Genomic DNA, 288358 nt, shown 5'->3' on the forward strand with positions numbered 1-288358 from the left:
TGTAAAGCGCAACGGAATCTGCTGCGCTATATAAGAAACTGTAAATAAATAATAAATAAATGTCCCAGACCTCTCAGGTGAACTGGTCAAATAACATAAAACACACAGGCAGACATAAATTGCCAGCCTAGAACAAATGTCCTGCTGGGAATAATGTTTTGGGCTTTCTTGAATATAGAATTCTGAGCATTGATAGTTGTATGAACCGGGCAGGTGGGGGAGCCGGTCTGATGGCGTCCGGGGTGGTCGCCTGGTGTGTGCTGCTCCGCTGTTTGATGAGCGGGTGGGAGGCTCCCACTTGGAGCTAGTCGGTCCACTGCTGGGAGGGTGTTCTGGCCGGTCACAGGACGGAGGTAGCCCGTGCGGCCTGCGCAGTGTGGACTCTGATGTCATCACGTTGCGCAGAGCCGCACTACACGGGACGGGAGAAGCCAGGCAGCTGCAGAGCACCTACTCAGATGCTGCCCGGCATTAGACTGCGCATGCGCAGTTTAATCCCAAAATCCCGGGATTGGAAATTAAAATCCCGGGATTGAAATCCCGGCGTTTTGGGGGCCAAATACCGGGATCCCGCCAATCCCGATCCCGGGATTGGCCACCCTAGTTATATGTGACTTGATATAATCTTTATTCATACCTCAAAACATGACCCTTTCCAGGACGGAAAGAATGTTTTATTTCTAGACTTCCCTGTTATATCCTTTCTCACTGCTAGGCAAATTCCCGGGTCAAGCATGTGGAACTGGTAATTTGCCTTTTAACAATGTTTTTTTCTCAGTGTGAATGGTTCAACCTGTGTTGAAATTTTTAGGGCTACAACCCTGCTTTTTACCCCGGTTGGCCGACAAGGGTTGACCCGTTCACACTGCGAGGAAACCCATGTTAGAAGACAAATTACAGGGTAGAACTGCTTCACCCGGTAATTTGCCTAGCAGTGAGAATGGGAGTCCAGCGTTGCAGTCCCTGGCATTTAAATGCCGGGTAAAAGCCGGGCTATTCTCACTGGCAGTAAGCACCTTTCTTATCCATTAACCTGTTTAAAACAGGTGATGGCAGCAGTGAGATTCGTAGCCCATAGGCTACAATGGGCTACCACCACCTCAGAATGGGGGTAGCCCATGGATGCGAAGCGTCTCTGCCCGATGTTGATACATCAGGCAGCTTCGCATCACCCATGGAAACCTATGGGGGATGTGGCCGGAAGCGGTACAGGAGGGATAGCAGCAGGGATCGGAGATTATCGGGTGATACAGTATTAAATATATTTGTGGCTAACCCCCGAAAACATGTGTTTTCAGGTTTTAGCCACAAATTTTGAATGATAAAGGGGCCCCTGAAAAACCGTTTTCTACATTCAGGGCTGGCAACAGAAATCTTGGGGCCCCATACACTGATAGCCCTGGGGGCCCTCCACCCCCTTAAGCACTGGAACATAAATTGAAAGTGTCCTGTGCCCATTACTAGAGTGGTGCAGAGCAGGGAGGGAGGGCTGAAGTAGTGGTGTGGAGCAGGGAGGTTTTGAGTAATAGTGCAGAGCAGGAAGGGATTAGTGATGCAGAGCAGGGAGGAAGTAGTGGTTCAGAGCAGGGAGGATTGGAGTACTGGTGCGGAGTAAGGAGGAATAGTGCAGTGCAGGGAAGGATAAGTGGTGTGGAGAAGGGAGGGGGGGGTTGGAGTAGTGGTGCAGATCAGGAAGGGAGGGTTGGAGTAGTGGCGCAGAGGGGGGAGGGATCTGGAGTAATGGTGCGGAGCAGAAAAGGAGGGTTGAAGAATTGGTGCCCCCACCATAACATCGGGGGGGGGGGGGGGGCTGTAGGGTCGGGCGACTGGCTTTAGGGCCCTCAGATCATTGGCTGGCCCCTATTGACTCCCCCTGTTGCTGGGCCTGTTTATATTTCAGTCTATTAATAATCAGGTCTACAAAATGATTGGTTTTATTGCAGCGTAAATTGTCAGAACAGTGCAAACTCTATTTTATTTGTTTCCCTTCTATATGTTGAATTTATGATGATGGTCCTGTATCAGGATCCCAACAGTGGAATTCTAATGCTCAGAATGCTAATGAAAAATAGTTTTTTAACCTTAAATCACTCCCACAGCCTAACCCTAACCCCTCCCCACCGCAGCAGAAACCCTAACCTTCCCTTAGTGCCTAAACCTAATCCTAACCCCAGTACTTTCCATCAGGATTTTTGGTACTTATATGTTAGTTGGGCGACCACTAAGCTATTTGCTTAGTTTTCCGCATCCCCTCGGGTTCGGTGGCTCGCTGCGCTTGCCACACTATATAAAATCAACTCCATGCAGACATGGATAGTGGGGGTATGAGCGTACTTACTATAGTGGGCGCCCAACTAACATATAAGTACTGATCTAATTTTACTAAATAAATGGTGGGTCATATTAACTATTATTTCTGTGTTGACTGTGGCCCTTATTCTGGTTGGTGCGGCCGGAGCCGCATATGCGGCTCCGACCGTGCAGGCGAATCCCCGCCTTCCATACGGATCGCCACGGCCGTCCGTACGCGGACATGTGGCGGTCCGCATGAAAATGGCGGGGGATACGCCTCCACCATCTTGGAGCAGCCCCCTGCATTCGATGGTCACCGACCATCGAAGGCAGGGCCGCACGCTCCACCAGCTCCCGCACCCATAGACCTCACGGACACTTGTCCGTGTGAAATCATGTATGGGGGCGGGCAGCTGACATCCGGCGATGTCAGATGCCCGCCCCCAACACATGCGTCACAGCCTCATTACCATGCGTACGCCCCGCGTTTGCATGGGAACGCCCATGAAACGCGGGGCGTATGCATAGGGAAATGAGGCTAAGTAGCCCCTCACGCCCCTATCCACCCCCTTTGCGGCGTTAAAAAAAATTGTGCGGCGATTTCGCCTGCACATGCGCAGAGTGCCCTCTGCACATGCGCAGAGCGAAAACATCGGCGGAACGGCCGCATGCGGCCGTTACCGCTTAGATCAGAATAAGGGCCTGTGTGAGGAGTTTTAACATATTAAAGTAAAAAATGTGCATGCATATTTCTGTACATATATGGCTACCCTAGATTTACTATATGAAAATTCTCCAGTGTACAAAAGTAATGGGGATTCCCAGCATTATTTCTATCCTGTTATTAACAAACTGTGACATTTGGCCAAATCTAAATCATTCCGTTACAGGCCCTTTATGTCCCGTCCAACACTGCCTAGAAGATCCCATAAAGCAGTGGTTCCCAACCTTTTTTCTCCCCCGTACCCCTTCATTAGGCTTTTTTTTATTTATGAGTACCCCCTCCTCTCAATTTAAAATATCCACAGTACTGAGTGGAGTGGAAGTAAGCGGTATGCGTGTCCTTATATTTTAGGAGAAGCGGAGGAGTATTGTGCGGTCATGAATTGGGTCCCTCTGGGCCTGACCACTGGCTGTGTACTGTCTCCGGGGTTGCCGCTAACACCTGTAGGATTATGCCGCTGCTTACTCCACCCGTGCCAGCGCGGGGTAGATGATCGCTAATGTCTGAGGACAGCGCGGTTAGCTCCAGGTGGATTGCTTGTCAGGCAAAAGCACGAGGAGACACTGATGACGCTGCAGATGGAACCAGAAGTGATGTGACGTGGTTCATGTCCACGGCAATGGGAGTCTTGAATATTCCAGGTTGGGAACAGCTGCCATAAGACATTCTATACATAAAATCCATTACTGCATCCCAAAATGTTCCTGCAATTATCGCTGTCGAGACATCAGATGGTCCCCAATTCTAGAGTGGGGCTGTGCCCAATTATAGAGGTATGTCAGTGCATATGTCCTCTTAAGCATAAAATGCATGCCAAAAATAAGGGAGGGGATTACCTCCCATTCACACTTTCATCATGGAGCTATGGAGATATCGACTTTGGATCTGCTATAATGAAGTAAGAATCAGCTGACATCCTCAGGAGCAATGTTCCCTCTAATTTTACGAAGGCTGTGTGCGGCAAATGATATTGGCTGTGCAACTTTGGAAGGAAATAAAAAAATGTGTGCGTCACTTATATATAACTGGAAAACGACATTCAGCATTTGGGTCAAATTTACATTAAAATGATATTAAACATTTAAACATTCAAAACACAGCACACAATGTAGTTAATGGGTGAAACACACATCAATTGAGTCCACAACTGCAAAAAGGGACCACAGCTGCTTTGTGCGCTCTGTTGTAATGTCTGTGCGCACGCTCGGCGGGTTGTGTGCGTGCGCACATACGCACAGCTTAGAGGGAACACTGCTCAGGAGAGGCACAATTGTCAACCCTCCCTGTATAGGGAAATTGGAATGTAAGCTCATCTTGGCAATGATAAATTAACAAAAAAAAAAAAAATACATTTCCTTAATTGTATAGTACGTCAATACTGCTCACAAGACACACACACATGAAGGTTCTGTTTAGGTTCTCCTTTGTCATAAACACTTTTAAATTGAGTTATCTTGGTTAAATAGAATAAGGCATGTTGGTTGCTATTATATTCTCATTACTAATCTAATACTGATGTGCATTCTGCAGGAGACTCCCTGAAATAGCAGCAATCTCCCTCTCTCCCTCATTAGTCTAGCAATCTCCCTCATTTCACCTAGCCCAGATTACACTGTTACATTTTTTTGGGGAAAAAAGGTATGAGAGATAGATACATTTATATAGAATCATCAGCACCATTTCCCAGCACTTTACCAAGTATAGTATCTCTTTCTAACTGCTTTGGGGCTCATCTACATTTGGGTATAAGTAATTTTAAAAGATTCCTCTCAGATGTAACAGTGCACACCCACGCTTCTAGGTGCCACGTTCACAATCTCTTTTCACAATCTCTTCATATATGGAACTAGACACACCATTTGGGATTAGCATGACGCCCCCTCAATGGGGTGCTTTGCTAAATTTTATTACCAACTATAATCTCCCTGAAACTAGTTTTAAAAAGTAGGCAAGTATGTGATGTAGTAATAGGTAAGTCCAGGAAGACCTGACATTCGTCTCAGTAATATTCTTAAGATGCCCATACAGGGTGCAATGTGTTTTTATGTGCAAATTGAACTATTGTATACAGTAAATTGAGTGCTGTACAATTTAAACTTAGATTTTAACATCAATGCTATGCATCAATGTTAAAAAGTCTCCTTTTCATCTCTGGGCGCTGATGAAAAGGAGACACTGAGCAATATATTGCTCAGCAATATATCGCCCCCGTGTGTACACAGCTTAAGTAGCAGGAAAAATTTGGGGGCGTGGCCTATTGGTAAGGGAGCGTGGTCTATGGATCACGCTGTTCCTGTGAGTCCATGCCCCCATTTATACATTGGCCAGCACTCTGGGAGCTGCTGGCCATACCCCTAGCCCCTGCTAGGCAGAGCAGCAGCAGGCAGGGGGGTCTCCCAGCTGCCGCCCTCACCGCGGGACACTGCCAGCCCTGGGCAATATGTGGGACCAGCCCAGAAAATTGGGATAGTTGGGATGAAGGTATACAAAATCCATTCCATGTAATGCCTTACTAAACCAAATAATTATGCTAAAGTAATATTAGATCTTTTTTTAATCCATAAAGAATGTAACCCTTTGAGTGCCAAAGGGTGTAAGGGTCCATAGATAGTGTAACCCTTTGAGTTGCTGTGAGAGATCCTCAAAATATCCGCTAAACATCACAGCGTCACCCACAACTGCTCTTTTAGTATAAATAAATACAAATACGGCCAAGTCAATAAATGTAAGTTTAGTTAAATATTGCACCCAAAAAAAGAATAGTTGCTGTGAGCGGCGCTGGCGTTTTTAGCGGATATTTTGAGGATCTCTCACAGCAACGTTGGCACTCAATGGGTTCAACTATGCCTCAAAAGGTCAATTGAAAATGTAAGCCGTGCGTATTCATAACAATTTCCTCTGATTGTGTAATCTGTAACATGTATCATTGATCCTTAATAGCACATTTCCTCAGTTAAAGACTTTCAACGGAAGTCAGTACAAAATAGGTTTTTCTCACAACAGACTATAGAAAGCAGATGCTGCTAATTTCCTGTAACTGGCACGTACCTAAGTTAACAAACAATGTAAAAGAAAATAAGTGTAACATAAACATACTAAAAGAAATATTAAACAGTACAGTAATTAGTGCTGCTGAGTAGCATACCAAGAAAAACACAATTAGATGTGCTTATTTAATAAAATTGGCAATACAAATAAGTTAGTGATCATGCTGTTAGTGCATATGCATGACAATGTAAGCACATAAATAATAACAGTATTAGTCATATAATTAATAGATAAATAAAACAGATAAAAGCTATATCTAAGAAATATTGTTCATTGCATATGGTTTAGTTGCATGTTGTTCAATTTATTGTTTAGATGGGATTTGTATCCAAAAATTCAAAATTTATTTCAAAGTTGTTCCTTCCTTTACCAGGTAGTCCAGTAAATGTTTACATGAAAATAATACCCCTTTTATACCGAGGCAAAAACCTGTTTTTTTTTTGCCTCATAGACCAGGATTCTAGAAAAATTGTACTGTTATACCCACAGCGCACAAAATCAGCCCAGTGTGATACAAATAAGAAGCCTTCACCAAGACTCAAATAGCAAAATAGGTACAAAGTAATTATTGCACACCAACTGGCGATTTTTTAGAAACGGCTTACACAAAATATGTAAAAGATCCAAGAGGTACTGTCTCTTTAAATCTGGGGAAACTTTAAAACAGAAAGACCATAGTGCAATATTGCCTGAATGGTGATATTATTTTTATTGCTAAAAATTCACTCACACTTTGAATGAGAATATGCACAAATCAAAGGGTCTCTTTCGCAGTCAGGCAGTTTTTTTTTCCATTATAGTTTCCTATAGAACTTGAAGAAAGTGCATATAGTGCAATTTTGTTTTAAAATAAACAATTTACATTTATTAGATGCACTTACATGAAACAAGAGTAAAAACAAGCATATAGCCCCTCGGGGTAATGGAATCCAAATTTCTGTACTGGGCAAGGATCACACTTATCTGCTACTTGCCGGCCAGCGGTGGGTGCAGGAACAGTCGATCGTTCAGCCTCAGGACAGGGATCCGTTCAATGATGATCACTGTTGCTTAAGCGCACTTTCGGGCTAATCCAGCCCTTCCTCAGAAGTATTATTTATTTATTTATTTATTTACAGTTTCTTATATAGCGCAGCAGATTCCGTTGCGCTTTACAATAGTAGACAGTGATAAAACAAACTGGGTAACAGACAGACTTGGTGGTTAGAGGGCCCTGCTGCAAGCTTACAATCTATTAGGTATATAGGAGGGAAACACAAGGACAGGCATCAGTAATAGCATAGCAGTCCCAACAAGTTACAAGTCCAGAAGGGAAGCTATATAATACATAAGTGCCTCAGAGGGTTATGCGTGTAGAACTTAAATATGATAGGCTTGCCTGAAGAGGTGAGTTTTCAGGGAACGCTTGAAAGTTTGGAGGCTAGCGGAGAGTCTAAATGTGCATGGAAGGGCATTCCATAGGATGGGAGCAGCCCGATGAAAGTCCTGTAATAGTGAATGGGAGCTAGTGATCCGCTCAGATGAGAGACGCAAATCTTGTGCAGAGCGGAGTGGTCGAGATGGGAGATATTGTGTGATAAGTGCAGAGATATATGCTGGTGCAGTATGGTTAATAGCTTTATATGCAAGTAGAAGTGTTTTATATTGAATACGGTAATATACAGGCAACCAATGGAGGGACTGGCAGAGCGGATCAGCAGACAATGAGCGTCTTGCAAGGAAGATCAGCCTAGCAGCAGCATTTAAAATGGATTGCAGTGGTGGGAGTCTGTTCTTGGGAAGTCCAGTTAGGAGACTATTGCCATAATCAATGCGGGATATAATGAGTGCATGGATAAGAGATTTAGTAGTGTCTTGTGTGAGATACGGTCGTATTTTGGATATGTTTTTTAGATGCATGTAACATGATTTGGAGACAGATTGAATGTGGGGAACAAAGGACAGGTCAGAGTTGAGGGTGACCCCTAAGCAACGAGCTTGTGGGGTAGGGTAGATTGTCGAGTTGTCAACAGTGATGAAGATATCAGGATTGTAACTGTTCTTAGTTGGCGGGAATATAAGTAATTCAGTTTTGGAAATATTGAGTTTGAGTTGGCGAGAAGACATCCAAAGTGAGATGGCAGAGAGACATTCAGAGACTCGGCCCAAAACCACTGGTGACAACTCTGGGGTTGATAGATAGATTTGAGTATCATCCGCATATAAGTGATACTGAAATCCGAAGGAGCTGATTAGTTTGCCAAGCGAGGAGGTATAGATTGAGAAAAGCAGAGGACCTAAGACTGAGCCTTGCGGAACTCCGACTGACAGAGGTAGTGAAGAGGAAGTAGAGTCAGAGAAGCGAACAGTGAAAGAGCGATCAGATAGGTAAGATGTGAACCAGGAAAGGGCTGTATCATTAAGACCTAGGGAGTGTAGTGTACGTAAGAGAAGAGTGTGATCGACAGTGTCAAACACAGCAGAAAGATCTAGAAGAATAAGCAGTGAGTAATGGCCTTTAGACTTAGCTGTTACCAGATCATTCACCACTTTAGTCAGTGCTGTCTCAGTGGAGTGTTGAGAGCGAAAGCCTGACTGAAGCGGGTCTAATAGGGTGTTGGAGTTAAGAAAGTTTGTTAGGCGAGAGTAGACAAGTCTCTCGAGTAGCTTGGAGAGGCATGGGAGCTGAGAGATAGGACGATAGTTAGAGAGAGAGTTAGGGTCTGAATTGTGTTTTTTCAGAATGGGAGTAATCGCTGCATGTTTGAGCAGAGACGGAAAAGTACCAGTAGCAAGAGAGAGATTGCAGATTTTAGTTAAGGTTGGAATAAGCACAGGAGATATATTTTTAATGACTTGTGCAGGTATAGGATCAAGAGGAGAGGTAGTAGAGTAGGAGGATAAGAAGAGTGCGGATACTTCCTTTTCATTTGTGGGCTCAAACGAAGAGAAAGTGCCAGAGGGTTCAGGTGTAGCAGAAAGAGGGTTAGAGATTGTGGAGCATACCATTTCATCTCGGATGTTATCAATCTTGTCCTTAAAGTAGGAGGCAAGTTCTTGTGCACTGATGGTAGCCGGTGGGGGAGGAGGGGGAGGGTAAAGAAGAGACTTAAATGTGTTAAAAAGTCGCCTAGGGTTGGTGGCATGAGAAGAGATGAGAGATTGGTAGTATGTTTGTTTGGCCGTGTCCAAAGCATTGCAGTAGGAGTGGTAGCTAGTCTTATATGTGAGGAAATCAGTAATATTACGAGATTTACGCCATTGGCGTTCAACTTTACGTGACTGATTTCGTAGTTGTCTTGTTGTGTTGGAGTGCCACGGTTGGCATCTAAGCCTACGTGGGGTATAATGGGTAGCTGGAGCCACTTCATCAAGGGCTGTTTCAAGAGTCTGGTAGAGGTGGGAAACAGCAGAGTCAGCAGAGGTAAATGTAGAAATTAGTGAGAGCTGTTGTTGCAGGGAGGTGGAAAGTTGTGGAAAATTAATAGCATTAGTATTTCTGCGGGTTAGAGTAGGCTTGCATGATTTCTGTGTCAGTGAGCTTGAGGTAATGGAGGAGAGTGAGAGAGTAATGAGATTGTGATCAGAGAGAGGGAAGGGAGTGTTAGTAAAATCAGAGACTGAGCACAGCCTGGTGAAAACGAGGTCAAGGCAGTGGCCTTCCTCATGAGTAGCGGCGTCGGACCACTGGGAGAGGCCAAGAGAGGAGGTTAGAGAGAGGAGTTTGGAGGCATGCAGAGATGGTGGACTGTCAATAGCAATGTTGAAGTCACCCAGGATGATAGTGGAGATGTCAGAGGATAAGAAATGGGGGAGCCAGGCAGAGAAATCTTCCAGAAATTTAGATTTGGGAAGCCCAGGTGGGCGATAGATAGCAGCAACACGCAGAGAGAAAGGGGAAAAAACCCTAATGGAGTGTACTTCAAATGATGTAAATGTGAGTGAAGGAACTGGTGGGAGAACTGAGTATGTGAAGTCTTGTGACAGTAATATACCAACTCCACCTCCTTTACAGTTACCAGGCCTAGAGGTGTGAGTGAAGTGGAAACCACCATGTGACAGTGCTGCAGGCGAGACCGTGTCTGATTGTGTGAGCCAGGCTTCTGTAATTGCCATCAGATTGAAGTTGTGGGAGATGAAGAGGTCATGGATGGATGTTAATTTATTGCAAACAGAGCGTGCATTCAATAGGGCACATGTAAGTTGTTTGGTGTGTAGTGGGAGGCATGTGATATTTATGAGGTTAGCTGAATTTCTAGGCTTAGAAGCCATTAAATCTGGGTGGGTCAGGTGGTTGGGGCCTGGGTTTGGTGATATGTCACCAGCTAATAAGATTAGAAAGGAGAGATAGAGATAGGTGGATGTTTGCAGTTTTTTGTATTGGTGATGGGAAGTGGATGTGAAAGTACAAGTAGAGAAGTAAGTAAAGAGCTCATGAGTGTTTAGAAGAGGGGAGTGAATAATGGAAGAGGCAATGTGTACAGAGTGGTGAGTGTCAGGGAGATTATAGGATGGTTGAAGTTTGGTAAGTATGCCATGTAATGAAATGAGAAGTAGCATTGTGGTGAGCATGATGTGATAGTTTGTCTGTTGGTGACCAGGTAAAGAGGAGATTGTTTGTGAAAGTGTGGAATAAGTATTGTATTTACCTTGTTTGATGTTGTTCAATGTTTTTCAACTGTTTTATAACTGTTCTTTATAAGTAAATCCACTTTGTATATTTCACACTTAGTAGATTTCTCAGTTAAAGAACTGCCTTCTATATGACCAGATATAGCAGGTCTAGTATAGTGCTCATCAGTGAACGGGGCCTTAATAGACCATAGACCAGGGCCAGCGTTGGTCTAAAAGGGGTAGCTGAAAAAAAAACAAAAACACAGGTCTATTTCCCCGCGAATCGTACCATGGTCCTGACCAGGGTGGAGCACAGGGAGGACCCAGGTGAGGGGCAGTGTAAATGGGTATGCCGGGTCATCAGACCGGGCTCCCGTTACAGCAATGGGGGAGCCCAACCTCCTGACCACAGCGTCCTGCGGTCAGTATGGAGTTTGGGTGGAGTGCGCAGACAGCCTTTGCTGCTGTCTGCTGTACTGTGCAGACAGCAACAGAGGCACGGAGGAGGTGAATGGATGCCTGTGTGCGGCCTACATTCACCTCGCAGACAAGGAGCTAGCGGTGCATGGACGCTGGGGGCAGCCCAGCAGCTTACCTTGGTGCTGGAATAGCCCCCAGCAGGACGATCAGTGGTCCCGGTGGGGCAATCGTCGGTTCCGGCGCTTGGAGATTGTCATGTCCAAGCCCTGCCCTCGTTTACACTGTGGGTCGGTGAAGGGTTAATCAGCCATCTTGTCTTAATGTACTTCTAAGTTTCGTTTCTCCTTTACATTCTTAATGTACTTCTGAGTTTCGTTTCTCCTGCACATTCTGTAAGTTTCTTTTCCTGCATGTCACGTGTTGCTACTTCCCCATTCTGTTTCAGTTTACTCTGTGTGATGCACTTCGAGATAACTGTATACCATGCGATTTGTCCGAAACTGCTGTATGTTACACCATGTCCCTATATGGTAGCTTGTACTCCCCCCCTAGACACTGTACTTTCCCCACCTACCTAAATGCCAGCCTATTAGCTTGTCGAGCCTACATTCTATGTATTGTTATAAATATGTGGTACATCCCCCAATAAAGCCAGAGTTGTACCCTGCATTACTTGGTCTCCGATTATTGATCATCTCTATACAGGGTCCCTCTCTCACGGAATTCTAAGGAGTCATCACATTGAGGTCTAACAGGTAAAGGAGGGATAACAATTTACAGTCCAACAGCTGGGGGCTGCGAGTCCGGGATTCAGAGTCTGTCCCCAGACTGACAGACGAGTAATCTCTCTGTCTTTGTGGGATTGCAGACAGTCTGAATCTGAACCCGTGTATCTCTGTTCCGGGAACAGAAGAACACTTTTACGAAGTCTGGGGCTTCTGAAGTCAGGGACTTCACTTCAATGTGCGCACACAGATCTGGGATCTGAACATTGACATTTGTGTCTGGGACACATAGACAGGACCTGGGGTCCGATTTAGTGACCTCAATTTGATCACTCGTCTCCTTATGGCCATTCTTTTCTGTCTTCATTTATTGTATGTTTAAAACTGTCTGTTCTATTGAATATCCTTTGTGTGGTTGGTAAGTGAACACACAATTGATATCTGTATAACCATTGTAAGTGCGGTTGGTAAGTTCACGCACAATAAACATCAGGAAAATATTGTTTACTGTATGCCAACAGACTAGCGGTCTTGATGCTTCCTTACCTCTAAGGATAACGCTACGTGAGGCTTCATATACAGTATTCACATAACAACAAGACTCTGTCCACCGTCACGTAGACGGTCTGTTGTTTCACTAACATTTTGTACTTTTATATTAATGGGATGTACTTAGAGGAAATATAGTTCATATAATATTCAGATAAAGACCAACCCTCACAGTCTGCTGCCACAGGTCCCGACCTGCCTGACTGAGACGGCGCCCCTGGTCTGAGTATTAAGAACTTTCCACGCTCCCATTCACAGTCAGAAATATTGATACACAATCATACCCCGACATGGGTGGAAATAATAGTAAGAATAAAACAGTCTATCCACCCCCATTACCTAGTGAAACATGTAAGGAATATGTAGTCCGTAATTCACCCACAGATTATTTTTTAATCAATCCTTGGGTAGATAATTTATCAGGTTGGACAGAAGCCGTAAGTCCAAACCCCTTCCCACGTGATGGCTCGAATTACCCTTTTTACATGGACATGGTAAAAGGTCTTTGTCTAGAGGATAAAGAAGCCTGGCCATATTATACAGGAGATCCCAAATGGGATATGAAATATATGCGTGCAGGAGGAGAACAATGGCTTACTATTGCTCCCTTCTGGCATGACACAAACCTGTCTAAGAAACAAAGGAAAATTAAAGCCGTCACCACTAAACTCCACAATATTGAAGAAGTTAGATATAACAAATCACTAAAAATCCTGTCACCTCCACCTTACAGTCCAGTATATCCTTCCCTCACAGATACAGAACTGATGGCCGTGGGTCACCATGTTCTACATCCTACCGCACCTCCACCCAAACCAGATCTTAGTTTAAAGGATAAAAAGGAAACTAATACGGAGGATATGCCTCTATTAGAAGGAGAAGAGAAAGAACCTTTAACAAAAGGCACCAGAGTACATGCAGACAAATCACTAGTTACTACACAACTTGGCCCGAAGACAACAAAATCTGGTGCCACCTATGATGGCACAACAACTCAATACTGTCCCTTCATGACAATTGGTGACCAATTACTTGTTAAACCAATTGACATAGAAGACCTAAATAGGATCATTAAACACTGCCCAAAACCCTCTGTAACCGCGGCAGGAACCATTGCCTATCTGAAGAAAGCATGTGTAGGCAGAAATTACACCCATGATGACATAAAACTGATTGTTGATAATGTAATCGACCATCACCATGCATGGGATTGGAATAAGATCAAAAGTTTCAAAAACATTACAACCACGGTAGGAACAGCAAACTACCCCTTAAATAATTCAGAAGGAATAGCCACAATGTGGAAAGAAATAGAAGCAGGAATGACCAAGGTCTTCAAAATGAGGTCCTCATTGCCTGTCGCAGTGGCGTGCAAACAAAAACCCACTGAATCAGTCACTGAATTTTGGAAGAGATTTAAAAGATGCTGGACTGAGGAAGCGGGACTACTTCTTGAAATATTCCCTTTACTCATTTCCACCTTTATCAATAACCTACACCCCTCCATTTCCACGCCAGTTAAACAAAGTGTCTCTTCCTGGACTTCAGACACCCTCCAGGAATTTGAGACCCATTTGTATGAAAAGGAGGCAGCTGGATGTTTTGACATGAAAAAGACAATTGTCACAACACACAGTTATCAACAAGACAACAGGGGCCCACCAAATAGACAGAGTAGGGCACCCCAATATGGTCAAAGGAAACCCTTCAGACCATCACAAGGCCCACCACACCAACATCATCGGGCCCCTCCTTACAACAGAGATAATAACACTGGCACAATAGCAAAACAAACAACATGTTACAATTGTGGCCAAGATACACACTGGGCTAGGGAATGCCCATTCCCACCCCAAAGACCACAACAACCATACCGACCTCCACAAGGCCCACAAAGGCCCCAACAACCACCTTTCACACAAGGGCCACCCAGACCATCCCGTGGCCCCACACCGGTCCAAGACCATGTACGTTTTAGGGTTGACTGGTCCGACCCCACCCTGTGACGGGGCCCGGAGGAGGGTATCCTATCTTTTGTCCAATTTACCACCCACTGGGAAGATGCACCCCTTGTCACATTATATGTGAATGGGAAGAAACTACCTTTTCTGGTAGATAGCGGTGCCACAACCAGTGTCCTGTGTTCCTTACACTATGATGGTGAATTACAAAAGACTACTCCTTCAATGGGAATCAACGGGATACCCACTGACACTTACCTGACTGACGAACTGACCATACAATCTGTAAACGGACGTTATTTAGGTGAACATCAATTCAGGGTCATCGCAGAATGCCCTGTCAACTTATTGGGAAGGGACCTTTTCAATAAATTCCGCATCTCCATCACACCTTCACCCAAGGGAAGTGGACTTCACGTCACTTCACCACACTTCTTAATGTCCCAAGACTCACTTAACGCTTCAATTGACAAAATCAACGCAGGAATCTGGGCCAACGGTCCCTATGACACAGGCTTCATACCCTGTACGCCATACAAAGCCAAACTCAAACCAGATTCAAGTCAAGTGTACATCAAACAGTACCCACTCTCACCAGAGAAAATTGAAGGTCTTAGACCAATGATACAGGAGTTCTTAGAACAAGGCATACTGAGATATGTGATCTCACCATACTGCACACCCATCAACCCAGTCGCTAAGGCTGATGGAAGCATTAGATTTGTACAGGACTTGAGGAAGGTAAATGACCTCATAGTCCCAATTGCACCAATAGTGCCAGACATAAACACACTCATTTCAGCCATCCCTGCAGATGCAGCCTTTTTCTCCGTTGTGGATTTGAAAAACGCATTTTTTAGCATTCCGATCGATGCAGAGACCCAATTACTTTTTGCTTTTTCTTTTGAAGGTAGACAACTCACCTGGTGCCGTCTACCCCAAGGCTATATTGACTCCCCAGTAGTCTATAGCATAGTCCTCCAAGCCACATTGGCTCCATGGCACCCCCCCCATAGTTCTGTCCTGCTACAGTATGCAGATGATCTGCTACTCTGTAGTCCAACGGAGGAGGCCAGCCGGGAGGATGGTATATCACTGTTAAACTGGTTATGTGAATGTGGACACAAGGTGTCCAAAACAAAAATGCAATGGTGTCAAAAGCATGTCAATTACTTGGGTTTTGTGCTCTCTGAGGGAGAAAGGAAAATCAGCCCACAACGCATACAGTCTGTACTGGGCCTGGTCACCCCATCTACCCAGAAGGATATGCTGTCTTTCTTGGGTATGGTAAATTACTGCAGACAGTGGATTTCTGATTGTTCCTATTACGATAATATCTTGAGACAATGCACACTCAAAGACAAACCCAAAGTCATACAATGGTCAAATGAAATGTTTTCTGCATATGAAAAGCTCAAAGCAATGTTAGTTAAAAGCCCCGCGCTTGGTCTCCCCAACTATGTTTTGCCATTTCACCTGTTTGCAAGGGACACCTGTAAAACTATGGCGGGTGTGCTCACCCAAGTTCATGGAGGCAAAATGCGACCCGTCGCATTCTTTTCAAAGGTAATGCCGGTCACTGTACAAGGAATGCCTGCTTGTCTTCGAGCACTGGCTGCCTGTGCAATGGTTGTTGAAATGGCTGCCGCACTCACTTTAGGACACAGTACCGTTCTTCATACTACACATAACGTACTGTCCATCCTCAAAGGCTTACATACACAACACATGTCAGCCCAAAGACTCAGTGGTTACGAGGTACTCCTACTAGGTAACTCATCACTCATTATCAAGTACGCAACAAATTCAGAGGGACCGGTGCCCATACTCAATGCCCTTTTAGGCTTAAAAGGACCTGACGACGAGGCACCTCCTCCACATGACTGTTCTCTGACAATTGACTCAGAAACTTCACCCAGAAGTGACATGTCGACTGTGCCCATACCTGACGCCGACATAATTTTTGTTGACGGATCTTGCAGTCGACCAAATGACAACACGTACCAGGCAGGCTATGCAGTAGTTAAACTTCCTCAAACTGTTCTTGAAGCAAAAGCAGTTCCTCTACAATCAGCACAAGCTGCTGAACTAATTGCTCTCACAAGAGCATGCCACCTATACACTGCAAAGCCTGTCACTATTTACACAGACTCCAAATATGCCTATGGCGTTGTCCACGACCATGGTATGATTTGGCAGCGTCGAGGCTTCACAGGCACTGATGGAAAAGGCATATCACATGCCCAATTAATCACTGATCTCCTACATGCAATCACACTGCCTTCACACATTGCCATCCTCCACTGCAAAGCACACACCGGAGGAAAGGACGATATCTCGCGGGGCAATGCCCTTGCTGACACTGCTGCAAAACAGGCTGCTACCACATCCACATACAATCTCACACTGGCCGTAATCTCGCCACCATCCTTAGATGACACATACTTACTTACGGAATTACAGGCGGCTGCCTCTAACTCTGATTTATCAGATTGGACATATCCAATTCTGCAGAAGAATCCACGGACTGGATTAATCTGCAAAGAGGGGAAACCGTGTATCCCCCAAACAAGTGCTTCACTGTTCATAGCACACTACCACGGAGTAGGTCACCACAGTAAAGTCACGACAACACTGCTCCTCACCAATGATTTTTACATCACAAATGCAAAAGAACTTGTAAACCAATATGTTAGCAGATGTATTGTGTGTCTTAGAAACAACCCAAACAACCCCAACAAAGCAAGACACCAGCATCTTGAATACCCAACCACCCCGTTTACTCACCTGCAAATAGATTTTACCCATATACCAGGTACAGGAAAACAAGAATACGCTTTGGTCATAGTTGATATGTTCTCGCGATGGCCAGAAGCATTTCCAACAAAGTCCGAGGACGCAAAAACAGTTGCCCGCATTCTCACGCAGGAGATCATTCCGCGATGGGGATGCCCACTACAAATCAATAGCGATAAAGGATCAGCCTTTACTGCAAAAGTCACTGAAGCTCTAGTTAAAGCCTTGCAAATCCAATGGAAATTCCACATTCCCTATCATCCCCAGAGCTCAGGTATCGTGGAACGAATGAATAGGACTTTAAAGGATAAATTGAGAAAAGCAACAGGCGGCACCTTCAGCAAATGGAAGACAGTCCTTCCCATCATACTGGCTGAAATTAGAATGACGCCACAAAAGACTCTAGGTTATTCCCCCTTCGAAGTGCTAATGGGCAGACCCTTCCCCACGCCCTGGGCGAAGAAACCATTAGTCATAGCGGAAGGGGACTTAGAAGTAATAAGAGAAGAATACATAAGATCCCTAATACAGAAACTAGATGAGATTGAACAAAATGTTATCTTTAAAAATCCTTCTCATCCACAGATACCCACTCACCCATTCAGGGTTGGAGACAAGGTCGTTGTGAAGATCCTGCCAAGGAACAAGAACCCCGGAGACTTCGCATACGGACCAGAGACAGAAGTGGTCGCTGTCACAAGAACGGCTGTTCTTACAGACGAGGGACCAACGTGGATCCACGCATCCAGAGTAAAGAAAATCCCAACTTCAGCTGCTATCGACACAGAGGTCGACACCGATTCAGAGATTGACACAGGCCGGACCAGCGAGGTACTAACGAGGGTAGACAACCCTGACCTCCACCCTGGAGAAGAACTGCCGGTTGGAGACACCGAGGACGAGGATTTACAAACTCCTGAAGCCGAGGGGGACTTTGAGAGAAATTATTCCCCCCACTTTAGCCCTAGTGACTTTGCTAGGTCTTGCAGTATATATACCCCTTAAAGCTGAAGTAAATATAACTCGAGATGACGAACTGTTAACCCTATGGTATAATTCATCTAATACCCATGTTGCCACATTTGTGCTTGACTATTTCCAATTCCCAAAAATAGCTAAAAAGAGAGAAAAAATCGATCTAGCCATGCGATTCGATCAAGTACCAAAGTCCAACTTAAGGCCCGAAGTTATTTATATCTGTGTAACAAGTGATTACTGGGGACACAACTGCGATTATTGGGGGGCGGCAGCTTGGAATTCAGGGAACAAGTGGAATTACCGCCCCACCGAGGCCCTGAACAGGAAAGACAAACATAACAGGGCCCTCATAGACAGAATGACTATCTCTAGGCCCACCACCAGCTGCACCTCCTCTAACGCAGACCGACCCCGCGGGTACTGGAAACCTAAGACCCTCAAGCCCTGCCAGTTTACGATAAATATAGAAAACCCCAGCCCCCAAGACAGCGGCCTGTACGTATTTGGACTTCACTTCCCCCGAGGCCTAGTCCCTAGCCCCCGGCAAACCTTCTACCTAAAGGATATGTATAATGATAAAAACTATGTCCCCAGTGCACAGAGGGGAAGGGATGACACAGGTAAGCCTCTTATGCCACACATAGTTAAGTTCAAAGACATGTTAGCTATCAACAACCCCACTTATGAAGATACTATAGCTATGGAAACTGGATTCTCAGATGTTAATTTTTGGTTAGAATGGATGAAATATAATGCCCATAAAAGTAATAATACTGATTGTTATGTATGTGCTAAATCCAGACCTCATCTAGGTACTGTCCCCCTGAATATACCAGAATCAGAGGATAAATGCTTTTTTACCTTGTACACTGATAATAAGACATTAGATAATGAATGTGAGTCATGGAAAAGGAATTATCCCATTTTGTCTAAACACACCAACCCAGGTAACGCTATCACCATCTACCCAGGTAATTACACTTGTTATTACTCAAATATCACCAATGGAGCTGATTTGAAAGTATTTCCTGAAGGATTCTGTGCCACTCGCAGATTCTTTGCCCTACCCATTATGAAAAAGTCCCTTGGTGATATTTATTTTATCTGTGGTGATATGAAAATTAGAACCAGACTCGAAAACACATGGAAAGGAGAATGTGCCCTGGCTAAAGTAATTATGCCTATCCACATTCTATCCTCCAGCATTGAAATACCCACACCTGCACCCACAACAAAACCACTAGACATTATTAGAAGTAAAAGAGAAACACCTAAGGAAAGTTTTGATCCTCATGTATACATAGATACTATTGGTGTCCCAAGAGGGGTCCCAGATGAGTTCAAAGCACGAAACGAAGTTGCTGCCGGCTTTGAATCACTGATACCCATTGTGACAATCAATAAAAATGTAGCATGGATAAATTATATGTATTATAATCAGCAGAGATTTGTTAATGATACCCGAGATGCTTTGAAAGGTATAGCTGAACAATTAGAGGCCACCTCCCAGATGACATTCCAAAATCGAATGGCCTTAGATATGATTCTTGCTGAAAAAGGAGGAACTTGTGTGTATATTAATAAAGTAACAGGATGCTGTACGTACATACCTGACAACACAGGTCCCAACGGTAAAATCACTTTAGCTATTAAAAAGTTAGAAGATCTATCCATCGAACTCAAGAAGAACTCAGGTGTCACCGACCCCTGGAGTGCTTGGTTTGGATGGATGAACAATTGGAAACATGCCTTAGCTCAGCTAGGCATTTTCCTACTTGTAGTACTGATATTATTTATGATTATTGCTTATTGTGTTTTCCCCCTGTGCAAGAAGATTGGGGCAAAATACCTAGACAATGCTACACCTGTTATGTATACTGATTTGTCTGCCAAGACCCCTTCCCCAGAAGATTACGCTGCTTATGTCACACAGCAACGCCAGAAGAGGGAAGCCGTTTATAAGAATCAGATAGTCTGAGAGACTATGATTCTAAGAGGGGATTGAAGGGTTAATCAGCCATCTTGTCTTAATGTACTTCTAAGTTTCGTTTCTCCTTTACATTCTTAATGTACTTCTGAGTTTCGTTTCTCCTGCACATTCTGTAAGTTTCTTTTCCTGCATGTCACGTGTTGCTACTTCCCCATTCTGTTTCAGTTTACTCTGTGTGATGCACTTCGAGATAACTGTATACCATGCGATTTGTCCGAAACTGCTGTATGTTACACCATGTCCCTATATGGTAGCTTGTACTCCCCCCCTAGACACTGTACTTTCCCCACCTACCTAAATGCCAGCCTATTAGCTTGTCGAGCCTACATTCTATGTATTGTTATAAATATGTGGTACATCCCCCAATAAAGCCAGAGTTGTACCCTGCATTACTTGGTCTCCGATTATTGATCATCTCTATACAGGGTCCCTCTCTCACGGAATTCTAAGGAGTCATCACATTGAGGTCTAACAGGTAAAGGAGGGATAACAATTTACAGTCCAACAGCCGGCACCGCAGTGTAAACAGAAAAAATTCCGGATCCGACCTGGATTGGAACCGTATTCCAAATACCGGGTCGGATCCAGGATTTTGGTGTAAAAGGGGTATTACAGACCTTGATGGCTCTGCACAGAATAAGGGCCAGATGTACCAAGCTTCAAAAAAGTGATAAAATGGAGAGTGATAAACAGGCAGCCAATCAGCTATGAATTGACGTGTTCCAAGCGGAGTTTGAAAAAATGAGAGATAGGAGCTGATTGGCTGGTTGTTTATCACTCTTCACTTTATGACTTTTAAAGCTTGATACATCTGGCCCTAAATGTGTATATTAAAAAAGCAGCAGGACGTGTATCTGCTGAGCTCCTGCTGCTGACCCTCCTCAATTGCCCTAACATCGGCTTCTGGAGGTACCGCCCACTCAAAACTACCCTGCTTAGAACACCTGGGCTGTGTGCTGCGGAGCCGGGAGGTCGTTCGGTGACCTCTTCGGGTTGTGGCCTAATCCACAGCTTGAAGCCGCAGCCTAAATTTGCTATCCGGCCCGCCGGAGCACGCCGCCGGGAGAGCGAGCCGAGGGAGTGGAGGCCACGGGCGGCACCCACCGGGCATTGACCACCCTCGCCCCCCTACACCAACCTCGGCCGGGCGCCATCTTGGGAGCTGCGTCCTCATCTATTCAGATTGCCCCGCACTGTGATCCACTGCCGCCGAGGAGGTAAGCAGGAGTTATAGGCTGCACCCACCGGAGGCTGTCCACCCTTGCCCCCTATACCAACTTCACAGACCCAAGGCTGAAGTACAGCATAGCGCTGGACGGGCGCCATCTTACTGGCTGCACATCCAACTGCTCAGACAGATCCTGCAGAGGGGGGAGACTGACACCTCTAATGAACTGCTGTGCCCCTCCTTGGCTGCCGCTGATATAGCAAATATCTGAGACCTGCTGCCATATTCTATAGATCAGCTACCCCCATACCTCCCATAACCCCCCAGAAACCTGGCCTGGCTGGCAGAGACTGAGAGGCCATATCCACTAACATTGGCCTATGCCAGGCACCCCATGCAATAAAAATCCTGCAAGCTTCACACTAGGCCCAGCTTATGTTGCCATACAAATACTCAGTGCCTGTGTGTACTTGCTGACTTGCATCCGCCCCCCACTCTTCTCCTCAGCACAGTATACAGTATACCCCCCTATGCTCAGGGAGAGGGACTTGTGCACCTGGTGTATACCACTTCACTGCTGACTGCAACACACTGCCTGCTGCAGAACTGTCCTAGCAAGCAGGTTGTTTTACACCTGTAATTAATGGACTGATTCTCACAGTTGTGGCCCACCCATAATCCATGTCACGCTGCTTCTCATAGCACATACTTGATTCTAAACCTATTCCTTCATCCATATGAGAAGATTTCTAATCTCTCCTTCCATGACCCCCACTGGCTCGGCTCCACAAGGAAGTACTCAGGGAGACAACCAGGGCCGGTGCAAGGTTTCTTGGCACCCTAGGCAAAACTTCTGCTTACACCCCCCCCCCCCCCCCCCCAAAAAAAATATATATAAAAAAATAACCCAACTACCCACTTTCCCGGTCCGTCGGGTGAAGGGACAGTGTTAAACTGCTTACTAGGCTGAGAATATGTGCAGCCTAGCGAGCAGGTCTGAATTACCCCCATAGTGTAATAATATATTTTCAGTATTCCGTATACAGCGAGAATGAATTTAATTCCAGGAAGCTACAGCAAAGATCAAAGATTACATTTTCACATGAAAGTTCAAGCAGTACTAAAATGTATACTGTATGTTCCTATGTAATGTATTTGTCTAATATTATTATAGAGCAAGTATGACATCATTACTATTCAACATAAAGCATACATTTGTATGGGTGGATGATGATACCAGCAGCTGGATCTGACACCCTGTATTAAACGGCGGGCAGGATGGAGGAGGCGGCAAGGTGAGCTGCTGCTGATGTAGCCCGCACACTGCCCGGACACACAGCCGATACACTGCGCGGGCTGGAGCAGGGATGATTACCGCACAGTGGGCGGCTGGGGCAGCTAGCAGCGGCGTCTCCCCAGCAGATGATGCTTCTTCAACTAGGACATCTCTGATGTCCCACGCCCCGACATTAGTACATCCTCGGCGCAGGGCCAGGCCATGCCAGGAATAATAAAGTGTTCCATTGCGCCTTGCTGCACATGGGAGGGAGTCGCATTGGGGGCTGATTGTGCTGCCAGGGAGGGGCGGCAGAGGTCTCCATTAGTGCCGTCGGCTCCATAGTGCCGCGGCGCTAACTGCCGCCCGCCCCTTACCAGCAGCGTTGACCCAGCTGCTGGCCGATTGATAGAGTAGCAATATAATTAAATGTAGATCAAAAGGGCGCCCTCTAGTGGCCGGCGCCCTAGGCAGGTGCCTAAAGCTGCCTAGTGGTAGCGCCGGCCCTGGAGACAACTCTTCAGATTCAGGAGAATCCTCGACTCGCTCTGGGTCTAGACGTAGATGCCAATCTACGACTACTACCCGTCCATCGAAAATGAAACCCACAGACATCGCCGCAGTACTGGGCCCCCTGCTGCATGAAAAGAAAGCTGGTATTAAAGAGGCCATAGATTCCACACTAACACAGCTAGCCCAGCACTCCGGCGGTATAGACGAGCTAGAACAGAGAGTCTCTAATCTAGAAGATGACCTACATACAGCTCAACAAACAATCGAGACTCAACACGCGGACATCATTAACCTCACCGACAAACTTGACGATCTTGAAAACCATAGTCGAAGAAACAATCTGCGTGCGATCGGCATCCCAGAGTCGATAAAAAGTCATGAACTACTTGACCTCCTTTCCATCTGGATCCCGGAACAATTAGCTATGAACCTGAAAGGTATACCTTTGGCCATTGAACGGGCGCATCGTATTGGTCCAGATCGGAAGAACACCTCTGGACGTCCACGCCCCATCATCATGAAAATCCTAAACCATGCTGATAAATCAGAGCTTCTGGACCACTATCGCAAGGCGGCCAGCCTATCTTACAATGGAGAACGTTTACTTATATTCCAAGATTTCTCCAATCAGGTTGCAGCCAAACGTAAAGAATTCACCCCTATCTGCAAGCAGCTATTTGAAAGCAAGACCAAGTTCTCTTTGTTATACCCTGCCCGCCTGCGAGTCTTCGAGAATGGAAAACCGATCTTCTTCGAGGATCCAGTCACAGCAAAAGCTTATTTTTCCCGCCCTGACACCTGAACTGGATTGATATGCTGTTGTTTATCATCATCTTGCCCTACACTGTGGGCCACGCTGTGAGTATGCTTTGGCGTACTATATATGTTCACACAATGTACCCTGAGTACATTTTTTGGTACTTATGTATTAACTGGGCTCCCATGTTAAATACACCCCATTTTTTCATACCCCTACTATCCAACTACGCATGGAGTTGATTTTACATAGTGTGGCGAGCGCAGCGAGCCACCGAGCCCGAAGCGTGGCGAGGGGACGCGGAATACATGTAAAGTAATCTGCGTCCGCTCGCCGCGCTTCGGGCTCGGTGGCTCGCCACACTATCTAAAATCAACTTCACGCCGACGTGGATAGTGGGGGTATGAAAAGTTCGGAGGACGCATACCGCTGCGCTCGCCACGCTTCGGGTTGGCATTGATAGTGGGGGTGGCGTTAACAATGGGGGTGCATTTAACATTGCAAATCACATCGCATCGCATGCCACTTGCTGGCATGCGTTGCTATGCGATATTTAATTGTACAATCAGGGGCATTTTCCCAAAAATCACATTGCATACCATCGCATAGTACCTGGGGGTGTGCAAGGATGGAATAACATGCAAATCATCAGGAATCGGCCGAAAATCGGACGCAAAATCGCATCGCAGATCAAATCGGCCAAAAATCGGCAGAAAATCGGCCGCAAATCGGATGCGATATCGGATGCGATTTGGATGAAATCGGGTGCCATTATAATACACAAGTACCACACTTTCTGAATGGGTGTAGATGGTTATAAAATAACTACCTTGGCACATATAAGCAGGTCTTAAGGTGCCCACAGACGCTACAATTGTACTGTGCTATGCGTTTTTGACTGTACAATGGTTCTATACAATTTTTCTTCCAGCTTGCTATGAGATGTGCACTTGGATGCATGTGATGAACCCATGTTTGTAATGTTAAATTTCAGATGTAGTCTAAAAAGTACGTGCAGCACGTACTTTTTTAGACATACAATATCGGGCTCCCGGGAACGCGCATCGCATCGCACAAGCCCATAAACACCATCCAATAATTGTACATAAGATGCAATTTGTGCTTAAAAAGTACAAAACGCATTCGATAATTGATGCGTCTGTGGGCACCTTTAGAATGAATCTTACCTAAAATTAAACCAACCTTTACATGTAGAGAAGTGTAGAAAGATATGCTTCCAATGTGTTTGAGGGCTGTGTGTGGCTTGCAGGTAGTGAAATAATGGTTTTCACTTAATAGCCTGCAGCATTGCTTATTACATTAAGGTGTGTGTATGTGTGACTAGTAATCAGCGTTAATTAGCAGACCCAGGCGTCCGCTCTCATACGGTATCTCTAGGGGTGGTCTGGAGCTATCTTTGGCGTCCGCCTGTTTTTGGTCCAAAATGCACAGTGCATTTGCCGATCGAGGCGGTTGTGGCACCGTACATTTTGTGTGCACACCCCCAGGTTTACACCCAGTTTTCCTCATTATTCCGGCCGCTCCCATAAAAACACCCACATGCCGCCCACAATGACCGTACTCTTGCGGACAGTATTTTTCGCACAGAGAGACCCGTCTGCGAGCGGTGTGCGGTCGCCGCTCATGCGCATTGCGAAAGCTACGCATGCGCAGATGAAAAAAAAAACAGATCCGCCGTATACGGTCCCACCGTACCAAGCAGAATAACCCCCTAAGTGTCGAGCGAAGCACGCCTACGAGGATACACTGTGTGTCCTGTTGGCTACTTTCATGTCATTCACTTCCCTCCCGGGTCATATGGTAGGTCCCAGTAGCCGGAGAATTTACTTGAGTATGTATATTCTACCAATAGCAGGGCCCTATTATATATAAAAGCACTTACCCCCCACGACGTGAGGAATTGGAGCCGGCACACGGAGTTGAAGAATAGGTGATTTAATGTATCAGCAACATGTAGACAGTAAGAGCTGTATTACCCGACAGCCGTTTCAACTGCTCACAGGCAGTTTTCACCCCCTGTTGACCCAAAGACGCGCTGTTTCGTCTTTTTTTGTGGGGTAGTGGAGAGTGCCGGGATCGCATTGCTACAAGCTTGCTCCCGTGACATGCAGAGTGGAGGAGGGCGGCAACAGGAGCCCAAGTATCTCCTGTCCTTGCAGTACCTGCTTTGCCTCTCCGTCCTCTGGCTCACACAAGGGGCTGGGAAACATACAGAGAAGGGAGGGGGCAGGCAGGGAGTCATACAGTGAATGTGTGCAGATTGGGGGACATACAGTGAAGGAGGGTCAGGCTTTGGGAAATATAGTGAATGGAGGCAGTGATGGACATTCAGAGAAGGGGGGACACGCTGGGGGACAGAGTGAATGGGTGCAGAGTGGGGAACATACAGTGAATGGTGGACATACAGTGAAGGAGGAGCAGGCTGGGGGACATACAGAGAAAGATGGTCAGGCAGGGGAATATACAGTGAAGGGAGCAGAGTGGGGGACATACAGTGAATGGGGGCAGGCTGGAGGAAATACAGAGAAGGGGGGGGCAGTCTAGGGAATATACAGTGAAAGGGCAGGCTGTGGGACATAAAGTGAATGGGGGCAGAGTGGGGGACCATTCTGATGCGATTAATGATTCAAATAATGTCAGGCTGAATGGTCGGCCCCCCCACATTTTCACCTCACCAAAACTGGCTCTCGTCTCAAAAAGTTTAGACACCCCTGGCCTAGGGCATGGCTGAGTGCTTTGGGAATGGGTCACAGGAAGGGCATTTAATAGGGTGCCGGACATTTTTTCGACAGTCGGAATCCCGACAGTCAAAACCCCGACACTCGGGGTCCGACGGCCACTGGCTATTCTCCCTCATGGGGGTCCACGCCCCCATAGAGGGAGGATAGGTGGCAAATGTAGGGAGTGTAGTGGCATGCCCGCAGCGTGGCGAGCGCAGCGAGGGGCTTTCTTGCGATTGCCCTGCAGTCTGAGTCCGGCCAGTCGGGATACCAACGTTGGGCTAATGACTGTCAGGATCCCGACTGTCGGGACCATATACCACACCCTTTAATACATACACTGAACAACACAATTTCAAGTCCGCTAAACACTTTTGAACGCTTAAAGTGAAATTTCTGTGAGTGAGTTTCTGGGTCCGTCAGAGATCTCTGTTGCCTGCATGCGGGAGTGCGTGCTGCACTGCGCAGTCAACGCATAACATGGATGCGTGGTGCACAGTGACACATTTATGGACTCTAGTACCCTTCCAGATGAATTTAGAGATAAGAAGTTTAGGAGGGTTCCTAGGGATAGCTTGGAAAATGAGTTTGGGTAACAGGAACATCTGTAACCTATGTCCTTGTAGGAGAGGTACAGTGCAGACCTGCCCAAGTGTCCTGGCAGTGAAGGAGTGGAACCCCGAGTGGCTGAGTGTTCTCCGTGTCCCTCCACACATGCAGCAGGCAGGCAGAGATCAGTGGTGAGAACCCACGTGTGTATACCTTCCTCCTGGCCCCGGAGGAGTGGCTGCGTGAGGGGAGCCCACTCTCCCTGCTAGCAAAAAGCCACCCAATAACATCCTGGGGTGCTGGTAAAATGGTGGGGATGCAGCGCGCGCCGGGTGGCCCCACTTACTGCCGCCGCTGCCCACACACACACCCCGTTTCCCAGGTGGTCCAGCGGGGCTGATGGTGTACCAGTCCGTACGCTTACTAGTGCAGCCTAGCGCGCCCCCCCCAGCTGCTAAGGCCACTTAAGCGCGTGCGGGGAGCGTGTTATCTTACCTGTCTGTGTCCAGCTGCGGTTCCACAAATGCCCGGGGCCAGCCACGGTCACGCACCAGTGAGTGGTGTGCAGCTGCCGGGCCCGGGTGATGGTGCAGCAGCGCAGGTGCTTAAAAGCAGCCCTCTGTGGTGCATGTTGGCTCCAAAAAAACTGAGTTGCCTGGCCTGGAGGCAGGGAGGAGGCTAGCGAACTGTGAAAAGTTTAACCTTTCTGGTGCCGAAATGCTCACTACCCAGCATTAGCCCTATGTCCCGAAGAATAAATATTGAGAATTTCAGAGATAAACAGGAGTGCACAGGAAGACACCCATCTACTGTCTAAAATCCCTAAACAGAGTACGATCAACATCCAATATGGACCGAAGGACTTTACCACCTCCAACACATATGAATGCACAGCCTGGGCACTAGGGCGGAGTGAAAAAACTGAAATTGAGAAATTCAAAATCGGTTAGTGTGGAAAAGTTGTGACTTGACCTGAATAAGAAACGTGCAAAAGCATTTTGATCTGAGTCAACATCTTCTGTTCTGGCAAGAGGCCTGAAGTTTCACTTTTTTGGTAAAAATGATGAAAACTATGAAGATGCTCCGATCTAGTTAAAATTATGTCAGGATGTCTTAGAGTGGTTCATTAATATACTTTAGCATAGTAAAAGAGAGTACGAGCTTGTCCTAGTGCAAAGTGAATGACTTTGGTGGGAGAAAAAATCCCTAATAATTGACCCATTTTCATGGTCACAATTGTGAATATTGTGTGTTTTCTCCTGAACGTGTTTATAATAGAAGAAGCACAAATACTCTAAATGGAATTTCGGTGACACTGTGTGAAATATAACACTGCATAATAGCCCTTAATCAGACCTGATCCCGGTACAAATTTGTTCTCAAAATGGGCAAAACAAATGCTGCATTGCAGGTGGGGCAGATGTAACATGCTGAGAGAGTTAAATTTGGGTGGGGTGTGTTGAAACTGAAATCTAAATTACAGTGTAAAAATAATGCAGCCGGTATTTACCTTGCACAGAAACAAAATAACTCACACAAATCTAAAGGTGGCCATACATCTACAGATCGATTGTCAGATTGGGCCGGTTGGAACAAACAGCAGGTAATATCTGAATGACAGTTTTTCAGCATTTCAAAGCAAATGGTCAATTGTCATTTGCTCTCATCTTTTACCAGGATTTTGTTCCAACGGACAAAAAATCTGTAGATGTATGGCCACCTTAAATCTCTCTGCACATGTTACATCTGCCCCACCTGCAGTCCAGCATTTTTTTGCCCATTTTGAGAACAAAATTGTGCTGCGATCAGGTCTGATTAAGGGCCATTATGCAGTGTTATATTTCACACAGTGTCACTGAAATACATGAAATAGGATTTATGCTGCTCTCTTTGCAGTGCATATACAAAGATAGACAATCCTGTGTATATAAATAAGAAATAACTGTTGCAGTCTGTTATTGAAAAACAGTAACTGTTACAATAAGTATTACAAGTAACAGTGTAAACTGTCTAATGTATCATTTTACATATCACTTCTGTTTATTGACAGAAAAACAGTGTTGCATCCCCTATACTGGGAACATGATTGGGCTGCATTACAGCATATAATTATGCCAAAGATAAGCCAATATATTAACTGTTAAATACGTTGAAGTGTATTATGATGTAATAAATTGTAAGCTTGCAGCAGGGCCCCCAAGTCTGTCTGTCATTACCCAGTTTGTTTTATCACTGCGTAAAGGAATCTGCTGAGCTATATAAGAAACTGTAAATAAATAAATAAATAAACAAATACATCTAATGTTTAGGGGAAAAAAAACAAGAACATTGATTCAAAAAATAACAGGTTAATCATTCTATGAGTGGTGTCCAGCAGTACATATATGCCAATCACTGTGTTCATTCCTAGGCAGCAGGGCCGTCTTAACAGCAGTGTGGGCACCTGGGCAAAGCAATGCACTGGGGCCCTTACCCATTCTCCCCTCCTAGGGGTGGGGGGGTGGTATCAGCAGCAGCTTTGATGTCCCACGGGTGGCAGGGGGTGCTCTATCTTCCATTCAACATGTAGGACCTGGAGCAGTAACTTCTGCTAATTACTCCTTTACTGCACAGGTGGTGGGAGGGTGAACACTAACGTGTGGAAGGGGGCACTGAGCTGTATGAAGGGTCCCTTGTAAATGACTTCCAGGGAGGTAGGGGGTGTTTTATACACAGGGGACGGTTGGATAATGGAGTAGGCTTAATATTCGTCATTTTCCAGTGGAAGGGCAGCTTGTTTGACTGCAGATATCGCCATTATTTGGAAATAGATTTCTTAGCCTAGTATAAAAACCTAGAGTCCCAACTTTCAGGAGGTGCTGGGAACTTGGGTATCAGAGATCAGGAGCCAGAGCAATCCATTGACAAACATATAAAACCACACCAGACGTTTGGAGCTGGAGCAGGGACCGGCTGCTTGAAGGCTGATATCTCTGGTTCTGGGCATGATAGAGACAAGCCGCTAGTGTCAGAGAGAACCTGAGAAATATGACTGGAAATTGTAATTAACAGGTCGGATGTGGACTGCTGCTTTGAAGTTGGATATCTGCAGTTCCCCAGGGCCGATTTTCAAAATTCTGGTATCCCTGGAAAAAGGGGATCCTCAGCTATCAAAATAGAGCCCTTATACGCCTGGGGCCCCTGGGCAAGTGCCCATTAAGCCCATACAAAAAGACGGCCCTGCTAGGCAGGATTGATCAGCAATACTTATTACAGCATAATGCACTTTAATGTATTTAACTGTTAATATATTGGCTTATCTTTGGCATAATTATATGCTGTAATGCAGATGCAGGTGGGGCAGATGTAACATGTGCAGAGGGAGTTAATGTGGCCATACATCTACAGATTTATTGTCCGATCTGTCTGTTTGGAACAAAATACTGGTAATGGATGAGAGCACTTTGCTTTGAAATGCTGGAAAACTGCCAAAAACTGTCATTCAGATATTACCAGGTATTTGTTCCAACCAGCCAGATCTGACAATCGATCTGTAGATGTATGGCCACCTTTAGATTTGTGTGAGTTATTTTGTTTCTGTGCAGGGTAAATACCTGCTGCATTATTTTTACACTGCAAATTAGATTTCAGTTTCAACACACCCCACCATTACTTCTGCCCCACCTGCAATGCAGCATTTGTTTAGCATATTTTGAGAACAAATTTGTACTGCGATCAGGTCTGATTAAGGGCTATTATGCAGTGTTATATTTCACACAGTGTCAATGAAATTCCATTTAGAGTATTTGTGCTTCTTCTATTATAAACACGTTCAGGAGAAAACACACAATATTCACAACTGTGACCATGAAAATGGGTCAATTATTAGGGATTTTTTCTCCGGCCAGTCAGTCACTTTGCACTAGGACAAGCTCGTACTGTTTTTTACTATGCTAAAGTATATTAATGAACCACTCTAAGACATCCTGACATAATTATAACTAGATTGGAGCATCTTCATAGGTTTCGTCATTTTCACCTAAAAAGTGAAACTTTAGGCCTCTTGCCAGAACAGAAGATATTGACTCAGATCAAAATGCTTTTGCACGTTTCTTATTCAGGTCAAGTCACAACTTTCCCACACTAGCCGATTTTGAATTTCTCAATTTCAGTTTTTTCACTCCGCCCTACTGGGCACCCCTCACTGAGCTCCCTGCCTGCAGTTCTCTAAAGCCCCCAACACATTAGTACAATTTGGGACAAGAAAATCGGCCTAAATTGTACGGTCAAGTGCGCATCGGGTCAGACATGGGAGATTGTACCTGCTGCACATATAATCTATCGGCTCCGATATCATCAGCAGCACTTTTTAGCACCACGATGTGTTGGGTCCGATTCCATAGGTGCAGGTACCAAAAAGCACGGAGTTGCAGGTGCCAGGAGGCCAGCAGCTGCCAAATAATAATAAAAAAAAGACATTACTCTCTCAGCCAATCAGCGGCCAGCTTGTCTTTTGAAAAAAAAAAATTTTTTAAGTCTGCTGCTGCTGCTGGCTTCCAGGCACCAGGTTTTTTTTTTTAAATCTCCTATCCCTAGCAGCTTCCCAGGAGTCTATACATGGAATTTATTGCATGTTAAAAAAATAAATAAAAAAAATGGAACATTGAGTGCCGACTAGCGCATGGGGGCCTTAAGACCTAATACTTATAGCCATTGCTTTCTGTTCAACCCAATATTGCTAGTCACATTTTTTTTCCTGTAACAATGTCAGTCCCTCTACACCGGCTTCTAACACTACTTATAGTGTGCACACATGGTTAGATTTGGCTTCCGATGTTCCCGATATATAACATCGGAAGCCAAATTGCATGCTTTTTTAGAGCTTCCGAGCCTGATGCGCTGCTGAAGCCCGCTCCCGTGTGAGCGCATAATGGCAGCCAGATAGAGGGCAGGCAACACTATATAGTGCAGATCTGCACTATATAGTGTAAATTGTGCCCCTCTGTCATGCGAGTCCTGATGCGATCTGATCGCGTCGGGACTCGCATCTCATGGCAGTATCTGTCGTGTGTACACACCATTAACCTACCTCTATTTATTTTTCCCTCTATTTTGAAACTATCTTTCTGAACTATACTATTGTAGAGGAGCCATGATTCCTCAATCCTGAGCTATACCTGTTCACTCTGCAGGCTCTCTGTCCCATAGTGGATGTGTCATGCCATGGTGCACAGTTGTAAAGAGTAGAGGGGACAGGAGAGGGTGAAGGAGAGAACTTCTTTATCTATCTGTGCTCTCTACCTCCTGCATTTGTTTTTCAACCACACCCAGAAAACGTCATACTTCCGACACCCAAATCCATGTTCCCCTCAGTCAAACTGCAGCTAGATTGCAATAAATTCACATTTGCAATCGCGATTTGGGTACGTGCATTGCATAGTCATTCAATTAGAAAATTCTACAATTCATGAGTTATTCCCTGTAGCAGAGCATTAGCAGTAAAGAGGAAAGGCTATAGGTCTTGATGCTTGTTACACATTGGGAGGGATTTATTTTATATTATATTTAAGTACATAAAGTTGCTGAAGTATACTTGTATATCTTAACAGCAGTTAAAACAACGGGCAAAAAAAAAAAAATGTATAAAACAAGGTTTACACCGTGTTCTGTGGCTATAATTGTGTGCATGTTTAGGCCACATAATTGCAGCCCATGCTAAATTACGTCGCTAACATTTAAAACCATTCAAATTTGCAATAGCTGTGCATATCATCACTGCTTGTACAAGACATTTATTTGCAACATTTTAATGTTCAACAGAGTAAGAAAACATGAACAAAGGCACAGGGAGAAAATCCACTCCTTTGCCCTCACAATGCATATCACCTCAAAGGTCAAAACACACTGGGTGATTTTGCCCAGCGTGTATGTATTAACGGCTATGGAGAAAATAGTTGGGGAGAAAGTTGCTCAGTGTTTGAGCAATATTCCTGCGGTGTGCCGGACGGGGTTCAGACAGTCAGGATCCCGACAGGCATTTACCCGACGTCGGGATCCCGACTGTCAAAACACTGACAGCCGAGTTCCCGATGGGCGTCGGCTATTTTCTCTCGTGGGGGTCCACGACCAACATACAGGGAGAATAGAATAGGTGGCTCGTGTAGCGAGCCACCGTGCCCGCAAGGGGCTTAGTTGCGCTCACCATGCTGTCTGGGTACGGCCAGGCGGGATCCCGACATCGGGCTAATGACTGTCGGAACCCCTGTACCACAAACCATTCCTGGGGGTGGATGACTTTCAATATCAGGACGTTATGGAAAGCTGTCTACCCCGTTGCTCATTTGCTGGTAATACCAGCAGATGAGCTGCCAGGCCAGCGATGATGCGGGAGTGCGCATTATCACTCACAGCTGCCCCATACACACTAGCCGGCTTTGGAGCTGAAAGCAGCTCAAACAAGTAAACTGTGTATATGGGCCTATAGTCTGCTCATTCTTAATAATAAAAGCAAGTAAAACACTGTGCTGTAAATAACTACTAACATATATGGGAATAAAATTATTGCAGAGTAAAATATTCACAGTTAAAGCAAGTAACTTATGGCCCTCTGGCTTTTGCTGGGAGTGTTAGATAGGACTTCTAGTTCCACAGCAGTAGGAGTGGCAATGGTTGCTATAAGTGTAGTTCATTTCATCACAAAAAAGTTACATGTATTGTAGATCTACTTAATGTCACTGCAATGTCTAGCATAAGGGAGGAATTATTAGAATAGGAAATAATTACTTCTGACATCATTGTTAGTTAAACTAATCCAACTTCAAGCACAATGCACATGTATAAAGTTGGAGTTAACACTTCCATGCATTTTAATACTTCCATATTTTATCCTGTATGAAATAAAACCCAGTGCCTATATTCTTTTGAATACGGAACATGTATTTATAATGGAGCAGGTACGATTTCAACTGGGATACAGGCAGGAATTATTTGCCTGGTAAGAGTATTAGAAAGACTTCTAAAGGTGATGGGCTGATGTACAATTTATTGGAAGAAGGTGAAGGAGCTGAAGTGGCTAAGGCACAAGGAGGATTTCCACTCTCACAGCTCTTCTTTGATCCGTTTGTTGGTAGTCTTGATATTTAAGTCCTGATTATCCACTTTTACTGTCAGGCGGCCAAGCACGTCATCCTGAACGTCAATCTCTGACTGCAATCCAAGGGCCAGATTTTTGAGCCGATCTAAGCCCACAGACATGTCATCTGTAAGAAGGTAGGAACATGGTTAAAATCATTATAGAAGGAAAAAATAAATCCCTTGTATCCGGAAAACAAGGGGGGCTCAGTCCAGGGTGCTCCGCTGCCACAATCCTCTACCCAGGAACCACCCTGTCCGCGTACACGCTTCTGACGAAGGAAGCTCATTCCGAAACGCGTTAAGCATGTACCTGGACAGCATGGTTCCTGGGTAGAGGATTGTGGCAGTGGAGCACCCTGGACTGAGCCCCCCTTGTTTTCCGGATACAAGGGACCCAGACTGACGGACTTCACCTTAACATCTGTATGCCTGCTGTTTGCCGGGAACCCTCTGTTTTATGCTTTTATGACAAGTCACCACTTTGTAAGTGTGTTGTCTTAATTAAAACCTTTTTTATCTGATTGATCTGCACTATGTTGCCTTTCATTATATCTCCCCTGCATACAGAATAAGAGGAGATTCTGATGAAATTGGACCATCCATCCATCCTATTACTTACCTGTTGACCTCTGATGAGTAATGTATATGGGGTTTTGCATGGTGTTTTATAATATATACCATTGTATGGTTTAATCACATTATTATTTGGCTACCTCTGAGCGCTATCTCACAGATTCACTTCTTTCTACAACGGTTTCATGTTTTGAGTAGTCCAAGGTGTTTTCTACTCTGTGAATGTGTGTTTAGCAGCACTTTGGTTTCATTGCGCACCCTACAGCCATATATTTTGCATCACATATACTACATGACCAAAAGTATATAAATTTAACTCTGTAATCCACAGTCTTTGATATATTAATGAGAAATACTTGATTTAAAGGCTTTAAAAATGAAGGTGTGATGCAAAAAAACACATGCTTACCCAAGTTATTGTCAATTTTCTGGTGGTAGTTCCTGAGTACAGGCGCCTTGTGTTGGTATCCAGAACTTGTTGCACCAGCAGCATTATTACTGATATCTAGAAATACAAGAGAACTAAATGCCATTTTCTGAACAACAATAGATTATACATTGTTTTCTTCTAACTGTAAAAAATTAGACATACACTTAATATGTGTGTCTATACTCATAAAAGCAGATAAACTTGGTACAATAGTACATCACTCCACGCACCGCTGGCCAGATGACAGAAGAATAATTTAGTAGTGCATACTCAACCATCACTATAAAAGTATCTTTTCAAATAGGAGTCGTGTACGTGAGACAGATCACATACTGTAGTTTAATATCCTTTTGTGTTGAAAGCGCAAGTGGTCCTTGTTAAAGCGGCAATTATTTATACTGCAAAACCAGTTTGCTTTTGCAGTGTAAATAATTGCCGCTTTAAAAAAAAAAACCTGGAGATTTCTTATTAAATCTCTCACTTTCTGATTCTCTCATTAAATTTCACCCTGTATCTGAAGACATTTGAGGGTAAAAGTTATGAAGATAGGATATTGCCCGTTTTTACCCCTGTATTGATCGCTGGTCGCAGGAACATGCTCCTGTGACCAACTGATTTCTACTGCCGGGCTCCCCCGGCAGTTTCTTTTTCATCAGCGACCATCTCTGGTCGCTGATGAATAGGAGACACAGAGCAATACGGGGCTTAAGTTTACTACGATGGGAGTTCTATTTCAGATGGGATTTTGCTATGGGCAACCAATCAGATACTTTCTATTATTTTCTAGAAGGTGCTAAATAAATAAGTAGATTCTTATTGGTTGCCCATAGCAACTTCCTATCTGAAATAGAACTTGCACTTTAGCAATCTTACCCCTATGGGGGTATTCAATGTTTGTCGTGCTCCCACAGCCATCTCCCCCGTCGGGAGGCCCTATTCAATGCGGTCTTCCCCAACAGCATTGAACAGGGGTTCTCGGCAGAACGAGCCCGACATCACAAGCTGTCGGGCTCGTTCTGCCGAGAAAAGCCGGAAATAGACGAGCTCCCGGCCGGAGCTCGTCTATTTCCGCCCTCAACTTGCGGCCACGCCCCTTTCTCACCGTTTGGGACATTGAATCCAGACCGCCAAGCACAAGGTCGATCAAAGCGAGAACGCGACAGGGGGCATGGCTGTCGAGCTTGCCCGACAGCCGTACCCTTGACATTGAATACCCCCTATGTATTGTCTTCTAGAAGATTCAACATAAATAAGTAGATTCTGATTGGTTTCTATGGGCAACATCCCATCCAATTTTCAATAGAGCTCCCTACTTAGTAAATTTACCCTCTCCTTTGTATGATGTTATATAGGGATCAAACTTTAGTTAGAACATATTTTACTTTCTCAACCAGCAGTTATAAATGGTTTAGCGAATAACTTCTTAATGAAGTCAATCATTAAAAGACCAAATAAAAATCATACATTTTACAAAGGCGGGCAAAGTTAAAGCTCCCAAGCTTTCAGTTCAGAATACAAGCTACCAGTAAGATGAAGTCAGATTCAGAGGTTTTGGCCATGGTAAACAGACAACTCAGCCAATGTAATGGGAGCCAAGTTTGAAAGTTGGACACAAAACAGCTCTATAGGTCAGACCTAATTAGAGTTCTATTCGGCAATGTATAAATTAAACTTACAAATAAATAAATACAGCAAGTTTGTAACAAATAAACATTGTAATTATTTTTAATATAAAAAATGCAAAATAAACATCAGCTATTTTGACAGATAAAGAATGTCATTCTTTTCCCTTTTAAATACATCTTATGCGCTTTGCCATGTTAATCAGACACACAAGCAGCTTCTGCTGATTAAAGCAATATACAGCATTTCAGTATGCTGGTTTTTCTATCGCTGTACCATGAAAAGAGAACTCAAAAGGCAAAAACATGCCAGAAAATCACGTACAACTTTTCAGGTCACCCAGAAAGTCGTATATTTATCATTTAGACCACATGTTCTCAAACGTGGTACTCAGGACCACACACACAGTGCATGGTTTACAGGTCTTCTTGCAGAATAATTAGTTCCACCTGTGGATATTTAAAAAATGTGTCAGTGAGTAATGAATACACATGTGCACCTGCCGGGTGACCTGGAAAACATGAACTATGTAGGGTTCCTGAGGACAGAGTTTGAGAACCACTGATTTAGACAAGTAAATAATAGAATATTCAACTTTTTTTATGCTTTACCATCCATGTGGAGGCATTAGAGTGGACATGGTACACTACATTGGGGTTCATGGAGACACCAATAAAACCTTATAAAAAAAAAAAAAAAAAAAACACAACAGAGAAGGTTTTTGTGGACGACCTAGACACTTATGGTGTGTACACACGGTACTTTTTGCCTTCCGATGTTGACGATAGTCAACATCAGATCGGATGCAGATCGCAAGGGTTTTAACCCCTTCCTGACAGAGCCAGTTTTTGCGTTCCTGACAGAGCCCTTTTTTTCAAATCTGACATGTATCACTTAAGTGGGGATAACTTTTTTTTGCTTTTACTTATCCCAGTGATTTTGAGATTGTTTTTTCATGACACATTGTACTTCAAATTAGTGGTAAATTTGGGTCGATACAGTCTGTGTTTTTTGTGTGAAAAAAACCAAAATGTCGTAAAAAAAATGGAAAATTTAGCAATTTGCAAAATGTTACATTTTCTGCTTGTGAGACAAATAATCATACCACTCAAAATAGTTAATAACTAACATAGACCATATGTCTACTTTATGTTTCCATCATTATTTCAACTTCCTTTTAATTTTTTTGGACACTAGGAGGCTTACAATATGAATAGCAAATTCTCAAATTTTCAAGAAAATTTCAAACACTGATTTTTTTAGGGACCAGTTCAGTTCTGATGTGACTTTGAGGGACTTGTATGTGAGACACCCCCATAAATGATACCATTTCAAAAACTGCACCCCTCACAGTATTCAAAACAGCATTTTGGAAGTTTGTTAACCCTTTAGGTGTTTCACAGGAATTAAAACAAAGTGTAGGTGAAATTTCAAAATTTCATTTTTTTTGCAGATTTGCAATTTTAATACATTTTTCTAAGGAACACAGTACATTTTACTAGAGAAATGTGACTAAAAATTGATTCCCCCAATTCTTTTGTTTTCATAAATATCCTATATGTGGCCCTAGTGTGCACGTTGACCAAACCACAGGCTTCATAATAGAAGGAGCACCTACTTGATTTTGGAGCCTCCTTTTTATGAGATTATTTTTTAGGCACCATGTAGGTTTCTAGGCACCATAAGATGCTAAAATTTAGGAACCCCCCCACAAGTGACCCCATTTTGCAAACTACACCACTCAGGGAATTCATCTAGGGGTATAGTGTACATTTCAAACCCCCAGGGGTTTCACCAATTGTGGTACAACTGGGCAGTGAAAATGAAAAATTACATTTTTTTACACAAAAATGCAGTTCTGGCTCAAAATTTTTCATTTTCAGAAGGTATGAAGGAGAAAAAGCACCCCAAAATCTGTGCCCCAATTTCTCCCGAGTACGGCAATGCCTCACATGTGACCAAAAAATACCATTTGGGTGCATGGCAGGACTCAGAAAGGAAGGAGTGATTTTTGGATTTTGCAGCTCAGATTCTGGTGGAATGTTGGTGGGTGCTATGTTGCATTAGCAAGACCCCCCAAGCACCAATACAGTGGAACCCCCCCACAAGTGACCCCATTTTGCAAACTACACCCCTCAGGGAATTCATCTAGGGGTATAGTGTACATTTCAAACCCCCAGGGGTTTCACCAATTTTGATACAACTGGGCAGTGAAAATGAAAAACTACATTTTTTTACACAAAAATGCTGTTCTGGCTCAAAATTTTTCATTTTCAGAAGGTATAAAGGAGAAAAAGCACCCCAAAATCTGTGCCCCAATTTCTCCCGAGTATGGCAATGCCTCATATGTGACCAAAAAATACCAGTTGGGTGCATGGCAGGACTCAGAAGAGAAGGAGTGATTTTTGGATATTGCGGCTCTGATTCTGGTGAAATGAATGGTGGGTGCTATGTGGCATTAGCAAGACCCCCGAAGCACGGTGAAATTATGAACCTAATAATCCATAGATGTGTGGTATAATTTAAAACACTCCTTTATACATAGGCCGGGTTTGTCGGGGCAAGTGTCACACTGGAAAATAGTTTGCTTTCTTATTCCCTTTTTATAGCAAACTTTGCACCTTTTTTGTGTCCTGCCCTTTTTTCCAGTGGAGGGGATTTCATCAGGAAAATGCTGCCCTGGTACAATACGGGGGCCAGTACTAGAAGTACTGGGGCCCTCTGCCTGCTGGTTCCCAAGTATTAGGCCCTTTATGACTTCCTCTTGAAAGTGCATAAATGTCCCCCTCTGGCCGGTAGAACGGAATAGCACGTAAGCGTTATACAGTGCCATCTGGATGATATACACGGCCAGCTTCTTGTACCAGATTTTTGTTTTCCGCAGGGCACTGTAAGGCTTCAGTACCTGATCTGAAAGATCCACTCCGCCCATGTACCTATTGTAATCCAGGATACAATTAGGTTTTGAGGTGTGGGTACTGGTACCTCGTACAGGGACGGAGGTGGTACTGTCTCCGTGAATTGTTGTCAGTATAAGGACATCCCTCTTGTCCTTATATTTGACCAACAACATATTTTCGGTGCATATTCCCCTGCTTTCACCCCTTCTCATTACTTGGGCAATGTGCGTTTTTGGGAGGCCTCTTTGGTTCTTGCGCACAGTACCGCAAGCTGCTGTACCTCTTGAACCAAGGGCCTTAAACAGGGGGATGCTAGTGTAAAAGTTATCCACATAGAGGTGATAACCTTTATCCAGGAAGGGGTGCACTAAATCCCAGACAATTTTTCCACTAACACCTACGAGGGAGGGGGGGCATTCTGGCGGTTCAATTCTTGAATCCTTCCCTTCATATACCCTAAACCTGTGAGTGTACCCTGAGGTGCTTTCACACAGCTTATACATTTTTATGCCATACCTTGCCCTCTTACTGGGAAGGTACTGGCGGAATTTAACCCTTCCTTTAAAATGTATAAGGGACTCGTCTATGCAAATTAATTTATCTGGGATGTACATCTCTTCAAATTTGGCACTGAAATGATCAATGACCGGCCTGACTTTGAATAGCCGGTCAAAGGTGGGATCATCTCTGGGTGGGCACTGTGCATTATCGTTGTAATGCAAAAATGTAAGGATCGTCTCAAATCGAGCCCGGGGCATGGCCATACGGTAAAATGGGGTGCTGTACAGAACATCTGTACTCCAATATTGCCTAATTTCTGGCTTTTTTACTATGCCCATATGTAACACCAGACCCCAAAACGTCATCATCTCTACTGCATCTACAGGGGTCCACCTAGCAAATGATGACGTGGGGTTTTGAGCAATAAACTGCTGGGCATATAAATTAGTTTGGTCCACCATTAAATTTATAAAATCATCAGAGAAAAATAATTTGAAAAAGTCAATTTCTCTGACCTGTGGAATCAAATTGGATTCCTGGCATGGCCAAAAACTCAGGAACCTGGGGCTCAAAATTGTCTGGTGGTGGGGTCCATACGAGATCAATTATTGGGGGGGGGGGGTCTCAGCTGCTCTACGGGGGCGTCTTTGAGGGGGTCCCTCATCACCAGAGGAGGAAGAGGAGCTTAAGACGAATCCTTCAAATTCTCTGCTTGCATCACTGGCTGTGTCAGAGTCAGAGGCAAGCATGGCATATGCCTCCTCCGCTGAATACATTCTTCTGGATGACATTTGGGATGACATTTGGGATGTCATTTTTATTTTTGTGTTACTGGTAGTGAAATGTTTCAACACGTGTATAGTGTAGGGGGGGGGGTACAAACTTTATTTCAACCCGGGGGGTATGTAGTGTGTAGTGTGTATGTAGTGCAGAAAACAAAAATACTTTATACAAAAAAAAAAAATTGAAGGGGTTAAAAAAAAAAAAAAAAAAAAAAAAAGGTCCTGCGCCAAAAATTGAGCACAGATGTTGGTCAGTAACGTCCGTCACTGAACAGCGCTCAAAGGCAACAGGAATTTGATCAAAAAAAAAAAAAAAAAAAAAAAAAAAAAAAAAAAAAAAAGAAGATCAACCCTGTGCCGAAAAAGATGATCAGTGATGTACGTCACTGATCAGCGCACAGTGGCCACAGGACACCCACAAAATCACAGTGTGTGTAAAAAAAAAATTAAAAAAAGACCCCACAGCACCCACAAAAAAAAAAAAAAAAAGGTGATCAGTGATGCGACACTGATTACCAGTGAGGGGCAGCAGGTGCACAACCTTTGGTGCAACTGACAGTGCAACTGGCAGCAACTGACAGGTATATATAAAAAAAATAACCCTCTGCACCCCCAAAAAGTTGCTGATCACATCAGATATAGTGATCAGCACAAAAGGCGGGGGCAGCAGACACAAAATTTAGCACTCTCTATCACTCTCTGTCACTATCTCTCTCTATCTCTCTCTCTCTCTCTCTCACTATCACTATCTATCACTCTATGACACTGCAGCAGCAGCACTGACAGTTATATATATGAAAAATAACCCCTGCACCCCCAAAAAGTTGCTGGGGGTGCACAAAAGGGGGGCAGCAGACACAAAATATAGCAGTCTCTATCACTCTCTGTCACTCTCTCTCACTCTCTCTCACTCTCTCTCACTCTCTCTCACTCTCTCTCACTCTCTCTCACTATCTCTCACTATCTCTCACTATCTCTCACTCTATGACACTGCAGCAGCAGCACTGACAGAATATATATATATATATATATATATATATATATATATATATATATATATATATATATATATATATATATATATATATATATATATATATATATATATATATATAAAAAACCTGCGCCCCCAAAAAGTTGCTGATCAGTTAATTTATACTGATCAGCACAAAAGGGGGGCAGCAGTCAGTTATATAAAAAATATATAGCACAATCTGTCACTATCTCTCTATCTATAACTATATCACACTGCAGCAGCACAAAATATAGCACTCTCTGACACTATCTCTCTCTATCTCTCTCTATCTAACGCTATTACACTGCAGCAGCACAAGTTCACAACACAGGAAGTCACAAGTAGTAACAGGATCCAGGAAGCATCCAGCACACTACAAGCAGTGATGAAGCAGTGATCAGGTAAGTATTTTGCTCGGTTCAGGTCAGTAAATGGCGGCAGCTGGGCACGGTGACCGCACTGCACGCAATTCCAGACCGGAATGGCGTCTGCAGTGCAGTCACCGTTAGTTTAAATCCCCCTCCTTGGCTGTGATTGGTCCGTCGGTCCGACGAACCAATCACGGCCTTTGGGGGCGGGCGGGGTGAGGTGGGGTGACACCAGTGTCACCCTTACACCCCGCGGTGATTGGTGCTGTACTTTACAGCACCAATCACCTCCGATCGCGTGTCACCGGCGAACGTTATTCGCCGGTGACACAGAAACCGCTGTGAATGGCTGTTCACACTGAACAGCCAATCACAGCGATCGCCGACGGGGGGGGCGGCATCGCAGCCCCCCCTGGGCATGCAGGGACATGTCTGCTGTCAGGGACAGCAGACATGTTGAAACTGTCACCGCGTCTATAGACGCGGTGACAGTTACAAGCCATGACGTACATTTACGCCATGTGTCGGGAAGTACTTCCCGACCATGACGTAAATGTACGTCAAATGTCGGGAAGGGGTTAACCCTTGCGATCCAGATCAGATTCACGTTCACGTATCGCAAGGCAGAAAGACTTGTTTGCCTTGACTATATAGTGCAGATCTGCACTATAGTCAGACTTTTATGCAAATCGGATGTGCCTTCAGATACTATCCACGATCGGACCGGATCGTGGATAGTATCTGAAGGCACATCTGACCGTGTGTACACACCATTAGACTCCATTACATGACTTTCTTCTACCATTTTTTATTTCTTCAGTCAAATAGAAAATACAGACCTCAATACAATGGATTTAAAACAAAAAAGGACAAAACACAGGGGTCTGACGCTCATCACTATTCTGCAGACTGCCAGATGGAGAGTGACTATATGAAGGGAGAAGCCTCGAAGAACAATGGTTTAACTCTGTAAATGAAAAGGAGGATCATCCATAATGCTTTTAGCTGCTACATACCTACAGTGTCCCTTTTCATGAGATTGGGATGTGTAGCTTCATACTTTTCTTCATAATCACTGCTTTTTGATAAGGCTTCCTGCAATCTGAATGCACAACAGGATTTAACAGTCCTTACCATTTAAAATGCAATATACTTAAAGTCTTACAAAAAAAAAAAAAAAAGAAAAAAAAAAAAAGAAGGAAGAGTAGAAGGAAGAGTATAGTGCATTAGGGATACGGTCAATTGGTTGAGCTAAAGATGGTAGACAGTCATTAGGTCGACACCACTGGGTCGACAGGTCAAAATGGGGGTTTTCAATGTTTGTTTGCGCTGATATGTGCCGACAGGTGGTATTTCATGCCCTACCATCCACTAGGGTGTGGTGGGAGAATAATATATAGTGTGGCGAGCGCACCGAGCCCAAAGCATGTCGAGCGGATGCGGTGCACTTAATCATGTGTCCAAAAAAAAACAAAAAAACTGTGAAAAAACCCATGTCGACCTAGACACCTGTCAATCATCTTTATGCCGACCCAATGATCCATAACCATGCATTATTGGCTACATCCACTAACATTTGTAATATTAAGCCTTTCACACAGTAAATGTATTCTCCACTCCCTTTAGCACCCAAACAAACCAATATTCTTTTCTCTAAAGCAGGATTAGATTTGGGAAAGGCAGCGCACGTACAGTATAAGAAAAATAATCTGTAAAATGGATTTACCGGTTGCTAGCTTTATAATCATACGCAGAGTCTTGTGGGGGGGCCTCCACAGGTTTGGCTTTGAAGTAGTTTGTGAAACCACTAAACACGCTCTTTATGCTATTAATATGCTTCTGACTGGTTTTCATATCTTGCTCCATTTTATCCACCATTTTTTCTGTGCGCTTTAAAGCCTCTCCTTGCCGCATTAGCTCCTAAAGTGAGAGAAGAGAAACAGAAAATAGCATAAAACAAACACTTAGTAATTATATTCCTATATTTATTTACACCCATGTCACTAGAATCTGGACTTTAATAAGCTATATTTTAATGATTAATGGGGTATCCAATTAGGGGGGGGGGGGGGGGGGGGGGAATAATCAGGTGTGAAATACAGAAGTTTCATGTTTTTTTTTCCCTCACAGTTCTGTGCAACCGGTGTACTTTCGTGGCTGCAGCCCTGTACTCACATGAATACAGCCGGAGGCATGTGAAACAAAATCCTCAAAGGGGACTAGGTGGTAACGTGCGCAAGGAGTTTTACTGTAACCTCTGTTGTGGGCGGTGCAGCTGGATCTCAGGGCTGTTCACCCTGTTAAGCTTAACAAATAATCCTGGGGGAGGGATTCAGACCAACACATTTGTATTTTACATTCAAATTTGGAAACAAGGGACCACATTTAGATTGCCCCAACAGAGTTGCCACAAGGGTGTTGAGCGCTGAATACCTCCCCCACAATTATTTGTGAAACAGAATCCTTGATAAGCGGCAAAAGATTCTATTCTTACCAGCATCACTTCTGTACTTTTTTTTTATTAAAGAGATTAAAATTCACAATTCTAATTTTGAAGAAACAAATTCTTAATTACCATAGGATTTGGAGATCTGAGCAAATGCCCAATAGAGGTGACTAGTCATAGCACATCCAGGCCAAGGCTGTCTTTTTTGTATGGGCTTAATGGGCACTTGCCCAGGGGCCCCATGTGTAAAAGGGCCCTATACTGATAGCTGAGGATCTCCTTTTTCCAGGGATACCAGAATTTTGAAAATCGGCCCTGGGGAAATGGAGATATCCAACTTCAAAGCAGCAGTCCACATCTGACCTGTTAATTGCACTTCCCAGTCAGATTTCTCAGATTCTGTCTGACTTAAAGTTTTTATGAGAGTATACCAAAAGCTGGGACTCTTCCCTTTCTGTGGACACTAGCGTCTTGTCTCTATCTTGCCCAGAACCAGAGATATCAACCTTCCAGCAGTCGGTCCCTGCTCCAGCTCTAAACGTCTGGTATACAGTTCTATATTTTTGTCAATGGATTGCTCTTGCTCAGTCCTGATCTCTGATCCCCAAGTTCCCAGCACCTCCTGAAAGGTTTTTATACTATTGAAGGCTAAGACATCTATTTCCAGATAATAGAGATATCTGCAGTCAAACAAGCTGCACTTCCACCAGAAAATGACGAATATTAAGCTCACTCCATTATCCAACCCTCCACTGCGTATAAAACCCCCCTACCTCCCTGGAAGTCATTTACAAGGGACCCTTCATTCAGCTCAGTGCCCCTTCCACACGTTAGGGTTCACCCTCCCACCACCTGTGCAGTAAAGGAGTAATTAGCAGAAGTTACTGCTCCAGGTCCTACATGTGAGTGGAACATAGAGAACCCCCTGCCACCCGTGGGACATCACAGCTGCTGCTGATACCCATTCTCCCCTCCTAGGGGTGGGGGATGCTAAGGGCCCCAGTGCATTGCTTTGCCTACGGGCCTACACTGCTGTTAAGACGGCCCTGATCCAGGCTGCCAATGACAAAGCTGTGGCATCTCACTTACTATACAACATTTTCAAAAAGGCATTAAACTACCACAATAATCAGACACAGACACATTCTACAATAGAGAAACTATACATCTAACCTCTGCTTGATGTAATACCTGTATTGGTAGCAAACAAGTTGTATATGATGCAGTAAAAACAGAAACTTATTCTTTTGACAATATAATGTAGTTACATAATCTTTATAGATTTTAATGTGTTAATCTGTATTAATGTATGCTTTGTGAATTTCATGTGCATGTCAGTTTATTAACCTTTTGCTGAATTATGAACAGTTGTTGGACATTAAAGATAAATGCCTCGATGTTTCTCTTTGTGCTATCCAATTAGATTGTCTGGAAAACATACTATATGTGAAACCTATGTGTTTTTGTCTGTTGCAGAAAAACAGGGCTGCTTTTAGGGCTTTTGTTTTGCCTGCCCCAATAAGCCACAAATACAGCCCTTAATATGCATCAAACCCTGAATTTTATTATCTAAATAAGAAATCTGAAGTTAATTCTGTGTTTATAATTAAAAGTTTAGTATCTGAACAAAGGCCTTTTTTACCCCTCAAAAATGTACACAACCAAGTGTGGGTGTAGTAGTGTTCATTCTAGCACCCACCATCTTTAAAAATCCATGCAGTTCCTCTTCCCTGCCTGGGGTGTTGCTGTCTGCTGTAGTGCTTCTAGCACAGTGTGGTCTGTATATCAGCACTGAGGTTTCTAACACAGGTCTGGTTTGCATATCAGTGCTGATATACAGACCACACTGTGCTAGAAGCACTACAGCAGTCAGTGACACCCCAGGCAGGAAACAGGTACTGCATGGGTTTTCAAAGATGGCGGGTGCTAAAATGAGCACTATGTAAGAGTATACATCCCGAGCGCTTCCACACTTACAACCGAAAAGTAGAACGTGTTCGCATTGTGGTTTTCCCATGTAAGGTAAAGCCCACAAACAAGCATTTGTACCTACAGCCATGGGCAAAATTTGAGAGTTTTGCTGCCCTTCATGAGGACAGGCCATCCACCATAAGTCGGAGGCTCACCATGTCACACAAGGGGCTGGTAAACATACAGAGAAGGGAGGGGGCAGAGTGGGGGACATAGTGAATGGGAGTCAGGCTTGGGGACATACAATAAGTGAATGGGAGTCAGGCTTGGGGACATACAATAAATGGAGGCACTGATGGACATTAAGAGAAGTGGGTAGGCTGGGGGACAGAGTGAATGGGTGCAGAGTGGGGAACATACAGTGAAGGAGGGGCAGGCTGGGGGGCAGAGTGAATTCTTTTCATAACCAGAGAGTTTCAGTGTGAATATATATTTTATACACATTCTTTGGTGTCGTGCCTTGGGTTGCTCTACACCCTAGACCAGTGGTTCCCAACCGTGCACGTTTTCCAGGTCACCCAGCAGGTGCATTCATTATTCAGACAAATTTTAAAAGATCCACAGGTGGAGCTAATTATGTCGCTTTTGATTCTGTGTGGAGACCTGGAAAACGTGCACTGTTGGGGGTACTTGAGAACCAGGGTTGGGAACCACTGCCCTAGACTAAGGAATTTACCCTACGGTGAGGTTAACTGGATGTGGTGGGTGAACCCATAATTATGCATAAAAGCTCTATTTAAATGAAAAAAAAAAAAAACACACCTAGTGCTATTAGAATAAACAACATTTGAATAGTGCAACCAAATTCTCTCTTTGTAAGTGGCAGAAACTGGGATATACAAGTCCTGCATAGCTATTTGTGTTTACTCTATGTACCATTTGCAGCCATGGTACCACTCAAGTAAACAGATAGGCTGTCTTTTTTAAAACAAATTCTTAAAGTAACAATAATGCTATAGATTAATACCACAAGACATAAAAAGCAAGTTGCACAGTGAAACATTGAATAGAATGAAACACGCCAGTTTTTTTTGTTAAGCAGTTCTACCATAAGAACATTACAATACACGGAAACGGAAAGACAAAACAAGAATCTGTAAGTCACTTGATCTTTCCAAATTACTATGGATATATAACAGAACAGATAATATGGCTTAACATTTGGTAAATAGGTCCAGATTTACTTCTAGGAACCGAATTCTTCTATATGGGGGTGGGTTGGGGAATAGATTCAATTTAATATAACATGCCCCATGCTCGGCCATGATGCCTGGCTGCATACATATCATCCATACAATGTAGAGCAGTGGTTCCCAACCCTGGTCCTCAAGTACACCAACAGTGCACCAGCAGGTGCACAGATTATTCAGGCACATTTTAAAAGATCCTCAGGTGGAGCTAATTATGTCACTTGTGATTCTGTGTGGAGACCTGGAAAACGTGCACTGTTGGGGGTACTTGAGGACCAGGGTTGTAGGGCATAACAATTTTTCCCCTTGTACTTCTATGGTGTTGAATTCCTCCCTTTAAATCTAATTTCAGACATAATTACTTGGCTTCAACCAAACTTTGACCTGGGGCTCAGAGCTCAGCCTGAAGCTGGGGATACCCTTTCACACACCCTTCATAACAGAACCTGGTTTTCTGCTGTCCAGTGGGCAATTGAAGATGATCTCATCTTCAAGTTCCACTGTCCCTGGCCCAAGACCCAGGTCACACCTTTCAGACCAAAGACAGGTCATCCACTTAGATTGCAAGTCTCTGGAGAAATCCTGTTGGCTAGCGGGGTCGCTGACCTGGGACTGTAAACCCAGGTAGACCCTTTCATATGTAAGCTGGACCGGACTGGGTTAATGCGTGCCACTACCTGTATTAGGAATGTGCTCTCACCGGCCCCTATTCTTCACAGCTTCAAAAGCACAGTATAACCTTATCCAGAAGTTCCCAATGGTCGTGAAAGCAACCAATATCCATGCTTGGTCAAAAAGGTGACTTATTAGTACTTTAGTCAACTTTTATTTCGCATCTGTGCAGAGCAATTGATATAGCTACAGCCTGGACTGCTGGGTTCCTTCAGGACCACATTTGGGAACCTCTGACCTAATTTTTCATCAATCAGCTTGAGCACCCATATCATGCACCATCCACCGGGTACCATGGATAGGTTGTTGAGCCCATACTGCTAAGCACAGGATTGCTTCATTCTAGTATTCTACATTTTCTTCCCCCACTATGCAACTCCTTACAGTTTGTAACTCAAGTAGGTTGTAGTTATTTTAATCTACTGTGTAACATGTTGCAGTTTGTTCCTTGAGTAACTCAAATAAGTTCTGCTCTAACCTCTGTTGTATGGGGTGGTGGACCTTTGGGGCACCTTATAAATCTATTATAGAATCACTTAGTTTCAGTCTTGCACAGGCACAGCAGAAAGCTGCATCACCTCTCTTCCTCCCCGTACAGATATCACTGGCTGCCTGACTCCCATACAGTAGATATAGAATTAAGGCTATATCTTCCTGGAATGTTTCCAGAGCCCTGGTTGTCAGCACCTGGTGTGGGGAGGCGGGTATTTATAAGACAATCACTTGTACACATTGTAAGGTTTGTTTTAGTCATGAGTTTTGGGGAGGCAAAAGTCAACTTGAATAAAGAAAAACAAACTCACAGAACAGCTACAGTTACCTATAAAGATACAATTGTTCCAAATTATTTATCTGCATTTTGTGTGTCCACAACTAAATTTTTTTACCATGTTTAAATACATTTTTCAACAAATCAATGGAGATCTCTTAAACACACACACAAAAAAAGAAAAAAAAAAAAAAACAGCCAAACCCACTTATAACAAGTATAAATATGGTTATTCATTTTAGGAAAAAAAAAAAAAATAGTAAAATGATTTCATGTTACTACAGTATTTAGGCTTGCTGACAAAGCATCCCACCCACTAGAGTGAAAAAACACAAAAACCTATGAAAAGAACATCAGAACCCCACACAAAATGTTCTACCCATGATCAATTTCACAGGGCACTATCCTGCTCCAGGGTCTCACGAACACAGTGTTGCACTGCACTCACGTTACTGTGACAGGCACAGTACACAGATGCGCTGTTTTTTTACTTTGGTCTTCTAATCAGGGGTGTGGAGCGCTTTATTTTCATGCCTTTACTGTTCCCACTCTTTTTTAAACGCCCTACCTCAGTGTGGAAGAAAAGGAAGTTGTGTGGCTGGGAGTGGCAGCTGGGAGGCATACGCTGGTCCCTTGAGCTGGTTATATTATCAACCCTTAAATGCAGGGGGGGCACTCATTTTGTCCCCCAGATTTTGGGAGCCAGCACCGGCTCCAAAAGCCCAGTGCTGGTTCTGAAAATCAGACGGACCCCTACTCATTTTGTTCCTGCGAGTGGACACAAGAAGCTGCAGGATACGGTTATTAGATCAACCCTATTAAGGTTGAAAGGTCAACACCTGAAATTTACACACATATTAGAATAACCCTTACAAAACAACTATTTGATGGTAAATACAGACTGCCCGGCACTAATGGAGGGCGGTTTTGCATAGCGCAGTTCTATGCAAAGCCGCCCATCTGCTGGTATAACCAGCAGATGAATGGCTTTCGCTGTGATAATGCGGGAGCGCGCAGCAGAGCTCATTGCTGGGGCATACACACTGGCCGACTTTCAGCTGAAAGCCGCTCAAACATGCTGTTTTCAGCTACTTTCAGCTCAAAGTTGCCCAGTGTGTATGGGCCTTTATTTCAGATTAGAGGACATCATCGCTCATTAGTCTAGATTTTAAGATGGTCTTTAAGGGCCCTACACACGGAGAGATTTGTGTCAGAGATTCATAACGGGATATTCAGAATGAGGGATTTCCCAGAGATTCATAGACTTTCAAGACTTTCTCTTTTGATTCCCCCTCGGTGTATATATTACATGCATAATTACATTATAGATAGCTGTAAATAGCGACACTCACCTCTGCCGTTTCAACCCCAACTTTCTCGGAATCATAAATGAGGGACAAAGACCTGTTGCTGCTGTCCACGGTGGACTGTGCCCTCCGCATGACTTCTGCCTGCAGGGACCGCTGTCTGTCCATCTCCTCCCTCCTCCTTCTCTCGGCGGGGTCTTCACATGGCTCCTGGTCGTTGTTCCACTTCACAGGCTTACAGTCCTCGTCCTCATCCTCATCAAAGGGGTTGTAGCTCCGGGACATGGTGGTAATAAGGTGCAGCCGGCAATCTAGGCTACGCTGTAGGAGAGGAAAGTGAGACAGTCATGTGACGGGACGCCAGTATGGCTGGGGACAATAGCTCACAGAGGCGCCAGGCATATGTACAAACATCGCCCCGAGCATAGGACAATCGCTTATAAAATTCCTACCTATATATAAATGTTCTATAGTGCCGCGTCCTGACCACACAGCCGAGTTACTCCCGAGTCCTGCTTCAAGTTCTGCCTAGCAAGCAGCTGGCTCACACACTGGGTCAGCAGTGCACGGACCGCTACTTCCGCCCCACCTCTATGCTCTAGTACAAAGCTTCCGCCCTCACTGCTCTGGGCCGTACCATTCTGTCCCGGGGAAACTGCTGACATGTCATACGCCTCGTTCATTGGACAAATGAGTACCGGCTAAGCGCACTTCCTGCGCCCTTTATTGCACCCTCCCCCACCACAGCCGGAGTGTGGCCGACCGTCGGATACCATGGCAACAGGGCATGTCGCCCAACCAGCTCTGCCGTCGTCACTTCTGCTTTCAGGGTCATGTGATGTGATGTGATGAAGCCGAGCGGTGACGTCATCTGACGGCTCAGTCTCTGGAGAACATGGCGGCCAAGGGGGGCAGCGGTAGCTCCCGGGGCTTTTATTTCAACACGGTGCTGTCCCTTGCCCGCTCCCTGGCAGTGCAGAGGCCCGCGGCGCTGGAGAAGGTGAGATAGTGCGTGGTGATTGGCAATGTCGGCAGAGCTCATGCGGAGCACGCAGAGGATGAGTCTCCCGGCCGATGCAGACAGGGCACAGCATTTATTATTTGCGCTCTGTGTGGGAGGGATCACTGGTCATAGGCGCAGATCCACCTGTCACTGGAGGCATCACCAGTCACTGGCTGCATACCAGTGAGTGACCACCAGTAATCCTCTCTGCACTGGGATCTGCTGCTGTTAAAAAAAGATGACTGATTGGCACTGGTAGCCTGTGGCACTGCTAGCTCGTTACTGGGACCATGTCAACTACCTACTTTGCATGAGAGACTATACTATCAGGGTTCGGTCATCTATCTTAGCAATATGCTAAATCGTTTGCTGTCATAGTCTCAGTGATTTCCATGTTGCTGGTGTTTGTAATAATACTGTAAATAACAATATAGATTTTTCGTGTTTCCTACATAATTCTAAATCCCTGTCATTGCAAATATGGAGTTATAACATTTCTGTTGCACTTCATACACCAGCCCACCATTTATAATTGTATACTTGTTTGTGACATGGCCACATAGCATTTGGAATCCTGGTGTAGCCCTTTCTAATACCGATCCCCGCACCCCACGTTTTTATTTTTTTTAAATTTTACTCTGATAGTTAATTTATTAATTATACTATAGATGCCAGATTGTGAGGAGTGGGTACAGAAGCACTTCAGCGTGTTTAATATGTGGCAAACAAATATGTTTTCTATGGTATTTGATCTCTTTAGAAGCTAATACAGTTGCCTAAATAGTTTCCTACATTAATCCTAAACAGGAATGGAATGCTCAAATTCCTCAGTGGATTTTAGGGTACTTGTTTTCTAGCACGGCGCCCGTCGGGTCCCATCGCATACCTTCACTTAAGGTATGCGATGGGACCCGGCTGACCCGATTTCGGGCTTTTTAACTGCTTTCCCGACAATGTAAAAATCGGGTCCATCGCATGACATTATAATGGCATGCGATGCGACCGACCTGATTTTACATTGTATGTAATGTTAATTGGCCGTTTAAAATCAGATCCATCGCATGCCATTATAATGGCATGCGATGTGACCAATGCAATGGACCCGATTTTGCATAGGAACCAATGTTAAATGGCCCCCAATACCCGATTTTTCATTGTATAGCCACCCAGATGGGTAATTTGTATGTCAAATGCCCCCCCATTGTTAACGCCACCCCACGATGAACGCCAACCCGAAGCGTGGCGAGCGGCGGCGGTACGCGTCCTCCGACCTTTTCATACCCCCACTATCCATGTTGACGTAGAGTTGATTTTATATAGTGTGGTGAGCGCAGCGAGCCAGAAGCGTGGCGAGCGGATGCGTAATACGTCTGAAGTAATGCGTGTCCCCCCGCGGGGCTCGCCATGCTTCGGGCTCGGTGGCTCGCTGCGCTTGCAACACTATATAAAATCAACACTCCACGCCGACGTGGATAGTGGGGGTATGAAAAGGTCGGAGGCACCCTAGGCAAATGCCTAGTCCTGCCTAGTGGTGGCGCCGGCCCTGGTCGGAGGACGCGTGCCGCCGCTTGCGGCCTCGCTTCGGGTTCACGTTGATCGTGGCGTTAACAATGGGGGGATACAATGAAAAATGGGGTCCGGGGGGCATTTAACATTGGGGCCATTAACATTGGGGCCAATGTAAAATCGGGTCTCGGGGACCATTTAACATTGGTTCCAATGTAAAAAATTTGCAACCCGATTGCATACAATTAAAATCGGTGGCGCCGTGCTAGGAAACAAGTACCGATTTTAGTGTGATTGCTGAAATCCTACATATTGTAAATGCACAGTAGGGTAAACTGAATTATATGGGGCCTCAGTTTTCTTACTATCCTTAAGGTGCCCACAAACTGTTTCGATTTGGCCACTTTTCACCCTAGTTCAACCGATTGGCCGAGAAATCGGGTGAAAAGTTGACCAAAAACCCCGCATGTGTTGGACATCCAATCCGATTTGTTGCATGGTTCTGTGCGTATCGGGTCAGAGTTGGGGATCGTACATAACATAGTGTTCATTCTAGCACCCCCTGCCTGGGGTGTCGCTGTCTGCTGTAGAGGTTCTAGCACAGTGTGGTCTGTATATCAGCACTAATATGCAAACAACACCTGTGCTAGAAACACCACAGCAGATAGCGACACTCCAGGCAGGGAAGAGGAACTGCATGGGTTTTCAAATATAGCGGGTGCTAGAATGAACACTATAACATACATAAGATAAATTGGATATGCAGCCAACAGTGCACATCGCGGGTGCGTTTTAGCACCTGCAATGTGTTGCATCAGATTTCCCTTGAACTCCCCAGTAGTCTTTTTACATGTGATAAATTGCATTTAAAAAGTCACATCAAGTGCCAAATCAGATGGAAGCACTCCCGGGGAAGTTTACGGAAAATCAGTTTGACTTATGCCTCAGACAAGTTGGACCAGTGCATGGGCACCTTTTAGGCACTTTGTTAAAATCTGTTTAATTAAATTGATTTATGCCTGGGGGAAATCCCTGCTTGTTGATTCAGTACAGCCATTATTGTTACTTTTATTCCAAATATTTAACTTAAATTTTATTGTTAAAAAAAAATAAATCTGTGTCCGTTTGACAACATCAAAAGTGGTGTATCAACTATTGGAGTCACAACCAAGAGAGCACGTGTATCAAAAATAATAAGTAGGAAGTGCAGTAGGTTGGACTCAAGTGCCACTTCTGTGACGTGTGTGTGTGTGTGTGTGTACTATATATTGTGAAATGCATGTAATAAATTTTTCTGAGTTCTTTTAAGGGCTTTTTTTTATTTCATGAATAAAAAGATGAGCACCTATTTGTTTCTCTACAGGTACAGAAGTTACTGTGTATGTGCCCCGTTGATTTCCATGGAGTGTTCCAGCTGGACGAGAGGCGCAGAGATGCACTTATTGCTTTGGGTATATTCCTGGTCGAGTCTGATCTTCAGGTATCTATCGGTTTATCCACTAATGTGTTTGACTTGCTTGTCTTTTTGCAGCATCCAAAATTTAGCATTTACCAAATCATCTTAGGTTTTAATGACACCTTGCTGAAAAATAGGTACTTTGTATTCTCACTGTTTGTGAAGAGACTTTGTCCATTTTATCATTGGAACATGTTTTGTGTAGCCCGGATGTACTCTATGGCCACATTTCCACGCAGCCCCGTCCTCAGAATATTACCCTTAGCAAGAAATGTGCATCAGAAGTACCCAATACACACAGAAATATATATATACATTTACCTACCAGCAGGGGTGTAACTAGAACTTCACAGGCCCCATAGCAAAATATTAAAAGGGGCCCCCTGCTACAACGCCCTTTAAGGGAGCAAAAGAGAGAACGAGGGGAGTGAGAGAGAGGAATAGAGTGGGTGTCATAGAAACAGAGATGGGGTGTCAGGTAGAAAAATGAGAGACGGTGTCTGTAAAAGAGAGGTAGAGACAGTGGCCCTTATTCTGATTGATGCGTACTTTTCCGCATACTTTCGGATAGCGTCTTTACGGCGTCTGCGCATGCGTGGAGAACGCAACGCGCATGTGCCACGCATTGACTCCGTACCTGTTCGGCCAAATCCCGTACAAAACTGTGCACCGCAATCAGTCTGGAAATATGGGCGTATTATGGGCGTCATGCGGAATAACACATGGGCGTAGTTTAAAAGTGGGCAAAACTGGGAGGAAACATGGGCGGACACGGGGGAGTACACTTATGTTGGGGGGCGTGCATTCGGATAGCACTCCGAATGCACGCGAACAAAACCGATAGAAATGTGCGGTGTCCATAAGTCAAGTATTGCTTTGCGGAAACCACTCGGTCTTGCGGTAGGCGAACGGAACGCCTAATGACTACAAGCATTAACACCTGAACCCAATACAATCGACTCCTTTACTCATTACTCACTAATAGGACGCTTGTCAGTGCTTTAATTGAAACCATTGCACTTCAATTGCTGTAAGGGTTAATGTGTGCAATGCATGTGTTAGGCATGGTTGTAAGGATATATTGGCATATAATTGATTCCAATTCCAAATAAACATTTTTTTATGAGGATAGGTCATTGAATAAGTGGGTCATGTGATGTATTGCAGAATAGACATAATAGTGGGTAGTTTTGCGTAAATACACCGCTTCCGTGCGGACGGACCGCTTGCCATCCGTTCGGATGCGGTATTCCCGTGCATACTCTGTAATACCGTGCAGAATCTGAGTGTTTCCCCCGCACACGCATGGTTTGTATGTCGTCCGTAAACACGCCCTGTTCTTAAAGAGTGAGTCCGTCCGAATGCGGAGGACACGTGGGCGTTTCTACGGACGATGGCCGCACGCGGCAGCACAGCGTGGCGTGCGGACCGCACCGTAAGAATTCGGGAATATCCGCATCAATCAGAATAAGGGCCAGTGTCAGGGAGGGGAAGAGAGAGAAAGTGTCAGGTAAAGAGAGAATGTGTCAGAGAGAAGGAGAAAAGCATCAGGAACAGAAAGAGGGAGAGAGGAAGAGAAAGTGTCAAAGAGAGAGGAGGGCAGACAGTGTCACACAGCACTAAGCAAAAAATATGTAAACATATAATGTTTGATTAAAGGTGAAATAGTAAGAAAGAGGTAGATTTATTAAGCATGGTGAAGTGATAGTGTCTGGTCTTTATCACCGGCCAATCAGCTCCTACCTGTTATTTTTCAAACCAAGCCTGTAACTTCACAGTTAGGAGCTGATTGGCCGGGGGGAGATCCATGCAGTGCCTACACATGTAATAATAGAACGTTTATGCAGCAGAGCAACTGAAGCGGACACCATGAGCCTGGCACCACCCACAGGGTTATTTAATAGAGCCTATCATAGGGTATATTAAATAATCCTGACCGCTTTACCGGGCTCATGGTGTCCACTACATTTGCTTTGCTGCAAATACACTTCTGCATAAGTGCTATCAGCACTACTGAGGGTGCAGGGGGACCGGCGCCACTGCTTACCAGTCAGTTCCCCACATGCTGGGCTCCAGTGCGCCGATTGCTGTAAATCGTGCATTCCTGGGCAATCAAGGGTCTGGACTTGGGCATTGGGCTTGGGCATTGGGCCCCTAGGGTTATGGGGCCCTTGGGCAACTGCCCATCAAGCCCATGCGCTAAGACGGCCCTATATTATGTATACCTGCTTGTTAATGTTAATATTTAATAAGCCAGTAAGGTCGCATCAACTTAGCATGTGAAAGTATGGTCAATAGCATCAGCTATTGTTCAAACTATACACCAGAATAGGAAAGAAATGTGTTCTAAATGTGATTTAAATGTCTTTTGCTGCTGAATGATTATTGGTGCCAGAGTACTTGGTTTAAGTTTGTCAGACACTGTTTCTGTACTGGGATTTGCATATATTTGTGAATACAGGTTATGTTTTGGTAATAGTAGTATAAGCTCTAGTATAGTTGAAAACTAAGGGAGGAATTCAATTAGGTGCCACACTCTATGGCAAAGAGTTTCTTTCTAAAACGTGCCCGCTGTCCCATTGGTGAAAATGGCTGATTTGCCACCTTCGCAGCTGATTGAATTCCCCCCTGAAACTCTGCTATACAGAACTGTTTCATTGCATTGAACAGTATCAATTTTATGTATCAATTAAATGCAGACAACGTATTACCTGCAGTGTCGGTTATGAATACCTCAACAATATACAGAAATGCTCTAGGGAGGTTGTTTAGTCCTCTGTGGTATAGCGCTATTTATAGTATGTATACAATCCATATTTATGTACTGCAGGGAAGGACAGCCATCTTTGTGGTAGAGACAGCAATTTTTAGCTACATATGGAACAGCATACTTACACTAGCTATAAACAATCAATATTCAAAACCGCATAGTCTGCAGTATATAAATTCTAATAATTTATTTTCTTTCTAAAGGGTTATGAATTTTACATTGCATTTGTAATAAAGTGAATTTGGTTCCCTTAATGCACCACATTTGGGACTCTTTTTCTTGTGTGTGTATATAACTCAGGTAGTTGTAGCACCTCATGTTAGGATATGTGTAAAATAAGAATATATAAGCACACTTTGATGATTTGGAACTATAATAGGTTCCTAAAAATAACTGAAGTAGGCTTACATTGTGTTTGTATAGATGGCACTCTGGATTTTAGAGGAAATAAATGAAACCGTTCTGTGGATGAAATGCATTGTTACAGAGAGAGGTCAGGGGAAATCCATTGTGATTCAAGCTGACAGGAAGGTGACCGTAGAATAGTCATTCGTTACAAGAGTGGTATGCAGAAGGAGGGTATGGGTCATAGAGTTAACTGTTGGAAAGTCAACATGTATTGGATTGACCACTGAAGGTCGACATGCATCAAGGTTGACACACCTGAAGGTCGACATGGGGTTGGTTGACAGGGGCATTAGGTTGACATGGGCTAGGTTGACCGTCAAAATGGGGTTTTTCACTTTTTGTTTTATCCCGAACGTCGACATGGACACTAAAGAAGTGCACCGTGTCCCCTTGCATGGCTCGGTGCACTCACCATGCTTCGGGCACACTATTTTATTCTGATGGTAGGGCATTAACTATCAGCTCAAAATATAAAAAACAAAACAAAACCCATGTCGGCCTTTTGACTGTCGACTTAGCCCACGTTGACCTAATGCATGTGTCGACCTAACCCTATGTTGACCTTGATGCATGTCGACCTTCCTCTTGTCTAACTAGTGACCGTATACATGCAGAACAGACCCTATGGGCCAAATGTGATGGGGTGTGAGATTTTGGGAGAGTTTTTCCATTTTTTTTAAAGCAGCAATCTTTTACACTGAAAAACAAGGTTAATTTTTCCATGTAATTGATTGCTGCTTTAACCCCTTCCTGACAGAGCCAGTTTTTGCGTTCCTGACAGAGCCCTTTTTTTCAAATCTGACATGTCTCACTTAAGTGGGGATAACTTTTTTTTGCTTTTACTTATCCCAGTGATTTTGAGATTGTTTTTTCGTGACACATTGTACTTCAAATTAGTGGTAAATTTGGGTCGATACAGTCTGTGTTTTTTTGTGAAAAATACCAAAATATCGTGAAAAAATGGAAAATTTAGCGATTTGCAAAATGTTAAATTTTCTGCTTGTGAGACAAATAATCTTACCACTCAAAATAGTGAATAACTAACATAGACCATATGTCTACTTTATGTTGACATCATTATTTCAACTTCCTTTTAATTTTTTGGGACACTAGGAGGCTTACAATATGAATAGCAAATTCTCAAATTTTCAAGAAAATTTCAAACACTGATTTTTTTAGGGACCAGTTCAGTTCTGATGTGACTTTGAGGGACTTGTATGTGAGACACCCCCATAAATGATGCCATTTCAAAAACTGCACCCCTCACAGTATTCAAAACAGCATTTTGGAAGTTTGTTAACCCTTTAGGTGTTTCACAGGAATTAAAACAAAGTGTAGGTGAAATTTCAAAATTTCTTTTTTTTTGCAGATTTGCAATTTTAATACATTTTTCTAAGGAACACAGTACATTTTACTAGAGAAATGTGACTAAAAATTGATTCCCCCAATTCTTTTGTTTTCATAAATATCCTATATGTGGCCCTAGTGTGCACGGTGACCAAACCACAGGCTTCATAATAGAAGGAGCACCTACTTGATTTTGGAGCCTCCTTTTTATGAGATTATTTTTTAGGCACCATGTAGGTTTCTAGGCACCATAAGATGCTAAAAGTTAGGAACCCCCCCACAAGTGACCCCATTTTGCAAACTACACCCCTCAGGGAATTCATCTAGGGGTATAGTGTACATTTCAAACCCCCAGGGGTTTCACCAATTGTGGTACAACTGGGCAGTGAAAATGAAAAATTATTTTTTTTACACAAAAATACAGTTCTGGCTCCAAATTTGTCATTTTCAGAAGGTATGAAGGAGACAAAGCACCCCAAAATCTGTGCCCCAATTTCTCCCGAGTACGGCAATGCCTCACATGTGACCAAAAAATACCAGTTGGGTGCATGGCAGGACTCAGAAGGGAAGGAGTGATTTTTGGATTTTGCAGCTCAGATTCTGGTGGAATTTTGGTGGGTGCTATGTCGCATTAGCAAGACCCCCAAAGCACCAATACAGTGGAACCCCCCCACAAGTGACCCCATTTTGCAAACTACACCCCTCAGGGAATTCATCTAGGGGTATAGTGTACATTTCAAACCCCCAGGGGTTTCACCAATTTTGATACAAGTGGGCAGTGAAAATGAAAAATTACATTTTTTTACACAAAAATGCAGTTCTGGCTCAAAATTTTTCATTTTCAGAAGGTATGAAGGAGAAAAAGCACCCCAAAATCTGTGCCCCAATTTCTCCCGAGTACGGCAATGCCTCACATGTGACCAAAAAATACCAGTTGGGTGCATGGCAGGACTCAGAACGGAAGGAGTGATTTTTGGATTTTGCAGCTCAGATTCTGGTGGAATTTTGGTGGGTGCTATGTCGCATTAGCAAGACCCCCCAAGCACCAATACAGTGGAACCCCCCCACAAGTCACCCCATTTTGAAAACTACACCCCTCAGGGAATTCATCTAGGGGTATAGTGTACATTTCAAACCCCCAGGGGTTTCACCAATTTTGATACAAGTGGGCAGTGAAAATGAAAAATTACATTTTTTTACACAAAAATGCAGTTCTGGCTCAAAATTTTTCATTTTCAGAAGGTATGAAGGAGAAAAAGCACCCCAAAATCTGTGCCCCAATTTCTCCCGAGTACGGCAATGCCTCACATGTGACCAAAAAATACCATTTGGGTGCATGGCAGGACTCAGAAGGGAAGGAGTGATTTTTGGATTTTGCAGCTCAGATTCTGGTGGAATTTTGGTGGGTGCTATGTCGCATTAGCAAGACCCCCCAAGCACCAATACAGTGGAACCCCCCCACAAGTGACCCCATTTTGCAAACTACACCCCTCAGGGAATTCATCTAGGGGTATAGTGTACATTTCAAACCCCCAGGGGTTTCACCAATTTTGATACAAGTGGGCAGTGAACATGAAAAATTACATTTTTTACACAAAAATGCAGTTCTGGCTCAAAAATTTTCATTTTCAGAAGGTATGAAGGAGAAAAAGCACCCCAAAATCTGTGCCCCAATTTCTCCCGAGTACGGCAATGCCTCACATGTGACCAAAAAATACCAGTTGGGTGCATGGCAGGACTCAAAAGGGAAGGAGTGATTTTTGGATTTTGCAGCTCAGATTCTGGTGGAATTTTGGTGGGTGCTATGTCGCATTAGCAAGACCCCCCAAGCACCAATACAGTGGAACCCCCCACAAGTGACCCCATTTTGCAAACTACACCCCTCAGGGAATTCATCTAGGGGTATAGTGTACATTTCAAACCCCCAGGGGTTTCACCAATTTTGATACAAGTGGGCAGTGAAAATGAAAAATTACATTTTTTACACAAAAATGCAGTTCTGGCTCAAAATTTTTTCATTTTCAGAAGGTATGAAGGAGAAAAAGCACCCCAAAATCTGTGCCCCAATTTCTCCCGAGTACGGCAATGCCTCACATGTGACCAAAAAATACCAGTTGGGTGCATGGCAGGACTCAGAAGGGAAGGAGTGATTTTTGGATTTTGCAGCACAGATTCTGGTGGAATGAATGGTGGGTGCTATGTTGCACCAATACAGTGGAACCCCCCCACAAGTCACCCCATTTTGCAAACTACACCCCTCAGGGAATTCATCTAGGGGTATAGTGTACATTTCAAACCCCCAGGGGTTTCACCAATTTTGATAAAACTGGGCAGTGAACATGAAAAATTACATTTTTTTACACAAAAATGCAGTTCTGGCTCAAAATTTTTCATTTTCAGAAGGAATGAAGGAGACAAAGCACCCCAAAATCTGTGCCCCAATTTCTCCCGAGTACGGCAATGCCTCATGTGTGACCAAAAAGTGGCAGGACTCAGAAGGGAAGGAGTGATATTTGGATTTTGCAGCACAAATTCTGGTGGAATGATGGTGGGTGCTATGTCGCATTAGCAAGACCCCCAAAGCACCAATACAGTGGAACCCCCCCACAAGTGACCCCATTTTGCAAACTACACCCCTCAGGGAATTCATCTAGGGGTATAGTGTACATTTCAAACCCCCAGGGGTTTCACCAATTTTGATAAAACTGGGCAGTGAACATGAAAAATTACATTTTTTTACACAAAAATGCAGTTCTGGCTCAAAATTTTTCATTTTCACAAGGAATGAAGGAGACAAAGCACCCCAAAATCTGTGCCCCAATTTCTCCCGAGTACGGCAATGCCTCACATGTGACCAAAAAATACCAGTTGGGTGCATGGCAGGACTCAGAAGGGAAGGAGTGATTTTTGGATTTTGCGGCTCAGATTCTGGTGGAATGAATGGTGGGTGCTATGTGGCATTAGCAAGACCCCCGAAGCACGGTGAAATTATGAACCTAATATTCCATAGATGTGTGGTATATTTTAAAACACTCCTTTATACATAGGCCGGGTTTGTCGGGGCAAGTGTCACACTGGAAAATAGTTTGCTTTCTTATTCCCTTTTTATAGCAAACTTTGCACCTTTTTTGTGTCCTGCCCTTTTTTCCAGTGGAGGGGATTTCATCAGGAAAATGCTGCCCTGGTACAATACGGGGGCCAGTACTAGAAGTACTGGGGCCCTCTGCCTGCTGGTTCCCAAATATTAGGCCCTTTATGACTTCCTCTTGAAAGTGCATAAATGTCCCCCTCTGGCCGGTAGAACGGAATAGCACGTAAGCGTTATACAGTGCCATCTGGATGATATACACGGCCACCTTCTTGTACCAGATTTTTGTTTTCCGCAGGGCACTGTACGGCTTCAGTACCTGATCTGAAAGATCCACTCCGCCCATGTACCTATTGTAATCCAGGATACAATTAGGTTTTGAGGTGTGGGTACTGGTACCTCGTACAGGGACGGAGGTGGTACTGTCTCCGTGAATTGTTGTCAGTATAAGGACATCCCTCTTGTCCTTATATTTGACCAACAACATATTTTCGTTGCATATTCCCCTGCTTTCACCCCTTCTCATTACTTGGGCAATGTGCGTTTTTGGGAGGCCTCTTTGGTTCTTGCGCACAGTACCGCAAGCTGCTGTACCTCTTGAACCAAGGGCCTTAAACAGGGGGATGCTAGTGTAAAAGTTATCCACATAGAGGTGATAACCTTTATCCAGGAAGGGGTGCACTAAATCCCAGACAATTTTCCCACTAACACCTACGAGGGAGGGGGGGCATTCTGGCGGTTCAATTCTTGAATCCTTCCCTTCATAAACCCTAAACCTGTGGGTGTACCCTGAGGTGCTTTCACACAGTTTATACATTTTTATGCCATACCTTGCCCTCTTACTGGGAAGGTACTGGCGGAATTTAACCCTTCCTTTAAAATGTATAAGGGACTCGTCGATACAAATAAATTTTTCAGGGATGTACACCTCTTCAAATTTGGCACTGAAATGATCAATGACCGGCCTGACTTTGAATAGCCGGTCAAAGGTGGGATCATCTCTGGGTGGGCACTGTGCATTATCGGTGTAATGTATAAATTTAAGAATTGTCTCAAATCGAGTCCGGGTCATGGCCATACGGTAAAATGGAGTACTGTACAGAACATCTGTACTCCAATATTGCCTAATTTCTGGCTTTTTTACTATGCCCATATGAAACACCAGACCCCAAAACGTCATCATCTCTACTGCATCTACAGGGGTCCACCTAGCAAATGATGACGTGGGGTTTTGAGCAATAAACTGCTGGGCATATAAATTAGTTTGGTCCACCATTAAATTTACAAAATCATCAGAGAAAAATAATTTGAAAAAGTCAATTTCTCTGAGACCTGTGGAATCAAATTGGATTCCTGGCATGGCCAAAAACTCAGGAACCTGGGGCTCAAAATTGTCTGGTGGTGGGGTCCATACGAGATCAATTGTTGGGGGGGGGGGTCTCAGCTGCTCTACGGGGGCGTCTTTGAGGGGGTCCCTCATCATCAGAGGAGGAAGAGGAGCTTAAGGCGAATCCTTCAAATTCCCCGCTTGCATCACTGGCTGTGTCAGAGTCAGAAGCAAGCAGGGCATATGCCTCCTCCGCTGAATACATTCTTCTGGATGACTGTGATGACATTTGGGAGGACATTTGGGAGGACATTTGGGATGCCATTTTTATTTTTGTGTTACTGGTAGTGAAATGTTTCAACACGTGTATAGTGTAGGGGGGGGGGGTACAAACTTTATTTCAACCCGGGGGATATGTAGTGTGTATGTAGTGCAGAAAAAAAAAAAATACTTTATACCAATAAAAAAAAAAAAAATGAAGGGGTTAAAAATAAAAAATTGAAGGGGTTAAAAAAAAAAAAAAAAAAAGGTCCTGCGCCAAAAATTGAGCACAGATGTTGGTCAGTAACGTCTGTCACTGAACAGCGCTCAAAGGCAACAGGAATTTGATCAAAAAAAAAAATAAAATAGATCAACCCTGTGCCGAAAAAGCTGATCAGTGATGTACGTCACTGATCAGCGCACAGTGGCCACAGGACACCCACAAAATCACAGTGTGTGTAAAAAAAAAAAATTAAAAAAAGACCCCACAGCACTCACAAAAAAAAAAAAAAAGGTGATCAGTGATGCGACACTGATTACCAGTGAGGTGCAGCAGGTGCACAACCTTTGGTGCAACTGACAGGTATATATATAAAAAAAAAAAAAACTCTGCACCCCCAAAAAAGTTGCTGATCACCTCAGATATAGTGATCAGCACAAAAGGCGGGGGCAGCAGACACAAAATTTAGCACTCTCTGTCACTCTCTATCACTCTCTGTCACTATCTCTCACTATCTATCACTCTAGGACACTAAAAAACCTGCACCCCCAAAAAGGGGGGGTAGCAGACACAAAATATACACTCTCTATCACTCTCTGTCACTATCTCTCTCTATCTCTCTCTATCTCTCACTATCTATCACTATCTATCACTATCTATCACTCTATGACACTACAGCAGCAGCACTGACAGGTATATCTATATATAAAAAAAAACCTGCGCCCCCAAAAAGTTGCTGATCAGTTAATTTATACTGATCAGCACAAAAGGAGGGGGCAGCAGTCAGTTATATAAAAAATATATAGCACAATCTGTCACTATCTCTCTCTATCTCTCTCTCTATCTCTCTATAACTATCACACTGCAGCAGCACAAAATATAGCACTCTGTCACTAGGCCTCTCTATCTATCTCTCTCTCTCTATCTCTCTCTATCTCTCTATCTCTCTCTCTCTATCTATAACTATATCACACTGCAGCAGCACAAAATATAGCACTCTCTGACACTATCTCTCTCTCTATCTCTCTCTATCTCTCTCTATCTCTCTATCTCTCTCTATCTATCTCTCTATCTAGCTATTACACTGCAGCAGCACAATTTCACAGCACAGGAAGGCACAAGTAGCAACAGGATCCAGGAAGCATCCAGCACACTACTAGGCACAGATCAAGCAGTGATCAAGCAGCGATGAAGCAGTGATCAGGTAAGTATGGAGCAAGGTTCTGGTCAGTATATGGCGGCAGGTGGCACGGTGACCGCACTGCACGCTATTCCAGACCGGAATGGCGTCTGCAGTGCAGTCACCGTTAGTTTAAACCCCCCTCCATGGCTGTGATTGGTCCGTCGGTCCGACGAACCAATCACGGCCTTTGGGGGCGGGCGGGGTGAGGTGGGGTGACACCAGTGTCACCCTTACACCCCGCGGTGATTGGTGCTGTACTTTACAGCACCAATCACCTCCGATCCCGTGTCACCGGCGAACGTTATTCGCCGGTGACACAGGAAAACGCTGTAATTGGCTGTTCACACTGAACAGCCAATCACAGCGATCGCCGACGGGGGGGCGGCATCGCAGCCCCCCCTGGGCATGCACGGACATGTCTGCTGTCAGGGACAGCAGACATGTTGAAACTGTCACCGCGTCTATAGACGCGGTGACAGTTTAAATCCATGACGTACATTTACGCCATGTGTCGGGAAGTGCTTCCCGACCATGACGTAAATGTACGTCAAATGTTCGGGAAGGGGTTAAAAAAATAATAATGGGAAAACTCTCCCAAAATCTCTCACTTTCAGATTCTCTCACCCAATCACATTTAATATAGTTAGTTTAATGGCATAAGTGACCTATCAGGGTCCATTTTGATATCAAATATTATTGTCCGGTTTCCTCCCACACACCAAAAAAATATGCTGGTTGGTCAATTGTCTCCCAACAAATTAACCTTAGTGTGAATGTGTGTAAGTGTACACGTGGTAGGGAATAAAGATTGTAAAATCCATCGGGGCAGCCTTTATGTGATGGCCAGATATTCTCTGTAAAGCGCTGTGCAATATGAGGGTCCTAGATCAATTACTGATAATAAATAATATTGTGGTACTGGAGATGTTGGTAGGTTATAGCACTGACCAGCACTGTGAGTAGTGTACATGTGATATTATTCTGATTCCCATGACCGCAACAATTGTTTGTTGGGAGCTTTAGTTGTATATGTAATATCCTGCGAGATTCCAACATGTCTGGCTGTATTTTTAAAGTTTGAAAAGGCAAAACCAACCTGGCTTTGCCTTTTTTCAGTGTTATAATAATAATAATAATAATAATAATAAGGCCAGCTTCACCACAGTCTTGCCCTGATCACATATTGCAGACTATTATATAAGCCCCATAATGTTCTACTAATAAGACTGTAATCTAAGGTTGCTTGCAGTTATTCTGATGCCATAGTCGTATGTCTTCCATTGCCAACTGAATGAAATTATAGGATGAACTCAAAATCTGTAGCATTCTAGAAGCTACCGTGTTTCCCCAATAATAAGACACTGTCTTCTTTATTTTTATTTTTGCGGTCCTAAAAACACCATAGGGTTTATTTTCGGGGTAGGGCTTATTTTAATTAACATTGATGACCGTTATGCTCCCCCAGTCCTGCTTTTATCCCCATCTTGCCCCTCAGTCCTGCTTTTATCCCCATCTTGCCCCTCAGTCCTGCTTTTATCCCCATCATGCCCCTCAGTCCTGCTTTTATCCCCATCATGCCCCTCAGTCCTGCTTTTATCCCCATCATGCCCCTCAGTTCTGCTTTTATCCCCATCATGCCCCTCAGTCCTGCTTTTATCCCCATCTTGCCACTCAATCACCTTACATGTTAAGCACAACTGACGCTTTCCTTTCCTTACGCGTTTTTCAGCCACTCAGCCTTGCCGCCGCTCAGTCACTCTTCTCCCGCTTGTGTACAGATGCCGCTCAGTCCTTGAGGTGCGCGGTGACAACACATACGCAATGCATCCATGGGACCGCTGATGCCAGCAGAGGCTTCAGCGTTACCAGGGCTGCTAGGGGCCAGGGCTAAATCTTTAACAGCCGCATCCATTTCAAATGGGGGGGGGGATTGGGGAGGGGGGCAGTGCTGGAATCATTGAAGATTAGTGCAGGGACTGGGCAAAATGGGGATTTAGATTAGGCTTATTTTTGGGGGTGGGGTTCAATTAAGGGTAGGGCTTATTATCGTGGAAACACAGTAGCAAAGGCAAAAGTTGTTTCCAATTTTTGTTTGCAACATCTATATAATTCAGCCCCGGAGTCACGAAATATAGACATATATAGGTACAATTAGAAGGTATCATTTTATTATTTTTTATTTCAGCACAAAGAAAACATTGTACCTTACCTTCTGAGGCTTCTGAGAGGTCTGCCAAAGGTGCAGTGGATAGAGGAGAGCACAGCCCGGAAAGGCAAAGGTTGGTTTATCCCCCAATGTACATTCTTTCTCATTGGTGCAATTACAGTATGTCTGTTATCAGAGGCATCCTGTTATATAAATTGTTTAGTTATTCAGATAGAAAACATTCTACAGTGCAATCATCTGTAAATATGTGTCCATACATTCCTTATGGTGACTAAGAAAACAATATCATCTCTTGTGGTTATAACTAATATCTTCTATCACATTCTGGGCTGGTAAAGGGAAAGGTCTTATGTCTATTTATACACCGCAATATTCTGCCGTTATCGTGATGGGTCAATACTATGTATCGATAAATGCTGTACAAATTACTATATGATTTCATGAGATATTATTAATTTGGTCACATATTTTTACATCATCCCATCTGATGTGCAACACGTCATATGGGATTATGTGATCAAACAATGGGTTCTATTCTATTCAATGCAATATTAATAGCGTTGTGAAGGAGGTCCCGGGGCTATTAAATGGACTGCTCTGTTAAGCTGAGGGATACAAATTCCGGTGGCATTTTGTCAATCTTGGGATTCGGGATTGAAAAATGCTCACTACCAGGATTCCTGGGATTGGCCTCCCTAATAAAAAATAAAATAAAAAAAGAAATGAGCCCACCCCCTAACACTTATGTGGATGGTTTGGCCAGCAGCGGGGCAGACTGTGGAGGTGGCCGGTACCACTAGGAGCAAATTAGTGCGGCCTGCACAGCATGACCTCTGACCATGTCGCTCTGTGCAGAGCCCCATGCCGGGGTCAGGAACAGCCAGGCATGCCGCCCGGTATTAGGCTGCACATGCAAAGGATTTGGTCTCCGCAACCAAGGTTGCGAATGGGTGTTTATGCAAAACATCCATTCGCAGCCGTGTGGGGAACACGGCAAGAGGGGGAGGGGGGACGAGCAGCGTTAAACCCACACTCAACGCTGTGGTTCATAGTGTTGTATATAACAGAGGCTCTTTAATTGAGGAGGGGGCCTGTGTACAGACTGTTTGTGCCCCCTTCTCTCCAGCAGTACAGTAGACTGGTATTGTGCCACCATTTTCCCTGGCTGCTATTTTCCCTGTGGTTTTTGCTGCTGGACTAACGGAGAGGTGAGTATGGTTAAATGGGTGCAGAGTGTGTGGGCCACCCCTGGTCCAAGAGACCCTGGTGCACCGCACACCTTGCACACCTTGTAGATACAGTAGTGGTGTGTACCCAATTTAAGATATGGATAATATATTTTTCTGTAGTATGCAAGCTCCTGTCTAATTCCCTAATGGTCTTTCTCCTTCCTCTGGGAATAGAGGAACATAGGTGTTTCACATAACATATTTTCTGATTGCTGTGAGGTGACATTTTCGTAGTTTGACCTAGATCTCCCTGTATGTGTTGAAGTGCAATCACTTTGTATACAGACTACTCTAACATTGAATTCCCACTGTCTGTCTCAGTCATCACTGCGTGGGGTGCAGTGATGGATGATGGACGGTCACTGGAGCATACTTAAATATAGGCTATGGATGTAGTTACATAATGTAAAGCACAATAATGTGCTGTGCGATATCTACATGGTTAGTGTTCAGATTCCTTTACACAGATTTCTACGGATTTGTCAAGGTCACCTTTAGGTTTTATCGTGTATAGGTCTCTCCAGCTAACATTAAGTAATACAATTTATTTATTAGGTATTCAATAGCAAATCTGGAAATAAATTAAAACCTGTGTCAAGGTAAAAGATTTCTGATTGAAACTTATTTTGAACTGACCCCTATGTAGGGTAATGTAATCGGACACTTTTATTATGATGATTTGTGGGGTACCGTGCCGTGTCAGCGTGACTTCTATCTCTTACCCATGTCTATGTTCCATGTGATAGGGCTGCTTCCAGTGGCTGAGACCTTTAGCTTCTGCCTGGTCACTCTACTGTCAGATGTCGCTCATAGGGATTTGGCATACAGAGTACAGGTAAGTTTGTTGTGTTTTGTCTATACATTATATATAATTTCATCAAACTGCGTTTCAGTCAGTGATCAAACTGCGTTTCAGTCAGTGAACAAACTGCATGTCAGTCAGGGGTGAATTTATGAAGCTTGGAGAAGTGTTATCTATCCCCATAAAGAACGTTATGAGCAAGGTGATAATGGTTCAGCCAATCGGCTCTTACCTGTCAATTTACATATTGTAGCTGATTGGCTGAACCATTATCACCTTGCTCATAACGTTCTTTATGGGGATAGATAACCCTTCTCCAAGCTTCATAAATTCACCCCTCAGTCTTTTACTGCAGTTTTAGAATACACAATGGAATGATCAATTCCAAGAGTTAAGATTACAGAACAGTTATTTTTTAGGTAACCGTGCTTAAGAATACTATGCATAGTATGATTTTGAACCAGGTTCCTCATTGTCTTGAGTCTTCCTCAAGACAATTGCCAGACTACAACATTCCTGGCCTCCCGCATGAATAGGGGAAGATGTCCGGGACCAATTTGTTCTTTTTTCTTTTGCTATATGTTGCCTAGTGCAGGGGTGGGCAATAAGTGGCCCTCCAGCTGTTGATGAACTACACATCCCAGCATGCCTTGCGTTAGTTTTGCTATTTGGCCATGCTGAATCTGGTGCAAGGCATGCTATGATGTGTAGTTCATCAACAGCTGGAGGGCCTCTTATTGCCCAGTCCTGGCCTAGTGGGACACTCTCCAACTGCTGCGGAAATGGTATAATATAGTCTAAACTCTTGGCAGCCTAATTTACTGTAGGGTGATGATAGTCCTGACCAAAAGAAAGACAGTTTGGGACTAGAACCAGAATCAGAATAAATGCAAACAGTATACATTAAAAGAATTTATCAATTACTTGTATGGGATAGGATGAATATTGTATGCTGTAAGATGGAGGTGTGATGTGTTTTACCCCTAATATTTATTTGGGTACTTGTGTATTTTGGCGGCGCCCCCGATGTCCGTCGTACGACGAACAGATCGCATCGCATGCCATGCACCCGATGGCATGCGATGCGATGCGACGCGATTTTGACCCCCTATACGACCAAAAATCGTATAAGCACCCTAAAGGGTGCTTTTGAGCACCCAAATGGGTGCTTACAATGTTAAATGCACCCCCACGCCACCCCCCACTATAAACGTGAACCCGAAGCGTGGCGAGCGCAGCGAGCCCGCGAGGGGCGGCGGTACGCGTCCTACGACCTTTTCATACCCCCACTATCCACGTCGGCGTGGAGTTGAGAATAGAATAGTGTGGCGAGCGCAGCGAGCCACCGAGCCCGAAGCGTGGCGAGCGCAGCGAGCCCCGCGAGGGGACGCGGATACCTTCACAGTTATACGCGTCCCCTCACGGGCTTCACAGGTGTCCGTGGCGACGCGGACACCTGTGAAGCCCGCGAGGGGACGCGTTTACCTGTGAAGGTATCCGCGTCCCCTCGCGGGGCTCGCTGCGCTCGCCACGCTTCGGGCTCGGTGGCTCGCTGCGCTCGCCACACTATTCTATTCTCAACTCCACGCCGACGTGGATAGTGGGGGTATGAAAAGGTCGGAGGACGCGCACCGCCGCCCCTCGCGGGCTCGCTGCGCTCGCCACGCTTCGGGTTCACGTTTATAGTGGGGGGTGGCGTGGGGGTGCATTTAACATTGTAAGCACCCATTTGGGTGCTTAACATTGTATAAGCACCCATTAGGGTGCTTATACAATGTTTCATCGCATCGCATCGTATGGCATCGTATGCCATGTACAATGGCATACAATTTCAAAATTGTATGCCATCGTGCACTATCGTACGATATCGCGTCGCATCGCATACCATCGTATGTGTTATGGTATGCGATGCGATGGGCGCCGCCAAAATACACAAGTACCTTTATTTGCCTCTAATTATGTTTTTGAGTATACATGGTCATTTATTAGCCAGATGAAACCTACACCAACCGTGATTGCACACAGATAGGATCCTGGTTTTAGTCAAACCTATGGCGTTTGCTGTTAATACAATATACAAATAATGTTTCCAAGCCAGTTAATGGCGATATTGAGGTGTTTAATAAATGAGTGTACAGTTTGATAGTAAATATACTGGTGTGGAGGAGCGATGTAGGATTCCAGTAGTAGAGGTGAGGGGAGTCTAATGTTTTGTACATAACAATGATAAAAGTGTCTCTGAACAAGGATAAACTGAAGAAAAAAGAAAAAAGAGGGGATAAGTAAGTGTCAGGAATTTTGATAGATGTTTACTAGGTGGCGTGACCACTTTATATAAGACCCAAACCAGGCCCTATGTGAGGGAACAGATGTTAATAGGCTGGAATTTTGGTGTTGGTGGATATAGGCTGCAGCAAGAACCACAAGGTATTTCCTGTTAGAAGTAATTTTTTTTTAAATTCCTTAGTTTACTTTTTCTTTCATACTCACGGTGGTCACTGGGAAAATTGGTTGTGGAGCTTCAGCTGACAGGTACTAAGGAGTTCATTTTCTTGTGTGCAGCTCAGGCCCATACTTACCCATACCCAACCTCTAGGGATTTAGTTTGGCTTCCTTGCCAAGGAAGGGCTGTGTGCAGCCCTGGTTATTTCCTTAGTAATTTTATTAGATTTTTCCAATTTAGCAGCCTGCGTTTAGCCTCTGCAGGCTGCTCTGACAGACTGTGGCCTTTATAGCTAGTCCCTCCAGCCGACTACTGCTGTACACTGGGGAGCCATGTCTGGTCTGTCAGCAGACAGACAGGTTTTACCATGGGACTACCAGCCCAGATAGAAAAAGCATTGGCTCTCACAAAATCAGTCCAGGCTCTCCTCTCTGCAGGAGGGATTGTACCAATCCCACCTTCCCAGACATGTGCAGGTTTTTATTCTAACCTGTTTCTAGGGGGTTATTCTGGTTCACTTGCAAAGGCAAATTCACTCTCAGATGGACAAAACCATGTGCACTGCAGGAGGGCTGATGTAACATGCATAGAGTGTTACATTTGGGTGAGTTATTTTGTTTATGTGGAGGGTAAATACTGGCTGCTTTATTTTTACACTGCAATATAGATTTCAGTTTGCAGTACACACCCCACCCAAATGTAAATCTCTCTGCACATGTTACATTAGGCCCACCTGCAGTGCATATGGTTTTGTCCATCTGAGAGTGAATTTGCCTTTGCAAGTGAACCAGTATAACCCCCTAGTCTAGAAGTCAGACGGCTCCTTTTGACTCATCCTCAACCTGAAACATTTGAATACCTATCACAGGGTTCCCAAGTTCAGAAAAGAATCGCTTCACTCCATAATGCAAACATTGGAGCTTGGGGACTTCATGGTGTCCCTCAACATAGCGGACGCTTACTTACATGTAGCCATCAGGGAAGCCCATGAGATGTTCCTTCAATTTGCAATCAAGGCTCAACTCTTACAATTTTGCGGTCTACCATTCAGACTCATGATGGCCCCGAGAGTTTTTACCAAAGTAATGGCAGCCTCTCTGCATCTCCAGGGAATTCGCATATCTGGACGACCTTTTGCTACTGGCTCAGTCCCGGGACTCTCTGCTTCGACACTTGCAGATAACACTGGACTTGCTTCAATCCCATGGTTGGTTGATCAATTGGTGCAAGTCCAGCCTGATTCCTTTGCAGTTCGTGATTCATCTAGGGACCCTCTTAGATTCCCAGACTCAAAGATAAAATAACTTCTCTTCATTCGCTGATTCGGGACTTTCTCAGTTGACGCTGGGTGTCAATCCACCTCTGCATGAGGGTATTAGGAAAACTCGTCTCGTATTGGTAATCCTTTGGCGATGGAACCGCTCTCCTCAAAGTGTCAAGTCCCAGACGATTATCCTCTCCAGGGAAGTTCAGGTATCATTCCTCTTGTGTGCTCCAATCCCCGACCCTGATCGGTGGACATCCGTTCCTGATCCAGGACTGGGTTCTCATTGCAACAGATGCCATATAGACACAGTCAGCCACTCCTTCCAGGGTTGCTGGTCCAGTCAGGAGTCAAACCTTCACATAAACATACTGGAGCTGAGAGCTATATACAGAGCGCTTTGTCAAGCCAAGTCTCTCTTACGCCACAAGGCAATAAAGGTTCAAACAGAGAATGCAACAGTAGTGGCATATATAAATCTTTAAGGAGGGACGAGGAGCTGGGCAGAATGTTGCCTGATGGCCTTGTCGGCAGTTTACATTCCAGGAGTACAGAACTAGGAAGACGACTTACTCAGCAAAAAGGATATTCAGCAAGGCAAGTGGGCTCAGCACCCTGCAACGTTCCAAGACCTAGTAAGATGCTAGGACTGTCCTCAAATAGATCTAAACCACAAGGTACCCTGTTATGGTTTCAGAACCATAGACCCAGGAGCATTTCTGTTTGATGCTCTGTCTGACCCTCTCGCGGTTCAAGCTAGTGTACAACTTCCCTCCAGTGGCCTTTCTTTCATGAATTCTCCGTCATTTGAAGCAGGAGCCGTTGGTAGCCAATCTAGTCACTCCCAACTGGCCAAGAAGGGCCTTTCTAGGCAGATTTCCTTTGACTCTCCATAGTGCCTCTGTGGCAGCTTCCACTTAGTTCGGAGCTACGCTCCCAACGGCTGTGCCTTCATCCAAACCAGGCTGGTTTTAATTGGTTGGCTGTCGAAACCGCACTCCTGAAGGCCAGAGTTTTCTCAGATACATTCGTCAGGACTATGACTTCTGCAAAAAACCTTCATCAGCCCGGATTTATTATCAGGTCTGGCGCACATTTTTTTTCAGTGGTGATCCACCAGAAGCCTTAATCCTCAGCAATACCATATTTCTAGGTTTCTATCATTCCTACAATCCAGTAGATCTTGGCCTTCGCCACGCTTCACTTAAGGTACAAGTGCCTGCCATATCCGTCCCTTTCCAAAGACGCATAGCTGAGTGCTTGGCAAATCACAAAATTCTACACTGGATGTTACACATTCAACCCCCATTTATTCCTCTGGTGCACCTGTGGGACCTTTTACTGGTGCTCAAAAGTCTCCAGGAGTCTTCGTCTGAACCGCTTGAGTCAAAAATCTTGGCTCAGTTTTGTTACTTGCAATTGCCTCAGCACGCATCATTTCTGATTTTTCTGCTTTGTCACATCACCCTACCTGATTTTTTATCCTGACTGTTCCATTCTCCGTACATGCATGGATTACCTTCCGAAAGTAATTTCACTTTTCTATATGAATAAGGAAATAGTGGTCCCAGCTTTCAAGGATTCTCCATCGGAGGATTTGACTGCCCTCTGCTCACTGGATGTAGTCAGAGCTCTGAGTATATGTTCAATGGACCTGTGAACTTTGCAAGATACCTTGTTCCTGTTGTATGATGTAAACAGGTGTGGTTGGCAAGCATCAAAACAAACGTTGACTCATTGGATTCGCCTTACCATCAAGCAAGCTTATCTGTTGGCTCTGTGACCTAACCTGTTGTCGTTGCGAGCCCATTCGATTTCCTCTGTTGGAGCCTCTTGGGTGGCTCGTCAGAGGGGTTCTGTGGAGCAACTGTGTAGAGTGTCCACCTGGTCTTCTGCACATGCATTCATTCGTTTTTATAGTTTTGACAGGTTCACATCGGCTGTTTCAACTTTTGGACGACGTGTCATTGGTGCAGCTCAGAAGCATTCCCTCCTGTGAGGGGACAGCTTTGGTATGTCCCAATGTTTTCTCAGTGGGCTCATGCCCCTGGCTTGCTGAGATCCTTTCTTCCTTGATTGCATGGGATGTCTTGTCTTCTATCCTTCCTCTTTTCTGTACTGCCTTAGGATTGCTTAGTAAAACTGAATTCCTAGAGGGAAGGAGGGGCCTGAGCTGCACACAAGAAATTTAACTCCTTGCTGCCTGTCAGCTGAAGCTCCACACCCAAAACTTTACTTTTAATACTAAATAAATACTAATTTAAAAAACAACAACATTTTTTTGCCAATTCGAATTTTTGCCATGTGAGAAAATCTAAATAATAATAATGGTAAATTCAAAGGTTTAAAAAAAAAAAAAAAAAAAATTCCCATGGTATAATTTATGTTGGTACTACATAAGCATTTTTTTGGTGTAGTATGTGTTTTTATTTATTTATTTTAAAATATCTTTGATCTGACCGTTGGCTTTAAACCCAGTAACTAGTGAGATGGCTGCCATTGACTAGTGAAATTTATCTTCCTTAGGACAAACCGGTGTGGGTGTTCCGTTTTTTATTTTTTTTTTTATATTCTTGTATCCCATCAATATGTCAAAATAACCGCTTGTGTCATACGCCCTTAGATATTGGAGACAATCCTGGATGTGATGCAATGTCTGCTCGGAATGTGCCAGTCCCCCCAGATCCAGGACAAAGGTAACCCTTATTTAATTGTCACATGATCCATTGGCTACTGTGTTTAAGGCTGGGGCCACACATAGCGTTTTAGCGGGTCCTGTTCAGTGGGACCTACTTAACCAGAAGGAGACTGTACAGTGTCTCCTAAGCAGCAGCCCACACATTTGCATAGTGGCCTCCACCGTTTGACAGGATGGAGGGACGACCAGATTTCAAGTGCGGCTGCACCGCACGGTGTTCTACTTGAAATCTGTGAAAATATGAGCTAAAGATGCGGCCACATAAATATAGCCTCCATACACCATGCAGTTTGAGATGTTTAGTGTGCGTGAACTGAATGGGGAGGTCTTATTTTTGCCATAAAAATACAGGAATACAAGTGTCATTTATCAAATTAATCAAACCTCCTTGTGCGTACTAGTCGCAAAGTGTTGTGGCTAAGATGCATAAAAAAAAAAAAGGCTAGATTAGTCTCATGTGACCTGGCATTCCACTTCGATCTTTAACCAGAGCGGTCCTCTTGGTATTTATTTTTTATTTTTATTTTTAACATCATTCATTTTTATTGAATTGGTATTCCTTTTGATCTCCCCTATTTTCAGTGCTAATAGAATGAATGCAGAATGGGTGTAACAGTAACTAGTACGGAAATGTTCAGATGTATTTTTCATGGAAGGCCTTATGCAGATCCCCTATGCATGTTTCAAATTGTTTGTAGTCTGCCTGAAAACCCTGCAGACATCACATTGTATTTCATAGCACTTCTGCATTTTACACCTGGTGTTCACTTTATAACCTGAGCGTAATGCAGATGAACCATGAATAATTCCTCACCCCACTACAACACTCTGACTCTGAGGGTCGGAGCTTCCAGGAGTTGCATCGGCAAATAATTGTAATTTTTCTTTTCCTATCTGGGGGACACTGGATACCATGGAGAGTAAGAGTAGAGGTCTCTGCTCAAGGAGGAGTGATGGCGCAGCCCACAAATAAGTAATTTTATTGTGCCTTGACCAGCGCCCCCTACAACCATGATATCCAGTGTTCTCAAGTTGCATTACGAGAACTGACAGTGTGTACCAAAAATCCTATTTTCCTTATGCTGCCTTCATACATAACCAAGCAGTGTGGTTCATGTATATAAAGCAGCCGGATAGACCAAGCATTGACATATTATCTTACTGTAGTAAGTGGCAGAGATTTATAAACACGTGAAACATAAATCTATCATATTTGCTGCCTGCAGAATATCTTTGCAAGTACGCAGTGCCATGTTTGATTGGTATCTCCCGGGCATTCGGACGATACAGCAACACAGAAGAATCTCTCCTGTCCAAGCTGTTTCCCAAGGTCTCCCCTCAGTCTTTAAAAGCTCCAGAAGAGTTGGAAGGGATTCGCAGAAGGTCCTTTAATGATTTTAGATCTATTCTCCCGAACTCGCTATTGTCTGTGTGTCAAGGGGATTCCCTGAAGAGAAAAACTAGCAGTGTATCTAGCGGATCACAGGTACGTGTGCTGACTCATTGTTATAACAAACTGCGGGGTATGATGGTAACACAAACAGTTTCCCCCACCTTAATATAGGCAGATGAACATCATTTGAAGTACTTTGCTTGGCATGACAGCATTTCAGTTCTGTGTTTTAACTCCAATAACTTTATATTGTTGTTTAGGCATAAGTGTTGTTTACATTGTTACAAGCAATTACTTAACAATTTGTTATTGCCATATAATTCTGATTGTTTTATTAATTAAAAAACAGTACCACTGCATGACCAAATCGGGCTGGTAAATTGCACTGCATCCCATAAATGTTTTATGAATGGTAAGCGTAAATGCCATAATTTATTTGATACAGTGTGGGTCTTTGCGAATCGTCACGCTTTGCCGAGAACCTTGGACTTGTGTTCCCTGTTTCCCTGGGTGTCCCGTAGTTGTTCATAGTTTTCTAATTATTGACATAATTGTATTTGAGTTGTTATTCTCCTTCTGTTCTATGGTTAACTGATTTGTTATTATTTTGTTACATTTTTTATTTTTTTTATTGCTCGTGTTTCATTTAATTGTTTTATGTCTTTAAAGTTAATACAAATATTCCATTGACATACGCAAACAAAGCTGTTTAGTTAAGTAATCCATGTGTTTTCATTAGAAAATGAATGATACTGCAAATGTATATATTTTTTTTTAATTTGCCATCCAAGTTGGAATTCAATTAGTCATGCGTATTGATCCCCCTGGGCCATCCAGTTAGCATCAAATGCAGCCCGAAGGCATTTGGGGCTAACTGGACTTCAGCAGGCTTCCAAAGAAATCCCTGTTAACTAGCCTTTTTTCGCAATGTTGCCAGTGTTAACACATAAATCTGCGAATGAAGGAAAACAAAATATTTAACGGGTGCAAAAAAACGTGCTGTAATTGAATAGCACAAATCTAAAAAAAAAAATTACAAAAAGCTTGAGTCTTCCTCCATTTTTCACACCCGTTAAATTATTGAGGGGAATTGAATTCCCCCTCAATGTACTCTCATGTATTATTGGATAAATTGACGTAACGAAAATTCAGTTCAACTGTGTCCTTGTGCATTGCAGGTTAGCCCCGATCGCATTGTCCCTCCCCCTGGATCTCCTGCAGGGTCCAATGTTCAATACTTTGAAGGTAAGGTAGCAAATTGTGCCCTTAAAGGAGGGAATTATTTCAGCCCCAAAACATATGCTTCTTTCAAGATGTCAGTCTGCATGCATGTTTGCTTCAATAAAACAGCTTTAACGAGCATATTTTGACTTAAGAATCCATGTGGTAGATGTCCTTGCTCTTTTCTGAATTTACACATTGAATTTACACATTGCATTTGGGTTTAGGGTAGAACCGCAACGCCTCAAGGGATGATTTGACTGGGAGACTTTTGACTTTTTATTATTATGTTATTATTCTTAGAACAATAAATGTAGCTTTGTACAACATGTGGATTCTTACATGAACCTAATGAAATAAAAGATGACACTCCCCTTCAGTCCCATCAAAACTTGACGATAGGGGCTGTGGCAGATATAATTAGTAATATTGGCTGATGGTCCCAGTACTGTGCATACACACTGAACGATATCAGGATATGATATTGTTTAGTGACATCACCGGTACCTGCTGAGCATGCAGGTCGTTTGGCTAAATAACCAAATTGTCCGGCATGTTCAGCAGACACCGATCATCGTTAATGACGTGCAGGAGCGGGCATCGTTCCCAATATTGAGTGTACACACTAGACCAGTAATGGCTAACCTTGACACTCGAGCTGTTGTTGAACTACACATCCCAGCATGTCCTGCATAAGTTTTAGCATGGCCAAATAGTAAAACTGCACTAGATGATATTCTGAAAGGAATCGCTCATAATCCCCTTTTTGAGCAATATCTTTCACAATATCCTCTAGTACTGGGGTAGCCAACCCTAGTCCTCGAGAGCTACCAACAGTGCATGTTTTGCAGGTCTCCTCACAGAATCACAAGTGAGCTAATTAGCTCCATCTGTGTATCTTTTAAAATGTGTCAGTGATTAATGAGTGCAGCTGTGCAGCAGCTAGGTTGTCTGGAAAATGTGAACTGTTGGTAGCTCTCGAGGGCTAGGGTTGGCTACCACTGCCCTAGTATGTATGGGCTTTACAATATTCTGGAATGTCTACCTATCTAGCTCATGCATGAGCCCAAATAGGGACACAAATAATGGCAATATCTAATCGCAATCTCCTCGCAATTTGATGGACAGGAAGTCGGTGTTTGGCGGTGGTAACTGCCTGTTTTCTGGGAGTGACAGAAAATGCAGGTGTGCCCAGGCATTTTAAAGGAGGGTCTGTGGCGTCCACAACAGCCACGATCAGCCAGTCTTTGTCGCAGAGTGGTGGTAGGGTCAGACTTAAGGTGCCCATACACGTGCCGATGCTGCCGTTGCGATGTGTGCTTTGAGATGCGCACTCCCGCGGCATCTCATCGCACAGTACAAAAAGTATGTGCTGCACATACTTTTTGTACTGTCTTTATCGCATCACATAGCATGCACAACGCATGCAATGCGATGCTATTTTAGCACAAAACGCATGCTGGAATCGGCACGTGTATGGGCACCTTAACTCACATTTGCACTGACTGGCACAATCATTGATGGTGAGTCAATTGCATCCAAGTCTGAATAATGTCGACTGTGACATCTCTGGTTCTGTCCTATTAATAAATCCACTAATGTACACAGCACTTATTCGCAAAGCAAATACATCAAACTGTCACTCATACTTGCTGAGTAAACAAAGTGTCTCCCCTGCAAAGAATTAAAAGATACTATGATGGATTTATTTAGTGAAGTACTAACAATTCAGGTATTTCAGGTAGCACGGTAATATAACGCCCTTATTTTCACACACTATAGAAGAAATAGCATACAAAATGCATTTGGTGAATGAGTACACTCTATTTTCTGATGCCAACGTTCAGATGCCACTGGTGAATATTGGAGAACTGATTTAATTTGTGCATCGTACGCCCCAGATATTGTCTTCTTATTGTGTACATTCATTTATTTTAACTGATCTATTTATGGTTTCCTGACTCCAAAGTATCTGTACTTTATCCGTTATATGGTTTTATTAGTTTTGCCTTTAAATATGATACAGCAATACATTAAAAAAGCAATAAAAAATATCTTAATTGCGGTCCAATTTTAAATGCATTATGTACCATTCTTACAGGCTCCTATCTTCCTGATGGCAGCGCCGTAGACCCTGATTATTACCTCACCACCATAAGCTCAAGTTTCTCAGTCTCCCCTCTCTTCACTGGTGTCAGCAACAAGGAATTTGAACTCCCGCAGGAAACACAACGTCAGCTTCTGTGCATGGTAATATCACTTTAGTATTAGAGAGAAACCATTTAACTTTTTTTTTTTTATAGTCATGGTTGCACTATATGTCTTTTCCTTTATTCACTCTTTAAACTCTTCACTCACACCTTTTTGGTCAGTATTCTGTAAACCCAGTACATATATTTATTTGAGCTTCTTTAGCACAGTCTCTATGCAGTGTATTCAATGCGGTTTTGGCGAGCTATGATGGCGAGAAGTGCTCACAGTCATAGCCTGCCCTCAGTATTCAAACCCCCCCTTGCACTCGCCGTTTCCACCTCGCTGTTTCTAAAAAGCAAGGTAAAACTGTCGAATGCGGCCATCAAAATGGCGATGTGCAGTGGGCTCACCGCATTGGCAGCGAACAGCCTTTCGGGGGAATCCTCACCGTCCTCTTACGGCGAGGATTTCTCTGGAACATAGAATAGGGCAAGCGGACGGTGAGCGGATTAAATGGCGAGGGTGGATTGTTTTCGGCGACCCTTTCTGAAAACAAGCTATCCTCGCCATAAAATCCCCCTCGCCGACCGCATTGAATGTACCTGATTGACTCATCACTGTTGACATGAGATCAGTATTAAAATCAGCCTCTGAGGTATTTCACTATTTGGGAAAAACAACCTAATATCTGACTGATAATGAATAGAATATTGTTGTATCGTATTGTATCATGCATATTTATCAATTTGGTTTCTTGTTAATGTAATCTACCTGACAACACACAAAGGCCCCTTTCACACCGCACCTCAGACCTGGGAGATTGCTGGGTTGCTGAAGCAACGACCTGGGTCTAGGTGCAGTATAAAAGCACCCAAACCATGTTGAGCAACCCAGCAATTCGACCCAGGTTATAAGAAGGGTTAAACCTGTGGTCACCATCTGTATAATGGGCGACACGGGTTCAATGTGAATGCACCAGAACTTAGTCTGACCCATGTTTGCAATGTAAAAACAGCAAAAGGGATTTATTCAGTCTTTAATGGGCAAAACCATGTTGAACTACAGGTGGGCAAAAAAATCACAAAACAGAAATCACCCCATATATATGATCCTTAACTGAGAATAAATCCATAGATCATACTGCAAAGAAAGTTGGCATGATTGATTTTACATTAAAATGGTTCATTTTTAGCCAGATATAAACAACTTTTTTGTAATGCATTCTGAATGGCTACCAAATTAATTTTCATAGCTAAATGTTTGTTGTATTTTATATGTTCTTATGAGTAACCATTGTGAGGTGCATGCAGCAGCAGTGTTTTGCCTTTGTTGATCGTATGTGATATATAATTAAATACCAGTCACATTTGCTGTTTATGTAGTGTTGACCATGACTAGAGTTCTGGTTTGTTTCCGTGCAGGTAAAGCAGATTGTAGCAGAGCCGGTCTTGGGATCAGTAGATGGTCTGATCACTGAAGTAATTGAGGTATTGCTTAAAGCTATTTATGTTCTTTTTTTTTTTTCCTTCACAATCAACATGGAGATGCTGACACTGAGAATTACAATGATTAATATGTGTTCTCAACATAACACCTTACATTAACATATAATACCAGCCAGACTTTCCTTATAAATATGGGTTCTAGCGATGAATACTATAGGTAAAGTCACCGTACAGATTGCAATCAGCTGTAAGTATTCATGCTTTCCAGCTTTCCTGGCCCATTTGCTGATAAGTATTTGTTATAGTTTGCTGTCACAGTATTGCTGCCAAGGGGTATATTTAATGCAGGGGTGGGCGAGTGGCTGAATGCGAGTATTCAACACTCAGCCCCCCCCCCCCCCCCCACTCGCCGTTTCCACCTTGCCTGCTCCTTGAGGCGAGGTGGAAACGACGAGTGCAGCCATCAAAATGGCGAGGCTCACCGCTATATGCAGCAGGCTCCCTGCATGCGTGGCGAACCTCTCTGTTCGCCACAAATGCAGATGGCCTGCTGTGCCTGTGAACATGAAATATTGTCTTGACAAAGGCCCCTAGAGGGTTGAAACGACGACTATGTCTTTTGGAAATTTGCATTATTAAAAAGCTGACTGAAGCTAGCATGGTGAGGGCCCCTGCTTTTTATTAAGCACCTTGGATGTATACATGGTTTTCCGGTTTGGACTGCCTTAGTGGTGCACCCCAATCTCTTCAGTACTCCAGGATGTGAGTGAGGGACTTTCTGTCTATATATCTCTAGTGTCCGTTTGACTCCGGAACACTGCCATCTGTTGGCAGCAAGTGGAACTAAATCTACTAGCTTTTGAAGTATTTGCTTAGAGCGTGGTTATTTAAATATTGTCATATGCTGTTTATGTGTTTTGAATATATATGTTATTGGTATCTAAATTATTTCTCTGATATGCAGTTTGAATTAAGCCTTTTTTTTAATGTGTCTGATTTTATTTTATTGGTTTAGGCAAATCCCAGTGCTGATCTTTATTATAAAACGTTTAGTGATCCTCTCTACGTAGCAATGTTTAAGATGCTCAGAGATACATTGTATAATATGAAAGGTAAGTACCTATGCATTTTACATTGCGCTACTGTTTGTCCTTATTTTCATAATCTGTGCTCAAATGTCCTAGTGTGTCAGCAATGAGGTTAATAAAACTATTCCCCCTATACATGCCAGGTGAGTGTGAACGGAAAACCTCTCACAAATTGAGGGGATTAGTTTTCAATGCTTGGAGAAAATTAAAGTGAAGAGAGCTAAAGTACCAACCAATCAGCTCCTAAAAATAATTTTTCAAACACAGCAGGTAAAATTACAATTAGGAGCTGGTTGGTTATTTTATCTCTGTTCAAACTTTGATTTAATTGTTTTATCAGTGAAGCATAACTAGCTTTTTCTTGTCTATATACATATTTGTCTACCCATATATAACATTCATCACAATGATTTTTCAGCTTACCCTACTGGTTAGCTTTTCCCTGCTTTTTTATTTTTCTTTATTTCCCAGAAACAGTGGAAGGTTGTGCTGTTTTAATCATTAGAGGTAGGAGGAGTTAATAATTAAAACTGAGGTACTTGTGTATTTTGGCGGCGCCCCCGATGTCCGTCGTACGATGGAACAGATCGCATCGCATGCCATGCACCCTATGGCATACGATGCGATGCGACGCGATTTTGACCCCCTATACGACCAAAAATCGTAAAAGCACCCTAAAGGGTGCTTTTGAGCACCCAAATGGGTGCTTACAATGTTAAATGCACCTCCACGCCACCCCCCACTATAAACGTGAACCCGGAGCGTGGCGAGCGCTGCGAGCCCGCGAGGGGCGGCGGTACGCGTCCTACGACCTTTTCATACCCCCACTATCCAAGTCGGCGTGGAGTTGAGAATAGAATAGTGTGGCAAGTGCGGCGAGCGCAGAGCCATTCCTTCACAGGTAAACACGTCCCTTCGCGGGCTTCACAGGTATCCGCGTCCCCTCGCGGGGCTCGCTGCGCTCGCCACACTATTCTATTCTCAACTCCACGCCGACGTGGATAGTGGGGGTATGAAAAGGTCGTACCACGCGTACCGCCGCCCCTCGCGGGCTCGCTGCGCTCGCCACGCTTCGGGTTCACGTTTATAGTGGGGGGGTGGCATGGGGGTGCATTTAACATTGTAAGCACCCATTTGGGTGCTTAACATTGTATAAGCACCCATTAGGGTGCTTATACAATGTTCAATCGCATCGCATCGCATCGTATGGCATTGTATGCCATGTACAATGGCATACAATTTTAAAATTGTATGCCATCGTGCACTATCGTACGATATCGCGTCGCATCGTATGCATTATGGTATGCGATGCGATGGGCGCCGCCAAAATACACAAGTACCAGAACTGACCATACAGGTTGAGATATAATTGATTGGCCAGCCAGACAAAAAAACACACACAGCCAGAATTGTTTGCATCTGTGCAATGGAGTAGTTATTTGCATAGTTCCCCTTTCTCCTTATCACTGGGGGACAATGGCACTTTAACAGACATGACTAGGTTTAGATTTTGACCAGGGGGAGCTAGTGTATATTAGAGAGGCAACTTTGGATGGTGGGAGACCTGCTCCAAAATTTCCACCACAGATGTGGCGGCTCATCAAGGCTTTATGGCTGCAAGCCTGGCTGGCCGACTCCGAGTCCAAACGCATGTTGGATGCTCTTAGTTTTCTGGAGAGGGTTTGTTTGGCCCTGAGTTGGACAATATTATTGCCTTTGTAACTAGAGGCAAGAGAACCTTCTTCTTCTTCCACGGCTCTTAGACTGCCCTACTTGAGGCTGTCTCTTTTGATCCTTTCGTGCTTCTCAAAGAGTTTGATCAAAAGCCAGAGGAGCCTCATTTTACTGCCAAAGGTGGTAGGTTGCAGTGCCACCAATCCTGCCACCCAGACCCTAAGCACGCTGACATACCATCCACCTGATGCTTTCCATGTGGAGGCTTGTTGAAAAGTATAAAGAATAGACACAATGTTTTTCTTTCAAATGTACTAAAAAAAAAAAAAAGTAAAAGCTGCCTATGGATGGGACAACTTTTGAGGCAATCCCTAACACCTCCAATATATAGAAACTAAAGCAGAAGTGCCCCGTCCACTGGCGCTTCCCAATACGGTCTAATGAAATATAGTATTATGCAGTACATCCCTTATTGCATAAAAGCGATTCCTCTTCTCCAACTTCCCAGAAATACATGAATCCCTTCAATCCCAGCAATGTCAAACACTGTTTCTCTTTTCTTTCAGTGCACAGTGTGAGATATGGTCACTTAGCTAACGTGCACAGGGCAATTATATAGGAAGGAGTAAAACCTATAAAGCAGACTATGTATATGATTCACCAAAGTATATAACATGTGCTGGGTTCCAAAATGTAATAAAAAAGCACATGCAGAGGAAGATAATCCGTTAATGGTGTAATTAAAGAAATTACCGACTAGATTGGATGGGTTCACTATAATTTGCCAAGAGTCTGGATCCTGGCTGTCATAATCCCAGCAGCGGGGGAGCACAATGAGGCCTCTGGCAGGCTTGCCACATTGCAGGCACAGTGGCTCAGTTCGCTCGCCACAAGGCTCTATTTTCCCCTACTATAGTTAGAAGTCTGTCAATATGACGGCTTAAACTGAAAACAAACCAACAGATTTATCTGTCCAATCTATCTGGTGGGAACAAAAGCATTGAAGCATATGAGAATGGAACATTTGCTCCCAAACACGTGAAAAGAGACAATGGCCATTAAGACAAATTGGTTAAAGCCATTTAATTAATAAAATGTATCCAAACAATAGTTTTTATCCGTTTTCCAGCGATTGGGAGCAAACAGTTGATTTTCATTTGCTCCAGTACATTGCCAGATTTTTGTTCTCACCAGGTCGATTGGACAGATACATCTTTGTGTATGTACCCAGCTTTAGTCCCTATCTGCTCATACCTCCAATCTCTGTCTTCAAAGCTCCCTCTCTCCATATCCAGCAAGTTTGAAACAGATCCTTTTGCTTTCACTTTTTGTTAAGGAGTAATTTGGTCCATCAAGCTGCCTGTAGTGGTCACTAGCGGTAAGGAGTATTTAGCCTTTTATATATAGATAGATAGATAGATAGATAGATAGATAGATAGATATGTGGTTGTTAGTAACCTTCTGGAAACTGAACATTTACTCACCTTTACCTGTCTAGACCTCCAGACCTCTTTTGTGAAAGAAATCCACGACTTTGTACTTGAACAGTTTAACAGCAGCCAGTCTGAGCTGCAGAAGATACTGCATGATGTGGACAGATTACACAATGAACTTAGCCCCTTGAAGTTGAGATGTCAGGCAAATGCTGCCTGTGTGGATCTTATGGTGTGGGCAGTGAAGGACGAACAAGGTAAAATATTAGCACTTGCATTACAGTCCTGTTCAGAATTATTTCTTGGTTTTGGCTTAAATACATTTTTTGTTTTATTTTTATTAACTTATTCTGAAATGCATCAAACAACAGTAGAAACTATGTACAATGTCAGATAAAAATTGATAGACAAGGATAACCCAGTACACTATATTGTACTGATGGAACAGCACAGAAATGACAAGTAGAGGTACAAGAAAACTAAGCAAACATGCAATAGTTATCAAAAAGGATGTCCCGAACAGAAATATAGAAGGATTGCTATAATAAGTCGCAGTGTATACATTTACGTAAAATTGTAGTTAATACCCATTTCAAGTTGCTTAAGTAACCTAGTCTGTCGCTGCCTGACCGACAAGGGTCACTGTCTGACTGACCTGGAAAGGCTGCAATGTGTTATTCAACTCGACTGATGCTAAAAGGAATGGAGGGACTGATTGGTTGCACTTGGAGATGCTATCTTCAAGTAAAAGCTAACAGCCTCTAGACACTCGCTGTCCCTCTGTCAATACCTGTAGTACAGATGTTTCCTTGTACATCTTACCTCAATATGCTATGTAGTCGGGGATAACTGGTGTGTGTAACCTGATAGGTCCTGTGCAACTCAGTTGGCATCAGGTGACTTTTTTTTCTTTTTTTTTTTTAACAAAAAAATCATCTTATTCGCATCACAATGGGAATAACAAGCACAAACCGTCTCTGCTGACTAAAATTTATATATGACACACCTCTATCTGCATACGGAATGCCACCTGTTTTCTAGGAAAACGCTGTAACATAGCATTTTGTATGCAGATGCAGCAGCGGGTGCACACAGAATATAGACGTGTGTATCCTTGTAATCATCAAAAACTGCTTGTCTGCTTGTGCATCCTATATGCATTGTTTTGGAGGATTTGAGACTAGGGGTGATATTTATAAAAACATTTTAAGAAAAAATCGGTACTTGTGTATTTTGGCGGCGCCCATCGCATCGCATACCATAAGGCATACGATGGTATGCCATGCGACGCGATATTGCGCTATATTGTACAATGCCATACAATTTTAAAATTGTATGACATTTTATATGGCATACAATGCCATACAATGCGATGCAATGCGATTAAACATTGTATAAGCACCCTAATGGGTGCTTACAATGTTAAATGCACCCCCACGCCACCCCCCCCACTATAAACGTGAACCCGAAGCGTGGCGAGCTGCGGTGGTACGCGTCCTCCGACCTTTTCATACCCCACTATCCACGTCGGCGTGGAGTTGAGAATATAAAGTGTGGCGAGCGCAGCGAGCCACCGAGCCCGAAGCGTGGCGAGCGTAGCGAGGGGACGCGGATACCTGTGAAGGCCGCGAGGGGACTCCGATACCTGTGAAGGTATCCGCGTCCCCTCGCGGGGCTCGCTGCGCTCGCCACGCTTCGGGCTCGGTGGCTCGCTGCGCTCGCCACACTTTCTATTCTCAACTGCACGCCGATGTGGATAGTGGGGGTATGAAAAGGTCGGAGGACGCGTACCGCCGCCCCTCGCGGGCTCGCTGCGCTCGCCACGCTTCGGGTTCACGTTTATAGTGGGGGGGGGGGGGGGGTGGCGTGGGGGTGCATTTAACATTGTAAGCACCCATTAAGGTGCTTAAAAGCATATCAATCAATCTTTCATCGTATAGGGGGCAAAAATCGTGTCGCGCGATGGGAATCGGGGGCGCCGCTATAATACACAAGTACCAAAAAATCTACTACAGTTCTATCAATACGGAATTGTATAAATCTCTAATATAGAGACTAATTTTTGTCCCCTAGGTGCAGAAAACCTGTGCATTAAGTTATCTGAAAAGCTGCAATCCAAGACATCCAGCAAGGTCATCATAGCCCACATGCCCCTCCTGATCTGCTGCTTACAGGTCAGCATACTAAGCCACTTTCTGCCCACCTGTAAAGGCTTTGTATCTAGGTGTTAAGGCCTTGCAATAACATTACATTCTGATAATCATCTATGTCTTTTAGGGTCTAGGACGGCTGTGTGAGCGCTTCCCAGTGGTGGTTCACTCTGTAACTCCATCCCTTCGAGACTTCTTGGTGATTCCTTCTCCAGTGTTGGTAAAGCTGTATAAATATCACAGCCAATATCAAACAGGTAAAAACTTCTAATAGTCTTGTGAGCAACAGCATTATAATTGCTAATGTATGATCTTGTTAATACCGTTTCTTAATCACTAACTACTTTAAATGGGTTGGGTACAAAATTACGGGAATTGATCCTGTACTTGGGCTAACTGATTTAGTATTTTATTTATTTAATTATTTGTTTTGTACTGGTATCTGTACAGGGGTATAGGTACCCATATAGGCTTCCCCTTGAGGTTCCCTCCAGTAATTATAGTATCCAGAGGGGTTCTGTATATATTCCTATGGGTCTCCTCTAGTAATTATAGTATACAAATAGTATCCCCATAGTATAATATAGTATATAGTACCCCTGTAGTGTCTGTGGTAGGTATACTTTCCCTTTTAATATCTAAATAAATTGTGTTTAGAGGTTCCACCATATCATGACCATGAGCGGGGTCAGCAACCTCACTCAGGGGTAGATGTATCCAGTGATATGGGGGAGAAAGGGTATCAACGCACGTTATGTGCACTGATACTGCTTCTATCCCAGGTAAGAAGCAGCCCCTGTTCGGTAAATGACAGGGGCGCTAAATGATAGCAGGCCGATATGCAGGACAGATGTATGACCGGTCAGCAGTGCTGATCGTTCTGTCCCCTGCCGCTATCGACTTTGATAGCTGCAGGTGGCAATGCCCTATCCCCACAGCAGGGACAACGCTGTCCCTGCTGCTGGCTCCGGGCTGCGCAGGAGATCTCGTGTGAGTAGTGAGCGTGAACTAATGTGACGTCGCCGGAGGGGGGGAGTTTGTGCTCACCCACTTTGGAGGGCAAGATGTTAATACATCTTTTCAGTGTCCCTTCCTGCTTTGCCCTGTTAATGAAGCGAAGCAGAAAGTGTTATCGCGGTCATGATCAGTGCTGCTATAATACATCGACCCCACAGAGCGTACAGTATCTTGCCAGATGTATGTGCACTTGGATCAGAAGATCCAGAATGAATACATTTGTGTAAAATGCGTATGGACTGTTTCCTTGGAAGCCCAGATCTCTGATCTAAGGCAGACCGCTCAAAATCTGCCAAATTGGAAGAAAGCTTTCGCCTCACGGTGGAAACTTTAGAGGATCAGGGGTATTAACGATTGATCTAGTGGGTGAGCCAGCTAGCCTGGTCACAGTCAGATGGGGTAATTGGGGGAGGAAAAGGCAGGTCAGTGCTGAATAAACTAATACGAGTAGATTTCCCAGACTTGATGAGTGTACTGCGGATGCTACTTCAGTACTGGGACACCCCACCTGCCCGACTGCTTGTGAAGTTGGGCTTGTTCTGTTGAGATACCCTGTTCAATGCTGTCGGGAAAGACAGCATTGAATAGGGCCCCGCAGCCATCTCCCATGTCGGGAGATGGCTGCGGGTTCCTTGAGAACTGGTCAGACTTCTCAGTCAGGGTCCATCATTACAGCAACAACGGATTGCACCTGATAAGGGGGCAGCCATGCTGTGGCGCAGGATGGCCAGAAGGTTGTAGGAGTCTTTAAACTAGACATAAGGGGGGATACAGAAAGAGACTATGGGCTAGAAAGACAAAATAGTAGGGAGCAGGTAAGCAAGAGAATGGAGGGTGGAGATGGGGGTTTGGGACATCAGGTGGAGGCAAGTGGCCACTCACAGGTCAGAAGTCTTCAGCCAGGGCCTGCAGGCCGGGAGTCTCCTCTGCTGCGGGGATTTCCTCCATTGATTCCAGAGTCTGCCTAGGGTTGTAGTAGCTGGGTGTAGCGTCCGGGGATCCTGCTGGCCAGGATTTACCCGGGATCCTCAGGCTGATGGATGGTGTCTGGGTGGTTGTGCTGGGGGCCACGGCTGTGGCGTCGGGGACTGTGCTGCCATCCTCCGCACTTGGCACTTTCAGACTCTTCCTCCACTGTCCACATGCTGATGCTCCCCTTCTCCGGGGGCCGGGGATTGGAGCTCTGAGGATGGAGGATCAGAGCTCACGAGGATGCAACCATCCTCAGCCCCCAATGGATGCTATAATCATGACTCTCTACAAGGCACTGGTTAGATCACATTTGGAATTTGGAGTGCAATTCTGTGCTTAACATTACAAACATGGTAGAACTGGAAGAGTTCAGAGAAGGGCAAAAAAAAAAAAAAAAGGGATAGAGCATTTAAGTTACAAGGATATATAGCCAAATTAGGAATATTTAAGCTGGAAAAGAGACGATTAAGAGGAGACACTGAACTCAGAGTACACTGAACTATCAGGCAACCTTTTTGCTTTGAGGTTGGAGACTAGGACACGTGGGCATGCATTCAGACTAGAGGAGAGAATATTCTGTACCCTTTAAAAGGAAAGGTTTTTTTTTTTATGGTCCGGGCAGTAAAGGTATGGTACTCTCTTCCAGAAGAGGTGGTGAAGGCAGAAGGTTCCGGTATATAGGATCCACGGATGGCTGATTGACAATACCATGATCGACCACTAGAGGTCGACCTTGGCTAGTTAGACACGTAAACTTGATCGTCAGGCTTCAGACAAGTTTATGTGTCTAACTAAAATAAATGTGTTGCGTTTTCATTAACCGCTAGTTATAACAGGTGATGGGCCCAGCAGAATATGAACAAAGGGCCTGTTTTCTTCAAACAACCACTGTAATGTAATGTCTGGATAACCTTTTGGACATTTTAGGTTGACTGAATGTGTACATGCTTCGAAAATGTTGTGCTAATTTGACCGGTGATAAGAAACACATTATTATATTGACATTTCCATAGCAGTTATCTTTCCCTTTTATTCTCAGGTGTTAATGACATCAAGATCAGTGTAACCAATGAGCACTCTGAATCCACAATGAATGTTATACATGGCAAGAAGAACCAGCCTTCCATGTATGAGCAGCTGCGAGACATTGCCATTGAGAACATCTGCAGGTACATAGTGCATAGTATGTGACTGTCTCGCTAAAGCAACAATGTAGGAAAGTTCCCAAGCTACATTCTCAAGACATACAGTATAAGCCAATCTAAAATGAGAACATGTTTTATATAGCACCCATGGGAGCACAGTGAATACAATTTTTAAAGAGCTCGGACACTTTAGTTAAACACTCAAGCTTCTCCCCAATGGCTGCAGGAGAACTTCAGTTTTGGCAAACAATCCTCAAAGGGACAGGTTCAGGGACACAGAGCAAAAAAGCAGAGGTGGATACTGTAAATAAGTGCAACACTCCTAACTAGGTAAACTATGAAAGAATCAGGATTAGAAGGTTTACTGTACTAAATACTATTTTGTCTAATATTAACCCCTTCCTGACAGAGCCAGTTTTTGCGTTCCTGACAGAGCCCTTTTTTTCAAATCTGACATGTATCACTTAAGTGGGGATAACTTTTTTTTGCTTTTACTTATCCCAGTGATTTTGAGATTGTTTTTTCGTGACACATTGTACTTCAAATTAGTGGTAAATTTGGGTCGATACAGTCTGTGTTTTTTTGTGAAAAATACCAAAATGTCGTAAAAAAATGGAAAATTTAGCAATTTGCAAAATGTTAAATTTTCTGCTTGTGAGACAAATAATCATACCACTCAAAATAGTTAATAACTAACATAGACCATATGTCTACTTTATGTTTCCATCATTATTTCAACTTCCTTTTAATTTTTTTGGACACTAGGAGGCTTACAATATGAATAGCAAATTCTCAAATTTTCAAGAAAATTTCAAACACTGATTTTTTTAGGGACCAGTTCAGTTCTGATGTGACTTTGAGGGACTTGTATGTGAGACACCCCCATAAATGATACCATTTCAAAAACTGCACCCCTCACAGTATTCAAAACAGCATTTTGGAAGTTTGTTAACCCTTTAGGTGTTTCACAGGAATTAAAACAAAGTGTAGGTGAAATTTCAAAATTTCATTTTATTTGCAGATTTGCAATTTGAATAAATTTTTCTAAGGAACACAGTACATTTTACTAGAGAAATGTGACTAAAAATTGATTCCCCCAATTCTTTTGTTTTCATAAATATCCTATATGTGGCCCTAGTGTGCACGTTGACCAAACCACAGGCTTCATAATAGAAGGAGCACCTACTTGATTTTGGAGCCTCCTTTTTATGAGATTATTTTTTAGGCACCATGTAGGTTTCTAGGCACCATAAGATGCTAAAATTTAGGAACCCCCCCCACAAGTGACCCCATTTTGCAAACTACACCCCTCAGGGAATTCATCTAGGGGTATAGTGTACATTTCAAACCCCCAGGGGTTTCACCAATTGTGGTACAACTGGGCAGTGAAAATGAAAAATTAATTTTTTTACACAAAAATGCAGTTCTGGCTCAAAATTTTTCATTTTCAGAAGGTATGAAGGAGAAAAAGCACCCCAAAATCTGTGCCTCAATTTCTCCCGAGTACGGCAATGCCTCACATGTGACCAAAAAATACCATTTGGGTGCATGGCAGGACTCAGAAAGGAAGGAGTGATTTTGGGATTTTGCAGCTCAGATTCTGGTGGAATGTTGGTGGGTGCTATGTTGCATTAGCAAGACCCCCCAAGCACCAATACAGTGGAACCTCCCCACAAGTGACCCCATTTTGCAAACTACACCCCTCAGGGAATTCATCTAGGGGTATAGTGTACATTTCAAACCCCCAGGGGTTTCACCAATTTTGATACAACTGGGCAGTGAAAATGAAAAATTACATTTTTTTACACAAAAATGCAGTTCTGGCTCAAAATTTTTCATTTTCAGAAGGTATGAATTAGAAAAAGCACCCCAAAATCTGTGCCCCAATTTCTCCCGAGTACGGCAATGCCTCACATGTGACCAAAAAATACCATTTGGGTGCATGGCAGGACTCAGAAGGGAAGGAGTGATTTTTGGATTTTGCAGCTCAGATTCTGGTGGAATTTTGGTGGGTGCTATGTCGCATTAGCAAGACCCCCCAAGCACCAATACAGTGGAACCCCCCCACAAGTGACCCCATTTTGCAAACTACACCCCTCAGGGAATTCATCTAGGGGTATAGTGTACATTTCAAACCCCCAGGGGTTTCACCAATTTTGATACAACTGGGCTGTGCAAATGCAAAATTACATTTTTTACACAAAAATGCAGTTCTGGCTCAAAATTTTTCATTTTCACAAGGAATGAAGGAGACAAAGCACCCCAAAATCTGTGCCCCAATTTCTCCCGAGTACGGCAATGCCTCACATGTGACCAAAAAATACCATTTGGGTGCATGGCAGGACTCAGAAGGGAAGGAGTGATTTTTGGATTTTGCAGCTCAGATTCTGGTGGAATTTTGGTGGGTGCTATGTCGCATTAGCAAGACCCCCCAAGCACCAATACAGTGGAACCCCCCCACAAGTGACCCCATTTTGCAAACTACACCCCTCAGGGAATTCATCTAGGGGTATAGTGTACATTTCAAACCCCCAGGGGTTTCACCAATTTTGATACAACTGGGCAGTGAAAATGAAAAATTTAATTTTTTTTACACAAAAATGCAGTTCTGGCTCAAAATTTTTCATTTTCAGATGGTATGAAGGAGAAAAAGCACCCCAAAATCTGTGCCCCAATTTCTCCCGAGTACGGCAATGCCTCACATGTGACCAAAAAATACCATTTGGGTGCATGGCAGGACTCAGAAGGGAAGGAGTGATTTTTGGATTTTGCAGCTCAGATTCTGGTGGAATTTTGGTGGGTGCTATGTCGCATTACCAAGACCCCCCAAGCACCAATACAGTGGAACCCCCCCACAAGTGACCCCATTTTGCAAACTACACCCCTCAGGGAATTCATCTAGGGGTATAGTGTACATTTCAAACCCCCAGGGGTTTCACCAATTTTGATACAACTGGGCAGTGAAAATGAAAAATTACATTTTTGTACACAAAAATGCAGTTCTGGCTCAAAATTTTTCATTTTCAGAAGGTATGAAGGAGAAAAAGCACCCCAAAATCTGTGCCCCAATTTCTCCCGAGTACGGCAATGCCTCACATGTGACCAAAAAATACCATTTGGGTGCATGGCAGGACTCAGAAGGGAAGGAGTGATTTTTGGATTTTGCAGCTCAGATTCTGGTGGAATGTTGGTGGGTGCTATGTGGCATTAGCAAGACCCCCGAAGCACGGTGAAATGATGAACCTAATAATCCATAGATGTGTGGTATATTTTAAAACACTCCTTTATACATAGGCCGGGTCTGTCGGGGCAAGTTTCACAGTGGAAAATAGTTTCCTTTCTTATTCCCTTTTTATAGCAAACTTTGCACCTTTTTTGTGTCCTGCCCTTTCTTGCAGTGGAGGGGATTTCGTTCGGAAAATGCTGCCCTGGTACAATACGGGGGCCAGTACTAGAAGTACTGGGGCCCTCTGCCTGCTGGTTCCCAAATACTAGGCCCTTTATGACTTCCTCTTGAAAGTGCATAAATGTCCCCCTCTGGCCGGTAGAACGGAATAGCACGTAAGCGTTATACAGTGCCATCTGGATGATATACACGGCCAGCTTCTTGTACCAGATTTTTGTTTTCCGCAGGGCACTGTACGGCTTCAGTACCTGATCTGAAAGATCCACTCCGCCCATGTACCTATTGTAATCCAGGATACAATTAGGTTTTGAGGTGTGGGTACTGGTACCTCGTACAGGGACGGAGGTGGTACTGTCTCCGTGAATTGTTGTCAGTATAAGGACATCCCTCTTGTCCTTATATTTGACCAACAACATATTTTCGGTGCATATTCCCCTGCTTTCACCCCTTCTCATTACTTGGGCAATGTGCGTTTTTGGGAGGCCTCTTTGGTTCTTGCGCACAGTACCGCAAGCTGCTGTACCTCTTGAACCAAGGGCCTTAAACAGGGGGATGCTAGTGTAAAAGTTATCCACATAGAGGTGATAACCTTTATCCAGGAAGGGGTGCACTAAATCCCAGACAATTTTTCCACTAACACCTACGAGGGAGGGGGGGCATTCTGGCGGTTCAATTCTTGAATCCTTCCCTTCATATACCCTAAACCTGTGAGTGTACCCTAAAGGTGCTTTCACACAGCTTATACATTTTTATGCCATACCTTGCCCTCTTACTGGGAAGGTACTGGCGGAATTTAACCCTTCCTTTAAAATGTATAAGGGACTCGTCTATGCAAATGAATTTATCTGGGATGTACATGTCTTCAAATTTGGCACTGAAATGATCAATGACCGGCCTGACTTTGAATAGCCGGTCAAAGGTGGGATCATCTCTGGGTGGGCACTGTGCATTATCGTTGTAATGCAAAAATTTAAGGATCGTCTCAAATCGAGCCCGGGGCATGGCCATACGGTAAAATGGGGTGCTGTACAGAACATCTGTACTCCAATATTGCCTAATTTCTGGCTTTTTTACTATGCCCATATGAAACACCAGACCCCAAAACGTCATCATCTCTACTGCATCTACAGGGGTCCACCTAGCAAATGATGACGTGGGGTTTTGAGCAATAAACTGCTGGGCATATAAATTAGTTTGGTCCACCATTAAATTTATAAAATCATCAGAGAAAAATAATTTGAAAAAGTCAATTTCTCTGAGACCTGTGGAATCAAATTGGATTCCTGGCATGGCCAAAAACTCAGGAACCTGGGGCTCAAAATTGTCTGGTGGTGGGGTCCATACGAGATCAATTATTGGGGGGTGGGTCTCAGCTGCTCTACGGGGGCGTCTTTGAGGGGGTCCCTCATCACCAGAGGAGGAAGAGGAGCTTAAGACGAATCCTTCAAATTCCCCGCTTGCATCACTGGCTGTGTCAGAGTCAGAGGCAAGCATGGCATATGCCTCCTCCGCTGAATACATTCTTCTGGATGACTGGGATGACATTTGGGATGACATTTGGGATGCCATTTTTATTTTTGTGTTACTGGTAGTGAAATGTTTCAACACGTGTATAGTGTAGGGGGGGGGTACAAACTTTATTTCAACCCGGGGGGTATGTAGTGTGTAGTGTGTATGTAGTGCAGAAAAAAAAAATACTTTATACAAAAAAAAAAAATTGAAGGGGTTAAAAAAAAAAGGTCCTGCGCCAAAAATTGAGCACAGATGTTGGTCAGTAACGTCCGTCACTGAACAGCGCTCAAAGGCAACAGGAATTTGTTAAAAAAAAAAAAAAAATAGATCAACCCTGTGCCGAAAAAGCTGATCAGTGATGTACGTCACTGATCAGCGCACAGTGGCCACAGGACACCCACAAAATCACAGTGTGTGTAAAAAAAAAATTAAAAAAAGACCCCACAGCACCCACAAAAAAAAAAAAGGTGATCAGTGATGCGACACTGATTACCAGTGAGGGGCAGCAGGTGCACAACCTTTGGTGCAACTGACAGTGCAACTGGCAGCAACTGACAGGTATATATAAAAAAAAAAAACCTCTGCACCCCCAAAAAGTTGCTGATCACCTCAGATATAGTGATCAGCACAAAAGGCGGGGGCAGCAGACACAAAATTTAGCACTCTCTATCACTCTCTGTCACTATCTCTCTCTATCTCTCTATCTCTCACTATCTATCACTCTATGACACTGCAGCAGCAGCACTGACAGTTATATATATGAAAAATAAAATAAAAAGTTGCTGGGGGTGCACAAAAGGGGGGCAGCAGACACAAAATATAGCAGTCTCTATCACTCTCTGTCACTATCTCTCTCTATCTCTCTATCTCTCACTATCTATCACTCTATGACACTGCAGCAGCAGCACTGACAGGTATATATATATATATATATATATATATAAAAAAAACCCTGCGCCCCCAAAAAGTTGCTGATCAGTTAATTCATACTGATCAGCACAAAAGGGGGGGCAGCAGTCAGTTATATAAAAAATATATAGCACAATCTGTCACTATCTCTCTATCTCTCTCTATCTCTCTCTCTCTCTCTATCTCTCTCTATCTCTCTATCTATAACTCTATTACACTGCAGCAGCACAAAATATAGCACTCTCTGTCACTAGGCCTCTCTATCTCTCTCTCTCTATCTCTCTATCTAATAACTCGCAGCAGCACAACACAGCACAACACAGCACAGGATGTCACAAGAAGAAGCAAGATCCAGGCAGTGATCAGGTAAGTATTTAGCAAGGTTCTGGTCAGTATATGGCGGCAGCTGGGCACGGTGACCGCACTGCACGCAATTCCAGACCGGAATGGCGTCTGCAGTGCAGTCACCGTTAGTTTAAACCCCCCTCCATGGCTGTGATTGGTCCGTCGGTCCGACGAACCAATCACGGCCTTTGGGGGCGGGCGGGGTGAGGTGGGGTGACACCAGTGTCACCCTTACACCCCGCGGTGATTGGTGCTGTACTTTACAGCACCAATCACCTCCGATCCCGTGTCACCGGCGAACGTTATTCGCCGGTGACACAGAAAACGCTGTGAATGGCTGTTCACACTGAACAGCCAATCACAGCGATCGCCGACGGGGGGGCATCGTCCCTCTGTCACTGCGTCTCTAGACGCAGTGACAGTTTGAAGTCATGACGTATATATACGTCATGTGTCGGGAAGTACTTCCCGGCCATGACGTATATATACGTCAAATGTCGGGAAGGGGTTAAGGATGCTGTGGAAAGCCATCCACCCAGCCTCCCGTATCATTACCAGCTCATCTGCTGGTAATGATACGGGAGTGCCCATCATTGCTCATTGCCGGGCCATACACTGGGCGGCTTTTGAATTAAAAGCAGCTCAAACTATAAAAGTGACCAGCTTTCAGCTCAAATCGCCCAGTGTGTATGGGCCTACTGTCTGCCTTATCAGAAATTTCAAAGTAGCATGAAAAACATTATATCTAGACCAGGCATGTCCAAACAATGGCCCTCCAGCTGTTGTGAAACTACAAGTCCCATCATGCCTTGCCACAGTTTTGCTTTTAGGGAATGCTAAAACTATGGCAAGGCATGCTGGGATGTGTAGTTTCACTACTGGAGGGCCACAGTTTGGACATGCCTGCTCTAGACGATTCTGTTGTGGATGAGTCAGAAACATTGGTAATTGCAATTGATTGGATTTATTTTTTATTTCAGGTGTTTAAAGGCTGGTTTAACCATTGATCCAGTGATTGTAGAAGCTTTCCTTGCCAGTTTATCCAATCGCCTTTATATATCGCAGGAGAATGAAAAGTATGTGTACTGTGGATCTAATCTGTTATCTGACAAAAGAAGAGATAGTGACATACTGTAGACACTGTAATAATCTCTGTTTTTAAGCATTGCTGCGTTTAGTGCAAACTACAGATTAATAAAAGTACTTTTAGATAACTTATATTTATATTATTTTTAGCCCTTCTTTTACAAACAGAGAGAAATCCCTTCCCTTGTAGTCGCCGTGGCCATTGTGATGTATAAACAGTTCTCCTTTATTGTGTTAAACTAGTCGCAATGATTTCTGTGTAATCTGCAATTTGGCGCTGTAGATCCCTTGTGGCGCTATATAAAGAATAATCATATGCAGATCTAGGCTAGAATGTTTGTCATTACATTAAAGTGAGTTCTGTCTCGTGGTTACGGGGTTGCTGATAAAGGAATTGTTCCTTTTGTCCCAACCATTTTTCTTAGCATTTAGCTGATATACTGTAGCTTTGAAAGTCATTTTTTAGACCTGCTTCTAATTTAGTTTCACATTGTAGGCTATAAGATGTAATGATGGATCTGTTACTTATATTGCAGGGATGCACATTTGATCCCTGATCACACAATCCGTGCTTTAGGGCACATCGCAGTGGCCCTAAGGGATACTCCAAAAGTGATGGAGCCAATCCTGCAGATTCTACAACAGAAGTTCTGCCAGCCGCCGTCACAATTAGATGTGCTGATTGTGGACCAGCTGGGGTGTATGGTGATCACTGGAAATGTAAGTGATATGTTTAGCAACTAAAATAAATTGCACAGATCTCTATCTAATTTAGCTTAAGGGAGAAAATATACAGTAGGGGTCTTCCAGGTTCGGTTCTTCTTCCTACTCTTATTGCAAGATTTGGTGTATGCTGTTACAATTATATGGGCATAAGCTAGTTTATGCAAAAGAGCGCCCACTGCAGTTGCATCATTTGCATAGGCAGCGCATAATTGCAGAAACATTGCAAACCATGTTGTACATCTTATCACCACACAGAGCCTCTGTAGATGTGTAGTCTAATACCCCATTCACACCAGCCTAAATGGCTGGGTTGGGCCTGGGAACAACCGGCGACTAGCGCTGGTGTGAAAGGTTACTGGGACCAGCCCGGGATACAGGCCGGTGTGAAAGGTTCTTTCCCAGTCCTGGACGTGAACCTGCCGCTGCCCGTCGCTCTGGGAACATGGAGCTGCCCCGTCCACCACTGCTCTCCATCGCTCTTGGTACACGGAGGTGCCACTCTTTTTATTTATTTATTTATTTATTTATTTATTTTTTAAATCATTTATTTTAATGTTACTACACAATAAAACAAACAATGGACATCAAAAATTCAACAGGATCACACAAATGGGTCCAAACAAAATTTGATTTGGTCTTTGCCATGTATTTATAAATTTAGCTACCTTTTTATAAAGTCCTGTAAATGCCTCCCAGATATTTCTGTGCACCTTCTACTTTGGAGCTCTGCACCCAAGGCAGAACATGTTCCCTGCCCAAATATGAGGACCTCCCAGTTGTTTTTTTATTTATATGATTAGTTTGCACTGTTAATATAACATTATTTATTTTCCACAGCAATACATTTACCAGGAGGTGTGGAACTTATTCCAGCAGATCAGTGTGAAGGCCAGCTCCGTTGTGTACTCTACCAAGGATTACAAAGATCATGGGTATAGGTAAGTACTACTTATTTTGTTGCTATTTAGCACATGTACTGAAAGTAAGTAGACATACGTACAAATTTGACTAAATTTCCTCCAAAAGTGATGCATTGTGGGAGGAAGCAGGGAGAGAAATCCCCCTTCTGTGCTTTCCTCCAGCGTTACTGACACCATTCATGGGTGGCAAGAGAAGTGAAGGACTCTGGGCTGGTCTGCTTTTAGGCCTCTATGGTCCCACCTTTAGAGCCTAGATTGTGTCTGTTTGGGTTGTGCTAGCCAATAAAGTCTTATGCTGTGTACGCACGGATACAATCAGCATGAGATTTTGACTATATAGTCATCGGGATCGCAAGCAGAAAGTCTTGGCTGCATAGACTATACAGTGCAGATCTGCACTATATAGTGAAAGTTGTATGCAGATAGCATGCATGCTGTGCGATGCGATCTGATTGCGTCGTGATTGCATCACACGGTACTCGCACAGTGTGTACACACCATTATATATTAATATGTCCTCTGCATTTCTACCCTAGCAAAGGTCATCCTTTCCAGAAAGAGTAAATGACAGTATATGGTTAGCCATGATGTACAGTACCTTCATACCAGTAGAGGTGCCATCCGCATTTATCCTACACTCTGAAAGGCTGGTGTTATTATTGTCTCAGCTTGCATCTGAGTGTGGAGGTCCCTATTAGTGAGTTAGTTCACTGAATTTTTTACAACCTCCGCTGGTCTTGCCTAACTATATTTTGCATGCCATGGCACTGGTGAAAAGAGGTCTTTTTCATTCCATGTCAGAGTGTCTAGACCCAAAAGACCTTTATTTTGAGTTTGTGATCTCTATGGAAAGGTAAGAAGTCTGCCCTACAGGGATCAATGTACCAATGTACCTGCATCAAAATAGACAGGCTTGGGCATGAAGGCAGCCAGCTTCTAACCTTTCTGTCAAACATACTGCAGCACAGGCCGTCACCCAACCCGGTTACTCCTGGTACTATTTTACTGCAGTTCTTTTCACCAGCAAAACATAACATTTGCGGCGAACCTCATCCTTCCGAGAAATCCTCAACGCCCTCCGACGGCGAGGATTTCCTCAGAACATAGACTACGAACAGCGTCCACCAAGGGGGCTGGTCAGCGACGGAATTGAATACCGCCCATTGTATGTTAGTCTTCACATCCTACTTCCACACCCTTATCATGTCATCTCTATTACATCAATCTATTTACCTACATCCATTTTTCCTTTATTTCCATTTAATCAAGATGGTCTTCTGAACAAAAACTTAACTTTGATCTTAAAGTAAATATTTGTCATTTAATATTTCAGTATTCGTATGCTAATATTGTAGCTGTGTGTTTTTAATACTTTTTCGATTTGCAGCAGTTAGATATAAATGTTTCTGGATATTTCTAAGTTCCAGTTACTCTTTCTTCTTAGACACTGTTCATTGGCTGTCATAAACGCACTGGCAAACATTGCAGCCAACATCCAGGGAGAGCAGCTGGTAGATGAGCTTCTGATGAACCTACTGGAGCTGTTTGTGCAGTTGGGTCTCGAGGGAAAGCGTGCCAGTGAAAGAGCCAGTGAGAAAGGACCAGCACTGAAGGTGAGACCGTAGCTTTGAATGCTGCTTTCAACAATATGATGTTGATATTCTGAATATACCTTTTCAATGATTAAGTGCTCAAGCACAAATACATAGTCTATTTTTGTTGTCATAATGATTTTTTTTTTTTGTAGTACCAATTCACATTACACCACACAGTAGGTAGGGTTCATTATTCACATTACACCACATTATAGTGCCACTTGTACACATTGTGCCAGGTTGAGCCCCTTAGACTCTCTGCACCCTTTAGAGCCCCTCATACACACTGAGCCAGGTGTAAATATGTATATAATACAGGAAAGGTCAGAGGCCACTGCACCCCAACCTGGGATGGGCAAGTGCAGTTTGCCCCCCATTTCTGGCAATGGCGAGTGCGGTGGTTTCCACTATATATTTATTTGGGTTCATTTGAATTGACCATTCTGTGATCGCAGCTTTCTCACGCAACCCAGGTAAGCTCAATTATCCTAAACCTGTGACGGCTGCTCCATTAGTAGGTAGAAGAAAAATGTATGGAATCTATGTGCACAATTTTTACTGAAGTGTAAATAGCAGCCTTCTAGTGACCCAATTAAGAGTACACACCCACTCTTCTGGTACAATGCAAAAGGAAGAAGTGGTCACCACAAATGGCGCTTCTGACAGTGCAGTGGATACGTGAATTTTACACATGAAAAATAATTTTTCATAAAGTGCAAATGCAATCGGGTTGTTGCATTAAAAAATATAATATAAAAGCATACAACCATGTAGAAGATGGGGGCAATCAAAGTCTCTATCTCACCATTAGAGGGTGGTGCGGTGGGCTGTGGTGCTATGAGATGGTAAGTCCCGGGGTTAGCATAGACGTGCGCACGTACATGTAGATCCACATCTGAAGAAGGACCACTGTTCCGAAACATGTTATGAGGATGCCAACACACTGACGGGAGGACATTGAATAACATCTGGGTCTCCATCTAAGCCTGTGCGGTGGTGCGCACGTCTATGCTAACCCCGGGACTTACCATCTCACAGCACCACAGCCCACCACACCACCCTCTAATGGTGAGATAGAGACTTTGATTGCCCCATCTTCTACATGGTTGTATGCTTTTATATTATATTTTTTAATGTAACAACCTGATTGCATTTGCACTTTATGAGAAATTCTTTTTTCTTGTGTAAAATGTCATTTGTTTATGTTTTATATGTCAAATAAAACTGTGTTTCTGGTAAAAAAAACTTCCCTTATTTGGGTCCAGAATATAAATTCACGTATCCACTGCACTGTCAGAAGCATCATTTGTGGTGACCACTTCTTCATTTTGCAGCTGCTCCATTAGTGTTAATTCAGAAGTTGTGTTGGTGATTGTCTCAACTTTTAAATAAAGTTTTTTGGCAGATGAGCTGTACACCAGGAAACAAGCACATACTTCAGTTATAATGGGGGAAATTTACCAATATGAAAAACCTAGTTTTTCGTATTGGTTGTTTCCCTACGACTGCATACGACTGTTTAAGTCGTATGCAAAGTCGTGTTCCGGAGGGGGATTTACAAAGCAGTCAGATACGACTGCTTTGTAACCCTCCGATGGTGTAATGATTCGTATTAGCGGCCGTATATACGGCCGCTAATACGAATTATTTCTAGCAGTCTGCACGGATCAAGTCAGATCCGTGCAGGCTGCAAGGTGTAAAAAAAAATAGAAAAATAAATAAATAAAAAAAAAAACGGCGTGGGGTCCCCCCCACAGCCGAAACCAGCACCAGGCTGAAGGAGCCGGGGCCGGTAATTAAAAATCAGGGAGCCCGACAAATAGGGGTTCCCCGATTTTTAACAACCAGCCCCAGGCTCCAGGTCCGGGGCTGGTTCCCAAAATACGGGGGACAAAATGAGTAGGGGTCCCCCGTATTTTAAGAACCAGCCCCAGGCACAACCAGCCGGCAGGGTAATGTCACAGCCGGGGGACACTTATAATATAAGGTCCCGCGGCCAAAACATTCTCCCTACCGACCAGTCAGCCTGGCCAGGGGCCCTGGGGGAGTGGGGACCCCCCCAATAAAGGGGTCCCCCCCCTCCAGGACTTACCTGACCAGGCTGAAGCCTGGTGCTGTCCCCGGTGACCCTGGAGCGGTGGTCACCGGGCTGATGGTATTGTGTAAAAAATAGATAAACCATTGTTTTTTACTGTGGCACTACAAGTGCCAGCAAGCCTCCCCAGCAAGCTGGGACTTGGAGAACCACAAGTCCCAGCCTGCTGGGCATTAAAGGGCCCGCTGGCACTTGTAGTTCTACAGTTAAAAAAATAGTGCACAAAACACACTGACACACTTTTAAAATAAAACTTTATTACACACAAAGCCCACACATACTGATACTTACCTATCTTCTTCCCATAGGTCGCCCTGATGTCCTGTGTCGTCTTCGGGATCCATGTCGACGTCCTTCTTCATGTCGACGTCGCTGTCGGCGATGGTGTCCCCGTCCGGATCCGAAGAAATCCATTTGGGAAGCTGTGGAAGGAAACCATACTTACCTGTCCCAGCGCGACGTAGTCCAGGTAAGGGTCTTTGCAAAAAAACAAACCGACAGCCCCGAAACCAAACCGGACACGACGGAGACACACGGTGTGTTTACATCGTGCGGCTCCGCCTCCCGAATGCCGCTATTGGCCGCCTTGCGGCCTAGCGGCCAATCAGGAGCCGCTAGGCCGCAAGGCGGCCAATAGCGGCATTCGGGAGGCGGAGCCGCACGATGTAAATAAACACACGTGCGTCTCCGTCAGAGTCCGGTTTGGTTTCGGGGCTGTCGGTTTGTTTTTTTGCAAAGACCCTTACCTGGACTACGTCGCGCTGGGACAGGTGAGTATGGTTTCCTTCCACAGCTTCCCAAATGGATTTCTTCGGATCCGGACGGGGACACCATCGCCGACAGCGACGTCGACATGAAGAAGGACGTCGACATGGATCCCGAAGACGACACAGGACATCAGGGCGACCTATGGGAAGAAGATAGGTAAGTATCAGTATGTGTGGGCTTTGTGTGTAATAAAGTTTTATTTTAAAAGTGTGTCAGTGTGTTTTGTGCACTATTTTTTTAACTGTAGAACTACAAGTGCCAGCGGGCCCTTTAATGCCCAGCAGGCTGGGACTTGTGGTTCTCCAAGTCCCAGCTTGCTGGGGAGGCTTGCTGGCACTTGTAGTGCCACAGTAAAAAACAATGGTTTATCTATTTTTTACACAATACCATCAGCCCGGTGACCACCGCTCCAGGGTCACCGGGGACAGCACCAGGCTTCAGCCTGGTCAGGTAAGTCCTGGAGGGGGGGGACCCCTTTATTGGGGGGGTCCCCACTCCCCCAGGGCCCCTGGCCAGGCTGACTGGTCGGTAGGGAGAATGTTTTGGCCGCGGGACCTTATATTATAAGTGTCCCCCGGCTGTGACATTACCCTGCCGGCTGGTTGTGCCTGGGGCTGGTTCTTAAAATACGGGGGACCCCTACTCAGTTTGTCCCCCGTATTTTGGGAACCAGCCCCGGACCTGGAGCCTGGGGCTGGTTGTTAAAAATCGGGGAACCCCTATTTGTCGGGCTCCCTGATTTTTAATTACCGGCCCCGGCTCCTTCAGCCTGGTGCTGGTTTCGGCTGTGGGGGGGACCCCACGCCGTTTTTTTTTTTAATTTATTTATTTTTTCTATTTTTTTACACTGCAGCCTGCACGGATCTGACTGATCCGTGCAGGCTAAAACGCAAATAGAACAGGAAAATGGTGTTCTATTTTCCTGTCGTATTTGCGTGGGTGTTTCACACCACTAAGCAGCCGTATTGTCAGTACGGCTGCTTAGTAAATCAGAAACCACCATTCTTTTGAATGGTGATTTCTGTCGTATCCTATCGATGGTGTAGACATTCGTATTTGTAACTACAAATACGAATGTTCCATCTTTAGGACTACGAATTGTTGTATTTTTGGGATTGTAAATCCCGAAAATACAAATTCGTAAAAAAAAGGTGTATTTCTCCCTACGAATACACCTTTTTTCTACGAATCCATTTTGGTAAATGTCCCCCAATGTGTCAGCAGTTGCCAGGTTCACTAAGAGACTGGTAGTTAGAGTAGGATTTGCAGTGACATGTGGTACAACCTTAAATGCATTGATAAAATCTTGAACTGACACTCCATTAATTGATTATTTGTGTATTAAGGTGAGTTTGTGTATTCTGGTGAGTTTTGAGCCCGTTTCTTTATTTATTTGACATGTGGTCACAGGGCACTGCACCCCAACCTGGGAATGGTGAGTGCGGTTTGCACCCCATTTCTGGGATGTAGAGTGCTGTGGTTTCCTCTTTGTATGTACATAAGTATACTGGAACAATGTGTGTGTTCCACGATAACTCTGAAACGCTTTAACTAATCGCCTTCAAACGTTGCACATTACCGTATCATCTTAAGGGACAATCTAAGTTCAGAGATGGGTTTAATTGGATGACCTCTTAAGGATGCTGTCATAAGGGTCCATGCTATTTCTGTTGTTCTTTATGCATTACAGCTAAAAGGAGCAATCACCAGGGTAATTTATGCATGAAACAGAAACCGCTGTTTATTTAATTATTTAAGCATAAAGTCCAGCTAACCATACCAACCCTCAACGTTTCAGTCCACTAATGTCTGTAGGTGTTTTGCAGCAGCATAGTACAGGTTCCACCAAGGTCCTACTAGTTGTACCTTGGTGAAACCTGCACTATGCTGCTGTAAGATATATATATAATATCCCACTTTTTCCTAATTCCCTAGGACAGAATATGCTGTTTACTTGTATGGAGGGGGATATTTTTTGCAGCTCCCTTTACGTTTTTGTCTTTGCTGGTGGACGGAGCATGGAGCATTATCTGTGTATACTGCCCACTTGGAGCTGACTGAGCTCCGATCACCGGAACAACTGGATCTACTGCACTATAAGATGATTTATACATAATGGGGGTATGGTGCAATCAGGGAGATTGCTTGGCTCTTCAGGCAGTCAGAAAAATAGCATTTTCAGGGAGTCATGGCAAGTATGTCGTAGTAATTGCTGTAGTAGTCATATTAGTTGCTGTAGTTGTAGTAGAATATATTGTATAGGACCCTTTCCTAAATAAATGTGGAAATTACAGTGATTGTAGATGACACCTACATACAGTAGCATGCTTTTCCCCTCACAGCCTTCGTGCCAAATTAAAATGTGACGTTATTCATTTATAATGCATATAAATGTAACCACGATATCTTCAAATATGGCTTTAATTACTTTATAATATAGATTATCATGATCATTTTGTTTATTTATGAAATGGTTCTAGAAATAAATGTCTGATCACAACTGTTGACAATGCACTTGCAACATTACAGTTGACTTTATGGACTAATGAATGATGGTTATGTTTGTCATTTTTCATGTGGCAAGTATTTCAAGGTCACCACCCACAGTAGAGTGGTACAGGGCAAAGTCCTGTAGTAACAGTATAGGTAAGCTGTTTGCAGGTTCAGGATGTGCAGTGATCAGTGTTCTGTTTATCTTTGTGTTGCAGTGAAAAAAGTACTGATCAGTCACTATGTTAATAAAAATACATGTATCTATCTATGTTTAATATGGGTATGGATAATTAGGTCCCCAGCAGTTAGGTGGACATGCATTGGGTCGACACCAATAGGTCGACATGGGTCTAGGTCGGCCTTGCCCATATCGACAATGCTTGTGTCGACCTTTCTGCATGTCGTCCTAATGGTGTCGACCTAATGCTTGTCGACCTAATGACTAAGTGGATATAAAAATAGAACCGCTAATAGTTTTTTTTAACAAGATGCAAAGTATCTGAAGAAAAAAAATCCTATATTAAATCAATGTTTGGTGTGACCACCCTTTGCCTTCAAAACAGCATAAATTCTTCTAGGTACACTTGCACATAGTTTTTGAAGGAACTTTGCAAGGAGATTGTTCCAAGCAACTTCGGAGAACTAACAACAGATCTTAAGCCCCGTACACACGGGGGGAGATATATTGCCCAGTGTCTCCTTTGCATCAGCGACCAGATATGGTCGCTGATGAAAAGGAACCTCTGCTGGTGGTGCCAGAGAGGTAATTAGCTGGTAATAAGCTCCTGCGACCAGCGATTAGAAAGGGCTGTAAACGGGAACGCGCACCCGGCGATTTATCGCCGGGGCACACTCCCAATCACTGGCAATATGGTCGCCATATTCCCAGCAATTATAGCCCCTATCGCCCCCGTGTGTACACAGCATTACATGGATATAGGCTTGCTTAAATCCTTCTGTCTCTTCATGTAATCCTTGGCAGACTTGATGATGAGATCAGGGCTCTGTGGGGGCCATATCATAACTTTTTCTTGTTCTTTATGCTGAAGATAGGACTTCATGACATTGACTGTATGTTTGGGTTTGTTGTCCTGCTTAATTTGGAGCAAATGCCTCACTGATGGTACTACATGATGGATAAGTACGTGCCTGTATTTCTCAGCATTAAGGATACCATTAATCCTGACCAAATCCCCAACTATACTGTATTTGCTGAAATGCAGCCTCAAACTTGACCTCCACATGCTTTACTGTTGCCTGTAGTCACTCATTATTCTACCACTCTCTGGGACATATCTTTATTTTTTGTGCATACTTGAGTCGCTTGGCCTCAAGCTATGATAAGACTTCTGCAATCAATAGGTGGGTGTAAGGGAAGTAAGCATAATGTGACATTCAACTGATGCACTAAGCTTTCTTGGCTGACCACTGAATCTATGGTCTTGAAACCCAAGTCTGCTTTGAAATCTTTGCCTGGGAGAGACCTTGCTGATGCAGTATAACTATCTGGTGTCTTGTTGCTGTGCTCCATGTTGCCATGGTGTATGACCTGTGCATGAAACACTCCCACAACCACAGATGCACAATGCATGCACAACGATGCTATTTTAGCACAAAAAGTACTGGGTAATTGGTACGTGTATGGGCACCTTAAGAAAATTACTGTTCTCACATCAAAACTGATAAGTGTTCTCCTAAAAAAATGTTATGGTCGTTAACGTGGTTCAGATCTTTATTAAAGCCAGTTGGGTTACAGAAGATAAAACAGTATCTGAGTTAGCAGATCCTTCCTTGGAGAAAGGTGGCTTGACAGACCGCCAACCTCAACATCTTCCAAAATATACCAGTTTCGTCTTCATCAGGTAATTGTAATCACCAGCACCCGAATGCTGGTGATTACAATTGACTGGGCCATTGAGTCCTATGCAAGAAATGCTATAGGATGGGAATCTCTTCTCAACTAGTTTAATCCAAGACACTGATATCCAACTGACCCCATCTGGATATAATATGTTAAGTACATTTCCTGATTGAGCCGCCCACTAGAAGACTTGAATAGATTTAAAATTAGCAGTCCGTGTAACCAGTGTATTATGTGTATAAAGAAGCACACTTAGGGCAACTTTTAAAATCATGGCCCTTTTAAGTATTGGGCATAAACACACTCAAACGTTTCAGGTTTTACAACCAATCTCTTCGTAAATAACCCAATTTCAGGTGTTGAAGGGGACACTGAAAGGTCAGCCTCTAAATAGGAAGGTATGCGTCATTAGTTCGACAATGTCTCGGTTGACAGTCAAAAGGTCGACCTGCTTAAAAGGTCGACATAAGAAAAAGGTAACCATGAGTTTTTCATGATTTTTTTTCTTAAACAGATTTGTTCATACCATCGCAATGGGCCTAGAGGTAGACTATAATGCCCGAAGCATGGCAAGTGCAGCGGTACACTTCTACATTGCCCATGTCGACATAGACACAAAAACCGTGAACAACTCCTATCGACCTTTTGCTTGTGTCGACTGTCAACCTAGACACCATCAACTTACTGACCCATACCCAAATAGGAACTGGGTTGTATTTCTGATCACTAATAGTTTCGGTGTGGATTTTCATTGTCTCTTTCTTTCCCTGCCCTAGGCACAGCTGTAAATCCACATGTAAAATATAATTTTATGGATAGTTTTTGTTCATTTTGAACTAACTTTTTCAATATTCTCTTCAACAGGCCTCTAGCAGTGCAGGTAATCTGGGAGTCCTAATCCCTGTCATTGCTGTGGTGAGTATTCCTGCTTTTCATATTTGTCAGAATAACATTTGCATTGGCTTAAACTAACATACATTGTCCTTACAAGATCAGCAGGTAGTGGATTCATTTGGGACAGAGGTGCTTAACCCTCCATGCGCTGGTTTTGTGTTATCAGTGGTTTTTCCTCTTTTGGATTGCAGCTGGTCTCTATGGAAGTGCTATAGATTTGTAAAAACAGACTTGTGGTCATCCAAAACAAACTCTGTAAGAACCGGGTTTTGCATGCTGACGTATAAATTGAGAACTTTCTGATTAGTTTGTGTCTGAATAGGCTAACGACTTTATACAGAGCCCTTGGTTTACACTTCCAGCTAATGGCTTAGAGGACATTATACGTAGGAGTTAATGGTTACATTGGTAGCAGAAAAGCAAATATTTAGTAAGCTTGCATAAGCCACGAGTAAAACGATGGCCAAATCTTGCTTTCATATGGAGTACAGAACCACGTCTCTTCCTTCAGATCTGGGTGTAGCAGAATTTCTCTGTGTTTTTGTAAAACAATGAAGACCTACACAGAGTTTTTCTGGAACAATTATGTTTGCAAGACTTTATTAGAGACTCTCTCAAAAATATGAACAGATTTGTGAGTAATAAGTATAGCACTTAACATAGGTCTAATACCTATCACAACTTGTGATTTTGTGGTGGTGTAAAATAGCATTTTGCTGTTTCTTATTGCGGTGTCTTAAGTTAAGGGCACCGGTAGTTAAAAAAAAAAAAGTATATGAAACACAGGCATGTCCAAACTATGGCCCTCTAGCTGTTGTGAAACAACAAGTCCCATCATGCCTTGCCACAGTTTTGCTATTAGGGAATGCTAAAACTATGCCAAGGCATACTGGGATGTGCAGTTTCACAACAGCTGGAGGGCCACAGTTTGGACAAGCCTGTCCTAACAGGTCTGTTTAACTCTGCTTATCAAAAATGTATATTTGCAAACTTAAGTTAACTAGTGTATAGGGCAAATTAAGAAATCTTACTCTATTATTAGGTTTTGTATCTCATAAGGACTTCATTATACAAATGTTTGTATTTTAACTATGGTGAAAAGGCATTTTCCATATACTTAAAATAAACTAATATTTGCAACCAAGTAGTAAGCCCCACGTTTAGGTGGGAATTCATGAAATGTTGGGGTTTGCGACTTTTCCGCAAAAAATTAGGCAATCCGTGCGAAGTTCATAGATGAAAAAGAGGAAAGGGCGGTCCACCGTAAAACGTGTCTGAGTGGATAGCGGCATGAATTTGGCTCCGGTCACAGTCGCCGCCTGAGTTCCTTCTTCATTCACAGTGATGCTGCCTTGTTGCTGAAACTGCAAAATTCTGTGTAAGAAGACATTCTCTATTCTCTAAAGCAAATAATCACAGTGTGGTTTGGATGGTCCTGAGAGAACCATTACCATATATTTATTGAAGGTTTGCAGGGACAGGATGCCCTGTTTGTGTATAAGCTATAAGGTGTTAATGCAAAGGTATGTCTATCATGTAATGTACGAAACCATCAGTGTTTCCACAGCTCACTCAGTCTGCCTCTGGGACTGTGTAATGACAATCTCTGTTACTGGGTTTCTTTCTGTTTTTTTTTTATTAGGGCTTAAGTATACAAAATAAATGTTTGCTGTTATAGCCCCTGTCTTATGATACCCTGACCTAAACTCTCTAGCGTAGTTCCTCTATATTTATAGCTGCAGATTCTTCATTTCCATTGGGCTTGGTGTATACTTACATCTGTCTAAACTCAACGGGTGTGGTACAGGGGTCTGACAGTCGGGATCCCGACAGTCATTATCCTGATGTCGGGATCCCGACTGGCCGGACCCAGACAGCAAGGTGAGCGCAACTAAGCCCCTTGCGGGCTTGCTGCGCTCGTCACGCTGCGGGCACGTTGGCTCGCTACGCTCACCACTTATTCTATTCTCCCTCTATGGGGGTCGTGGACCCCCACGAGGGAAAATAGCAGGTGGCCGTCGAGAACCCGGCTGTCGGTGGTTTGACAGTCGGGATCCCGATGTCGGGTAAACGCCTGTCGGGATCCCAACTGTCGGGACCCCGTCCGGCACCCAACTCAACATCCTAGTGTTTGTACTGACTGGTGAGAAGAGCTGTATGTGCGGTTTAGTTTGAACTGTTTATTTAGATGATTGCACAGTGTGGCAGTCCATAGGGGCAACTCAATTCCAAGTTATTTCTGTGCTGTGAAATCGCAACTTAAAAATCACACACGTTTGTGAAATCCGCTCCCGATAACTGTGCAATTTTACTTTTAAAGTGTAGCTCACTGGCAGAAAGGAGGGCAGTGTAGAGGGCTGTTAGAGGCAGCTTAAAAGGGTCAAATAGGTGACTTTACTTTTTATTTTTTACATAATGGTAGATTTAACATAATGGTAGAAATTTACAATAATTTAGGTTGCATCAACTAATGTTTATAATAAAATTTCCAAGAGCTTATCAAATTAACAGTCAATTTAAAATACAATGGAAATGGACTTTTTTAAATATTTTATGTAATTAAGGCAAATCCTATCATTTTTAAAATAGTTTTTTTTTAGTGTGGGACACAAACAAACAAAACACCTATGTGGGTATAGTACATACCCAGTGTACTTAGCTTCTCATCTAAATAAGTCTCTAATTCCCCCCATTGGCTTTAACCCTCATCACTCTTATAATAATAAATCCTCCATTTGTTTTTTTCTCCACCATTTTCATGGACCCCCGTAAAAAATTCACTGTGTCTCTTGATATTCCATGTAGTTATTGATGCAACCACCCCGCAGGCCCCTCCCCAAAGCAAGGAGGTCAAGGGAGGACTGCTCCTAAGTCCCCAAATGATCTCTGCACTCAGAGAGCAGAGATCAGCTATAGCATGAGTGTTCAAAAGGGAACGTTCATCTATTCAAGGAGGCATGTAGTGTATCAGCTGTGTGCTGCCCCAATATGGCACAGAGTCCCCAAATATATTATTAAAGTGAAACAATTACTCAAAAGCAAAAGTTTGTAAATCATGAGACATGGCATCAAGGCCTTCATCAAGGGGGGCAGACTGGACTTTAGCCCTGCGCCCAGGCTGAGAGGTGGCAACAGTATTATTCCTGAACCCTGGCAGACAACAATAGATGGAGTGACAGAGCCTGCAGTAGAATTTTGAATGTAGTGATGGGTGAGAGCCAATCCGCAGCTCGCAGACCAGCAGCCAATCAGGAGCTGCTGAGCCGTGACCTCGGATTAGGTCTTGAAATAGGATCACCATCTCTGTCCCTCAATGGTTGTCTGACAGTGGTCCCAATTAACATAGCTGCCACCCGGGGCTGCAGAAGGTGAAGCCAAAACTACAAGAGGGTGGTGTTTGACTGGCTATGGAGCTGTAAGTCTGTGGCTAGATGCATGGCTATGGGGTGGTGGCGGGCCGTGCCCATTTTGGCAGTCCCAGGGAAAACAATATCTGACTGCAGCCCTGCCATGCATTATTTCCAATACTAGTTTCATATTGACCCTCTGACCCTGCATATTGCATGTGTAACCTAGCTCCAGACTATCTGGGTTCGGTGCCCTGCGAATTGGACCAGGGTTGAACCAGGTAGACTGCTGTGGGAAAGCGAGACTCTGGTTATCTGACCCTCCTCACACTAAAAGTTGCAGAGAGCCTGGTCACTGACATTTCAAGATTATGTCATCTCTAAGTGCCGGCAAGTGACAACATGGCCATTACCCGGTTTCAGCAGTTGTGACATTGCTTGAAACCATATTTAATAACCCAGGTTGGACCTAGGTTTTTTTTTTTTTTTTAATTCTTTTTATTCAATTTCAAGATATAAAAGACATAACAACACATCACATTAACAAGACATATATATAAGCTAAATGCGCTCAGCGGCCTATAACCGTTGTATACATAGACATACATTTTCCGACGATGCCCTCAGCGTTTCAGCTTATCACTTAACCACAATACATTTTAAAAAAAGATTTTCCGGTCCTAACCCTAGCTATTAGCAGTATTATTCCTATTTCCTGTCCTATATCCTTCCCCAGATAAGTCGCGCGATGTCTCCTTTAACCCAGAAGTATGGACCTAAATTTCTATCCTTCTTTTCTTCCCCTTATCTGTTCTTACTCTTTATTCTAGCATTACCAGTACCTGTGTATATTATTATAATTGTTGAGGTGCTATTTCCTTGTGTCCTCTACTGGTGTTAAAGGTGGGTTGTGTTATTTAATTAATATTTAACCTATACATTATATATTTTGTGTTTCCTCATCCTCCTATATACTACTGATTACTTACAGTGCATATTTTTATTATACAGAAAAATTGAATATGTTTGTGCTTTCACATTCCAACTATCCCCCCCTTATGGACCTAGGTTTTTAGTGTGAAAGAGGTATAACTATCTTTACTAAAAGATGATGACTGCTTTAAACAAGGGATCCCTCTATATGCTTTAATAGCAATATCACCCTACTTTACAAAGGTAATGCATTCTATTAACGCCTATGAGCTGTGTACACCCATCAGCCATACATACCTGGCCAATGTTGATACCCTCATCGGTGATGCCTGAGAAATCTGCTTTAGTGGTGAATATGTCCTTTGCTCCCATGGTGCTGATTACTTCCTTTAAGTTATATTTCTTTTCCAGCTTGAAGCGGGGAATGAGAATTTCTCTTGCCCTAAGAACAAAGATATTATAAATAAAGAGAAGAATGCCTCATTTACAGATAGTGCCCTATCAAAGTGACGTTATTTCCTACAATCTGCTGCTTATGAGACAGGGTATATTGGATGGCACGGGAATATGCAGGGAATCCTAACCATACCCTATATCATAGAAGTCCTGAGTAATGCTTTCAACTGACTTTATGTAGTCATTTAGTAAAACACACTACAGATTTATTACTTTATAAATAAATGCAAGGCATATGTATCTTTAAGTCCTGCTCATGTTGGTGAAATCTGACTTTAAAACCATCCCATGCCCCTTCCTTACATTCTGTGCATGCCCAGTGTCATAATATACTATTATTGGACCATTCAGGTTTTTTTCTCTAATTGACAATATATTGATTTATATACAACGTCACTTTGATTTCAAGAGATATTTACTGTAAAGATGTATTATTTATTTTAGATATATTCTGTTTAACCTATAGAGGATGAGCCGTGTGAAATATTGAATAGCTAGTATACCAAAAATGACCAAAGCAGATTGGCTGATACTTAATGTTTCTCTTATATTTACTCCTATTTTGCCAATATTTGGGTAGATGAGCTGCTATAATCAACTGGTTCAAGAAAAAAAGGCATGCTACCTAGGTGTGAAATTGCACAAATATCAGATCCAGGGGAAAAACATCTTCAGTACATGTAAAGGCATGACTGTACCTGTTATTCATGGTCTTCTGCCATCTTTCCACTAGTTGTGGACTGATCTGCTTCTCTAGGAGCTTCATACCGGACAGTTTATGTGGCACCGCTATCAGCATACTCATGTTTCCTACATAAGACAACTGTAGGAGATCACACTCCAGGTCAGAGTCCACCCCAACCATGAAGTTTCCCTTGGTCCTCATCATGTGTACTTTCACCACTTCTTTCTCACTTACACGAAAATTTGCAGTGTGGGTATTCTCAATCGGAAACTTACTTTCCCAATTCCCTATGTGGAAAGAGAAAAGTCCATGTTACACTATTAAACTATAGTATTTATTTCAAGTTTGCACACTGAAAGAGCGAAAGTATTCTTACATTTTATTTAGTAGGTTGGACACATTCAAAAATGTTAAACTTTGCAGAACTCAAAAATGCTATTCAGTATGCAATGATTTTTTGGGGGAACAAACTTCAGAGTCATAGAGTAGATAAGGCAATGGGAATAGTTTGGAAGGAGGAATGCATGGATAGCGATGAGCATACTTCAATGTGGTTATGCTTGTAGGACATTTTTTAACGTCTATGAAGGTGGAATCGGGGCCAATGTGACGTAAGGTCCTGAGCATGCAGAGTATGTGAACTCCTTTCTCTGAGACGTCAGAGGGCCTATGCTGTGGCAAAGAGCCCTGGCCCATTATGTAGGTAGTAGGAAATCTTTCCCATGCATGTGATGTGCCACACAGAGCTCTTAACCACTGGGATGGAAGGTGATCCTATCTATTTCCAAGTGGGATGCAGCCATTGGGCAAATTCGTTTTTTTTTTTACATTTAAAAATAATTTTAGTATTTTTTTTAAACGCTCTTTTAATACAGTTTTAGAGTATCAATCTATACTTTTCCCAACGTGCGCATTTTCAACTAAAGCCAAGCAAAAGAGTTTGGGGATATTTACCTTTGAAATAGATGCAGTTGACAATAAACATTAGTAGCCCGGGGCTCAGATTTGAAATGGCTTCTTTTATCAGGCCCTTGGTGAGCTTCTGGGTTCTTTGGTTTATCTTGTTGACAAAAGCTTTTTCTTCAAAATCGCCAACCTGAGCTTCTGCAAAGTAGTAGTTTTTCAGGCTACTCTTAAAGTCCTCTCGAACGGAGAAATTCTTTTGTATGTATAGGTCATTGACTGATGTCAAGGTATAGCCGAAATCTCTGCGGTTGAGTCTATGAATTAATTTCCGGAAGACTGTGTGGATGGTGGAAGTGTCATACTTCGAGCTGGCATTGATGAAATCTTTGAAACCTAACATAGAGAAAATTTGACTTTGAGTTTGTCCTTTTGTTCCCATTGATATTGTAGCCATCGCTGTGGACACCCCAACTGGCGCCAGCAGGATATTTTCAGTCGCGTTAATGTTTTCTCTTATGGTTCGGAAAAGATCGAAGCCAAATTTGGCATTGATTATGTTGAGCCTTTGAATCCTGGTTTTCCCGGGAAAAAGTTCATATATATGCCCTTGGGCTTTTTCTACATTCTTTACTGTAAGAGCATCGATAGTCTCTGTATAGTCTTCTCCAATTATTTGATCAAAGTCTATATAGTCTTCCTCATCTTCTCCATCAGGAATAAGGTCATTGGTCACCGTGTCATCCTGGAGATTCTTTGTGTTTTGTGGAGAAATTCCGCGAGCTCCTACTTCAGCCCTACTATCAAAATGCTCATGCAGGTCTTTCACCCCACATAATGCTGATGAAATGAGCAGTAGACTTGTAGCAAGGTGTAGAAGATTCATGTTGGCAGCAACAGGCTTCAGGATGCTTTTCTAAAAGAACATCAGATGAAATCAGTGTTTAAACACATTTTCACAGTTTAGGATATTGGCAGATTATCTGTGCATACAATGTGTTCTCATGGCTGTTTTGTGAATGACATGGTGTTCGACTGTTATAATGATCGGAATATTTGCATAGCTCATTGTAAAACCAAAGTTGTATACTTTTATAAACAATTTACAAATTCATGCACATAAATGTATTATTGAACGATATCATAGTTATAAAGAATATATCCTTGACGCATCCTTACCTGGGAGCTCTTGATCACTACTCTTTTAGTCCCAAAATGTAATCCTGTAGCTCAGAAGAGCGAATACAAATAACCTTTACCACCTGGTAGAGTAAACAGCCAGTTCAGCCAAAGTCCTTTCCTTGTGATGGGGCCCCTCTGTTCCCTCCCCACCATCCCACCACCTCCTCACTTCCTGTTCTACATTGTCCAGTGTTAAAATAACAAACTGCATCAAGGTTTAGCAATCCCTCTGTGCATGGATGATAATGTGCTGATGAAGTGCCCTAAAGTGCTGCTTTGTAGAACAACAAATCTGTTTGGAATAATAATACAGAAAAAAGATTCCAGATGTGCACAGAAGAGAGGAACTTAATCGCAGATCTTCTTCTTATTTGCTTTCCTGTATCCGACAACACTCCTGGATAGGGTCGACCCTATTTACATGTAGGTCAACATGCATTAAGTCGACCACTGAAATAGGTCAGCATGGCTGGGAAGTTGACACAATCATTAGGTCGAAAATGGAAAGTCTCAAGAGCGACATGAGTTTTTCACGTTTTCTTTTTCAGCCAACATGTGCCCGGCAGGTGGTATTTCCTGCCCTACCATCCACTATGGTGTGGTGGAAGAATAATATAGCATGGCGAGCACAGTGGTACCCGTTTACAGTGCCCATGTCCACTTTTTTAACATTCGGGACAAAGAACATCAAAAACACATGTCGACCTTTTGCCTGTCGACTGTACCAGGTGTCGATCTAATACCCATTTAATTCACATCACTTGCAGTTTGAAATATAGAAATAAATAAATATTTATGTATGACCCCTTAACACTCCTATATTATCACCACCCCATTGCCATGAATGGCCCTGAATCAACAGGTTCAGCTGGTACTTTTATCATGGATTTTAGGACAAGGTTTTGTTCAGTAAGGTATATAATTATTAAAGTGTGGGTTTATAGTGCAGAAGTGGATATGTAGCATCCTACAGATTCTTCGTATCATTAATAACCCTTATACACCGCCGCAAAAATCTGGGTTTCTGCTTACTGGACCTGGGTCAGCGGCAGTGTAAAAGGGCTCAACCCATGTCCATTTACACGGGTCTCCTACCCAGGTCCTGACCAGGGTGGAACACGGGTAGGACCTGGGTAGAGGCCGGTGTAAATGGTCCCAGCATGGGTTGGGACATCCGTGTAGCAGGAAGTGCTGCTGATCACGGCAGCGACCAGAGAGCGGGAAGCAGAGAGGGTATACACTGCTGTAGCCAGCGCACAGCCTCTCAGCACTGCCTGGCGCTGTACAGGTGGTCCATGGGCCACAGTTGAGGTGAGTGTTGTGTTTTTTTTTTTTTGAGGTGGGAGCACAGAGGACATCCAATAATGACATCCACAAAGAAAAGCAGGGCTGACCCAGGTTCATTGTAAACGGTGCATATCCAGGTCGAAGTGCTGTATAAATGGGGTTTGAAGCTGGGTCCAACCCTGGAAACTCCCATGTTCAAAGACCAGAGATTTTGGTGTAAAAGGTGTAAAAAAAAAATTACCATGCGCTTTCTAGAAGGTAATAGATGGAATCTGATTGGTTGCTGTGGGCAACATCTGTTTTGTTTGGACTGCTTCTGTTTATGTACTATGCATGGCACTTCAGATAATGATGATAAATGTGTATGTGCTGTGTATTGGATGTACCACTACAGAAAAAGGTAACCTTTTATTACTGCTTTTTATTTTCAGCTGACTCGAAGATTACCACCCATCAAAGAGGCTAAGCCTCGGCTTCAGAAATTGTTCCGAGATTTCTGGTTATACTCTGTTCTTATGGGCTTTGCAGTGGAAGGGTCAGGTAAATCATAGCGAACTCATTACACTATGCATGTGTTCCTATAGTATGACTTTGCTTCCATAAAACTCAGGAGATGGTTGCTTTTACCCTCCCTCTTCCATGTTCCAACATAGTTGCCCCACTGCCTCTCTGTTATGTCGCAGCATTTACAATAATTGTGCTACAATGACGGTGGCTGAGACGGTTGTGTGCGCCCAGTTGTGTTAAAGTTTGTGCATGATGGGCAGTTAAATACGGAGGTTCATGAGCATGTACAAAAGCGAGATACCAGTTGTATCGCTGGATAAAGGTCTCAGAAGTAATACCTTTCTCTACTTTTACTGTCTTTGCTTGTTTATGTTTTTTTCTGGCATATTGTTATTGGAACAACATGTACCGTGTATTTGTTTACAAAACTCTCATATGGTACCGACTTGCACTGGTCTGCGGCTTTCCTAGAAACATAAGGTCTGGTTCAGAACTGTTTTCTAGGCTGCGTATATACAAAGCCAAACGACTGCATCCCATAGCTAGCATGCAAGGGTATGTGTACGAGAACACAGCCCCTCGCAGGCGGCCGAAGTGGAGAGAAAACATTTCTAAACTAAACGACCATCAAATGATTTTTCGGTACTCTTTACCTAGCACGGCGCCCATCGCGGGCATTGAATGCACTAAAAAATTGGGTGCGACGCGACCGACGCGATGCCCGCGATTTCCCATAGGGAACATTGTTAAATGTCTCAATTGACCCGATTTTTCTGTTCAATGCCTCAATTGACCCGATTTTTCCATAGGAAACAATGTCAAATGGCCCACAGAGGCCAAATAGGCACCCTAAAGTGTGAAATGGCCCCCCAAATTGTTAACGCCACCCCACGATCAACGTGAACCCGAAGCGTGGCGAACGCAGCGAGCCCGCGAGGGGCGGCGGTACGCGTCCTACGACCTTTTCATACCCCCACTATCCACGTCGGCGTGGAGTTGAGAATAGAATAGTGTGGCGAGCGGACGCGGATACCTGTGAAGCCCGTGAAGGGACGCGTTTACCTGTGAAGGTATCCGCGTCCCCTCGCGGGGCTCGCCACGCTTCGGGCTCGGTGGCTCGCTGCGCTCCCACACTATTCTATTCTCAACTCCACGCCGACGTGGATAGTGGGGGTATGAAAAGGTCGTAGGACGCGTACCGCCGCCCCTCGCGGGCTCGCTGCGCTCGCCACGCTTCGGGTTCACGTTGATCGTGGGGTGGCGTTAACAATTGTGGGGGCCATTTCACACTTTAGGGTGCCTATTTGGCCTCTGTGGGCCATTTAACATTGAATCCTATGGAAAAATCGGGTCAATTGAGGCATTGAACAGTAAAATCGGGTCAATTGAGAAATTTAACATTGATCCCTATGGGAAATCGCGGGGGTCGCGTCGCACTCGATTTTTAGTGCATTCAATGCCCGCGATTTTTTAACTGCGATGCCCACGATCAAAATCGTGGGCGCCGTGCTAGGTAAAGAGTACCGATTTTTCTCCTCTTCGGAAATAAGTCAGTCTGAAATTACTTTTATTTTTGCAGCTGATTGCAAAATACGGGGGTAGGCACGTCATGTGATGTCAGCCACCCACCCCGAGCAGGCACAGTTTTCATGGGGGCGCCCATAATAAGATGGGTGTTCCCCTAATGCCACCTCCTGCCCACACGAACGTCTCGGCGAGTGTGATACTTGCCGAAGGGCGTTCTCACAGGGCGTCTGCACATACGCACAAGCCTATGCCGAGACCCCCGCTATTGAAAAACAGGGCTGAATTTGGACCCGTACCAACGGCCCCATAGACTCTTGTATTAGGCAATGCTCACCGTATGACCTCTGACCTCTGCAATACCTTTTCTATATTATTATACATTCACTGTGCTTTTCGGCATGTGCTTGCTATTATTATTATAGTTTATTTATATGGAGCCACAAGGGTTCCGCAGCACCCATAGAGCTCTTTGTGCCTGCGTGCTGTTTGTATCTCTGTAAATGCTCTACAGCTAATCTGGTCCCTGTTCGTACTTTATCACTGTATAGTACCTTTTGATAGCATCTCTGCTATATTTGTATTGAGCTCAGCAGGAATATTTTGAAATGATATATGCTTGCTTCATATACTGTACGTTCTTGTTCTTCCTGTGACCTGCAGGTCTTTGGCCTGAGGAATGGTATGAAGGAGTGTGTGAAATAGCTACAAAGTCACCGTTGCTGACTTTCCCTAGTAAGGAGCCTTTGCGCTCTGTCCTGCAGTACAACTCTGCAATGAAGAATGACACTGTGACTTCGGTGAGAGACAAACCAAGTTTATGTTGTTTCTTTCCTTGTGGCTATTGTATGGGACAAATTAAATGTTGATATTTCCTGTGCAGGCAGAACTAAATGAGCTAAGGAGTACCATTATCAATCTACTGGATCCTGCTCCTGAGGTATCTGCACTCATCAATAAACTTGACTTTGCGATGTCCACTTATCTACTCTCTGTATATCGTCTTGAGCACATGAGGTGGGTATTGTTTAATCAGCTACATTTAAATAGTTGTGGGCACCATTTCCTCTGTTTACTGTTTTTAGCTATCAATTGTTTCTTCATTAGGGTCTTGAACTCAACGGATAAGGATCGGTTCCAGGTCATGTTCTTTTACTTTGAGGACAAAGCAATTCAAAAAGATAAATCAGGTGATGTTTAGTATGTTTTACTTGTGTTAACATAAGTTGCAATGACCAAGCAATTCTCAAAGGGAGGAATTGACAAGTATGTATCTTCTGCAGGCCCTACCCTCAACTAGCCACTTTTAGAATTCAGCCTGTAGCACCCTCCTTTGAAACCTTTGGATTCGGTAGAGTTAGTCTTGCTTGTCTGATACATGCTTCTAGTAGGTAAGAGGTTAGTAGAGTTTCAAAGTTGAGGGCTCTGTATTGTAGATCTCCATTCCATTATTTGTCTTACCCCAACTCAGAATTGTTCTTGGGGACAAATGTTCCTTTGTGGGCCAAAGTGACCGCTGTATTCACTCTATTTGAACATGGAGGTCTGGTCCTAGAGTGGTTGTAGTCTCCAGAGGACGAGGGTCCATTTTTCATTTTCTGCGCAAAACCGATCAATGTCCATCTGGCTCAGGATGACCTTTTGGTCTTTATAATGGCTCTTATTCAGATCTGATCTCAGTACAAATTTGTTCCCATAGTGAGCAAAACCATGTGCACTGCAGATGGGGCAGATGTAACCTGTGCAGAGAGAGATACATTTGGATGGGGTGTGTTGAGACTGAAATCTAAATTGCAGTGTAAAAATAAAGCAGGCCGTATTTACCCTGCATAAAAACAAAATAACTCACAAAAAATCTAACTTTCTCTATACTTGTTACATCTGCCCCACCTGCAGTGCACATGGTTTTGCCCATTTTGAGAACAAAATTTGTACTGCGGTCAGTTCTGAATAAGAGCCAATGTCCATATATGTGGTTGGTCTGTGTGCTCCAGGCCCAGTACTCCAGTAAAGACAGTATCAGTGGTCGTCTTTGGAGCAGGGTGGCACTGGCCTCTGCTGAGCAGCTATCTCAGACTGTCGCCTGGCTTTCTGTGCACACTACAACACTTTACAGATTTCATGCTTTTGCATCCAATAATGCCTAATTATGAAGATAAGGGCTGTGCACTACATATTCTGAGCATACCATCTCTTAGGGTATAGCTTAGGAATGTCCCCTTGGTAATGCAGTGTGATGTCTTCACATTACTGTACACTTTTCAGGGGTTAGCGTATAGAAAAGTCTGATATCAGTGTGTGCATTATTAATTACCCCAGTGTGTTTTTTGTTTCCTGCAGGGATGATGCAGTGTGTTGTTGCAGTAGCGGACAAAGTATTTGATGCATTCCTAGCAGTGATGGCTGATAAGGTAAGATCTAGTTGGCATGATAATGTAATACTGATTTTGTTCTGGACCTGGGAGACTACAGTCGGACATAGTATGGGCTTACACAGCTTAACTTCTCATCAAGGTGCAACCAAGCATATACATTATATGTAGAACCTTGATGTCTCATGTACAAAGCCACAACGAGGTTACCTGAGGAGGTCTCAAACTATTTTGTTCCTTTAAATTATACATACATTGGTTGGCATGCGCTTCTCTAAATCCATTATTTGAAATCAAATTAAAACCACAATTACTGTACACCAAATACACTAGATTCTCAAGCGCAAATGCTCCATTTTCAGGTAAAGCAGGACATAGGAAGACATCAATAACGATATAGTGTGTACACACTAGATCATATGCACAAAAATATTGCGACTGTTAACATTATAGGTATCTTGCATATTGTTAAATATTAAGCACCTTTAGACAAACGGTGACATTTAATAGGATGCAATTTTTCGGCTTTTGAGATATTTAGTCAAATTGTTTTCCAAAAATTGCGCATATAATGGGATGCGAATTGCAGTAAAAATTGCACTTTTTGCCGGAAAAATCGCACATTCTGACCTGTCGATTTCTTTTCCTCACACCTCAATTTTCATCCAGATGTTTTCCCATTATAAAGTATACAACTTGCAAATAGACCAAGTTCAACATGTCGAGTTTGACCGAACCTTGCACAGACCAGTGCGATCTGTGCATGGTTCTGTCCCAAAAAATGTGTAAAAGTAAAAAATGGCGTGGGTTACCTTCTCCTGAGCATAACCTGTCCCAGGCTCAAAGAACCGGTCCCGGTTTTTGAAATTCAGGGATCACAAATCATAAGGGATCCCCAGGATTTCTACAACCAGCACCAGGCTCAAGGACCGGTCCTGGTTCCCAAAATCCGGAGGACAAAATGAGTAGGGGTCCCCCGTATTTTGGCAAACAGCCAACAGGGATAATGCCCTAGCCGGAGGAAACTTTTTATGCAAACTGGCCAAAGCATTCATCCCAGTGGCTGGTCAGCCTGGGAAGGGACCCTGGAGGTGTGGGAACCCCCACAATAAAGGGATCCTGGTTTTAGAAATGATTCCTGTGATTGCATATTCTAGCGATGTTTTCTTTTATATTGTGCACCTCTTAAGTTTCTGAAGGTTTAGATCAAGTTAGCAATAGCCATGTAACTATTTAGTAAGTTCATTTATGAACCCTTCATTTGTGTTGTAGCCTAAAACCAAGGTGAACGAGGAAGAGTTGGAGCGCCATGCTCAGTTCCTGCTTGTGAACTTCAATCACATTCATAAACGCATCAGGAGGGTCGCAGACAAGTATTTATCTGGACTTGTAGACAAGTGAGTACTAAATGCCCCCCAGCTTACTTAACCCTTTGAGTGCCAAGTGAATTTAGCAAAATAGGTGTGAATATTGTCAAGCAAACCTTTTTATTCATCATAATGACCTGTCCTATTTACCTTTATATAGGAAATACAGGTTGAGTATCCCGTATCCAAAATGCTCGGGACCAGGAGAATTTTGGATAACGGATTATTTCGTATTTCGGAATATTTTAATATTTCAGTGATGTATTTTGAAGTCTCTTGCATTTATGCTGTATAAACACGTCAAACACATGAAATGCACACACATATTTTATTTGTTCAAAAAACAAGGTTTCAAAACCTGAAACAAAATGTGTGTACTATCTCAGATATTGAATTTGAATGCTAAGCAATCATTGTCTTGTACATATATAGTGCCAGTTACATATCATGTCCCCAGTGATGCTGTTACAGATGTCCCCAGTGAGTTTTTATCAATTTTTTTTTTATTTTTTCACTTTCTGGAATGTATGGTTTTCGGAATAATTTGGATATCGGATATTCGAATACGGGATACTCAACCTGTATAATCATTTTTTACACATTTTTTATTTCAGTTTATATAATGTGAGAGATGCTGGAATTATTAGCATATATTTTGAACATCTCTCACAGATGGTAAATAACATCAGTACATGTTGTGATGTCACATATGTGATGGAAACCTTTTAGATGTCAAGTGTAATGCTATGGTAACCTGGATATTCGATGTAAATACAATTTTTTGTAGTTATTAGTGTTCATTCTAGCTCCCGCTATCTTTGAAAACCCATGCAGTTCCTGTTCCCTGCCTGCTGTAGTGTATCTAGCACAGGTCTGGGTTGCATATCAATGCTGATTTACAGACCACAGTGTGCTAGAAGCACTAGAGCAGACAGCGACACCCCAGGCAGGGAACAGGAACTGCATGGGTTTTCAAAGATAGCAGGTGCTAGAATGAACACTAATAACTACAAAAAATCGTATTTACATCTAATATCCAGGTTACCATAGCATTACACTTCACATCTAATAATGCACAAGCTGCCTTTTCTGTGAAATAAGGGAGAAGACCTAGTTGAGGTTCCATATTAGCACTGTGTAGTGTTGGCATAGGAGTGTGATCAGGGGTTTGTACAGTCAATGATGACTGTTCTGTCTGATAACCTCCTGGTATTGCCAGATGGGTTTTAATTAATTCTAATGGTGCTCTGATGTCTTTGTTACAAAAGAACCATGGCTGAGGACTGATCAGGGTCTTGTCCCCCTGGAGCCCCTTTCTACTTAGTGGTGGAAATTAGACTTCAGAAACCTAAATCAGAAAATAGTTTAGGTGGATATTTTATGAAAAAGTCTCCAATCCATCACTTAGGGCCTTATTTTGGTTCATTCTTTCTGACAAAATCCTTCTTAGATGGACAAAACCATGTGCACTACAGGGGGGCAGATGTAACATGTGCAGAGAGAATTAGATTTGGGTGAGTAATTTTGTTTCTGTGCAGGGTAAATACTGACTGCTTTACTTTTACACTGCAATATAGATCTCACTTTGAAGTAAAACCCCACCCAAATCTTATTCTCTCTGCACATGTTACATCTGCCCCACCTGCAGTGCACATGGTTTTGCCCATCTAAGAAGGATTTTGTCAGAAAGAATGAACCAAAATAAGGCCCTTAGTGAAGAGTAAATTTGTATGTGTTTAACAGTGGCTCTTTTGGTTCAGGTCTAAACACCATCTAAAATTTACACATATTTACAAAACCTTCAAATAAATGTCTACATTACGCTCTCATGAACAAGGCCCTCTTCCTTCGTGTGCTTTTCCCTTCCCGCATTTAGGCCAGGTCACATTATAGTGACCTGGATTGTGACTGATGGGACAACTGATGCAAAGTTACATTGGTCATCCATAGACCCAGAACAATATATCGTGCGATAAATAGTTGAGTGGACACATCCATCAGCATGCCATCATCCGCTGGATCGTCACATCTGCAGTACGTCAGATGTGACAAATGCCACAGCCCACAGCTCTAAATTGAGGGTACACACTAGACGATGTGGAAGATCTATCTCGCTGATCTGTGGTATATGATGACTTATGATTTATTTTGTATACCCACCTTTATAGCTCATTTCTTGCTGATGCATTTCAGAGCTCAGTGGCACAATTATCATAGGTAGAAAGAACCATTTACACTTTTTTGACCTATTCAGCCAAGCCCGGTGTATATCCATTCACCCTGCACTGAGGCAGCTTTGTTCTTTTGATTTTGCTAGTTAGATTATTTCTTTTGTTTTCAGATTCCCCCACTTACTGTGGAGTGGCACTGTTCTGAAGACCATGCTGGACATTTTGCAGACCCTGTCCCTCTCACTAAGTGCGGTATGTATAAATAAAAATTTCAAAGAAACAAATGTCTGTTTTATAGCAAGTTACACCAGGCACCGGAAATCATTCTACATAGTGGAATTGGGGAAGTGTGTATTCTATGGGTATAGATTGAGATTAGTTCTGTATGTTCAGAATATATGTATTTCTCCCTTTCACCATGATGCCCTTGGCAATGAGCGTATGCAGACTAATGACTGTTTGTTTTATTTCAGGACATTCATAAGGACCAACCATATTATGACATTCCGGATGCCCCATACAGAATAACTGTCCCAGACACATATGAGGCCAGAGAGGTAATGCCATGTACCTACCTCTCTCTCTCTCTCTCTCTCTCTCTCTCTCGTACTGACTTTATGCATACTTGTGTAAGGGTTTTGTTGTCAAATTGAAATGTTTTGTTCAACAATTATATAGATTATGTCTATTTGTGATTAATTGCAGAGTATCGTGAAGGACTTTGCCGCTCGCTGTGGGATGATCTTGCAAGAAGCCATGAAGTGGGCACCTTCAGTGACCAAATCCCACCTGCAGGTATTCTTTGTTTAGGTTGTCTATATGATTGGTCCTCCTACTCTGTTGCAGCACAGGCTGTATTCAATTATGTCCTGGCTGACTTGTAAAATGTAGTTAGAACCTATTGAAAGTAAGAAAAAAAATCATAAAAGATTTGTAACCTTGATAGTCCAGTGGAAAAGAGAGTTTCAGAGACAATTGTGCTGCATGGTCTGCATGTAAGTGGGATAAGGCATTATGGAGAGCCCCCACAGTACCCTGTACAGGAGCAGGTGTAAAAGAAGAGGCCCTGCGATATGCCTGATTCCATGTGGGGGTTGGAAAACTTAAGGCAGAGACTCAGTAGAACTATAGTAAGCTGCACTCCTCTACTTGACCTGACAGACCAAAGTTAAAACACACACAACTTCCATTAGGTACAGTGGCAGAAGTGAAACTTGGTCCGGGATATTTTCCCTTGTCAAATAAGTAAAACATCTAGAACATCATGTGGCACTTATGGTTGACATCTCAACGATGTATTCCTGGTAAGGAACATTGCTCAAGGAATGAATAAGACCTTTTTCTAGTTAGCTGTTCTGTACTGTACTGTTCTGTGATTACAGACTTGCAGTCTTCAGAGGAACATATCTGAGAAGATGATACATCTGATTCACAATATGCGGACCAGAGATGGCTTCTAGCTATCCTTGGTAGTGTATAATCTATTAAATGGTACAATTTAATTGGTTATTATATGCATCTTCTCCACTTGTCCTCTTTAGAATGTTTGATACCTAAATCTCCCAAACCACAGTCTCATAGTAGTGGAAGCTCACAGGTTATAAATATATGAACATTGCTGACTATTTTACTAAAATGTGTTTTCATTTCTATCACTATTCAATTCCAAAGTGCACTTGTTGTATTTTGCATGATTCTCTTGAGGTGGGCCATGTAAGAGAGCGGACATGTGGGTGTGGAGAATTCCAGCACTCTGATGATTGGTTAGATAACAGTAGGCCTGATTCATGTTTGTACGCAAAGCCGATGATTTATGTGCCAGTCTGATGTGTGGGGTTTCACAGAGTAGCTCACAGTCCACCCTTAGTTGCATCATAATTAACCTGCGTTAGCGTTTGGGGGCAAGGATCTGGTTAATTTTTCAAACGATGGTATGTCGAGTCCGGGGTTTTCCTCATCAGACACTGACCACCTGGACCCAGCTGACCAGTTCCGAGGGGCAGTCTAAATAAGCTTCAACCTGGTCAGCTGAGCTGAGTGATGTGACTGCTGTTGTGATGGTGCATCTTCAAACACAGCACTCATATCGCACATGATGGCAGGAGACTTCTATTTTCTACAGGCTCCTCCTGCTGCATTTGCAGTTTATGTTGGGTATAGCACAATGACTTCCCTCCGCTTCCCTGCAGCGGTGCCATACTGTACAAATCAGAATCCATCCCAGTGACAGGAGAAATCCACTTCTCTCCAGCAATGAAGCGCCAACTCAGAATGCCAATGCCACACTTTACCCATAAGGCACTGTATTGGGGCTACAGCACTATTTGCCTGTTCTTGTTTTGCATGTTCTATGTTCTATTATGTGAAGGAAACATGTAGCGGTTTGGCTTGGTGACAGGACCACTCTAGATTCCATTTCTGGTCTTTCAGGTGCCTAATATCATAGGGAAATTACCGTATGTAGACAATATGATTGAACACTGGGATCAAATAGATCAGTACTGTAGGTCCACAATGTGCAGTTATTATTGCAGTCACCCTTCTTGGCAATGTTAAGATTGGTCTATGGTCTAGGGTCAGGGCTCCTCAAACTACTTTGTTCAGACTATAAAAATAATAACAGGGCCCCAGCAAGTTACTGCAGAAGGTCATCACATCACATGTGTAGTTAGCAGACAGCACATACATGGCAGCTTTGTGGAGGCACAAAATGATGGGAGGAGTCTAAATCAATGGTGGCAACTAGACTTCTACAACTGAGGACACCATGGTTTTGCGCAGTTGACAGGGTGGTAATCAATTGTTTTTCACCAGCATTTCAGCTCGCTATGCCCGGGGTTGGTGAGCTCTAAAATACACAATTGCATGGCTAAACCAGACCATAATGAGTGCAATATGCACAAAAAAATAGGTAAATTGAATTTCGCCCCTCGATCTCCCATCACTTTAGATGGGAGATCGGTCACGATATAACAATTGAATACCACCCTTAGTAAAGTGTGTAGTGGTCAAGAATCACCAACGGGAGTGGTCGTTAATGGAATGCAACAAACACTGAGCCACTCCAAGAAAAGTTTGTAACCTGCCCTCCCCAACACAGTGTCCAAGTGCCCATCATGGCACAAATATTTATTTTGTACAAAGTCATTGAAAAGTGAAATGAATCACCCTTTATGACTTGGGCCACAAGAACTTGGGATTTTAACTGCATGTCAGTGCCATTAATCATGGTGTTTATTCTTTTGAGATCTATGCTAAGTAATTTAATATATTTTACCGAGTAAAGCCATGGATTGGTCTTTGATATGAGAACTGGGTACTTGTGAGTTATCCGGGCGCCCGATGTGGTCATCGCATGCCATTATAAAAAGCATACGATACGACGCGATGCGACGCGATTTTCCATCGCGTCGTATCTCGTCGCATCGTATGCTTATTGTATGGTATACAATGGTATGCGATGCGACGCGACGCGATGTTTACACTTCCCGCCCATTTTTAAACCCGCCCTCTGGCACATCTGGCAGAAAATCAGTGTGAGGTAGTTTCCAGAGGAGAGAGCAAGTGTTTGAGTGAGAGAAATTGATTTTCAGCATTGTCGCATATTACTGAGGTGAATTATTGGACATTTACCCCAATATTGCCCCATTTGGCCCTTTACACCTGCCCCATTTCACCCCTTACACTATTATTGCCAAAATGGCTGTGGTTGATGGCATCTTCAGCCTCCCAAAAACAGAGGAAGAGACAGTCACATTCCTGCAGGAGAAAGGGCTGCTCCCATTGACTGCCACATGCCCAAATGGCCACCCTATGCGCCTGTCCCTGAAAGAGCGCAAATGGCGCTGCTATATTAAAAGCTGCAGCAAAAAGCAGAGTCTGCGGGCCTCCCTATTCTATCCTGGGTGCAGGCTCCCCTTCATGACGATCCTGCGCTTTATCTGGTGCTGGTGTGATGAACTGACATCAATCGAATTCTGTGCCAAAAATTTGAAACTGTGCAATAAAAGCACCATCTTCTACAATGCCCTGATGCGGGAGGCATGCCAATGTGATTTAATGGCACAGCCACAGCAGCAGATTGGAGGCCCAGGGAAAATGGTGGAGGTTGATGAAACCCTCTTTGTGAAACGCAAGGCCAATGTTGGCAGAGTACTCCCACAGCAGTGGGTGTTCGGAGGAGTGTGCCGGGAGACAGGGGACTGTTTTATGGTTGCAGTTCCGAAAAGAGATGCACCCACTCTCATTGGTGCAATTGTGCAGCACGTGGCACCTGGCAGCACCATCGTAAGTGATTGCTGGCGCGCCTACCAAACCAGTGAACTGGAGCGGGCTGGTTACAGCCACTTGCGGGTAAATCACCGCTTCAACTTCGTTGACCCAGAGACTGGTGCACACACACAGAACATTGAGCGACTTTGGGGGTGTGCAAAATGGCGCAACAAACGCCAGCGGGGAACAGCACGCCATCATCTAGATTCCTATATGCAGGAGTTCGTGTGGCGAAAATGCCTGGCGAGAGACAATGCATTTGAGCGTATTCTGCATGCGCTCACGTTAGTTGATAAATCATGATGTTGATTGAGATTATTGTGTGCTTTATGATTATTTGTTATTCTAATTTATTTCATTCTTATGTTAATTACACAGTTATTACCTTTAATTCAGTTGTCCTTAATGTGTCAGATATGCATGATATGGATGAATGATATTGGATGCTCACAGCCACTCCACTATCAACGTGAACCCGAAGCGTGGCGAGCGCAGCGAGCCCGCGAGGGGCAGCGGTACGCGTCCTACGACCTTTTCATGCCCTACTATCCACTAGGGCGTGGAGTGAGAATATAATAGTGTGGCGAGCGCAGCGAGCCACCGAGCCCGAAGCGTGGCGAGCGCAGCGAGCCCCGCGAGGGGACACGGATACCTTCACAGGTAAGCGCGTCCCTTCGCGGGCTTCACAGGTGTCCACGTCGCCATGGACACCTGTGAAGCCCGCGAAGGGACGCGCTTACCTGTGAAGGTATCCGTGTCCCCTCGCGGGGCTCGCTGCGCTCGCCACGCTTCGGGCTCGGTGGCTCGCTGCGCTCGCCACACTATTATATTCTCACTCCACGCCCTAGTGGATAGTAGGGCATGAAAAGGTCGTAGGACGCGTACCGCTGCCCCTCGCGGGCTCGCTGCGCTCGCCACGCTTCGGGTTCACGTTGATAGTGGAGTGGTGTTAACAATGGGGATGGGACTGACATTGTGTCACTTTTTGGGACACTTTCTTGGGTGTTTTACACTGCAAAAATCGGGTGGTATCGCATCGCATCGCATGCCATGTGGTTAACATGCGATGCGACGTGATCACTTTACATAGTACCCGATGTAAAATCGGGTTCGGCTGGTCATCTCGTCGCGTCGCATCGTATGCCATTTGGATAACATACGATGCCATGCGATGTAAAATCGGGTTCGGGTGGTCATCTCGTCGCGTCGCATCGCATGCCATTTGGTTAACATACGATGCCATGCGATGCGACGCGATGCGCATACGACCAAAAATCGGGCGCCCGGATAACTCACAAGTACCGAGAACTGTTCTCTAATTCACCTGTATTGGTATATAGGAGTACCTGAACAAGCACCAGAACTGGGTGTCCGGTCTTTCTCAGCACACAGGCCTTGCAATGGCTACCGAGAGCATATTGCATTTTGCTGGTTATAACAGGCAGAGCACAACTCTGGGGGTGAGTAACAATCTTTTCATGGTTTACAGCAATCACTTTATGTCGTGGCTACTGTAGAATGACAATGTTAGTCTAACTAAAGTGTTTTTCTTTGCTGTTTATGGTTTCCTATAGTGCGCTTTCTTGCATACATGTTAGAGGCTGGCCACTGGCCATTTTTACATTATAGGTGAACTAGCAGTTTCAGGTTATACAGTAATGTTTAAAGTACAGGTAAATGCTCTGGTGTAACTTCGTACTGCATGTGATTGTCACTTTTTTAGCAGTTCGCTATGAATACATTTTCTAAATACTTTTTAATGCAAATCATTATTGTAGGGTCATTTTTTTTATTTATTATGTACTACACCATAACAAATGAAAGGCTATTAATGTAACAAACCTATATTTATAATCATTATCAACCGCCTTGCATTGATTTAAAATTTTGGTGATGTGCATGTAAAATTTATTTTAGTTGTACATCTGTCTTCCTGTACAAAATAAATTCCTCTGGAATCCATCTGGGGGATGCTGCATACTGACATTTGAGGTTAGAGTGTGTGAGTATTGGAGAGTGGCACTGAAATAGTTAAAAAGCTAAATTATTTCACCTTCAACAGCACCTCTGTTTTGTTTTGTGACTTGGAGCAAGAGCACAGTTTTACTTATCAGTCGCTCCTGTGGTAGCTCCACAGTCCTTATCTAACCAGATGTTTGCCATTTTCAATTTGGAACTGGATTATTTTCACCACGGATTCCAGTCTAACAGGTTGGGGTGCAGTCATTTAGTACCGATACCTACATGGTCTTTGATCTGCACCTGAACTATCTTTTTCCAATAATATTCTAGAATTCATGGTGATTTAGATATGCTTTAACGCAGGCTTATCCCAGCCTAAAGGGCATTCAGTGGCTTACATCAATAGCAGGGTGGCACTCAAAGCTGGGGCATAATGAGGAAAGTCTTCCTACCATTTTCAAGGTCCACATTCTGGGAGTGGACAACTGGTTGGTGGATTTTCTCAGCCACCTCCAGGAGAATGGGAACTACACTAGGAGGTGTCCAGGCAGGTAATACTCTTCATCAATCTCATGATTTCTCACTTGAAAAGGAAGTGCGGTATGGCACTCAATCACTGGATCCTCAAGCAATGCTTGTGGACACCATGACAGCTCCTTGGAATTTCTATCGAGGATATCTGTACCCATTTATATTGATGCTTCCACGGGTCCGTCAACAGATTAGATAACATGCTCTCCAGGTCATTCTTAAAGCCCTAGTCTGGCCTTGTCGTCAATAGTACTCCTTATATTATGACATGGTGGCCAAGGATCCATACCGTCCCCCAGATGGACTTCAAGGAAGGGATTTACAGTAAAAAAAAACTTATGTTTTGTGTTTGCTTTAAATTCTTACAGGTCTGTAGTTTAACCTATTTGCTAGCACTGTTATTAATCACATTTTATTTTTTCCACTCAATATATCATTGCCAAGTAGTTCTTGTTGTTGCCACCAATCCTTGCATGTTTTTGTGGCTGCTTGTTTGTGTTCTGCTTATACCTTTTATATGAGTTCAATATACAATATAATGTAATTTACAGTATGTTACCTCTACTTTAGATTTTGAGCTTAAACATTATGTAGTGTTTTTTGTATAAATGTTATCCCAGAGCAACTTCACAAATGGACAAAATTTATCTTGGGTTCCTAATGTTAGGTTCCTGGTGCAGGTTATGCTGCTTTCCCACTGCCTAAACGGGTAATGACCTGGTATTTGTAAACGGGTCTTTAAACGGGTAAGAGCCATAAAGACCCTTTCCCACTGCAGCTCTTAAATGGTAAATTGCCGTTTAAATACCATTTTTGTCACATTCACATTGTACCCGTTTAAACCACAAAGAAACCCATTTAAAGCCATTGTAAACATGGGCTGTCATATAAATGGGCTTTTCTTGCCCCACTGTACAGTCATCACATGCAGGAAGCCAATCATGTCCTTAACCTTTATTATTGTTACTAAATACTGTTTAAGAGCCTTTCCCACTGGCAAAAAAAAGTCTCTTAAACGGGTAAAACACAGCTTTTTGTTAAATACCTGTATTTGTTAAATGGGTAAAGCAACCTGGAGCTTTCCCACTGCAGCTCTGCCCGTTTAAAAAGGCTAAAAAAAAACAGCAATTTACCGTTTAAGAGCTGCAGTGGGAAAGGGGTATAAGTGTGCTGATAAATAAGTGCACATTTGGAATTTCTGATTTATTTAAGTAACATTTTTCTTAATGTATATAAAATTAATGTTTTTAAGCATTTTTTTAAATATGAAGAGAAGTCACTCCCTTCCAGTTATCCTACTCGCAGAGTCATAGATGGGTACACTGATGCATGTATTGTGAAGTGCTTTGTTACATGTTGGCATGGTGACTTGTTTATTCATCTGTTTGTATTTGTTGTTTATTTATTTTCACCATGTGTCATTTCACAAATATAACACCATTATAACACCATATTGTTTTCTCCCATTTCCTGCACTGATGATGTGATCTCATTATCCATGTGTTCCTGTTGTCCTTGCCATGCATTGTCTGTTGTTGTTCCCCTCCAGTCTCCAACTTCCCCTGTCCAGGTTTGTTCTAACACTCACCATTAGCCACTCAACCTGTCCTTGTTTTCTCTGCCAAGGCGTTTTTTTCTTTTCTTGGTGTTTTCTACTAGCTTTCATCTGCTGGAGCCTTAATTCACTATCCTGGAGTGTTTAACAGCATTCTGCTTTACTGCAGTTTGGGAGGTGCATGGGTCACACTTTGGGGGTTGCTCGGCTGGGGGAGTGCTATTAACCTTTCTGTCTTCTTGCAGACACAGTCAGAGAGCAGGTCATTGGGGGCCACAGTTTTATTGTTTTCTAAAATACCACGCTATGCATGTATGGGAACCGCTACTGTGCTTGGTTATTCATTTTTCTTTTTAACCGGCATTTACAAGACACGAGTGCAACCCAAAAAAGTGCCTGTGCCAGCCAATCAGAATCTTTCCTAATTGGTTTTTAAGGACATCACCTCACCACATTTTCACAGTCGTTTTCGTGGTCTTGTAACACTTAGTTATTTTCTATAAGTGATTCAGTTAAACAGTGCTTTACATTACTAAATTGTCTTTATATTCCCTGAACTGTACAGATTTTATTTAGCTCTGTACAGATTTAGTTATATTCCATACTTCGCTGCTACGGTCTGCTTAGCTTATGTTCTGAGCTTTGACTTCATAAAATGACAATCTGATCTTGATACAGGCTATCTGAATAAATATTTGGTATGGGGATCTACATAGTGTGAAGCCCCCTCCGACATGTCTCTCTTTCCTCACGGCCACTATCGCTGTCTGCATTTTGTCGTAACATAGAGCAGGCAAACGGGTAATATCCATTTCTATCCTGAAATGTTACTGTGTGATCCCTACAGGCAACGCAGCTGACAGAACGCCCAGCTTGTGTCAAAAAGGATTATTCCAATTTTATGGCATCTCTGAATCTGCGAAACCGCTATGCTGGCGAGGTAAGCCGCTCCTGGGTTATGGTCACCTACGCCAAACCAAGTCTTACAACTGATTCAGATCCATTTATAACCTGCCAAAGTGGCTTTTTTAGGAAGTGGTGTATTAGAATATGATCATTGGGCAAAATGTGCCATATTTACATTTAAAGTGTAGAAGATTGTAGTTTTTGCCAATCTATTGTAAGAGTAAGTATTTCTTGGTACAGTATATCTGTAGATTTAAAACCTACTTAAATAACAGTAATACTTATTTACTTTGCTGACGTGGGGCCATACTTAACAGGGTGTGAGAATCAGAAAGTGAGAGATTTTGGGAGAGGTTTCCCAAATTTTTAAAAGCGGCAATCAATTACATGGCAAAATCAACATGGTTTTTCAGTGTAAATGATTGCTGCTTTAAAAAAAATGGTGAAACTCTCTCAAAATCTCTAAATAGTCATATTGCATTGCAACTAAAGGCCCATACACACTGGGCGACTTTGAGCTGAAAGCCGCTCAAAACAGCATGTTTGAGCGGCTTTCAGCTCAAAGCCGCCCAGTGTGTATGCCCCAGCGGTGAGCACTGCTGCGCGCTCCCGCATCATCGCCGGGAAAGTCGTTCATCTGCTGGTTATACCAGCAGATGAACGGCTTTCAGGACAGCTTTGCATAGCGCTGCGCTATGCAATGCCGTCCTCCCCCCTCCGCCGGCGCCGGGCAGGGGGAAAGCCGCTCAGTGTGTATGCATGGAGCGGCTTTCCCCGCAGTTATGATTGACATCATCGCTGTCCATACACGCTGGGCATACTCGCCCAGTGTGTATGGACCTTTAGGCATTTTCAGGAAAAAAGACACCCAATGCAAAGTTGCATGGAACCTGGTGACTCACACCAGGCAACTCCCACTGAGTGGAGTATTGTGGATAGGTGTAGGAGGACACATGGATTGCAAGTAATCTGTATAGAATCAGTTAAGTGCAATCTTTAAAGTCCAGTGCTGGCATATTTTTCTCTTTTACAGTGACTGCATTATGGTGCTTCATACTGCTAGATTAATTACATTGTAACTTGCCAGTTTAACTGCAATGCAGTCATTGTCTTGGGAAAATATGTGTGTAGTTGCAATCCCCCTATCCGCAGTAGTCTCACAAAATGTTTGAATTTGTGTTAAGGTGGCCATACATCAGAAAGATATTGTACCCAATCATACAATCTCAGTTGATTGTAAGATGGATTGTATGCAGATTGTGTGCACATCTTGTGTACACAATCATACAATCAATCAGCAGATGGATTGTATGATGGATTGTATGCAGATTGTGTGCACATCTCGTGTACACAATCATGCAGCAGATGGATTGTATGATGGATTGTGAGTAGATTGTGTGTCCAAAAACCACCAAGGACTGCCAAGGATTTCAAGGGAAATTGTACACAATCATGAGCGCAATCGATCTTAAGATCGATCTTTCTGATGTATGGCCAGCTTTAGAGAACAATATCCAAGTACAACATTGTTTAAACTGTTAACTTTCCCATTAAACGATAATAACATGAACTTTTCATGTGTGTTCTGGCAGTAAACAAATTTGTATACAAATCTATGCACATATGCCCTTATTCAGATCTGATCGCAGTACAAATTTGTTCTCAAAATGGGCAAAACCATGTGCACTGCAGGTGGGGCAGATGTAACATGTGCAGAGAGAGTTAAATATGGGTGGGGTGTGTTGAAACTGGAATCTAAATTGCAGTGTAAAAATAATGCAACCAGTATTTAGCCTGCATAGAAACAAAATAGCTCACACAAATCTAACTCTCTCTGCACGTGTTACATCTGCCCCACCTGCAGTGCACATGGTTTTGCCCATTTTGAGAACAAATTTGTACTGCGATCAGATCTGAATAAGGGCCATAATTAAAAAAAACACTAGAAATTATTAATACTGTGTTCTTCTGCCAGGTTGCCGGCATGATAGAGTTCTCTTATGCCACTGGTCGCTCATCTGATCTGAACAAAATAATGATGAAAAATCTGAATAATGCTTTGGATTCAAGGCAACCAGAGGCTTACACCCAAGTCATGTTCAAGCTCACAGCCATGCTTATTAGCAGCAAGGGTAAGAGATTGGAATAGGATGGGGTTATCCTGCCACCCCAATCACTGAGATGGTACAAGCGCAGTATTAGGCACAATCTGCAGCTACTGACCACTACCACTGCTTGGCCACTATACATTCACTGACTGAAAATACTAACTGTAAAACACCTTAGGGCACCCATTTATAAGAGAATAGTCCATGCTACAAGCAAGCTTTTCTCTTCACTCAGTGCCAGATTAAGCCTTCGGGGGGCCCGGGGTACTTTAGATAGGGGGGCCCCCTTGCACTTGTCATTACTGGCCGCAAACTGCATGGGAGAGTATTACACTGTCAAAACACAGAGTAAAGGCAGAATAAACTTGGTCAATGGGTAACTGCAGGGGATATATATACAAGTGGATGGATTCTGAAAATTGTTTGCAGCAGTAGAATTTGTATAAAGTAATAGATTAGAGTTGGAAATTTTTAGAAAAATCCCAAAGTGTGACTTTTGCAGAGTCCAAAGTGTGCCAAATTGTGCCATACAATAAAACCAAGATGTATGTGGACACATCTGTGTGTGTGTGTGTGTGTGTGTGTGTATATATATATATATATATATATATATATATATATATATATATATATATATATATATATATATATATATATAACACACACACATACACATACATACTTACCACATGAAAAGCCTGTGTTTGTCCCTCTGCACCTTACTCTGTAGGAGACCTCACAGTCCTAGTGCTGCCTCTGATTAAAAACCCTCCCATGACTAAGCTGCTGCTGCTGCTGCTGTTCTCCATGGGCCTGAGAAGCATGTAATGAGCTCCACCAATCACAGTTCAGCACAAACCTCTCAGCCTCTGCCCTCTGGTGCAAAGTGTCATGGGACTTAGTCAACTCCCAGTAATGCACAGCACACTTGTGCAATCAGTGTGCCTTGGCTCCTGATGCTCAGCACCATTAATCATTGTCACATTGGCAGATAGGTGAAGCTGCAGCACTACCCCACTCCCATGCACAAAACCTTAAGCTAAAAAAAAAAATACATGCCAACACAGGGGGCCCCTAGCTAGAGGGGGGCCCAGGGGCACTGACCCCTTGTGCCTCCATTATAATCCGGCCCTGTCTTCACTGCCACCTAAAACTGTTCTTGGTGGTTGAACTGCCGTAGAACCGCCTTGATAGTTAATTGAGGATTTACGATTGCGAGTTGCACTTGCCGTACTGTATTCTCTCCTTCTCTGATCTCACCTCATGTACTGTGATGTGAAGTCTGGTGATACATTCCACCTCAGTGGCTACTCTAGTTATGTTGTGCTGCATATGGTGCCCAGCCAGTATATGCATCTCACAGAAACAATGCAGGATATTTTAGTAGTGGCAATGTTTCTATAGTGCTGTTTCTGTTATGTATTCTAGAAAACAGTTGTTACCTATAACACCTACAAGAGCATGGTTGGTGTCCCAAATCTTTATATCTGGTGGTTTGCCCTTTTATATACTGTTTTATACTGTACTAAAATGCCCCTAGGTAGTAATTTAGCATTGATGATTTTTAAATCATCACAAGGATGGTTTTTGATGTAAGGCCAGTGTATTTTCACACATGTACATACACTGCCAGAGTTGGGTGCACTGTATACCTTGGCAAGAGCGCATGTGCTAGAACTGGTGGCTGTTGCATGCTTGCATGTTTTTGGACTGTGCGTGCTCCAGAACGGGGTGAACAGTATTACAGGCGATGCACAGTTATTTACATTTTTATCACGTCTACTTTTCCGATGCGATCCAGAACTGAGATTTCATGGGGCAGGTTCACATAAGCAAACATTTATTAGCATGTCAGTAGAACTGTGGTTATGAAGAGTAGGCCGTAAGCTGCAATACACTGCTTTTGTTAGAGTTCTCTTTTGCACCTAAAATAGATTAGGTGCCAGTGCATGTTGATGATTAGGACTAGTAGCAAACCAAGCATACCCATATGAGTGGTCACATGCTAAGATGTTTACAACTCTACATATGGATACACTTATTCCATACATGCTTTTATGGAGCAAGATATGCCTCCAACTCTGCACCAGCCCCATAGGGGGAAATTTACTAAAGGAAATTTGTAAAAAAATAGGTGTATTTGTATCCAGAAATACACTTATTTTTGACATTTACTATCCCGAAAATACGTCAATTCGTATTCGTATTGATAGCACATCAATACGAATACGAATTGCCGTATTTTCAGGATAGTAAATGTCAAAATTAAGTGTATTTCTGGATACAAATACACCTGTTTTTTTTACAAATTTCCTTTAGTAAATTTCCCCCATAGTGTTCAAATCTCTGGGTAAAGCCAGCTCTCTCATCTATCAAGGCTGTGGGGACACTGGACTATGGAGGCCGCCATTGGCGACCAAGGAGTTGACACTGAAATTATAAAAAAACAAAACTGGAACTGTAGCTTGAAACATAATCTCCTCCCCTCTGCAGGTGCCCATAGGATTAGCCCATTTGTAGCTTGTTTTTATTTGGTCATTTAAAAAAAAAAAAAAAAATATATATATATATATATATATATATATGTATCCTGCATATATATGCATATATATATATATATATATATATATATATATATATCTAAAAAAAGGAAGGCAGAAGAGGGCGCTTCATGGTGCATTAAAAATGATTTAATAAGGATCCAACAAACATTTGATCCACAGTAAAAGCAAGGCAAATGCTCGTACCAAACAAATTCACTCTGTGGGCTGGTTACCACATGGCGTTATAATATACCAAGGCAAAATCAGCTCACGGTTCCCAGGCGGGCCAGTAAATCACTCCAGGACGCTGCAGCTAACACACGCTGGATTGCGCTGAAAGCTGTAGGAGGACGCGGGGGATCACAGCCGGCTCGGAGCAGTGAGTGAAACGAGGACGGGCACACAGTCACAAGCCACGCCCTGACGCGTTTCGTCACTGGGACTTCGTCAGAGGGCGTCCCAGTGACGAAACGCGTCAGCGCGTGGCTTGTGACTGTGTGCCCGTCCTCGTTTCACTCACTGCTCCGAGCCGGCTGTGATCCCCCGCGTCCTCCTACAGCTTTCAGCGCAATCCAGCGTGTGTTAGCTGCAGCGTCCTGGAGTGATTTACTGGCCCGCCTGGGAACCGTGAGCTGATTTTGCCTTGGTATATTATAACGCCATGTGGTAACCAGCCCACAGAGTGAATTTGTTTAGTACGAGCATTTGCCTTGCTTTTACTGTGGATCAAATGTTTGTTGGATCCTTATTAAATCATTTTTAATGCACCATGAAGCGCCCTCTTCTGCCTTCCTTGTTTTAGATCAATTTATGCCCATTGGACCCAGGGTATCCGTGTATACACGAGAGGAGGAGCTGCAGTCCCTATTCATTGGACTTTGGTGACACTATCCTGTGTGTTAACACTAAGGACTTGTCCAGCTGGTATTAATTACTAATCAGCGCTTGGTCTAACACTTGTCTTTTGGATATATATATATATATATAGTGGTGTACGGAGTCAGCCCGGCACTCTCATCAAATACAAACAACTGCCGCTGGTGCCTTCCTGAAGGGATCTGTAGCTAACGACTCGAACAGAGGTGGCACTCGGCGGGCTTTGCAAAGAAATACTTTTTATTCACAGCAAACTGTGTATCTCCAACGTTTCGGAGCAAACGTGCTCCTTTTTCAAGGTGTACAAAAAATAAACAGTAAACTCATACCTTAAATACCTCACCCGAGTGTGTCTGGAAGTCTCGTCCCCGGGGCCGGAGTCAGCGTCTGACGTCATTTCCGGCAAGCGCGGCGTACATTCGCGCTTCCGTGTGTCTTGTTGCTAAGAGATCCAAGCGGTTAGGCTGGTGTATATCGTTGCCTAGGTTACCGCTGTCAGAGATGGCGCCGGTCCCGTGAACGGGAAAAACTGTGTAAACAAAGTGGGAAAGCACGTAAAGATACATGAAGTGACTGATAAAAGTATACATAAAGACGACTGCCCGACTGGGCAGATAATTAAAGTGCATGTGCCAGTGAAATAATAAGCATATAAAATGTTAAAAGAACTGCCGAATATCAATCCCGCTTTAGGAAACTCTGCTGCTTGTAAGCTGGCTGAAGTCCAAGTCTCATAGAGACTGATCGTCCCATGTGCCCACCCTCCATGGGGCCCCTGCCACGGGTCCCATGATTGGCCAATGCGGGGGTTGCTGTGAGGAGAGGTTCACTTCTATAATTATATTTGTCCCCCTTCACGCGGAGCTGTCTCTAGGTCGATACTGTCCATAGTAGATACATGTAGCCAAAACGAAGTGGGGTCGGGATGGAGTGACAGTTCTGAGGGGGTTGCAAGAGGGATTGAGTACAAGGGGTTCTAGAAGGTGTGGAATCCCAAATTGAGCCTGCAGCTGCTGACCCCGTTAAGGTGGTATGAAAGATCTTTAATAATGATCTAGAATTGTAGCTATTAGAGGAATACATTCAGGGATTGTCTCTCATTCAGGCCTCCGGGTTTGCCCGAATTCAGCATAAAGATCCATCTGGCTTCGCACCGTAATAGTGCCCCTTCCCTGTCCCCACCTCTGTTTGAGGCTGGGACATGATCTATTATGATGCACTTGAAGTCCTTCAGCTTGTGGTTGGCTTCCAAGAAATGCCGTGCTACTGGCTGCTCCGATACTTTGGATGACAGGGCATTTTTAATGGCGGAACGGTGTAACGCCATTCTCTCTCGTACCGTCCTCACCGTTTTGCCCACGTACTGGAGCTGGCATGGGCATGTGATCAAATAGACCACGAAGGACGAGCGGCAATGCAAGATATGTCTGATGGTAAATGTCCTGCTGCCGTCTGCATTTGAGAAGGTGTTCCCTGTAGTCATATGGTCACAAGTCGTGCATTTTACACAACGGTAGCAGCCAGGCTTCCGGGACAGAAAGTTCTTTGGGACCTCTGTTTTATTAAAATTGGAAATATCTGAATGGACCAAATGGTCCTTGAGGTTTTTCCCTCTGCTATAGCAGACCATGGGGCGGGATTTCTTGAAGCAAGGGAGATCTTTGTCCGTGGATATTATGGGCCACAGTGCCCTTGTGGCCCGTGGGATCACTGGACTGCTGGTGTTGTACCTAGAGACCCAGGGGATTATGTGGGTCTTTTCTTTGGTTTTAGATGAAAATAATTCGTTCCTCGGGATGCATAAGACCTCTTGCTTTTGAGCCTCTAAGTCCCTGGGGTTGTACCCCCTGGCAACAAACTTCGCCACCATCCGATCCAGTTCTACCGGGAGCTTGGCTGGTTCGCTGGTAATTCTAGCTACCCTAATCATCTGGGATCGCGGCAAGCCCTTCATCAAGGACCGTGGGTGGTGGCTGTTTGCCCTCAGCAGAGTGTTTTTATCAGTCGGTTTACTAAAGATGTTAGTAACCAGACGATCCTCACTTATGGTGACCTCTACATCCAGGTAGTTGACCTTGTGCACAGAGTGTTGATGAGTTATCCTAATAGGGGAGTCTCTGGTGTTAATCTTTTCAAACAGTGTCACCAAGGCCTCCTCTCCACCCGTCCAGAGCAGGAAGAGGTCATCGATGTAACGGGTGTACAGGAGAACCTTGGCTGCTGTGTCAGCATCATCAAAAAACATGGCCCTCTCTTCGTGGAACATGAAGATGTTCGCGAAGGAGGGTGACACGTTGCTCCCCATGGAACAGCCGTTCAATTGCTGGTAGAAGCCGTTGTCAAATAGGAAGTAATTCCTCTTCAGAGTGAGGGACAGCAATAGTATGAACAAATCGATGTTTAACCCGTCATAATTTTCTTTGACAAGAAAGTCCCGTGTCACCTCCAGTCCCCTATCCTGGGGGATACTGGTGTAGAGACTACAGATGTCAATGACACACAGGATCGTGCCTTTGGGTACTGTCTCTATCTCACTGAGTTTCAACAGAAAACTGGTGGTATCTTTGATAAAGCCCTCCTGCTTGAGGATCAGGGGCTGCAGGATAGAGTCCAGAAACTGGGAGACTGGTTGATAAATGCCATCTTGGGCCGAAATTATCGGTCTACCCGGTGGTGTTGTCAAATTTTTATGTATTTTGGGTACCGTGAAGAACAACGGTACCCTCGGGTGTTGCTGTGTAAGTGCCTTCCTGAGTTGTTCAGAGATGTTCCCTTCATTGACCGCTGCTTCTAGGATCCTATCCAGCTCAAGTTTATACGCTGCTGTCGGATTGTTATCAAGTTTCACATATGTGCTGGTGTCCCCCAACTGTTGTAGGATCTCAGATCTGTAGTAATCGAGGTCCAGGACCACGATGCCCCCGCCCTTGTCGGCGGGGCGTATGACTATGTCCTGGTACCCGCTTAGTTTCTTGAGGGCTGACCACTCCGTTTTGGTGAGGTTATAATGTTTTGAAGTTGCTGCTTTAGTATATTTATCGACTGATTCATTCACCAGTCGAGTAAAAGACTTGATGGATGCGTTTTGAGATGGGGGGTCAAATTGTGATACTGATCGTTTATTGATAAAGCTCTGGTGTTCAACGGGGGGTCGGAGATCGGGTTTGTTTTGAAAAAATTCCCCTAGGCGTAGTTTCCTGGAGAAGCGGTGGAGTTCAATTTTCCAGTTGAGTTCGTTAAAATCTGTTGTAGGGATGAAAGAAAGTCCTTTTTCAAGCACACCGGTTTCAGAGTCGGTGAGGTAGCGCTGGGATAGGTTGTACACTAGGGATCCTGAGGGGGGTTCCTTTTTGTGAACCCTCTGGTTCTGGCCTCCCCGACGGGTGGCCGACCTGCGTTTTTTGCTTTTCTGGAGCGGGAGTTGGACCCTAAAGGGGTGTCATTAACTATGGCTGCTCCCTCGGAATCCATATGTGCTGGATCCGTGTCACTGTTGGAAGATGCCTGGGGCCCGGTGCGGGCTTCTCTGCGCCTCCGCCATCCCTGTCCTGATCTGGCTTGCGGTGGACGGGATCTTTCACCTCCCCCATTCAACCAACGGTACACCTGATTGCGCTCGTAATCTTCCTTCACTGTCTGCAACTTATTGCGCTTAAACTTGATAAGATCGTTGCGATAACTATCGCATTGTTGTTTGAGCCTCGCCATCCAGTCTTGTGAATTGTCTGCAGAGAGGGTACCTAGATGTTCCGCCTCATACTGCATGATGTTCTCTCTGGTTTTAGTGAGCTCTTTGCCTGACTCCTCTATGACAAGTACTAGCAGGTCTAAGCTGCATTTATTCAGGATACTTGTCCACTTTCTGCAGAAGTCCTGACTGTGACGTCCTATGGTAGGTACGTTCCTTACCCTGAAGCCCCTGGGTATTAGGCGCTCCCGATAATATTCAGATAAGGAGACTCCATGCAGGAGGAAGTCAGTCTCTCTGCGCTTAAGTCTGTAGAGGTGCTTGTAAATATCCTCTGAACTCAAGTGTCCATCCATCAGTGAGAAATTCTCATTGAACAGGACTTTCTCCACTTCTTCATCAGTATATCCGAACACACTGCCCCTCGTCAATTGCATGGAGCTGCATCCTGGTTGATCCTCAGACCCCGCTTGGCTTGGTGGGATTCTAGAGGTATCCATAGTTGGATATGGTGCAAGCAAACAGATTGTTTCGGAGTCCGGTGCTGTGCAGTGGATGGTGGTGCGTTCCCGTGAGAAAGTGTAAGCACTGCCTTGAAGGTATAGAAGGTAGCTCAACGCTGGTGAAGGTGCCCTGGCTCAGGTGGGTCCGGTTAGAGTCCCAGATATGCAGTGTACGGAGTCAGCCCGGCACTCTCATCAAATACAAACAACTGCCGCTGGTGCCTTCCTGAAGGGATCTGTAGCTAACGACTCGAACAGAGGTGGCACTCGGCGGGCTTTGCAAAGAAATACTTTTTATTCACAGCAAACTGTGTATCTCCAACGTTTCGGAGCAAACGTGCTCCTTTTTCAAGGTGTACAAAAAATAAACAGTAAACTCATACCTTAAATACCTCACCCGAGTGTGTCTGGAAGTCTCGTCCCCGGGGCCGGAGTCAGCGTCTGACGTCATTTCCGGCAAGCGCGGCGTACATTCGCGCTTCCGTGTGTCTTGTTGCTAAGAGATCCAAGCGGTTAGGCTGGTGTATATCGTTGCCTAGGTTACCGCTGTCAGAGATGGCGCCGGTCCCGTGAACGGGAAAAACTGTGTAAACAAAGTGGGAAAGCACGTAAAGATACATGAAGTGACTGATAAAAGTATACATAAAGACGACTGCCCGACTGGGCAGATAATTAAAGTGCATGTGCCAGTGAAATAATAAGCATATAAAATGTTAAAAGAACTGCCGAATATCAATCCCGCTTTAGGAAACTCTGCTGCTTGTAAGCTGGCTGAAGTCCAAGTCTCATAGAGACTGATCGTCCCATGTGCCCACCCTCCATGGGGCCCCTGCCACGGGCACATGGGACGATCAGTCTCTATGAGACTTGGACTTCAGCCAGCTTACAAGCAGCAGAGTTTCCTAAAGCGGGATTGATATTCGGCAGTTCTTTTAACATTTTATATGCTTATTATTTCACTGGCACATGCACTTTAATTATCTGCCCAGTCGGGCAGTCGTCTTTATGTATACTTTTATCAGTCACTTCATGTATCTTTACGTGCTTTCCCACTTTGTTTACACAGTTTTTCCCGTTCACGGGACCGGCGCCATCTCTGACAGCGGTAACCTAGGCAACGATATACACCAGCCTAACCGCTTGGATCTCTTAGCAACAAGACACACGGAAGCGCGAATGTACGCCGCGCTTGCCGGAAATGACGTCAGACGCTGACTCCGGCCCCGGGGACGAGACTTCCAGACACACTCGGGTGAGGTATTTAAGGTATGAGTTTACTGTTTATTTTTTGTACACCTTGAAAAAGGAGCACGTTTGCTCCGAAACGTTGGAGATACACAGTTTGCTGTGAATAAAAAGTATTTCTTTGCAAAGCCCGCCGAGTGCCACCTCTGTTCGAGTCGTTAGCTATATATATATATATATATTATTTTTTTTTCTAGTAGACGTGCTGACTGCTTCTTCCATCAGTGTACAATATGACTGGAGTGGCGGTAGGCAGCCTGTAAGGTTTGTCCCGCTACTGCTGCAGTGTGTGTCTGTTTGTGTCTGTGTGTGTGTGTGTGTGTATGTGTGGGGGGAGGTAAATTAATTATCTTGTATGCACTTAGGATTTCTCTTAGATTACCTGGACTCCGAAACATGTGCTCTCTCACCCTAGTAGAGGGTTGCAAAGTAGAGGGGGGGGGGGGGAGTACTAAAATGGAGAGAGGACCAGGGACAGTTTTGTGTGTGTGTGTGTGTGTGTGTGTGTGTGTGTGTGTGTGCGCGTGCGTGCCTGAACCTCTCTTCCCTGCTGTGGTGCAAACTAGGTGTGACTGCCAGGATGGACCAATGCTATTTCTCAACTTCAGCACCTCACCCCTGCAGTTCCTGTTTTTACTCTATCTGGAAGAGTTTGTATAGTGGTGTTATTTCTAGACCACGTACCAGCTAGACTTGATTACTGTTTTCCATCTTTCTCACATGTGCTGCTTGCAGAAAGGTTTTGTGGGGAGAAGGCAGACCAAGCAAAAGCCACAACACTCAGATTGGCACTAAGGCATTGTTTTTTTACTTGTACACAGTGTAATGTGAAGCTACCGTGTGGACAGTGGGCTTAGACACATACACTATGCTTCTGGTACAAGGATTGGCATCTTTTAAATATCTGTTTGCCAAAAAGCTTGAATGTGGCCTCAAGTCTATCTTTGTAGGCTCTGAGGCAGTTATTCTAATTTTTCTGGCCTCCGCATGGGTAGCCTGTGCCATGGAGCTTGGGTTGACCATATTCATAACAAATCCATTGTTTAGCAGAATATGTTTGTGCAGGTTGGACTTCCATTCAGAGTCTCTGCTGCAGCTTGTATGTCTTGGAGGGCCTGAGATACAGAATCCAAATGTTTTTTGGAATCTTTTTAGATTAGTGAGGGAGCTCTTTTCGGGCCTTAGTTGGATACTACTATTGCCCTGCCTACTGATGAAAAAAGAACTCTTCTTTCATTGTCTGCCCCTAAGCAGTTAGGGCCAAAGCTTTTAAATCTTTCTCAGCAAGAAGACAATCCACCAGAATCAGGTTCTTCCCCTCCAGTGGTTCATTGCCAAAGGGACGGTTTTCCAGAGCCATTAAATGCTCGGGAACCAGGACCCTTGAGATGCTAATGCCTGGTGGGTTCATTCCCCATTTAGTTTGGCAGCTGCTTACTTCAGTTGAGAGAACGGTGAGTAGAGTCATCTTGAGATGCTTGGGTGTTGGGCATCATTTCCAGGAGTTACATAATCCATCTCAGAGGTCCTCTTTATCTGTGGTTTTAGCCATCACAAGATGATAGCTATAAATTCTCTGTTTTTCAGAAGGAGTTACTGGCCTGGTTCCAGCAATAGAATGGAACCTGTTCCTTGTTTGAAAACAGAACAGCTCCTTCTGGACGGTTTTGAATCTTCGTACTTTAAACACTAGTGTGGTGTATTTTTGTTTTGTTTTACATTAAATCTCTCCGGTCAGTGATTTAAGGCACGGAGGCCAACAATTTGTTTACCTCACTGCATGTTAGGGACAAGGATAGATCATCGCTCTTCTTCAGTTCACAGTCAGCTCATATGTTCCAGGCTCTGCTTTCATCTATAGCCATGGAACCACACATATTACCATGATCATGATGAGTCTACCTTAACAGGACGATATTACATACCTTTTGTATTTAGACGATCTACTTGTAAAGTCCGATTCAACTTTGTAGCTGCAGACACATCTTGTTCAAACAGTACATGTACTTCAGGATCAAAGATGATTATTGAATTTCAAGAATTGTCTACTTCTTGTCAGCGCCTTCTGTTCCTGGGGTTGTCTTCAACACTTTGCTACAATGGTTTTTTTCTTCCAGACTCCAAAGTCAAGATGTTCCAGAACTTATTCAAAATGGTACTATCAAGTGGTTGGATTCCACTTGTCTGTTCCAAGGACGATCCTTGGGTCATTGTGACCACAGACCTGAGTTTCCTTGGTTGGGGCACGGTGACTTTACGTCTTCGCCTATGAGGACTTTGTTTTGAAGCCCAGGGTTACCAAGCCGGATGGCCAGTCTGAATTCAGTCTGGCATCGTTTCTCAGGATGAGTGCAGGAGACATGGCAGAGGCTGCCACCATTCTCTCCGGGGTGGAGTTATTTGTCTCTTCAGTGTTCATACTGGGAGTGAAAAATTGGGAGGTAGATTACCTGAGCAGGACCACTTTTCTTCCAGTGGAGTGGTCATTCCATCCAAACATCTTTCAGATGTTGGTTCATAAGTGGGGTTTTCCAAAAGCGGTTCTCTTGTGTGAGGTCCATTGATATTCACAGTAGATTCCATGACATATCCATAGAACTTCAATCTCAATGTAGCCTTGTGTAATCAAGCGGGTTAAGACTCAACAGGAAATCCTTGCCACGCAGGTTCTAGTATGTCAACGTGCTTGCTAAAACTGACAGTAAGTCCTGGTTGGCATCTTCCAGTGTTCCCCAATCTGCTCATAACAAGGTTTAACTTCCTGGATATTAAGACCGTTCTATTAAGGGCCACGGGTTTGTACTATGTTGTGGGCCAGAAACTAGTTTTGTTTTGTAATTACCACAGAGTCTGGAAGGTATATATCTTGTGGTGTGAAAGAAATGGGTTTCATACTTCAAGGTTTTTCCCCATTCATTTCTTGACTTTTCACCGGTTTCTTTTAAAGTTGTACTGGCCTCATGGGAGTTGCAGAGAATATGAGCTTATGTTAAAGCTACAAGCTGAACTACGTTACAGGAAGCAGTCCATGCAGCCGCTGCTGATGCTCTCAGGGTTCCTATGTGGCAGTTTGCCTCTTGGCACACCTAAGACCGCTGTTTTCCCTGAAGTCATCATTAGAAGCTACCAGCTGGGCTGAAGTTTCTCACTAAATGGCTCTGACCCACCAGGGATGTAGAACAGTCTGGAATCCATCACTACAGTTCCTAGGAACAGTGGAGACATAACTGCTAGATTCACTCTAATCCTCACTGGGATTTCCAATATACTCTTTATTGTTTAAACACTCTAGATGCGATTACTATTTAGACTAACATAATTGTGGCCTACGACAAAGATCTATTACAATTCTTAATTATATAAAAACGGTAAAACAAATTCTGGGTATATTTTATTGTTCAGAACATTTCTTTGTCTTTACAGAGTGTGATGCTCAGCTGCTGCACCATTTGTGTTGGGCACCACTGCGCATGTTCACTGGCCATGGTATGGAGACAGCCATCGCTTGCTGGGAATGGCTTTTGGCCGCTAAGAATGGGATTGAAGTGCCGGTATGATATAGAAAAGTTCAACCAAATCTAATAAAGAAAATGTGTGCTTTTATACTACTTAGCAACAATATTTCAAGTTTTGGGTGTTTTTTTTTTAACCCATTTGAGTGCCAACATCTCTGTGAGAGATATACAAAATATCAGCTAAAAATGCCCGCGTCGCTCACATTTGTTATATAAATTCAAATAAAAAGTGTTGTGTAAAAAAAATATCTACATATATTTTTCATATATAAGGTTAAGATAACTGGTCATCATTATGAATAAAAATGTTTGCTTGCCAATTTTCACACCAATTTTAACAAATTCACTTGGCACTCAAAGGGTTAAATAAAGTATATAGTTTATTAGTATTAATAATTGACTGCACCACAGTTACTGGGGAAATCATTGCCTTACTATACTCTTCTTGCATATACTTTATTGTGATAGTTCATGCGGGAGATGACTGGAGCTTGGCAAATGACGGTAGAGCAGAAGATTGGGCTCTTTGCACCTGAGCTGAAGGAAGCTGACCCCCTAGCTGCCTCGGAGCAGAGCCAGCCTCGTCCATGTCCTCCAGAAGTGAGACCCCACTCCATATGGATTGATGTAAGTAACATGTATAATCTACCTAATGGTATAATTATGGGTAACTGTAGACAGAGTAGTGTAATGTATAGTAGTTTATCAGTCGTTTGCATTTAATTTCCCAAACCAGAAAAATGTATTAGAATCAGATTGTATAGGTGCACCCAACAGCCTGTTACCTGTAGAACAGTTCTCATAAATGACACCTAATGAGCAGTCTATGGCCAGTATTCAATGAGAAAAATTTGCCTTGTTTTATGGCGAGTTTGTGCTGTTTTCGCGTTGGAAGGAGCATTTTGCTCTCCAAAAGTGAACCACCCTATTCAATGTGATATTTTCGCCGTCTTTTTAAGTGATTTTCGCCGTGTCTCTCCCTGTAGCAATTCTCCATCGTTTCATGGAGAACTGGAATGTGAACTTTTAAACTAAAAGGTTTTTTTTTTTAAATTTTGGTGTCAAACAATCAGGATTTTTTTTCTGTGAAGGGGCATGTTATTTTTATTCATGTGCTTATAATAAGCACATGAATATATATTTAATTTAAAAAATATATATTTTTTTAATTTTTTTAAAAAAATTTTTTACACAGAGCAGCCAGCAGGGGGGCCGGAGCTCTCGAGCCGCTCATTAGATATTCATATATTCACTGCATCCGATCATTACATATGCACAATCGGGTGCAGTGAATACTGGGTCCCCCGCTGGCTATAGGGGGGGGCAGCTTGTGCTGCCTGGGTCCCGGGGAGCCCACCTCCCCTCCACATATATTCTGTGGCAGCCAGGGAGACTTTAATCTCCCTGGCTGCCACCGTCCCCCGGCTCCCTGCCGCTGCAGGGGTTAAGACTCGCCACGAGTGGCAGCGAGTCTTAATCACATTGAATAGTGGGAGCAGGAGTGGCAGCGAGCCCTCCGGAACAGGGCGGAGTGCATGGCGAGAGAAAAAATCTCTCGCCATGCACGGAGAATTTTTCACGTTGAATACTGCCCTATGTTAGGAGGTGGTTAAGTAGAAAAATGTTTTTGGAGGAACGCTGTATATTCAAGTAAATACACCTGCCCTTGTCTATACAGTGGGGACTCCATGTCACTAATTCTAGTCTTCTTTTTTTGTTCTCTCCTTTGCTCAGTGTATATGTGGGTTTGGGTCTCACACGTTTTGTGTTCTTCTTCCAGTTCCTGATGCAGAGGTTTGAAATAGCCAAATACTGCAGCTCGGATCAGGTGGAGATATTCTCTAGCCTCCTGCAGCGTTCCCTTTCTCTAAATATTGGAGGGTCAAAAGGAAGCCTCAACAGGCATGTGGCGGCAATCGGCTCTCGATTTAAGTAAGTCTCTTAGGTCATGTTAGTAAGAAACCTATATTTTCTCCTTCAGCAGTAGGACACAGATGGTTGTTCATCCTTATTGGTTACAGGTCACTAGTAAAAAACAGACTTCTCTCTTCAATAACCTTCCTACCCCTCTACAACTCCTTTTCCCCTAGTATCATAAGAAGGTAGCACAGAGCAATGGAAGTGAATACAGTTACATTTCCTGGTAGCACCTGTCGAGTTACTGTCGGATGAAACAAAAACAGCCCGGGATTCCAACTGACGGGACATTCCAGACAGTCGGAAACCCATATTGAATACCTTGCTACAGTGCTGCTTGTTTTTCTTTTGGAATCCATGAGTAAATAGATGCTATTACCTGGCTCAAACTGGTTCTAATGGAGTCTTTAGGTCGAGATTGACAATGTTCATAATGATTACATGGTAATTATGTTGACATTGTAAAAATGTTGACATTCTCTACAATTCTTAAATTAAGGTTAGGCTGTGTGTGTGTGTGTGTGTGTGTGTGTGTCGGGAGGGGGGGGGGGGGGTTAAGATTAGACACTAAAAGGAGTGTTATTGGCATGCATTAGGGTTAGGGAGAAGAACACTTACCAGAATTCCGGAGGTCTGATCTGGATGTGACTGTCACATGGCCGCCGGGACACGGAAGCTTTTATGAAGCCAATGAAACGGTCAGGATCTTGTAAATAACCACTGAGCCACTAGGAACAATGGGGCAGATGTATTAAGTCTTAACAAGAGATAAATGCAAGCGTGATAAGGAGAGATAAACGTCCAGCCAATCAGCTCCTTACCGACTTTTTTTAAACACCGCATGTAACATGGCAGTTAGCAGGTGATTGGCTGGACGTTTATCTCTCTTTATCATCCTTTCATTTATCTCTTGTTAAGGCTTAATACATCTGCCCCAATATGCCCACATGCTAGTATGTCAGCATTTCATCACTGTATACATTATTAATGTTAATATATCCCACTACACCCCACTGGACTACCTTGCTTTCTGTGTTGCTTGGTATTCTAGATCTTCTTTTGCTACGCTGATCAGATCTTTCCAACAAGGCACATTAATGAAGGCGTTTATGAGACAGTAGTTATCTTGGCACCTTAAGGCAAAGACCTACCTGGGCCTGATTTTGAGGTGGAAGAAAGCTAAAATAACTATGGGTTTTGTAAAACCATGTTGCAGTACCGAGGGGGGTGCAGAATATATATATATATATATATATATATATATATATATATATATATATATATATATATATATATATATATATAGAAAGAGCAGCAGACCGGAACACTCACTGGCTCAGACGCTAGGATTCTGCTTTGCTGGGTGCCCCCACTGGAATCATGGAATAAACAACAGCTTGGAGGTGCGGCACTCCCTGCAAATTAACAGGACATGAAGCGGTTTAAAGGCAACGTTTCAATGTCTTTATTGCGACATTTTCATCAGGCTAACATCATACATAACAGGAACATACCTTTATTCACCTCTGTGCAGTTAGGACAGCATGACTCCCCGCCTCCCACTCAGTGGGCGCTTAGGGATGACATCATCCTGCTGGTGTATCGTGCTACCATCACCATGGGAACACTAGACAACAAAACAAATACAAACAGAACAATGATATGCAGGCTCATGCTGGGTACTTGCACTAATCGCTATTATAAACCATGTCACATGTGCATCGTTTCACATAATAAGCAAATAAGACAGACAATTACTCTGACCTTATGTAAGTAATAAAGTGCATGAGCGATAGCAAAATTGGACCAGCAGCAGTATTGGATAATGTAGCGCGAAGTATATTAACATTGCGCGCATGGGACAAATATACCTTAAAGTACAAAGAAAACTTTTTTTCATAATGCTAAAAGGATAATTATTATAGCTTCCTGGCAAGGCAGCTGATACCCAGGTGCTCATTTAACCCCTTAGGGGCAAGGGTGTCAAGGCGGTGGATCCACCTGGTTTCACATTTCAATAATAGCAAACCACGGTTTCCACCTCTCAAGTTCAGGGGAACATGATCTATCATTCGGTACCTTAGGGAAGGCAACGAATGTTTGAACGCCACAAAATGTTTAGGGACCGGTTGGTCGCATTTACCTCCTGCGAGAGCTTGTCTAATAGTGGATCTATGGGTTGTTATACGCTCTTTAAAAGTTCTTTCCGTTTTGCCTATGTATGAGAGGCCGCAGGGGCAAATTAATTGATATACCACGAACCGTGACTCACAGCTCAGGGTATGGCGAATCGTAAATTTAGTGCCCTGTTGTGGGTGATAAAACACGTTGCCGGGTATCATGCATGTACAAACTGTACATGTACAGCGGATACATCCCCTAGGAGCTGGTTTAGGGGGTTGGTTAAATTTTGTGATGTCGGTTTTTACCAACATGTCACGGAGATTAGGGGCACGTTGGTAACATGCCAACAATCGGGTATTAGGAATGTTGATGTCTTTATCACTCTGTACAATGGGCCAAAGTTTTTTTGAAGTTTTATTCACAATGTGGCTGGCAGAGGAATATGTGGTCACCCACGGAATGATCTGAGGTGCTTCTTTAAGGGGTTTAGGGGCAAGTAATTGTTCCCTAGTAATTTTAGAAGCCCTTTGGCGCGCTGCCAAAAGGTCTTGCCATTTATATCCCCTCACAAAAAATCGTTGTAACAAGGCATCAATCTGTGACTCAGCTTCGACCGGGTCAGATACTATCCGCTTGATACGGATGATCTGGGAGTATGGCAATCCTCTGATGAGACTAGAGGGATGTGCACTGTTGCCATGTAACAAATTGTTACGGTCAGTCTCTTTTTGAAAAAGCCCTGTTTCAATATGACCGTTATTTAATTTCAAAACAACATCAAGAAAATTAATGCTATGTTGGTCACATGTGATGGTTAATTTGACAGGACTGTCACTAGAATTATGCAAATTGACATGCTGTGTGAAGTCATCAATAGGGCCGGACCATACAATCAGCAAATCATCAATGAAGCGCCGATATAGCAAAATTCTGGCATTCAATTGCGGAACATCAAAAAATAACTCCTGTTCGATTAAAAACATATAAATGTTAGCATATGCTGGAGCAGCATTGGAACCCATCGAACAGCCGTTCGTTTGAAGCCAGAATTTGCCATCGTGCACAAAGTAATTTTTAGTCAGAATAAACTGCAACAAAGAAATCAGAAAGTCAATCGGGGGGCCAATATAATCACTCTGGGCAGCCAAAAACTTCTCAACAGCCAGTAAACCTGCTTGATGTGGTATGACAGTATACAAGCTTTTTACATCAAGCGTTATTAACCATATTTCACCCTCCAGGACAGGTAAGTCACGTACTGTTTGTAACAATGTGGAAGTGTCCAGAAGATAACGGGGGTGACGGATGATATACGGTTGTAGAATTGCATCAATAAATACTGATGCAAGTTGGGATAAGGAGTGGCGGGCTGCAATGATTGGACGGCCAGGAGGGTCAACCAGGGATTTGTGGATTTTTGGAATGCTGTAAATAACAGGAACCATGGGGAACTTGGGGATCAGGGCATCACAAAGGGATTGATCAATTTGTTTGGCCAGTACCGCAGATAATAACAAGCTTTGTAATTGCTTCTGGTACACAGAAGTGGGATCTCTCGGCAACAGTTGGTACGTTAGCTGGTCTGACAGTTGTAAATCCAGTTCGGCCTTGTATTTGACAAAGTCCATCACGACAAGGGCACCCCCTTTGTCTGCTGGTCGGAAAATTAAATCTTGGTTATCAGCCAACTTTCTCAGGGTTAGGCGTTCAGCTCCTGAAAGGTTGGAGTGCTGAATAGGCTTAGTTGAGAGTTCTTTATCAACTTGAGAGCCAAGAAGACGCATAAAAGTCTTTATAGAAGGGTTTGATGATAGGGGATCGAAGTTAGAAATTGAAACTCAAGGAATACTTCTCAAAGATTCCTACCAGTGCCGACACGGCTGTCGACACGATTCCTCCTCAACTACGTCAACTCTTGCCCCGCTCTAACTTCGATCCCCTATCATCAAACCCTTCTATAAAGACTTTTATGCGTCTTCTTGGCTCTCAAGTTGATAAAGAACTCTCAACTAAGCCTATTCAGCACTCCAACCTTTCAGGAGCTGAACGCCTAACCCTGAGAAAGTTGGCTGATAACCAAGATTTAATTTTCCGACCAGCAGACAAAGGGGGTGCCCTTGTCGTGATGGACTTTGTCAAATACAAGGCCGAACTGGATTTACAACTGTCAGACCAGCTAACGTACCAACTGTTGCCGAGAGATCCCACTTCTGTGTACCAGAAGCAATTACAAAGCTTGTTATTATCTGCGGTACTGGCCAAACAAATTGATCAATCCCTTTGTGATGCCCTGATCCCCAAGTTCCCCATGGTTCCTGTTATTTACAGCATTCCAAAAATCCACAAATCCCTGGTTGACCCTCCTGGCCGTCCAATCATTGCAGCCCGCCACTCCTTATCCCAACTTGCATCAGTATTTATTGATGCAATTCTACAACCGTATATCATCCGTCACCCCCGTTATCTTCTGGACACTTCCACATTGTTACAAACAGTACGTGACTTACCTGTCCTGGAGGGTGAAATATGGTTAATAACGCTTGATGTAAAAAGCTTGTATACTGTCATACCACATCAAGCAGGTTTACTGGCTGTTGAGAAGTTTTTGGCTGCCCAGAGTGATTATATTGGCCCCCCGATTGACTTTCTGATTTCTTTGTTGCAGTTTATTCTGACTAAAAATTACTTTGTGCACGATGGCAAATTCTGGCTTCAAACGAACGGCTGTTCGATGGGTTCCAATGCTGCTCCAGCATATGCTAACATTTATATGTTTTTAATCGAACAGGAGTTATTTTTTGATGTTCCGCAATTGAATGCCAGAATTTTGCTATATCGGCGCTTCATTGATGATTTGCTGATTGTATGGTCCGGCCCTATTGATGACTTCACACAGCATGTCAATTTGCATAATTCTAGTGACAGTCCTGTCAAATTAACCATCACATGTGACCAACATAGCATTAATTTTCTTGATGTTGTTTTGAAATTAAATAACGGTCATATTGAAACAGGGCTTTTTCAAAAAGAGACTGACCGTAACAATTTGTTACATGGCAACAGTGCACATCCCTCTAGTCTCATCAGAGGATTGCCATACTCCCAGATCATCCGTATCAAGCGGATAGTATCTGACCCGGTCGAAGCTGAGTCACAGATTGATGCCTTGTTACAACGATTTTTTGTGAGGGGATATAAATGGCAAGACCTTTTGGCAGCGCGCCAAAGGGCTTCTAAAATTACTAGGGAACAATTACTTGCCCCTAAACCCCTTAAAGAAGCACCTCAGATCATTCCGTGGGTGACCACATATTCCTCTGCCAGCCACATTGTGAATAAAACTTCAAAAAAACTTTGGCCCATTGTACAGAGTGATAAAGACATCAACATTCCTAATACCCGATTGTTGGCATGTTACCAACGTGCCCCTAATCTCCGTGACATGTTGGTAAAAACCGACATCACAAAATTTAACCAACCCCCTAAACCAGCTCCTAGGGGATGTATCCGCTGTACATGTACAGTTTGTACATGCATGATACCCGGCAACGTGTTTTATCACCCACAACAGGGCACTAAATTTACGATTCGCCATACCCTGAGCTGTGAGTCACGGTTCGTGGTATATCAATTAATTTGCCCCTGCGGCCTCTCATACATAGGCAAAACGGAAAGAACTTTTAAAGAGCGTATAACAACCCATAGATCCACTATTAGACAAGCTCTCGCAGGAGGTAAATGCGACCAACCGGTCCCTAAACATTTTGTGGCGTTCAAACATTCGTTGCCTTCCCTAAGGTACCGAATGATAGATCATGTTCCCCTGAACTTGAGAGGTGGAAACCGTGGTTTGCTATTATTGAAATGTGAAACCAGGTGGATCCACCGCCTTGACACCCTTGCCCCTAAGGGGTTAAATGAGCACCTGGGTATCAGCTGCCTTGCCAGGAAGCTATAATAATTATCCTTTTAGCATTATGAAAAAAAGTTTTCTTTGTACTTTAAGGTATATTTGTCCCATGCGCGCAATGTTAATATACTTCGCGCTACATTATCCAATACTGCTGCTGGTCCAATTTTGCTATCGCTCATGCACTTTATTACTTACATAAGGTCAGAGTAATTGTCTGTCTTATTTGCTTATTATGTGAAACGATGCACATGTGACATGGTTTATAATAGCGATTAGTGCAAGTACCCAGCATGAGCCTGCATATCATTGTTCTGTTTGTATTTGTTTTGTTGTCTAGTGTTCCCATGGTGATGGTAGCACGATACACCAGCAGGATGATGTCATCCCTAAGCGCCCACTGAGTGGGAGGCGGGGAGTCATGCTGTCCTAACTGCACAGAGGTGAATAAAGGTATGTTCCTGTTATGTATGATGTTAGCCTGATGAAAATGTCGCAATAAAGACATTGAAACGTTGCCTTTAAACCGCTTCATGTCCTGTTAATTTGCAGGGAGTGCCGCACCTCCAAGCTGTTGTTTATATATATATATATATATATTGTAGTAGAAAAGTAGCACTCTCAAAATTCAGTGGTTATTTGCTGGGGTGCCCAGAAACTCAGGTTCCAAACGATTTCCATAAGGACCAATGATATCCAATAAACAATATGGAGCGCACTCACCAGACTTTTTTCAGAGTCCTTTGTTAAAAAGCAAGACTTTAATGATACATCTTAAAAGGTAAGTCGACATTTTGGGTCCACATCAGACCCTTTGTCAAGACACAGCAACCACAGGTATCCCAGAGACAGTTTAAAACCAGACTCCCTACTCACCAGTTAAGTACCATAACGCCCCTCCTCTCATGGAGTAACAGCCAATCAGCAAAATATAATTAGAGCAAAACAGGTGATAACACAGGTGGTGACTGTAAAGGTATATGTACACTCACCCTATGCCATATAATGGTGCAGGGTCCGATCTGGAACCACCTGTATTGCGGCGTGCGGGTCATAGATCCGGAAGCAGCTTACTCTGCTGGCTTCCTGTGGGTGCGTGCGTGTCAGCCGACGCGATACTACGCTATCCCACGTGACCTACATCCAGATTAGGCATGCGTTCCAGCTCAATATGCTGGACGCTGCCCTTTACCATTTCCGCGTTCCACAGACCCGGAACTTGCGGCAGCGTACTTTCTTAGCACAATAGCAAACGGAGAATGCTGTTGAAATCATTTATATTTTATTTAGAAATACTAAAATGTTTTAATCTACCAAGTGAGGAGTTATAAAGATCAGATGGATGTTATTTAACTCAATGCTATGCGCTAACAGAAACACAACGTTTCAAGTGCGGGATTAAGCACTACAGGGGGGGCCTCAACTGCACAAAAATAGAGATAAAAAATTCAAATATATAAGTGGTGGTCATAAATTGCCTATATTTAGTATGGGGGTATTACATGGTGTACCTCATAATGGTATATATATACACACACACACACACACACACACACACACACACACACACACACACACCATCGGCGCAGCACTCAGAGATTCAGAAATGACGGAAGCAGACCACCCAGTTACATCAAAGTTTCATTTCCAACAGAAATATCATCAAGATACAAACGTACAATGATACAGGAGCTCACCTTATACCTTCCCCGTGAGTACGAGGTCTGCCTCCTGGGGATCGCCCATCCGGTCATGCTGCTTGGAGAGTCCACGCCAGCTGTCCCATTGTAGTGATGTCACCGACCGGGGTCTCTCCTGCAGTACGTAATCCTCTGTGCATCCTTTGTCCTGACGAAGGGAATAATAATAAATTTCCCTAAACCTTGACTGAAGACCATGGTGAGGTCTCTTTTATCGGTTGGTTTGGAGTGCCAGTTGCAGGGGTCTTGACCCCAAGGAGGAATATATATATATATATATATATATATATATATATATATATATATATATATATATATATATATATATATATATATATATATATATATATATATATATATATATATATATATATATATATATATATATATAGCAAATTGATAGCTCGCACAACACCTATGAAATAAATAAATGTCCGTGCCCGGTCATGTAGAATATATAATTGCCATCCTCATCACAAGGAAGAACCAGCACTGGACCACCAGATGAAATGAAAAAAATCTCTTTAGTGAAGCAACTTTGTACAGGATTGTAGCATCATAATCCAAGCTTCCAGAAATGTAAATCCAGCTACTAACACAGTTATAACACAGCTCCAAGTGTGACAATGGCATGGGACCAATAGGTTTTCCCACCCTCAGGCATACACATTGAATACGTTACTGTGACCGGATCTTAGTAGCAGTCTGTCAGTAGGTCCCGACGGACCGTTTCGGTGCCCTGCACACCTTCCTCAAAGGGACAAAGGACTGACATCGGATGCAATATAGACACTGCTTAAATAGGGCAAAAGACCGGCAAATCACCTGTACTCACCTGCGCCCCGTCTCCTACTCCATTCCTCCACGTGCGCGCGTCTTCCGGTTTCCAGGAGTGACGTCAGACGCCAGCCGGCGCATCCGCGCCCGGGAGTGACGCGACTCACTGGTCCCCGTCACGCAGCCTACAACGCGGGGAAGAGAAAGAGGTTCCTAGGCGCAAGCATCATAAACGTTACCATGGTTACCCTCGTATGTGTTTACTAGCACAATCCTTCGTACCCTCATCGAAAGGGGAACGGGGCATACCATATTAAATACATCATGAGCTCATTTAATATGTTTAATTTACGTTAAGTGTATATATTGTTTATTAGATTATTTTTTTTTTTTAAATTAGTCTTATTGTGGTCACATTCTCTCATGCACCCTGTTTTTAACTAAGATTCCATAGCTTGTGTTAGCCATTTCCCTAGATGATTAGTGACAGGTGTGTTGGTAGCTGCTCACCTATAAAAGCAAAGTCTGCTGTGAGCTTCAGACCTGATAGCATGCCTGGTATCAAACATTGATGTGATAGCTATGTGTATTGCAGCCATTTTCAGCGATAGTGGTAGGACCCGCAGAACAGTGGGGTCCCTTGACGGGGGCTGCAGGCTTAAATGCATTGATCAATTCATGAACCAAATCTCCACTATTTATTATCAGTTAATTTAGTGTGTGCAGAGCCCATCCAATGTCTGTTTAAACAATGTGGTCACAAGCCATAGGGCACCCCAAAACTAGGAAAGGTGAGTGCCGATGTTAAGTGTGTATATATATATATATATATATATATATATATATCAGCTCTCCCAGTGTCCTAATTTGCTGCCCGCAAAAGGGAAGGTGGAAGCCTCCGTGGATACACGTAGAAATAAAGCAGTCCCTCCCCTCTCACGTCTCTCTTACTCTGCACATTTTTCATCTCTCCCTGTGCAGGGCAAAATGGTTTTGCCATGGTACAGACTTTTCTTTCCTTTCTTATACTTTCCTCCCATCTTCCACCTCTAACATGCAGTCCTTAAAAGGATGCCTATGATGATTGCAGACCGTATGTCTTTGCTGGTCCTCTCTCTTCCTCTTGTCTAGTATCAGTACCCCTGTCCTGCCACACAAATATGCAAGTGGCAACATAGAGCGGGATTCGAACACTTTCTCAACACGTAGAAATTAAGTGAAGTAAAAAATTGTCTCCCTTTTAATTTTGTACGTGCAAAGAAAAAAGATCATGGACCACACAAGACCAAAACAAAACAAATACTCTCATGTAGCCTGATTGATAGGGATGATGTCTACTTTTTGTTCATCCTCTTTACGTTCTGCCCTTATGGTCATGTCATGTCATGCCATGTCCAGCAGAGATCTGAGTGATTTTGGTGGTGACCAGATTACTACTATATTTTTAGCATTCCATCTTCATTCATGGAAAAAAGCATCTGATGAGAAGCATACCCATGCAGTGAGTCGTGCTTAGCTGGACATAGAGCGCTTTACTAAGTAATAGCCACATCTTTCGCTTACCACCACTTGGTACTACTAACTGAAGAAGTGGAGTGGGGAAAGGAGAAGCTACATAAGGAGACCCAAAAAACAATATGGGCCTATGAAGAGTGAGACACAAGCGCATAGTGCAAGTTATGATGATAACGTAACATATGTTCTTCGCAAAGAGGGTTGCAAATTGCAAGGTTTTTTTTTCGGATGCAGGTGTAAGTGTAAATTGCGTTCAACTCCACATGACCTCCTCAATGTTTTATAAAGTAAAAAATAAATATAAGATAATATAGATCAGGTGCTCTGAAATTTGTGCCCTGTAAATATAATCTAATTCAGGCATTCCCAACAAGGTACAGGTTGTAGTGGTCTCTAGACTACAGCACAGATGGTCAAATCAGAATAACTGAGGTACTAATTAAGTCATCTCTGCTCAAGCATGGATAGCACTAAAAACCTGGACTTGAAGAGCACGATTGGGAATGCCTGACCTAATTGTTATGTGTTGCATGTTTCAACATGTGTGCTTATGGAATTTCGCTTCTCCACAGGCTGCTGACACTTGGGTTGTCATTGCTACATGCAGACGTGGTTCCAAATGCCACCATCCGGAATGTTCTTAGAGAAAAAATATACTCAACAGCGTTTGACTACTTCAGGTAGAGAATAAATTACTAGCGTGTTCTTTTTTAGAATTTTTTTGTTTTAACAATGTGTTAAGCCATGCCGTCTGTGATGGAATCTTGAGAACTTTGTGCAACATAACATATGTCGTTTTTGGTTTATGTAAAGAAATATAAGAGCAGTGTGTTCTGTCTCTGGATAGTTCCCCTCCTAAATTCCCAACGCAAACAGAAAAGCAGCTTCGGGAGGATATCAGCATTATGATTAAGTTTTGGACTGCTATGTTCTCTGACAAGAAGTATCTTACAGCTAACCAGCTTGTTCCCCCAGGTAAGATTCTCCATTACACACTTTAATATGTACAGAATGATTTAGTCCTCTATTCTTCCTAAGATCTGCATTTCATTTTTATGTAGCTTCACTTGTATCTTCTCAAAACTTAGCTCTGTCTACCACAAGTGCAAAAATCGAACAGCAGTGTTCAGGCTCCGATATAAAGTCGTGTAGAGGTCAAGGTGTCCATACACTGTGTGACAGGGCAGTGCGATGAGATGAGCGCTCCCGTGCATATCCCATCGCACAGCACATAAAGTCCACGACACCCCTGGAGGGAGAATAAATTAGTGTGCCGAGCGTAGCGAGGCACCGGGCCCGCTGCGTGGCGAGCGCAGCGAGCCCGCAAGGGGGGGGGGGGGCGATCCACGTCCCCCCCTTGTCGGGATTTCGGCTGTCGGGATTCCGGCGTCGGGATTCTGAACGCCAGGATCCCGACCGCCGGGATTCAGTACTGAATCCGATATTTTAAAGTTTCCTGGAAAAAGAACTAACGATTACTAGAGCCAAGGTGGATGCAGTTTTGAAGCTTTTGATTACTTGATTAATATTCAATACAGATGTCTTCACATGCATATTTCTCTTTCAATGGTCCTGGTGACACAGCTCACATTGGGATGTAGGAGGGTCCGGAGCAGCCAGGCACCTATGCTAAAAGCTTTGAGAGGTAGGCTCCTCCCTCTGCATCCCAGAATCCTCAGTGCGTTTTAGGTGCCCACCGGAGTGGGTGCTATGCTGAAAGGGCTGCAGGGCAGCCAGAAGATTTAGAGATAGTTAGGTGTTTTTTATTTTATTAATTTTACACTTTGGCACCATTTAACCACGGACCCCGCTGTAGCAGGGACAGATGGTCTCTTCCCACACTCTGCTTGGTGCCGTTTTGGGAGACGCTAGCTGCGGAGCTGAAACGCTGTATCCTGCAGAGTGCTTGATTCTCCTGGGCATCGCCATCCCCACTATCTGGAGGAAGTGTCCGGAGGCTTCAGACAGATAAGTACTGGCTATACATTGAAGTACTATTCGCCTGTCATTTTGCACTGTGTGATTATTAATCATGACAGAAAGGCAGTCTGCAACCTTGGGGGAGGGAGCCCTTAACACATTGAGCATGTGCAGAGTTTGTGCACTAGTATTAACCCCTGAACAGATGACCCAAGGGGATATGTGCCCTGTTTGTGCAGCTGTGAGACCCATGGGTGCTACAACTCAGAGAGTGGAGCAGACAGAACCAGCATGGGCTACAGCTCTGGGCAGGTCAGTTCCTGCTTTAGTGCAGTTGTTGGATAAGCAGAGGGATGAAATGGTGAAATCTCTTTGACCTATGTCATCCTCTCAACGTTCTTCTGGCTCCTTTCCATTAACACAAGGAGAACCAGTTTTGCTGCAAGTGATGCAGGATACAGCTAAGGGTATCAACAGATTTAATGCACTTCTGGATAAGTTTGACAAGGATTCCGAAGTTGCTTCTAAACATTCTCACTCATCTCTCCCTGTATTGAAGGATTCAGGGGAGGAGGGGGAATGCTGTTATGATGTACCCTGGGAGCAGGGGGATGATGATGTGTCTGTCCCCGGAGTGGAGGATTTATTCTTAGCTGTCAAACAAGCTTTAAGCTTATCTGATGATAACAAAACTCCAGCAAAAGGGGTGTTTAAAAGACAGCGCAGAGAGGCTGTTACTTTTCCATCAGATGAAGGTTTGCAATACCTGTTGGAGGGGGCTTGGAAAACGCCCGATAGGAGACTCCAGATGCCTAAAAGGTTTTTGAACCTTTACCCTATGCCAGAGGAGCATGTAAATCTTTGGGAAAAGGTCTCTTTGGTTGACGCACCAGTATCTAGATTATCAAAAGCTACCGTGCTTCTCGTTCAAGGGGGTGCTGCATTTAAAGACCCTGTTGAGAAAAAGCTTGATGGGAATCTTAAAGCAATTTTTGAAGGTGTGGGGTTTACCCTTAGACCTATTATTGCTTCTGCATGGGTTTCTAAGGCTATGATTGTATGGGCAAATGCTATGTGTGCAATGGTACATTCAGACCCAGGGATCTTAATTCTGGCTGTAAAATTAAAGGCTGCAGCAGAGTATAATTTAGAGGCTGGAGAAGAGGCGCTCAAAATGTCTTCCAGAGTTTCTGTGGTCTCTGTGAATGCTAGGAGAGTTCTGTGGCTCAAGGCCTGAGAGGCGGACAATGAGTCCAAAAAGTCCTTAGAAGCATTGGCTTTTAAAGGGAACCTTCTGTTTGGTTCCGAATTGGATGACATTATTAAACAGGCTACGGGGGGAAAAGTACCTTTCTGTCGGCCCCTACCGTTAAACAGAACTCAAGATTCTCTGCCTTTCGGTCATCCTTTCGTCCCTCCCCTAGAGGAGGTGCGTCCTTTAAAGGGCAATCCTACAGAGGAAAATTCCAGTTCGGGAAAGAGGAAGGCCCCAAAATCCCGCTTTGATGCTTTTAATAAGAAACAGAGTGCCACAGGTGAGCAAAAATCCTCAGCATGACAACCAGGAGACTCCCCTATCTGTCCTCAGAGTGGGGGTCGCCTCCTGCAATATCGGGACACTTGGGCCTTATTGGAACAGGATCCTTGTGTCCTGAATGTAGTTTCTCTCGGATACAAGATAAACTTGAGAGATTTAACACAAAAAAGGTTCTTACCTACACCATTACCAAAAGAGGTACGTCTCAGAAAAGCCCTTTTGGGGGCTACTCAGTCTCTTCAAGAAAAAGGTGTGGTGATCCCTGTACCGCGGGAGGAGAGAAATAAGGGGTTTTACTCATTCTTTGGTACTTGTGGAGTATCACGGCTCCCACGACCTGCATCGTATGCAGATCGTATGCTAAAAATCGCATCGCATATGGCATACGATGCGATTCGATGTTTTACCGATTTTTGACCATTTTTGCTCAAAAATCGTATGCCATCGCATGGCATCGTATGCCATATGTAATGGCATACGATGCGATACGATGTTTTACCGATTTTTGAGCATTTTAGCTCAAAAATCATATGCGATCGCATCGGATGCCATGCGATGCGATCGCACCCGATTTTGCATTGAAATGCATCAGAATGCATTGAAATGTGTATTAAACTTGTGAAATGCCCCCAAATGCCATTTTTCATAGTGCACCACCCCCACTATCAACGTCAACCCGAAGCGTGGCGAGCGCAGCGAGCCCGCGAGGGGCGGCGGTACGTATCCTACGACCTTTTCATACCCCCACTATCCACGTCGGCGTGGAGTTGAGAATAGAATAGTGTGGCGAGCGCAGCTAACCACCGAGCCCGAAACGTGGCGAGCGCACGCAGATACCTTCACAGCTATACGCGTCCCCTCGCGGGCTTCACAGGTATCCGCGTCCCCTCGCGGGGCTCGCCACGCTTCGGGCTCGGTGGCTCGCTGCGCTGCCACACTATTCTATTCTCAACTCCACGCCGACGTGGATAGTGGGGGTATGAAAAAGGTAGTAGGACGCGTACCGCCGCCCCTCGCGGGCTCGCCACGCTTCGGGTTGACGTTAATAGTGGGGGTGGTGCACTATGAAAAATGGCATTTGGGGGCATTTCACAAGTTTAATACACATTTCAATGCATTCTGATGCATTTCAATGCAAAATCGGGTGCGATCGCATCGTATGGCATCCGATGCGATCGCATATGATTTTTTAGCTAAAATGCTCAAAAATCGGTAAAACATTGTATCGCATCGTATGCCACTACATATGGCATACGATGCCATGCGATGGCATACGATTTTTGAGCAAAAATGGTCAAAAATCGGTAAAACATCGTATCGCATCGTATGCCATCGTATGCCACTACATATTCGGGCGAGCAGTGATGAGTACTGCAAACCTGAGCGTACCCTCCCTAAGGTCCGGCTCTTGAATGTCCCAGTGTGAGCTGTGTCACCAGGACCATTGAAAGAGAAAAAGGGATTTTTGTAAGAACTTACCGTTCAAATCCCTTTCTCTGATATGGTCCTGGTGACACAGCGATCCCTCCCCTGTATTTTGACAAACTATTGGTGTAATTCCCATTTGGTGGTTAAAAGCGCTCTCTATACCTCTATTCCTCTTATAACGGTTATGTTAATGTATTGGGCAGTGGCGTAGCTACGTTTTGGGGGGGGGGTTTTAACTATAGCACCGCAGCCCCCCCGCGCTCCCACATGCACAGCGGCCCCCCCCCCGTGGTGGCGGGGGCTGCGGTGCTATAGTTACGCCGCTGGTATTGGGCATATAATATGTTCAGGCATTGTACTGAGTTAATGAATTCCAGTGGGCTTTGGAAGTTGAACTGAAGATTCTGGGATGCAGAGGGAGGAGCCTACCCCTCTGAAAAGCTTTAGGATAGGTGCCTGGCTCCTACGGACCCTCCTACATCCCAATGTGAGCTGTGTCACCAGGACCATATCAGAGATAGGGATTCGAACGGTAAGTTCTTACAAAAATCCCTTTATCCTCCATGTGATACAAGTTGTGTTAAACATGAGCTCTGTGTGATCTTATGGAGCCGGGCATCTTTGTTTGCTACTTTTTAGCTAAATAGCGCCTTATTTGCAAAACTGGGTTAATTGGAAGCACAAGCTGATTCTGCTGATTAAAATTATATCTTAATGTTAGTGTTTTCCTGGAAATCAGTGTAACATAGCATTTAATGCTTGTGTGTTCTATTCGCTCTGTTTTGCAAATAAAAAATGAGTCACAAAGAAGACTCCCACCACTACAGAGTGGGTGCGTCTAGAATGTTTGTGGACACATTTGCATAAAAAAAAAAAAACAGGGAATGGGTTAGTGCAATTAGACATTATGTAAAATATTACCATACTTTGAGCAAGTTGACACTCCTCAACTCCTGACTCCTAAATCTCTTATAACCTAATAATATTAATATATTTCCTTTTTTTTTATTTTTTTATTCCATATTTATATATTTTGTAAAATGAGCTTCCTATGGTAGTAGATAACTTTCATTGTGATTTGTGGTTTCTTGGATTTAATTTTGCCTATAGATAATCAGGATCCATCCATGAACAGCCTGTCTGTCATGGTGGATGTCACCCGCAGTAATTTGGATGTAACGATGGGATCCCGACAACAGACTCCTCAGGGCTGGATAAATACATACCCCTTATCCAGTGGCATGTCCACTATATCTAAGAAATCTGGTATGTGCTGCTTCTCTCTTTCCTTTTTATGCTATGTGAAGGTTTTACATACAGTAAGGCCCTTATTCTGGTTCACTCGCAAGGCTGCGTCCCCCATACGCCACCCGCACGGCCAACCGCCCCCGCCCACCGTGATCCACGCACTGCTGCGAATGGATAATTCCATAATCTATTCACAGCCTTGGGTGCGGGGGATAAATCGTTCGATGGTCGGCGACCATAAAATGATTTCTCCAACGCATGCAGATCAGAGACACTTCTATGGCTCCCCATACCTGCGTAATTGCCTGGGAGTGCCCATAAAACGCTGGGCGTTCCCATAGGCTTTGCACCCCGCTGCTGCCCCATGCCCACCGCCCGCATTACTAGGTGCGAGTGGGATGGCGCACATGTAGTTCGCCGGGCTCGCTTGCACCCTGCGTCTGCACATGTGCAGAAATGCTTCTGTGCATGTGCAGACGTAAGACATAGGTCCCCCGTGAGAACACACGGGGACCGAACAAATCAGAATAACCCCTAAATGCAATTTTAAAGTCTCTGGCGTTAATCGTTTTGCTGGTCTGTAATGCAGCCATTTACTTAATGTTCTGTCCTCAGGTTTGGCAAAGAAAACAAATCGGGGAACACAATTGCACAAATACTACATGAAAAGGAGGACACTGCTGTTATCTCTTTTGGTAATGTCTGAATGTGCTATTATCATACTGTGCCTAAGAAATAAATTTGTGCTCTCCAAAAACTACAACATGTGCTTATATTCATCCTGCAAAAATATCTCTTCTGTTTCTTCAGTTAAAGCGATAAGTTTTGTCGGTATAAAGCTGTTTGTGGTACAATTGTCAGTATTTCCAAACGTTGCACTACTCCTAGGCCACGGAGGTTGACCGGCTGACCACATGGTACAACCCTCTGTCTGCTCCTGAGTTGGAACTGGATCAGACAGGAGAGATTAGTGTTGCAAACTGGAGATCAAAGTACATCAGCCTGTCCGAGAAGCAGTGGAAAGACAATGTGAACCTGGCATGGAGCATTTCTCCACACCTGGCCATTCAGTTGCCAATAAGGTAAATTAACCAAAGAAGCTCCTTTATAATAAAGGTCCATCTTCACTTTGTGGTTTGTTTTACCAGATATGGAGGGGTAGGGTGGTATCCGTGCGCACTATTTTACTCCAGAAATATCTGCAGCCCTCTGTTGCCAAAAATAGAGAGTAACACCGACTCTTAAATAGATGCAGAAAAAAGGGGGGTTCAGGTCAACAGGCTAGGCGCAAATATTCTAAAGTGGATATGTGAATAATCTGGACCCACAGTGGGGAAATTTTACCAGAACAAAGATTTATTACACAGGAAATTCACAATAAAAGTGCAAATGCAAAAACAAATGCAAAAACAGAATGTGCAAAGTGCAAGTGCAGCAGCAATACAATATATACAATTCCAAAGTGACAATGCATAAATATTTCAAAGTGCATGTACAATGGACACGACGGGGAAATCTGATGCTTTTATCTCACCATTCCAGGGAGGTGCGGTGGGCTAGGTGCTATAGATGGTAGGTCCCGGGTAGCAGGAATAGAAGCACCACCGCACAGGCTTTGGATGGGGATACACAGGTATAGCAGCAGAGTCCTCCCGTCAGAGTGTTGGCATCCTCATAACATGTTTCGGAATCAGGTTCCTTCTTCAGATGTGGATGCCAGCACACTGAAGGTAAGGGTTTTTATACCCTAGGTGATTAGCTAAACCAAATCACCTGCATTGCACACCTCCGTTTGACCGGAAGTGACGTTTTTTGGTGTTTTTTTTTTTTTTTTTCAAAATTTTTTTTTTTTTTTTTTTTGTGTGCACTTCAGACTTTTCTCCTGTTTGTGCACATGAGATAAAAGTCCCCCGCAGTGTAGTTCCGCTCAGATGCGGACACTGCAGGCATGGGCAATAGGAACTAGGTTGAATGCGCAGAATCTCGCGTCGTCCAGACCGGAAGTTGCACCACCGGATGTGATGCTTGCATTTCAGAACACTTCCTGTTTGCGTTCCAATGCGACTTGTTCATCTCCGGATCCAATTTACAAGATTTGCAGGGTTACATCTAGCGATTCATATTTATATTGACGACGGTGACCTTTCATCATTCAATGTAGTTCATTCTTATGGGGAATCTTTTGCGATCCTTTGATATTTCTAATGTTCCCAAATCTCCATTTTGGAAGCTGGCAGGTCAGCAGATTGGGCAAAAAATCCTATATGGCCACATCTGTAATCTAAGCCCTACTTCATTCAGGCTGAGTCCATCCCTGATGTGGCCATATTTTGTGTATGGATCCGCCAGGTGCCATATAGAATAAATAAATAGATAAAAAAGAGGATTAAGATACAGGTAATATTACACATTAAAACAAGTTAATCTAAAAACCACTTCAACTCGAAATCAATATTGAGTCCATGTGGTGTGAGGGTATTTAAATTAAAAATCCAGCGCATTTCACTCTGGGCAAGAAGTTTCGCCACATTTTTATCTTTCCAGGTGTTTTTTGCTACTTGGATTCCTAAAAACCTTTTTATATGCTTCTCATTGCTCCCGTGTTTCATTTTAAAGTGCTCAGAAACTGAGTGGCTCATAAGACCTTTTCGAATATTATATATGTGTTCGGCAAGCCTCACTTTTAAATTTCTGGAGGTCTTGCCGACATATATAAGGCCACAGGTGCACTCTAAAAAATAAATCACGTTTCGTGTATGACAGGTGATGAAATCTTTTATTTTGTAGGTTTTATCATTGATCTTAAATTCAGTATATTTCCTTTCAATGTTAGGCCTGGTGGTAGTTTTGCACATTGTGCACTCGCCGCATCTATGAAAACCTACATTTCTGGTACTCGGAGGTTTCTCTATGAGAGCGCTCCGTACTAACTGATTTTTTAGGGATTTGGCTCTCCTATAGATAAAGGATGGTCTCTTGGGTATTTTTTCGCCACTCACAGGGTCATCTTGTAAGATTCTCCAATTCCTCTGTATGATGTTTTCTAATTTTTTGTGATGGCTCCCATACTGGCTGATGAAAGACCATTCTGTTTTATTATCTTGAGCCACTTTATTCTTTTCTATTAACAGAGTGCTTCGGTCAACTTTTTCTAATTCAACCAGGGCTCTATCTAGGGTTTGCTCTTGGTAACCTTTCTGTTTAAAACGATCTTTCATATCTCCAATTTCTTTTTGGAGAATGACTGGGTCCGCACAATTTCTCTTTAACCTCTTAAATTGACCCAAAGGAATGTTTTCTAACCACCTTTTATGGTGTTCACTTTGTATGTCAATATAAGAGTTGGAATCAGTGGGCTTTTTAAAAGTTTTGGTGCAGATGTGGTTATCTTTTATGTAAATCGTGAGATCTAAAAAACAGATTTCTTCCTGACTGGTTGTAAAAGTCAGGTTTATGTTAAAATCATTAGAATTAAGGCTTTCACAGAATTCTTTAAGATCACATTGGTTACCACTCCAGATAAAAAAGATATCATCTATGAACCGCCACCAGCACACCAGGCTCGCCCCTTCTGTTCTATGTGCATCAATGGTACTTAATTCCCAATGAGCCATGAACAAGTTGGCATAGCTAGGGGCGAACCTGGTGCCCATGGCGGTCCCCCTGATTTGAAGATAAAAGGTTCCATTAAAATAAAAATAATTATTGGTTAAAATGAATTTTATACCCTCCAATAAAAAATCTTTTAAGTTCTGGGAATATTCACTTCTATCAAGAAACCATGATACTGCTGTTAATCCTTTTTCGTTTTCAATCACAGTATACAATGTACTGACATCAGCAGTTGCTAAAAAACAGTCTGGACTCCATTTGCATGTATTCAATTTCCTCAAGACGTCTCCTGTATCCTTCAAATGAGACATAGTTTTTACAACCAAAGGTTGAAGGTAAGAATCGATCATTTCTGACAAATTAGAGGTCAAACTATTGGTACCCGTAATTATGGGTCGTCCTGGGGGAGCGGTAAGGTGCTTGTGCATTTTGGGTAATATATAAATAGTAGGGGTGGAAGGTGCTTCTATATTTACATATTCCATTTCAGTTTTTGTTATGCAGCCCTTTTCCATGGCCTTTTTTGTAAGGTCATGGAGTCCCTTGGTCATATTTTGTAACGGATCGCTCCGCAATTTTTTATATGTCGTTAGATCCTCTAGTTGACGATCAGTCTCTGCAATATATTTCTCTTTACTGAGTAATACCACCCCCCCCGCCTTTATCGGCGGGTTTGATAATGAGATCTGGATCTTTTTGGAGATTTTCTATGGCTAATTGTTCCTTTTTTGTAATATTTTTCTTTTTGCTACTGGTGAGTTTTTTGATCTCCTTGGTAACAATGGAATTAAAACTGTCTATGTTATTTCCCTTTATATGTTTAGGATAGAACTTGGATCTCCTTTTGAATTTGGAGGTGGGAATTTCTTCCACATTGGTGGTCTCTATTTCCTCCGTTTTTTTCAATTCGAAGAATTTTCTTATAGTGACCTTTCTTACGAATTTTTGGAGGTCCACATAAATATCAAAGGGGTTAACATTAGATGTGGGGGCAAATTTTAAGCCCTTTTGTAATACCTTTAATTCCGTTTCCGTAAGGGTGTGATTACTTAAATTAAACACCTTTCCGGGTTCATTAGGGGTGGTTTCAGGGGGAGGGGTAGTCTTTTTGTTCTTTTTCTTTATTTTTTTGGTACCTCCTCTCCTCCCTCTGTGGGTTTTAGAAGAATTTACTACGGTCTTCGTGGGGTGTAAGGTCTCTGTTCTAAAAAAGACCTTTTAACTTGATTGGTTTCTTGTAGGGGTTCATAACGATTACTTATGTTTAATGGTTCATTTCTTTCCCATCTGTTATGTTTATAAAAGTTTCTTTCCCTTTCATGCCAATCTTTTTGCCGAGTAAATCTATAGTCATTGTTCTCTCTATTTCTGTAGGAATGAGGTGGTATGTATGGGCCATACCTTTTGTTCTGACTGTGGGAGGTATTTTGATGGTAATTTTTGGGTTTGTTTATATTTTTCTGAGCTCTATTTTTTACCCATTGGGGTTTTTTATTATTATATTTTCTCATTGGTGTTAGGGCCGGTATCTCTACCATATCAATAGGGGTATCTTTTATGGTTAGATCAATGGCGGTATTAGGAGAGTCCCTTTTGAACTTTTTTTGCTTTTTTAATCTAAGTACCCTGGATTCTTTTTCTAATTTAGATAGGATGATTTTTTTCTTTTTCTTTTACATCCTCTAATTCCATGGCTGGTTCAATGAGTTTTTTAAGGTTTTCTATTTCAATATTGAGCTCAGAGGTCTCAATTCCTCTTTTTCTAATAATAAGGTCTATCAGGTTGGAGGAACATTTTTTTAAAATATTCTCCCATTCGATTTTAAAACTCTCATTAGTTGTTCCAAAGGATGGTGTTTTATTGATCACAAGTCCCTTGGGGATGAGCTTATGTACCTGATATTGCTCAAGGGTGGCAATTTCCCACCACAGTCTATTTTCTTTAATTAATTTTTGTTCCAATCTGTTTAGGATGGTCTCCAAGTTTTCATCCTGAATAGATGGATCAATTTGTGTATTGAAAGTATCTTTAATAAGATCTTTCCGGATTTCTCTATACTTAAACATATCCTGGCAGCACGGAAGCCTCCCTTTGGTGTCTAACAAATATACAAGATATGGAGGGGTAGGGTGGTATCCGTGCGCACTATTTTGCTCCAGAAATATCTGCAGCCCTCTGTTGCCAAAAATAGAGAGTAACACCGACTCTTAAATAGATGCAGAAAAAAGGGGGGTTCAGGTCAACAGGCTAGGCGCAAATATTCTAAAGTGGATATGTGAATAATCTGGACCCACAGTGGGGAAATTTTACCAGAACAAAGATTTATTACACAGGAAATTCACAATAAAAGTGCAAATGCAAAAACAAATGCAAAAACAGAATGTGCAAAGTGCAAGTGCAGCAGCAATACAATATATACAATTCCAAAGTGACAATGCATAAATATTTCAAAGTGCATGTACAATGGACACGACGGGGAAATCTGATGCTTTTATCTCACCATTCCAGGGAGGTGCGGTGGGCTAGGTGCTATAGATGGTAGGTCCCGGGTAGCAGGAATAGAAGCACCACCGCACAGGCTTTGGATGGGGATACACAGGTATAGCAGCAGAGTCCTCCCGTCAGAGTGTTGGCATCCTCATAACATGTTTCGGAATCAGGTTCCTTCTTCAGATGTGGATGCCAGCACACTGAAGGTAAGGGTTTTTATACCCTAGGTGATTAGCTAAACCAAATCACCTGCATTGCACACCTCCGTTTGACCGGAAGTGACGTTTTTTTTTTTTTTTTTTTTTTTTTTTTGTGCACTTCAGACTTTTCTCCTGTTTGTGCACATGAGATAAAAGTCCCCCGCAGTGTAGTTCCGCTCAGATGCGGACACTGCAGGCATGGGCAATAGGAACTAGGTTGAATGCGCAGAATCTCGCGTCGTCCAGACCGGAAGTTGCACCACCGGATGTGATGCTTGCATTTCAGAACACTTCCTGTTTGCGTTCCAATGCGACTTGTTCATCTCCGGATCCAATTTACAAGATTTGCAGGGTTACATCTAGCGATTCATATTTATATTGACGACGGTGACCTTTCATCATTCAATGTAGTTCATTCTTATGGGGAATCTTTGGTTTGTTTTACCATTGGTGGTGATGATAATCAGATGTTTTCTGCAATTCCAGATTTAAGAACTCTGAAGCCATTGGTGGAGAAGTGACGCGCCTAGTAAGGTTGGATCCAGGTGCTGTCAGTGACGTACCAGAGGCAATAAAGGTAAGTATTCAGGTGGTCGCGCTTCGCGTCTTATGCTTTGTACTTCAATATAAATTGCTTTCTTGCTGTATATAAATGATTATATTCTGCCTTTTTGTTTTGGTGTACAAATGGTATTTTTCTCCTATAGTATCTGGTGACATGGCATACAATTGATGCAGATGCTCCTGAGCTCAGCCATATTCTGTGCTGGGCACCAACGGACCCACCCACTGGACTCTCTTACTTCTCCAGCATGTACCCTCCACATCCACTAACAGCCCAGTATGGAGTCAAAGTACTGAGATCATTCCCTCCGGTAAGGACCCATTCTTTGCACTGACTTAGTACTTGTCTGTATAACCATTGTAGAGCAGGTGCATCTACTACAGTATTTCTTCTCCTACACACTGTGATGTCTAGTACATACATTTTTCATACTCATGGCCTTTTTCATTTTCCCAATTGTTTTATTTGATCTTTCAGGATGCGATATTGTTTTACATTCCACAAATTGTGCAAGCTTTGAGATACGACAAGGTGAGTCCATTATGTGGCATATACAACCTGACTTATGGCTAATTATTGGAAAGGAGGCTAACCAGGAAAATGCTGACTTGTTGTATGTGCTGCAATTCATAGGACACTGCTTCAAATTGGCAATAATCAATGCGTAAATTAAGCATCTCTCAAATGTATGACCTGCTTAATCCTGGGCTGTCTATTGGTGATCATGTAGCAGTCACATGGCTTGTTATGCTGTAGCCAACCTTTTCTGGTCAGTGTTTGTTTTATGCTACGCTTTGCATCGAACACGCTCTATTTAATAGAAAATGCAGGCACTCACAGAACATTCTAAAGCAGTAAGCTAAATTCTTACATAGAGGTTGACCCCTTCCATTAATGTTAAATTAGTATTATATGTGCCTTCAACGGAGGTGACGTTTATGTGGATTGTTTCTTCCTTGCATCATGTTCGCTCTTTTGTGAATATGATTGAGAATTCTTGTGTGCACTCAGATGGGGTATGTCCGGGAATACATCCTGTGGGCAGCTGCCAAGTCTCAGCTTCTGGCTCACCAGTTTATCTGGAACATGAAGACCAACATATTTCTAGATGAAGAAGGGCATCAGAAGGACCGTAAGTTGTGTTCATTCTGCTCTCTGTTCATGTGTGCATTATTTTGCTGAAGCATTGGCTCAAATTGGTGCTCTTTCCTGATTTATTTGTGTATTGTCATCTTCCAGCTGATATTGGTGAGTTGTTGGAGCAGCTGATGGAGGAGATCACAGGATCCCTGTCTGGGCCTGCAAAAGACTTTTACCAACGCGAGTTTGACTTCTTCAATAAAATAACCAATGTATCTGCCATCATTAAGTAAGTATATTGAATCGTAATAGGCAGGTTATCTTTGTGTAAGAAAATATCCAGGAATTCCATAAAGTGAGAATGAGCAGAGTAAATAAAAGACATTCTATATCTTATACTGGGCTAGTTATATCCCAGGAAAGTGCTTATTCCTTAGACATATGTCTTCTGTTGTGAATATTCCATTAAAATCCCAAGGCCTGACATCCAAAAGTGGATCAGCTCTGTGTACAGAACAAATAAAAACAGTGCTTTCTTTTAGCTCTAGTCTATGACATCAGCTCTCTTGCCCTTCCAATCATATTACTGCAAACTGCCAGTAATACAGGTTGAGTATCCCTTATCCCAGGGGAAGCCAACTCCAGTCCTTAAGAGCTACCAACAGTTCCCATTTTCCAGCTCACTTGGAAGGTGCACTCATTACTGACTGACACATTTTAAAAGATCCACAGGTGGAGCTAAATACTTCACTTGTGATACAGGGGCAGATTTATTAAGCTCGGTGAAGTGATAAACTGTCTGGTTTTTATCACCGGACAATCAGCTCCTACCTGTGAAGTTACAGGCTTGGTTTGAAACATGACAGGTAGGGGCTGATTGGACAGTGATAAAAACCAGACAGTTTATCACTTCAAAAGGGGGGTGGTCATAAGAAAGACCAAAAAGGGAACATGCAAACGGGTTTTTGGGGCACACTTGATGATAACGATAGTATAGTTAATGTGAAGAGATGATATATGGGTGAGATAAGACTTAACTTTTATTAAGAATAAACTCTAAAAAACAGTGATATTTAGATCAGATGCAAACAATGTGCTAAACAAGACAATACGTATTCAATAAATTGTATGTGGAAATATCACAAAATATATGGTTTTTAACCTATCAAAAAAGAGAGAGGGTCCTTGATACAATTATCAAAGTAGGCGCAATGTTAAGATGAAAATACACAAATACCTATAGCAAAAAAGGTCCCTGTTGTTAAACAGAAATTGTTCAATTAGTAACAATATAAAAGGAAATTATACAGGGTACAGGTATATAATTGTGGATGCTTGACACACCGAATCAAAAGGTTTAAGAGATATATATCAGTCTGTCTCCGTCATAAAATTATAAAGGGGGATTACTACCCGGGAGTGGGAGATAGTAATGAAAGGTCTCTACCTGATGGTGAAAAGAAATAGTGAAGATTTAAGAGTGTGAAACTTACAGAAGCATATAGAAAGATTAGTAAGATTGAGCTATGTCCAGAAGGTGATCTCCTGCTGCAATTTAATTACAACACCCGGTATTCCCAAAGAGTCTTCCCAAAGGTACTAGCCGGGCCCAACACTGCTTAGCTTCTGAAATCGGAATGGGTTCAGGCGATCCAGTGTGGTATGGTAGTAATATTTTAAACATGCGAGAGGGATACCCGCGTTTGAGGCTCAAATGAAATAAGGTGCTTCTGCTGTCAGAGGCGCCGTCAAAAGTCCACCCTGGTGCTCACCTGCATTGCAGGGGGGATGGATACGACGCGACTGATGAGAGAGCACTGAAATGAGAAGAGAACAGCGAAAAAGATGGGCTGGTGTCAATAATGCAGTCCCTAACCTCTGCTGTCCATCATCCACCTTAGGTGTCCAATAATAAATGAGAGAGTCAAGGATTGCTGATCCTGTCCCAGAAAGAGAAGAAATTAAATAATAAGGGCAGCACAACCAATGATGTTGTTACTGGTAGTGTTGTTGCTGGAAAAATGGGATGAGGTTTGTCAAGAGTAACGGGAATTAGTTGATCCAAAGTTTTTGGGGTTTGTATCCTCATGAGTGGTACATCTTAGTCCCCACAGGTGTCAATAAGTGGTAATTTCTGACAGGAGCTATTATGCTACCTTGAGGAGATTTATTGCTGGATTGCCCAGTCTGTGTGCTGCAAAGACAGAAGGAGCGATTGTTTACTGCCGTGTATTTAAGGAAGCAGATAATGATACAGACTGTGTAATGAATTCTGTGCTGATATCCACAGAATATAGGGAAGGGAAAAGAAGGGGGAGATAGTTACAGTAAATTAGGTGCCAATCACAATAAAATATGCATACAATCAGGATCAGAAATTATTACTGTTAACAGCGCTGGTCTCATGTTAATAAACAATTGCTACAAATGAAGAGAGTTCAATATAATTTCTTTTTTGAAAGAGACAGTACCCACTGCTGTGAGTGGGTTTCAAATGTAGCGGTGTTGTACACCAAATAGAGTAATGTGGCAGTATTTTATACACAGTATCTCATAGTTATATTGTACACAAAATTATACACAGAGAATCAACTAATGTTAAGCGCACGGAGTTTCATAACAGTGGTTGTAAAAATCATAACAGCGGATTTTCATTGATGCATTTGTACAAATAATGATAAGACTAAATTTCTGAATACCAGGGATAATTGCTGCAATAGGGTGCTGCTGCCTATAATAACTAGCGGAGGTGACCAGATGTAATTAATTAGCGCAACCGCTCAGTGTATTTTAGATATTGGCTAAAGTAATGGACACCCCGTGTTGGAGCAACGGATCAGTACATTTCAAATGCTGGCTCAAGTTATAGACACCCCGTCAGACGGTTACCGGCACTGAATTGCGGGGGCCGTCTGTGGAGTACAAATGTTGCTAAACCGTCTGGGGGTAGAAAAGGTGCAGAAGGCTAAGACAGTAAGCTCCCCAAGGAGAGTGAGGGGAGAGACGGTACTTAGCTTAGAGGACGCGGCACCCGACGCCAGATGACGGGAGCCGCTGCTCCTGATGTCAGGTAGTGACCAGCGTGGAAGACGGAGGTTGGGGGTGTGTCAGAGGCGTATCCTCACACGTGTTTCGCCTGTGGCTTTCTCAAAGGACGCTGACAGGGAAGCAGAACAGCCGGTATAAGTGTGTGGCTCTGTCCAATTGGAGCCAGGGGGAAGGTAAAAGGATGACTAATGGGATGAAATGGAAATGGCCGTGAGATGAGTTGGAAGGAAAGAGAGAAAGGGGGAGGGGGCGATAATGCAGGTGACGCAGTGTTGCGCTCTGTTTATAATAGCGGAGAATCTGAGCGGGGAACTGTGATGGCTTAAAGGGATGCTGCTGCGGTAGTTTGTACGTGAACAGCATGATCAGAATTCAACTGTTGCAAAAAGACTATACTATAGTAAACTGTAATGGCTTGAAGGGATGCTGCTATGGTAATTGGTACAGGAAATCATAATTGGACTCAACAATGGCAGAAAAAATATATGTCTGAAAAAATATATATATAAAATAAAATAAAATATAATAATGCAGAAAAAATATATATGTGAAAATGAAGATATAATAATGCAGAGAAGTCCACCACATATGCATTGAAAAATTGGTTGTTAACCGTTAACAGAGGTTGATGATGAAAGAATGGGTGAACTGTATGGATAAAGTGTAAAAAGTTACAATAAATATGTGATGATCCTGTCTGAACTTAATAGATCATCTACCTATGATATTATCCTGTATGAACTTGATGTAAATTATATAATAAACAAAATAAATATACAAACTTGTTGTGTATTAAATAATAGACAAAGTGGCATATGTATTAATAATAATAAGTAAAATGTATAGTAATTTCCCTTATATCGTTTCCTTTATCAAGTAGTGGATGGGAAGGAGGTATAGGTGTGGATGCTGGGAAATAATACTACAAGCAGAAAAATGGTACTCTATGGATGTATATAAATGCTGGTAAAAGGCACCTAATTTACTGTAACTATCTCCCCCTTCTTTTCCCTTCCCTATATTCTGTGGATATCAGCACAGAATTCATTACACAGTCTGTATCATTATCTGCTTCCTTAAATACACGGCAGTAAACAATCGCTCCATCTGTCTTTGCAGCACACAGACTGGGCAATCCAGCAATAAATCTCCTCAAGGTAGCATAATAGCTCCTGTCAGAAATTACCACTTACTGACACCTGTGGGGACTAAGATGTACCACTCATGAGGATACAAACCCCAAAAACTTTGGATCAACTAATTCCCGTTACTCTTGACAAACCTCATCCCATTTTTCCAGCAACAACACTACCAGTAACAACATCATTGGTTGTGCTGCCCTTATTATTTAATTTCTTCTCTTTCTGGGACAGGATCAGCAATCCTTGACTCTCTCATTCATTATTGGACACCTAAGGTGGATGATGGACAGCAGAGGTTAGGGACTGCATTATTGACACCAGCCCATCTTTTTCGCTGTTCTCTTCTCATTTCAGTGCTCTCTCATCAGTCGCGTCGTATCCATCCCCCCTGCAATGCAGGTGAGCACCAGGGTGGACTTTTGACGGCGCCTCTGACAGCAGAAGCACCTTATTTCATTTGAGCCTCAAACGCGGGTATCCCTCTCGCATGTTTAAAATATTACTACCATACCACACTGGATCGCCTGAACCCATTCCGATTTCAGCAGCTAAGCAGTGTTGGGCCCGGCTAGTACCTTTGGGAAGACTCTTTGGGAATACCGGGTGTTGTAATTAAATTGCAGCAGGAGATCACCTTCTGGACATAGCTCAATCTTACTAATCTTTCTATATGCTTCTGTAAGTTTCACACTCTTAAATCTTCACTACTTCTTTTCACCATCAGGTAGAGACCTTTCATTACTATCTCCCACTCCCGGGTAGTAATCCCCCTTTATAATTTTATGACGGAGACAGACTGATATATATCTCTTAAACCTTTTGATTCGGTGTGTCAAGCATCCACAATTATATACCTGTACCCTGTATAATTTCCTTTTATATTGTTACTAATTGAACAATTTCTGTTTAACAACAGGGACCTTTTTTGCTATAGGTATTTGTGTATTTTCATCTTAACATTGCGCCTACTTTGATAATTGTATCTAGGACCCTCTCTCTTTTTTGATAGGTTAAAAACCATATATTTTGTGATATTTCCACATACAATTTATTGAATACGTATTGTCTTGTTTAGCACATTGTTTGCATCTGATCTAAATATCACTGTTTTTTAGAGTTTATTCTTAATAAAAGTTAAGTCTTATCTCACCCATATATCATCTCTTCACATTAACTATACTATCGTTATCATCAAGTGTGCCCCAAAAACCCGTTTGCATGTTCCCTTTTTGGTCTTTCTTATGACCACCCCCCTTTTGTTGTCTCACAGTTTAAATACTGAACATCCTTTGGGAGCACCACCAGCCAAACACTGCTATGATATATTCTTGTCAAGCAGTAACCACGCTGGTTTTGTCTATCTAATACCCTTGTACAATTATTACTTAATGTATATTTCAAACCAGTGCCAATCCCTCTCTCTAAATCCACCAAGTTTATCACTTCACCAAGCTTAATAAATCTACCCCTCTGTAAGGTGAGCTGGAAAATATTAACTGTTGGTAGCTCTCGAGGACTGGAGTTGGCTACCCCTGCCTTATCTGAAATGCTCGGGACCACAAGCATTTTGGATAAGGGATTTTTTAGGGGGTTTTTTTTATCCCCCTTCCCCCATACTGACCTGGTCCCATGGTGGTTCACCGATGGTCCCCCGTCGTCCACGGTGTTCCCCCGCATCCAAGGCGGCCTTCAGGATCCTCTTCAGCAGCATCTCCAGTCCCAGGGGTGCATTGCGGTCACGCCGGTAACGTCATCGGCGCTACCGTGCACCCCTGGGACCGCAAGATGCTGCTGAAGGGGATCTCGGATCCAGGAGGCCTCCCTGAATATCGGGGGACGTGGTAAGTATGAGAAAAAAAAGGGAGGGGTGGAAATCTTCCCCCCAACCCTCTGAAATATTCTGGTTTTCAGAATAATTTGGTATTTGGAATACACAGATAAGGGAGACCTGACCTATATAATTTTTTCCTTCATCCAGTTTGATTGCAGAAATATGTAGCAACCTATTGTAGGGAGGACCAGGTGCTGCTGCTGTGGTTTTCGGAGTGCAGCACAGCACAGCACAACCGGTAGTCACTATAATAACTGACCTCTCCAAAAATATGACAATTTTTTTTTTATAGTATAAAATAAAAATGTACATTCTGATAAATAGAATAATAATGTGCCTTATAATAGTCATAAGCACATGGTATAATAACTGACCTTTTGATTGCAGCGGAGAGGAAATGGAAGACACACATTTTGAGATTTGCACTTACACGTGTTTGTATTCCAGATTCCTTTTTTCTTTTTCTGTTCTGCACTCTGATAACCGCAGTAGCCAAAATAGCCGTAGCACCTGGTCCTCCTTACAATAGGTTGAGACCGGGGCATGCAGTCCTGCATTTGGAGTGGTACAGGACCTGTGTTAGTGGAGGTGAAACTGCAGTAGGATTAGTCATGGCAGGCGAAGATACCCTTTGGGCAGCTCCCTGCCTAGACATAGGACATTAATGGTGGAACACCTACTCCTTGAACGGCCATTCCATGACAGCCATGGGTTAGATTGGCATGTTATTGTCTTTTTTATTTATTATTTTATTTTTACAAATTTGTATCATAAGTTGAAGCACTAACGTGTGCTTTAATAATAATAATATTAGCACCAAATAAACAGAGTTTATCTACTAACATTTATCACATTGGGCTGCACAATTTTATATGCCAAGACACTTTATATAGAGTGGAAACCTTCCAACTAGTAGTTTGAAGACCTACCAGAGCAGACGTGTGCAGTGTGTCACAAATCCCAGCACGCATGTTCCCTTATGTCTTCAGAATCTGGCATTGATGGCTTATTATTGTTATTGTTTGATCAGCAGTGAGCAGAAGAAGCTGCCAGTGGGATGATGGGAAACCTATTTTCCCATAAGACTCATTAGCCAAATGAAGTGAATCGAAGGAACAAAATGGGTTAAGTCTAGGAAACTTTTACACTAGTTGTTCCTGCAATATTGGATTCTGTGGAATAACTTAAGGTGTTTTTGTTAATCCAAGGGTAGACAACCTGTTCCTTCACCTGTTCTGTAACTACATTCCCCAGCAGCACATATGGAGATATGCATTTCCCTATCAGGCTGCAGAGCATGACATGTAGTCCCAAAACAATTGGGTTCCCAAACTTTTTTTGTGAAATTTGAACACGTTATTGGCCAAGTGACTGAACTGGTGAAATTCCATGCTTCCCTTTCCTGCCAGGCCATACCCTAAAGGTGAAGAACGGAAGAAAGCCTGTCTCAGTGCCCTCTCTGAAGTGAAAGTCCAGCCAGGTAAGACTATACGAGGTATATTTAGTAACCGTTTAAGGAGATATTGCACATAGCAACCAATCAGACCAATCTTGTAGAAGGTGCTAGATGAAGAAGTAGAGTCTCATTGGTTTGCTGTGGGCAACGTCTCCACTTTTATAAACCCACACTTTAGTAAGTATACCCCTAATGGACTATTTTCATTTATACATCAATATACAAAGCAGAGCATGCCTCAGGGCTGATGAAGTTGCTGCCTGTATTACATGGGCAGTAGCCTCATCAGGGTCCTCTACTCCTCTTCATAGGAACTTGATGGACTTATGTTGTTTTTTCACCCTCTGTAGCTATGTTTCTATGTAACCAATTCTCCAGCTCACGGTCTATCACATTGATGTGTTGCTCAGATAAGCCAGATCTGGGTACATATTACACCATATGTTGTCTGCGTCTGGCGATTGAAGTGACATATTGTACACATTGGGCCTTATTCTGGTTCACTCTTAGAGGCAAATTCCTTCTTAGATGGACAAAACCATGTGCACTGCAGGGGGCAGATGTAACATGTGCAGAGATAATTAGATTTGGGGGATTTATTTTGTTCTGTGCAGGGAAAATACTGACTGATTTAATTTTACACTGCAATATAGATCTCACTTTGAAGAAAAACCCCACCCAAATCGAATTATATCTGCACATGTTACATCTGCCCCACCTGCAGTGCACATGGTTTTGTCCATTTGGTTCACTCTTAGAGGCAAATTCCTTCTCAGAGTAAGGCCCATTGTCTGATGTGTACACATGATTGCGCGATCCCACCCACCCGCCCACCCACTGACATCAGAGTTGTCCCATCTGCTGTTCTGCACGTCAGATGGGACGACCCAGTGGAGTACTGAATGCAGCTAATGATTGATCTATATGTGGTCAGTGCTCTGTATCATTATCTGTTATATGCTGGCAAGACCATATACTGTCTGTGCTGAACATGATCCATGGCATTTGGTAAACGAGTGTGGACATTTTATTTATTTATTAACAGATTCTTATATAGCGCACACATATTCTGCAGCGCTGTACAGAGATTACAGCATTTATCTGCATGTTCCATTTTTCCCACTTTCAGGATGCTACTTACCCAGTAATCCAGAGGCCATAGTGTTGGACATTGACTACAAATCTGGAACACCCATGCAGAGGTGATATAACAATGAGATGACGTACAGTACATGCTAGTTATTGCTACTATAATACTTTGTTTCAGCTGTTGAATATTAGAATTACATAGTTTTGATGGATTTAATGAAAACAAAAGTGTGCATATTATGTGGGATTGATACATATATAGTAAGGCCGACACAAGCATTAGGTCGACAATGGGATGGTTGACAGTCAAAAAAGGTTTTCATGATTTTATGTGCCCATTGTCGACATGGACACCGTATAAGTGTACCGCATATGCTCGCCATGCTTCGGGAAGGGTGCCTCACTGCGCTCGCCACACTATTCTATTCTGTGGTTGGTAGAGGATGAAATAGCACCTGTTTTGAAAAAAAAAGTAAAAAAAAACTCGTGTCGACCTTCCCATTGTCAACTTAATGCTTGTGTTGACCTATTTCTATCGGGCTGTGCCTAAGCACAGTACATTTGCTGTGACTATACCATCACCGTTGTAGGTTTATATGCAGTTTTATGGATATAGTGGATGGATTTGTGTCTGCTACTGCTCATGTTCTCCTATTGGCCCACATCTAATGTATGTTAATGGCTGTAACTGCAGTGCTGCAAAAGCTCCATATTTGGCCAAGTTCAAGGTGAAGAGATGTGGAGTTAGTGAACTGGAGAAAGAAGGTGAGTGGTTGCTCAAGGGAGCCATTGTGTTTTGTAAAGAGGACTGTAAACACTTCTTGACTTATCTGCAACACTCTCTGTGTGAATGGTTTTGTTTCAATTAGGTCTCCGCTGCCGCTCAGACTCCATTGATGAAAGCGAGGAGGAAGGTGGAGATAAAAAAGTTTGCTGGCAGGCAGCCATTTTTAAAGTTGGAGATGACTGCAGACAAGTGAGTAAGAGTTGCATTGGCATCACAGCTGGGTCACCCACCATGCAAACTAGGCTGCTGGTTAGGGCCTGGTAGAATTACCATAGCCTGAATATTTACTGAAGGACCTGCTATATCTTTTGCCTTAGGTACAGCATCTGCCAAGGATGGCAATTGTTGGTGTTATTAGTCTGCCACCACCTTCTCTGTAGCACTTTGCCTGTTAGCCACAGGAGGCCTGGCCACACATTACCAATGATGATGTCCCTATGAGAGACCACCACATTATTAGGCAGACCTGACGCTAACTGTGCAGTGACTGGTAGTTCATTACTGCTCTTGAACATCCATTGCAGCAGAGTCCATTTATAACATGTGAGAGCATTTTCCAAATCGCATCTGCCCTTATTCATCAGACAGGAGGGGGATATCGGCTGTGATTTCTGTATACAATTCAAGCAGTCAATGGGGGAGTTATATTTTCTACTCTGTAAACATATAACAGTCCATGTGTTACTGTTTTTGAATTCATTATCCAGGATTTATTTATAAAGGAACCGGACACTGTGCTACAATAGTGATCTCAAGGGAACCAGCAATTTTTATAATTGCTTCTTCTCAGACTATGTTTATGGCGTGATTGGCGCACAGCAATATACAAAACCATGGTCTTTATTATCAAGCACATGCCAATTCATGAAAAAGGGAACTGTATACAAGTTGCATTCATGTAGTCTGAATTACAAATAAGGGATCGGGTAACTTGAGAAAGCAGTGATCACTGTGGTTGTAGCTAGTGACTGACTGTGTGTCCATGTAACGTGTCTTTCCTCCACTGATAGGATATGCTGGCTCTGCAGATTATTGACTTATTCAAGAACATTTTCCAACTAGTAGGACTTGACCTCTTCGTCTTTCCATATAGAGTAGTGGCCACAGCTCCTGGGGTGAGTAGATAGGAAAGCTTAAGTTTATAATCTGTGAAGTACATTCTGCTTTTCTGATCTGTTATTATGGTCATAATTACATCTGATCTATTCCCCATTTGATGAAGTTTGGCAAATTATTGGTATCAACTTCTGGTATAAAAAAAGTACAGATGAGATGTAATATCCTATCATCTTCTGCACTAGAGACTGCAAAAAATGTAGAGGTCCAATCCACAAAATCCTTATTTTACCCTTTGAGTGCCAACATGAGCGATGTTCAAAATATCCACAAGAAATGCCACATTTGTTATATAAATTCAAATAAAAATGTGTAAAAAAATAAATAAAAATTATATTTCCTATATATTTCCTATATTACAGGTCATTCTGATGAATAAAAATGTTTGCTTGGCAATTTTTACACTTATTTGGCAAATTCACTTGGCACTCAAAGGGTTGATGTAAGGCTACTGTAGGGTTGTGAACTGTTTTGATTCCAATATGCATGGTTTTACATAGCAGCAGGGAAGCTGTGTCCCATAACATATAACTAAAATATAATTACAGCAGGAGACAACATCTTTAAGATATAGACACCTCTTGACAGCATCTGATTGCTACATCTAAAAAAGCAGCGTCAGGTTGCCATTGCAATAGATACAACCTTCGGCTGGTCTGCACTCAGGCTGGTCATAGGATCTGGCTAGTCCAACAATGCAGACCTTGGGCTTTCCACCCCTCCAAAGATCTCTGTCGCTCCTCCGCCAATAAATGTTGCAGCAAACTGCGGCTAAGGGAACAAGAACACAGGACCCCTTATGCACACACACTGTTCCCCATCCATCAGATTTCTAGGTAAACCTTTGTGTTTGTGTACAAATCCAAATCAGGCCCAGTATGAGAAACCGCTAATCCATAATGCCAAAGGGTTAGTCATGATACACATTTCAATATAATATAATATTATATATTAATATCAATATAATAATATATTAGTATTATAATAATAATAAATGTAAATGTAGTGCAGCGGTCTGTCATGAGCATTGTCATTTTAAGGGCATCAGTTTTAAACTCTTTCAGTTTTCAGTGGTGATATATGAAGAAACATCCAATAACCCTTAGTTTGTTGTATGGCAGTGTGGAGTTATCGAGTGTATTCCAGACTGCACCTCGCGGGATCAGCTCGGCCGCCAGACTGACTTTGGAATGTATGATTACTTCACCCGGCAATATGGTGATGAGTCCACCCTTGCTTTTCAGAAGGTACAGTGTGCCTACTCATAATAACGTTTTATGGTACCCTCGAACATGATTGTTTTCTTGTTATGGCAATAACCAGAAGTAAACACAATATTCCTATAAATAATTATTCAGTGCTTCCTAATCTTTGCGGCCACCGCTTACGCCAGTTACAGTAGCCGCTACGTGAATTGCAATTGTCCCCTCGTGGGCTTGCCATGTTTTGGGCTCGTGGCTCTCTTCTCTGGCCACAACATTACTGAAGGTAGTAGATGGTGGCATGGACATAGTAGGGTGGCATGGACCCTGAAATTAAACCTCCTGGGTTGCCGTACGCTATGTACGTTCAGTAGCGTAAGCAGTTGCCACAAAGATGATGAAGTACCAATTATTCTTTCCTTTTTCTGCTGAATGGAATTTGTAAACATCCCACCACTCCCGCCAAACTCTGATGCTATTACATTTTTGCCCCTAGTGTCCTTCCTATATAGTAAAGCTTGTTTTTCTGTTTCCACAGGCTCGATATAACTTTATACGTAGTATGGCAGCCTACAGCCTTTTGCTCTTCCTGCTGCAGATTAAAGACAGACACAATGGCAACATCATGCTGGATAAGCTGGGTCACATCATCCACATAGGTGAGTCCCACTGCTGCACCACTCACTGGGGCAGATGTATTAAACCTGCCGAAGAGATAAACTAGAGAAAAAGTGGAAGGAGTTAACGCACCAGCCAATCAACTTCCAACTGTCATATTTCAAACACTGCTGATTGGCTGGTGGGTTATCTCCTTCCACTTTTTCTCCACTTTATCTCTTTGCCAGGCTTAATACATCTGCCCCAATGTTCCTTCTGAATGCTGTTCTCCAGTCCTACTCCTATACATGTAGAGATTGCAATGTGCTCCGCAGGCCTTGTGCCTCTGTCTATTGCTGTCAGTTCTCATTGTTGTCCTTTTTCTGTGTGTCTGCTGCTTCTGTGCCCATTCATGTGCCCCTTTTTATTTTTTACCTGTAGATTTTGGATTTATGTTTGAGAGCTCCCCAGGAGGTAACCTAGGCTGGGAGCCAGATATAAAACTGACTGATGAGATGGTGATGATCATGGGAGGTAAAATGGAAGCAACACCCTTCAAGTGGTTCATGGAGATGTGTGTGCGCGGATACCTGGCTGTCAGGTGAGCAGTGCATTAATGCATGACCTTTTTTCCCTTTCTGGGTGAAAGCAAATTTAAAAAAAAAAGTCACATTTCTGTTATATCATGCAGAGTCCAACCTGGAAAGAGGACGTAAACAATGGGGTGCTTTCTATACTGTAATATGAAATAGGACTAGAAAAAAATCTATACTGAGCACAGTATGATGCGGAATGCACAGTTGAGGTCTTTTAATGAGGCACCATGATGTGTTTGTCACTGGAAGGAGTTGTGTAGCTTGTTAGTGAGATGTGACAACTCAGCTAGTAGGAGAGGCCACCAGGAGCTGGAGTTTTGTCCATTTTCTCACAGAGTATTTTCCTTACATCCAACAGAGGTGCAGAGTCAAGTATTGCAGTGCCATATGCCAGTGGTTCTCAAACTTGGTCTTCAGTACCGCACACAGTTCAAGGTTCTGTCCTTCCTTACAGAAGATGTCTGATTTTTATTAGGTCAGGTTGTACAGATTACTGTCTGTGAAATGGAATAGCTATACGTTGACATTGCTCATGATGAAAATATGACACAAAATTTGCCCGCAACATACTAATAGGTCACTGCAGTGTTTCTAAGTGTCAGTGCTCCGTACATTTCCAAAGAGTTTACACTTTGGTTCTAGCCTACATCAGATGCTGTTTAATATACTATCGGCCTGATTCAGACCTGATTGCTGATCTGCAAAGTTGATAGCCAGTGCCCAGACAGAAAGAAAACCCGCCGTTTGCATATCTGTGAATGAATTTGCGACAATATATCAGATCGTTATGTAAATCCATACGCAATTCATAAACAATCAAATGATTTTTCCAGTCTGTGAAAATGTGAGTAAATCTGACCTTACCGGTCACCTGCGACGGAGACACGCTGATCGCGGCCAGGGCTGAAGTCACAGACCCTCCCTTAAAATGCTTGGGCATGCCTGCAATTTTTTCGGACACTGCCTGAAAATGGTCGGTATCCACCCCTAACGCCGGCTCCCTGTCAGTCAACCTCTGGTCAAATTTGGTTTACACTCCATACTCAATTTTTGTCACTATTTACCCTTGTGCATGGACGCTACCATCTGTACGCATTCGCATTCATTCTATAATCACTCGATCTGCAAATTCGCACATCAGCGATCAACTCTGAATCAGCCCTATATACCATCGGTTCAATCTGTCTACAAAGTTTAGTAGATAGTCTAGACGGAATTTGAAGATATGCTTTTAGAAGGCAGCAGAAAGCTAGTGATGCAGATTAGCATTAATGTTACAAATCATAACGTATATAAATGACTTTTGTTCATGTTAAAAAGGCATAAAAATGTATATAATAAGTCTCTTCTGGTTTTTGTGGTTGTGTTTTCAACCAGTAGCATCTGATATTCCGAGGGTTAGTTAGTAATGCGCTGCTAGATATGTTGCGGCTGCATCTCCTTTCACCACTATTCTGTCTCACAGACCGTACATGGATGCGGTGGTGTCACTGGTAACCCTCATGCTGGACACAGGATTACCGTGCTTTCGTGGACAGACCATTAAATTGCTGAAGTGAGTACATTGTGAGAATATAAAAGGCCAGGTGTCTGTGGGTCTCCCTTTCTTATATATCACTGTACTTTTCCCAAATCCAGGCATCGGTTCAGTCCCAACATGACTGAGAAAGAAGCCGCTAATTTCATCCTGAAGATTATACAAAATTGCTTCCTCAGCAACAGGTCTGACACATATGCTTCACTCTCATGGCTGTAATGGTTATTTTCCTAAAATGCAATGATATTAGATCAGTGGTAGCCAACTCCAGTCCTCGAGAGCTACCAACAGTTTACATTTTCCATGTCTCCTCCCAGAATCACAAGTGAAGTAATTAGCTCCACCTGTGGATCTTTTAAAATGTGTTCATAATGAGTGCACCTGCGAGGTGAGCTGGAAAACGTGAACTGTTGGTGGCTCTCGAGGACTGGAGTTGGCTACCACTGTATTAGATGATAGATTACCAGGTTACCATATTATGTGTTATATATTTGAGTTAAGCTCGTAGAACAGAGCTTTAAAAAAAAATGGCAGGTATTCAATCCCATTTAATGCTGCCGTTTCCGACTGCATTAAAGGCAGAATTCATCAAAACAGATCCGACTTTTAAACCAGTTGAATCTGTTTTGTCGGACACGGATTGTCGAATTGACGGCCGTTTGTCAACACGCCCCGTTTTTCGACAGTCGATAGGCGAAACATTGAATTTGGCCTGTCGAATACCTGTCGAGCTGGGCAAAAACGGCCCAGGATTCAGACTGTCGGGATGTTCCGACAGTCGGAATCCCGGATTGAATACCACCCTTAGACTAAACATTACTTTCATGCATTTCCCTGAACTATTAATTCAAAATCTTTTTGTTTCTGACCCCCAGGAGCAGAACATACGACATGATTCAGTACTATCAAAATGACATCCCATACTGAGCCCCTGTCTGATCCAGGGTAGCCTTTGTTCGTAGTGATCTACTGTATAGTCTGCTGTGTCTGTGCTCACCCCAATCCACAGTTTCTGAATGTCTGCAGCAGGTGTGAAAGGTGAAGCGTGGCAGGTGACAGCACTAGGCCGTTAGACTTGTGGCTCCAACATGCCTATTTCCATTTGCTTGTTGAAATTCTCCTGTGCAAACCACAATCAGAAATCTGAATCACACAAAGGTTCTGCATATCAGACTAATGTATTTTGTTGAAGTGACTTGGCAGAAAAAAACAAACCATTTTATTTATTACCTGAAACACTGCATCTATTATTCTTCCCAATGAAAGCAGCATTGCCGGTTTGCCTACACTATGATCAGGAATAAGAAATGTTACACTCAGGACTAGAGCACATTTCCCCTGCTTCTATTGGCCACAAGTAGCATGGATTAGATGGGGGAGGGGACATGACTCCTCTGTGACTGGTCATTGCACTGCACCTCTAAATTTGAGGATCCTACGTCACGCTGAAAAGATGAAGATCGCTAATTTCCTCTTCTGTGTAAAAAATAAATAAATATATATATGGAATTGTATTTAATCTGTAAACTGTAATTAAACAAATACAAACTATTTTTGCTTCCTTTATCTGTAAATGTATATCAGTCTTGGTAAATTTATGAGATGTTTTATATGTTGGTCAGTGGTTCTAGTAGACATTAAAATTGATCAATGATGATGTGTGATTCTGGATTTGTTCTTGCAATAAAATGTGTTATTTGTAGTGTAAAACCTAATTTTGCTTGCAATGCCATCATGAAGAAACTGGAATCTAAGCTCCATTGCTTAATACTTGGTAAATGTTTTACACCATATACATCGTTGCTCATAGCGCTCTATTCGCGAGTTGTAAATAACGTTATGACGTGCATGAAGTCCCACACCATGTAATACAGTTTAACCACTGGGTGGTGAATGCTCCACGTTAAGACTACAGTGCTGAATTTTATTCTTGTGTTCTTATGTATTATCTGGGCTCCCATGTTAAATGCACCCCATTTTTTCATACCCCTACTATCCAACTACGCATGGAGTTGATTTTTATATAGTGTGGCGAGCGCAGCGAGCCACCGTGCCCGAAGCGTGGCGAGCGGACGCGGTCTCATAAGAAAAACGGGAGCCCAGATATTACATAAGTACCAAAAAATCTCTTCTACAAAATGCAATGCCGGGCTACCGCCCTGTATGAAGTACTGGATTTTAATCACAGATACAGCATTGTTATCTCAGAAAGCATTCTAGGTTTTGTTTTTATAAAATGGAAAGCAACATGTGATCCACTGTACAATTCAGTTATTATCTCATTAATATGACTTAATAATATGCCCTCATAATCACTCATTAGTATTTATTCCCAATGAGCTCATTTTATGGCTGTATCAGTGCACCTCCCCCAGCCACGCTGCCTCCAGTTTACGCTATCGAGTCCTGTTATCTAGTGATTTTGTCTTTACTCTGTGTACGAAGTTCTAGATTTTATTCTCAGAATCAGCTTTATTATCTCTAAAATTATTCCCGGTTTCATTGTTTATTTAAAGAAACCTGTAATCCACTGTACCACTCTCTCCCTACTGTACAGTATTTCATAACTATGACTTCAACATGGTCTCCATTGCTGTGCTGCAATATGCTGTATACTGTAGGATACAGGCCCTGGTGTCTTCTCCTTTCGCAGATGGCTATTGCCTAGTGTGTATGGTAAGTGACTTGCATTGCATGCTTCTTTGGTTCAATCCCAAGCAAGGCAAAACATTTTTTTTTATTTATTTTTGTTTTTAAATAAATTGATTTGATGTGTCACTTCTTCCCTTTATAGGAAGGGGGAAAAAAATCACTTCTACAGTATGCACAGAACGGGCGGCAGTGTGGCTGGGGGAGGTACTCATTACTCATTACTCATTACTCATACTCATTACTAACTTTTACAGTTTAAAAGATGCACAGTTGGAACTAATTATTTCTGTGTGGAGTCCTGGAAAACATGCACTGTTGGGGGTACTTGAGGACCGAGGTTGGGAACCATGGCTCTAGGGCACCGTGGTTCAAGAATGTGAAGGGAGAATAAAATAGTGCGGTGCAATATTTTGGTATCCATGTCGACTGTGTTGACATTTGGAACAAAATAAGGTACTTGTTTCCTAGCACGGCGCCCACGATATTCAGTCGTATGGCATGCGATTTTAAATTGTATAAGCGCCCTAATGGGTTTTTTCAATGTTAAATGGCCTCCCTATACGATTTTTATTTGTATAAGCACCCTAATGAGTGCTTATAATGTTAAATGCACCCCCACTATCAACGCCAACCCGTAGCGTGGCGAGCGCAGCGGTACGCATCCTCCGACCTTTTCATACCCCCACTATCCACATCGGCATGGAGTTGATTTTATATAGTGTGGTGAGCGCAGCGAGCCACCGAGCCCGAAGCGTGGCGAGCGGACGCGTATTACTTTACATATATTCTGCGTCCCCTCGCTGCGCTCGCCACACTATCTAAAATCAACTCCACGCCGACGTAGATGGTGGGGGTATGAAAAGGTCTGAGGACGCGTACCGCCGCCACGCTTTGGGTTGGCGTTGATAGTGGGGGTGCTTTTAACATTGTAAGCACCCATTACGGTGCTTATGCAATTAATAATCTTATAGGGGGGCCATTTAACATTGAAAACACCCATTAGGGTGCTTATACAATTTTAAATCGTATACCATTGTATATGGCAATGCAATGGTATATAATTTAAAATTGCGCAACATCGCATACCATTGTATGGCTTATGGTATACGATGCGATGGGCGCCGTGCTAGGAAACAAGTACCCCCAAAAAACTGAAAAACCTCATGTCGACATTTTGACTGTCAACCTTGCCCATGTCGACCTAATGCATGTGTCAACCTAATAACCCTATCGACCTGACATGTTGACAATCAGAAATGTTGACCTTGGTGCTTTTTGACCTTCAGTGGTCGATCCAATGCATGTTGACCTTTGTGCTGTCAACCCTTTGACCCATACCCCTTATGGCTATGGCACTACAGAATACAATGTACAGGTACTGTAGTAAGGATTGACAAGCTGCCCAGTGCATTGTAAATACATGCCCCCTTTATATAGAATAATACTGCAGGACAAACTACATGATGAAATGATACAAGCCCTGAGCATCATTTTCCGTGTGCCTTCCAAATGGAAGCACTTGCATCTCTTTTTTGTTCTAGAGCAGTGGTAGCCAACCCTAGCCCTCGAGAGCTACCAACAGTTCACATTTTCCAGACAACCTAGCTGCTGCACAGCTGCACTCATTAATCACTGACACATTTTAAAAGATACACAGATGGAGGTAATTAGCTCACTTGTGATTCTGTGAGGAGACCTGCAAAACATGCACTGTTGGTAGCTCTCGAGGACTAGGGTTGGCTACCCCATGTCTAGAACAGTGGTTCTAAGGATCCCACACAGTTTACATTTCCAGGTCACCCAACAGGTGCATTCATTACTCATTGACACATTTTGAAAAGATCCACAGGTGGAGCTAATTATTTCACTTGATTCTGTTAGACCTGCAGAACATGCACTGTGTGGGGTCCTGAGGACTGACTTTGAGAACCTGTGTACAAGGCGACCCATCTCTGTAACTTGAATTCAGGCTGGAGGTGACATGCTTGATCCCTTACCAGATTCCATGAAGTAGTTTTGGAGGGAATATTTTTCCTCATCCCAGATGTGTCAGCACCAGAGGACAATGTTAAAAATGCACATGCACTTAATTTGATTGAGTAACTTGCCCCCTGTGGCATTGTGTGTTGGATGAGGATAAATGGAGGCTTGCATACCTCAGAATACATACTGTATACCTTCTGTGACCTCATGAAGTGAACTGCTGAAACATCTGTATTCTGTATCCCCCCTGCAAAAGGTAAGGATGTTTTTTAAGACCTCAAACAATAACCATCTTGCTTCCAAGATGACTGCTTTTCATATTGAACCAATTCCAACAGGAATACAACACACAAAGTCCAGTTCTCCACCTGTTCTGGGTTGAGCCAGTGTCTCCCGAGTTCCGCTCTCTACCAGCTACCCTGCAGGGCTTGGTCTGTGTCAGTGTCCAGTGGGGTTCAACTGATGCCATGCTAGAGGCTTGGTAGTAGCGTGACTATGCATACACAGCCAATGGGTGGGATGTTCTAACATCCGCTGCCCTGTATCGCCACGCACCGCATTATTAATAACCACATATGCTCTAACACAGTGGTAGCCAACCCTAGCCCTCGAGAGCTACCAAGAGTTCACATTTTCCAGACAACCTAGCTGCTGCACTCATTAATCACTGACACATTTTAAAAGATACACAGATGGAGCTAATTAGCTCACTTGTGATTCTGTGAGGAGACCTGCAAAATATGCACTGTTGGTAGCTCTCGAGGACTGGAGTTGGCTACCCCAGCTCTAACATATGCGGTTATTAACGCAAGGGACAGCTCTTGCAATAAGAGCTGTCCCTTGTGATCTGGTGCTGGAGTTCCGGGTCTGTGACCCGGGAGTCCATCAGAGCATGGGGCAGGGCATGCTGGGAGGGATCCGTGACGGATCCCTCACACAGCATTGCGGCTTCTGCAGGGAATCGTCAGCTTTTGCTGGCGATTCCCTCCACAGCGGTGACACTGCGGAGGGGAGACAGAACATACAGAAATGCGCTAAAAACCCGTTTTTAACGCATTTTTGTGTTAGAGAATCGCTCCCATATGCAGTTCCAGACGCTGAAGGTATGACCTGGTGGTGGCAGCAAAATACCAGGCCACTTACACAGTGGGTGGAGTCAATAACATGCGGTTACTGATTGTAAGAGGGATTCCCCTATTGGCCCAAATCCCATGAGCCCAACTGAAATCTGTGATTTCTTGGTCCAGTCAGCGAGGCGCATCCACTCACAGATAAGCATTGCTTTTACTATAGGAAATGTGTATAATGCAGTAGCATAGAGGCATTGGGATTTCCCTGTGTGGGTGCTAGAAAAGTCTGTTCCGGCAGGTTTCTCTTAGCGAAGGCAGGATAACTCATTAGATTTCTTCTCCCTTCAACCGTATGCAAGGGCTTGTGTCAGCGTACACATCCCCTTGCATGTTAGAGAGGTAATTCAAGTGGTGTGTGGCATATACCTGTTCGCTAGGTTGCAAACATATGCAGCCTAGTGAACAGGGCTGAATCAGGCCCTACATTTATAAACGGACAAGTGGTTATCCCATACACAAGATGCAATGGGCCTGGTTCAGACCTGATTGCTGGATTGTAAATCTTTGGTGATCATATAAAAGCCGCCCCACCAGAGTGGCTCCCCGCCCCCCTATACATGGCTGTGAATGCGTATAGGGGGAAATCCATTCACAATCACTCACCATAGAATGGATTTCCCCCTGTGCTCAGCTGCTCAGTAGGTCTAGACTTGCTCTGCGCTGCGATAGAGGCTGCTGCTGACGTCAGCGGCCCACCCTACCAACGGCCAGGCACAGTCTGCATTTTCCGGGGCACTCACAGAAAACACCAGGTTGCCGCCCACCAATTTCCTGATCTTGCAAACGATCGCCGGCTTTGTTCGAGACACTATCCCACAATATCCCTTGATGAAAATACCAGCAGGGCTTATTTGTACTGAAGTTGGATCGATCGCTGCATATAATAGCCCACAGTTCCCTCATACAAAAGCCCTGTTGGAGCCATGGTACATCCACGCAAGTACAACTCTCTGGTATTTGCTGTAATTTCTGTATACTGGCCCCATTGAAAACTGTTTGTAAACAAAATTGCAATGCAATGAATGCTTACAAAAATAAAAAAGCATCCCATTTTCCAAATCTATAACATAGTTGCCTACCCTCCTGCATTCTGCAGGAGACTCCCTGAAATAGCAGCAATCTCCATCTCTCCCTCATTAGTCTAGCAATCTCCCCCAATTCACCTAGCCCACATTACACTGTTACATTTTTGGGGAAAAAAGGAATGAGCGACAGATACATTTACATTGAATCACCAGCACCATTTCCCAGCACTTTACCAAGTATAGTAGCTCTTACTAACTGCTTTGCGGCTCATCTACATTTGGATATAAGTCATTTTAAAGGATTCCTCTCAGATGTAGCAGTACACACCCACGCTCAGGGCCGGCGCCACCACTAGGCAAATCTAGGCATTTGCCTAGGGCGCCGGCCACTGGAGGGCGGCATTTTGCCCGTGCCCCGGGGGTACCTGTCCTGCGACTGTGTATATAAAGCTTGCGGCGGCAGCGGGGGGTCCCTGCAGTCAAGAAATAACGAGCGCTATCCGCCTGGCTACGCGGAAGCGCTTCTGTTGTGGAAACACTGGCCGCACGCTGATTGGCTGAGATTCAGCCAATCAGCGTGCGCCGTGCGGCCAGTGTTTTCACAACAGAAGTGCTTCCGCGTAGCCAGGCGGATAGCGCTCGTTATTTCTTGACTGCAGGGACCCCCCGCTGCCGCCGCAAGCTTTATATACACAGCCGCAGGACAGGTAACCCCCCCGGCACCGAGGCGCCCCCACCCCGACTCGCCTGGGGCGCTCCGGTGCCTTGCACTGGCCCTGTCCACGCTTCTAGTTGCCACGTTCACAATCTCTTTTCACAATCTCTCCATATATGGAACAAGACACGCCCTTTCGGTGGAGCATGACACGCCCCCTCAATGGGGCGCTGTGCACAATTATACTACCAAATATAATCTCCCTGAAACTAGTTTTCAAAAGTAGGCAAGTATGATCTATAATGCTCCAAATAAATGACAGGAACAAACATTGAAACAAAACAACAACAGAAGCCCATTATAGACCATCATCTAAATAGAGTAGCAAATAAAAGGAAAACAAAAGCCATGTGGATAATGGGAGGTAGTGAGAAGGGTGTAAGCTTGGGGAAGAAATGGGAGATCCTGTCTGACATTTTTCAAACAGTCTGTGACATGACAGGTAGGAGCTGATTGGCTGACTGTTTATCACTCTCCATTTTTCACTTTTGAAGCTTAGTGCATCTGGCCCACAATAAGCATCCAGTATGTCACAGAGGGATGCAGTTACAATCCCGGCGTTCAAAATCCCGACGCTGGAATCCCGACCGCCGAAATGCCGACACATTCTCCCTCCGTGGGTGTCCACGACACCCCTGGAGGGAGAATAAATTAGTGTGCCAAGCGTAGCGAGGCACCGGGCCCACTGCGTGGCGAGCGCAGCGAGCCCACAAGGGGGGGCGATCCACGTCCCCCCCTTGTCGGCATTTCGGCTGTTGGGATTCCGGCGTCGGGATTCTGAACGCCGGGATCCCGACTGCCGGGATTCAATACTGAATCCATCACAGATTGTTGTGGATCCACTGTAGATAGTTGCTCCAATATGGACAGACTCGGTGGAGAGAGTATAGTCAGTCTAATGTACTGTCTTCGCATATGAGAGCCCTCTGGGAGTTTGACTGAACTCCCAGCCAGAGGCGCAGAGTCTAACTGGGTGGCGGTTTTCACCAGGGATTCCCGCAAGGGAATTTGGACTCAGCTGCATCCACCCAGCAGGTCGCGTCCCTCTGACGGAAGCCTTCCTGGAGAACCGAAACAATGGTAAAGACTGGCAGGACTGGAGGGTAACGTAATTCAGGATGGCCTGCTTGGCAGGTAATGGACAACAGAGGAGATAACGGAACTCAGGATAGCCCACTTGGCAGGTAACGGCTAACAAAGGAGATAACGGAACTCAGGGTAGCCCAATCTGCAGATAACGGGTACGGAGGAGGTAACGGAACTCAGGATTGCCCACTCGGCAGGTAACGAGTACAGACGAGGTACTGAAACAGGTAGCACAGATACTTGGCTCTACTAAGCACGCAGAATCTAGAGGAGACATACACCAGCAAGCTGGGAGCTGTACACTTACCAGAGGTCAGAAGAAGCATCAGCCCTGAGGGACAGGCATACCTACCCTTTATCCCCCAGGGAAAGTCATGATTGGTCCAACCTCTTAGAAGAGGTTATAATTAGCACTGCCTCTAGCTGGAAGTGCCTCCTGCAAGATGGCGGCGCCCATCCCAGGAGCCGGCCACGGGAATCGCTGGACCCCCGGTAGGACAGCCGCCACATCAAGCCACAGAGACAGGAGAAAGGACATGCTGGGGGACCCAGTGTTGGAGAAGTGATGTCAGCGCCCATCTCGGTGAGTACGAGACGTGGCGCAATGCACGGCGGGAACTGACACAGCACAGTAGGTCACCATAAATATCCAGGGATCTCTGGTACTGGTGCCTCTCGAAAGGAATTCAGTGTGTCATGAACGAAGTCCCAGACAATGAACAATAATCATACAGGTGCACCATATATGGATCATTGAACCCCAACAGCCAAACCCTTGCCAACAGTCCGATAAAGATGACGGGAACATTTTATGAAGTTCCTCGGGAGTATAATACCAGCGATAAATATTTTGTATGCAGTCTAATTTTGTTTGTAATAGAGTTCCTCGCTATGCCAAGTCTCATGTCATCCTAGGTTTCATCATCCAGGGATGGTATCAGGTCTTGTTCCCAAATAATTTCATTGCGCTGAATAGGGGAGGGTGGCATTTAAAAAATAAAGCTGGGAGATCAAGCCCTTGTACAAGTAGCAATGTTTAACAATGGCACATTTGAATGAATTTAAAGGGATTAAGCAAATGGGATGGGGTTTTCTGTTGTAGTGCAGACAACCTTGTTGTAGAAAAAGGGGTACTTATGTAGTATCTGGGCGCCCGATTTTTTGATTGTATGCCTTAAGTTAAGGCATACAATCAGATGCGATGCGATGCGATATCGCATCGCATGCGACCATCGGATGCGATGCGATGACCCGATTTTTCCATAGGAATCAATGTTAAAATGGACTGAGTCCATTTTAACATGGAATTCAATGGGAAAAAGGGGTCCTTTTTTATACCCCTAGTATCCAAGTGGGCATGGAGTTGGATATAAACCTGTGGCGAGCGTAGCGAGGCGAGCCCCGCGAGGGGACGGTATTCTGTGTCCCCACGCGGGGCTCGCTACGCTCGCCACGCTTAGGGCTCGGTGGCTCGCTACGCTCGCCACAGGTTTATATCCAACTCCATGCCCACTTGGATAGTAGGGGTATGAAAAGGACCCCTTTTTCCCATTGAATTCCATGTTAAAATGGACTCAGTCCATTTTAACATTGATTCCTATGGAAAAATCGGGTCATCGCATCGCATCCGATGGTCGCATCCGATGGTCGCATGCGATGCGATGCGCCCGATTCGACCCGATTTCTAAATCGGGCGCCCAGTTACTACATAAGTACCGAAAAAGGGGATTGACCCCAATAGGGGTCAAAAGACAATGCTGGGGGGGGGGGGGAGAGACAGCGAGCATAGAAAGCTATAATGTGGGAGTCCAGATAGTAGAGTTTGTTGTCTGGAAGACCTCTACCACCTCCTGGGACTGATAACCCCCAAATTGCAGTCAAAAACTTGGGGAGATCTGGTTCCAAATAAAGTGAATAAGGTCTTTATAAATTCCTCAATTATTTATCCAATAGTCTACATAAATTCTGCAGGAGTAAAGGGGTTTACACACGGGGTGCTTTTGGCTAATAGACAATTTTGATTAAACAATTTTGACTAAGCAATTTTGAGAGAGATTTTGGCTAGATGCACTGGAGATTTTGACTAAGCGATTTTGTCTAAGTAATGATAGTCTATGATATAGTCGAAATTGCCATGCTTGCACAGTCAAGATATACTAAGCAATCTATGCTAGACAATTTTGACTAAGCAGGAGAAAAATAGGGAGATTTTGGCTAACCTTCTAGGAGATGTTGACTAGTCAAAATCTCCTGCCAAAATCTCACCGTGTGTACACCCCTTAAGAATCCATTGACTTCTAAGAATAAAGCACAGGTAGGTTTCCTGCATACGATATGTATCAAGAATTATATATTGTAATCAGGTGCTGCTATGGTTGTTGTAACTGTAATACTGAATATTAGAAAGCGATTTTGTATCTAAAAAACACAATTTAACCTTGCAGTCCAAATTGGTACTTGTGGTACGCGTCCTCCGGCCTTTTCATACCCCCACTATCCACGTTGGGGTGAAGTTGATTTTAGATAGTGTTAGTGAGCCCCACGAGGGGACGCGGAATAAATGTTAAGTAATCCACGTCCCCTCGCGGGGCTCGGTGCGCTCGCCACACTCATCTAAAATCAACTCCACGCCGATGTGGATAGTAGGGGTATGAAAAGGTCGGAGGACGCGTACCGTCGCCCCTCGCGGGCTCGCGGCTCTCGCCACGCTTCGGGTTGGAGTTGATAGTGGGGGTGGCGTTAACAATGCGGGTGCATTTAACATTGTAAGCACCCATCAGGGCGATAGTACAATTAAAAATCGCATCACATGCAACGCATCGCATGCCGCTATATTGCATGCGATGCACTGTGATGGAAATTGGGGGCGCCGTGCTAGGAAACAAGTACCTCCAAATTTTTGGGGGGAATTCAAACAGTTTGGTTTAAATGTTTAAATGAATTGTAATGTCTACGGCCTACATGCCGTGCACAGCTAAGACCAAAGCCCTGACTGATATTGATAGTGTCTTTCCAGTCTATGGGCCTTATTTTGGTTCATTCTTTCTGACAAAATCCTTCTTAGATGGACAAAACCATGTGCACTGCAGGGGGGGCAGATGTAACATGTGCAGAGAGAATTAGATTTGGGTGAGTAATTTTGTTTCTGTGCAGGGAAAATACTGACTGCTTTATTTTTACACTGCAATATAGATCTCACTTTGAAGTAAAACCCCACCCAAATCTAATTCTCTCTGCACAAGTAACACCTGCCCCACCTGCAGTGCACATGGTTTTGCCCATCTAAGAAGGATTTTGTCAGAAAGAATGAACCAAAATAAGGCCCTATGAGAGAACAATACTGCTTTGAGACTTGTTTACAACAGGTTATTCCTTTCTGCTCTTCTGAGACCACTGAACCACCAAGAATTCCTTCACCCTCTTCTTAGTTCGCATATGTATTGTTAGCAAGTAACGGAACCTTGCCACTTCATCGCAAATGGGATTGCCCCAAAGATCTAATTCCTGGGAAGATGCCATCTCAAGTCCGAACATATCCTCTTTCTGTCCCTGAGCCAATGTCACATTATGTTTGGAAACATTTCTAGAAAGGGTTCATTCAACCTTAAACTTCACCTGCAGGAGCGGGTTTCTTTTTTTGTGAAGAAGAAGAACGGCAGTTTGTGCCCATGTGTCAATTACAGAGGCCTTAATGAAATCACTATTAAAAATTGGTATGCTTTACCTTTGATTACAAAACTGTTTGATGAAGTTTGTGGCTCTGCTGTGTTCACTAATCTAGACCTCATGGGTGCCTACAATCTTATCCGGACCCAGGCTGGTGTAGCGTGGAATACATCTTTTAATATGAGCAATGGCCATTATGAATATCTAGTGATGGCATTCGGCTTAAGTAATGCTGTGACTCAGGAATCACTATTGCAATGTCGCTCATATTCTGTACTGTACGCCTGAGTCTGTTCTCCCTGTGCTTCAGCATTGGAGTGATCTCTGCTCAGTTCAGTCTTCAGTCCAGTGCTGCCCAGTCTGGTTCCATCCAGTCTGGGCAAGTCCACTCTCCGGTGCAGTCTGGTTATGTCCAGCCTTATTAAGTCCAGTCCAGTCTAGCCCAGTCCAGTACCGTCTGGTTAAAGTCCGGTATGGTCTGATCCGGTCTGGTCATCCATCCCACCTGCTAGCACATTTGGGGGCAGATTTATTAAGCTTGGAGAAGAGATAAACTGGAGATAAAGCGGAGAAAAGGTAAAAGGAGATAAAGCACCAGCCAATCAGCTGTGTTTGAAAAAGACAGTTGGGAGTTGATTGGCTGGTGCTTTATCTCCTTTTACCTTTTCTCCGCTTTATCTCCAGTTTATCTCTTCTCCAAGCTTAATAAATCTGCCCCTATGTCTTGTTCAATGCCAACTCCACAACAGTTCAACAGTGTGACAGATAGTAAACCATGGCGGAAAAAACAATATCCATTTCTAACTCCTTACGATGTATGGCTGACCGAGTGCTCAGCTAGTGGCTGGTTATTATTTATTTGTATTTATTAACAGTGTCTTATATAGCGCACACATATTCCGCATAACTTTACATAGAATATTTGAACATTCACATCAGTCCCTGCTCCAGTGGAGCTTACAATCTATGGGGCAGATGTATTAAGCCTTAACAAGAGATAAATGCAAGGGTGATAAGGAGAGATAAACTTCCAGCCAATCAGCTTCTTACTGACTTTTTTCAAACACAGCCTGTAAAATGGCAGCTAGGATGTGATTGGCTGGACGTTTATCTCTCCTTATCACCCTTGCATTTATCTCTTGTTAAAGCTTAATACATCTGTCCCTATATTCCCCCTATATTCCCTACACGTACACACATTCATTCTAGGGTTAATATGTTGGGAGCCAATTGACCTACCAGTATATTTTTGGATTGTGGGAGGAAACCAGAGTACCCATAGTAAACCCGCACAAGTATGGGGAGAATATACAAACTCTGCACAGTTAAGGTCATGGTGGGAATGAAACCCATGACCTCAGTGCTGTGAGGCAGTAACCATTACACCGTCCGTACTGCCACAGTTATTATCATGCTATCATTATAATGGGCCTATTGTTTATGTGCAGGCCTGGAGCTATAGCTCCATACCACCCTACTGTTAAGATGTCCCTGGCCTATATATATACAGTATATATGTATTGGTGTAACAAAGCCAAAATTAGTTTGGATGGCAACTAAAGTACTGTATAAGGATAATCAATAAAGCCTTCTAAAAAGTGGATGAGCAGAGAAAAACCCTTTTGCACACAATTTATGTGAATATGGTAGCTTGATTTTTAGAATCTAGTTGTTACTGTATGTGCAACTTCTCCACTCTTCAGAAAATATTAAATTAGGTATAAATATATATTTACCACGCTGAAGTGCCTTGCTGTCTCCATATATTCTATATTCTGATTGGTGTTTTTTCTCAGCAATCACCAATCATGGTGAAGACCTCTCATAGCTCTGGTGAATGGCCCGCACAATCCATCTACATCTAGTATAAATAATTCAATATAGTGCAATGTAGCTATTACATTTAGCAGTTTACATCTACAAACACTAGGTGTCAGTGTAGAATAAAAAATATCTACAAATCCTTTTCTGGCTATAGTATTTTTCTCATTAAGGCCCTTATTCTGATCTGGGCGGTACGGCCCGCGTGCGGCCGTACCGCCGATGTTTTCGCTCTGCACATGCGCAGAGGTCACTCTGCGCATGTGCAGGGGAAATCGCCGCACACAAATTTAATACGCCGCAAAGGGGGCGTATAGGGGCGTGAGGGGCTTAATAGCCTCATTTACCTATGAATACGCCCAGCGTTTCATGGGCGTTCCCATGCAAACGCGGGGCGTATGCATGGTAATGAGGCTATGACTCCAGTGATGGGGGCGGAAAGCTGACATCGCCGGATGTCAGCTCTCCGCCCCCATACAAGCTTTCACACGGACGATTGTCCGTGTGGTCTAAGCTGGCGGGAGCTGCTGGAGCGTGCGGCCCTGCCTTCGATGGTCGCCGACCATCGAATGCAGGGGGCAGCTCCCACCATGGTGGAGGCGTACGCCCCACCATTTTCATGCGGATCGCCAGCCGTCCGCGTACGGACGGCCGTGGCGATCCGTATTGTAGGCGGGGATTGGTTTGTGCGGCCGGAGCAACGTATGCGGCTCCGGCCGCACAGACCAGAATAAGGGCCTAAGTACGGTTCAGTATAGTTTTCAAAATCACTTAGATGTGTCATCGGTTTTTAGTGAATTAATAGGTTTAAGTTAATTAACAGGGCTTTATTTGAATACATAATGTGCAAATTGTTTACTGCTTTCTAGTAATTGGCTACAAACTCATGAATAGTATTTCTAGTGAAGTGATGGGGGTACTTGTTTCCTAGCACGGCCACACCGATTTGCATCGGGGTGGTCGTGTCAGAAAAATTGCGTCGGTCGCATCACATGCGACCAAATCGCATGCGATGCGACCGACGCGATCGACCCGATTTCTTAATTGAATCAAATGTGAATAGGGTCCCTGGGACCCTATTTTACATTGGATTCAATGTAAAATATTCCCCAGACTCCCAATTTTACACCCTCAACACCACCCCACGTTTGACGCCAACCCGAAGCGTGGCGAGCGGCGGCGGTGCGCGTCCTCCGACCTTTTCATACCCCTACTATCCACGTCGGCGTGGAGTTGAGAATATAAAGTGTGGCGAGCGCAGCGAGCCACCGAGCTAGAAGCGTGGCGAGCCCCGCGAGGGGACGTGTATAACTTCACAGGTATACGCATCCCCTCGTGGGGCTCGCTGCGCTCGACACGCTTTGGGCTCGGTGGCTCGCCACACTTTATATTCTCAACTCCACGCCGACGTGAATAGTAGGGGTATGAAAAGGTCGGAGGACGCGCACCGCCGCCCCTCGCGGGCTTGCTGCGCTCGCCACGCTTCGGGTTGGCGTCAATCGTGGGGTGACGACGGGGCCATATACAATGTGAAATGGGTCATATTGGCCCATTTCAAATTGTTTCCTATGTGCGATGGACTTAATCAAGTCCATCTCATCTTGTGCCATTATAATGGCACAAAACCGACGCAATGCTCTCGATTTCAATGTTAAAAATATTTTAACATTGAAGCCTATGGCAAAATCGCGGGCATCGCGTCGGGGGCCATGTTAATGGCCGCGACCGACGCGATGCCCCCGATTTTGCCTTTGCTGGCAAAATGGACCTGACTTCAAAGGAAATCGGGTCCATCGCGGGCATCGTGTACCTTAACTTTAAGGTACACGATGCCCGCGATTGTGGCCGTGCTAGGAAACAAGTACCGTGATGGGTTCCAGTTAAATCATTAGATTGTATTAAGTCTTGTCTAAGTGGTCACCAAACTTTTTTGAGTCACTACCCCTAGACAGAGTATCAGAATTATTTTTTATGCATGTGTGTTTATATGTCATCCTTAGCATCAGTTATGTGGTAAGAGACTACATTGCCTACTACATTAACCGTAAATAATTTTAATTGGTCGTGGGCCACCAACCCAAACCACTGGCCTAAGTACATACTTGCCCACTTTTGAAAACTAGTTTCAGGGAGATTATAGTTGGTAGTATAATTGTGCACAGCTCCCCATTGAGGGGGCATGTCATGCTCCACCCAAAGGGCGTGTCTTGTTCCATATATGGAGAGATTGTGAAAAGAGATTGTGCACCTTGCACCTAGAAGCGTGGGTGTGTACTGCTACATCTGAGAGGAATCCTTTAAAATGGCTTATATCCAAATGTAGATGAGCCCCAAAGCAGTAAGTAAGAGCTACTATACTTGGTAAAGTGCTTGGAAATGGGGCTGATGATTCAATGTAAATGTATCTATCTCTCATTCCCTTTCCCCAAAAATGTAACAGTGTAATGTGGGCTAGGTAAAATGAGGGATATTGCTAGACTAATGAGGGAGAGAGGGAGATTGCTGCTATTTCAGGGAGTCTCCTGCGGAATGCAGGAGGGTAGGTAACTATGCCTAAGTAATATAACACTCCTGAGCTTTGGTTAGTGGGAATCATCAATATGGAAATAGAATAGCAGTCAGATACTAAATTACTTGGAGGGAAGCATGAGTTTGGACAAGTTACAGCAGCACTAAGGTGTAGCAGTTAATATTGTGTGGATGTTAAAGTAGATGCAGAGTTCCAGGGATATGACTTGGAAGGTGCACCACGAGGTACAGTACATGTCAGCATATTTATTACCAGTTTTTTTATATAGCAATACATATTACAAAGCAATTTACAGAGAATATTTTGCTATTTGGCCATCCACATGTACGCATACATACATACATACATACATACATACATACATACATACATACATGGTAGAGTTAAGTTTTGTTGGGAGCCAATTGACCTACCTGTATATTTTTGGATTGTAGGAGAAACCAAAGTAAACACTGGGAGAATAGACAAACTCCACAGACATTTGTGTAGATATGATGAATGTTGACACGGTCACTGTCAACATGCTATATTTTGACATTATGAAGATGTCGATATAGTTTACCTGATTACAATGCACCAAACTTAACACCCCCCAACTCCAACATGTCCTGGTCCCATCAATTTAATATTTTTCACATTTGCAGATACTAACATATTGTTATGACATTGAATATCTGCTTGAATTTGTAATGTATGAAGTACTAGAAGTCAGTGGAGGAAATTTGCTAAGATGGGAATTAGACTTTACGGGCAAAATTTAATAGGGGGCGATTTTTAGGCACGTTTTAAAATCGCTCAAAACCGCATTTTTTTAAATCGCATTATTGGGCCGATTTTCACATATTTAATGAGATGCGGCAAAATAGTGCTATAAAATGCGATATAGAGCGATTTTTCAGTCATGAAAATGTGCGATTTTCACTCATGAAAATCGGCACATTTTCAGAAATGTGCGATTTTGTTTTAACCAAAAAGTGAAAAAAAAATGCTTCCAGAGCATAATCAGCCCCGGGCTCAAAGAGCCGGTCCCAGTTTCATAAAATCACGGGGAAGAACAAATACAGTTCCCCTGGATTTTACAAAACCAGCACCAGGCTCAAGGGCCGGTCCTGGTTCCCAAAATACGGGGACAAAATGAGTAGGGGTCCCCCGTATTTCAAGAACCAGCACTGGGCCCAACCAGCCAGCAGGGTAATGCCACAGCTGGGGGGAGACTTTTTATACAAGTCCCCCCAGCCAAAGCATTCAGCCCTCTGACCGGTCAGCATGGGCTGTGGTCCTTGGGGAGTGGGGACCCCCTAAAGAAGGGGTCCCCCCCTCCAGAACTTACCTGCCCATGCTGAAGCCCGGGGCTGACCTCGATGCCCCTGGGCAGTGGGCATCGAGCTGATACTGGTGTAAAAAAATAGATGAAAAACTATTATTTTATACCGTGGAACTATGAGTCCCAGCAAGCCTCCCCCGCATGCTGGGACTTGGAGAACCACAAGTCCCAGCATGCGGAGCATTAAAGGGCCCGCTGGCACTTGTAGTTCCACATTAAAAGAAATAGTTACTAACTTAAAACAATGTTTAAAGAAAAATAGCACAAACAAAAGTAGTTCTCTTTTTAATACATGATGCTAGTATTTTTACTATGTTAAAACGCTCACCTTTGCATCTTTGTTGTACTTTAACACAGATATGCACCTCTTTTTATTTAATTAGGGATGTGCACCGGCCACTTTTAATACATACGGCAGTGTTTTCGATATGGATCTGTTCCAAAACACCACCAGTGTTTCTTGTTTTGTGTGTTGGATCTATATATATTTTTTATAGATACATTTTTTAAACCATGAAAATCGCAGAATTAATTTTTTTTTAGCTCCTGCGCTATTATTAACCATAATAACATTAATTTCCACTCATTTGCAGTCTATCCTGAATACCTCACATCTCACAATGTTGTTTTTAGGCCAAAAGGTTTCATCAAGGTAGCTGGATGACTATGCTAAGCAACACAAGTGGGTGGCACATATATGTGGCCCATCTAGGAGTGGCACTGCAGTGGCAGACAGGATGGAAGTTTGAAAAACTAGGCCTCAAAGAGCACATAATGCCAAAAAAAGAGGTGCAAGATGGAATTGTCCTTGGGTCCGCCCTCCCACCCTTATGTTGCATAAATAGGACATGTACACTGTCTTAAACAAACCAATCATTTCAGCGACAGTTTTTGCCACAATTCATCTCTCTTCCTGTACAAACCGGCTCTACGGAGGCAAGATGACGTCCTCATCCTCCGATTCCTCACCCCATTCAGTGTGTACGTCTTCATCCTCACAGATTATCAAAGCCAAATAGAATTACACTGAGCGCAACAACCTTAAATATAGTCCAAGCTGCTATCTCCAAGGGATACTCAACCCTTGGTGAGTGGAAGAACAAAAAGAGAAAGGATAGACAGCGCTGTGGGACTATATTGTAAACATATAAAATATTTATTAATTAATAACAATCACACTTTATAAAAAACTTTTGTTATATGTCACAGATTATCAATTTGTCCCCGCTGGACTCCACAATCACAGGTCCCTCTGTAGTCTCTGGAGGCAATTGCTGGTATTCTTTGAAGAATTGATCATTCATTTTGATGAACATCATCTTCTCCACATATTGGCGGAAGAAACCTTTGCTCGCTGACCAGGTTCCCAGCTACACTAAATACTCTTTCGTAGTACACACTGGAGGAGGGCAAATCAGTTTTTACAGGGGCCTCCAAACTGCCTTTTTTCCTGCCAGTACAGGTACGGACTGTCTGACATGTCTACTTGGGTGCTGTCACCAATGTAATTCTCCACCATTTTTTTCAATGGTGACAGCATCGTATGTAGTGACAGTAGACATATCAGAAATTGTTGACAGGTCCTTTAGTCCGGACCAGATGACCAAATTCGCTCCTGCCTACCCTGCATCACCACCAGCGGGTCGGGTAGGATATTTGAGCTAGTTCCTTGCAGCAACAGGTGTGGGAGAAAATGAAGGAGGAGCTGTTGCCGTGTCATGGTCTGCTTCAGATGACAATCTCCTGACCAGCAGGTCTTTGCACCATTGTAAACTTGTGTCCACTGGAAACAGAGACACAACATACATTTTAAACCGAGGATCGAGCACGGTGGTCAGAATGTATTCCTCTGACGGGTTATTTTGGTTCACTCTTTCTGACAAATTCCTTCTTAGATGGACAAAACCATGTGCACTGCAGGTGGGGCAGATGTTACTTGTGCAAAGAGAGTTAGATTTGGTGGGGTTTTACTTCAAAGTGAGATCTATATGGCAGTGTAAAAAAGCAGTCAGTATCTCCCCTGCACAGAAACAAAATAACTCACCCAAATCTAATTCTCTCTGCACATTTTACATCTGGCCCCACATGGTTTTGTCCATCGAAGAAGGAATTTTTCAGAAAGTGTGAACCAAAATAACCCCCTGAAAGGCTTCATCCACAAGAGCTACATGCTTTGTGGAATCACAACGCTTTAGCTCCTCCTTCACTTTCTCCAGCTGCTTCTGCAACAGCCTGATCAGGGAAATGACCTAACTCAAGCTGGCAGTGTCGAAACTGACTTCATGGGCGAGATTTAGTGAAATGACCGTTTTTTACAAAGTGCGATTTTGTCCTAAAAAAATCGCACTTTTGCTGTGAATTTGCATATTTAATGAGATGCGAATTCGCTGCAAAAAAGCGCGATAAAGTGCGATTTTTAGGCATGGAAATGTGCAATTTTCAGTCATGAAAATCAGCACATTTTAGAAATGTGTTCAAGTTGTGGGCCGGCCTAAGTCCCAGTCTGGAGGCGGAGCCCCAGATGTAAACAGAACACCGGACCGTGATTACAGTGATGCAGGGCTCCCAGAGAAGCGCTGGTAGACGGCTGTAAGTATGTTTTCTCTCCACAGGTACCCCAGTGGATTCTACAGGACAAGGGGACCGATGCTTCGTGGCAAAATAGGTATGTATGGATGAATGGGCTCCGTGTGTAATAAAGTTGTACTGTCAGTGTGTGTGTATTTATTTAACTATTTGTGCTACTGTGGGACTACAAGTCCCAGCGGGCCCTTTATTGCCCGACATGCTGGGACTTGTGGTTCCCTGCATATGGTGCAGGCTTGCTGGACTCATAGTTCCACAGCAGTATACAATAGTTTCTCTATCTTTTTACACAAATATCAGCTTGATGCCCACCGCCCAGGGGCATCGAGGACAGCTTCAGCATGGGCAGGTAAGTTCTGGAGGGGGGGACCCCTTCTTTGGGGGGTCCCCACTCCCCCAGGACCCCTGCTGACCGGTCAGAAGGTGAATGCTTTGGCCGGGGGGACTTTTTATACAAGTCATGCCCCCCGGCTGTGGCATTACCCTGCTGGCTGGTTGGGCCCGGTGCTGGTTCTTGAAATACGGGGCACCCCTACTCTTTTTGTCCCCCGTATTTTGGGAACCAGGACTGGCCCTTGAGCCTGGTGCTGGTTTTATAAAATCCTGGGGACCCCTATTTGCTTTGCCCCGTGATTTTATGAAACCAGGACCGGCTCTTTGAGCCCGGGGCTGCTTATGCTCAAAAGGGGGGACCCCACACCGTTTTTTTTCTTCACTTTTTTGTTTTACCTCTTTTTTTTACACCAGAACCATGCACAGATCGCAATGATCTGTGCATGTTTCTGACAAATTCGCCAGTTTTACCTCGTTTTGCGCTCCGAGGGCTGGTGGGAAAACCCTGCAATCCGGGCGCGGCAGGATTTCAGAAATCCAGCTGCGCACATCATTACTTTTCATCAGCGGCGTAGCTACGTTTTGGGCGCCCCCCCGCCGCCCATTCAAACCCCCCCAATCCCCCGCAGCCTTACCTTTCGCGGTGGTCAGAGAACTGTGTGCTATATGGGGGCGGCCATTTTGTGGTGGCCCTCAGCAGAAGAATGGAGCCGCCGGGACCAGCGAAATAGGTAAGCCTGCGGGGGATTGGGGGGGAGGTGTAACTATAGCACCGCAGCCCCCATGTGCACAGCGGTGGCGGGGGCTGCGGTGCTATAGTTACGCCACTGCTTTTAATGGCTTTTAGAACATTGCAGGAGGTGCTGTTAGGGGAGTTTTGCATGTGGCAGCAGATCTGTTCTCAGTTGTGTTTACACAGTCTCTCTATTCTGAGTTTTGCCAGTAATTTTAGCTTTTCCCTCATAGTAGTTAATAACAGGTAAAACCTATTTGTTCTTTTCAGCAGGTCAGCTAAACACAGGAGTAGTGCGAGAGGGGGATATGAGATCAGAAGAAAAGGAGACAAGTCTTGGCCTGCAGGGAAAAGAGGAGGAGATGCTTTTACCCGACACCCTATGCCCTGGAGAAATGACAGAATACAGGATCACTGGGGCACACCATATAATACATTAAAAGGGACGCTTGGGCTCCTAATGGCAGACGACAGGACAATTATCTTCCTAAACCCCTTATCCTGTGGCAAAAGATACAATGTTACCAAGCAGGTTGGCATCCCTTAGGCCGTGAGGGGAGTGTCTACAGAAATACCAGCATTCTAAATGGCAATTCCCCAAGGTGTAAATGCCTGATTAAGTAGGGAGTGTAGAAAGCCACTACTAGCTGATAATGGGGTCTGTGAAATGTGAAAATTAGCTGATGTCACTCCTCAGTTATTTGGATGTAGCTGTATGTACATTCTTGATAAATCTACCTCATTTTAAGACCAGGTACTGTAAAAATATGATACAAGCATCTAATCAGATGTGTCACCTGCATGTACGCCCATGGTGTCGGCTCTCTTATGCATATTCTGGGGGAGATATTTGGCAATAGTACATTTCCATCTGCTGATCAGAGATACACAGCAAGCGCCACGCGCAGCCTGACACCTCTCTCTCCCTGTTCATGTCAGCGCAGAGCCAGGCACCCTGCCAGGGAAAGCTTTATTCAGGGCCTCCCTGGCTGGCAGGATGCCCATGCACTTACACACATGTGTGTGATCAGAAACTCCGGGGCAGACAAGTGGCAGCTGCATCACTGCGGGGAAGTGTGCCACCTTCTCTGCTAATACAGGCGCAGAATGCCAATCCCTTCTACATTGTGTATCTCCCACTCTTTTCTTGCCTGCAGACGTTTAAATGATGTAATATGCTTCCCTTTTGCTTTTCAGTTGTGTAATGAGTTTGCATGAGCAAATATTACTGCACAATAGCCAAAAATCAGAGGGTAAATAGCTCACATTTACCATTTGTTAGAGCTCTGTACAGAACAAAGACTTTGTATTTCCAACCACCAATTTAAAATTGGCAGGGAGGGGTTAGTCGTGTTTACTTTATGTTCAGGTTAACTCTTCTGGCAACAGGCTAAACCACTTGCAAAGCTGTCAAGGAATTACATTTTCACTTACTACCCATTTCCAGAGTCCCGATCCCTGTATTTTAGATTTTGGGATTTAGATTTTTGGCATATTGTAGTATATTGTATGATGTCTAGTAGAAAACTGTTGGGATGAAGATGGGGAGAGGTGAGAAGTTCCAGACACACTATTAATTGTACCTTTATGCAGCTTAATTTGCTACCATGTTTCCCTGATAATAAGACACTGTCTTATTTATTTTTTTCGGTCCAAAAAAACCCCATGGGGCTTATTTTCGGGGTAGGTCTTATTTTAATTAACATTGACAACAATTTCAATAAACAGGTAAGTGTGATCAAAAAAATCTACCTTTATTCAAAAATGGTCATGTCCATCTTCTTCAACAACATTATCATAAGCGTCCGTACCCTGAATTCCGCACTCCAGCGTAAATCACAGAAAACGAGTGGAGGGTGCGATCTCACTGTGAGACGCTGCAGCTGTGATTGGATGCCATTGTTAAATCTTTAGGAGCATTGTAGTGTAGCGCAGGGACTGGGCAAAATGGGGATTAAGCTAGGTCTTATTTTCAGGGTTATTTTGGACTTTTCTGCAGAAAAAGGGGTAGGTCTTATTATCGGGGAAACAAAGTATAAATCTTTCTCCAAAACGGAGCTCAAGCTAGAATGTTCAACTACGTGTGCATTCTTGTAGCTGTAGCTGACGCTGACTCTGAGGGGGTTAGTTTTCTAAATTGCAAAGCCTTGCGATCAGGTGTACGCCGCCCATTTAGAGTGAAATCCTGCCCCATGCAAGGCTGTGAATTGCTTGTGAAAATTAGCTGGATCAACGATTAGCTGCAGCCGCTCCCCAATCAATTGGTGGAAGCAGTCGCATCAGGGCCTTTCTGATGTCACAGGCCTTCCCCTCAAACACCTGGGCATGCCTGGTGTTTGGTGATTTTCCCTGACACTCCCAGAAACCGGGCGGTTTTCTGGGAGTGTCAGCGCTTCCTGTCAGCTTCCTGTTAATCAACTTGACAGAAAAGTAGCAAGATTTTATCGCAGGATGGCCTGGCGCATGCATACTACGGGCCATACAAATGCGCAGTCTATCAACAATAGCTAGCACTGTGAATTTGCAGCTTTGCAATCAGGTCTGAATAATTCCCTAAGTTTGGAGAAAAGTATCTAAAAAGTAATAAAGCCTAAGGGGGGTATTCAATCTTCGGGTCACGGCAGACGAGCTTGCTCGCCTGCCGTGACTCAGTCCCGTTCTCGGTCAGCTCGAACGAGAACATTCAGGCGGGATTCAATGTCCCGCCTGCAGCAGGACGAGAAGGGGGCGTGGCCGCGAGTTGCGGCCGGGAAGTGACGAGATGCAGCCGGCAGCTCGTCACTTCCCGGCTGTTCTCGGCAGAACGAGCCCGACAGCTAGAGCTGTCGGGCTCGTTCTGCCAGGAAACCCTGTTCAATGCTGTCGGGGAAGACAGCATTGAATAGGGCCCGTCGAGCATCTCCCCCACGGGAGATGCTCGACGGCGATTGAATATCCCCCTAAGTGTATACATTGGTAAAATCATGTCACACTGCAGGTGGGGGGTGGGGTGGGTTTTACAATGTGCAGAGAGTTTTATATTTTAGAGGTGTGTCCAAACTAGATGTCAGTGTAAAAATAAAGCTGGTTGTAACTCAGCCTATATCTCTTCATAATGGAAATGACATGGATGGTGATGGTGTCACTGGAACCAGTGGTGTAGCTAGGTTCCACAGTGCCCGGAGCAAGGGCATGTATGCCACGCCGGCATCCCTTCCCTGTTACTTTCCGCACTGACTGACTTTCCCCATTTACTGCAGGGGAGCCGGCGGCAGAGCTCCGGCGCCAGGTGACATGTCGGCGCCCGGAGCTGGGGCTCCGCCCTAGCTACGCCGCTGACTGCAACACACCACTGTCATCCACCACTATGTGAATTTAGAAATCATAGCACTTTATTAAGCAGATATGCAGCATTTCCTCTCGGCACATCTAGGGTCATTTATGATTGCCTTTTCATAGGTCCTGAATAATGCCTATTTCCCCCAAACTCCCATTTTCAGAGGGTAACTGCAAATATTAAGGGGTAAGTTTACTAAAATGGGAGTCCTATTTCAGATGGGATGTTGCTATGGGCAACCAATCAGAATCTACTCATTTATTTAGCACCTTCTAGAAGAAAATAGATAGAATCTGATTGCCCCATCTTAGTAAATAAACCCCTAGGTATCTCCTGAATGTTACTGCCGTCAGTCGCATCCCCATAGGTTTGGGGAGCAATGAGCAAAACAAAAAGTGAATGAACAGAAAAGAATTCTAAATAAAATGAGTATTTGGTGTGACCTCCCTTTGCCTTCAAAACACCATCAACTCTTCTAGGTACACTTGCACACAGTTTTTGAAGTAACTCGGAATGGTGGTTGTTCCAAATATCTGAGGTTTGCCCCACTTTAAAAAGAGAGAGAGAGAGCGAGAGAGAGAGAGATATTATGCAGCAGGGAACCAAAGCAGCCGCACTCCACGGGATTTTTGAAAAAGAGCTTTAGTGAAAAACAAATACCAACGTTTCGGGGTACAAATCCGCTGCTTTGATTCCCTGCTGCATTACATATATATGTAATTTTTGCGAACTGACACAATAAGTATCGGTGGCGCCGTGCTAGGAAACAAGTACCTATATTTGTGTGTATATGAAAAACAATATTAAACAATCCCACAGCCAGAGCCGACCCTAGGTATAGGCAACCTAGTCAAATGCCTAGTGCAATTGTGGCCAACCCGTGGCTCTTGAGCCTCATGCGGCTCTCCCCCTTGTAAAGTGTTGCTCCTGCTCCCACTGCTGCCCACCATCCGTCCCAGTCCCCCCTGCTGCCGGTTCCCTGAATCCCTTTTCCTTCTGAGGGGAGGAGAGTGCGCATCGCGCATCTCTCCTACCCCTTACTGTGCATCCTTGTGACTGGGCCGTCCCCCAATCAGAGCTCGCGGGTCAGCAGCCAATCAGGAGCCGGCCAGCGAGCTTTGATTGGTGGATGGCCCAGTCACAAGGAAGTGAGGGGGAAGGAGACGCGCGGTGTGCTGTGCTCTCCTCCCATCGGTGACATGACAGGACTGCAGGGGGACACCAGACTGTCCTCTCCCCGCCCGGCAGCAGTAGCAACAACGGTGAGTGCTGCTGCTGGGAAATTTGCACTGTGGGGGCATAGCAGATTGTGGCACTGTGGGGGCATAGCAGATTGTGGCACTCTGGGGGCATAGCAGATTGTGACACTGTGGGGGCATAGCAGTTTGTGGCACTGTGGGGGCATAGCAGTTTGTGGCACTGTGGGGGCATAGCAGTTTGTGGCACTGTGGGGGCATGGCAGTTTGTGGCACTGTGGGGGCATACCAGCTTTTTGGCACTGTGGGGGCATACCAGCTTTCTGGCACCGTCGGGGCATACCCGGCACCGTGTGGGGGGCATATGTGTATCTGGCACTATTGGGGGCATATGTATATATGGCACTGCACTATTGGAGGCATATTTGTATCACACCCACCCATGGGGTCAAAATAGACTACACCCCTTTTTTTGGCGCATGCGCCTTCGGTGCGCGCATGATGTCGGCTCTTTACTTGACTACCGATATTTTTCGGCTCTTTACCTCTGACCGGTTGGCCACCCCTGGCCTAGTGGCAGTCTCTGCCTAGGGACAGGGTTAGGTTGGTGTCTTTGGCTACCACGGTTGGAGCTCATTTTGGAATGGGCAGCTCAGCAAGCAGTGTAATACAGCCTGTGTATTACATCAGGGCCTGTTGATGACGTATCAGCTAGGTACTAATAATGAGTCAGACTGGCTCATTACAGTACGCTGGCAGGCACAAGCTGTAATTAAAGACACACTGGGCAATTTTGAGCTGAAAGCAGCTCACTTTTACTGTTTCAGCTGCTTTCATCTCAAACCCCGCCCAGTGTGTATCGCTGGGGATCAGTTGGTCACCAGCAGGTTGTAAGACAGTCATAAAGTTGACACCATTAGGTCGACATGTGTCTAGATCGACTTGAGTGTAGGTCAACAGGGTCATAAGGTCGACAGGGTCAATAGGTCGACATGGGTAAGGTTTAAAGGGTCATTAGGTCAACATGGGTAAGGTCGACAGTGAAAAAGTCGACACAGTCAACATAAACACTAAAACGTACCACCGCGTCCCCTCACATGGCTCACCATGCTTCGGCACTATTCTATTCTCCCACCAAGCATACCACCTGTCAGCACATCTCGTGTCCACATGGACACCAAAACGTACCACCGCATTCCCCTCGTATGGCACACTGCACTCGCCACACTTTGGGCACGGTGCCTTGCTGCGCTCGGCACACTATTTTATTCTCCTACCACGCCCTAGTGGATGGTAGGGCATGAAATACCATCTGTCGGTACAAAAACTGGTAAAAAAAATAAAGCATGTCGACCTAATGACCCTGTGGACCTAACCCATGTCGACCTAAAGTATTGTCGACCTTACTGCATGTCGACCTAATGTCATGTCGATCTGCATGTCCACTTAGTGGTGCTGACCTAATGCTTGTCGACCTACGTGGAGGTGACCCAATGACCGTATCCCGTGTGTATGGCCCGGCGGTGAGCGCTGATGACAGAGCTGTGCTGCCCGGACCTGTGACCTCCTCCTCTCTGCACTATGATCCTCTTCTGGGTGCAGCGAGGAGGAGAGCCCAGCGTAGCAGCAGCAGCGCCAGGTAAGGGAGGGAGGGGGAAGCCGCCGGGACCCGCTGACTCACCGCAAAGGACAGCTCTTAACGCAAGAGCTGTCTTTGCCATAATTATCGCATATGTTAGAGCATATGCGATAATTATGTATGCGATAATTATGTATGCGATGGGCGGCACAGCTGGGCTGCAGATGTTAGAACATCCCGCCCAATATATGTGTGTATGGTGAATATGGTGGCTTGGAGGCACTGGTTGTCTGTGAGGCCTATTGCCACGCCACTGTCTGGACCTGCAGTCTGCTTTGGTGCTTGTTCATGTGTATAAACTATTTGTGCCCATACACTGTGCCATGCACACGATATATTTTGAACTAGATCGCATTGCATCTAGTTAAAACTGTGATGTGCTAAAGCATTTTAAACTAAATGTGATGTGATCTAGTTCATAAAGTACGGGCAGAACATACTTTTTGTGCTTTGCGATGTGCGGAATTACTCCGTGTATGGGTACCTTAAACACTGTGATCATTTTGTAAGCCAAGCCAGTGTTAGCTGGGAGAGGGCTGATCTGATGGCAGGATTTATTAAACCTGGTGGGCCACATGGAATAGAGGAGAATGTAAATCTACCCAGCACATAAGAGAGTATAAGCCTTGGCTAATAGGGGCTTTTCTTGTATCCACCTGCCATTGTTTAATACCCAGACTCCTTAGGGGACTTGCTGGGAAACATCCTGATTAATATTAAGCATTAACTGAAATTAATTAGCAATTAGCCGACAGATGCAAATTATTCGACGGCGCAGGTTTTACCTCAGCTAGGTGCTCATGCTGCAGCTGCACATCCCGTACTGCCATATATATAATGTGCAGCTGCAGCAGTAGGCGATCATGGTGGGAGATATGGGTCGCATGAACGCCCTCCCCCATTTCCTCTTCCAGCGCTTTCCTCATCTTATTACGCCGTCTTCCAGATGCCAGTGCTGCTGGCCGGGTGCGTGCATGGCCCGCTGATGTTAGAGTGGGCGGGCTGGGTCATGCCGCCGGCACCCTGCGTTGATGGCAGCAGCGGGCGCTGGTGATGTGACAGAGTACTAGGCGGGCAGCTGCGGAGTATATTTTGTTATTCATGCGTCTACCTCTCATCTCGCATTCTGCAGCCGCGTAACCACAGCAACCAGGCAGCTGGGACCGGGAGATGGGGGGGGGAGAGAAGATGGCATTCACCCCTTCACTGCCGGCGGTGCAGGCTGGCTGACCCCTCTTTGCACAAGGAGTGGTCAGTAGAGAATGAGCAGGCGTGCTCCATGTAACCTGGGCTGCCGAGAGCATGCTACAGCGGTGGCGGCGAAAGGGTTACACAATGCGATGTCCCAGGAGAGTACGGGGGAGATCCGAGCGCTGCCGCTGCTAGAGGCCGGCCAGTTGGTTACTACCACCCATATACTAAGAGCAGCATACAAAACACGGCCATGTATAGATTATACCTGACACATGGACCATGGCATGCTTAATATAAGCCACATGCTTTTCTGTGCCATGTGATGTGGCAGGCGCGGGAGTGCATGCTGCCGTCACTGTATAAGGGCAGGCCCGTAGGGGGATTGCTCGCCAGCCTGGCCACATCTGCAATTCCGCAATACTGTATTACATTGCAGTGTTTGCTAGAAGTGAGGCCAGCATTTCCTTATTCCTTCCCCATTGTCCGGTGACCCAGAGTTCGTTGTTCAGTCGGAATGCGGTCAACAGGCAAAAGGTTGACACAAGCACCAGGTCAACATGGAAAAAGTCAACATTTAACTTTTATTTTTTAAAGGTGGTTTTTCACACTCTACTAAGTGGTACTACTTTACCATCTTAGTGGGAATAGAGTGTGATTACAAAAGTTTGCCACACAAGGCAAGCGAAGTGAGTCATGCAAGAGAACACAGTACACTTATACAGTATCCATGTCAACTTCTGATGACAGACAACAATAACTGCATGTCGACCTTTTTCATGTGTCAACCTTTTGACAGACGACCTTCTAACTCATACCCATTCAGTCCTGCAAAACAACCGATAGAGCTCTATTCTATTAACTGCAATGAGTATATGGTAGTACGCAAGTTTTTGTTGATTTGGACAGAAACCAGCCTGCGAAGGGTGTGGAATAGACCTTGCAACTTTTGCAATTGATAGGATACAACACATTGTCTGTTTTGGGAACTGTAGTGTTTGTGCAATGTCACAATGCTATAATAACAATTATTTATTTATAGGTAAGGCCTATACACACAATGTGGAATGAGCATCAGATTTACACACTGGGCGACAAACGTGTAAACTGAGAGGGTTTTAGCGCAGTCGCCCAGTGTGTAACGCTGATGCACATTCCGCATCTTTGCTGACCAAAGGGGTAGACAGCTTGGTACTTGTGTAGTTTCACAGCGCCACTTTAGTACCTGTTCATACCCCCACTATCCGCTACGCCGCGGCCTGGAGTTGATTTCATATAGTGTGGGGAGCCACCAAGCCCCGCAAGGGGACACGGATTACTTGACATGTATTCACTGAGCCCGAAGCGTGGCGAGAGCAGCAAGCCCTGCGAGGGACCGTGTAATACATGTTAAGTAAGCTGTGTCCCCCGCGGGTCTCGCTACGCTTTGTGCTCGCCACACTATATAACTATAACACTATATAAAATCAACTCCAGCATTTCATGGGCGTTCCCATGAAAAGGCTGGGCGTTCCCCTGGTAATCGGCCCATGACGTGGGTACCAGGGGCAGGCAGCTGACATCACCGGATCTCAGCTGCCTACCCACTTCCTGGCAAATGCGCGCACATATCTAAGGTTACCTGAGAGTAACCATAGATATGCGTGCATCTTCAGCGACCATCAAATGATGTGGGTGTTCCCCACAGCCTGCGAATGGATGTTTATGTTAATGTTAAACATCCATTTGTCAACCCGTGCGAATTTGCAGCCTTGCGAATCAACCAGAATAACTCCCAATGTGTATGCACCTTCACTCTTTTGGCCCATTTTGTACATTCCCACCAGTGTGCAGCAGAGGCACAGCAATCATAATTGTTTAGCAAACTTTTCTAAATGACTTCTGCTGGTGAATATTATGATGAAGTAGCAATGTCATACAGCTTTGCCCTTCTGTCAGCACCAATTGAGCCCCTCCACCTTTATCCTGATTGAGCCACCAGACATACAGTATGGGCACAAGCTGATAATTTATATGGTCAATGGAGAATACCTTCGGCATACCAAATGCATATGCATGTAATTTTTATATTTTAGGCATGTATGGATTAGTTAGAATTTTTTTTTTTTTGAATGGTGATCTGCAGGGCTGTAAAAAGGCAAAGTGGTAAGGAACACCCATATGCACTAATGGATATGATTTTGAATGAAAAGCCTTTTGCTGGAGCGTTGCAAAGTCAATTTTAAACATCACAAAAATAACTATATATGAAAAGTAATTACACAAATGGTGTACTTCAATGAGTTCTGTTAGTAAGCAGCCAGTAGAACAAACATATTGACCAATTATAATTTGGGTAAAAACCCAGAACTCAGATCCCGGATCACCTGCCTGGACCAGCTCCCTGAAGCCAAGAGCAATTGTAAAGCTTGAAGTGCTCATTCCCATCTTTCCCTACCTGGGTTGGAGGCGGTGCCTGTGACAGTTGTCAGCAGGGAGGGACAGTTCACAGCCTCCCCATATGGTCCAGACCATTTTGGTTATTACCCCATCCCCAGACCATACAGGAGGCTGTAATCTCTCTGTAGCCAGTGACAGCTGTCATAGGCACTTTCCCCAGACAGGACACCCGAAAAGTTTGTTACAAAGAACTTATCGATTATGGCGTTGCAGGTCCAGACCATCCCAGTTTTTCCCTAAGCCATGTAAATCTCTTCTACAGGTACCTACATAATATATTTCAGATTCTTGGTGTTCTTTGTTAAAGTGTAGTATAATAAAGTAAAAAACCCCAAAGAAACTGAATAAGTTATTTTGACCAATAAATGCTTCTTGCTGTACAGACACTGGACTCAGACTGGCCATACATTAGGATGACCATCATTCAATCCAGGTCGTGTTACATTTTCCCTTAAACTCCCTGGCAGCTTCCCGAACACATAATAGATCTTCTGGGTGTAATTCACATATGATCGATCGTAAGATCTGCAACTGCCAGCATACTCATAATTAGTAGCATCTTCAAATCACTGCCCTTATTATCTGATCACAGTACAAATTTGTTTGGAAAATGGGCAAAACCATGTGCACTGCAGGTGGGGCAGATGTAACATGTGCAGAGAGTTAGATTTGTGTGAGTTATTTTGTTTTTGTGCAGGGTAAATATTGTCTGCATTATTTTTACACTACAATTTAGATTTCAGTTTCAACACACCCCACCCAAATTTAACTCTCTGCACATGTTACATCTGCCCCACCTGCAGTGCACATGGTTTTGCCCATTTTCCAAACAAATCTGTACTGCAATCAGATCTGAATAAGGGCCCATGTATGCAGCACATAAGATCACAGAATAATATCCCAGAATCAGATCACCTGTGGGACCGCGCTCTGAATCCTAATCGTACCTAAACACTGCGCTAAATAACACACACAATGCATCACAGGACCTGTCGGAATTGTGCGTTTCGGCCTGAAATTGCATGAGCTAATGCACTGCTACTTTATTACTCTCATAACTTTGATAAATTACACCACCCCAAGAACCTTTATGCCATTTATGTTCATAGTATACAATAGTTCATAAATTTGGAACCGTTTCCATTGTGTCATTGAAGAGCTTTAGAATGGTGATTCAAAATAGGATCATTTAACTTTAATAACAATATTTGATTGATCTAGGTCCATAGATTATTAGCTCATGAACAGGGCCCTTTTGTCTTGTCTCATCTTACTACAATTTTGTTTATAATCATATAGCACTACAGAATATTCTAGTACTATATAAATATATCCATTTTAAGACTGCATCACTCTTACTGGACCAAAAAAGGGAAATTGTTTTAGTACAATAGAAATCAAAATATTGGCTTTAATTGAACAATGTAACTACAGTGTTTGCTTCAAGGATGATTGGAAATGTTGAGTGTATATCGTTTGGGTGTGGTATATTCAGTTGACAATGAAAAGGTCAACAACAAAAGGTTGGCAGTCACAATCGGAGTCCAAGTGGATGTAAAGTATGAAAAAGTAAAAGAAAAAAAAACTCATGGCAACCATGTTTAAATAGCAACCAGATATTTATTTATTACGTTTCTTTTAAAGCTCAGCATATTCCGTTGCGCTTTACAAAGAAGACAGTGATACAACAAACAGGGCATTCACAGCCAGTCAAAAAGGTAGAAGGGCCCTGCTCGCAAGCTATTGTAACTTAGCTATCTACAACCATAAACTTGTATAACCACCCTTAGTACAGAACAAGGCAGCATAAATGTGATAGATTGGTTTCACAGCATTCTGTAAACACTGTGGTATAGCCAATATAAAGGGGTTGGAATGTTCTAGAGTTTTATAAATTACATCAGCCAGCCTTGTTAGGGGGCAGCTGAATCCCTGCTTACTGCTACCCCTCCATGTTTCTTTGGTGACTCAGATCCTAGATATTGCTGACATAATCTTACAGGAGGTCAAGAGTTTAACTAAGACAGTGGTAGGGATGGAGAAAACAGCACAGGGGCGGTAATAGTGTGCTCTCAATACACTCTCCCATTGTTCCATTCGTAGCTTAGGGGGAAGAAAAAAACAAAAAACACTTTTTTCCCTTGGTGATATTGGTAATTAAAACAAAGTATACTCAGTGCACAAAAACATATAAACTTTTAAAGTGTAGTATTTCCTCATGTTCAGTTATTATTTTCGTGTGACTAAAAGAAAGCCTTTAGTGCAGGGTGTGAATATCACCAGTCCGTGACTGGTCGTTTATAAGGACTTGTTTAGAATGGCTCAAAGAAACCAGATGAACAAGTCCAACTAGATAAATGAAGGTAGGGGATGATCATTACAATCAACTTTTGTTATTACTCTGCACAAAGCCAAAAATCAGATCACCCCAAATCTTATTGGGCACACCCTGCAAACAAGCGCATTACAGATTACATTTTAGTCATGTCTTGCACATGCAGAGCATTATCTGAGACAAGATCTTAAACAGGTGGGACTGAAGGAATATTTTAAAATGCCATAAAAGAAATGATCCTAATGCTAGAACGCCTCTGCTTTTATTCTATGGACATCATTTGCGTGGCATTGCAATACCAATAAACAGTGTACTTTCTTCTGGCCTGCAGTATATACTGCTGCCTGTACAGGTATACCTGCCTGTACAGATATGCCTGCTGCATAGTGACCAACATTTCAATTTTATTTAAGTGGAAACATTAGGTCTCAACCGGCGTTTGCCACACATCAAAATCAGTTTTAGATTCACTTTGAGAATTTTTGCATTGTAATTACTAGTAATAATTAATAACGATATATTAATCACGATCTATTCTCCTCCAAGATACAGAATGTGAATTTTATTATTTAACGGATTAATACTGAGAAATGGCAGTTTTTTGTGTAAAGGCTTGTTCCTGGGATGTTCTTGAATATGAAGGCACATTTGGTGTGTGGTTTGCAACCACTGAAAATATCTACCGTAAGTGCTGTGGAAAAGAATCCGGTCGATAAGTCAAAACCATATAGTCGACACAAAAAGGTTGATATGAGTTTTGGGGATTTTAACATTTACCGTCCACCCAAATTTCAATTGGGGACGGCAAAGTTCCTGAACAATGGGGACGTGGTATACTAATTTGGAGTCCATGTATTTTAAGCAGGGCCCTTCTACCGCTATATAAGAAACTGTAAACAACTAAATAAATGTGATGAAATCTACAACTTGACCCAAAAAAGGCTAAAAGGTGCCCATATCCGGCACGTTTGCACCATGGGATGTGCGCTCTCGCAGGCATCTCATCCCACAGTACAAAAAGTATGTGCTGCATCTGATCCCATCGCACGCAAATCGCATGTGTTGCAATGCAATCCAGCCCATAACGGATGCGATCATTGCACCGTGTTTGGGCACCTTCAGAAAGACATTTTTCATGTGTTGACTATTGCCTCTCTGCATGCAGCTCCCTGCCCCGCTTGGCTCCCTCAGGCTTCTATGTGCACCCACTGCCTCTCTGCGTCCCCTGCCCGCCTCCAGGCTGCACATAATATTTACCAAATGTCTGCACATGCAATTTGGGCCAATTTCATGGCCTGATCCATCTCAATTGGATGAAATTGGGCCCAAATCGCATAGGAGATGATCTGCACAAAGATTCCTGAATAGAAATCGAGAAGCTGCAGCTGGTACAAATTTTGCACCAGTGCAGAAGGGATCACGCAATAACGCCTGTAGTTCCCCTCTGTCAATGCTTAATTGACAGGCAGCAGTGTTAAGGGAGTAGAGATGAGGGAGGACTGCGTTCTTGGAAACAGGGACATGTTGCCCCCTTTTCGGGAAGGAGGAGCACCACACAGACTTCCTGGCCTTGCAGACCCTGCTTCTGTTGGCAAGCTGATGCTTACTCAGTGGGCAGATTGCGTGGAACATTGAGACTGATGGATCCCGGCATGCGACGTATGTTGCAGTGGTGGGATCGCAGAAAAATGCAGGAGCAGTCTATTCTATTACAAAGTCTCCTGCAAGTCCCTCCTTGTACTCCGATGGATGCATTCAGTTCCAAATCAGATCCCTAAATCCACTTTAGTTTCTGTACTTCAATCCCTGCAGCACCATATAGTGACACACAGAGCAAAAGGTGCTTTTGTAAAAGTGTTAAAAGAAGCTGCTTTATTTAACCCAACAACACTATATGATTGATGTCTCATCAGGTTTACATTAACAGCACTTCAACCTTGTATTTAGGGGAGGTGGATTAAGTTTTATGCTCATATTGCTTATTATAATCCAAGGCAATCACCTTTCAGACATTTTCAACATAGGCTTGACAGGGCATAGGTTGACACATGGGAAAGGTCGACAAGCATTAAGTCAACATGGAGAATGTCAACATGAAAAAGGTCAACCTGAGTTTTTCACTTTTTTTGTGTCTATATCAACAATGGCCCACATGAAAATCATAAGTGTGCCAGACCCCTCGCATGGCTCACTATGCTCAGCACACTAATATCATCTAAATCTATGTCCACTTGGAAAGTAAAAAAATAAAAAAAAAAACACGAAAAACTCATGTCGACCTGTCTCGTGTCAAATTAATTAGTGTCGACCTGCTGACTATATCTCAAAGTAAAAATACTGCTGCTTGGTCTTAAGGTTGTACATACAGCTGTGATTACCATATACCTCCCTGTACAGTTACTATAAAGGAACACTACAAAACATCCTAATGAAAGAGGTTAATAGTTACATATACTTTAGGTCGATTTTATTCAGGATTCATTATATTACCGTAAGAATGTTATCCAATTGAGGTTCCATGTACATCACAAAAGAGAATGGAGATCTGTAGATCTATCCATACACTGGCCAGATTATTATATTTCTATTAAAAGAAAAAAAGTAGTCCAAACTGAAGTCAGTCACCACCCAAATCTTTATTTGTTAGTAATTCTAATACCTTATGTATTGAACCACTCGGCTATGCAGGAGATCAAGGGAAATCCTCCCACATATCCTATGCTGGGTACACACCAGGACGACTAGGGCCCGATCCCATCAATCTAGATCCAATTCCGACCAATTGGATGTAGATTGTGTGCTGATTGGGCCCTTTTCTGTCCTGGTGTGGACCGATACCGATCCGATGTGCGGCCCCACGGGTCGGTCGGTCGTTATTGAGATCCTACCTGCTGCAGGTAGGATCTCAATGACGACCATACAGCCGGGTGCGGGTCGGCATCGGATCGGACCCGCTCACGGTGCACATCGTGAGCGGGTCGTGCCCCCCGCATCATCGTGAGCGGGTCGGACGAGACACTGACGACCCGCTCACGATGTGCATCGTGAGCGGGTCGTCCTGGTGTGTACCCTACATAACACTGTGCAAGGAAAGATTTAAATGGGAGTGTGCAGCAGAGGAGTGATGTTGACTAATGGTATTCTTTGGTATGTGATCACAAACATTAATTCCCCTTTATTTCTGCTTTAATACAGCTTATTATGCTTAGTAAGGTGCAGTTGTAAAGAGGTGTTGTGTCACAATTTTGTGACTATACAGAGTAAACATATATGCAACTTGAGGAATAACTATGTACCTTTCATTTTATGTCAAAACAGAGAAAGCACTTTAAAATTGCTCAAGCAAAAAAGATGCTAGTTTGGTACTAACCTAATATATCTCTGTTGTAGGTACTTTCTTCAATCCCAACACCCTACAATATCAACTTTTTTTCCTCCCACTGTATCCCTAAGCCCAAAGTGTTTTATTTTGAAATTCCGAAGAAAAAAATAAATATTAAATTTAAAGTAAATTGTGCTTATTGTTCCTTGAGGTTAGTGATGTGGTGGTGGACATGGTTGCAGTTCTTTCCATATAATACAATTGCAGCCACCCACACATTGGGTTTTTACCCATCACATTGTCATTCATAGTCTATAGATCAGGCATTACCAACCACAGTCCTCAAGGCACACTAACCATCCAGGTTTTAGGGAGAAGTATACTTGAGTACAGGTACAGGTGACTTAAAACAGAATGACTAAGGTTTATTAACAATTTGTGCTCTAGCATGGCTATCAATAAAAGCCTGGACTGTGCCTTATGGAGGTAAATGAGTCCGCAGTAGGACTTCTTAGCGCGCTACCGCTGACCAGCAGGACATTCAGCTGTGGTGCCGGTTCCCCGCTTATAAAAACATACAAACCTGCTCAGGTCTAATTTATAACTCCACTTAGGGTACTAGCAATTGATCTTATTACAGTCCACATACCAGGCAATTGTTAGGCCAGTACATTTATGAGAATACTAGTGCCTCATACTTATTTGTTACAATCTGCTGCAACCAGTTGGTGATTTTGAATTTAGACATTTTTTGTTTTGACACACATACAGAAGAAAAACAGTTACAGCTCACATCTCAGGCTGTACCTCCAATACTACATAATAGTAAGGCTTCTCAGCCTACAATCTAGGGTTATAAGGAGACCACACAGACTTATGGTGTGTACACACGGTAAGATGCGCCTTAAGATCCTATCCACGATCCTATCAGATAGGATCTTAAGGCACATCCGATTTGCATCCAATCTTGACTATATAGTGCAGATCTGCACTATATAGACAAGGCAGCCAAAACTTTCTGGCTTCCGATACGTGAACGCGCATCGGGATTGGATCTGGATCGCAAGGGTTAAAACCCTTGCGATCTGCATCCGATTCCGATCCGATGTTGACTATATCATCAACATCGGAAAGGAAATCTGACCGTGTGTACATACTATTATTCTCACGATCAATTAAGGAGGCAATAAACACACAGTAACTTTGTGCGTGCATTTTTTTAATTGACACAATATTCACTTGTTTATGTTTCATGTTTAATGTAGTTTGTCAAATTTCGCAATTTTACTTGATGTTTATTAAAAAGGTAAATTTTATTGTACCATATTTTTTCTCTTTCTCGGTGCACCACACTGTGACAAACCAACCCTATCCCCTTCCAATTGTATTCTTTTTTTTGTCCCGTGGTAGCACACCCCTGGAACTTATACCTACAAAGATTTAAGATTCATACCAACAGGGGGCCACCCCATCAACATTAGTTACTTTTTCCCCAATTTCTGTGCGATTGACTCCCAAACCCCCCCCCCCAATGCACCACCACTGCTCTAGACAGATAAATAACATTTTAGGATACACCTTTGGTTCACTTCAGAGAACTCCTTATGATGAGCCAAGTTCTCCCCTCCCACTCACATAATCCCAAAGTGGAAAATAGAACAATTAATGCCAGATACAAATATAAATTAACTTCGGTTTTCAATCAAGCTTTTAATGAAAAGATCATAAAATAACAGTTTTTCATCACTGTACATTAAGACTGAAAGTTTCTCAAATGTTCAGATCACCAGAATCTTCTGTATCCTCTGTTTTTCTCTATATGACACTAGTGTGCGAGCTCCTCAGCAGAGTGCTCTGACCTGAATAGAAAGTCCATGAGGAGAACATCACAGTCCCAGGAGACAAGAGGTAGAACTGAGGGACAAGAAGGGCTTTTTCCTGTTCTCTACAGGACAGAGATTCCCTGCCACTTAAGGATAACACTTCCCCTAGGGATGGGAAGGGGCACAAAGCAGAAGCACATTTTATAGGCGTGCTGTATACAGCCAGACCAGATACTGATTCTGTAGTGAAGTAGCTTAGAAAAAAAGTGAGGAGTCTCCCTAGGATTTAATAGGTTAACAAACATTATATGCCCAACCTTGAGACACAAATGTGTAATCTCCATGTTATTTAAGAGCAATTATATCTTTATTTAATTACTCTCAATTAGTTTTTTTTTTGTAAATCTGAAACGAGTGATTCATGATGTATAAACAAGGTAAGCTCTTACACAATAAAAGGTGCCTCCCTGGCAAAATTCCTAGAAGTCACACAGGTGGAACCAGCCTTTCTTTCCAGGAATCGCATACACAATACTAGGGCCCAGACAGCGTTGGTGGCTTACCCATAGTCAAATGTAGTCTGGTTAGGGTTACAGCTAAAAGGACCAGGGATCCTGCCTGCTTTGCATAGGAAAGCTAACAGCCAACATTCACAACTGTATGGCACATGCATAAATGTATCTATCAGCTGTTGATCAGAAAAGGGGAGTGTGTGGTTCCTCTTATATAAACCACAAGTTGTGCCTCTAAATTGTGGCTTTTACATATATTTGTAAATGCTGATGAGCAACATGTATTAAGTTTTCGAGGTCCTATCACAAATATGAGCCATTTTAAATGAATGTGTAACGAATCAAACTAAAACGCTGGTGCACATTTAAGATGCAGCAGCTATAATCAGCACTACATCCATATCGAACCAGGGCACAATGCCAGTAATTTGGCAAATTTACAGACTAGAAAAAGTTATTGGGCTGGGCAATATCAACTAGTTTTAAACAGAAACACAAGCACAGATCTCCATAAACCAAACCTGAAAGCAAGAGAGGCAGCTTAACCATGATATTTTTAATCACTGTCTGACCCATTAAAATAAACCTAAAAAAAAAAAAAAAAGTTTCACACCAAAAACAACCAATGTCTATACTAATGAGAAAAGACAGAATTTATTTTTTTACACAAATAGGCTATTGTTTTGCTAATCTGTATATTTGGCATACTATGTACATCTTTTATATCAGTAAAACAACACCTAAAGCCATCATTCTAAATCTAAACAGACAAAAATGTGATCTGCTCTCAACCAAGTAACACTATTTTATAGACCAATCCATCAGACTATTACAGTTGGGAGGAGGTATGGTGTTGTCCAATAGCTTTGTATTTAAATTTAGGGACTAGCTCCTTCTTGGCCTCATCCTACCTCTTGTACCTGAGGGACTGAAGGAATTAGTACATTGTCAAAACAGAAAAAAGGGAAAGAAAACATCTTCAAGAAAAATAAAAATATACATATATATTTATACCAAATGAAGCAAGTGACATTGTAACAATAACAATAAAGAATTACAGAAGATATCCAGTATGAAACAGAAGAGCTACAGAAAGTCCTGCTTGGTGATTTATGGCTATTTGTTGTTAAGTCTCTGAGGATATTTAGGTTTGTTTGCTTTTTGTTTTCTTTCCAAAATCCTTTAGTCTTTAAAACTATTATCCTGCCACAGGCACCTTATAGTGTTTGCAGGCCTATGGCAGTATAAGGATCTTAACCCTACGTGGCAGCCTCTACTTAGCCCTTCCAGAAGGACGTCTAATAAACTGAAGAGAAGATTAGTAGCAAGGCGGAATGGATGGGGAACCACCCTGCCTCTTTGATGCTGCCAGGAGGAGTTGTGAAATAAATACATTCAGAACTGCACATACATAGTGAAACAAAACGAACACTGCAAAAGTCTGCACCATATTTTGATTAGTTATTGAAGACCAGACAAAATTAATAATGTATTACCCATAGGCAAAAAAAAAAAAAAAAAAAAGACACATACCATCGGTTTTAGACACTATAGATCGAAATTTTAATTGGAAGTTTTTTAAGGAATGCCAATTTGGTGGGTTATAATGCAGTCAACTGTAGTCTTAAAAATTTAGAACTCCGTTTTAGTGGCATCCAAGGGAAGGCAAAATGCCCCTAGGTGGGAAACTTGTTCACAGCAAAAAGAACAGAGACCAGGCATGCTGTTTTGGCCAAGACTTAACATCACAAGTAGGTACCATGAACAACAAATTGTTAACACTGCCGATAAAATAAAGAAACCCATGATATGTTTATACAAGCATTATTCAATGCAATGCGCTTTTTGGCGTTCCAAATTCGGCCTTTTCAGACAGCAAAAACTTGGCAGCCTGTACATTGGTCATTTCAAGAGTCATTTACACAACCCATTATCAGGGTATCCCGCACCCTAAAAGGGAATGTAAATCCCACAACCACCACCACCACGGTAGTAGTATATCTTCACACTAAAAAGAATATTACACCCATATATAAGTTTTATTAGTCTACAAATAAGACTTTGTCATGTAATACTTATAAACCAGGATTCCCAAACATGAAAAGCAAGGAGGCCACTGAAAACCCATGGAAAATGTGGAATTAATTTTGACTGGTCTACTGCTGAGGTCTGAAACTGTAAAGATTTATGTAAACAATGAGATAAATATAAATAGTCCATTTCTTGGTTGTTTTTTTTTTTCTTTGTTTTTTTTTTTCTTCCTTTTTTTTTTTTCTGAGCCCAGTTGGTATCTTCAAAATGTGCTTTGGTTTAAAAATAGTTTATGGATTTGGGTACAAGCTATTTTTTGTGTTTTCTTTTTCTGGTATTATAATACATCCTTGTTTATGGTTTACACATCTTAAAAATGGTTTCCTGTTACTCCGACAAAAAATAAAAATAAAAAAAATAGTATTAATTCAGGAATTAAGCAAGCATTTTCCCACTGCCTGCCATTTACATTGTGAAACTGCTGCATTTTTATTTTACCATTTACAACACAATTTTCATATGCAGAATATAACTCCCTCTAGCTCCCAACCCCTCCACCCAGGTCCCAAAACTCTTAAAATTTGCTTTAATATGAAACTAGTGTTTTGCTTTTATCATAAAATACAGAAAAATGTTTGATACAATACTATGTCATAGAAATGTGGCTGATAGTTTGGTGCCCGGAGGTAGCCAGTCCCTGAAGTTTCAGAAATATTGTTATTTATGTTGTCACAGTTTGGAAATGCATTTTCCTTTTTAACTCAATCTTTAGAACACAAACTTACACAGCTAGCTTAAAAAAAAAAAAAAAAAAATTTATAAATTTGTACAATGCTCAACTATACACAGACTTTGTGTCGATAAGTGCTGAGAAAAAAAATATATACGAAAAAAGAAATTACTGATAAATAGCTAAATATTCTAAGCCAAAATCTTTCAGATATACACAAGTGAAGGTGTAGTCCGAATTTATGTTTGCTTGAATGGTTTCTAATGAGAAATTTATCATTATGAAATTACCGTAATCAATAATTGCCGTGCCAATTTTTGTTATGGACTGATAAAAAAAACATTGGTTGTACAGTTCTATTTTTAAGACTATGAGGCGCCCCCCCCCCCCAAAAAAAAAAAAAAACCTGAAAGACTGTATTGTACAGCTGCCCTAGGAGCAAACTGTTAGTTGTCAAACCATGAGGTCATTGCAGGAAGTTACAGGAGGGAGATCAATTATGAGATTTAAAAGGAAGGATTTTTTTTGTTGTTGGTCAGGGGTTACTTGGAGGATATGGACTTGGAATCCATTTATACCCATAATTTTGTTATAACCCCCTTCCGTGGAAACAAACACTAATATAATATCAGTTAATTATGACAGACGCCCTGTAAAGGGCCCCCCCCCTCCCAAAAAAAAAAACTACATTCATTGTAAAAAATAAAAAATGACCATCATATGCTTTTTCAATAAGGCTGTAAATGTATTTCATATCTGTCTCCTACAGCACCACATCTCCCCATTACTCTCAACTAGAATGTGTGTCAAGGTCTATATACAACAAATTCACTTTAAAAAAGTTCAGTCCCGTCAATGGCTAATGATTGTTCGAACACAGGTCAATGGATATTTTCTGCTTATTGGTTATTGCTTTTATTTATTGATTTCTGTTTATATGGCACATGCAGCCATATTCTGCAGGCCAGCATTGCTCCTATGCTTTGCCCTCCTCTGTGTGTGCCCAATAAGCTATTATAATCTCAAAAACTGCATCAGAACTGTATAGATCATTTGCTGGTTGCTCATCTCTCACACTGTACGATCTATGGGAAACAAGTCAATTAGCATCAACAGGATTTAGCTCCTGGGTTATTCAATTGCATTGCGCCTGGCACTTACACTAGTAAGTACACTTTGCTGCAACTAATGCCCAGGCTTAGTTGCAATAAACTGTATCTCCTAGGTATGAGAGGTAAGCCCGCCCGCCACTAGCCCAGGGTACACAAGATAGCACTTATTTCTGCTTACACTTTGAGGGTGCCAGCAGAAATCAGCTAGTTGCAGGTGTACCATGGGAGCAATTGGATCGCACCAGAAACTTACCTGTAATATAAATCCCTACAATGCTAACTAAAGTCAAGTGGCTTGGAACATGGATTTAAAGATCTAAGGCAGGTATGTCCAATCTATGGCCCTCCAGCTGTTGTGAACTACACGTCCCATCATGCCTTGCGACATTTTTAGGGAATACTAAAACTATGGCAAGGCATGCTGGGATGTGTAGTTTCACAACAGCTGGAGGGCCACAGTTTGGACATGCCTGATCTAAGGGATACTCAGACATTATGTAGAGAAAATGTTTGGAGACATTTCATCTACAAAACGACCGTATACAAAGCTGCTGCTAAAGAACGAGGAATCACCCCTAATGCAAATCAGACAAGCAGTTAGGAGTAAGCATTCAATATTGCTTCCACGCTACAAGCACAACTATAACATTGTAGGAAGATGTGAGGGCAGTTTCTCTATTTAGAATTCTCTTATTACACCATTACATGTTTGGATTTGGCTATGCCAGAGGACTGAACATTAAATAAAAAATAAAAAATTCTCCCACCACATTATCAGACGGAAGATATTGGTTTGCAGCTGAATCAGACTCATTTCTTTAGTTTTACATTTTTGGTCATAAAAGACAAAAGTAAACTTGGATTCTGCAATTACCGTGATGGTAAAAGGTACGCATTTGTTTGGGAAGTCATAGTTTTGGATTTGCTTCATACAGCAGCAGAGATACTGGGAGACTATGTAACACTTTGGTTAATTAAAGGATTCATTTGGTTAATTAATTAAAAAGATTACATGTATTCCCTCCAAGAGTATTTCACATGCATTGGAAAAGTTCCATCCAGATATAAACAGCGTTGACACGTGTTGGTAGATACGAATGATGTAGCCTATACTGCACCAGATCCAGCTGCAGTGCAAATTGAGAGTTGGGGGAAATTGGGCTTTCAAAATAAATAGCCCCTACTAATGCAGTAGAGATAATACCTCTGCATGACCTTGTTCTAAAGGGAAAACTGAACCAAAGATTCAGAGGTGAAGAAAGTTATACCCCTGCAAACCTCTACGGTCAATAGAACTATTCATTTACATATTACAGACTACTTTTCAATACCAGCATTATCGACCATGTGCAACTCCTTCTCTAGAGAAGAAGCCATGCAATCCATATCTTAGTAGTTACAGTTGACAGAGAGGCCGGTTGAGTTTAAGAAAGGGGTTGGTAATTATTTTGGTTTCATTCAGAATGGATTTCTTTGGATTCTGTCTTTATTTGGGATCAGAATTTGTAACCATAAACATAGAGGAGAGGGTGGCAAATTCCTGACAGTCTTCTGTTTTTAAGGTTTCTCATTTAATTTAAAATGTTCTAACTGTATACATTTACTTACAGCAAAAAAAAAAAAAAAAAAACCTATGCAAAAGCTTACTTATCAAGAGTTCAAGAGGTAGCAAAAAGTGACCAGTTCATCGCATCCTTCCATCTCACATGTCACTACATACACAGCCAAAACAGGCTGAGACACACGCACACAAACACACAGGAGTACCGAGTCGGTGACAAGTCACCATGAACAGCAATATGGTTCGAACCCTCTTTCCTTACAGATAGGCTAAAGATAAAAGCCAGTCTGTCAAAGTAGATTTTCTTTTCCTATTTTCTGGAGGTGTGTGGGTTGGAGATACTGATAACCTCCTACCATCCTAACACTTTTTGAGTCATGTAAGCAGGACATTGTGCACTGTAACCAAGCACTGGGAGCCCTCTGATGAAGAGAATGAGTTACCATGTCCTGAGCTCATCATCTTTACACGGAAAGCTCAATAATGTAAAATTGAGTAGTGAAAGAAAGAATCCTAACCCACCACCCCAAATATTAACCTTAAACTTCCAGTTCAAAAATTCACAGATTCAATATGTAATTCAAAATAAGTCTCCCACAGCCCAGTACAGAGACACGTACCTATTACTGACATGAAAAAAAAAATAAAGTAAAAATAAAAAGTAGAGGTGGGGTACAAAAAAACAAAATAAAAATCTCCCTCCCACTGGCTCACTTGGGTGCAACTGTTGGGCAAAAGTTAGTTTCCAGTCTGTGGAGAAAAGGGCCTTCAGGAATAAGATACCAAGAAGGAACATGCAAAGAATTCACAGCCATGGGTTACCAAGTGCCCCAGAAAAGTGCCAGCCTGCCTTCAGCCATTTATGCATTGGTGTAAGAAATGGGGCAACTTGGCATGATGCTATGCAGATGCCCACAGTGGTAACCAGGAGAGGGAGTTGTGAGGTTTCCTTGGTTTTCATTCATGGATACAATTAGGAGGCCAGCACCCCTTAAGGCTGGACAGATGTAGAAAGGTGTGGACAAAGCAGGGTTCTTAACAACATACTTTCAGGGACCCTACACCAAGAAGTCCCTAATCCAAAACACACCTTCAAACCCATATGTAAGCATGACTGTAAGTACCAGGGTGCCTCCTCGCACAATAAAACATGGTAATTTCACCAGCTTCATGCCATAACTTTACAGCCAATTCTTAGCAAGAGGGCTCTTGAAGTCTTTGTGTAGGTCCTGAGGACAAAGAGGTGAAGAATGATGGGGGTTGAAATTTACCCTTCATTGAAAGAAGTGGAGGTGACACATACTAGGCTTCCACTGTACCATAACTTGAAATGTTGTTGCAGTTCGTTACATGTTAAAGCTCAGAGGAGGCTTTACGTCCCCTTTCTACCATCTTTGATGCAACATAACTGGAAAACTGGTACCCTTAAAGCAGCAAGCCATCAGGAAGGTAAATTGGTTTGTGTATTTGTGTGCACAAGAGAAGCACATTCTTAGGGTGTCACATGTCTTTGGTTTAGGTTGGGGAGGTGTGCATACGCAGGTGACTTATCAGATTGCGCTGCTGGGTGAATTTTCCCCCGCAGAGCTGACATTCATAGGGCTTTTCCCCTGAGTGGACGCGCATGTGCTCGGTCAGTCGATATTGCCTGGTAAAGCGCATCCCACATTCTTCACAAGCAAAGGGTTTGAGGCCCAAGTGGCTCCTCATATGGCGGGTCATGGTTCCTCGTTGTGTGAACATCTTGCCACAGATGTTACAAGGAAAGGGACGGGTCAGCCAGTGCGTTTTCTCATGCTGCCGTAGAGTGGCTGGGTCTTTATAGCTCCTCTCACACACCGAGCACTTGAATGGCCGAGATTCATTAGGAAAGGTTGTGTTTGGAGTGGACAAATCCTCTGCTTCTTCCTTACAGTAGGAATCCTCTTCTTTGATATATAGCTCCTCTTCAGTGTGGGTTTCCACATGGGCATTTAGTTGCTCAGAATTAGGAAACCCCTTTCCACAAGGGATACAGACATACAGGTTGTCACCAAATGGCACAGTGTCAAATCCATCTTGTCTGTAAACATAGTTGGCACTGGGATGCTCACTTTCATTCTCACTATGTCCACTCTCCTCACTGATGTCTTTGCCATTTTCCACCTCCTCCTTACAATGGAAACTCTGCTCAGACGAATAGCCTCCAATGGAATTTCTTTCCATTGACATAGGCCCCACAATAACTCCATTGGGCATAGGTTCACCTTCCTTTGGAGACATTTCCCCCTCTTTCCTATCCCACTCTTTTTTACGTGAGTTGTGGCGGAAGTTTTTCTTTGGCCCGGATTCAGAGTGGTTTTCCTCTACTTCCATTGGTTCGCTGTCTCTTTTTTGGAGGGCGGATTCTTCGTATGAGGCACTATTGGCTACAGATGCTGAGACAGCTTTTGGACTGCCTGCATGACCGTCTGCTTGTACATTCTCTTCTTGTGCAGGTAGGGACGGGCTTTTCTTAGAAAGGTCAAGACCTAGCTCATGATCGCTCCCATTAATGCTGTTATTGAGGCTGCTATTGCTCCCTGTACCTCGACTTAAAGGGTGGTTATTTTCTAGCTTGGGGTTGCTAATAAACACCTCTTCTTCTTGCCCTGCAGCTTTGGACAACTCATTTGAGTTAGAGCCCTTGTTGCCATCCAAGGACCCAGAAAATCGCATGTGAGCAAGTGGGGTATTGGAAAGCCTGTGACTTCTTCCAACACGGCCTATGCTGGGTATTCCAAGCTTTCCAACAAATGGCTTCCCAGCACGCTTCAATTTCTTCCGGCAAAGAGTCGCCAAGTCATGAAGCTGGAGGTAGCTTGCTGCAGTAAGTAGGGCGCTGAAGTTCTGCTCTCCTGGCTGGTCGGATGTCAAAAGTTTACCGGTGTAGATAAAGTCCAGAATCTGGCGGAAAACAGCTGGATTAACCATATCCGTATCAAGATTGATCAAGTTGTCATGAAGAACAAGAGACTTAAAGTACATGCTGCTGGCGGCAAGGATGTTCTTGTGAGCTCGGAACAGGGCATTTTCAACCACTATGATGACATCACATAAGAAACCTTTGGCTCGTTGCTGATTCAGCTGAAGCAGCAGTTGTTTGGCATGGTTTGGCAGATCCATTTCCCCCTTCTCATTCAATGTGCTCTGCCTGAGGGAAACAACAAAAAAATAAGAATTAGCAAAGATACACTCCACATTCCAGGTTTAATTTCAATATGGTCTAAATCCATTATAAGACAGATAATGGCTGTTAAGCTGTAAACAGTCTGGAGTATCTTTGTTAAGCTGGGTACATACCGGTATTTCAACAATGTATATCTAACCAGTGAATAAATCAACTTGTAGCAATAGAGTATTTCATGACAATGATGGGGCCTTATTCAGACTTGATCACAAAACATTTTTTTCCTGAAATGGACAAAACCATTTGCACTGCAGATGGGGAAACTGGAATGCACAGAGTTTTAGATTTGGAGGAGTTTTTTTTTTTTTTTTTTATGTGCAGGGTCAATACTGGCCGCTTTATTCCTACACTGCAATTTAGATTTCAGTTTGAACACACCCCACCCAAATCTCTCTGTAGATATTGCATTTGCCAGACCTGCGGTGCAACACAGTTTTGTCCATTTCTTAAAAAGTGCTTTGTGATCAAGTATGAATTCGGCCCACTGGCTCTTAAATACATATATCAGGGCTCGAATATTTTTTTCAAAATGTAGGAGCCAGGACATGTCAAACACACATTAGATATTATACCACATGCCGCAATGCCCATTACACATGATACCACATGCCGTAACACCTATTGCATATTATACTTCATGCCATAATGCCCATTACACAGTATACCAAACACCGTAATGCCTATTGCACCTTATGCCACACACGGTGATGCCCATTATATATAATACCACACGCCATAATGTCCATTACATATTATGCCACATTGATAGCAGGCAGGGGCAGATCCAGAAAAAATGACAAGGTGGGGGTGCACCATTACAGGATAGTGGATGAGAAGGTAGGAGGTGGACAGGGAGAGGCAGGGGGTGTTGCAGAGAAAAAGGATGACAAACAGGGGGTGACTGACAGGAAGCAGCAGTGGGTAATAGGGAGAGGCAGAGGGGGACCAAGAGTAGGTGAAAGGGATAGATAGAGTGTGACAGAATAAGCAGTGAGTGACAGGGAGACTGATGGAAAATGGGTGAAAGGGAGAGGCAGTGAGTGGCAGTGTGAGAGAAGCAGAGGGTGACACAGGCATCACTGTTTATACCCCCCAGTACCCCCCTCTCCATTTCCCCATCCCCTCCTTCCCAATAGAAGCAGTGCTGTTTACTGTACTGAGCAGCGAGTCCTGGCAGAGTTTATTCTGTCAGGAGTGCTGGTAGCAGCCTCTGGTGTCTTTGCTATCAGACACTTAAGCATCGGGTCCCCGTGGCGGATAATCATATCAGGACTCCGTCCAGGAGCAGTTGCAGCAGCCTCTGGTGCCCCTGTCATCGGACACGTGAGCAGCGGCCCCGCGGTGGGTTATACTGTTAGCTATAACATCCAGCGCCGCAGCAGCCAGCAGAGCTGCGCACAACTCACCCGGCTGCTGCTGTATCAGAGCACAAAGCAGATCCGCAGCACGACTATTTGAAAAGTCAAGACGGCTCCAGAGCCAATCAGGAGCTACCACTGTAGCTCCGTGCTTAATAGCCACACTGCAGACCTGCTCTGATACAGCAGCAGCCAGGTGAGTTGTGCACTACTCTGCCAGCTGCTGTGGTGCTGTATGTTATAGCCAACAGTATAATCCTCCATGGGGCCTGCTATTTGACTTTAAAGTCAATCTACCTGGGGAGTACTGCTTCCTGGCAAAACTGGTCACCAAGAAGCAAAATCTGGTCACCATGGCGACCGGGTTTGTGGAGATAGAGATATATATATATATATATATATACATATATACACACACACACACACACACACACACACACAGATTCTTAAAAACAAAACCAGAACACGGCCAGTACAGTAATACCCCTTTCACGCCACACAAATAACCCAAGTCTGACCTGGGTTGTTGCCGGGTCGACCCGGGTCACCGAGTGGTGCAAAAAAGCCAACCGGAAAAAAACGGGTCCAGCAACCCGGCACTCCAACTCGTGTTAAAAGAAGGGTTTTACCCGGTAAGTGAGCCAGGTCCCGTTACACTGTGGGGAGGAGGCAGTGTCAGTTCCAAGTGCTACCTCATCCCCGCACCCGTGATGAAGCACCCCCGCCCCATGTGACTTCCCCTGAGGGGTGCTTCACCTCGCAAATGCCAGATCGCTCTAGGACAGTCCAAATCCCGGGTGCATCTCGGCATTTGGGGCAGCACGGACGGTGTAATGGTTAGCATTACTGACTCTCAGCGCTGAGGTCATGGGTTCTATCCCCACCTGTGTGGAGTTTGTATACTCCAGTTTCCTCCCACAATCCAAAATTTTCTCTGTAAAGTGCTGCGTAATACGTATGCGCTATGTAAGAAACTGTTAATAAATAAATAAATTTGCGATGTGAGAGCGGTTTAAGTAGTCTGCAAAGGCACAAAGGAACAGTCACATCACTAGTTCTCTCTGGTAACATGCCCACACAGGTGAAACCAGTATGTAAATCTGGAAACCACTTTTGGAGGACAACGGCACTACATATGGATCAGGTGGTTTATTATACCCCATTCACACAGAAGCAAAATTACCGGGTTAAAGCTTTTCAACCCAGGAATTTGCTTAAAAACCCAGGTTTTTTTTTGTGTGTGTGAAATGGTCAACCCTAGTTTTAAATCCTGGGTCACCGACTCTGCTCTTGAACAGGGGTGGCAAAACGGGGATTTAAAACCCAGGTTAACCCCTTCACACCGTAGAAAACCCCTGGTTTTTCTGCAAATTCCCGGGTTGAAAAGTTTTAAACTAGGTAATTTGCTTCTGGTATAAACTGGGGTCAGACTGCACCCAACAAAATTACCCGGCACTCAAAAACGCAGGGTAATTGCCTGGTCGGCGGTGTGAATGGGGTATTAGACAATGTAATTTCATAGGAATGGAGATGAAGAGCAGTAGATGATGGTCCTCTAGTATACACGTCCCCTCACAGAATCACAAGTGAAATTAGCTCTACCTGTGGATCTTTTAAAATGTGTCAATGAGTAACGAATGCACCCGTGGGGTCGTGAGGACTGAGTTTGAGAACCCCTGATCTAGCGTGGTGTTCATGTTAACCTGGATAGGCTTGCATTTAAAACTAGTTTTTAAGGTCAATTGACAAATATACCGCTTGATCAAGGTGTGATTTCCTTGTCACTTACAGCACATTCCAGATTCATAATAACAGTTTGCTCATTTCTTTTCCCACCATTATCATTTTGAATAAGTCCTTCATGATGATTCAAACTTGTCACAGATCTGCGCTCACAGCAAATGAACCCCAAATAATTAGCAGCAGAGAATAATAAGGTGAATAATCAATAAGCACAAGCAGTCATGTTCTGCAAACATCTTCATATACAAGAGAACTTTTAAATATGTAATCAATGGAGAATTCATAGGTGGAATGTTGGAATAATTGAATAACAAGCCACCCCCCTTTCCTACATGAGTTGCTGTATGCAATGTGTTCCCATGTGCTGGATAGTCCTATAACTAATACAATCCTGACTGGATACAGTGCTGTACACTACAATGTGTTCTGCATTATCACAAGCAATGAACAAGGAGGAGGAAACTGCTTTTATACTGCAAAATGAAGAGGCAAGACACATAAGTCAGAAATGCACAAACACTGCCCAAGCTACAGCACAAACTACTCCGAGTCAAGCAAAGTTCAGCTGACAAGGTTCGCAGTCAATTTAAACCATATGCAAAGGCTTGCCTGCGGGGCCCAGAGAGAGAGAGAGGGAGAGAGCATGCAAGAGCCAGCTAGCAAGAGACAGAGGCAGATTTGAGTAGAAAGAGAAAGTATATTATATAAAAAAAAAAAAAAGAGGAGGACATAAATAGATTAAAAAGAGACAAACCGTATACAGGATAGAGAATCTGAAGCTCCAAAGCTGGGGAAAACCAGACATGCTCAAATTATGAGAATCTAGTCAAAATCTCACTGTGTGCACACTTTTAGTCAGGTCTTCCCCCAGCTTTGGAGCTTCAGAGGGTTCACCAAAAATCTCAGTTTTTCTCCTGCTGAAGCCCCGTACACATGGGGCAACTGCTGCCCATGTGGATCGCTCAGTACGCATCGCTGCACAGGCTGCTCAGCACCCACGGTGTGCGTCGAGCGTGGCTTTTTATAGTCAAAACTCAGCAAATCTAGCAGGATAGACATTGCTACTGTCTACCTCTGCGGACGATAGTGACGCACGGCACCACGCATTGCAGTCAACATATATACGGAGCGATCCGTGCTTCCAGTCAGACCACTTAGAAATGTGGTTCAAAATCACCCCGTGTGTATGCCCCTTCATGACCTAGTCAAAATTGCCTTCACTGCACAGTCTAACATTCTATCATTAGTCAAAATATCCAGTGCATCTAGTCAAAACTGTCCATTAGCCAATATTTTACCACGGGTACACGGCTTAAGAAGATGGAAATTAAAAAGAAAACGTTCTTAATGCTAAAGAGAAATAATAATAAAAAAAACAGGTTAATAGATAATTATAGCAGTCTGTGCTACAAGATTCATCATCATTCTGTACACATGATGAGATTAGCTAATGGCCAATTTAATGTAAGCAATTTTGACTAGATGCACTGAAGATTTTGACTAAGCGATTCAGTCGAGTCAGGGGCATTTCTAGTCAAATTAAGTCAGCTCAATTCCCTGAGTCCCCCCGCCAGCTCAATTCCCCCCCCCCCCCCCCCTCTTAAGGCCCCATTGGTGTAGGAATCTAAGCAGGAGAAGCACTGGGTGATTTAGGCTAACCTAGGAGATTTTGACTATTTAGTCAAAATCTCACCGTAGATTTATGGGGAGAGAGCTACTAGTACCTGAACAGTCTCATTACAGGTTATATCCTAGTTCACCAATCCCAGCGAGGTGTGTATTCTACATGCAAGCAAAACCACACTGGTTTAACCTGTAACTACCAGGACCGAAAGATAAAACAATATTGTCCAGTTTTAATTTATTTGATGGGGTACATGTACAGTTGGATAGACATATGTGGAGCTGTACTAAGCCTTGGAATGCAATAAAGTGCAGAGAGATCAACTACCACCCAAATCTTCTCCTGCCATGTTACAGGGTGAGTTTGAAAAATGACAGTTAATAGATGGTTGGTACTTTATCGCTCTGCAAGGCTTAGTACATCTGTCTCTTAAAGTGGTCATGGATGTGATAAATAAATGGAATATAGCCATAAGGAAAATGCAGCATGCGACGAAAGGACTTGCACAGGAGAGGCCCATAAAGCAAGAGGACATCTCCCTTAAATAGTGACCAGCACATAAACTAATCCATGCACTGAAGGCTGCATGTAAATCCACAAGTAGCTCATTTATGTATCAAATCAACTGAATACCAGCGTGTACTTTACACTGCTACGCTAATAACGCCCAATAAGCAGTCTTCTGCCATATGCTCCATTGTTGTGCTACTCCCATTCAAGGGCTGCCTCCCATTTTGTTTGTATGAGGTGGAAGGACATCTCTCTCCTCCCTCCTCTTGAGATTTAGCCATCTTTTATTTTTCCTTTTTGGGTGGTGCTGGAGAGGGGTGCAATTTGTTTTTAGGTGGGTTGCATATATTTGAAAGAAACAAGCTTGATTGAAAATGCACAAATAGCATGACAACCAATTTACTTGTTGGGGTCCTTGTTTTTTTAGTTTTAAAGTGCCATAGGATGAAAAGGGACATGCAGAAGAGAAAAGTGAAAAATAAACCACCACCTTTTCTTTTCCCCTTCCTCAGAAAAGCAGCTGGCACAGGCGGGCACTGCGTAGCAAGGAGACTGGACAAAAGAGACCACACAGACTCTGGAAAATGTGTGTTGCGCGCAGAAGTGCAGGCTGCCAGGCTCAGCAGGAAGCAGTGGACTGATCCTATAGCAGGACAGGAGGGGGGACTTTGAGGTAACACAGCCAAGCAATATGTAATCACATCTAGTTCTAAATATCTTTAACTGTATGTAAGGTACTTGTTTCCTAGCACGGCCACAATCGTAACTAATCGTGTCCCTTAATTAAGGGACACGATTAGCCCGATGGACCCGATTTCTTTTGAAATCAGGTCCATTTTGCCGGCTAGGAAACAAAAATCGGGGGCATCGCGTCGGTCGGGACCATTAACATTGGTCCCGACGCGACCGACGCGATGCCCCCGATATTTGCATTGACTTCAATGTTAAAAAAATTTTTAACATTGAAATCTTGTCGGGAACGGTAAAATATCGGGGGCATCGCGTCGGTCGGGACCATTAACATTGGTCCCGACGCGATGCGACGCGATGCACCCGATTTTTACATAGGATTCAATGTTAAAAAAAATTTTAACATTGAAATGGTGTAAAAATGTTAAAAAATTTGAAATGGGTCAATATGACCCATTTCACATTAAAAATGTCCCCGTCGTCGCCCCACGATAGACGGCAACCCGAAGCGTGGCGAGCGCAGCGAGCCCGCGAGGGGCGGCGGTACGCATCCTCCGACCTTTTCATGCCCTACTATCCACTAGGGCGTGGAGTGAGAATAGAATAGTGTGGCGAGCGCAGCGAGCCACCGAGCCCGAAGCGTGGCGAGCGCAGCGAGCCCCGCGAGGGGACGCGGATACCTTCACAGGTAAACGCGTCCCTTCGCGGGCTTCACAGGTGTCCGTGGCGACGCCGACACCTGTGAAGGCCGCGAAGGGACGCGATTACCTGTGAAGGTATCCGCGTCCCCTCGCGGGGCTCGCCACGCTTCGGGCTCGGTGGCTCGCTGCGCTCGCCACACTATTCTATTCTCACTCCACGCCCTAGTGGATAGTAGGGCATGAAAAGGTCGGAGGACGCGTACCGCCGCCCCTCGCGGGCTCGCTGCGCTCGCCACGCTTCGGGTTGCCGTCTATCGTGGGGCGCTGTGTACGCGCTTCAATTTGGGGGGGTTTGGATTTTTTTTCATTCAATCCAATGTAAAATTGGGTCCCAGGGACCCAATTTACATTGGATTTAATGAAAAAAATCGGGTCAAAAATCGGTCGGATCGGTCGATCGCATCGCATGCGACCAAATCGCATGCGATGGACCGATTTTTTTCAGCACGACCACCCCGATCTTAATCGGTGTGGCCGTGCTAGGAAACAAGTACCGTATGTAACAAACTATATAAAAAAAAAAATATATATATTTTTATTTTATAAAAGCTGCACACAACACCATACAGACCTCTCATATAACAGATTTGTAGATCTGTATTACCAGCAAACTGGACTGTTCAGAATACTGATGATATTACAGGATATCTCATTTTATTCACAGTATAATACAGATCAAGTTTACTGAAGTAACAAAACCACTCTACAAAAATGGGATATGGTCATTAGGTCGACATGCAGGAAGGTCAATATGGGTTAGGTCAACATGGGGAAAGGTTGACATGGGGTTTTTCCCCGTTTTATTTTGGCAACGACATGTGCCGACGGGTGGTATTTCATGCCCTACCATCCACTAGGGCATGGCGGGAGAATAAAATAGTGTGCCGAGTGTAGTGAGGCACCGTGCCCGAAGCGCAGCGAGCCATGTGAGGTGACGCAGTGCTTTGTTTCAGTGCCCATGTCAACATTTTGGACAAATAAGTTAAAAAAACCCCATGTCAACCTAATGCTTGTGTTCACCGAATGACCCTGCCAACCTCAGCCATGTCGCCCTAGTTGCTGTCTATCCAATGATCCCATTCCACAAAAACTAATTACACGTTAAGTGTCCTGCAGTGTAATTGCAAATAACACTTTGCTAAATTATTCAACACAAATAAGGACACATGATGATGTAAATCTGCCTGCAGAACACACACCTTCAACTTCATGTAATACATAAGGTCACTCGTAATGTGAAATAATAATGCTGTATACATTTCCACCCAGTATGGCAGACTATTCCACACATCCACATTTAGCTCAGATGTACGAATACACTAGAAGATAGATCTGCGGATATCTCTGTACGGATCGGGCAGTGTTCTCTATACACACAGCCTGATGTACTTACATGTGCCTGCTCAGTTGAGCGGTCAATCACCGCTGGCTCTGGGTGTGCAGGTGGATTTCCCATGCACACCAATCTATCTATTAACTATATCGTCCATCGGCTACACCAATGGAGCACTGACCAAACATATCAGCTGTTCAACTGAAGAATAAAAGGTCAATCAGCAGTTACCAGCCAAACCCTATTAACATCCTAATGCTAATGTGACTAGATGAGGCGCAGCAGTGGCAGTGAGAATACAAATTGTGTGACAGGCAGCTCACCATCACATGCACAACTATTCCCTCATTTCATAAATCACAAGCTGCAAACAAAGGTGGTGACTATACATAATACAGTACACATTAAGGGCCTTATTCTGATTCGGTCGGTGCAAGGTACATACGGTCCGTTTCACCGTATGTTTCCCGTAAACGGACGGTGAGCGTAAGTCCGCCCACAAAACATCCGCATACGGACAGTCACAAACACCGACAAAGGGGAGTGGCGTACACTTGAGCATACGCCACCATACACTGATGGATACCCTCTTAGCCACTGTATACGGACGGGTATCGTCCGTTTCCCCACCGACATCTTGCGTATATCTGAGCGTACACCACATTGCACGGACGGGTCTCGCTTTTTTTCAATGGAAAACTCAGCGTGTGTCACCGATCGTGAGAGTGAGCGTACGTCCGTGCACAGTGGCATGCCCTTCACATATATGGCACTGGAAATCTTGACTTTCAAATATAATTAAGACAGTTAATTATTCTAATTGTTATTCAATAATTGTTTGATATTAACTCAATTGTCTACCTTAATAAACACCCTAATAAAACAACTTTTTAGCCCTCATTACATGTATATTTGTTATGTTCTAATGTGGCATTTTAATCACTATCTATGTGTCCCCACATTACTTTAAAAAAAAGTTCTGTTGGTGTTACAGTGAAAAAGTTAACACGTCGACTTCTGTAAATTGAGTGTCCTGCTTTTTAAAGTATATAAAAACCACTTACTGAATGGGTGTAGATGGTTATAAACCAACTACCATGCCATATATAAGCAGGTCTTAGAATGAATGTTACCTAGTAGTAGTACGTTTATTTATAAGGCGCCACAAAGTGTCCGCAGCGCCGTACATAGCAAAAAAAAAAAAAAAAAAATTACAAGGTAACGTACAGGGTGTGTAGAAAGATACAGTATAAATAGGGGTATAGCTGGTAGAACTAAAATCAGCATCAGTTCAGAAGTAGGTGTCAAAATAGTCAAGGAGACCGAAGATGAAGTAGAGGAAGGGAAGAACAGGACAGGAGCACAGGTGAGGTAATGAGGTAGGGTGAGTACGTGAGGAAGGAGGGCCCTGCTCATAAGAGTTAACATACTAAAAATAGGTGGGTGGACGAACGAAATACAATAGGATAAGTAGGAACGGAGGGGAACGGAGGCAGGATAGGAGGATCAAAAGAGGTTAGGAGGAGGGATAGGCTAGTCGAAAAAAGTGGGTTTTGAGGGAGCGCTTGAAGGAGGTAAGGGAATCAGATAGCCTGATGGGTGGCGGGAGGTTGTTCCAGTGCAGGGGGGCAGCGCGAGAGAAATCTTGGACACGGGAGTGGGAGGAGGTGATTAGGTGATTACCTACAATTAAACCAACCTTTACATGTAGAGAAGTGTTCAAAGATATGCTTCCAATGTGTTTGAGGGCTGTGTGTGGCTTGCAGGTAGTGAAATAATGGTTCACTTAATAGGCTGCAGCATTGCTTATTACATTCAGGTGTATGTGTTTGAGTAGCAATCAGCGTTAATTAGCAGACCCAGGCATCCGTTCTCATACGGTATCTCTAGGGGTGGTCTTAGTGTTCCCGCTAGGCTGTTTTAGCGGGGCGCTGCGCCCTGCTCGATTTTTAAAGGGCAAAATGCGCCCTGCCCCATTAGCAGCGCCCCGCTAAATCAGCCTGCATTCTGCCCGCCGGAGTGCCCGGGCCGTCGCATCGCTGAAGGGGGCTTGCCCGGCCATGGCTACGTCCCGGCAGCTCAGTGACGTAGTCATGGCCGGGCAAGCCCCTTCATCGATGCGGCGGCCCGGGCACGCCTCCTGGGGTGATGCGGCTGCCCGGGCACACCTCCTGGGGTGACGTAGCGGCCCGGGCACGCCTCCTGGGGTGACGTAGCGGCCCGGGCACGCCTCCTGGGGTGACGCGGCGGCCCGGGCACGCCCCCTAGCGTGACGCGGCGGCCCGGGCACGCCCCCTAGCGTGACGCGGCAGCTCGGGCACGCCCCCCGCCGTGACGTCGGCGTGCCCGGTCCGCCAAACCAGCGCCCTGCCCCCTATAATTCCTAGGGGGAACACTAGGTCTGGAGATATCTTTGGCGTCCGCCTGTTTTTGGGCCAAAATGCACGGTGCATTCGCCGATCGAGCGGTTGTAGCACCGTACATTTTTGGTGCACACCCCCGTGTACGTCCCGTTTCCCTCATTATTCCGGTCGCTCCCTTAAAAACGCCTGCATGCCGCCCACAATGTCCGTACTCTTGTGGACAGGTTTTTTCGCACGGAGAGACCCGTCCGTTAGCAGTGTAATGTCGCCGCACCTGCGCATTGCGAAGCTACGCATGCGCAGATGAAAAAAAATATATAAGAAAATAATAAAAAATAAGGCCCTAAGTGCATATACTATAAATTCAGCTGCCCGATATTGTGACGGGGTAGGCCTCCATGATTTAGATCAGTGGTTCTCAACCTGGGCGGTAGTGCCCCCTGGTGGGCGGTTTTTTTTTTATTTCCAAGGGGGCAGTGAAACGAAAGGGGGCTCACTTTTGACATGTCAGGTAACAAAAACGTCCCACCTTGTGAGTGGGAAGGGGGGGGTACGAAATATAGTTAGGTAGTTAATGGCCAGTTATCCAGTGCCCCCTAACCAAAAGGGGGCGGTAGGCCTGAAAAGGATGAGAACCACTGATTTAGACTATGAGCGGAGACCGAAGTACACACACACCCCACTATTTTCCTAAATGGTCAGTGACCACTGGAAGAGTACATGTCCCTCTTCCATCCAGCTCACTTCCTGTTAACCGCTTCAGTGGTGGGTTTTTCTTTTTGGAGCGCTCCCCACTGGGTGAGTTTTTTATGGGGAGCGCTCCCTTAAAAAAAAAAAACCCCACCACTACCTCCCTGGGTCCGGGCAGTGCCGCTGCACTGTCAATCAGCAGACCTGCGTCCCCGCACTGTGTACCTGTCCCCGGCAGCCGGCTTGTCAGCGCCGGGGACTTCAATACAAAACCCGGAGGGGAGGGGGGGGGGGGGGGGGAGGAGGAGGCAGCACCGCAGAGGGGAGGGAGCTGGGCAGTGCGAAGCTGCCCGAGTTCAGTGATTGAACCCCGCAGCGCTGCCAGGCTGTAAACAGTGTCAATCCCGAGAATTTTCCAGGCTTGCCAGACTGGGCACTGAGGCACAGCCCAGAAAATTCTCGGAATTGCCACTGGGGTTAAAGGGTCAGATGCACGAAGCTTCAAAAGTGATAAAATGGAGAGTGATAACTAACCAACCAATCAGCTCTTGCCTGACATTTTTCAAACACAGTCTGACATCAACAAGAAAATGGGTATTCAACTTAAAATGGCTGCCAGACGGGGTCCCGACAGTCGGGATCCCGACAGTCATTAACCCGACGTCGGGATCCCGACAGTCATTAACCCGACGTCGGGATCCCGACTGTTAAAACACTGACGGCCGGGTTCCCGACGGCCGTCGGCTATTTTCCCGTGTGGGGTCCACGACCCCCATAGAGGGAGAATAGAATAGGTGGTAAGCGTAGCTCGCCACCGTGCCCGCAGCGTGGCGAGCGAGCCCGCAAGGGGCTTTGTTGCGCTGGCCATGTTGTCTGAGACCAGGCAGTCGGGATAATGACTGTCGGGATAATGACTGTCGGGATAATGACTGTCGGGATAATGACTGTCGGGATAATGACTGTCGGGATAATGACTGTCGGGATAATGACTGTCGGGATAATGACTGTCGGGATAATGACTGTCGGGATAATGACTGTCGGGATAATGACTGTCGGGATAATGACTGTCGGGATAATCATACCACACCCCTTAAAATAGTCCTGCGCAAAATACACAATAGCTGCTAGTCTGTTGTTTGATCCCTCTTGGCCGGTTTCCTCATGCCGGTCAAACAAATCGAATACAGGAAGGTATGTATCCTAGGATACAAATGGGGAATCACACCTCACACCAGCGCAGAATATTACAAGTATCTACCATACGCCCCTTGTGGGTAACAGGTGACTCCCCTTCTCCAATAGATAGCTTAAACAGGGGTATACTCCTAATTTCTATATCAATTAATGACTGAAAAACTAGATCAGCTTAGAAGAATGCAGGCAAGGGTTCACCTGGTTCTACTGAATAGATAAGGAGTGAAGGAGCAGCAGTTAAGCACCATCTCCAGTCCAGATGTAATTGTGCAATAGTATTGTGGACACTTGCATAGCCATTTACAGAAATATGACAACTGAACATCTGCACTATGTTGTCAGACAAGTTCCCACTTTTCCAGTGTGCCTAAACATTAAACAGGGAAGGACTGTTCTAGTACTGACAGACTGATGATAGCGAGAGATAAAGAAACTTTACTGTATAGTAATTGGGGATAACAGAATACATCCAGCTGTAACCTTGCAGTTCAGGAGGAGTAATATTTATAAATTAGCTTAGAGCAGGTTTGGCCAACCTGTGGCTCCCCAGCTGTTGTCAAACTACAAGTGCCAGCATGCCCTCAGTTTTGCAAAAAGGGAAAGCTAAAACTGTGGCAAGACATGCTGGGATTTGTAGTTTCCCAACAGCTGGAGAGCCACAGGTTGGCTGGCTTAGTGTGTATGGGGCTTTAACCCTCAAGTTCAGGTTGATTGTGCATGCAGATAAATCTGGTATCGCTAATGACATTGTTTTGTCGAATGCAGCACGTCTGTCCCAGTCATTGCCTGCATTAGTATACACTTCCAAATCCAATGTACCCGTCACCCTCAATGTTGCGTTGGGTACACATGGTGTAGCCAGCTTTACATTTCTACAGGACTGTACACTTTTAGACTATGAGTTTTTGAACATTGTGGAACTAGATAAGAAAAAAATAAATAAAGCAGAACATTAAACTTCCCTTTTACACTTGCAATATTTGTAATAGAAGAGGATAGAAAAGTTTTTTTTTGTTTTTATTAAAGTAATGCACACTGACACCTTGGGGGTGAAAAGATCTCCCCAAAGCATAAAATAAATACAAATAAAAATACTCATTAGTTTCCAACTCCTATCATTTGCAGCACATGTATGTTCACGGACATTTGGACTTTAACAACTTTGTACCTTGACTGCCAAACCGAAATCATAATATATTGGACAACAGGTAACAGTAAACCAGGATAATATCAGCATTACCGAATTAAGTACTGTGGGGGAAGCTCATGTTGCCCTACGATGAAGGAGGCAGATCACAGTTCCCATTTCTTATATGTACAAAAGGCGACTCTTCCGTCACATTATACCTGTTCAGATCAGTGAAAAAGACGATGTTCCGTTTACTGGGGCATGGTTCTGCTTTATTGGTTAGAAACTAGTATTCTGGCACTAAAGTAGTTAATCTCCATTCCAGACACACCCTGGCAAGCACAGGATCACAGAACGGAGGGGGTGGGGGTAGTATTGCCCTCGGGCACAAAGGTGCGCCTCTAATCTATCAATATGGACTCAGAATGCAGGTGAGAGGGAGAATATCAAAATCATTCCACATATAGTGCTTAAACAAATACATAGATATTATTTTAGATATGGGGAAAGGGTGGTGGAACATGGGAGTCCAGGAACAATGTAGGGTGACTTACAGAGCAGAGAAGTCACAATATACTGCCCGGAACAGCACAGGTTAATTCTCCTGACCACTATCTAACGCAGAGCATGCACTCATGTGGTCCTGGTAAAATGATCTTTGTACAGCTGAGCATGTGTGTGTAACTACGCACAGACACAAGTAAAACAAGCTTGTGTATGTTGCACGGTAAAAAACGCTAGGGGAGTTTCTTTTGAAATAATGTTTAAAATTTTTGTAAGTTTGTCAGTAAAAGCTCTATTAGCTATAAGGGAGCTTAAAGGGAACAAACAAACATAAGTATCCCCTTGTAGTCAAATACCAGTTCAGCCTTTATATAAATGTGGGAGACTAAAGTCCATCAGAACTGCTATATCTTACTACAGTATCCTCTAGACTGGTGAGTCACGTTACATCGTCACTGGCTAAATAGAACTTTAAAAATTGTATTTATGTTCTAAAAATTCAAGTTGAACATGGAAATAAGCACTGTAGGAAACTAACCACATGATAAAGTAGGATTGTCCTGAATAGCTTCAAGTCTCTGAGCTACTAGGAGTTAAACAAACAAAACAAAAATCCATGTCAAAAAGTGACTTGAATCTGAAATTTTTTTTTTTCCAGTCAAGTGTTGGGTTTCAGGGTTTCTGGGGTTAAACCTATGCCACAGAGGCAATTATTGTTAGGCTTCATGCAAAAAGGTGTCCAGGTGGGTATCTAGGAGCATAGCTTTGTATCTGTTAAACCCATCCCCTCCCCCTAACCACCACCTCACCCTCCAACTTGCCCAGCAGGCGTCTCAGGCTCTGTGGAATGCAGACCAGCCCCAGGCACCATCTCAGGACCTTCCCAGTAAACTGTTTGCCAACTCTATATGACTTTTAAAACAGAGGCACAGTGAATACCAAGAACTGGGGGAGGGGGAAGCTGCAGGGGCAACGCAGATAAAACTTAAATGTGAATCGCTGTTTAAAAGGTTTTCTACGTCAGAATTGTGTAACACAGGAACTTGATTAAGTGGGTATTATTTTAGGTTACCAATGTACATCGATTGTGTTGATGGCCAATCTCTTATACTTTTACTACATTACAGAATATATCTACAGGAAATACGTATTGGAAGAATTTGTAAAAATGAGAACAGACCAGAGCTGCTAGCATAAATGAAACTTGCACAAGCCAAATATACTGTATGGTGAGGTATAGTCTTATCAATTTAAACATTGAAGGTGGAGAGCACATCATTGCTACAGCAAGGGGGGTGTCTAGCTACATTATACTTGATGTCCAGCAAGGGCAGAATGTTTAAATACATTATTAAGTATACAGTTTCATTTTTGGGTGATGCAACCAGTATATTTTGGTAGAACACTGGTAAACCCCACTATTATTCGCTCCAAATGAAGAAAGCCGCAATCAAAATTTCTAGCTAGCCACACATGAGAATTCATGAACAATGCTGGAGTTGTGCAGCGCATGACGACAGTCCTAGTGTGGACATGAAACTGCCGACATGGTTATAATGTCAACGTCCACCATGTCAATATTCATTATTAGAACATATTGTTCCTGATGGCCCAGTGGTGGCTTACCTGCTCCTGACAGCTGCAACAGCATCTTATGGTCGGTGATGTGACAAGACTTCCTGGTCTGACTTTGGACCCTCCAGCATATAAGTACTTCCCAGCTATCCCTAACCTTTCTCACCACCGAACCTTCATGCACAAAGCCTAACCCTAATGTTGACATTATGACAAAACAACAAATTTTCATCTGCCAACTTTGAGAATGTTGACACATTGCCATTTGACTTTTTAACAAATCAACTTAACGATTTGTGACATTGTGGTACAGACATTATGAATTTTGACATGGCTATTGTTGACCTTTTGAGAACATCCATAATGTAGATTACTAGCAGCAAAAAGCTTATCTGGATGCAACAAGGCTTTGTTTTGCATAAAATACACATTTTTGTACTGTTCTGTGGTAGGAAAGGAAACCTCAGGAACAGGTACACTAGGTGGAAAGGCCATGGCGCCGTCAAACCGTCTGCCACTCCTGGATCCAGAGTCATGGAACAGTACAAAGCTTTGTGTTCTGCAGACACGCCATGAGCTCTATCTGGGGTAGGTCCCAATGAACCACAAGGTATCGAAAAACCTGAGGATGAAGAGCTCAATCCTCTGGATGGAGGTCATTTCTGCCTCCCAGCTTTCAACTTCTGGGATGAAGAAGGCCGTGATCGCCAAGGTGCATGTCGCTGCCCAGTAAAGAATGGGAATGACCACCCGCATGACTGCTCTGCTGCATGTTCCCCCTTGCTTGTGGATGGTATGCACCAGTGGTGGCTTTATCCAACTGGGCCTGAATGGCTTAACCCATCAGAAGATGAAAAGCCTGACCAGGCCCTGAAAATTACTCACAGAACCAGCACAAGGCTTAACAGATGAGATTCCAGCAGCGACCAACTCCCCTGGAAACTCGTGTTTGTGGCAATCGCACCCGAGCCTCGGAGACTGGCGTCTGTTGTCCAGTTCCAATGCTCCATAAGATGTGCAACCACCACAGGAGATATCCAGTGCACTTGAAGAGATTTAGCAAGAACAGTCTGGAATGAAAACAACCATAAAGGGGAGCCCGTTTGCAGTGCGATCAACAGGCAGGATTCAATGTCCCGTCTCTTGCTCAGTGCAAAGGGGGCGTGGCCGCAAAAACTGACGTGGATTGGCGATCTGCGGCCGTTATCAGCAGAACGGACCCGACAGCTTCTAAAGCCCGTTCTGTTGTGATCCCGCTTAAATGCGGTTGCTAAAGACAGCATTGAATAGGGAGCTGACGCCATTTCCCACGTCAAAAATAGCGGCGGCACATTGCATAAACCCCTAAGCCCATGATGAATCAACACCCAGCATGGTCTGACCAGTCTCTGAATTGCCCGAAACTTGTCCAGAGGAAGAATAACCCTTTGCTTCCCTGTGTCCAGTATCATCGCTAGAAACAGAAGTCGACCCTGTTCCAGCTGTGATTTGGGGAAGTTGAGTATCCAACCACGTTGTATCAACAACTTGTGGGTTATATGGATGCTCTGATATAGCTTATCCTTTGTTGGAGCTTTGGAGAGCAGATGTACCAAGTATAGGATGATGTTCACTCAATTAGAGTGAAGCTGTAACAATAGTATTTCCATAACCTTGGTAAACTTGTGGGGCTGTGGAGTTCAAATGGCAAGACTTGAAAATTGGTAAGGAGAGGCCCTGATTGCAGTGATCGAGTTGAAGATATATTGGATGTGGTTTCCAATTAGTTATGTGAAAATAAGCATCTAAAGACACCAAAAACTTCCACCTCCAAACCTACAATTACTGTATGGATGAGCTCATGCCACAGATAACTGTTCATCCAGTTCCTCTGACTGCGGAAAGGTGACAGAATATTTTGTCTTTCTCCCCCCAAAAAAAGGAAGGCTGAGAGTGAGAAACTGGGATCGGTAAAACCGGATGCACAGCCTGGGTATGTGAATCTATGCCCCATGACAGTCATCCACATGAGGTTCCTCTTCAGAGTCCTGAATGAAGTCACCCCTCTTCCAAAATAGGGGATTCTTGTAGGAAATTGTCAAACTGTAACACTGTAGGCACTTGGTACTTTTTTTGAGACTACCAGAGGCATAACAGAGTCTGGCTGCAGCCACAGCGGATGTAAGGCCCTAGACTGGCCAGGGATTGAGTCCAGGTCGGATCAGGAGGGGATAAGATCTAATGTCTCAGTCACAAGAGGGGCTACGCTTACCTCTCTGCTCTTCTGAGCAGCTGCCAGCTCAGAGTAGAAATGTGGCATCAGTTGGGGTGGATACCAATGCAGGTGTATCCATCCTGCTAGGAGCAGGAGGTGATGAAGATTCCCCACAACTACCACAAAATATAGTCATACCACACCAGGGTTCTGGGTAAGTTTCAGTTTACATCCCTTATAGGAAAAGAGCAAGGGGGGGGGGGATTTTGCACTTTTCCACGGTCTTGAAGTGCTGCCTCTTTCTTGGAGTCTATGAATGTGTTGGCATCTACGAGCCTAGCAAGGTAATTATAAGTTTTCCCCAGTTAGTGCCGGTTCCCAAAGTACACACACACTTTGTGGAAAACCCCACACGTACTTACAAGGTAAAAAAAAAAAAAAAAAAAAAAAAAAAACACAGCGGTGCGGCCACTTTTTCTAAATTTAAAGTGCCAGCTCCTCCAAATTGCCCATCTATACCTCAATATTAAAGGCCATTCCACTGTTTCCCTAGGGATAAGAGAGAATATACAGTACCTTGTTCAAGCCCTAATGACTAGCGAAGACAAGTATTTTCATATGAGCAATATATTGTAGATGTTTAACATAGGTTGTGCAAGAGTAACAGAAGTTCTCCTGGATGACAAAAGAGAACTATCATCTAAATCACTTGACACAGCCATATAATGTGTTGCATTTTATCAAAAAGGTGTAGAAAATTACTGTGACTCGTTTAAAAGCAACCTCAAAATGACCTCAACAACTCACCCAACAACATCCTGCAGACCTTGAATATACCGCTCTGACCCAGTACTTGCTTCAAAAATCCCCAAATATGCCTTCAGGCATCCCACTTGCCACAAAATACCCTCCAAATGCCTACAGACCCCAAATGCAATGAAGTTACATGCCGTAAAAAAAATAAAAATAATAACACACACACACACACACACACACACTATAATGGACAAAAGTACTCGGTCACACCAGTTAATTCATTCAGGTGTTTCAATCCAGCCCATTGCCATGGGTGCATAACATGAAGCAACTAGCCATACAGTCTCCATTTGCGATACAAAATGGGTCTTCAAGTGTGATACAGTGATAGGATGCCCCCTTTGCAATAAGCCAGTATGCAAAAGGTCCTGCCTGCTAAATATTCCACGGTAAACTGTAAGTGATATTAGAAAGAGGAAGCATTTAGGAACAACAGCATCTCAGACATGGAGCAGAAGACCAGTTAAAATCACAGAGCGGGATTAATGACTAATAAAAAGTGCATAGTGCGTAGAAGTCGCCAACTCTGCTGATTCCAGAGAGACCACACTACTATCAACGCAACCACAAAAACTGTGCATGCAGCCACTTAGCTATGCAATGGATGTCCGTGATCGAGAAGCTGCTTGCAAGTCTAATGCCAAGCCATTGGATGGACTTTTCTATTGGCAGTCAGATAAGATAGTCTGGGTTTGTCGAATGCTAAGAAAACTTTACCTGCCTGACTGCATATCAACTGGGAAATTTCATGGAGTACAAATAAATTGTATGGGGCCGTTTTCCAGGGTTTGGGCTAGGCCCCTTATCACCAATGAAGGGCAATATTCAGGTTTCTGCACCCAAAAACACATGTGGAACAATGGCCTTTATTCAGATCTGATCGCAGTACAAATTTGTTTGGAAAATGGGAAAAACCATGTGCACTGCAGGTGGGGCAGATGTAATGTGCCAAGAGTTAGATTTGTCTGATTTATTTCGTTTCTGTACAGGGTAAATACTGGCTGCATTATTTTTACACTGCAATTTAGATTTCAGTTTCATCACACCCCACCCAAATTTAACTCTCTCTGCACATGTTACATCTGCCGCACCTGCAGTGCACATGGTTTTGCCCATTTTACAAACAAATTTGTACTGCAATCAGATCTGAATAAGGGCCAATGTATGCTTCCAGCATAGTGGCAACAAATTGGAAAGCCCTTTTCTATTCCAACATGACTGTGCCTCAGTGCACAAAGCACCAAAGACATGGTTTGCGGAGTTGGGTGTGGCAGAACTTGACTGCCCACACGCAGCCCCATTGAGCATCTTGAACTGGAACATATATTGTGTGCCAGATGTTTCAAACATCAGTGTTTGACCTCATAAATAATCCACAGAATAAATAGGCACACATTCCCACAGAAACGCTCCAAAATCTTGTGGAAAGGACTTCCAAGAAGAGCGGAAGCTGTTCTAGCTGCAAAAGTGGGACCAACTCCATATTAAAGTATTTGAACACAATGTCATAACAGCCCCTGTTGGTGTAATGGTCAGGCGTCCGAATACTTTTGTTCATATAGTACATCAATAAAATCAAGTCTTAAATTCCTGCCCGTGCTGCAAAGTGCCCGCGCACGCCACTTCAACTTTCCATTCACCTAGGAAGGGTGTACACCATGTGATAAAGACTACACCCCTACTGCGTAAGGTGCCTACATGTGCTAGAAAATACAAAGCATACAGTAGATCACAGCAAGGTCTTCTGTTGCCATCGCCGATTTTAGCCTTTTGTTTAATCAGAAAATTTTATTGAAAATAAACAATCTGAAAAAAGTATGCTTAATGGTGCGTACACACCGGTGCAATTTCAGCACATATCGCTGGGAATATGAGCGACCATATTGCCAGTGATTTGTGTGTGCTGTCGGCGATGAATCGCCGGGTGCACGCTCCCGTGTGCAGCACCTGATGGTCGCTGGTTGCAAGAGCTTGCTCCTGCGAACAGCTATTTCCCTGCATCTTCCCCCGGCAGAGTCTCCTGATTATCAGCGACCATCTCTGGTCGCTGATGAACAGGAGAGACACTCAGCAATATATTGCTGAGCAATATATCTCCCCCGTGTGTATGGGGCATAAGTTACGGTTTTGAGAGGAACCGCAATCAAGGTGGAGACATACTAAAAAAAAGGGAGTAGATTAGCCTTTTAAACGGTTTTAGAAATAAGAAATCCTTGGGCACAAACCCAAAGTATCCTTGGGCACAAACCCAGACAGTATGTGCTTATCTTCATATTCCGCCAGAGCTGGCAGTCAAGTCAAGCAAAGAAGAGCACTTTTGAGTACACGTGCGGTTTGGAACAGGTACAGCCGTGATTAGCATTACGAATCACTAAGCTGCAGTGGCTGATCAGTTACATTTCAGATCTCTACATTCAGCTGTATTTCGTGGTGCATTCTTAAAAGATGTCATTTTAAATTGCCTGTGTGCTTACACATATTCCTTCCCCCCTGAGGAAAGCAAGCAGGCCACTGCACCCCTCCTCCGTCCACCCAGGTAGGTGCCAGCTGTGTGTTTAGAGGCCTGCAGGCATTGCCATGCCCAGCAACTGCGGTAAGGGAGTGTTCCTAGAAAGGACAAGTGAACAATTAGCTCTATTACTTGCCAGAGGGAACTGTAATACATAGGTAAATATTGCACAGTATATACAAATAGCTTACAGAGCTTCCAAGATAATACAGTATTTATTTACTTTAGCAGTAATGAGACATGCAGTTAAAAAAGGAACCAAATGCTCTTCAAAGCCACCGGTGTATGCTCTTACAGAATATCATATATAGGGTACATTCAGCTACTGGACATTCTGAATATGGCTTACGCACCCTTTTCTCTGCAAATAGGATCTAAGGCTTTATTTTCAGCAGAAATAATGTACTTTCCCTAGCTCCACTTCATCCATCACTCACCAAGCACAGACAGAAAGGCAAACAAGAGAAAGACCTTGGTTAGAAATGGGCTCAAAATAAACCTAGTGGCCCCACCAAGTCTCCCTGCATCTTTGTGTTCCCAAGCAGAAATAGCTGTCAGTACCACACACCTGGTCTTTAACATAGGAGTCATAAAATGGTTTAAAAAAATAAAATAAAAATTCCATTTGTGTGGAGAGATAATATATCAAATAATTTTCAGATGAAAGTACGTTTGTCCAGTGACCATAATCCCCATGGGGTCCAAGCACACTAATGGGCTGGGATCCAATCAGCCATGCAATAGCCCAGGTACTCCAATTTGGCCTCTGACCTCTGGACAAGCCGGTCACACGACCAAATTTTAAAAGGTGTGGCCATACAAAGGCATGGTTGGAGAGCTTGGCAATTTTAAACAGTACCATTTCAAGAAACTGGCAACACTGAAAATTTCACCAGCAGGTGCCACCAAACCATCTGCCTTTAAAAAGAACAAAAGGCTGCCCAATTAAAATATATATATATATATAAAAAGTGTTAGAAAACACAAGATACCCTGCCTCCGCTTTTGTGACAACTACAGTTATCTATGCATTTATATATTTAAACAATGAACATACAAGAAATGAAATGGTAACATTTGCCTATTTGTTACTGTAAGACAATGGCATTCACTTGTGTTTTACATTAAGATGAGGTCTTCCTGAGGAACAGATGATATGCCATTAAATGTGACAGGAGCAAGATGGAGAGACACCAAGCCTCTGGCCTCTTGCAGCTGGGATGTAATTAAGGCCTGAAAGAGGTAATCCTAAGAAAGGGACATTCACAGGAGGAGGCAGGGTAAAGCGATACAATAATTTAAGTAGTATCTCTTCAGACTAAAAGGCAAATCCTACTCAGTGCCACAATGTCTTTTTCTTGGTCCTGTGGAAGTCAAATTTAGAATACACAAGTCTGATCAAGGCATCATAGCTAAGCTGACCGATTCAACACTCCCTGTCATCGTATAGAGACTGCCTGCAACAAAGCACTGCTCTGTGGCCTGCTGCACTATGACCCACTGACAGATGCATGCTCACTGAAGAATAGAGCAGAAACAAACATGCTCTCTAACAAAAAGTATTGGAAGATAAATAGATAGATATATTTTACAGGCAACGTGTTGATTAAACTGCACATGCACTAGAATGCCAACTCTGTCACAGAGCTCTAGCAGGAAATGGGTTAATAACCACATAAGCAAAATCTTGTTTCCCTTAAAGGTCTTGTGAACAGATCCTTGCAATAAGCGTGCATTATTAAAAGGAGGTAGCGATCCTTGGGTTGGCCCTTAACCACTTAACCCCGAGGTGCATCTTTCAGTGAATAGCACATGCATGATCTAAAGGGAGATGGGTGCTTTTCATTCTTTAAAATAAAAATATTTCACACAAAGACACTCTTTTTTGCCATTTATCTGTGCCCTGCTGAAAGGCTTAATAAAGTATAGTGTACACTGGGGTAGAACACTTGTGATTTTGTAAACCCATCACTTCAGACAATGGCCCTTATTCTGATCGGTGCGGACTTTTCCGCATTATTTCGGATGGCGTTTTTTAGCCGTCTGCGCATGCGTGGAGAACGCGACGCGCATGTGCCACGCATGGTCTCCGTACATGTTCTCACTAATCCCGTACAGAACTGTGCACCGCATACATTCGGCCAATAGGGGTGTGTTATGGGCGTCATGCGGAATGACACAGGGGCGTAGTTTCAAAGTGGGCTAAACTGGGCGGAAACATGGGCGGACACGGGGGAGTACACATATATTGGTAGGCGTGCATTCGGACAGCACGCCGAATGCACGCGAACAAAAAGGGAAGAAATGTGCGGTGTCCAAAAGGTTACTTTTGCTTTGCGGACACCACTCGGTCATGCGCTAGGCAATTGGAACGCCTAATCAGGACGGACGCACCTCAACCATGTCACCTGAACCCAATACAATCACATACTTTACCCATTACTTGTTAATTACACGCTTCTCACTGCTACAATTGGAAGCATTTCAGCTTAAAGGGAACATTACATGCTGCACTTGTCACACACTTTAACATTGCAAATAATGCACACAACGTAATAATATTAATACTAATACACATGCCACTTCTGCATGTCTAAATTAATACAGACATTTGTGGGGCCAAAATAACATTTATTAAACAAACTTAGGCAAAAAATGAAAATACATAACAAAACAAATGGTACCATACCAGGATCAATTAGCTAAATAACAGATGACCAGGAGCAACAATCTGTTCTCAAAGTGGTTTGCTAATTGCATAAGTGTGTCATGTGATCTATGTGGGAACTCTGATAACAGTAGTCTTGTTGTATGCGGAAGTACACCGCATGTGTGCGTAGTGGCCGGTTCGCGTCCGTTCTGACGCGGGAAGGCCGTGCATACGCGGACAGACCGTGTAGAATCGGAGTGTTTCCCCCGCACACGCATGGTTTATATGTCGTCCGTACACACGCCCTGTTCTTACAGAGTGAGTCCGTCCGAATGCGGAGGACACGTGGGCGTTTCTACGGACGATGGCCGCACGCTGCCGCACAGCGATGCGTGCGGCCCGCACCGAAAGAATTCGGGAATATCCGCACCGATCAGAATAAGGGCCAATGTGATCACGTAAAAAAGGTGTTGATGCGGGATACGGTCGGTTGGTTGACCTAAAGATGGTCGACACCACTGGGTCAACATACTGCAAGGTAGACAGGGGTCTAGGTTGACATGGGACAAGGTTGACAGGTATGGCTCCCCAGAAATACTTCAACCTGTGTCCCCTCTTATTTGAGTGCAGCAAACAAAGGAGTTGGTGGGGACAAACCACCCCCCCCCCCCCCCCAAAAAAAAAATAATTTCTCCCCAAAAAAATTCACTAATTTTGAAAGGAAGTGTATGAGGGAAGCAAATGTTCCTAAAAATCCAACCTAAGGGTCTGTGCACATTATCAAATAGACTAAAGGACCATTATTAACCCAGAACAGTTACATGCTCTCTCACACCCCCCCCCCCCCCAAAAAAAAAAAAAACGGGCTCACTTAACCATTTACAGCCAAGCATAAAGAAGGCAGTGAAAGGTTAGACTGATGAATGGGTTAAAAAAAAACAGTTAAAGAAAAGGACGCTGGAAGCTAATAAATAAATACACCCATCAGGAACGCTGCCAGTTTGCCAACACAAGCCTGTTTTGCTTTCAGCGTGTAGATGACCTGGAGCGGAGGAAATGCTTTTCCAGGAATTTCTGACACTCGTTACCATTCACGCTATGTAAGCTGGCATCTGCCCATGTAACCCAAGAGCTCAGGCAGAGAACACAAAACAATAGATCTCGTGCCGAATAAGCAGCTGTTTGCCCAGTGTCTGGGGACCCCCTGGACAGACTAGTACCCCTCCTAAAAGATGGGCCAATCAATCATTCATTTAATAACTTTATGACATACTCCATCTAGAACACGGTTACCCCATACACACACTCCAATAAGCCCTGTTTGGCTTTGTCAATGGTTATTGTTCCATAAAAATACGGACTTTCAAGAGCCCATCGTTGACACAGGCATTCACCTTTAGAACAGGTCTGAAAGGAAGAAAAATGAAGACTGTACAAATAAAAGAAATGATCTTGTTTGCCTGAGATCAACTAAATGCAGTGCTTACACAGAAAGCCCACACAATCAATAACAGAAATACGTGGGTAAATTATGGATGATGCTCATTTTGGAGTTAGCCCTGAAGATAAAAAGGTTCAAATAAAAATATTACAAATAGTAAGCTTAGTTACATCACTGGTCTCAGCACCTAGTGCTGCAATTAAGGTAGTAGGACATGAATAATTCAAGCAGTTACGTTTTTTTTCCTGTACCTCATAAAAAAAGTTCTATGCAGTCATTCCAATGACTGGTTCAGTGACGGACCTGGCTCACAGCATTACAGGGATGCTTTAGGGAGCACAAAGTGGCTTCTTCCTTTGATTTCCCCAAAGTCTGGACTGCAGCCAGCTGCACTAGTAAAAGGCCCTGCAGTTTGGAATGCTTTCAATGCATTTCCTCCACACAGGCTGATTCATGCTTTACAAGCCTGACCTACATGTAATAGTCACACAGATACGCAGCACGGGACAGTCATATCCTTCCAGATAGGAGGCACATACAGCATAAGGAGTCTTACAGCAACATACAGAAGTTTCTCATTCAACATAAAGCTTTCCTTCCAGCAGCAGTAGTAGGTTTGTGATGTCAGACAATATAAGGATGCCAGTCTTAAGGCGTTATCATTCAAACAAATTAACTACAGCATGGTTATTCTATTTAAGAGACCGAAACAGGATTGATAGAGAGCGAAAAGGATGAGGGGATTATCCTTCAGAAAATTAAAAAAAAAATGTTAAGAAGAGATCTTTGATGACACAAAAGGCGAGTACTATGCAGAATCGCACCACAAGCAGAATTTAAAGTAGCACTCATGTAACAAGGACATTAAGCTAGAGATCACTACATGAAGGCACACAGTCATGTTAATTGGTACTGTCCAAAATATGTCAAAGGAATATTCTGGATCCGGCTTCTCACACCGGAACCCATCCATAAACCTGGCCCCGTGGGTACCTTAAGGGGAGAGCTCTAAAGGAAGCTGGACACACTTATCACAGAGAGTGTTTCCTTTGGTTGATGCATTATTGGAATTGAGAAAAAAAGCCCCCGAGTAATGGAGAAGCTTTCAGGGAGATGGAGAATGGCTCTTGATGTGTAATGCAGGAGGGGTGAGAGGCCAGAGAGAAATGAGCTTATGTATTATTCACAGTGCACCCGGAGAATAACCAGGACAGGAGCCAGTAGCATGGCGAAGGAAGCAGATGCACATTTGGAGATGTAGCTTCAGCACTGTTCATACAAAATACCCTATGCCGACAATTCTGCATTTACACACATCATATGGTATGGAATTTACTGTAAAAGTAACGCCAAAACATCGGACAGTCTAAAGGGGTCTATTCTGGTAAAGGAGCATGTAGATAGGCTGTAAGAGACTTGTGCTGTCTCTATGAATTCTGACATTTTAGCTTCACATGATAATTATCTTACACACAGTCTATGACTGCATTTGTCAGTCATATGATCACAAGCCCATTAGTGACTGAATGCGGTGATCACACAGAGCAGGTTCCACCAGTATTTTAACCTATTCATCCTCCCTGCACGTTGGGTGTAGGGCAGATCATACATGCCATTTTGAAAGGAGACTTTTTTTCTTGATTCATTTTAATATGAAGATATTATAATTAGCAGTGCTGGCCTTACACTATATCCTTATATCTTCAATGGGTAATTGGAATAGGAAAGAAAACAGTACACACATAAAAGTACATACATGTATCCTAATGTAAATGCTTATATACATAGTACGTGGAAAGGTTTGTTGGTGTGTGTTTATGCATTAGCTGCTGACATGTAGTAGGCACCGGTCTCTCACATGGCTGATGTCAGCATGACAAGCAGAATGCTCAGTTTCTTCACCAATGGCTGTATGCGAGGTGGGTGCTGGATGCTATATAGGGGTGCTGTGTGTACTGTGCTGCGAGGGGCACAAGCTGATATAGTCACCAGTGTGTGTATATTGTTAGTGTTCTGGTATATCATAATGCTGTAACACTGACAGGTACCTGAAGGTGCTATTGATGTGAAGGGTGGAAATGCTGGTGCACACAGGAGTGTAGTTATATGGGGGTTTTTGTCTATGTAATATATTTTGATAATACCTCTAATATTTTGTGTTATTGGAGTACCCCTTTTTTATCAGTGTTCAGGTGGTGTGACCATTTGTTGATTGCACAAAAATTACGATATTGTTTATTAGCCAAGAAATATCTGATCAATTCCAATATAATGTTTCACAGGTCTGCTTTTGGCTGAGCACATTATCCAATACCTATATTCAAGTTATAAAAAAAAAAAAAAAAAACACACACAAACACCTGTCAAACGTAGTCACACCTGTAATAACGTACACGGCATATATACCAGTGAGCTATTTCTATTGAGGTTAATGGATTCATAACTTCCCTGATTCTATACATTTTATGGTATACAATATCTTACCGCTTCATAAATCTTAATTTGTGAACATGTAGACTAAATCAGTTAAATGGGTTAAGTACATCAATGCTATTTGAAGGAAAACTAAAATTTTTAAAACTGTTATAAAATCTTTCAAATATAGGAATAACTTGACATATACGTTGGCGTATCAACAAAAAAGAAACTTTAGACTATAAATTTGCTATGTAAACTACTTATGTAAATATATACCAACACCAAGCACATAAAACTGCAAGGACAAATGCCCTAGCCATTTGACAGAAGCCTCCTACTGCAGCTTGTGGCAGCCAGATAGAGCTGTCACTGAGCACTTCCTGTTTCAGAACAGGTACGCACTGGAGTCCAACACAGAAGAGTGAGTGAGATTATTACCCAGGCTGGTGGTTTGCTGGGACCAGTTCCAGCAGCAGTCACACCTCACTCTTACTGAAGAACAGGTAGGGCTGCCCATGAAGCCTTTTATCTGTGCGGTGTCTGCATTTATCTTGGCAAAGGATCAAACCCTTGCTACATTGTGCGCTGAGTTATTACTAAGCACAGACTTTTCAGGAATCGCTTGTGGTAACTATTAACCCATTATAAAGACAGCAGCCAGTGAACAGGAGAAGAGAATAAGTGTATGCTGAAGATTAAATAAAACCTGAAAACACAGCCGAGTGATTAAAAGTACTGATGCATGGAATTCAATTTGGAAAAATTATCCATACTGCAATGTGTTACAAAGTAGAAAACTAAGTTTTCAGCCAAAACTTATGGTGTGTACACACGGTGAGATTCCTTTGCTATTCGACTAATTGTGTGTACACACGGTCGACAGCCATGCTATTCGATCGGATCGCATCGGGATTGAATTGCACAGCAAGCCAAAAGACATGCAATTTTTACTATATAGTCAATGCAGCCCTGTCTATCTGGCTTTGATTTGTGCTGCACGGGAGCGCGCATTGGGATTGAAAGTTTCAAAAAACCTGTGCGATCCCAATGCAGTCAAAACTGTAGGCTAAATTGTACAGTGTGTACACACTATAAGATTTTTGTAAACTCATGTGCTATTTACATACAATTCATACTATCTACATTCAGTCTGCACTATATAGTCATTGCTGCACTGTATTTAGTTTTTTTGATTTCAGCTGAACGGGAGCGCGCATAGACATCGAATCGGGATTGAAAGCTTAAAACATTGTTCTATCTCCATTCGATGTCTATGTGATACCAATTAGATTTTTCACTAGTCAAAATCGAAGGGTAAAGTGCACCATGTGTACACACCATTAGACTAAAGAACAAGAAGCCACTTTTGAGGAATTCGCTACAGTAAAGGTGCCCATACACTGTGCAATTAGGCACGGTGTAGGCAGTACAAAAAGTGTGTGCAGCACATACTTTTTGTACCGTGCGATGCCCGCAGGAGCGCGGATCGCACAGTGTATGGGCACCTTAAGTTACAGTTACAATAAACACTTTCAAAGAAGTATCTATGCCCCAGTATACTCTATGTCAATGTATACTTCTATATAGATAGAAGCAATTTGCACATTAATGAAAAAAAAAAAAAAAATTAAAATATAGGAGAACTCGAGGTGCATTTGATCCATGCTGCAGAAAACATTACCCCATTTGATATGAGCTATGGTGATCATTTTAATTGATGCCCTTTCTGACTTGATTTGCTTGAGAAGAAAGGAATGCATTACAGAAATACTAAATGAAGCATTGATCAGTGTTGGTTGGGTGCAAAATAAGCTCTCTCTGTTCCAAAGCAATACTTTAACCGCAGAATTCTTTTTTTTTTTTTCTCACTAAAACATGCATATTAGTTAAAAAGTATAGAAGAATGAATAAGATTCCATTTAAATTAGGTTTACCATTTATAATCTGTGGTTCAATTTCCAGGAAATTAGGAATGAAAAAAATGCTGCCAACAGTCTATGCTTCAGAACCAGCACCAGTGTACTCTGGGAAAAAAATCCCTGTGGTTGCATTAAAAGGCAGGCAAACATGGCAGACCTACCCCACTGAGTAAGGGCAAAACAAGCAACATTATTGGGAAACACTCCAAGATGAAACAATAAGAATCAGAACTTATTTGTGAACCACTGAATGCAATACTCAGATGAAACAACAACCTAAACAAAGCACTTTGCTTCGTATCAGATCCATTTGTAAAAGCCTCTTCTTCCATATAGGATAAACTAATTTGCTTCTAAATATGCAAATAGTAGGTTACAAACATAAAAGGCTTCCAACAGCCATATCAACTGGTACGTCAGTCATGAAAAGGGCATTATCATGTGACTGCATGTGAGATGCAGCAAGGGACTTCCCTCGTAATAATAAAAAAGGGCAATATTTGCTGACCCATTCGGGTCAAACTGATTTAAATAATTAAACTTGGACTGTAAGCCCCCCGCCCCCTTGTAAATAATAGCCCTGAAGACATGAGGATCAGATTGCTAGGGAAAAGCTGGCCACTTGCAGGGTTGCAATTTATCTCCCTTTTCTCTTCTCCTTTGTGCTGAGAGGCATCAGGAAATGTACCATCCAAGAGGTCTCCCCCAACCTCTCTGCACAGCAACACTTTGCATAACAAGATAAACGATACCGGGTGACTCAGGGAAAAATAAAAACAAACAGCCAACTGTTCAGTATTTTACATTGCAGTGATCCAAACATTGTAACCTACCTGTACACAGTTATTCAACTATTGCCAATGCTTGTAAGTGGCACTTTATAATTTAAAGACTAAACAAAGAAAGAGAGGGGGGGGTTACAATAATTACACAGATGGTAAGAGTAGCCGCTCCTGAGCTTAACCCTATGGCAAAAGGAGTACGTGGCTTAAACAAAGACAACGGGTGCCCCCTGCAACAACTATCTTTCTGCACTCAGTAATACACCTCAGCTGACGTTAGACTGCGTAGAGCTACAGTACTTTTATTTGGCCATTTGTGTTTACTCGAATACAAATAGGAGCTGCCGTGTTACTTCCATAGAAATTACTTTATTGTCTTTTGTACCATCTCACAGTGCTAGATTAAAAATGCTTTGGGGACATATCTTTTCAGCACTTTTACTACTAGTATAGGCTATGTTGTGAAAGCACTCACTAGAAAGGGAAAAAAATGGTTCATCTAAAAAATACAAAGCTGCTTAATGTTTACAAACAAAACCCATTGGATACACATTTGTTTCTGGTGTGGATTTCCAATAAGTTTTTTTTCAAGAACATGTATACCCTATTTAAAGAACACTGTCTTTTATAAGCCACCATAGGATGCCTACCAAATCCACACCTCTTTATAGCACAGGCAAACAAACTGCATTAATATAAAATGTTGATGCGCGGGCCTGTATTGAGCCAGAGAGTATACAGAGTTTAGGAGCCAGATAGTCAAGTCAGAAGGTTCTTTCATAGAAATGAGGTTATACCTCAGGCAACAACATTTATAACAAACATAAATTGGCTTCCTGGGAGTTGACCAGCTCCCCATTAAGCATCATTGTTTTTTTAAATCGGCATAAAAGCTCAATTAAGCTTTAAAAAAAAATAAAAAAATGTACCCATGTGCGGAAAAAAAAAAATTGTACAATTATTTTACTACAGCTGTATTTTGAATTGCATGTATCTTATTCAAATGTAGCATATAGGTGTGGCTGTCATTATCAACGCTAAAGTGCCCAATACAATAGAACAGGGGTTCCCGATCTTTTTTGAATCACGGCACCCTAGAGCAGGACAGGCCAACCTGTGGATCTCCAGATGTTGTGAAACTACAAATCCCAGCATGCCTTGCCACAGTTTTAACACTCCCTTATAGCAAAACTGTGGCAAGGCATGATGGGATTTGTAGTTTCACAACATCTGGAGTAACAGAATTTTTTCACGGCACCCATAGGACAAAAATAATAATAATAATTTGATTGGGTTTATATGCAATTCGTAGGGTCAGTTATGTGGTGAAGGGCAGGCTTTGCTTCTATTTGTACACATTTTATGATTGACAGCCACCAGCACTGGTTTTGCTCATAAATAATTAACTATTAATAATCTGAGTTGGTCCTGGACCATCAACCCAGGGAGCAACGGCACACAGTTTGGGAACCACTGTGACTAGAACGATATTGCACCAGTGATTTATTATAATCGGATGGAAATAGTAGTGCTTTTTGCACATGCGATATATCGCAGGAAGTTTGACTGACGCCTCCAGTCCCTCTAGCTCCCTAATCCAGCCCATCAGATATATATTTTGGTAAAATTGTATACCATAGGAAATATAGCATGCAATTAATCTCTGCTTGATCAATCGCATGAGATATATCTTATGGTGTGTACACACTTGTACAATCTGCATGAGAACCAGATGAGATTTTGACTATATAATCAAAATCTCATCTGGATCTCATGCAGAAAGTCTTGGCTGCATAGACTATATAGTGCAGATCTGCACTATATGTATGCAGATAGTCTAAACTGTATATATAGTCTAAATTGTATACATAGTCAAAATCTCATCTGGATCTCATGCAGATTGTACAAGTGTGTACACAGCATTATGGAAAAATGACACCAAAGTACAAAATCAGATGGAATCCCTCCCAGGAAGGTCCAGGGGGAGTTAAAGGGAAATTGCAGTGGACTTCAGGGTCAGATATATCGTTGTAACCTTAAAAACATGCACCATGTATATGTAATATACAAATATATATTGTAAATGTATGCCCAAGTCAAAAATCTACTATTAAGTGGCATAAGGGTGTATGTTTTTACTACATTAAACTTACATATTAATGCATCAGACCTGGCTTTCCAAGGCCAAATGGATGAAAGTATAATATACGCTAAATTTATAATACAAAAAGTATTATAAATATGCATAGGATAACAGGTAAAATATCAATTTTTAAAATGGAACCCTTGTCATAAGGCTGCAATGTCTAGCAGGAGACCTAGGAGCACAGGGTGGGAAGAGTGACAAATCTGTTCTTGTTACATTTCAGGTATGCTGCCTTTCATATCCACAACCATTAGATTTATACAGAGTTATTACTTCCAGGTTTTTTAACCTAAAATTCAAAGCCTTCCATACCAAACAGGGACGTACTAGCTGCTCTGCCAAAGACACTACATGAATGTGGTCATTTTAAAAAGGCTGGAAAGTGGATTTAAGTTAATGGCCCTGGAAAGAAAGAAAAAAAAAAAAAAAAAATACTAAATTACTAAACCTACTCATTATGGAAAAAGTAGCCATTAACGATCCATCTGTAAGCATTAGACATCATGATGTTTATTTTTTCACACCTTAAGCCCAATACACACTGGGTGATGTGTTCTTTCACTGTTGTGCCGAGCGATCTACTTAGCACAGATCTCTCAGCACCCATTGCCCTATACACACATAGCGATCTGTGCTAGCCCAGTGTTTGTTATCGCACATGTAGACGATCTAACTAGATCTTGATTGCATGTACTTAATATCTGGGCTGGTGATGGAGACACATGGGACCGCGCATCACCACTGCTATGGGGTATACACACTGAGCGATCCATGCTTATTGTTTAAGTGATCTTGACAGATTGCTTAGAAAACAAGTTATTATCACAATGCTGCTGAGCAAGATTGCTCAGCACGCTGTGTCAGCGATGTGTGCGGAGCGATGTGTCAGGGTCATTAACTAGATTTATCCAGCATATCCACGCGGGGTCACCTATTTCTATGACGTAGGGCCATTTTCTAAACAATCACTTAAAATAATGCCCTAAAATTGCAATGTGTGTAGGTCCCCATTAGCGTTGATCTACTTAAAAACTAAATCCATCCAACTGGAACAAGGGGACTATATATTTAAATGGAGTAGCATTTATTTGGGGCATTGTCACGTACTTCTACCTGACGTCAACATCCATAGACAGCCACACCTTTAGAGAACATGTTTTTCCATCGAGTCATTTTGGTATACTTCAAGAAAGTGTTCAGTCACAATTTTTTGTTAACAAAAATCCACAGCGCTTGTGCCTTAAATTCTACAGAACTATTATTACATTCAATAAGATAATGAAAAACCTTTTGTCACTACTGTGTTATTAGAACAATTCACAGATGCACTTATGGTTCTCTCTCCCATTACCTTTCAGATGGGTCAAGAGTGAGAATTCTGTAAGACATCAGCATAATTGATCAAACATCACGGGATATCAAGAACTAAATCACTACATGTAAAGCAGGGGTAATTTAACTATAAGGACATTTTATACGATTGACCTCTAGACATAAATAAAAAAATGCTCTCCTTATTGCTAAAGAAAAAAAAAACAGGCTGCAGTTTCTATAGAGCCTGTATTTCACTTTTTGAGTGTAAATCTTAAGCGCCCTGTGCCCACACCCCTCCTTAACTACTAAGTATATGATGAAGCTGATATCCAGCTTGTATTTACCTTAATACCATAGAAGAGCAGGTTCCCATCCCTACAACACACACATGCGTGAGAAGCATAAAGATCGCATACGTAGCAAGCCAACGCTCTGAAATTAACCCTTTCAAGGATTCTCAGAAGCCTGGAATTCATGCCAGGTCAGCAAGTACAGGCATAGATCTCCGCCTGCAAAAATCCACTGAAAGCAAAAATACTACATGCATACATACAGTGTTCAGGTATGAGGTGGTCTTATTACCTGCAACAGATAATTGAGTAATAAAAGGTTGGCAACGTAGACCAGCAGGAAAAGGGTTAAAATAAACCGCAATCTCCTGCCAGTTGCTCTATAGCAACCAGGGGGTTTATACGTGTACATGCTGAGAATCTACAAGGGTTACACTAAATGTTTTTTGCTAGGTCCAACAGGACAGAGCAGATGCAAGAGTACAAACATAAAACTAAACCTAATAATAACTTACAATTACCTAGGTGGTATTAGAAATAGAGAGCTATGGTATACATTTACCATGGAAATAATGAACACCAACCTTCTAAACTAGAGTATAGGGGTAATTAAACGAGGAAGGGATACAAACTACTCCTGGGACAGATACAGCAGGATTTAATACTCCCCTCCCCCCTAAAAAAAAAACCCACTTTGTGCCAGTGATGCAGGCTGGTTGGGGCCAGCTGGCAGCAGAAAACTGATTAAGATAAGATTAGCTCCACGCCCACCCTACACACCTACAGCATACCAGCCACCATCCCCCCCTTTGTGAAGCCAGTGTTGCACCCAAAACACCCACCCGTACGGTGTGCTTCCCCTGTTTGTGCACAGCCCCAACACACAGGCACACACCCCCCCGGCCAGGCACGTTTACACTTACTGCAGCCACAACATACATGAAGCCAAACTGCATATATGTACCATGCAGTCACGCCTGCGGTGCCCGGGGAGGGCCGAACCCTTAAACCTTGGCACCCCCCAAAAGCCAGCAGCATCCGTCCCCACTACTGAGCACACACAGCGCACAGCTGCATGTGTCAGGGCTCCCCCCACCCCCCTTTACAATTGCCCACCCGTAACCCAGGCATAGCACCCTGCCATGCATCACCATGCCACTAGCAATCTGTGTACCCCCTATGCCATGCACCGGGGCCACCCCGACCCCAAAAGGAGGAACAAGTGCCTTAAAAATAACCCTCTCACCCTCCCGCATCCCCGAAGCATCCCCTTTCACGTGACCCGCCACGGTGCCCACGCGTGACTGCCCACCGGTTACCTTACTGCATGTGTGCGGTTCTGTCAGTGCAGCCCCGAGCTCCTCATCTCACAGCCACCCGGCCGCCATCTTCCAGCGTGACGTGGGGGACTCACCCCTGACCTGCAATATGAACGGGAGCCAGAGAGCGAGAGAGAGGGAGAGGAGAGGGAGGGCACGGGGGAGAGGTGGCGACAGAGCCGGGGAGGGGGAGGAGGAGGAGGAGGAGGGAGAGGAGGGCACAGGAGATCCTAGAGAGAGAATAGAGGGAGAGAGGGCGGCACAAGCGGGAGGGGAGAATGGCACAAGAAAGGAGGAGGAATGAAGTGAGAGAGCTGAGCGCACAGGGCACAGGGGCTTAAAACAACAACGGGAGAAGAAGTAGATAGTAAGAGGAGTGGGCTGGCCACTGTACAGGAACACTGGTGGTATAAAACGTGGCATAGATGTGGCCCCAATACCCTACTGTTACATTACATCATATTCTTCGAAGTGCTGCCATAGGGCTGCTGGTGACGTCACTGGCAGTGGTGTTGTCTTACAGCCAAATAAATAGCATCTGCATTTTTCTTAACTACATTATATGCATTGTTTCCATAAATGTGGAATTCTGACTATATCATCATTTATGTCTATTATATAAAGTACGCGCTGGGATTTCTCAACCTGTGTCATTTAAAATTTGTTTTGCCTAGTGTACAACCCTACACTATGTTGGTGCTTTCTTAAAAAAATAATTATTGCATAACATTTATATAGCACTAGTGTACTGTGCAGCACATTACACTATGTATATGATTATTGTATGCTTGGTTATACCATATACATTACTGCACAGGGAGTCATTTGGGTTTTCCAGCTGTAATGCATCATTTTTCAACACTTTTCTATTCAGACCTATAGATCCACTTTGCATGAAGCAGCTGAGCCCCTATCTTACTGCTTATTTGCATATGGTATACATACATTTTGTGACATAGGAGTAGGGTGGGGGCTGTGCGTCCTTGTAAAAAAGGGATGGTCTGGCATTGGTGCATAATAAGTGCAGGAATGATGGGCCACTAGGAACAACTCACCCACACCCCTTATGGGCACGCCTGAGTCTCTCCTGCATTACATACCAGATGTCAGCCATATACCAAGCTCTAGGTTTGCGTGCACACTGCTTTCTCTTGTGTATTACGTATAACATCAATTTTAGGTATTAGTGTTAAGTAGTACTGTGTGCAAAAATATATAGATAAAATCACTACTGGTACTTAAATACTAGTGCCTGTATTGGATTGAGGCATTATATTCTACACATTACAATACGTTGGTGGTATTTAGATAATAAATTTTGGTAAATTATATACACATACATATACACATACAAAATGGTAGGTTCAAACAAGACAAAAGTGGTCATTCTGATCCTGTATCGACATAGGAGTTGGCATGATGCATATTTGTAGTTAAAGATAATGATTAAATCTGTATTTCAATCGGACACATTCCCTGTCAGGCACATGTGTGTTCTACTTAACAATTCCGCCTTCAATACAATTGATGTTATGGCTCATTATTATTATCTAAATACCACCAACATATACTGAAGTAATGTGCAGAATATAATGCATCAATCCAATACAGGCACTTATATTTAAGCAATATTGCTTACAGGTTAGACATCATTTTAACATGATGTATTCTGCCATTATCCAGACACTCAGTTCTTCCTCTGTAATATCTTTCTCCCTCTTACATAATACCTTAGTTCCTGAGATCACCCACGATAGGCCATTTATTTATGACCACATAAGATTCCGTAAAGCTGTCCATTTCCATCTTGGAAGCCACGTAAATCAGAATGTTTTTTGGGGCAAGAATGTTTTTTCTCTCTAAGGAGGAGGGGGTGCTAATTTATGTAATTATAAGTATGCCCCAAAATATACTGGTAGCTTATTTGGCTCCTAACAAAATTATCCCTAGAATGTCTGTGTGTGCGTGTACACGTGGTAGGGAATATACATTGTAAACACCACTGGGGCAGGGACTGATGTGAGTGATCAAATATTCTCTCTGTAAAGCGCTGCTGAATATGTGTGCGCTATATAAGAAACGTAATAAATAATTCCCTCAGATTTTCATGCTTAGTAAATAAGGCATAACAATCAAATATGGTTAGCAACTGCTCAAGGCAGGCCTATGAGTGCACTACCTGTAAGTCAACAGTTCAATTTGACTGTAAATATTATTTTCATTTTGCATAAGTACAGTAATCTCGAAGAAACAGCAACGCCCTCTATTGAAAATGATAGCGAAAGCTAAGAACCTGGAAATGTAGCAGCAACATGTGTACACAAGTTCTACATCCAGTGCCAAGGCATTGCCAAACAATTCATTTTCCACCTATAAAAATGCTTGCCAAGTATAAACTGCATTAACTCTTTCAGGGTAAGCAAGGGGTTATATATAACATGTTGATTTCGTGAAAATGTAGAATTCGGGGCTGAATAGCTGTGCTATTGTCTGCTAATATTCCCCCTAGAGAATAGTAGTGGTACTCTGCATCCCCTAAAACTGTAGGTCTTCAGGCCCAGATGTTAATGCTGAAACAAACTGAAATGCCATCTGTTCTACAAAAGACCACTATTTGGGTGTGTGGAGGGTTGAAGGTTTCATGGGGAGGGTACTGCTTAAAATATGCTGCCAGATCTAGGGGCTCCTGCAAGCCTATAAGCTCTGCTGCTACTGGCAAGCAAAATGTTAATTCTTCCACGTAGATCATGATCAGTATCATCAGTATCATTAGCAATCTCAGCATGTTCAGCCAAGGAAAAAACACACAGATAATCATTCTAATTAAGCAACCCAATGTGGTAACTTTCTTAAGGGAAATAAAGTAATGATAAAATTAATAGCTTCCTTATGCATGTGTTGTTCCTTTAATTCTTCGAAAGGCTTTTGGCAGAAGAATTAAAGGTGCAGCACTTCTTGAAGAACTGATCTAGACGACTTAACGTAATAATACCTTGTAGTAATATGAAGTCATCAGGGAAGGGTTGAATAAATGTTTCCTGGTTTGTTTGGCTATTTTTCAGAAATGCACTTAGTCATCAATACAGTCATGTAGCACATGGATACAGTAAATGGGAAGGATGGAACTTCACGTTTGTCTTTAGGAGTCTTGCATTTCATGTCCCCTACCCCTTATTGAAAGATCATTTGCCTTGTAAATGACCTTAGCCTTTTCTTATAAACACAGTGGCACATTTTCTGCCAGGATGCGTTCTAAAAGGCGAGCCCCCCTCCTAGAACAGCACACACACTTTTGTCCAATTATCTACGGAAAGACAATGCCCTCTCTTTATCTCTACATGGATCCTTCATTAGTAGGATTACATTAATGATGATTACCATATATTTAGTATTAAAAGCTGCAATAATTAAGCTTCCCCAATCTAGGGTTACAAGATCAGACGTGCAAATAGAAACACATATGAAATACGCATGTAAAGCTGGGTACACATTATGCGATTTTATGTACAATTTATTTTTACAGGGAGATTTGTAACAAACAAAAAACCAGCGGGTAATGAACAACATCCTCTGTTGTTCATACATCAGCTTCATCTGAGGATATCATCAACGACAGCATACTTCTGTGTGTGGCCACCAACAATTATATATCTTTAGGTCTTTTACAAGATTACACAGTGTGTACACACTATGGGCCTAATTCAGAGTTGATCGTAAAGCACATGTTTTCTCAAATGGACAAAACCATGTGCAATGCAGGTGGGGCAGATGTAATGACTGCGATGTGTAGCGACTGTGCATGCGCATAAACTTTTATGGGTATGTGCAACCGCTTGTGTGAGGGGGGGAGGGCGACAGCGAGGGGTTGCGCCCATTCGAATGGCCAGCATTTTATTGGTGTCCCCATGAGAATGCTGGGTGTTCCCATGCTAATGTGGCCACGACGCGGGGGGCTGGCGCCTGCAATCGCTTGCAAATGAATTCGATGGTTGGCGAATGATCAAATGATTTATGCTAAACATCCATTTGCATGCCTGCGAGGAAATCAGCGTGAGAGGGGGGGGGGGGTGCATTTGTGCGTGCAGTGTTCATCTGACCTGCAATGCTGCAAATTTCGCAGCTTTGCAGGTCAACCAGAATGAGGGCCTTAATGCATTGAAACATTGTAATTGATAATTGCTGATAATAATATACAGCAATCGGTACTTATATGTTAGTTGGGCGCCCAATTAGCATACATACGGCAAAGTAGGGAAATCGCATCGCATGGGCCATTGTAAGGGCATGCAATGCGATTTTTTCATGTAATTTTTTTTTTTATATTTTACAATAGCTTTTACGCACCCCCCCCCCCACACACACACTATCCACGCCACCCCGAAGCGTGGCGAGCGGCGGCCGAACGCGTCCTCTGACCTTTTCATACCCCCACTATCCACGTTGGCGTGGAGTTGATTTTATATAGTGTGGCGAGCGCAGCGAGCCACCGAACCCGAAGCGTGGCGAGGGGATGTGGATTACTTTACATGTATTCCACGTCCCCTCGTGGGGCTCGCTGCACCTTCGGGGTGGCGTGGATAGTGGGGAGGGGGGTGCGTAAAAGCTATTTTTAGGACAATCATATTATTGTGTACCTAATGTCATGGCATCGCACACCATATAAAATCGCATGCAATGTAAAATCGCATGAGATTTTGCAGCAGATGCGATGTGATGGCCCGGGGCTGAGAGAGCAGTGAATAAATTACATAGGAAAATCGCATCGCACATCGCATGGCCCTAACATGGCCCATGCAATGCAATGGGATTTCACTATGCAGATAGCCCACTAAACAAATACAAGTATGTCCCAAATAATACCACTGTAACTCAGCAGTAGCATTTCCCTCCTGCTATTGCTGTGAACTGCAGTGCATTAGGGCACACGCTGCCTGCATAGGGGGGCAGCACTCAGTCTTAGGGCATATGTCCTGCTTATTATCATGGGACACAGCAATTAATGATGGGCTGCAATGTGCCAGTGCACACACACACACATAGGCAGAGAGTTTGACACTTACCCGCTCTGATGCGTCCACTCCAGTCTGAGCTGCTCCACCACCAAGGACACAGCTGCGCTCTCACACAGGCACATTTCCCCCTCCTCGCACTATCTATCCAGGAGTGGGGGGCAGCATGCTCCCGGCAGGGCCGGCGCTACCCACTCAGCAGCTCCTGCAAAGCAGGGAGGCGCCATGCTGAAAAGGCGCTGTCTCCATCCCTGCTCTGCTAAAGCTGCCTCAGCCCTCACTGTCACTGCCTCCTGCACGCTGCCCGCAGTGCCTGTATGACAGCGGGCGGCAGTATGGAGAGGCTGAGCAGCTCCCTGCACCGCGCACACACTGTGTCCCACTGCGGACACAGCACTGAGATGGTGTATGTATACATGTACATGCACCCGAGATCCTCCCATTAGGATCGCATGTTGCATTCACTCCCACAATCAGGCTGCAGCTTGTTGCAATGGCAATGTGAAAGGGCGTCAAAATGTATGGTTTGCAGGAGGGCGCCGGACACCCTAGCACCGGCCCTGGCTCCCGGTCACTGTGCAGTGCACACTCAGCAGTAAGTGACCTGGAGCGCACAGCAGCAGCACCATTCTCCACGACGGACATGCTCTTTCCTCTCTCTGGCTCCTATACAGCAGGTGGGAGCGGAGGAGGGGTTGACGACCGGCGGCACTGCACTAGAGGGCAGACGTTCTCTGGCTTGTAGGCTGCCGCGCATGCCCTGAAGAGGCGGCTTTCTTGTTTAAAAAAAAAATCGAGAATAAAAGGTGAAGGCTGGCGGCGGCTGCGCGGGCCACATGAAGAGGTCTGGCGGGCCGGATTTGGCCCGCGGGCCTTGTGTTTGACACCCCTGCACTAGCAGAACCATGCAGTATGCATCCAATTGCAATAGGCCTGATTCAGACCTGCTTGCTAGGCTGCGTATATTTGGAACCTAGCGAGCAGGTTAACGCCGCCCCCAGTGGCGTAGCTAGGTTTAGGGCCCCCCCCTCCCCGCCGGCCTCCCCCCCCGGCCGCCCGTGCCCCCCCCCCCCCCCATCGCCGCAGGCTTACCTGTCTTCGCGTCCGGGCTCCCCTCCTGGCTTCAATTAATTCTATGCAGACGGACCACGATAAAATGGCCGCCCCCATACTGCAGACAGTTTCAGAGAACTGTCTGCTTTATGGGGCGGCCATTTTATCGTGGTCCGTCTCCATAGCATTGGGACGCGCAGACAGGTAAGCCTGCGGGAAATGGGGGGCGGGGGCATTACTATAGCACCGCAGCCCCCCGGAGCCCCCACATGCACAGCGCCCCCCGCGACCGCGGGGGCTGCGGTGCTATAGTTACGCCACTGGCCGCTCCAGCAAATGCATGCCCCCCCCACCGCGTGCCGCCTGAATCTGCGAGCAGGTGTGTACGCTTACACATTCGCTCGCATGTACCCGCACAGAGTAAAAACTCATTAGATGGTTGCTCACCATCGAATGGCTTTTCCTCTGTAACCCTGGACTTTTCTGCTGCGCTGCTGACGTCAGGGGAATGCCTGCTTTTTCTGTAGTCCGCCCAGTATTTCTATGGGCGCACCCACCGTTTTTGTGGGCACACCCATGAAACACAGGGTTTCCACCCTTGCCTGTCAGGCGAAAAATTTCACCAAAGGCACTCACTTCGGGGTACAGGCACCACGATTTACATGGACTGCTCTGGCAATGAGCATGGAACCCTTGGCAATGAGCATGTAGATTAACAGCACTTATGTAGCATCATTTTTAATAGGCATTATGGTGTTTGGCATAATACATAATGGACATAATGGCGTGTAACTTAATGTGGGTACTTGTGAGTTATCCGGGCTGCCGATTTTGTCCTTAAGTTAACTAAACTTAAGGACACCCGACCGACGCGATGCCCGCGATTTAGCCCCAAATCGGGGGCATCGCGTCGGTCGTGGCCGTTATAAGGGGCCGTGACGCGATGCCCGCGATTTCCCATAGACAGTAATGTTAAAAGACACGATGGACCCGATTTCCCATAGACAGTAATGTTAAAAGACGCGATGGACCCGATTTCCCATAGACAGCAATGTTAAAATAAAATGACAATGTGAAATTGGCCAATATGGGCATTTCACATTGGATATGTTTTTTAAAAAAATGTTTCATGGCCCCCCACCACCGTTAACGCCACCCCGCTATTGACGCCAACCCGAAGCGTGGCGAGCGCAGCGAGCCCGCGAGGGGCGGCGGTACACGTCCTCCGACCTTTTCATACCCCTACTATCCACTAGGGCGTGGAGTGAGAATAGAATAGTGTGGCGAGCGCAGCGAGCCACCAAGCCCGAAGCGTGGCGAGCGCAGCGAGCCCCGCGAGGGGACGCGGATACCTTCACAGGTATCCGTGTGCCCTTGCAGGCTTCACAGGTGTCCGCGTCCCCTCGTGGGGCTCGCTGCGCTCGCCACGCTTCGGGCTCGGTGGCTCGCTGCGCTCGCCACACTATTCTATTCTCACTCCACGCCCTAGTGGATAGTAGGGGTATGAAAAGGTCGGAGGACGCGTACCGCCGCCCCTCGCGGGCTCGCTACGCTTCGGGTTGGCGTCAATAGCGGGGTGGCGTTAACGGTGGTGGGGGGCCATGAAACATTTTTTTTTAAAACATATCCAATGTGAAATGCCCATATTGGCCAATTTCACATTGTCATTTTATTTTAACATTGCTGTCTATGGGAAATCGGGTCCATCGCGTCTTTTAACATTACTTAATGCGTGCCTTTGGTGGACAATGTCCCTGTTTATGAAGCGTATTGTGAATTTTGGCTTAATCTTTGTGGCATTATGTGAATTCTGGCTCAATCCGTGTGGCATTATGTGAATTTTGGCTCAATATATGTGGCATTATGTGAATTTTGGCTCAATCCGTGTGGCATTATGTGAATTTTGTCTCAATCCGTGTGGCATTATGTGAATTTTGGCTCAATCCATGTGGCATTATGTGAATTTTGGCTCAATCCATCTGGCATTATGTGAATTTTGGCTCAATCCGTGTGGCATTATGTGAATTTTGGCTCAATCCATGTGGATACCGCTCCCCCACCCTCAGGGACACCCAGAGCCGCCAAGAGGTATGCCGGGCCCGGGTAAAATCTAGGGGGCTTGGCCTAATCGTGGGAGGTGTGACCACCTTCCACGATTAGGCCACACCCCCAAAATGTTAAGGAGGGGAGTGAAAAAACTCTAAAGTTGAGAGGGGGGTGGGGGGTGTCATTGTCGTCATTCTCCCTCAGCAGCAGCACACATACAGCATGTGCTGTGCTAACAGCAGGCTCAGCATGAGTTTTCACGCTGTCAGTGAGACGCTCATACTGAGCTTGCTGTCAGCACAGTAAATGCTGTATGTGTCTGCTGCTGCTGCCCGGGAGGGACGGAAGGGGGGGTCAGACCAGAGCCCCTGCCGGGCCCCTCCAGAAAGCCCAGGCCCGGGTAATTAATACCCACTCCCCCTACTTTCGGCGGCCCTGGGGACACCCCCACCCCATCTTTGACTACTTCATGGATTGTAAGCTAGGATTGGATCAATTTCTATGGAAGGGTCTTTGGCTATTAGGCGCAGCAAGTACCAAGATGTGTTTTGCATACTTTACCGAATATGCCGTCTCATGTCTACCAATAATGTGGCAATATTATCTTCCCATACTGTAAAAAATGTATCAATTTTAGATTCTGAGTTGAGATAAAGTGAAAAAAAAAACCCAACTACACCATTCGCACTGACACCGAGGCTATATAAAAGTTCAGGGGCTCTGCAAGGAGGTCATGTACTTCAGCGAGGACAAGCCAACCCCTAAGATTTATAGGCATCTATCAAATTTTTATCCTAGGCCAGTGGCTCCCAAACATCTTTGACTCGTAGCAACCTACATTATCAAAATTCTGTTTTGCGGCAGCCATAGGCCAAAAGATTGTTATTGTCAAATTTAGAAAAAAATATTGAGTTAAGAAAATGTTGTTTATATTTCATCCGTAGGGTAATTTGGCCTTGTTTGTCCACATATTTTATGATTGGCAGCAACAATCGCTTGTTTTGCCTATTATATTGACCATAAATAATTTGACTTGGTCCTGGACCACCAACCCAAGGTACTTCTGCAAGTGTCCCACGGCTCGCCAAGGTGCCACAGCACACAGTTTGGGATCAAATGAGATAGACTTTTTTGAAAGATTGAAAAAAAGAGTTTACACCATTAGTTTTATTATATTATTGGTGAATAAAGCAAACAAATGCAATAAAGACATATTACAGTGGAAACAATGGGGACCAGTGCCAGAACATCACTCTCATTGTAATAAGATGCTCTTGTTGTGGTGATGACCACAGTGTGACTATCTGAAGTCACTCCCTGGGTAATGTGGAAGGTAGTAGCAGGGGTATTCAATCCTGGGCGAGGGGGTATTTAATCCTGGGCGAGGTTTTCACAAGGCGAAAAATAGTACATTTTCTACTGGTTTTTTTTTTTTTAAATATGCAAAATATGCAAAATTGCTTCAAATTCTGCAGTGTTGGCGAATTGCAGGCTGCTTTCATAAGTTTTTTCACCCATGCCAATTTGCCCCCCAAAAAAGTTAAATAACATGGATGAAAATGTACAAAAAAATGGGCGAAAACTCTTGAGTTTGAATACTAGGTGAATCATTGCCTTTTTTTCACCTGGTGAAAAACTTAGTTAAGATTGAACACACAGTGTTCCCTGGCTGGGGGGAAGGGGGTGGCCAGTATCTGATTGGTGGTGGCTCAGAAGAGCACATCCAGGTAGTCTGGTTGTGGTACTGAAGTTGACAGGGCTTGCTTGGACTTGTAGTTCCCCAACTGCCACTTGACAGTCAGTCACTATTAGTGTGTGTGTGTGTGTGTGTTTGTGTACAAAAACAGGAATTGATAGTGTTTCAGGCGCTTAACCCAGTTACACTTATCATACAAATAGCAAATGTCCTTTATTTCCAGATACTCCTAAAGAACAGGATGGATATATGCTCTTTCTGAAGTTACTGAAAAACTCTTATTTCATAACTCTTTCTGGAATGAGTGTTTGTGTGTCATGATTGTGTAGGCATGGCATGTCAGGTCACAAAGAGTAGGTTAGTCAGCTGTTACCTTTCGTCAAACCCTAGTGGGAACTTGTAGGGCCATCCAGTGCATCCACTGATTGGCAACGCAGGCTTTAAAAAGAAAAATATCAGCTATTGCGAAAGGCTTGGGAAACTTCTGGAACTCCCCTTCACTCTTATATTGGTCAACCAGATTCTTAGGGCTGTTTTAGGCACAGTGAGGGAGTGATGCCAGTGTATGTTATTTAGGGGAGTAGCTAGCCTTTGTTGCCTGTATTGGTCAATTCACTGTCAACATCACTTTGCTTGGCTTTTTGAGGTTACTATGGCAGTACAAAATATTTAGTTCAGTCATCATGGACAACTGTTATACTGCTGCTCCCCCCCCCCCCCCCTCCTCCCTCTCTCTCTAAATCCTTTTATTGCTGTTTCCTTTTCCTGTCTGGCACTCCTCTAACCACTTGTAGCATTTTGGGGTATAGTCAATGTGTGTGTGTGTGGGGGGGGGGGGGGAGCGGCTGACGGTGAGAAATATGGCGAGTAGTGTCGATAGATCACTGTCAGTATTCAACTCACCCCCCGCACTCCCCATTTACACGTCGCCTGTTCCCTGAGGTGAGGTGGAAGCAGCAATTGCGGGCATGAAAACGGCAAAGCTTGCGGCTATATGCAGCGGGCTCACTTATGGGGAATCCTCGCCATCAGAGGGCAGCGAGGATTTCCCCAGAACATAGAATAGGGCGAGCAGCCAGCAAGGGGGTTGGACAGTGAGGATGGCTTTTTTTGTCGCCAAAAAGCCAACCTAGCTGTACAAACCCCCTGGCGGCATTGAATACCGCCCTTTGTCTTTTGTATTTCATGGGGATGCAACAAGTTGTTCAACATTGCTATATGATGTATTTTCACCAGTATACAGTCATTGGTTCAACACACCAACGGTCAACATGCATTGTGTCGACCACTGAAGGTGGACATTGCTTAGGTCGACACCTCAAATAGGTTGACAATCTGAAGGTCGACTTGGATGGAATGTCGACACAAGCATTAAGTCGACAGTGAAAAGGTTGACTTTGGCTTTTCACTTTTTTTTTTAGCTGACATGTGCCGACAGGGGGTATTTTATGCCCTACCATCCACTATGGTGTGTAGGGAGAACAGAGTAGTGTGCCTGAAGCATGGCAACCACAGCAAGCCATGCAAGGGGACGCAGTGCACTATGTTGTCCATGTCGACCATGTCAACATTCGGGTCAAAAAAAGTGAAAAACCCCATGTCAACCTTTTGACTGTCAACCTAGCCATTGTTGACCTAATGCTTGTGTCGACCTTCCATCCATGTTGACCTAAGCCATGTCGACCATCAGTGGGCGACCTAATGCATGTTGACCTTTGGTTGGTCGACCCAATGACCCATACCCTTTTCTCCATAGATAAACCATTTCTTACATAAATTATGTTGTTAAATTCTGTTGTTTGAAGCCGATATGGTTACATAGTGATGATAGTGATATTCAGGCGCTGAAACAATAAATGGTGATAATATCTGTGCAAAAGAGAGTTAAGAATGAGAGAGCCTCTGCGATGGCATGACCCACACAGTCCTGCAAACCGTCCCCACAACACCCCCCCCCCCCCCCTCCACCACCACCTTATCGCCTTGCCAGCCACTGCCCAGAACTCAAAGAGTTTTAAGAAAGGATGGATAATATATAATATATAAAAACGCTGCATGGTGCAGTGACTTGCTTGCTGGCCTTACATCATTAAAACAATGAAAATATAACCACTATTGTGTGGCACTAGCCACACTCTGGAGGTTATTCTGCTCGGAGCGGCCAAACGTGCGTACGTTCGCCATTACCGCACGCTAGCCGTACGCGGCCGTTAGGGTTAAGTCCACCCAGAAATCAGCCGCTTACGTACGGGCAGAAATAACGTAGAAGGGGAGTGCCGTACAAATGAGCGTACGGCAACGTACGCGGCCGGGCCAGCCCTTACACTCCGACAACTGGCGTACAACTGAGCGTACGGCGCCGTCTACGGCCGTCTTTCCTCCGTCTCCCCACCGACTTCTTGCGGAGATCTGAGCGTACGCCAGTTTGCACGGACGGGTCCCTATTGTTTTCAATGGAAAACTCAGCTTATATCACCGCTCGTGAGAGTGAGCGTACGTCCGTGCACGCTGGCATACCCTTCACATATATGGACCTGCAAATCTTGCCTCTCAACTACTAATCTGACAATTGATTAATTAATCTATTTGTTATTCAATTATTGTTTTCTATTAACTCAATTGTCTACCTTAATAAAGACCTAATAAAACTACATTTTAACCCACATTACATGTATATTTGTGATGTTCTAATGTGGCATTTTAATCACTATCTATGTGTCCCCATATTGCTGTTATTTTTACATCAAGTAATGTTGGTGTTTCTGTATATGTACTAAATTATGTCCATAATTACTTTGTCCACAATGTGTAACATGTATACCTACCCTGATGTTATGTGTGATGTTGTAATCGAACAACATTAAAAATTCATGCATTTTTACTATGTGTTATTTTATTCAAAAACACACACATTCACACATCAATCATTACCCCTCACCTCAAATTACAAGTATAACTTACAGTACACATCTGTATGTACCTACCCTTACAAGCCCTCTAACATATTTCTGATTCAAAACAAAGGCAATTTCGAACTGTACATAAACGTTTATTTGGCACAAAAATAATAAGGGGGGGGGGGGGATAAAAAAAAATTAAATTCGGGCCTCCAGAAGGCCAAACAGGATCTGGAGGTACAGGAGGGTGAGGACAATCTCCCGCATTAGGGCTGCCACCTCCTCCTGCTGCTGTCCAGTGTCTGTAGGGAAGGGATAAAAATAAAAAATTAATATATAACATACACAAATGTTTGTTGTATTTGTACCTAAAAATAAGTTGAGAGTTATGTGTGAAGGCCACATACATTTTTAAACTACATTGAAGATGGGTCTGCTGTAAACACAGTACTACAAAATAATATACTTAATTAACTGCAGGGGATATATATATATATATATATATATATATATATATATATATATATATATATACACACACACACACCACATGAAAAGCCTGTGTTTGTCCCTCTGCCCCTTACTCTGGTGGAGACCTCACAGTCCTAGTGCTGCCTCTGATTAAAATCCCTCCCATGACTAAGCTGCTGCTGCTGTTCTCCATGGACCTGAGAAGCATGTAATGAGCTCCACCAATCAGAGCTCAGCACAAACTTCTCAGCCTCTGTCCTCTGGTGCAAAGTGTCATGGGACTTAGTCAACTCCCAGAAATGCACTGCACACTTGTGCAATCAGTGTGCCTTGGCTCCCGATGCTCAGCACCATAAATCATTGTCACATTGGCAGATAGGTGAAGCTGCAGCACTACCCCACCCATGCACAAAACATTTAGCTAAAAAAGAAAAAAAACAACTTACACATTTTTTTGGTCAAAAATACATGACAACCACAGGGGGCCCCTAGCTAGAGGGGGGCCCAGGGGCACTGACCCCTTGTGCCTCCATTATAATCCGGCCCTGTGTTGCACATCATGCTGGGAACTGGAGTTACCCAACACCTGGAGCCACATAACTACCACACCACTAATGTCGGATATCTCATTGGATGTACTGTTAAGTCAATTATTCAAGGGGTGAGGCATGGCCACACTCAAAAAAACCACCAAGGGGACCCTTGTTCCTGGAGAAGGACAGGACACACCTCATGGTCGCCCTGCAGTGATATGTTGCAACTAATGTTGATGTTGGATACACATATGTGGTTGTTGTGATTGTTGATGTGTAGAAATGTGTAGGTAAACATTAGACAAATTATTTACTTACGGCTACTT

General features: G+C 43.6%; 4 protein-coding genes and 2 pseudogenes across 7 annotated transcripts; 2 read left to right on the plus strand and 4 right to left on the minus strand.

The window, feature by feature from the left end:
* Positions 1 to 32586: 32586 nt before the first annotated feature.
* Positions 32587 to 51533, minus strand: SNAP29 (synaptosome associated protein 29). Of its 2 annotated transcripts, none has more exons than XM_083149036.1 (6): positions 51378 to 51533; positions 50786 to 51061; positions 44112 to 44305; positions 43402 to 43487; positions 35176 to 35271; positions 32587 to 34318 (listed from the first exon to the last, which is right to left on the minus strand). In XM_083149036.1, exons 1-6 carry the CDS (start codon positions 51408 to 51410, stop codon positions 34158 to 34160), a joined length of 846 nt encoding a protein of 281 aa, XP_083005162.1. In that variant the 5' UTR covers positions 51411 to 51533; the 3' UTR covers positions 32587 to 34157. The 2 variants fall into 2 exon arrangements, with proteins under 2 accessions (XP_083005162.1, XP_083005171.1); XM_083149045.1 differs by lacking the exon at positions 51378 to 51533 and adding an exon at positions 51193 to 51371.
* PI4KA (phosphatidylinositol 4-kinase alpha) lies at positions 51483 to 192773 on the plus strand. 2 transcript variants are annotated; one of them, XM_083149000.1, is made up of 56 exons: positions 51483 to 51740; positions 54613 to 54729; positions 67495 to 67588; positions 69452 to 69540; positions 75838 to 75910; positions 77139 to 77398; positions 78484 to 78550; positions 80628 to 80776; positions 82141 to 82206; positions 83180 to 83276; positions 86425 to 86616; positions 88433 to 88533; positions 88637 to 88766; positions 91538 to 91667; positions 98796 to 98891; positions 99438 to 99621; positions 100465 to 100565; positions 101992 to 102160; positions 110224 to 110274; positions 119478 to 119586; positions 121741 to 121877; positions 121961 to 122094; positions 122185 to 122267; positions 123418 to 123488; positions 124722 to 124846; positions 127158 to 127239; positions 127461 to 127544; positions 127693 to 127782; positions 132600 to 132719; positions 135302 to 135322; positions 136155 to 136247; positions 138189 to 138345; positions 150600 to 150727; positions 151160 to 151318; positions 152472 to 152623; positions 163207 to 163314; positions 163482 to 163609; positions 168630 to 168785; positions 169383 to 169462; positions 169656 to 169849; positions 175557 to 175647; positions 175778 to 175945; positions 176113 to 176166; positions 176647 to 176767; positions 176875 to 177004; positions 184146 to 184216; positions 185322 to 185394; positions 185976 to 186046; positions 186151 to 186257; positions 187079 to 187183; positions 188306 to 188431; positions 188925 to 189045; positions 189425 to 189584; positions 191045 to 191134; positions 191218 to 191301; positions 191992 to 192773. In XM_083149000.1, exons 1-56 carry the CDS (start codon positions 51636 to 51638, stop codon positions 192041 to 192043), a joined length of 6306 nt encoding a protein of 2101 aa, XP_083005126.1. In that variant the 5' UTR covers positions 51483 to 51635; the 3' UTR covers positions 192044 to 192773. The 2 variants fall into 2 exon arrangements, with proteins under 2 accessions (XP_083005126.1, XP_083005137.1); XM_083149011.1 differs by lacking the exon at positions 135302 to 135322 and having other exon boundaries at positions 51484 to 51740.
* Positions 110931 to 117901, minus strand: SERPIND1 (serpin family D member 1). Its single transcript, XM_083149023.1, has 5 exons — positions 117757 to 117901; positions 116629 to 117493; positions 115688 to 115961; positions 114831 to 114975; positions 110931 to 111617 (listed from the first exon to the last, which is right to left on the minus strand). Exons 2-5 carry the CDS (start codon positions 117461 to 117463, stop codon positions 111426 to 111428), a joined length of 1446 nt encoding a protein of 481 aa, XP_083005149.1. The 5' UTR covers positions 117464 to 117493; positions 117757 to 117901; the 3' UTR covers positions 110931 to 111425.
* LOC146040174 (5S ribosomal RNA) lies at positions 178272 to 178389 on the minus strand (annotated as a pseudogene).
* On the plus strand, positions 181403 to 181520 carry LOC146040716 (5S ribosomal RNA; annotated as a pseudogene).
* A 38353-nt stretch (positions 192774 to 231126) lies between the features above and the next one.
* On the minus strand, positions 231127 to 274677 carry HIC2 (HIC ZBTB transcriptional repressor 2). 2 transcript variants are annotated; one of them, XM_083149057.1, is made up of 2 exons: positions 274333 to 274677; positions 231127 to 239079 (listed from the first exon to the last, which is right to left on the minus strand). In XM_083149057.1, the coding sequence occupies exons 1-2, from the start codon at positions 274335 to 274337 to the stop codon at positions 237423 to 237425; spliced, it is 1662 nt and encodes a 553-aa protein (XP_083005183.1). In that variant the 5' UTR covers positions 274338 to 274677; the 3' UTR covers positions 231127 to 237422. The 2 variants fall into 2 exon arrangements, with proteins under 2 accessions (XP_083005183.1, XP_083005191.1); XM_083149065.1 differs by having other exon boundaries at positions 274328 to 274676.
* Positions 274678 to 288358: the final 13681 nt, after the last annotated feature.

The sequence above is a fragment of the Crinia signifera genome, chromosome 1, assembly GCF_055691185.1.
Source record: "Crinia signifera chromosome 1, ASM5569118v1, whole genome shotgun sequence".
NCBI classification, from domain to species: domain Eukaryota; kingdom Metazoa; phylum Chordata; class Amphibia; order Anura; family Myobatrachidae; genus Crinia; species Crinia signifera.

Coding starts and splice junctions, on each gene's coding strand:
- PI4KA (XM_083149000.1), top strand. CDS start 51,636: ATGGCGGCCAAGGGGGGCAGCGGTAGCTCCCGGGGCTTTTATTTCAAC. Junction 168,786..169,382: donor CACTATATCTAAGAAATCTG/GTATGTGCTGCT, acceptor TTCTGTCCTCAG/GTTTGGCAAAGAAAACAAAT. Junction 186,047..186,150: donor TAGTGAACTGGAGAAAGAAG/GTGAGTGGTTGC, acceptor TGTTTCAATTAG/GTCTCCGCTGCCGCTCAGAC.
- SERPIND1 (XM_083149023.1), bottom strand. CDS start 117,463: ATGAATCTTCTACACCTTGCTACAAGTCTACTGCTCATTTCATCAGCA. Junction 114,976..115,687: donor CAGAAGACCATGAATAACAG/GTACAGTCATGC, acceptor CTTTGTTCTTAG/GGCAAGAGAAATTCTCATTC. Junction 111,618..114,830: donor AGGGTATCAACATTGGCCAG/GTATGTATGGCT, acceptor AGAATTTTGCAG/TTTCAGCAACAAGGCAGCAT.
- SNAP29 (XM_083149036.1), bottom strand. CDS start 51,410: ATGACATGTCAGCAGTTTCCCCGGGACAGAATG. Junction 51,062..51,377: donor AGTTTCCCCGGGACAGAATG/GTACGGCCCAGA, acceptor CCTCTCCTACAG/CGTAGCCTAGATTGCCGGCT. Junction 35,272..43,401: donor CATGAAAAGGGACACTGTAG/GTATGTAGCAGC, acceptor TTGTATTTCTAG/ATATCAGTAATAATGCTGCT.